Below are 288,358 nucleotides of genomic sequence, written 5' to 3' on the forward strand. Positions count from 1 at the left end.
GCTGCAGAGTTAAAGAAAGGATGAGTGACAGAAATCACTAGGGAATAAGCAAATTATATAAATTATACTCCCTTTGCCTGCTTGAGAAAAATTTCAGTAAGTTCTTTGGCAGTACTCTGTTTTTTGCTTTGTGCATAATTTGAGCAGTTTTAAACTTAACTAAATCCACAAATTTGAGTTCTTTAAGAAAAGAGGGTTAGTATGATCGAGATATCCTGCATGATTTATTATCCAGATTGCTCTCTTTTGCAATGTGCATAACTTTTGTAGGTTGCTTTTGTATGTGTTTCCCCATACTTCAACACAATAAGACAGATATGGTACAACTAAAGCACAATATAAAGTATGTAACATTTCTTGCTTTAGTGTGTATTTGGTTTTACTCACTATACCAATGCTCCTTGAGATCTTGGTGCACAAACATTTTATGTGTGGCTTCCAGCAGAGCTTGTTGTCTGTTAAAACACCCAGTTAAAAGGTAAACACTTGCACACTGTCCAACTTGCAAAAAAAAAAGGGGATTTATTTATTTGCAACGTTTCGGTACTAGACCTTCATCAGGCAAACCTTTTTGCCTGATGCCTGATGCTCAGGCATTTAGACTTGTGGGGACCCATCTGTACAAACTGCATCCTGTTACTAATATAACTCTTAAAGTTGTTGTGAAGTCTAATGGATGGCGATTAATGATCCCACATTTTGCTTGATTCATTGTTGCTGTCTATTAACAAAAAACAAAAACAAAAACAAAAACAAAAAACAACAACAAAAAAAAAAACAAACAAAAAGAAACAACGTATATTTTAGGTGCTCTGCCTTAAACTCTACATGGCAGCACTTGCATCCAATTGGACCTGAAGCACTTGATGGCAATTACTGATGTTGTTTCCTCTTGTCTAGATCGTTACTTGTGTTGTTCTTGCTCTCAAATGTACGTCGCTTTGGAGAAAAGCGTCTGCTAAATGACATTGTAACATTGTAACATTGTAAACCAGGCCAGAACCACCCCTCTTACTCCATATCTCTCCAGCTTGTCTATAAGGATGTCATGGTTTATTGTATTGAAAGCTTTTTTTAAGTCAATAAACACACCTAAGGTGTGATGTTTTTTCTCAATACTGGTGGTAATATCCTCAACAAGCTCCAATAATGCCATAGATGTAGATCTAGCTGTTCTAAAACCATATTGACTATCCATTAGGATTTTATTTTTTCAACAAAAAGATCCAGCTTGTTTATAAATAGTTTTTCAAGAATTTTTGAGAATTGTGACAACAAGGACACTGGTCTGTAGTTTGTAAAAGGATGCCTGTCTCCAGATTTAAGTAAGGGAATAACTTTTGCAACTTTCATTTTTTCAGGGAACACTCCCAGTTGGAACGAGGGATTAAAAATGTAAGATAGTGGCTCAATTACTCCCCACATAGTGAATTTCACTAAAGACATATCTAAATCATCCCCATCTGTAGAGGTTTTGTTTCTACAGCTCTTAATAATCTCAATAACATCATTTTTATGCACTGGTCCCAAACACATACCTTCCATATTTGTATCATCAGATACTACAACATCAGAAGTTGATACATTATTCCTTGCTTCCTCAGCCAATTTAGACCCCACCTCCACAAAAAACTGATTTAAGTTATCAACTATTTCATTTATGTTTGAAATTTTATTCCCTGCATGCTCAAAATGGTCTAGGTAATTACATTCAGAGTGTTTATTCCGGATTATACCATTCAGTATGTTCCAAATACCTTTAATATCGGTTTTGTTTTTATCTAATAATTTAGTATAATAGTCCCTCTTACTTATTCTAATAATAGTCATGAACTTATTTTTATATTTCTTATATTTTTGCTCTGTCTCTTTTGATCTATGTTTTATGAAGAGTCTCTCTTATCTAGTGTTTCCTCTGTCCTTATCCTTTTAAATTTAAAGCTGAAAGCAGCTTACGCTGAAAGTGCTTTAAAAAAAAAAAAAAAAAAACTACATCCTAATTATGTTTACCTGCTGTCAGTACAGCTTCTGAGCTGATAGAATACGTGTACAGAGACGTTTTGCGTTGTAACTGTAGATTAATATGTAAATATATCTAGTCTATAACAGTTATATGACAATATGAAAGTTTAAAGCTGTACTGTGAGAATTCGCCACATTAAAAAGGTAACATTTTAGCTGGTGTTAAAATCAAACCAGAGCAAGTCAGAAATCCTATGTGCAATGATCTCGTTTTAGAATAGTCTGCAGCCTGAAGTTTTACAAACACGTCCATCAACCACAGAGCGATGTTTTCACAGGTTACCTAAGAAATAGATTCATAACTAGTTACAGTACATAGAATCAACTGTTCTAAGGCTTCGTATTCACAAAACTAAAGCATTTATTTAGTTTCACATCCATCGCATATAGACCAGGCTGATATGAGCCTTCAGGCTTTGCTTTGTGTGTTTAATATCATGTCCAGATAAACGTCAGGAAACCTGATTTGTGGCCAGATACCAACATCCACAGACTAGGAAACAGTTTGGATCTCTGTTGAGTCAAAATATCCATGATTTAAGCAGATATTACTCAGTTTTTCTCCCGTTTTCGCCTTCTCCTCACAGCCAAGCAGCTGAGCAGCTGTGTCACGCTGACTTGACATCAGTACAACCCCCTATTGTTGTGTGTGTAGCTCCACCTTCTTGGTACGGATAGGTAAGATTGGTACTCCCTACAGAAGGGTGCCAGAAAGTGGCCCGGTACGGGTCGGTTTTTTGGCATAGGAAGCTTTTCTGTTTGTCTGCTTGTTTTTTTCTTGCATCACCTCATCATTAACTCATCATTCATTCACTACCCTCATCGCTCTCTTCCTCTCTTTTCTTGCTTCTCTGATCAGCTGACTGCAGGAGTATCAATCACCAGATTTTGTCACCAACCAATTCTACTGCTGTCAAACTTTAGATTTGCTCTACTCTGCTTTTTCAGTTCATCAATTAAGCATGTGCCACTCTGATCCTCCTCCACCCCATGTTACCTTGAATCCATCTCATCAGTGTCCAAATCCAGCTCCTCAGGACATCCTGCATCCATCCCTCACAGCCACCACCAGTATCTGGACTCCATCAGAGGAGCTCTGTATACACTTTTGTGATTATGAGGTCTAATCAGCACATCTCTCATTCTTGATTTAAATGATGTTATCATTAGAAACAGAAATGGCAGCAAAAAAGGAGTTATCTTTGATATCTTACCCCAAACAGAGAAGCAGACAGATAGAGACAGACGTCTGGAGGAGGTTGATCCGTATCGGTCTCTCTCTTTGTCTTGAAGTTCAATCAAGCATTGGGATCCACACTGATTAGAAGTCAGGCACCAGCCCGCATCGACCAGGAGCTGTGGGCCTCATGCTCAATACTCTTTGTCCGTCCAGCGGGCCATGAGTTAATGTGCAGAACAGGAGAACAGGACAGGGAAGTCAGGAGGAAGAGGAGACACCTTCATCCCATCGATCTGCAGCATCTCAGTGGAGCAGAGGAAGCAGGCGAGCAAACACTCCTGTGTGTGCTCTAAATTAGGATTCTTTATCCCAAAGCTTGGCGTCAGACAACACAATAAAGACAGACTCTGGATTTCTTGTTACTAGATCTAGTTTATTATCACCGTTATTGTTTTTTTCTTCAGTTTTGCACAACAAACCCTAAAACAATACAAACCACTAAAAATGGTCTATTTTGCCTTTTTACACACATACACACACATACAGTACACACTGTATGTGGATATGTATACAGATTTAGAATGGCAATACCTTGGTCTAAGGAGAGTGTAGAAACACAGCTTTGTTGGAACATACAGAAGTGATCCCTGATAATGCTCTGAGAACGCTTTATTATATCATCTCATACTGACCTGAATTCAACTGTGGGGGAAGGACAGGCAGACAGACAGAAAGACAGGACAGACAGACAGGCAGGCAGACAGGAAGACAGATCATGGGATGACTTTACAGATGAGAGCTCCCTTTTATCCATCCAAATGCTGGATCGAGTCATTCATCCAACGCAGGCAACAATACATGAGGCTGTGACATTAATGCATATGGTTTTTGGTTTCAGGTTGGCACCATGTTTGAACCCTGCAGGAGTTAAAAAAAAAAATAGAACTGCATAGATTTAATAGACTTGTTTTAAACAAACTGTTACAGTAAATGTAACTCTTCTGAGGTGAGAGGAAAGTGGCGGGCAGAATTTACCCTCTCTTGCACTTTGTAGTAGTTAAATCTGAAGTCAGTTTAACACAACCTTTCAGAATAAAAGCCTGGAAATTGCTCACTTTAAATACAAGGATGTATTTAGGAGGCTGTAAAATAAATGCAGTTTTTTTTACAATTTGTGTAGAAATTCATAACTCACCATCAAGACCACAGCGTTCTTTTACTCAAGATTGGCTATCATTTTTTCATGCTGAGAAAATGTCCTCCACACAACTTAACCCTGACGGACAAAATCTAAAGCACTGAACTGACATACAGATCTGTATGGAAGAGGATATTTTTTAACAAATCAAAAATACTGAATGTTCTGGGCTTTGAATCCAACTTTTTAAGAGGCTTTCTATCATTTTTACAGTTGAAAACTTCATGAGGAATAAAATCATTTTTTAAAGTATCAACAATAGTAAACAAAAATTTCATAACATTCGATATACAATAAAAGACTGCGAGTATTTCATAATTTATCTATTTTTAGTTGCAGATCTGTTATGCCATATGTATTTTTTATTTTTAAAAGTTTATAAGGACAACTTTTTTTAAAAGAAAAAAGCGTGCTAAATTTAACCTGACATTGATCTAACCCTTTCTGCAAACAAATTTAGACAAAAATCCAATAGAAGTTTCAACTTAAATAATCACAGTGGAGTCATTTTATGCTGAATTAAACATTTTACAGTAATTTATAGGAGATTTCAAAATATAGCACTATATATTGTATCGCGATATAGCCTAAAAATATTTCAATATTAATTTTCGGCCACAATGCCCAGCCCTACTTTCAGCTGAATACTCACAATAAATAATAGGAGCTAGCAAAGTGCGGAGTGTCACTAACTGGATGTTGCGTATTTTAACAGCCCAGTCACAAACACAACTTCAGAGCTTTCTCAGCCAGGATTTCACCCATATTCATTTTTGTTTTCTTGTATTTTTCTTTTCTTTTCTGCAAACATGCATGCACGGATAGTAAGCTCACCACACCAAATATCCTCCATATTTATTCTCCGTTTATTTACTTTTCTTTCAAATTCACATTTGATCACACCAGTTTCTGTGAGATCTTAGGTTTGTGGAATCATCATTGTTAGGTTGTTACTACAAATGGCCAATGTGTGGTCTTGTGGTCTGTCTGAATCATCTAGTATGTGGAGAGTTTTAATGTTAAAAAAATTAGTTGAAATTGTCCTTATGTCTATGGTTTCCTATGTTTCTGAAACTAGTCAAGATTTAAAAACAATCTTGCATGTGCCCAGACTTAGACAAACAATCTAACAAACAAAGTTTGAGCTTGCATCAGTTCTTTTGTTTCATGCTAAATAAAAACCAGCAACTTAGAGCAAGAGAGGGTCAAATATTCTTCCTCCTACATGGTTTAATACAACAGGTTTGTTGGCATAAATTTCCTTTAGAGATGAAACACTGTCTGCAGGGCTGAAGCTTAGCGTGAGAATAATAAACATAAATACTAATCTGCTACTTGGTGCTCTTTACAGGATGATTTAAACAATGATGTTTTTACTAAGAAGCTGTTACTGACATAATGTTTGAAGCTAACTACACAGGACAGGTGTGCGTGTGGGGGTCAATCACCTCTGGAGCGAACAGCTTCAGCATGCGCTGACAACATCGATACACAACAGACACTCTTCTCTAGCAGAGCTGGTGTGTGTGATGGCGAAAATGAAGACGAGTTTAAAGGTAGCAGGACTGACAGGACCTCACCCTGAGCCGCTCATGTGAGGATGGAAACACGATGGAGATAAGGTGATCATCATCAGGCATCAGAGTCAGATTGGTCAACGGGGGAAAAAAGGTCACTCGACCTATTTTCATCAATATACGCCATCAAAACAGATTGACAGTGTGAGACAGGACCATCAATAGCACCATATTGAGATCACAACATTATTCTGCCATTAGTCGGCTAAATATCACAGTGTTACCATCACAAGTCCAATAAGGAGTAACTAACACTTTATCGCTTCTCATGCAGATCTACGCTCTTCTGCCTACTGCCTTTAAACACATTGGATTCAATCTGCTTTATCCACAGAGAGATAAATATATAAAATAGAATACTGATCTCAAACATTAAAGTACAGGTACATTTACTCACCATTTGACTAAACTCAGCATTATTTGACATGTACAGTCATCGGGGTCTCAGAGCAGAACACCACAGAGAAATGCATCAAAAATGTCATCAATTCACAATCAATTAGATGTTCATTTGGTGCCACAGTGACCAATATCACATCGTGAGAGGAAACTTCAGGAAGAAGCTCGATGCATCAGACTTTGGACTATCTTGGAGAAGCCAGAGTCACAGTCACAGCATCATACTCAGAGACATTATACAGTGGTACAATGTCAGTCCGCCTATCTTGTCCTATCTGGTTACCTGTGTTCAGTTAGTGCATAAGAAGAGAGACGATGTCTACCGGCACCATGAGCAATGTAAGACAAATGCTGCACATACAGAACCCAGTCCAGGATGCCTTTTTTTGTGAGAACCTGAGAACAAGAAAAGGTTTAACGTTGTCAGTCTTCTTCATTTGCAGTAGCAACTGCAAAGACAAATTTTCATTCTGAATAAATAAGCCAAAACTTAATTGACTTATAAGCTGGTTTACAAAATATCAGATACAATAAGGGCGCCTTTTTTATGGTTAAACATGACTAAAGCTCACAAAACTACTTAAAAACACTTGTTTTCTTGGCCCAGGCCTTTAACCCTCAAGATGAGTATTTTCAAGTTGTGAAGAAAAGCAGCAAATTTTAAAAGTTAAGTAGCTCAAGCTACCAATTTTTGGCATTATTGCTTGTAAGATCAAATAGTTTGTTCAATTTTCTAATGAACAAATAAGACATTTTTTGGAATAAATATTTCAGCCTTAACTTTACATTCTGATTAAACTTAGATTCAAGAGTCTCACTGTGAATGTTATTTCCCTCACTGCAAACACTTAAACTACAGCAAGAGCATTTATCCAAACAGTCAAAAATATGCCATTTCACTTACTTAGCCATATAAACCAGACAAATCCAGAAAAAGAAAGGCTTTTTTCTGGATGTAAAGGCCTGAATTGCTTATAAGTAGCCTAAAAATATCTGCCAGTGCAGCAAGCAAAAAGTACTTTTTAAGGTCCCTGTAAAGTGCTAAAAAAAAAAAATCTGTATTTTTGGTTTGTTTTGTGACAGGCCACTGTATTATGAACCACCAAGGCAAAATTTTAGTAATGAAAAACATCTCTGAATGTATAGAATTAAGCTTCAAAATCAGGAAAATGAGGCAGTAAAATCTGCTCTAGGTGGTGGGCGTGTCAGTTAAATGTGCCAAAGCTACACCCACTCACAAGAAATATACGATCCTCTCCAAATTTAAAAAATGCTACAAACTGCATGGAGGAATCGTCTGCCTGCTATTCTGCAGAGACAGGCAGACAATTTAGAGCTAAAACTTCTCAGTTTCATTTGGTCATCCTGTGTTTAACTCTTCAGGTATTCCTTATTTCACATTTTCTGTGAAGTTATGTCTCCTGTTTATGAGATGTCTTTGTTGTTGTGTAAGGGTGGTACCCTTAGCGACCAATGACGCTGCAATTTACCCAAATTAAACCAAGCCAGGAAAGAGACAAACAACTTTCTAATAGTCTAAGTCTAAAACTCAGTCACATATAGATCTTTTCACATGTTTACAGCAACCTTATTCCAGCATATAATTTTATATTTCATTTTACAGATACTTCGAATGTCTTAAATAATAAAATGACACTGGCAGATATTTTTACTCACAATAAGCAATCCATCCATCTATCTATCCGTTATCTATGCAGCTTGTCTCGTTCAGGGTCGCACTAGGCTGTAATAGATCCTCACTATCACCCAGTGAGAGACGACATACACGCTGGACTGGTTGCCAGTCAATCACAGGACTGACACACAGAGACGTAATTAACATGTATGGACAATTTAGCTTCACCAATTAGCCTAGTGAGCGTGTCTTTGGACTGTGGGAGGAGGCTGGAGTACCTGGAGAACAGGCCTCACAAACCATTGTAACATCAGCAAAACACAAGGCCTGAATTGCTTGTGAGTTAAAAAAACATCTTTAAAAGCAGCAAGCAAAATCGACTTCTTTAATAGCTTGACAAGGTAGAGTTACACTGGGAAATATTTTGACTCACTCCAAGAAATGCAGGTCTTATTTTTTGCTCTTTATCCTGATATTAGACATTTATCATGTAAATACGGCTTTTATTACGTGTAATGTGATATTTTTACGAGAATTCTTTCTAAAATGTGATTTTTTGCAGCACAGAAATGATGTGGAGTAATTCCTTCATTTAAAATTTCTATTTTTTGATAGTGAAGTCTTTGTTTTTCAGCCCCTTTAGGAACAATAAGGTCAAAAAGCACTCTTTAGAGAGAATTTTTTTCATGGTTTTTCTAGCAGAGTAGATTTTTTTTTAGGCTAAACCGTTTTGTTGTTCTCTTAAACGTCTGACAAAGAAGGCATCCCTAACAGCAGATCTGTCTGAACAGGGCACAAAGCAGATTCTAAAGAAGGAAATCATATAGAGAAGGCCAAGTATGCCTGTTAATAAACATACAACAAGAGGATCAGAGAGTCCCTGAGCACACACTCTCCCTGTCCGAAGGTCAGGAATCTTGAACGAGGAAAAAAAGGAGGCTGGCCTACTGACAGGAGCTGAGTTTGGTGATATAGCACTTCCCAAGGCTGCAAATACACAATACAACGGCCCCTTTTTCTCTAACTGTGAGAGCAAAGGAATCACCTGAAATCTCCCTCTGCTGATGCAGCTAACGCACCAGTCAGTCAGCGAGAATAGCTTTGAGGGCTGTTAAAACACACAAGTTCTGATATTATACAGCAACATGACAACCTGACCTGTAATAGTATAATCACGTAAACATGATCGTCACTGCACCACATCCCCTGTGAATCAGGTTAAACAGCATGGCACCAAAACCTGACACATCCAAGGGTGACGTGGGCAATTTCCTGCAGGAGGCGATTAACCCTAAATTACAACAAGGGAGAAGGAAAGAAAAGAAGGAAGGAAAAAAGATAAACACACCACTTTGTTTCCCCAGTGAAGTTACTCAGAACAACAGGAGTAAAAACACTGATTACAGCTGCAGCAGCACTGGAGTGAAGATATCACATTGGTCGTTCATAAATATGCAAACAGGAGAGGTTAAGGTTGGGCATTTGTTCTGTGAGTTTGACAAGTACCATTATTGTCTTTCCAACCCTTGTAACATGATATTAACACCAGAGTTCACAATTTAATACAAGAAATGGACGCAGGGAGGAAAATAAAAATCAACAAAGACTTCAAAAGGCATACAATTACAGTACTTAACATGATCATAATGGAAAATGCTTAGAATTCAGATTTGCTGTGGGGAAATGTGCAACTCTAATGCAATGATATCGATTCTTAAAAGATAACAGATATGAGCCAAAACATATTATTATAATTGAAAAATATGGAAGCCCTAAAAGGACACATCCAAACGTGATGATACTCTCATTTCTCAAGATCTAGAGGAATGACTGAAATCAACCTATCACAGGAAAATTAACATTCAAGTTAACCACTCTTGTAATTTAAGATCTTGTGGTGTTAAAATGTGGAGAAAACCACATTTTTTCACACGGTCATAAAAAATAGATTATGGAAGTATTTACTCTTAGGGCTTCTGTTGAAAAGGTTTTTGAACTTTTCTTTCCATTGTACCTGAGTGTGAAGCTGCATTCATGTTATATCAGTAAAACAGGAACAAGAAAGCCTCCTTTTTATTCTGATCTAGGAATGTTTACATGTTAGCCATAATGCTAACACCAATGCTGTGTTTCCAGGTCCACTATTGGCCGTATTTGTTATGTGAAACTACATAATGAATGTAAAGCTTCGTCACAGCAACAATTGGAGTGTTGAAATCTCAGTGTTTAATATTTCAGAGTTGTTTTTATCTCCAAAGTAATTTTAACTCCATTCTGAGTGAAATGGCCTTCAGTGTTGGAGTCATTTTACAGTGTTAATCCATCAGTGTTAGTCCTACTCCTACATAGACAGTCAATCGAACAAGGCTCCATCCACTGCCATTTCAAATCTGGGGGGATATGTGGATGGATGTTTTCCCAACATGCCCTTGGGTGGTGTGGTTGGGATGTGTTTTTGATGTGTTTAGATATATTTATGTGTTTGGATGTTGCTATTCTACAGTTATCACTGCCTGGGTTCCTTTGCTCATGTTTCTTGTGGATGGATTGTTGTTGTTGATATTGGACACTTATGCACCATGAGTGGAGCGATCCATCAAGTTAGCAACTTCCAACCTGTAGCATTAGATGTTTTATACGTGTTCAGAGTTTTCTGTGTTTTTGGATGTTGCCTGTTGTACAGTGATGGATTGTTGTTTTGCACCATGAGTGAAGTTATCCACTGAGTTAGCAGCTATCTGTCTGTAGTAATAGATGAACAGAAATTAGGGATAGTTTGTAAGTCTTTATCAAACGGCAATCTGAGATCTTCCTTTGCTTTATATACGCAAAGAACACCATACATTGTAATGGGTGTCCAAACCAAGGTGGCAATCTTAAGTGTGAAAAATCAATTATAGTATGTTGATAATTAAATTTGTAAATAATCCACATTAACACCCTAAGTGAAAGGATATAGCACAATGTTGTGTAAAAAGAACACTTTAATGTGTTATTAAAAACAACACTGTGAGTGTTCAATATAACACTTTTGCACCATGTGTGAAGCTATCCACCAAGTTAGCAACTCATATTTGCCATAGAAGACCATACTTTGCCATGGGTGTTCAATCCAAAGAACACTTTAATGTTTAATACATAGAACACTGTGAGTATTGAATGTAACACTGCAAGGGAGTTAAAATATTCATTCTTTCCAAAGAGGACATTTAAATCAGAATCCATGAGAATTATATAAACTCTGAAAATGGTAGTTGAATTAACACTGAAAATGTTGCTGTGTAAGCTATTTCCTGAATTATCTGCAATATAAAAGGCCAGTTTGTACCACTGGGCTGTTTCAACGCCAGATTAGATAGACTTAACTAATGACATTCTAACTAAACTTTAATATGAGAGAGTATTTTGGATTGAACATCACAAAAAATAAGTATTTTTGGCATAATCTTACATCAACTCAGTAAGAAAGGAGATAAATGGTGAACTATGTAACAGGAAAGGCCTACTTTACTGTGGAGGTATTGTACTTCCTCTTCTTAAGTAGTAGACCTCACTACTGACACCTCTGTTCTGCTTCTGCTAAACAGTTGTGATTTTTTTTAAACCTGAAACATCACTGACCTGGAATTACAACAAGGAGGCTGTTTACCCATTTAGCTACTCATTAAAACAATCTGAATGATATGACATTAATGCAGTGTGGAAAAGAAAAGAATCAGGTTTAAAAGCCAGAATCGATAAGCCAACTGTGCTATCAGAGTTACACGTGTCACCCACTTGCCTTATTTCACTTCTTTACAGTAAAACTTTCCACAGAGGATACAAGTTCAAACACCATGACAAATAATAAAGTTAAATGCTTGTAATATGAAAAAAATCTGATGATAACCAAAGTTGCAGTCACATCCACTAAAAACTATCCATGAACCGTTTTAATAGTTAGTGCACGAGATAAAGGTCCTAAAAGTTCTCCCTCCATTTGTGTGTCCTGTGTCCAGCATGTGTCATAAATTGCAATATACATTTATATATATATTTATATATGTGTGTTTAATTCCTGTACTCCATATTTCATAATCTTTCTGTTTCCTTCATTAAGACCTGAGTAAAAGGCCAAGAATAGAGCTGAGGTAGGTCACCATAAATGCATCACAGCAAGTCGTGTACAGTACATGACGGCACAGAGCAGAGAGCCTGAGAGAGAAGCCCTGTGATCGTAGAGCTGCCCAACGACCGTCTTTCCCCCTCTACTAGCTCTCTGTGTGTGCCCGTCAGCACCCAGCGTTATCATAAGCACGGTGTTCCTGAAGCACCTTAACTAGTCAGTGTTGACAGGAGGGAGAAGGCTGAGCAGCAAGTGTGGTTTTGGGAAGAGAGTAACAAGAGTCAAGCATAATCAGTGACTGTCATGTCTCCTGGGCACCAGATGTCTAAAGGCTAAAACTTTAGAGAGGAGGCAGATAATGAGACAATTACAAAAATAAAGAGAGCACTGCATTAACGAAAACCCACAGTGAAGTCAGAAATACACTGCTGCTAATGCAATCCAAAGAACAGTTGAACATTTGGGGAAATACACTTAAATTTTTACTTGTGTAAAGTAAGAGAAACTCCATATTCCTGAAAAATATCCTTGAATCAGGCAGCAGCAGAGACTCAAGCAATTCAAAGTAGAAATTCAACCCACTATGAAACAGTGAGTTGTCCTTTTAATACTTTGGTTTTTGTACAGACTTAACCTGTTGGAGGATTCCTCATTTTCCCAGTCTTTTAGCTAAGCTTAAAAGCACGACTTTTGGCATAGCTTATTTTTGATCAAACAAACATGAGAGTGATGCTGATTGTGTAGCATAAAGACCTGAAATAGAAGGATGGAGCCAGTCTGGCTCTATTCTCAGCTTACACCTCTGACACCAACAGTGTTTTAATATGTGGTTAATCTGTATTCAAACAGGGATGCGTCTATGAAAATTTGTAGTTTCAGATGTAGTTACATCTTCTTTTATAAATGCTTAGCTACAGTATTGACCATGAACTTTATAAAGAGATGGAAAACGTGACAGCTCCTCAAAAGTGAAGTCAAAATATTCATGGCACCATTTACTAACTTTTGTCTACAAATTGCTGTACAAGAGAAAGAAAGAGTGTGATGTCAGTATTAGATATCTGTCAATTACTTTATGGGTGTAAGACAGCATTTTCCAGAGCAGTGGCTCATTTACAACATAAGCATTGAATTGGCTAATGCTAGCAAACACGAGTGTTATGATTTAAAATGTGACCGTATTTACTGGTTATGCCAAACCTTACAAGATATTGAAAACTTAAAGTGTACTTGCAAATGTCTCTGTGTATTCTGATACACATATTTTGTTTTTTAATGCCAAGAGGATTTTTCTCTGACAGCTATATAGACATCAAAGCTTATATGCTTCAATTTCACAGTCTTTATAAAAAGATTCTACCTCTTTTCTCGTATTCGTGTCAAGTAGGCTAATTGTATTTTATTTATTTCTCTTACTTTTATAGACGGGAATGGTCAGCTGCCTGATACGGGAACAACAGTTGCACTTTTACAGGCACCTTGCCTGTTTACCCAACCCTGATCCAGCTCACTGCATACTGGGTGCCAAGGACCCAGTGGGCTGGTCCAGACTCTGGGGGCAACTGTGGGAGTTGTGGAGGGCACAGCTGAAAGCCATTAGCTCTGCCTCTTCTCTGTTAACAGACGGGACATGTGATTGCATAGAAAATCAAAGTATTTTAGAACAAAATTTCTATAAATTTGTCCTCGTCTTCACAGTCTTTTCAATCTGATTTATGTAGATCTATACATTTTTTGAGGATGTTTGTATTAGTTAGTATTCAATGCTATTACAATGGTATAAAATGCCATTTTGAAAGCTCCGTCAACAGCAGCCTCTGGCTTCACTTTTGTACACCTGGGGCAGAAGGGGACATGTTGTCCATGTTAATGTATAGTCACTAACTTTAACACAGTGACACTATATCACCCAACTGTTAAAGCTATTAAGTGTATTTCCAAGAATGTTAGACTGTTCCTTTTAGTCATTACACCGTCAGAAGTGGAGTAATGACTCTGAGTTTCACTTTTGTAACGTTTGTGCTTAATTTCTTGTTTTACATACATCATATACATGAAAACAGTCATTCATTCAGCACAACAAATCTGCACACAAACACTTAAAATTCATTCATAGCACTCATTTGAGACACATATATGATGTCTGTATGTTATACTACTTTACTATTTGCCCAATTTAACATATTTATGACGCCCCATTTGCACTAAATAGTCCTGAAAATGTCTTTAGCAATGCAGTGTATTTCCAATAGTCTTCACTCAACTCAACTATGAAAGAAAAGATCATTTGAGTGACATATTATGCAGAAAGCTTATAATGGAACAGCATAACTCAAAGATATTTGCAATATACTGTAATTCATACAACAGTGTTATTAGTCTGTCATCTTGCATGAGGTAATGTTATTGTATCTACAAAAAACATTTTCTTTAACGGCAGGAAGCCAGGATATCACAGAGGGAGAAAATAAGGGTTTCTCATTATGCAATAAACAGACAAACAACAACAACAACAGCGACAACATTAACTTTGTTATCTTGAGGTAGAACAATAACTTCAGCATTTGGAAGTGCTTTATGTTGGATACTCATTTTTCTTTTTTTTCTTTTTGTTTTTTTTTTACTTGTTTTTTTTTGTTTTGCTCTGACAAGCAAGAGAACGAGGGACGATTTTTTGACATCTGAGGTAGTGCGGCACCTGATCTTGTAATTCTTCAGTTCCTCCGCATGTAAAGTAAAATTGTGAGAACTGGGGAAGGTTATGTCCCTAAAGCTTCCCGCAACACATTCATTCCGGCTGAGGTAGGTTTTTGTTGAGTCGTTAGGTTCACACAGCCAAGGCTAATGCCTGTATGAAGGCCGAGAAATCATTAAAAATTGTTGATATCACTGAAACAATGTCCTGAGACAGAATATATCCAATCCCTGGACGAAGGCTGAGGTCTTCTGTGAGCGAGAAGGTGGAATCATTGGTAGGTGAGAGCAGGCAGCAGGAGTCTTTGACATCCACAGAAATGTAGAGATAAGACCAATAACTTAAATCCACTTTGACATATAGGTAATAAAGATATATATGTATATATATTTATAAACTTAAAAATAAAATCATCATTGTATAACAAGGACATTCTGGGGCCTCTATTCTGTGTGCTGCCCAACACCAGAAAATTAAACCAAATTGTACAAATAAAGAACATAAAACTGGCCTGTGTGGCTCCAAATTGCTGTCCAATCAGAGGAGAGCTCTTTGAAACCCCTTGCCAAAAAGAAAAAAAAACACACTCTGATATACAGCCCTAGAGCCTCTAGATATTCTTAACTTACCAATAAAAAAATCTTTGCACAAAAGAAAAACTACTTTGAAAGGAAAACTTGTCAACCTGAGTGAGAGTAGAGTCTAAGTGGACACTGTGGACAGTGTCATGTGTGTTGGCCTTCATATGTGATCAGCCATGGTCCTGCCGACTCGCTCCTGCTGCAGGAGTCTCCTGAATCTGCGTCTCCCGCTCCACTGCAAACTCGTCCAGCGGTATCGTCGACAGCTGGGTGTCGTTCAGTGCGTAGGAGTCAGACTAAAAACAACCACAAGAGTCCATTTAATGTAATAATATTTTCATCGCTTCCTTTAGACTGAAATATAAAACAAAGCATAAATTACACTAGGAACCAAAAGCACCACTTTCTGCCTAAACGACCACGGACGACTTTGCAATGTGCTTTTTCTGCTGTGACTGTTTTTGTTCAAAGTTATTATTGTTTGCTTTGTTGCCTAATTATGTATTTGATAAAGAACTAATAACAGAAAACTTAATTTTTATATACAGTATGCTCTGGGGTTATATGGACGGAGCTGTACTAGCTCTTAACCAAATTATACATTTTTAGGTCATACTTTTGTCGTAGGGACAAAAATCAGATGCATGGACACCAAATATCAGAGTCAGACTTGGGGAGGGAGAGTGGGGAATGATGTGAATCAGCCACCAGTCAGATTCCGACCCAACCACTAGGTCATCGGCACCCCATTGCTGTATATTCTTGTGTACTTTAAACTTTAAAATAAAGCACAACAGAAAGGAACAATATGCATTCATATTATCATTTAAAGGAAATATACAAACAGCCTAAACAGTTTAATTTTATAACTTCCTAATGAGGCAGATGACCAATAATAGTCTTGGATTTGGTGTCACCCTTTCAGTTCCTTATCAGATTTTTAAGATGTTTGTGCCAGCCCTGGCTACTCTCTGGATTCTCCCCTGAAGAGAGCTGAAATTGCTACATCTTCAGAAAATTATTAAGTGACAAAAAATAACTCTGAAAGCCTCTTTTTGTAATGTCAAAGTGTAAAAACTCACCATGCATGTGTCTCGTGTGTTTGGTTGAGTGAAAAGCCTCTCCAACTCGTTGCTGTCGACCACTTTCTTCCCTGCTGAGCTGCCGTTGACCTCCATCTCTCTCCTGGCAGCCCCATTCAGCCCAACGGCTCCCTGGGAAGAGGAAGAGGACTCCAGCACGGTGCTGTGTCCCGCCTGAGGGGTTGCCTGAACCGTCTTACACATCATTAACCTGGAGATTTCATGAACACACATGCATGGGACACTTGTCAGATGCATTGCACATATCAAAGAAATGAATCCTCGAAAGCATCGCTGTGTTGTTTCAACTGTTTAACCGACCTGCCACGATAGCTGAAGGCGAGGAAGAGCACGCAGAAGATGATGCAAGTGACTCCAATGTGAATACCGATGATGATGCCAGTTGTGGAAGTTTTACTGTGTTCGTCTTTCGCACAGTCGCACGGGACATCCAACACTGAGGAGAGAAAGTCCACAAGGAGACAAAGCTCTGTCAGGATCACGTGTACCTGAGAGCTCCCATGACAAAGTATGTGAGAGACGTGAACTGTCAGTTTGACTTTGCCTCTGACACAAGATGACACATGCGGCTCCGTGAGACGCATGGAAATTTAATGCACTGCAGTGTTGTGGGACAGTGTGTAGCTTTGTGTTGTTGTGTGGGTGTGTCAGATAGTCACCAGATTTCTCCACAGCCTCCCGAAGAGAAACAAATCTCATGGTGGCATTGCCGTCTCCATGTTGGTTATATGCAATCAGTTTTATTTCATAGACCAGGGAAGGATCTGGATAAAAAGACAGAACAAGGTATTACGATAATGGAACAGTACAGATGCATATTTTGTCTTTCCTTAGTCCCAGGATAAATATCAGTGTTATAAAACACAACTTTATTTATTGATATTTAGAAGAGTTTCGTTTCTCTGATTTCAATTAAAAAAGCTTCCAGAGTGACTTTTATGTACATGCTTCTTTGAGGTAAAGGTGTTTTCAGCTCTAGTTTAATTTTGGCACTTTTCAAAAGATAAGGCCTGACATTCTTGTCAGAAAAGCCCTGATTACATCATCAAATATGGTGTCATGAACAAAAATGCTCCCAGTGCTCCCTTACATGCAATACCCTGCAATTTACAAAAACTTATCAGGATCCAATAAAATCAGATATCTCTGCCTACAAGCCAAGCATCCATATGTGTACATAACACACCAATAATATACAAATGTAAGGAATTCATTATTTATGCCATAGTTCTCAATGTTGTATATGGACTACAGACTGGGAAGAGGGTGGGATGGTGGGTAGTGGGTGAGGGATGGGGGGTGAACTCATGTATTTGTCTTCTAATTTTCTGTTGTGTGTAAAGCTCTTTGTGCTACATTTCTATGTATGAAAAGTGCAATACAAATCAAGGTTTATTGCTCATTATATGTATTTTTAGGGCGGTCAGCAATAAACTATAAGTTGCAATGAAATTGGTGGATTAATTGTTCATTTTGTTTTTGCATTATTGTTTTCTTTAGGCACTCTTCGGTGAAGAAACTGCAGTGTCTTCCTGCAGCCACAGTGATGTCAAATAGGGACACCACTGCTCCTTAATTTCTCATTTCACTTTTAAAGAAACTTACAGACAGTTCAGTGGATGGGTCAGAGGTCATCTGTATTTTTTTTTTATCAAACATATCACTTTAACAGCTTCCTTATTTAATTTTAAGCCCATAACAGGTTACTTTGTCTAAGTTTTGGTTTTGGTTAATGGTTAACAGGTTTTGTTTTTGTGTGTTTTTTTTTTCCAAAATAAAAGCACAACTGTTTCCAAACAGGAAGTCAATTAGCCTTAGTTTAAGACAGTATAAACATCCAAATTGAAAGAAAAACTGTTTTATCTGCAAAATAGGGTTTTTGAAAAAGTGACCAAAAATATGATTACTAACAGTTAAAAGAAATTCTGAGATTGCTATAAAATTTGTAATTATTTGATATCCCTAGTATTTTTTGATTGAAGATTTTAATTTTGAATTTGTTTTTTCATTCCAAAGTAAGGAAGCCCTGTGTGGACATCTGTACATTAAATTTTTTCAATTTCCCAGTGATTACAAGGCAATTGTGGTTGTTTTCTTGAGATCTTACTGTATTTACATAGTATCAAAACAAAAAGGCTGGCTTTACTATGATGACGAGTACATTTTTAAAATCTGGAAAAAAAAAAAAAGATATATTTATTATAGAGAAACGAGTGATGTTGTTGAAAGGTAAGTTGAGATTTCAATAATACAAACAAATGCACCTGTTATCACAGGGGGAAATCTGAAAGTATGGAGGCATGTCCTCGTATGGTTTTAGTGCCAACAACCATGAAAACTAAATTCATCATTGCAGTATTTTATTGTAGGTTTACTCAAATGTCAGGTGGTGCTACCGTCTGAATAAATGGATAGATTACTGACACTGTTAAAAACTGGATTTTAACTGTCAGATATTAAAATCAGAACAGTTTGACATGATTTTATGGTTGAAATCTTTGAAATACACTTTTTTTTTATTTAAAGCTAGTGAGATCATCAAAAAAACTTTTGTCCTGGAATTTGGAAGTTGTTAAATTTCAGGGTAGTGCAACTGTAATCATGGGTATTTCTTTTGAAATGATGTTATATATACATAGATTAAAGCCTGACTTATCATTTATTTAACTTCACCTGACGTGCATGGTCAAGTAAAATGGTTTATAGATCATTTTGAAGTAAAGATAAATACATCAAGTTTCCAGTCACAGGGGGGTTGGAGCACTTTTGCTGCCAGGTCGCTCGACCATATAAAATTACTAAAAGTTAATTTTACCATAAAACTCTTGCCTCTATTTTAAAATATATGTGCCCACGTTCCAACAAGAACAAAAGTACGTTATGTGTCTGAGTATTTGTCTGTTTACTTGAACACAGCTACAAAATGTCAGGTGTATCAACCAGTGTTTCATTTGGTGCAACTGCAAAAAGTGTCCATATATGAAATAGATAATATTTGAAGCTCTAGAATATATTAATTTTAGTTCTAATAAGGTAAATAAGGTTTCAAATTTGACATTTTTTATTAATTTCAATTTACTTCGGAGAGTGGGTACACTTTCCATGTCAGGTGGTAAAACCAATGCAGAACAGCAACATTTCATAATACCATAAAATTTTTCATGATATTTTAAAAATGTGTGTCCCCTTGTCCCCTGTGTCCAAGAATAGAAATAAAAACATCTGTTACTGTATTTGCCTGTTTAATCTAAAATTAGCTGCAAGTGTCAGGTGGTGCAACGGCAATGAATGAGGCTTTATATGTCATTGACCCTTAGGCTCTCTTATTAACTGTTTTACCTTCTTATTTTATAAAGTAAGTGCTTTTAAAAAAATAGAATAAAGGCGCATTAAAGGCAAATCTGTGTCCTATGACACATGTTGCTGTTGTAGTCCCATCAAGCTACTCCTCTCACCGAGCTGGGTGATGTTGTACTGGGTGACGTTGCGAGGGAAGTCGATGGGACCGATGAACACAGGAGTGTGAGCTCGTCTGTAAAACAGTCTGAAGCCTTGATGTTGTCCCATCTTGGAGGAAGGTTCCCACGCCGCTTGTACAACACTGCCATTCACTATCTTGGTGTAGAGGGAAGGAGGTGCTGGGACTGCAACACAACATAGACTACATTAACTAAAAGTGGAACTACAACACGGTACTTCTAACACCACGAGAAAGCTTAATTTGCTACTACAGAGTGATATCTGACCTTTCATTTATACAACATTTGTACAAACAGGGATGCAAAAAAGTTTACAGGAGAAAAATCTTTAAATCCATGACATTGAATCACAAAAAACATGAATTCTTCAGGCTAAGAACAAAATAAAAGGATTAAATGTAACTTAAACCTGTTCATGTTCCTTAAAAACATGCTAACTGAACAAGATTAGTCATGTCTTTGCAGTTTTTTAAGCTTAAAATCTTCTGTGTTTCCCCTCCAAGATAAAATGTCTCTCTGTTGTAAATATTTATGCATGTTAGTGGTGAAATGTATCCTGGTTGAGAGTGTGTGCATCTGCCTCCAGCTCACCCTCCCCATGAGTGCTCTCTGTTGCACTGTCCGATGGTTTGCTGGCCCCATGGGATGTGTAGGCCTTGACGTAGAAAGTGTAGCTGGTGGAGGGCTCCAGGTCCCTGATGATCTGCTGCAGCGTCACCTTGCTGACAGCCTCCTCATACTCCATCTCCACAGGGTCTGTAGGAGGAATGATGGAGCAACAGAAAGAGGAGGTGGTGGTGGAAATAAAAACATGGGGGGAGGCGGGGAGAGGAAAAATAAATGGGAGGAAAAAGAGGAGTGGAGTGAAAAGACAGCATTAAAAGGTTGGAAAATAATATCCAGAGAGGAAATAATAAATACAATCCGTTTCTGTCATGATTTTATGGTTATTGCCCATTTCCCTGTTTTATCAGAGCAGATCTGTTAGGTAATAGCTAATCTAGTTTGGCCTTGGGAGCCTGAATGCTGACGCTTGGCCAAATTGCAGGGGTGGAGAGCGGAGATGGAGGAGGTAGAAGTGGGAGTTATAAAGGATGTGTTAAAGCATTTTATTGCTCTTAATCCAGAGACAACCAACCATAACCACTATCTAGCTCCAGCCTCCAACCCATCGGTCCATGCCATCCTGTAACAGTAATTACAGCAGATCCTATTGGTTGGCCCCCGGGGCCCTTAATTATCCATCCAATAGATGTACTGAGGGGAGCTGGCAGCTGGCTCCATAAGACTCTAACCACACACAGAAACATACACACACACACACACACCCACACACATACACCTGCCAAAAGCCATAAAAATACATTGCATGTGCGTAAACAAGCCAGCACATGAGCTTATATGATCACACAGGGAATACCACATCCACAGATATGAATCCCAAGGCCACAAAATTGGAAGTTTAGGAGGATTTTTTTAATCATCCTTATTAAATCTTTATGTTGAAGTATAGAAACTTGTACTGTTGCACTAAACACACAAAAATGTTATATTCATTGACAAAAAACTGAAAATTTCCTGAAAATACAGTGACCTGTATGTGTAAATGCTAGCATTATCTGGACTTTTCTCCTGCCAGCCCCCTGGTACCATTTCAGTATGCAGTGCGGGTAAGTTGATGTGAAAATGCAGCAGGAAATAGTCAGGAAAATTTACTCCAGGTAAGCAGAAGATAACCTCCCAAAGCTAATGGATCCACCAGATTCCTTATCTGCCATTAGGCAAATTCTTCTTGTAAATCTCGACACTGAAAGATTATTCCCACTTAGGGAAAAATGGACTATTTTGCTTTATTCGAGTAGAAAGTGGAAAGGACGTTTTTACTTTTCTCTGACCAGGCTCGGAGGCAAGAATTTAATTTGCCGAGTGGCTTCACTGATAGTGAACAACTAAAACGGCGGCCTGTCAAGCTTGCATTATACACTCTACGGCGTGTCGCATGCAGACTACATCATATGCTTTGTTGCTGTTGTTCCTCAATGCTTCTATTTTCTAATATTAACACCTGACAATTGATTATCCAGCTAAAATTTCACAAACCATCTTATTACACCATCACAGTACCATGCTTGAACTCACTGAGCTCTTCAGAACGACCCATTGTATATCACAAATATTTGCCCAGAGGTTTTTTTTTTTTTTTTAACTCTTTGGTTGTTTATTCTCTCTATTTGTCGTCCACATCTCCCTGTTGCTCCTACAGAGTTGGAATGCTCTTCAAAGCTGCCAAAGATAGTTAAAAGTTACAAGAAAATAAATAAAATGATGCATGTAAAACTTTTTTTATACTCAGTTGATGAGTGGCATCTGTGTAACGCCTGTTCACCATAATTTGCTCTGACTTGCATATCGAGGACTTATTTCAGTGATCCAAAGACATAAAAACAATAAGACTATCATATTGCTGAATACAGATGAAATTTGGACTTTTATAACATGTTTGTATTACTTTTGCTTGTATATATGTAATTAAGCTACAGTGACATTATCTATATGCTCTCTAGAGCAGCCCCACCTGAGGTCCTGCGGATGTGAAGCACGTAGCCGATGATGTCCTGAGTGTTTTGCTCGGGCTCCTTCCACGACACCAGGATGGTTGTAGGTGAGAGGGCCTCGGCCTGCACATTAGTGGGCACACCGGGCAGACCGTCAGCCCACAGCACTGTCAGACGGGCACTGGCCTGTGTGGAGCCGGCGCTGTTCTCTGCGATACACTGGTAGATCGCCTCATCTTCCTGGCTGATACCGTATATCGTCAGTGTGCTGAAGAGAAGGAGAGAAAGAAGGAAGAGGAGGGACGGAGAAGGAGAAGTTTAGTTTGTAAAGCAGCATCATAATCTGATACAAAGGTGCATGTAAGATATTAAGTGTATCTATCATTCAATATTTCACTTAAAATATCAATATTTCAATATCCTACAGCATTGTTTATTTGTGCAGGTGAAAACGGAGCATAACTCACTGCTGTGATTTAAGGAGGATAAAGTAACACAGTTGGATATATTTGAGCTCTGTTTAAGGAAAATGTTGATGAAATAAGCAAGCTACACTCATGACCACTGGGGTGTAACCATTTTAATTTGTCCTATTAATAGCATCTAATTATCAGAATCATTTACTCACCAAAACTTGGCAACCATTTATATCGGGAAAATGTGTTTTTCATACTCATCCAATGGCGTTATATGCTCACTGTGTTGTAAATTAATTAAAACGTCAGAGAGGACTGTTTAAGAGCTATAAATAAAACTATGTGCAATAGTAGCTCTTCAGATTTATCTGAAATTCAGTTAAAAAAGGATCTGACATCGTTGTAAAAACCCAGCCAAGAGACAAGATTTTTAATGTTCAAACTGATAAAATGAATTGCTTTCTGGAAATATACGCATTTACTGAAGCTGATACCAGTAACAACAAGACTGTGACAGTTGTGGAATCCTAAGAGAACACCTGGAATATTCCACAGGTAAGTAAATGTAGTTTTGTGATTGGGTACAAAAGGAGGATCATTGAAGGCTGAGTTGTTCAATGATGCAAGAGAGTCTGGAGAAATCTCTGCTTATAAAGGACAAGGCAAAAACCAAGACTGGAACTCCTGTGACTTTTGACTTCACAGGCTGCACTGCATCATTCTGTAATGGATATTAAAACGTGGAACACTTCAGAAGACCATCATCAGTCAAAACAAGACACTACTGCATCTATAAGTTAAGACTCTATGCAAAGCAAAATACATACAGCAAAGATCTCCAGAAGCACCACAAATTTCTCTAGGACCAAGCTCAACTGAGATAGACTGACCTTAAGCAGTAAAGTGGGCTGCAATCCGAAGAATTCACAATTCAAATTCAATGTTTTTGGAAATTTTGGATAAACGCCGAGGTTACATGCTCATGTGTGAAGGATCTATTAACATTTTACAGTTAAAGAGTGCAGACCTGTCTCCAATCAAAATGTATGGTGCATTATGAAGTGCAAAATATGACTACTGAAATCTTGTTGAGCAACTTAAGAAGAATTCAACTTTCATTACTTCAATTATTGTTGTCTTCAGTCTCCAGATGCATACAAAGTGAAAAGGTAATAGAACACAGTGACATTAATGCTACTGCCCTAACTTTTTGGAACATATTGCAGGCATCAAATTCAGGATATGAGTGTATTTCCAAGTTTATCAGTTTGAACATTAAACATCCTGCCTTTGTGCTGTATTCAATCATTTATAAAATGTAATATTTGCACTGTGTTCACGGTATCCTTTTTTATTCACATTCTACATGATGTCCCAACTTTTTTGGAATTGAGTTTAGTAATGCAAGACACACTTTAGTGAATTATAACTAGTTTTTGAACGGTTTTGGTGACCAAGTAAAGGTTAAAGGTTTGCAAAGTTGTTTCAACCTGACCCTTCAGAAGTGAAGTGAAAAGATGGAAAGTCTCTTCAGTGTGTTTCCTTCTATGAAAAGATCAGCATAAAGTAAAGAGGGTGAATGGAGGATCCACTTTCATGCATAGAACACACTTCCTTTTTGAAGAGGGAAATCTATTTCCGAGTTTCAAAACCTATTTCTTTCTTTTTACATTAGCAAGTCTTTAACTGGTCTCTATAGTCCACGTATAGAAAATCATTTTTCTCAATAACTTCACTCTATACTCTCTCCTTCAGCCATCTCTCCTCTGTCACTCTCCTCTTTGTCATCTTTATACTGTATTTTCTTACCTCCAATCCTGGTCTGTCTTCTGTTATAGTAGAAATACAAGAAGGGCCTTGTGTGTGTATGAATTGTGTATGCATGTTGAGTAGGTGTTATTAGACAAGAATACTTAATCCACTCTTCTCCGTGTGTTTTTTCCAGAGGCAAAAGGAAAAATGAAACATTTAACATGCTATGGAAATGAGACCTTGTGGCACAAAATTCTTCATACTATTTTCACACCAAGGCCATTTCTGCTGTGTTTAAGGCATAATATGTGCAGCAGAGAAGTGGGAACAGACACAAGTAATGACTGCCTTGGGAATATAGAGGGCTTGGGTTGAAGCTTTGTCCATGTTCTCTTTTTGAAGATGGCGTAGCCTTTAGTCACGGCATTTTAACAGATCAGATGCATTTTTCAAGAAAAGGGTAGCAAAACCCTTTGGCGTCTCGTTCTGATGCTGTGCCTGTAGTTGATACGTTAGGATTAAATGCCACAGGAGTCCTGCGTATCCTGAAGGGTCCTGGTAATCTGTCAGTCTCATTTTGAACGAACCTGTCAAACAGATCATCATCTTTCTTTGACTGACAGCAGGGATCCTCAGTGTATTAAATCCAAATTCATTAAGAAATGTCAGGATGATCCCACGAGGAGAAACATGTAATTTATTGGAAGAACAACACATGAGCTCTGTGCCGTGTACGTGGTGTGTCACGGTCACCTTCTGGACCGGGGAAATGGGACATGAGGAAAGTGGCATTTCAGCTCTCGACAGACAGCGCTGACCTCGACGCGGTTTGTACCGATGGATTTGTTAGGACAGCAGAGAACTCCTCTGGGTCAGCGGGCAGGATGGGAAGTGAATCATTCCATTTCCTTTTCAAAATTGATGTGCCAGGATACAATTACTGTACGTTTTCTAATCTGGGTCAGAACGTGCTGCCAGGTGGAGGAGTTATTATTCTCCTCGGTCTGTCAGGTGGATTCAATCTGGATAATTATCAGGTCAAAGAGGCCCTCTGTATTTCACCCTCTCTGAGCCAATCTCACCTCTAACCCCAGAGGTGACGGCAGTCGGCAGCCCTCAGCTCCCCTACTCAACCATCACGTCTCTGACAGCCTTTCATATCAGCGATGGATGGAGTGTTTGCAGACAGGCAGCCGCACCAGACGCAGCCAAGAGGCCCCTGGGGACGCACTGCCCGATGCCACCGGGGGCCTGGATGGGCCCCCTGAGCATGTGAGAGAGGAAGGCAGGGAAATTTCACAAGGCGTTGCTTGTTTCCGCAGGTACAGTAGCGTTCAAAGCAAATGTATGCTCAGTCACACACGCAGGCACGATATCAGCGTATGTACAGCATACACTCTGAGCCATGTACATGCCGACAAGTCCTGCTGACATGCAGGTTTTGAAATTCCACACCTGGAGTCAAACTTCCTTTATAGCTTTCAGGATAAAAGTTTGAGTGGTCCAAACAGTTCAGACAATCAGGAGCAGGAGGAAATTAAACAAAAAAAAAATCTCTTTCAGAATTAGCAAGCATATGTCCACTAGTGGACACTGCATTAATATGTGTTTATAGCATTTAAACAATTCCAAAATTCTGAGAGCGTTTGCCTAAATCTTAGCTGAATTGTGAGGGATAGTTTTTGGATATTACTCAGAAAATGTTGAAATCCCCTACCTTTTGTTTTAAGTTAACCCCCTTTTTGAAATCTTCTGCCACATCATCTCTAAAATGTTGGACCACGCTGCCTTGCAATTTGTCTCTGGTCTGGGTTTTCCAATAGCTGCGTTTACATGGACCACTTGTAACTGGAATACACATGTGGACAAAAATGTTGGTATCTGTCCATTACAGAAAGAAAGACCCATAATGATCACTGAAATAACTTAAAACTGACAAAAAGTAATAAATAAAAATGTACTGGAAATTTAATGAAAATCAGACATTGCTTTTGAATTGTGCTTCAACAGAGTCATTTTTAAAAACAAACTATTAAAGCTGGCCTGGACAAAAATGACAGTACCCTCAATTTAATATTTTGTTGTACCACCTTTTGAGGCAATCACTGCAATAAAGTGATTTCTGTAACTCTTAATGCGACTTCTACACCTGTCCATTGGTATTTTGGCACGCTTCTCTTGAGCAAACTGCTCCAGCTGTCTTTGATTTGAAGGGTGCCTTCTCCAGACTGCATGTTTAAGCTCCTTCCACAGATGTTCATGAGGATTTAGACCAGGGCTCATAGAAGGCCACTTCAGAACAGTCCAGTGTTATGTTCTTAGCCATTCTTGTTTTTTTTAGATGTGTATTTTGGGTCATTATCCTGTTGGAGGACCCATGACCTGCAACTGAGACCAAGCTTTCTGACACTAGGCAGTACATCTGGCTCCAGAATGCCTTGATAGTCTAGAAATTTCAATGTGCCAGATGCAGCAAAGCAGCCCCAGAACATAAACAAGCCTCCTCCATTAGGTAAAGTTCTTCTGGGCTCTTTGGTTACCATTTATACTGTCTGTTCATTTTGTCATCAAAGTTGCTCTTGCTGCCACGTCTAGACAGGCTGGCTGTAGTGCTGTGGACCTTAAACTTCTGCATGATATGTGCAACTGTGGTCACAAGAACATCAAGCGGCTTGGAGATGGTCTTATCACCTTTACCTTTAAGATGCTTGTCTGTTATTTTCTTTCTAATCTCCAGGGACAAGGGTCTCCTTAGTTTTCTGTGGTCCATGTTCGCTTTTCACCCTTCAAACAGGCAGACTGACTGATTACAAGTTTGAAGACACCTGTGATGCTAGTAACAGGACACACCTCAGTTTAACGTGTCCCTATGGTCAAATTATTTTCAATCTTTTTAAGAGGTACCATCAATTTTGTCCAGGCAAGTTGCATTAGTTTGTTTTTTTTAAATGATTCAGTTGAAACACAACTGAAAACCAACGTCTGATTTTCATTTTCATTAGTTAATTTTCAGTAAATTTTGTACTTTTGTCAATTTCGAGTTATTTCAGTGACCATTGTGGGTGTTTGTCTTAAACAAGAGGATACCAACAGTTTTGTCCATGTGTGTATATATCAATGGTAATACTCCTGGTTAAATAAAGGTCAAATAAATATATGTCATTCTTCACTAATCAAACTGTTTCTGAATGATTTAGCAAAGAAGGAGCACTTTGTCTCTGTTTGAAGTGGGTGTTGACTCTGCTTGGTTGCAACAGCTGGAAACATAAACCAGATTCCTTCCTGTACCAGGATGTATCCTGGGAAAGACCCGGTGGATGATGGATGTTCAGAGGAGTTGGTTTTAGAAAGAATCACAACTGTAATAAATTTGTTCAAGAGAAACCTACATACATTCAGGGGAATGCTTTGTACTGTTATGCTCGCTTTGTTTATGAAAAATTTGAAGTCATTTGTAAATTATAACATCTGTTTTTAAACTTCATAATCTTATAAACTCTCTTATTTGAAGAAGACAAAGAACTGACTTCAATATTTGTTCATTTCAGATGGATAACAAATGACTCTGCTGAATACTTCTAAAGACTTTTTTCAATCAGTCAGTGTGGTCCGAAGTTTTTATTAGATCGATCTTCATTACGATGCAGCAGCAGCAGAGCAGGACCACCACAGATCTATACAATGACTGAGGGAAAAGGGAGGACAGAAAGTCTGAAAGAAAGAGAAGAGGTCTGGGAGGACCATGGCCTGAATTTGGACTGTTTGCTCGTCTTACATGGGCTCCAAAGCCAAGCTGTCCTGTCTTGACAGGTTGACACCATCATTTACTCATCAGTTCGAGGTCATTTCACAGATTGATGGATAAGGCCGAGGGCCAGGGGAGTGGCTGCCAAGGGAGCCCTTGGGCCTGTTGTTTGGCTGCCGAGCCAGTGTTTACTCTCCGTTGTCTCCGAGCAGCGCCCCCGTCAACAGCCTGCGAGGCCGTTCTGGATCGGGCAAGAGAGAAAAGAAAGAGGGGGAGAAAAAAACGGGGACAAAGAGAGAACAGGAGGAAGAGGTGGGGTAAAAGGGGGTAGGAGGAGGAGGAGCGATGAGCTGTCTGTGGCCTGAGAGGAGGGAAGGGCCCAGGGATATGACTGATTACAGGCAGGGTCACAGTTCAAGGCCAATGCCCAGGCCCCAGCTCGCTGTAATAGGGGTAGGAAAAGAGGGATGAGGGGTACAGAGAGGGGCCGCAAACAAGAAAGGCAGGTCTTGGGGAAGAAAGCGGAAAAAGACAGGGGGAAAGAAGAAAAAAAAATACTCTTTGAAAGGATTTTGCGACGAAATGTCCAGATTTGTGAGGTAGCCTGGTTCCTCAGATGTTGGCCATTAATTATAAAAAACAACATGCTGCTCTCAAATGCTTAAAACATGTTGTTTTCTTTACTACAACACTATAGTTTTATTATTTATTTTAATGAGGCAGTTATTAAAAAATGGTCAGAGGATATTGCTTTCATAGCTTAGTTTATCTCAAAGGAGGTTCATCTGGCCACTTCTATGAAACCTTTAACACAACAGAGGCCTGCTCCAACCTTTTTTAGCATGTGGTGTGAGATCACAGCTTGTACTTGTTGGATGATTACACGTGTCAGCTTTAAAGACTCAAGAGTGAGCCGAGTCCTTATGCATAATTAGCAGCAGCTCTCACAGAGGCTTCAAATAGCCATGAAAGCATGTTTCACATGAGCCTGGTCAGCAGAGGCCAATAATGAACGAGCCACCAATAATGTGTGTGCGTGTTTGCATCTGAGCGTGTGTGTCAAGATCAGTTGAGATGTGCCAAAGAGAGCAAACATCCAGCTTCACCCAGAGCACCAATGTCTGTTTACAGAAGCAGCCAATCGGCTCTTCTCTGACATCATCTCATCCTATACAGCGATCCGCGTAGCTTTGTCTCCTCTGTGTGTGTGTTTTGTGTGTAAAATCTGTGCGTGAGGGGGAATGGGCAACACGTTTGCACATTTTCATGTTTGATTATGCGTGTGCACAAAAAAACGAACGATGCCACGCACCACAGGACTGTTTGTGCTCATACGGCCTCACTTGCTTTTTGATTAATGTGTGTGCATGCGTGTGTGTGAATGAAATGTACAATCGATTCCCCTTCCTTCCCTTGTCCGATTGGCTTTTGAAGGTCAGCATCATGAGAGATGGCTGAAGGGAGAAACCTCTGTGTGTGCATGTGTGTATTTCCACACAACCATACACAGTACACACATTAATTAAAATCTCTTTGCTAGGTATTTTGTGCTCACTGTATATCCGAGCTTCCCCTATCAGATAGTCTATTGTATATGTAAGAACAGCGTCACTGTGCAGCCCCGAGCTGCTGAATATCATTTGCATACCATTACAGTTGTTTTGGTGCGGTTCAGGGGGTAAAATGTGGCTCATGCTTCGCTGTTTTCCAGTTTTTCCTTCCTTTCAGTTCTAGCAGATGGCTTTGTAGGCCTCAGGTTAAACTCACCTTGGTGTGACTCTCCTTTTCATTCATATACAACTAAGACAAATAAGTGTTAAGCTCCATGGGTGAGCATTTTTGCTCTAGTTTTAACAAATAGGTTTGCTGTTCTACTACAACCTCCCACATGTGCATTAATTATTTCTACATAAAGAGGACAATTGGATAAACAGTTTTAACAATACCTTGTTTGACTAATAAATAGTATAAGTATAGCTCTTCATCCTCTTAAAATAATTAGTTTCTACACATAATTATTTCTCCCTTCTCGTTATCTGGTACAGTGGTGAGGATGTGGGCTGGGTGCTCTTTAAGCAGGTCTGAGGAAAAAGGAACATTAAGTCAAGCAGCATGCTTTGGCATGGCCAGAAACCCCCATATGGATAGATACATTCATGACAATGCGTAGTAAATACAATAAAATTAGTTCAAAAGCAATTAATCCTTGGTAGCATGGGTCTGAATATGAGGGTGCAACAAGCTTTATGCCACAAAGGAGGAGGCTGGGGTGGAGGAGGATAAGCTGTGCTGCATCAGCACTGATGCAAGCAAAGATTAGTGAGATGTACGTCATATTTAAATACACTGCTGTGATGAGAAAAAGAGCTGTGACTGGCTATGGGAGCTGGGAGGTAATAATTAGGATCAGCTGGCAGTCAGAAGATCATGGCTGGGCGTATAACTACCGTGACCTGCATGAACTATCGCTAGGCTTTATTTTAATCTTCTGTCCAATCGTTGTATTTTGTCAATGTTTAATATAAAAATACCTTGAAAATATGTTTTACTGTTAGAATAACTTTTAACTAGTAGTTAAAAACTACACTGCATCCTGGGATTCGACGCAACTTAAATTTTTTTTCTTTTTTTAAAGATTTATTTTGGGGCTTTTCTGCCTTTATTAGAAAGCGAAGATAAGGGGACAGAGCTGGAAACAGGGAAAACAGAGGGGTGAATGACATGCAGTGAAAGAGCAACAGGCTGGACCTGAACTAAACCCCTTTTTTCATTTAAAAAAATTGCTTAAATAATAAAATTAGAACAACACAAGGGACACAGGTCAAAAATCCTCCCCTCTATTGTCCAGTCCATTGGTTCTGCCACTGGGTCCAGGCCCCCCTAGAGGGAATTCAAGGCTTTATCTGCTCTAAGGCTGTCAAAATCAGGTTTGTGTCCATTTCATATGTATTTATTATAGGCCAACTAATCAAAGTTATATACTTAGACTTTATACATACAGTCACAAACTGCAGGAAATTCTGACCAATTAGAAAGGATTTGCCTTTCAAATCACACATTTTGGTCATAGTAGAGACAGTGATAATGATCAGATTGTAATGTGTTCACAGCAGAAAGTCTTCACAGAGCTGCTCTGTTCTTTAAATGGCTGACTGCATTTCCTGGTCAACTAGCTGAGTTTATGGGCTAATTAGCTAATGGTAGATCTCAAGCTGAGGCTTGCCTCCTTAACCAATCATGGTGCAGGCTTTGTGATGCATGAGATCCATATTACAGCAGGTCTATAGCCTTCACTAATGGTGGCAAGTGGAAACGCTGTGATGCTCTGACTCCCCGCTCTCTCGCTCTATCTCCCTCTATCTCCCTCTCTCTCTACTCATTTGTTCTTCCTGCCGACTCATCATTTTCTCTTTTGACCACCCGCTCATTTTTCTTCTCATTTTTTTCCTACATCTACGTCTGGCCTCTCATGTATTTCTTCCCTCTCTGTTTTTCTCCTTTGTTATTCCCTCGCTCCATCTCCATGACTGATACAGACTTGTGGAGCCATGTGGGAGTGGACGGGTGTGTGTTAGTGAGTGTGTGAGCAATGGCGGTGTCTGCCCCCTTCACTCACAGCTACGGAGTGCAAGTATTGATTTTTTTGGTGCATATCTAATTTATTCACTTCATATTTCTCTCACTGAATAATAACAACATGCACGGATGGTTGGCTGCCAGGGTCAACAGGAAAAATTGAACTTGCTGTGTGCAGTTATGCTTAACTGAGTTTTACTCAGAAACACATTTGCTGGATGGATGGAGTGTAGTGGTTTGCAAGCACACATCCAGACAGATTAGCAACAGGCTGGAAGATACTTTCTAAGTAATGTCTTTAAACCAAGCAGCAAGCTCCAGGGTTGAAAAATGAAGCCAATTCAGAACTGTACAGTAGCTCCTCAACTGTGCATTTGAGAAAGCAAAGTACTCACCATAAGGTCTCATATTTAAAGCTAGCTCTGTATTTTTGAAGTGAGATTGCATGAAGTACTTCATGCAACCTCTTCTGAAGGTAAAGGAAAAGTATGTAGTGTGGTGAAGTAGTTAGAAAACAAAGTGGCATGCAAGAAGAAAAGTAAAGCACCGCAAGTTTTCTGAACATAGTATATGTTTACCCAACACTCTTAAGCTTAGTCTTCTTAAGTTTAGGTAAACTGCATACTACAAATGGCTCTGTCAGCAGTAATGTATTGCCTTGATTTCATGTTGGCTTTCCAGGCAGTCCCTCATTAAAGGTGCCACAGTGACTGGCATTTCCTCTGCCTAACATGTAGGATGGTTTACCCTTATATTGATTTTATAAATCAATCATGACTGAAACTTTTCAATAACCTTTTTTCTAATTGGCTTGGACTGTTCTGTTGTCTTCATGTGTAATGGTAGCCAGGAATACCGATTGTCCAGTGACTGGACCTTCCAGATGCAGGTATCTTTATACTATAATCACTTGAAACACATTCACTGCACTCATGTGATCCCCATTTCACTAATTGTGAGACTGCTAACACCAGTTGGCTTGACTTCTGTTGAAGTAGGACAGTCACTTTAAAGGGGGTGAATATTTATGCAGTCACTTATTTTTCAATACACATTTGTCATTCAACATTACTTTGTAGAAACTGATTTTCACTTTGGCATTAAAGAGTTTTTTTTTTTAAGTAGACCAAATTGTACTGACCATTATTGATTTATGAAATCTATAAAAGAGTAAACCATCCAAGGGGTTGAATACTTTCTATAGGAACTGTACTTGCTTTTGACAATTACTTTACAAAACTTCACTTAAAAAATACCGAACTATCCCTCTGAAATGTCATCTCTCATGGCAGAAATACACGTTTGTGTCAGTTCTTGGTCTCTATAGCTCATCTCTCTCTATCTGTAAAAACTGTACAGGGTGGGAGATGGTGGCGGTGGTTGGTGGCATTGAAGATCTGTTCTGAAACAGATCTTCAATGCCGCATACAGCACTGATATAGCCGGAGCAACAGGAGGCCTTTCCCGCCAAAGTGGAGTGCTGATAATGGTAACTAACAGCTCTTTGCGGGGTCCTCCTCCTCATGACATTCCTGGGGACTGGCATGGGAAAGCATCCAACATCCAGTCAATACACTGCTCACATACAAAGGCACAAATAAATTGAGGCTCATGTCTTGGCAGGCGTGAATTCAAGCAGCTGCTGTGTGAGCAGCAACAGAGAGGCAGAGAAATTGAGCATTTGATGAAGCCAATGATCAGATCGAGGCAACAGTGATCATTACTGACATCCATGACGGTGGGAGCCGGGATGATTTGTTGAGAAATGTGATCTCTCTAAGATAATGCTTCTAGAAATCGATTTTTATCCAGACTCTTTGAAGACTTTTTTTTCTCAAGAAGGTAAATGGTCCATCAAGGTTCCTGAAAAATGTAAAGGCTAAAAAGAAAAGTGTCTGCCTGCAGGGTAAACACAGCTATGAGAATTTCTCATAGCTGTCAACCTAAAGCTACTTTTATCAATGGTTTATAAATCATCTACACCATGTACGTAAATAATTTATTTCCCTTTAACAAAGTTATTAAATGAGACTTGTGATGTCTTACGTCTGTAGCAAATATCAATCCCATGTCATGTTTACCTGTAGAATATACATACTTCATGTAAAATAAGATTTATTCATTGTATTTATATAATTATGTAAGCAAACATTGTCTACACTTGTCTATCCTTAAAGATAGATGACTTTTCTTGTATTGACTCTGCCCATTTTGTGGTATTTTGTGTAGGATGAGATTTCTTTTATATGAACTGACAAAAATGGTGACGTTTTCTGTGCAGTTATGAACACTATATCGCTCTGTACTGCATACCATCCACCATCCAGGATGGGATGGGATGGGATGGGATGGGTTAGGATGGGATCGGATAGGATAGAATAGGATAGGATAGGATAGGATAAAATGGGATGAGATGGGATAAGATAGGATAAGTTAGATTAGGATAGGATAGGATAGGATGAAGGGGTAGGATCCAATGGGATCAGATCAGATGAAAGGGAAAAAGGCGATGGTATGGGATGATAGGATAGGACTGGATCTGAAAGTATAGGATCAGATAGGATTGGATAAGATGGGATAGGATGGGATGGAATAGGGTGGGATAGGATAGGATAAGTAGGACAGGATGATAGTTTAGGATAGGATAGAATATGATGGGATGGTATGGGTTGGGATGATAGGCTAGGAAAGGGCTTGATCTGAAAGGATAGGATACTATAGGATAAGATGGTATGGGTTGGGCTTGGGATTGGATAGGATAGAATAGGATAGGATAGGATAGGATCAATCAGATCTGAGCAGATGGGATTGGATGGGATCAGATAGGATTGGATAGGATAGGATGCTGTATAAAATAATTTAACTGTATATATTTTCTGACTATATACAATGCTTAACAAATTTATTAGACCACCTGTCATATTTGTCTCAGAGACCATCCAGCATCATGAAGTGTTTTAATGCGGACTCTTTCATTTTCAGTGAGCTCTCCACGTTTTACCATTTTGAGCAGGAATGAGGGATTTCAAACTGAATTCCCTCAAATTTGAGCCGGCTCGCTGGGCTTCTCTGAGAAGTCAGAAATTAATCAAGCATAACATTCAAGCACTAAGACTAATTTTTCTCTTCAGGAACACAAGTAAATAACTATAATTTGACATATTTATCAAGAAATATTAATGTGCTTTACTAATTTTTCTTTTTTTTTGTAAATCAGTAAATTTGAAAATTCATGGATAACAATAATAATGATATTTTAGCATTAAAAATATCATTGGATTAAAGAGCTTCTATATATTGGTGTATTAAACCGTTGCAGAAACATAAAAAATGATTATGGTAATTACCAATGTTGTTAATTTAGGGCAGCTGTGGCATAAACCTTACTTTGGTTAGGGTTAGGGTGGTCTAATAAATTTGTTAAGCACATCTCTTATTATGTTAAAAAAAAAAACTCTGAAGTTGTCAGAAACAAAGAAAATGATAAGCCTTACCAAATAAAAGGAGGACTTGGCATGTGTTGCAGCCCTACACTCTAAGAAATGAAATGTTGATTTTACTTAACTAAGTTATGTCAACTGGTTCCACATAACTGTGTTGTTTAAAATGGAAAAGCAAGACACGAGTAATGTGAACAAAGTAAAATTAAGTAAATCTAACTAAATTATCTTACTTTAAAGTTACATGATATTACTACAGTGCATAACCACAACAACATTATGTTGGATTTACTGACACTACATTAAGTTAACTTAATATGATTGAGTTCAACTAACTTAACACAGATGAATATTATTAATGTGGTAGGTTTGTGTTAATACAACACCTCAGTTGTACTGGTTAAATGACAAAATTAAATAAATACAATATAAGTTGCAGGGCTGCACAGTGCACTGATACAAATGTTTTGGTGATCCTACTAATTTTATTAATTTTAGCAGTTGCACAAAAGAAATTTTCTTAGATTCCACAAATGTTTTTTTTTTCATATTACCATTTCATCTAAGGTGGTCCAACTTGTGCAGTCATTTGCAGTAATGATTGTTAGTCATCCACTAAATCAGTAGGTAAAGTTTCACCAGTGTCAATGTGCTATCTTCCATTCATTGACACTAACAACAGTAACATTGCCCTGTGTAGGCGGGACCTCTTTAATTGAGACATGGTGCACTTTATTCAAATATTTTATTTAACCTTTATTTAACCAGGAGAAAACCTCTTTGAGATTAAAAATCTCTTTTTCAAGAGTGCCCCGGCCAAGACAGCAGCAGCAAACTGAGTGTATAAAGGTTTAGTGCCCAAAGGCATTTTGGGAAAACTGCAGATTTGTCAAAACTCAAATATTTTGAGTAATAACCAAGTGTTGGCTACATCTTGATACCTATAGCTATAACCTTATACAAACAAGCAATATGTGATTAAAAAATACTGTTACACCACTTGCACTGCTACATGGCGCACAAGTGGTGATGGTTGTTTTGCTCCGTAGATATTGCGCATGTCTGAGAATGCGTCATAGTAGAGTATCATTGCGTGCGTGTTGGATTTAAGTGAGATGGTTATGTTCGTTTTAATCAACTGTGTTTTGTAGCCTTGAAATCTCTTACTGTTAAGTTATTCCAATGAAACCTTGTTAAGTTTTTTCTAAAAACTTAAAAAGTTAGAGTAATTTTAACACAACAAAGTTACATAATATGAACAACATCACTATTTCATTTCTTAGAGTGTATATAACCGCAGTAATTTTTATGAGAATATTCAGATCAAAATGAGGTGAAAAGGAGGTCTATGATATTATCTACCTGTTATTGTTCCTGAGTTTGACATGTCCCCCAGGCTCCAGAATCTGCCCGTTCTTTAGCCAGGTGAGCTGAGGCTCAGGCTCACCCTGGGCCTGGCAGGTGAAGATGGCGGTGGTGCCGACGGGCCGAGCAATGGACTGTGGAGCCTGAACAAACTCTGCAGGAGCTGGAAAAGAGAGTAAGCAGAAAATAAGATAAGAAGGATTCAATAAACAGAGTAAGAAGGATATGAAGAAATAGTGAATATGAAAGAAGACAAATACGGCAGCCTGCAGGAAAATTAGATAGCTGCCATTTATTAATAAAGAGTGATGTACTGCATTATAAGTGCGTGGTGTAAACACTGCTGCAAATCTATGATTCAGGCTCAATTATTAGGATTACAAGAGACACCAGATCAATTCAGATACATCGAAACAAAAGAGAGGGAGAGAGGAGAGCAGAAAATGGTGAGAACCTAATGAGAACATGTGGGTGTAGAAAAAAACCCTATCTGAAATTTAATGCTCTTTAAGACAGCAACACATTTACAAGAAAATAAAGTGATGCAGTTTATAGCTTCATCATCTCCCCTCTCATACCATCCTACAGGCCTCAAGCTATGGTCAATTAGTGCTAATAACTTATTCATATGAAACGGTCCTCTTAGAGAAGGTACTTGTCTCCAAATTGCAGAGTAATTAAAGTTACATCCGGTGGAGTTTAATTCCGAGGTTGGTGTTTTTTATTTGAGCTGACAGACAGAGAAGTATGGTATCATCTCCACCGCACTCATTATTGTCCCAGTGGTTATCAGTGATTTGATAACCTGAATTATTTATGCCGTTATTAACTCCAAGAAGAATGTTATGGTAATTAAAATATCTCAGAGTCATCACTAGAGGGTAGGACGCTGGAACACTGAGCATATCATATCACCCCTTGTTAAAAAAAAAAAAAAGAAAAAGCTCTTATCTTTTTTCACTCCCAGTCATTTAGCTCTATGACTTATTCCCCAGTAGAAGTGGGAGACTGGATTTAAAATTACTGCTTTAACACCAGTAATAGTTGGCAAAATATAAAAGGGATTCTCTTCTTAAAATAGTCTAAAAGCAGAGAGAAATCTGGAAATGAATATATATCCAAGCTGCCACCTCCAGTACTGAAAATAAAGGCAAAGCAGAGGTGCAAAAAAACTGCAGTTTCTCCAGTGTCCACTAGAAGCTATCTGCAAATTCCCAAAAAATCCCTAAAAAGTCCCATGTAGTCACTACTTTTTAAAGATTTTACATAAAGATGTTGACTCTGTATACAGGTGTCATGATTCTTGCTCTGGTTTCAATCCCTAGTACATTTATAGTCTCAAGTGTATTGACCAATCACGAATCAGCAGGCTTTGGCATATACAGATCAAAAGCTCAGTGTGGAAAAACAGGTAGAACTTTATGTTTAATTTCATATCAGCTCCTATCAGGGGTATCCCGACAATCATTTATTTGTCTCTGAACAGATATCTGCATAAGCTAACAATCAATATAACTCGAACCATTAAACCTGAGCAACAGATATGCTTTTTAAAAAGACTGGTGGTGGTGGGGCATTCTGCCTTTATTATGATAGGACAGCTGAGGAGAGACAGGAAATATAGAGAAAGAGAGAGTGGGGGAAGACATGCACCAAACAGCGTCAAGACCGGGAAACCATCTCATGACCAGTGTGTTGAGGACTATAGCCTCTGCAAATGGGCGCCTCCTCTAGCCTACACTGAAAAAAGACAATCATGGAACCACTTTAAAAAATGGCTTCAACATTGTTACAAGCAACTTATTTAAGTTTATTCAACTTAAGTAAATAAGATGAAACTCAAGTAAACTTCATGCAACTTGTTAATTTGAGTTGAATAATGTGAATCTCATGTGAAGTCTATTGCTTGTAAAAAAACTGAACCGAGCTAAACAGGCGCCAAAGCCACAGATTTGGCTTGACTTGTTAAACTTGATTTGTGTTTTGATTCAATTCAATTCAATTCAATTTTAATTTTCTTTCTTGAAGAGATCTGTTACTGCCAAATCAGTGTAACTGGTTATAATAAAAGAATCTGAAAGGACATGTTTCTGAATGGCATCAAAACTTCTATTAGCTTTTGTAACAGAAGAAGTGGAGATCAAGCTGACTGTCCACTTGTTAGACAATCTAGGATGGTGTAGTAAAAATTAAGAGCACAGAGAATTTTAACATGTGTACCAATTGTGTTTACAGAGCTACTTCAGTTGTGTGATGGCACCAGAGTATTTTGGTAAAAATCAAAATCACAATTAATTGCACTTTTTACATTGTTTATGATTGATGAACGATTATTCCACCCTCAACCTCCGACTTTGTTTGTTCTGTAAATATTTCTGTGATTTCAAAACAAAAAACTGACAGGAACAGGCACGGATTAACATTTATGGTTATTTATCAGTGGAAATGAAAATGTTTTTTGTAAAAAGTCTAATTGTGGACCTTAATTAATCATTATTAGTGCAGTTAATCTTGACAGCCCTAGTATTTAAAGATAAGGTGTGTGATGAAATGTTTCAAAACAGCATCTGCATCCATCATAATGAAGAAATATGGGCATAGTTTTTCAAAAACAAAGAGCTTAACCAAACAGAACACATCATGTCTACACAGACTGTATCAAATAGCAGGATTGATTTATTGTACATTGTGTATCTCTCTGTTATATCCCACACTTATGCATTTTAGACATATTTTTCTTAAACTATCTTTTGCTGTTTTCTCCTTCTTTGTTTTTTATTTCCCTCTGTTTTTCCTCCTGTTTTTTCCTCCTCTCATCCCCACCCTGGACAAAATGCCGCCTGACACTTTTTCAATGTAAGCGTTTCCATTCTCCCTTTGGAAAAGCAAAGGGACCCTTAGGCACCTGAATGGAGGCTGCTGACAGCGTGTGATGGTCCCTTCATTTATCTCTCTCTCTTTCTCTCTCTCATTTGCCGTGCTCTGTGAGGGCCGTCTTAAAGGTGAAGGTCAGATGGAGCCGGGGAAGATATTGATTTGCACCTGTATGGGTGTGGGTTAGATTATCAGCCCCATCCATCCATCTTGCTCTTGTTTTTCCCCTTTGGCTTCTCACACTTCAACTCCTCCTCCGCTCTTTGTTCCTCTTGTCTCTCTTTTTGTTCCCCGCAGGAGCCAAAATGAAGCTAATTGATTTACTGTACCGGTGCATTTGTCTGATGGGTGATGGGTTCATAAGCGCTCTTGTCTGCATTCATCTGGAGTTAGAGTTCCTGACCGCGGAACTCCTCTTCTGAATTGATAGCCATTGATGCCCTCTCATATTCTCAGAGGTGCCGAGAGGCTTATTAACACTACACTAATAGACCGATCCTTCAGGGGTGTGCAGTATGGCTTTGTTTTTCTCTCCTTATAATGAAACTGGACTAAAATGCATGTACTGTATTTGGAGTAGGTGTGGAAAGGCACACCTTAAATCCAAATAGATCAATAAAAAATCTAAAGACTTTGACACATCATTAACATCCCGGGCTTTTCTTCTTCTTCCAACCTGCTGTGCAGAGAGCCTTGTCTTACACTTGACAGCCTGATAAAATGAAATATTGATCAGGATCAATACAGCTATAGGCTGAAGCAAAGTGTGGTTCATCTGATCAATATGTGAGTGAGGCAGATGTTGGATGTTTCCTGCTTGGTGACAGTTAATGCAGCAGGCCACCCATACATTCCTTCAACTCTTTCTGACTAACTCACCATCAAACAATTTCATGAGACCATAACTAGTAACCACATGGAAAAGACCGGTAATGAGATAAAACTTTGATAAGAATTTAACATTTAAAATCTCCTGATGTACTTATTTTAGATGTTGTACTTACATTTCCTCTTTATATTGTGTTTTATTATTTTCATGTTAATATTGTAATGAATGTGTTTAATTGTTTCTTCATCTTTGTGGCAGTGTTGATTCAATCGACTAAAAATATGACAAAAATTTTCATGAGCTAACTTTTTTCCTTGAGGAGAACAAGGCTGAAGAAGCTCTCTGTTAATAAAAGCTTTGTCGAAAAGTAAGGTTAGTTTCTGTCAAGGAGACTTAAACAAGACTAAAATGTTAGTGCCTTTACAAAGTATTTCCTTGTATATGTTTTTTTTACCCTTTTATGGATTTTATAAATCAGTCGAGGTCAGTATAATTTAGCTTTTGGTAAAAAAAATAAAAAATCCTTTTTAAAGGCAAAGTGAAAACAGATTTCTACAAATTTATGTCACTTTAATAAATAAGTAATATTAAATAAGTGACTGCATAAATATTCACCCCCTTCAAGTCAGTATTTCATAGCTGACAAAACCTTCAGCTGCAATCACAGCTCTGAGTCTGTATGGATAGGTCTCAGTCAGGCTTGCACATCTGGACACTGCAAGTTTACTCCATTCTTCTTTGCAAAACTGCTCAAGCTCTGTCAGGTTGCACAGGGGTCGGGCATGAACAGCCCTTTTCAAATCCAGCCACAATTTCTCCATTGGATTGAGGTCTGGGCTTTGAGTCGGCCACTCCAGAACATTCACCTTGTTATCTTTAAAACATTTCCACAAAGCTTTGCTGTATGCTTCAGGTCATTGTCTTCCTTAAAAATAAATCTTCTCCCAAGCTGTAGTTCTCTTTCAGACTGAGTAAGATTGTCCTTCAGGACTTTCCTAAGTTTTCTGCATTCATTTTACGCTATACCTTGCCACTCTCCCATAAAGTCTGACTTGTGAAGAACCTGCTGTATGCAGAGTCTCTCCCATCTCAGCTGCTGAAGCTTGTAACTCCTTCAGAGTAGTCACTGGTGTCTCGATGGCCTCTGTCACTCGTCTCCTTCTTGCACGGTCACTCATTTTGTTAGGACAGCCTGATCTGGGCAGATTTTGCTTGTGCTATGTTCCTTCCGTTTCTTGATGATGGATTTAACTGAACTCCAGGGAATGTTCAATGCCTTAGAATTATTTTTGGATCCATCCCCTGACTTATACTTTTCAATGACTTTCTCTCTGATTAGCTTGGAGTGTTCTTTTGTCTTCATGGTGTAGTGGTAGCCAGAAACACTGATTATCCAGTGACTGGACCTTCCAGTCACATCCCCTGCACTCAGGTGATCACCATTTCACCATTCACTCATTGAGTCATGTGAGTCTGCTAGCATCAACTGGCTGGACCTCTGTTGAATTAAGTCAGTTACTTTAAAGGGGGTCAACATTTATGCGGTCACTTATTTTGCCTTACGTATATTTTATAAAAATTTACATTACTTTTTAATGTAGTAATCTGTTTCGAGCAGTGACCCTTAAAGTCTTCACACAATGACATCACAAAAACTTAGCCTTGTTTGGAGGTAAGATTCAGAGTGAAGAGCTTGAGGGTACTTCATCTCTCTTTTGCTGTAACATCTCATGTGACGGTTGCTTAGTTATCTTGTAAGAAATGGCTTGATTCTCTAGTGACGAGTGCTGCTACGGGCTGTTATTTTGTATTGTATTGTATTGTATGTATTTGACTAACACTGACTGCTTTCACTTTTACTTCATTTAAATGATACATATATTTTGTACATTTGGCCTGTGAGATCAAATACTACATTTAAAGCTAACTTTAATGCAATAAAATTCATTTTATCTTTTTGGGGGGTGGAATGGGGGTTTCTTTCTGTCACCAGAAAAGGGAAAAGACTCATAACCCACACACAAAGAAAGCAGATGAAAATAATCTCTTATCAAAGAATTTGTTAAGCTGTGAAAGTGTTCAATTTTAAAGCTGAGGGTATGAAAGATGCACCTTTGAGATGACAATGCGCTGAATAAAACACATTAAATCAAAGCCTAGGCTTGCAAGCTTAAAGTAAATTACAAATGTGAAAAATTTACACATTCTCTCAGTTCTGAGGCTGTTAGAAACATTGTCTCTAAAGACTCAAAGAAAACGGGCAACTTTCTTTCTCAATTATAACAATTTTATTTTGTTGTTTTGATTTGATTCCCACAATAAAAGACTCCAATTATCATTGATGACTTTTATTATGAAAAGCAACATCAGGAAATGGAATGTTGTCAGCAACAATAATTTTTTAGAATTTGAGAGGATCGTATTTCTTGTGAGTGGGTGTGGCTTCATTCAAAACATTCAACTGACACGCCCACACCATTTTAGGGCAGATATTAATGCCTCATTTTTCATGATTTTGAAGCTTAATTTTATAAACATAGAGATTTTTTTTTTCATGACTGAAATTTGGCCTGGCGAGTCATAACACAGTGGCCTGTCATACAACAAACCTACAACTGAGTTTTTTTTCACTTCACAGGGACTTTAAAGTTTTAGCGTTTAGTAGACATTCTAAATGGCATTCAAAAGCAATATTATATAAAAGAGATAAACAAACCCCTTATTTCATCATAAATTTTCACCGTGTGCATTTGTTTAGGATGTTTTAGTTAGACTCAACCCCTTTATCTGCCCCTGGAGGTGCTAAATAGCTTGTTTGTGGCACTCAGATCATGGCTTGATGCCAAAAACATTCGTTATACCCGATAAAGGTAAACAGGATGATGTTACGTACTAAGCTAGTTAACTTCAAACATCTGACTGCTACTTGGCAAGTACTCTCGTCTGTGAAAGGTTTGGCATGCCTGGGTTGGCAGAGGTGCTAAAAAACATTTGTAGCTTGAATCAAAACCCTTGAGTCTGACAGATCTGCACCTCCCAGTAGTTCAGAATTAAGGATTTAAAAGTCCACCCACATGAAACCCACATGTGTTCAAGAGCAAAACACTCACTTGAAAACATCATATTGAAGCCTATAAAGGTATCAGAGAGGTCCACCCACAGAAATCACAAGCTTTAACTTATCACCTGTCCACAGATGTTTTGTGGGATTTAATTCCTTCAAACATTCACAAACATAAAACTCCCACATAACCTTTAGAAAATAAGGAATCCTTTTATCCAGACTCACCTTGGACCACAAGACGTCCCTGAGCTGTCCTGCGAACACGAGTGCCTGGTTTGTTGGCAGCACACACGTAAACCCCCGAGTGCTGTACACCAACATCTGAGATCATCAGGTTCCCTGTGCCGAGCACCTGGATTCCCTCCACACCGATCGGTCGGCCATCTTTACAGTAAAGAAAAAACAGAGCGGATGAGAAGGAGAAAGAGTTTACCCTATATAGAGAAACAAAAAGACTTTGTATAAAGATCAGACAACTGCTGACAAGAAGCCGTAATTAAACTTGGACCAGTTTACAGCCACATGTTGTCAGAGGTGCTATTTCTGTCTCTATCAGAGGTCAAGGCTGCAGCTTTCACAGTGAAGTGATGCTCAGAATTGTAATGTCTTGTGATGCAGCTGCCAGTATAAAAAAGTAAATTTGTCATGATATCAGATTTTTAAACTTCAGGACCATACTAGTTAAAATCAAACTATGTTAATAGCCACCATGGCAGCAAAATCATAAGTCCTAGGTATACTATACTGGTTTATCATTTGTGTTGAATGACCAAAAACTGCAGGCAGACTTCTGCATATTCTAATAATAGTGCCTATATACTGGAGACATGCCCTCTCTTTTTCACTTATGGCAGTTTTTATTTTAAAATGATGACTGAAAAGCCATGTTTCTTTAATGTCTGGGTACTTTTCAGTGAAAACAATGATTTAAAAACAGAGATTGTATCTTTTATAAAGCATATAGTATCAAAAAGTATTTCCAATTTGAAGGCTCCTGTTGAGTATTTGTAAAGACCAGTCTGGTCTTTAACTGCTGGCAAGGAAGACTCATTAAACCTGGTCCAGTTTATAGCCACAAGCTGACTGAAGTGGTTCTATATCTGTCCCTCCCAGAGGTCAGGGCTGCAGCTTTCACAGTGTGATTCGAAGAATTGTTATGTCTTGTGATGCAACTATCTGTACAACAAACACAAGGATGAGCGAGATGAAGGTCACTGAGTTTGTTGTGTGAGTGCTTCCTGTTCTGTAATGAGTTGTGTTTGCCAACAGCAGTGCCAAACCCTAAAGTCTATTTCTCCTTAGCAATAATCTTCACGTTTTTCAGTGTTTCACAATGAGTTAATGTTTTTATTATACAGGAAGCTCTGTAATGAATGTTCTGTTAATTAAAGTTTCACACCCGCCCAGGGACATTTTTCTCTGTGCCTCTTTCTGACAAAACCACCGAGTTCATTTTATTTCAAAGAGGAGATGTTGCGTCCCCGACTGAGGGAGCAAAAAGTCTAACTGTAACTCCTAATCTCTTATCTCCTCCATGGCTCCCTCCTCTCTGTACTTTCTCTGTACCAACACGATAAGCCTACATTTTCCTTTGCTCCCTATCTGCAGTCTCTACCCCAACAATGGCTTCAGTCTGTCCGTGATATTAGCTCAGGGGCCAAGGGGGCATTTAATCTCATCTCTGATTTCCACCTGCAGCTTGTAAGACCTGCACAGTCCAGATTTGAAGTGTTAAAAAGGGCGGCCAGGGAGGCAGGGAGATTGGCACCAACTGGACACATGCAGAGGCAGGAGATCCAACACAAACCATATGGTCATTAGTCAGCACAGAATCTTAAGGTGTGCTTTCACTCTTAATGCAAATAGTTATGGGACTCTGAATGAAAACCCTTATAAATATGTCAAAATAAAATGAACAAAAAAGATAATCAAACAAAACAATATAAAAACTAGAGATGCTTCTAGACCAGTGGTTCCCAGCTTTATTTTTTCCTTAGGGAACCCCTGCTCTAACAAAACTTACACACCAGGACTCTCTTGGAAAAAGTGAAACATCAATTTTAATTTCTATTGGCAAAAATATGCAAGCATATTCACAAATTTTCATGAAATTACCATAAAAATTTCCCAAACTATCTAAACAAATTCCAACAAAGTTATGTCTCTCTAAAAGTTTCATAAAATTCCTGAAAATTTCAAAGCAGTTTCTCCCAACATGCTAAGTACATCCCTCAAACTTCAATGGACATTCAGGACAGTTGTCTTCAAAAATTCAAATGAATGATCACTATGTCAAAAGCAAAAATGTAATGTCCTCATATGTTCATGCAGTCTTAGGAGGTTCCAGAAGAATTCAGAATCTATTATCTAATAAATCATCAGAATATTTTTCATGAAAGATGAAAACTAAACCATTAGCCAGTCCAGCATGTTTAACATGGGCGCTTCGGTGTTTGTAGTAAGTCTTGTGTATCATGTAATCTTGCAGTGATGGATTAAGAAGGTGACATATTTCTAATTATTGAGATGAAATAAATCAATCTGACTACCAAAGTGGTTCTTCTCTGCATTTGTCACTATTACAAGTTCTATTGCTATTTCTGCATTTTTCCATTATCACAGTAACTCTCTTATTGACAAGAATCAGACTGAGCCCTTCCTTTTCCAGACAAAAGCAGCCTTGTTCTTTTCTTGCCTTGTTTTACTTTACTTCTCTCTCTCCCTCCTTCCCCCTCCATCAGTTTCTCTCTGTCAGCCACTAATTAACTTAGTGTCAGAAAAGAAAGAGCACAAGCTAGCCGGCTGCACTGCTGTTTCGATGAATAGCAGCAAACAAACTCTGGCATTAAGGGGTGACTGATGTGAAACTATCAGATTCATTATGCAGCTTATCCCAGCCTCCCCGCTGTAATCTAATACATACAAATCCCATCGTGTTAGCATTTCATTCTAGCAACATTGTGTAAGGCAATACCCCCAATCTGATTATGTCCAACTGTTTGGGAGGGGCGAGCAATTTACATTTGGGACAGCAAATCAGATGGGATAATAGGTAAAGAAAACAGATAGCAGATTGAAAAATTGGTCACGACAGACTTTGAGTGATAGTCAAGAGAAAAAAGCACATGGAAGGAAAGGAGAAACTAATCGTATCTGTCTCTGCACCTCAAAGCAATTACTCAGAGGCTCTCCGCTGTTTCGAAGGAGGTTCAGCTTCAGGAGGAGATGAAACATGCATTCATCAACACACAGAAATGTTTAGCCTCAAGGCCTAATGTTGAATACCTTTGCTTCGTGTATACACAACAGATGCTCCACCGTATCACATGTACTCTGTGCATACATGTCTATTACACAATACAGGAAGATCCAAGGTAAAACATACAAACACTTGAAGACACTGAGTACATACAACCCCCACGAAACACTCTGATTTCCACATGCATGAGCACACACAGTGATTGTACTTCAGCTCAGTGTCACATATGCACATAAATTATGCATCTAAGCACCTTCTGGCCCTCCTTCTATGATATTATCTGATTTTTCTCACCTAATCTGCTCCATGAAACGATGGGCCGAGGGTACCCGGTGGCGACGCACTCCAAGATGGCTGTTTGGTGAACAGTGAGGGTGAGGTTTTCAGGACCGACCAGGATCATGGGTTCTTTGTAAACAGATGACTGGGAGCCTGGAAAAGGAAAAAAAGGGAAATAGGGGGGCATAAGATGGGAATGAGCATGATGGATAGCCTCCATTAATTGGATTTCTCCAGAGTGCATTAGCTCGATATGCTGTATCTCCTGGATCAGGAGGAGGAACAATAGGTTTGGGAAATCTTGGGAATATGCTCAGAAGATAAACGGGGAGAGAAAGCAGGGGATGTTAAAGAGCAGAACAAAAGGCGGGTACACAACACAAGTTAATCTGTAGAGGATTGTAGCCTCAATGTGACAGAAAAATAAAGATCTTTCCACACATGAACTCCTGACAATTTATACAAGATTCTGGAGAGTCTGCTCCTAAAATCTTCCTTGGGGTCTCAGAATGCTTGATGTAATGGTAAAAACTTGGTGTAAAAGACACACTTTTAATACCTGTTTCTTCATTTTAAAAAGTTGTCTATGCCCATTTTGAGGAAGTCTGTGTTAGCCTGCACCTCAGTGTCAGTGGGTGAGTTGAATTTTGTGTTACACTACAGAGAGGGTGCATCACTATCACAACCTGCTTTAGATCATCGGTTCTCAACCTTTTCAGCCTGTGGCCCCCAAAATAAAGGTGTCTAGCGACCCCTAAGGGGGTCCTAACCCCAAGGTTGAGAACCACTGCTTCTAATAGATACCACACATGCAAAATGACACATGCACAATGAGCATTATAAAGTTGTTCTCATATGCTATGCAGAAGTATGGACTTAATGAATGAGTGAATGTAGAAGATTGAATTAGAGTAGCAGTAAGCAGTATTGACATTGATATGGGTACTAATAGCATTCAAACAATACCTATTAATTTATGCTATTTGTAGTGCAGTGTATTTGCAGTAAAGATAAAAAAGACTGAAAGAAAAGTATGGACAAGAGGAAAACTATAAAGCAGCTTCATTACACGTCAGAAGATCAAAAATGGCTATGCACTGATTTCAGGTCATCAACCCTGCCTACTTGCTCATTGGCTCTTCTTCTCACGGTCTGATATATTTGTTAGCTTATGTTAGCACATGCAGATCACCTGAAAGATTTTTTAGAAAAGTTCAGGATTTTGTCCATGTGTGAAAAGGGCTTCACTCTGCTCATAGCAAATAGATGTCAGACTCATTGAATACCAACCTGAAACTGTAAGGAGTGCCTCGGTGCTGTGTTTCACTCCTGCACTGTTATGAGCCACACAGCAGAACTTTCCACTGTCCTCCTCACGCACACCTGTAATCTGCAGAACACCTGTAGGCAGGAGAGTGTACCTACAAGAGAAAGAAAGAGAGAGAGAGAGAGAGAGAGAGAAACATATGAAGATACAGTACAACCTAGTGAAAGTACTGTAAAGTGCTGCTGTCTGTCATAAATCTCAGCTTGTAATGTGGTTTGGTTGTACCTCTCGTCCTTGGTGTCCACTGGCTGCTTGTCTTTCTCCCAGCTGATGATGGGCTCTGGCAGACCGTGGATTTGGCACTGGAATCTGGCCACCCCAGACTCCTCAGCATGCACTGACTCTGGTTGGACATGGAAGTCTGCCATGGCTGTAAAGGGAGGGAGAGAGAGGGGGATATTAGGTTATAACATCCCAACACAGCAACAAACCTGGCTGCTCACATACATATGCATATTTATAGAAAAGGAAAAGCATGAAAATATTCTACTGACATGTTTATTTTATCCTTCATTATGTCTCCAAAGGGTTAAATAAAACAGCTTTACAGCCCTTCACTGGCCTGAATTCATTAACACATTAGAGTCAGCTACACAGGGATGAGTTACAAGACCTGAAAACTAACATGAGCATTGTCTTCCATCTATGATGTGTTTTACGGATATAAAAGTGGACAAATAAGTGGTGTTTACAGGCTGATGAGAAGGACATCAAACAAGACGACAAGCTCTGATGGACTGACAGTGAGAGTGGCTGTCGAGTATCTGTTCATATGGCCATGCAAATACTTTAGTACTGAAAGAACTGTTTTTTTTTTTGTTTGTTTTTTTTAATCTATCCATCTGCAGAAACATTGTTTGAAACAGTTTTTAGTGCAAAGGAAAAAAGATGCTTCCTTATAAGGTATTTTCAGCCTGTGACCCCCCAAAATAACAGCCTGAGACCCCCACTGTACCTAAGGATGGTTGAGGCATAGTTGACCACAGCCACGCACATTGAAGAAAAGTCATGTGCGATTACGCTTTCGGTTATTTTTTTTTATAATATTTTGATTTCAGCATATATCTCACCAAATGACCATGTTTTTATTTTAAATATAACCAATTTAATGCATATATCTTTACAAAATGGGTAAATTGTAAGATTTAAAACCATTTGAAATTGTTCTTTGTTTTTGTGGAAGGCAACACATGACCCTCTCTCAGTGTCTTGTGACCTCCCAGGGGGGTCTTGACCTCCACTTTGTGAATCACTGTTCTAGAGTAGCATTGATCAGAAAAGAACCAGAATAACTGATTCATATTTTTTCCCATTAAAATACTCTAATTGTGCAATTCATTTTTCTCAAACTTCTGAGAGCCTGTTCTACTAATGTCAACATAACATAACATATATAAATTAGTTACGTCTGTCATTTATCCTCAAAAGACAACACATGATGTCCATTTGTATCTGAGCCAAAGCCATCAGCTGCCGAAGGTGCCCTCCAAAAATACGTGCCAAATACACTGCAGTCACATGAATTTTCTGCCATATGTTATCATTTAGTATCTGGGTCATGCATGTTTTAAAAATGTATGTTAACTAAAGAGAAATGACAGACACACATCCATGGCCATATAGCCAAAACAAGCATCCGTCTCCCTACAGAGAGCCTCATTCGGCTGCACTTCACATCTCTGCAGAACAAAGGCAGCATCAAAGTTAGAGCCTCAGACAAACACAATTTAGAGAGAGGCCCTCCTCTTCCACAGCTCTCCCACCTTCCTCCACACAAGTGTACTCATTTAAATGTCAGCCATAATTAACTCGGACGCAGGAGGACTCATCTGAACACTGTTAGCATAACAAGAGGGACGGACCCCTTATTATTTCATAACCTCCTGCTCTTCTCCAACCTGTCGCCTGCATTAATGCATTACTTTCAAGACAAGGAAGAAGTACGCTGCTGTAGTCGCAGGATTCAGATGTGCCTGTTGTCTTTGTTTTTTTCTTGTTCTTGCTGATAGCGAATTTTATCTTATCTCTGACTTTTCTTCTGTTATAATGAATATTTTCTTATATGCCATCTTTCATTTTCAATGAGCCATAGATGACACTTTTTCCAATGACTGTTTTCTAATGACACTGTTAAGTTTACTGCTAATGCACAAGAGAGATATAGATAGAGAGATACTTAATATAAAGTGGCAGTGCTGTACACGGCTGTGGCTGAATCAGTGGTCTAACGCTGTGATTATTCCATCTTAGAGCTTAATGAGAAGTGTGGCATTCTCCAACACGATTTGACCTTAGATCTCTGAATGGATGTATGGAGTGCTGATGAAAATTTAAACACACTAATTTAGTATTCTGCCAGTAGTGACAGTTCCCTCTGTGTGTAGAGATAACATGCTCACTTTCCATCATTGTGTCTCCAGATTAAAAACCTTGACAGTCAGTCAGCCTGACAGGTTTCAGACTTTTACTTTCGCCTCATTTTTACTGTAAAGCTGCACTTCAACAGCTGTGCATTTTACCGGGGTTATTCAGCCAAAGTGCTTATCTCAAGGGCCCAACTGCAATTTTTCAAACCCAAGGCGAACAGCCTTCCAGCTATAAAATGTTTTAGATACTTACTGTTTAATACTTTCTATTTTTGCATACAGAAGGCAAAAATATATCCTTGTGTTTATAAAGATTAAAACACAAGGTAACACATTTACACAAGATGGCATTTTCATAAAACCATTAAACACGCTAAAAACTCAACATACACGTACTGAAAGTAGACACAAAAGAGCTACAGTACTTTAAAGGACAGTGCCAAATTTAAAATAATTAACATTGAAGGGTTTTATTTAAATATATATGGTGCTCTGTGCATTATGAGGTAGCATACTCAGTCTAAAGCTACTGAGGGGAACTATCCATTTGTGTTAGATTTCATCTCTTTGCTGATGTTGTCCTGTACATATGTAAATGATGTTGTCTGACAAACACCTGTCACAGTCAGACGTATCAATACTGTGAATCTTTGCCATGCACTTCCTGACAAAGGTAGTGTAATTGCCTCATCTGATACCTACCCCCCTTCAGCATTAGAGACATTAAAAGACAGAAATAATAAGTCTCTTTTAGTGGTCACCCCTTCTTTTGTAGCTCATAAAGAAGCACTAGTCCCATTATTTCTTAGTTTCAAAAACTCCTCACAGGAGCTTTAAAACATTCTGACTGATGTAGATGTTTTGTGCCAAGTGGGTTTAATTCTTACTGATATTTTTCTCCACATAGGAAACCCTACATGATATCACTTAACAGTTTTATAAAGCTTTTTTAAGATTAAATGTTTGTAAGCTGACACCCTTGTTTCCAGTCAGAGAACGACCACACATCTGTGTCATTTGAAGAAGAAAGAGGCGGGAGCTACTGGCAGGTTTAATTGTACCACATGCCAGTAAACAATAAGGGTGGGAATCACTAGTCGCCCCATGATATGATATTATCAGGATACTTTGGTCCTGATTCAATATTATTGCGATCTTAAACATTTTGTAATACAGTGAGCATTGCGATACCATATACTGCGATATATTGCAATCTATACCATTTTTTTCAACTGTTTAACTAATTTAGCTTTAGTCTTGCTGTCATGTTTGTCTTATTTCCACAGTATTTTATTTCTATGTAGTACTTCTTGCTATCCTCATATGTCATGTCCATCTCATTCTTGCCCTGCTTGCATTCCTGATGTCCTTCCCCTGGTGCTGCCCTGATTGTTACTAACTTTCTCCTGCTCTATGAGCGTCACCTCTGCTGACTTCACTGGACAAACAATTGTCCAAACAATTGATTTTATTTTTCCATAATCATAGACTTCAGTTCATATTAGCAATTACTTTAAAAAAATTGATACTTGATGGACGAGATGATACAATACATCATCAGACAAAATATCGTGATACTATGCTGTATCAATTTTGTCTCCCACCCCTAGTAAACAATTGAACCTAACATAGACATTAGTGTGGATTCAGCTATAGCAGCATTTCTTTATTAAAGAAAACCTTTCTGAAAAGATAAAAAACTGGTCCAAAGCCAGGTCTTCAAAGTGCCTACTTTCTGCCTCATACCAACTTCACTGCAGAGCAGTGAATGGCTTTAAAATCACAGGGCTCATTACATTTTCTTTGCCTATTGCTTCAATCTGAGACCGAGTGTTGACAAAAGTAATCAGCAACACATTCTGTCTTGGCCTGCTGTAATGTGAAGCCCGGGGCGCAAACTGGCAGAGTTCAGTTTGAATGAAAGCCCTGAAGACCCTGCACTGCTGAAAGGTTAGGTGCAGTGAGACAGCTAGAAATCCATCAGGACACAATACACAGAAAACAAGGAGCTCAGAGTGACTAATGAGATCAAAGACGCTTGCTGTCTTAGGAAACACTCACAAATTAAGACATGCACTCACATATACACTGCTGTGTACTGGGAACACTGGGGACGTGGAGAAAGAAACAAAATTGCACTTGAATGCGGAGAACAAAAGAGGACCAGTGCCTATAGGAGCTTTATGTGCATCTTTGCCAAGTAGTCATGGTGTCCGCTGATCTGGCTGTTGTGTGTCCGCTGTTATAACCCCTCTAACGGGCCCCACCCTTGGCCCTCCTCATGCATTAAACATGGGCCCTCTAAGAGGCCCGCACCCCTGTGACTATCGACAAAGTCATAGAATCAGACACAATCGGAAAAATCACAACAAGGGGAGCATGTGCAGATTAAGACAAGCTGAGAAATGTGTTAAGCAGTCGTGTCGGGTGTAAAAGAAAACAGATAATCTGCAGCAGGCCTTTAGCTTTTATTGTGCAGAGTCAAACTAAAGTGATATAGCTTAGCTACAGCTCATGTAAATAAATGCAAAGAGCTGCTTCAACAGAAACCCACAACTATATCGATTCCCCTTGTAGGAAAAACACCGACTACCACATGAGGCAATGAGGCGCTCAGAGGGGAGAGACAGGTTCTTCTACTGTTCCTCACTCTTCCTTTGCTAAGTGTTGACATACAATCACACATGATTAAAGACTGTCCACTACCAGCATGATGCTGCTAGCTTACACGGAGCAGGTCTAATTACTTTAACAAGGGGGGAGAATGGCCGGGGTGCATACTAAAAAGAAATCCATACACAAGTGCACACGTAGAAGATTGCTCCTCGCACGTGTGTTTGACGGTTCCTTGGTGCCTGCGACATAAGACGAATGAGTGAGGGAGTAATATGACTGAAGGTCAATGACAGGAAATGTGAAGCGTGGTGATTTAGGAGGGAGGCTGAGCCGTAAATCAGATCCTGTCAAAACTCTGGTTATCTAATAATAGCCAACAAGTGAGGGGAATCACCCTCCATACTGTATGAGAGACAAATAACAACCAAAGAGCACCAAAAGGAGGAAGGAGATCTACTGCAAAAGAAAAATTTTTTAATCTTAGATTCTATAAAAGGATGAATAATGAGCCCAAGTGTAAATGAACAGCTACTGATTATTGTTGTTTATGGTTAATGAAAGCTAAAAGGCCAGTGGAAATAGAGGAATGTCGGCATAAGTCATCTCCACTCTACTGGTCACCTGAAATTGAAGCTGGTAGATGTTTTTCCATTCAAGCTGCTCACATCCCTTTAATGAAAAACTCTAGATTAAATGGTGATTATTTGAATGACCCCTTGCCGGAGTATTTTTGTGCCTAATGGCTCTAAAGTAATGATCCATTTCTCTTTCACTCGGTTAAACACACACAGACACACACAAATGCTCATCAGAGAATAATTAACAAGCTAATTAAGGCCCAAACTGCTGTTTTCTGTGACACTCCTACTGCAGTGACCAAAGCAGCCAATCTGATGAGACGTCCATGTTTTTTACAGACTTGGAGGCTTCTTTTTTTCCTCCAGCGTGGGGATGATTCATTGATACGACAGAGGTAATGATGCCAACAGAGGGATAGGCATCCTCCAGCACCACTCATACCTGCAGCAATGGCGTAAGGCTTCAGTGAACCCCCCATGCTATAATATCATCGCCCTCCTTCCCATCTCCCCCTCCGCTGCACAATTTAAACCGTTTGCTCGCCTCTTCATCACACACCCCTTGCCCCACCCCCCACGAGTCCTCTCAAGCCTGTGACATCATTAAGCACATGTTGTTCAAGCGGCGGTGATGACTGCCGTAGCCGCCCCTCCCCCCAACCCCTCAGTAAACCAGTAAAATAGAGATGAGGCCCATAAATAATGGAGATGGTGTATGGTGCTATTCCAGCGTGGAGAGCCCACACTTCAACAGCCTTTAAATAGGCATCCCTGAAATAGCAGGCCCCCAGTGCTGGGACCCTAGAGATGGCATTTTAATGCAGATGTGATATTTTATTGGCTCCCTGCCCCAGTAAACCCCCCCATCCACAACCCACCTTAACCTGCACACCCACCCTGCACCAAATGCAGGGGCACGTCTATGATCAATCTGATGCTTGGTGGTGCATGATGCTTATCACTTGCAAAAGAAAGGCCTGCATGTGTGTGGGCTGCACCCCATCTTCCTCTGACACTCACTCGCTCTCTGTATTAATGCTTTGGCACATCAACACCTCCCTCAGTAAGTACCTGCACAAGATGATCAGCCTCCAGTCAGACTCAGCTGGCAGATGTACAGATGCAGGGATGTTGATGAGCGGTGTAATGGTCAGAAGCAAGACATACAGATCATTTATTTCAAAAGCTCTCCTGCAAATTCGACCGTAATATGATTTATGCAACAGACCTTACATGCATGGTTTGGTATTATTTGTTAAAGGAGAGCTATTTCCCTTTATAATTCTTCTTCTACTTCAGGAAGATAACTTGATCTGATATTTATGATAAGCAGGTGTAAAAAGACAAACAAAATTATTTATAAAAATGTAAAGACCCCCAATCAGCATTCATTCATAAAGAGATGCACAGAGTTTATAAAAATTAGGATTTAAAACATGAACAATGAAGTGTTAAAAGGTCCTGATAACATGATAGTAGAAGGTGACAATTGGAACATGTCAGTTGGGGTTGCCAGACCATGCAAGGCCTTATAGGGGATTAATACAATCTTAATTTTAATTCTGAACTATACTGAAGGCCAACAAAGGAAAGCAAGAATTAGGGGCAACAACCTGAATTTGACAGTAACCTAGCAGCTGCATTTTGAGCATAATAATAATAAACATAATAAACAGCACAGAAATGTGAATAATGCAGAGGTGAATATTGACCAGCCTTCACTTCATATCAGGGGTGGAAGAAATTATGCACATTCTGAGGCGCAGATAGCCTAGTGGTTTAGGGCATGCCCAGTATACACTGGTGACCTGTTTGTTTCTTAGCTACTAACACAGCTGCTCCGTTCTTGACTTCCAGCCTCTCCTGTACTTGTCTTCAGTGATTCTCCTCTTTGTGAGTTTCCCGTGCTTTCAGCCCCACATGACAGATGATCTTACTTGAGCAAATTTTTTGCATGACAAAACTGCTGTGAGTGGACATTAATTGCTTTTTCTGCTCATGTAGCAGGCTTGTTTGCATTAGGCTTTCCGCTGGTGTGACTGTCCTTAGTCTGTTGTGTTGATCGATACCATGCCGCTTGTGTGCACCAAGTTAAATGTAGTAAGATTGATGGCTGCTATTAAGGCTCCCTGCAGGAGGTGGAGGGGCAGCAAAGCTACAACAGTTATCACTTGGAAAAATGTTTATATTTTTACTTTGTATAACCAATGTTGCTAAATTATCAATTAATGCATGCAAGAAACAGAGGGGAATTAAAGTTCAGTATTACAAATGGTATCGAAATCTTGAATGCTTTGAATGCCTTGTATTCCAAAATGGTACAGTCTCTTACTTTGATGATTTATAGTGCTGTAAAAATAAAGTAACTTAAAAAAGAATCCATCAAAAATTGTGGGCAAAAACAACTTGCACAATGTTGATAATGGGGTTTGCTTGCAAATGTTAATAATTAAAGGTCACATATTGAGCAAAACACACCTTTTCAGGCTTTTCTAAAAAAGATACGTGCCCTTGACCTGTCCACAACCCCAAGAGTCAGGAGTTGGGAGTCTGGCTTTTTCGTTACTGGTGCTAAATCAGTTCTTTTAAAAGATGTGGGTGTCTTAACGGTGCCTTAATATTTTTAAGAAAAAAAAAGTGTTGAATATCAGGGAGAGAATAAAAGCCATCTTAGAATCGTAAATAATTCTGAAAAATACCTTTAAAGATGTTGGTAGATCATAGGATAGGAAAGAAAATGGAAATAACTTCTTCATGTAAGAGGCTCAAGCAAGGTTCTTATTCAGGCACTACATCAGAGATAAACAATAAAATAAATGTGTCTGTTGTTGGGATTAGGATAACCTGAACCCCTCTGTTAATCTGTAATAATTTAGGAGGATGATGTGATTTTATTTCCATGTCAATCAACCGCATCTGAGATGAACTAAGAAAGAATTCCAGTGCACATGACCTGTATTTCAGCAAAGACAGAGGTCCTCTGATGTTAGTAATCCAGTCCAAGTTGGCATTAAAGTTGTAAACATTGTCAATACTTCAGTACTTTTCATTTTGTTTCTTTTTTAAATTGAGAGTTTAAAGAAAAAACAACAGATTGTCATTTTTTTAATGCTATAGCTTGAAAGCACTGTTTAAATTTCACAAATATGATGATATTGTTTACCCTAACCCTTGCCAATGAATCTGGGCAATTTAGAAAAGAGCAGGAGCTTGCTTGCTATTTTTGGTGATTAAAAAACAAGAAATGATCCCACAAGGGGAGTATCATATTGAAGTTTAAAATCCTGGAATCGTGACCGTCATAATAAGAACCATTTTCCTGTCTGTAAATCTCACTAATGGAAAAAACACACTGAAATGGCATCAGTGCCCATAAACACTAAGCATTTATTTACTAGTACCGTCTATTATCAGAGTTATTGAGCAGAAGATGAAAGCTTTTTTGGCACAAAGAGGGTACGATGGGAAAGGCATGTTGCTCACTGTTGTTTTATCCCCCCTGCTTCTCCTCACCTCTCCCCCCCCCCCCAGGGACAAAGCCAGGGCCTCCCCTGGTGCCCTGCTCGGTGCCTGTGCCTCTGTCACACCCCTCACTCCTGCACCACCTACAGCCCTCTCAATCACTCCACACACCACACCCACACCCAACGGTCCCTCTGGCCCCTGCTCCGCCCATCCCTGCACCTCCCTGCCCTGCCCCTGCAGCCCCCAGATCTGCACACTAAGCCCCCTACACTCTCTTCAGCATGCGGACCCTAATTAAAGAGGGTCCCATTAAAGCACAACAGATGCTGAAAATTAAGGGATTATTTAAATGATTCCCAGTCACAGCTTTGGTTAGATTAGAGACAAGCGAGGGAGGAAAAAGAGAGTGAGAGAGAGAGAGAGAGAGCTAGGAAGGGGGAGGACAGTGGAGAGAGTAGGGTTAAAATAACAGACAAACCAACACCATAAAAAGTAGCATTTCATTCAAAGTGACCACTAGTTTCTCTTAGCTGGTGCCAAACCTGATGATATTGTTTCCTTTCCTTTTTTCTAATTATAAAAAAGTCTTTCCCCATGTGTTGTAGAGAGCCAAAAGCAACAAAGACAGGGTTTGATGCAGAGAACAAAAAGAGGGGCCTTTTGTATCACTTAAGGACTAACTGGGCGTTAAACTGCATACTCATTAAACAACTTCAAGACGTGTAAGAGAGACCTGATGGCCTGGAGAAGAAGAGAAGAGGAGACAGGTGTGAGAGGCGTGCTTCAACTCCATCTGCAGACAAGCTACCACCTCAGTAGAGCATGTCTGGTTTAACAACGCCTCTCGTGTTCAACCTAATAGTTTCTCTCTTAGTGTCATAGCTGCTCACTAGGGATGCACTAGTGCTTTGGCTCGATTATAAAAAAAACAGAGATAAAGAGGATCTGAGGACACAGACGGCTCAGTCAATGTGAATACTCTCCCACTAATGCAGCCAGGAATCCCCTACTTAAAAGAAGCTGAACTCCTCTCAACTTGCCCTCTCCACTGCCAAATTACCGACTCATCCACAACACTGCTGGAGGGACAGCTGCAGACAGCAGAAGTCCTATCAGCATCCAACACCTGCAGTCCACTAGCCTTAGACAGGCAGTGTTTTCATTTTCACAAAGAGGGTTTGTCAGTAAAAGAGAGTGATGACAAACATATTAAGTCCTCTTAGTTTCATTTTTAATCACCAACAAAAAAGATTAGAGCTCACAATTTCTAGTTTTCTAATTTCTTCAAGCAAATGTGCCATGCAAAAAAGCTACAAAAAACCTGCAAGTCTAATCTCTGACAAAGCACATTGTCAATAATTTGGAATTTTGGAGTGGCCAATCAGATTTCTCAGGTGGCCATGGCCATTTTTCGCCACCCCTGGATACTCCACTGCTAACTATGGGTGCTTTCACATCAGACACTATTGTTTTAAACAATGGCGTGGCATGATTGCTCCCCCTGCCTTCTCCCATCGATCCCCACTTGTGTACGTATTCAGTCTGATACAGCAGGTAGCCATATGCATATAGTTGGCTGGCAAACCTGCCAAGGAGAAGTAAAAAAAGAAGAAGCTATTAGGGCTGGGCAATTAATCGCAAATAGGATTAGACTGCAATATGGACTGCTGCAATTTCAAATCAAAGAAGGTGCAATATTTCTTTAACCTGAAATTTGTGCCAAAATACCAGTTTTATGCATTACATGTCATGCAATCATTCAAGTGCCATCTTTTAAGAATAGTGTACCAAAAATCCTACCTACCTCATTACCTCCGCCAAGGAGGTTATGTGATCGGCTGGGTTTATTAGTTAGTTTGTTCGTTGGTTTGTTAGCAACATAATTCAAAAAGTTATGGACAGATTTGGATGAAATCAGGAAATGTCAGAAATGGCATAAGGAAGAACTCATTAGATTTTGGGAGTGATCCGGATCACCGTCTGGATCCAGGAATTTTTTAAAGGATTCTTTACTATTGGGAAATAGGGCTGAGCTGCCTTGGTGGATGTCTGCGCTCTCTGAGTGCTTTTCTAGTTTTTGTAGGTTTTTCTTACTGAATATGAGAATGATTTCAAAATGATCACTCCCTTCAATACAAGAATTCATGTCCGATTTGCAATACGATTAAAAATGATCACAATTAGATATAAACTAGAAAAGCACTCGGAGAATGCAGACCTCTGCCATCATCCCTATCTCCTATAGTGAAGAATCCTTTATAAAAATTCCTGGATCCGTCCCCATGTGCCCTCCCATCACAGCATTTGCCGATTACTCCCTCCCCGGTGGTGTGGAAACATGGTGAGGCAAAATACTGGCTTCGCTATGGATGGACTGTCATTGCGGAAGCATTGCCTGCTGGTGCCAACAGATGCACTAACAGTCTCACCCATGGTCTCACTGGACGACTGGAAGTCATGGCAGAGGGTGAATATTCCTCTATCCCTCCCAGCATTGTGAGTATTCTAGCTACAATTCGCTGTCTTTCTCTCTGTTACGCTCCAACTCGTCTCCTCAACCGCTGGCGTGCGTTTTTCAAACTCTATAAACTCCAAAACTTGGAATAGAAACACACCCACAAATGCTGCTGGGATTGAAGTTACTCATGTCCGCCATCTCCTGGTGTAAAGTGGTAACAGCGCAGACCTCCACCATTAGCCCTATCTCCCAATAGTACAGAAAATTTCATCAAGATCCGTCCACAACTTTTTGAGTTATGTTGCAAACAAACAAACAAACAAACAAACAAACCCGATCACGTAACCTCCTTGGCGGAGGTAAAAATAAGATTAAGGGCATGCAGATGTCCTAGCGGTCAAAGGTGCTACCCATGTACGCGGGCGGCCTGGGTTCAAATCCGGCCTGTGGCCCTTTGCTGCATTAGATTATTTTCCCAAATTGTTCAGCCCTAGAAGCTACCAAAGATTGCCTGTGTCTTAAGCTGGCAAAGTAGTTCATTGTGCTACTGTCTTAAAATCACATTTAAGACATCAGCAAAATTCCTTTTTGTAGTGACTTATCTTAGTGCAGTTTAGAGGATTAAATGAGCTTGCGCCGTACGGGTACAGCAGTTTTTGAAGTGCATTTGCAACTCTACTCACTGACTCCACCTTCTGGTCATCTTGCGCTTCAGCCCCTCCACAGGTGGAGGTGAGTGCACAGAAAGGACCAGTAATGCACAAACGTGTTTCAACTGATCCATCTCACAGGTGAATCCAAGGAAGAAACTGGGACACGTGAATCACTTAATGTAGTTTAATCAGGTGCAGAGAGCTAACGTTTCAATGCACACTGTATCTTCATCAGAGTCAAACGAACGGTTTGACTCCAGTTTCTTCCTACGATTTACCTGTGAGATAGATCCGTTGAAACACCTTTGTAAACCACTTGTTGACTTGATTCTAACGATAACTGTTTATTGAGAAAAACAGTGAACATCTGGTGCATCAGGGAAAGTTTTTTTATGACATCATAACTCTCTGTCCTGTATCGGGGCACATGTACATTCACGTCTCATTCAAACGTTGTCCACTTGAATTGCACCCAAGACCACTTCGCCATGTGGGCTTGGGCCCAGTACCTGGATGTGGTTAGTTTGCATTCACACCGACCATAACAACCAGACTTTAGGCTCAAGTGTACTTGTATCCAGTGCCTCCCCCTGGTGGGAAAGCACCTTTAATAATTGTTCTGTATCAAGCAGCAACCAGCAGCGTTGAAAATGGAACCAATGGAACTTAACGTTAGCTCCAAAAACCAAGAAATCCAAATAAGATCCCACATTAAAATGCTTGTTTCTACTGCAGAATTAAACATGCCTAAAGTCTGGCTGAAAGAAGAACTATTGCAATATGTGTTTTCTTCAAATCTTTTGGCCCGAGTCACAACCATTGTTTGGCCTCATGATGCCTCTTAAGAAACCAATGGATGTCACTTAAGGTTTATTATACTCTAGGCTTAAAATGCATACTGATGCTGTAATGAAGCTTTCTGTCCATGCTCTAGGTTCAGTTTGTCTGTATTTCTGCACCTTCTCTCAAAACTTAGAAATATGATCAAATGTTGCTGGAAATCTCAGTGGCAGTGTTGGAAGTGTTGGAAGCCAACAGTCCAAACAAGACTAGTAAAAATAAAAAAGATGAATAATTTGAAAAATGGCGGTACTTAATCAAACTTTTTGAGGACATATTGTTTAATATTGTGGAAGTTGTTTGAAATTACAAACATACAATATTAGCTCACCTGGGCACAGAGGCAGAAAACTACAACAGAACAGCTGGGCGGCAGATGGACGGAGGAGCAACAAGGCGATGTGGAAGTCCATATTAGACAGAAGTCTCAAGACAGTTCTTTTTTTTAAGTAGCAGACGAGGATGAGTATGTGGATAGAGACATCTGTGCTGTTTAAACTGTTGTATTTTTGTAAAGGGAGAATGAATGAAGACTACCCCCATGTTTTAAACAGTAATTATTTAGGATTCTTTTTACAATAGCAAGCATCTTTGCCTTCATAGAGGGTCTTTCTTTTTCTGTTCTGTATTATTTTATTTTTATTTTATAAAGTGAGGGTCCAAATCCAGTGGTGGTCACCAGGAAGAGCTGGGCTTAGTCACTTTTTGAGCCAAAAAAAAAAAAAAACACATTAAGAATCACCCAAAGACATACTGAATGAAATTAATGAAGAGAGACAAACATCTGAGAGTATTTTTACTTTTTACTGTCTCTTTTGATTTATTTTAAAACAGAAATGATGAAATATTGCTTGATGTAAGAGTTCCTTGCATGGCTAAGTTTGGGAACCCCGCTGTGCAGTCGTAGTCAGCCCTTTAGGTAAAATTTGGACTAAAAATCCTTTCAGAAAAAGATCTAAAAGAAGGCCTAAGCTCACCTGTAAATGGGTCAGGATTTAAAATCTCTCAGGGCTGCTGATTTTCTACACTTTCTCTCCTCTTTAACATGCTAGGTAGCAGACAGTAAATCTTTTAAGTTAATGAAATTCTTTCCTCTTGAGCATTTTGGTGAGCCTTCCTTAAGGCTCTGTGCTCAAAAATCAAATGCCAGTGGAGGAACATTTTTACCTACTTTATCTGCATGTGCACTCTTCACACATTCACACATATACATTAACACTGACATCAACACAAAACAGGACGGGACAAAGCCATTTGTAATATTTTCATATTTATGTCACTTCAGGAATCGTGCTTTAATAAAAAGCACCACGCTCCGCGTTTATTGCGGATAGTAAAAGACCTTATGACGATGCTGTCACTCTTCTTTTTCACACCTGATTGTTGCTGAGAAGACGCTGTGGCTCCACAGTGCCATTCTCTTCTTGCCCAGAGGCTACGTATCTAATTAATATCGCCAATACCTCAGCATGCAAATGCCTGCTTTAGAATTTAAATGAGATGCCTCTCCCCATCATCCAGTCCGGTATATATGAGCTCATATCCACATGAATTATGGGCTGTCCTTTCTTCAGCCTGTTCACTGTACGCTCCATACACAAAAGCCAAACCCTACCACTGCTTTATGCCCTGTCCTCTCTTGTCCTCCCTTAGTGTTTGCGTTTGAAATATCTTAAAACGTTTAGAGACATCTGGGGTAAAAATAACGTTTATATTCAAATGGAAATGCCATCAGATTCTTCTTTGGCTCGTCTCCGCCTCTTGTTTTGTGAGGGCAGAAATAAGCGATGCCCGCAGACAGCAGCGGCTCTGAATAACAACCTGGACGGACATTTGGCATCACAATTCTCCTCAGAGCAACACTCATTACTTCCCCCTCATTAGAGGACAACTGTTGGGTAGTGAGGCCACTCCGAGGAGGCCGGGATCGATCTCGCTGTAAAAGTTTTTCCTGTGTGCTTCTGTTTCTTGATCATACATCTGAGGTGGAAAAAACTTGAGATTTCTGGGATAAATAAACCGTTTTCTGTCTGTTCTGTCCTTCCCCGAGAGAGAAGCATGCAGTTTTAACCCCGCATCTGACAGTGATTTGGAGGGGGGCTGGTCTGAATCAGGGGTAGATGGATGACCCCACATCTGGCACTCCCACGGGACATCTGAAAGACGCAGGGCGGGACCAGCCCATGCGCTCCACTGCGTCTCAGAAAGCAGGGCTCCCCAAATGGCTGAAACACGGCTTTGTAAATCTCACCCCTTCTTCGCTCCATCCCACACACGCACACACACACACACACACACACACACATACACCAAACACACACATCCATTAGAGGAGCCTCTGGTCGCTGTAGGAGGGGGTCTGCTGTGCCTCAGCTGCGCCTTTCCCATTGGGCATTATCTCCTTCTCAGCGTCCTCTTTGGTTTTGAACTGTCACATTACTGAATCCAAAAATGCACAACGTCAAAACTTCACTTACACAAATTCATTTCATGTTAAATGTTGGAAATCTCAAGAGGTCTGCATAATGTGCAGTCTGGGGAGGACCAACAAGAGACACAGAGTGAACTGAATTTATAAATCCTTTCAGCACAAGTTAAAGATGAACCATCTCTTACCAAGTAGAGTTTCCCTTAACTAACTCTAGTGTTTGTGTGATTCTGGATGATTGTTTCCACTATAGTCACAGGCTCTCAGTTCTTCCTTCTGACTTGCTTGTTCACATGTACTCCACAGTAGAAGTGTTTACATGACGTGGAAATGGCTGACAGAGCAAAAACAGCATCCAACCCTGTAATAGCAGTTTCAACTTTACCAGTGCTACATGTGATTGGACACATTCATAGTATAAACAAAGAACAGCGTCACCAATGCACAATGGCTGCTCGCCCTTGTTAAATCATGAGTTAACTGTGATTAACCACAGTTCTTGGAACACTGAGTTCAATTTCACAGGTCACACCCAGGCCTGATAACCTGCAGATTTGTTGAATCAAGAAATCACTTAAATAGAAGCTGTCAGACAATGTGAAGTAGGCTACAAGATCAGTCTGGAAAAGGTTACAAAGCCATTTCAAGGCTTTGGGACTTCAGTGAACCACAGTCAGAGCCATTATCCACAAATGGAGAAAACTGGGAACAGTGGTGAACCTTCCCAGGAGTGGTCGGCCAACCAAAATGACTCTGAGAGTGCAACAACGACTCATCCAGGCAGTCACAAGAGAACCCAGAATGACATCCAAAGAACTGCAGACCTCACTGGCCTCAGTTAAGGTCAGTGTTCATGACTCAACCATTAGAAAGACACTGGGCAAAAATGGCATCCATGGGAGAGTTCCAAGGCCAAAACCATTGCTGACAAAAAGAGCACAAAGGCTCATCTCACATTTTTCAAGAAACATCTTGATGATCCCCAAGACTTTTGGACAAATATTCTGTGGACTGTCAAATACTTTTTTACAGCACTGTAAGTAAAGAAAAAACGTGTTGTGTTCACGTGCATCTCAACCACATGCTAAACAGCTAAAAACTGAGACAGTATATCATAAATCATGTGGGATTACCTTCTGCAAAACCAGTCAGTGTATTCACATAGAGTTAGGAAAAGGCAGTTTATCATGTAAGTGTGACTAAAACTAGACTGCATATAACCAGGGGGTGTCCCTATCCTGATCGCATGTCTCAGATCAGAAGCGATACAAGCATTTTTTAATTTATCTGTGATCGGGAGTTTGATCCGATCAGCTCAGCTGATCATTTTGCCATCTGTTGTAAACGGAGCACAATTTTTGGCAGGCCATAAACACAAGAATAAGACAGCAGTAGTAGCAGCAGCAGCATTAGCAACCCCCCGGCTAAAATGTCGGTATGGAAATCCTTGAATCTTTAAATAGTCCAGTGGCCACTTGCAGCATCTGTGATACAAACGTTCATATGTTAAGCATAAGAAATCAAATTAGACTGCTGCTTACTTTACAAAAAGTTTATTTTGTAAACTCTCATCAATCAGATCAGGACTGGGAATTGGTATATGATCACAATTAAAAAAGGCCAAAAGTGCTGATTGACCATCCCTACATATAACCATATTAAGGCTTATTTATAATAAGTGTATACTATGTGTACTTATTTATACTAAATGTGTGAAACACATATGGACACTGATGGAGCTTTCTGTCCGTACTCCGTGTTCAATCAGTCTGCATTTCTTCATTTTTCTCATAGCTTTCAGGTACATACCAAATGTCACAACACCACAGAAAATCATGGAGGCAGTGCAAAACCAAATGAAGAAGAACAATTTGACATTGACTGAGTTCTGTATCACTTAAATTGCACAATCTATATTGTACTTAGAGGGTAAATAAATGAGTCTTTAGTCTGACTGAAATCATCCTTATTGGAATACTTGAAGTTGAACTAGACTTAGCAGAAAAAGTAAGGAAATTAGTGTTTGGTAGATTATGTCTTGGTAATACATATAGAAGCGGAAGAAGCGGCAGGTTGATTTGTTTAACTAGTCTACTGTAGTTTTGAGCGTCTACTTTTGGTTTCTGGTCTTTCTGTAAAGATAATGGTGTCTTGTAAGCCCTTTTGGGCTGGGCTTATTATTTATGCATGACACAATGATAAAATTTAATCAATCAAAATCAATCATATACTGTTGAAAAGCCTGTTGATTTCTCTTTTTAATGGTGCCACATGTGTAAGTAACATGCATGTGTGGGATGACAAGCAGAGCTGAGTATGTGGGTTGCGCCGATGAAAAAATTGCCAAATCCTCACAATAATGTGTGAATAACGAGCAATCTTTCAACTATTTCCTTTCTTTAACTTAGTTTCTACATTTGATTTGTCATGTCCATAAGTTTTAGGCATGAAGGGGATTCATCATGGAGCCTGATGTGCCACCTGGCCAGACACCACTGGTGGTTTTCAGTCCTTTGGGACAAACACAGCACGAGCATGCCTTCTTGGAAAGCCAACTTCCTGCTCAGAGAGTACCCAAGGCTGTGCTTATTACTATATCCACGCCTTACTCCACCTTAAAGATGTGGAATTTGTTATTTTTTTCAACAGATTATTTTCCCATGCCCCTAGTAATATGCATGGACATCCAGAACACGACTGGGTTTGTGTCAATCCTCCTTCCAGCCTGATGTTGCCCTTAGGCAGCCTACTGGCTACATCTATGCCTTACTTCTGCCTCAGTGTTTGGCCCAAACATGCCTAGAAGTTCTGCACAGTACTGTATGTTAGCGATTTTTCTTTTAAATTGAATGCAAGTGATGTTGCTGTAAGAGGCCAGTCCACCCCAACCCATAATAAGCGTGAAGACCTGCTGGGCCTGCTTTTGCATTTTTTTAGCTTACAGTTTACATATGCAAGCATGCACCTTTAAAGGAAGCATTCAAAAATCCTTTCTTGTCCCATTGTCCACCCATGAAAGACTTCTGTTTGTCTAAAGCACATTCTGCATCATCTGCCGGAAAACAAGCCCTGGCTGGTCTCAATCTCTGCTGATACATGTTAATACACTTCTGTTGGCTTTAGATGAACCACATTTGTCACAAATGCCTTCTTATAAACTTTAAAAGATCTCTCTACATCTTTGCTGCTCCACAGTTAGACTGCTTGGGTTGTACTTACACATAAGAAACCTGCCTTAATCCAAGCTACAGCCCACACTCATCTAAAAGCTGACAAAAATCTGCCCAGAAATATTTTATCCTATTCGAAAAGGGTGTACGACACTGTAAAAACTAAGATTTGTGATATTTGTCAAAAGAAAAACTGACTTTACTTCATGCATTATGCAAAAAAATGAATTAAACATAGAATATGATTTATCTCCCAGTCCCCTCAAAGCAAAGCATGAGCCACATACAGAGCTACTTTACATATGTAGAATGTATATACATCCTCGAATCTTTATATTTGAGCACGTTTGTGGTGTCAGTGAATGTAGATAGCTATCTCTCAGTGAATGACTGCTTATCCATATGACGCAGGCCTACCCTCATCTCAAACGGCTTTCCCTGCTGTCTTTTCTTTACCGCTGCTTCTCTTCTCTCCTGATTGGCTTTTACACCGCCTTTCAATTCTTAATAAGAGCAGACAGGCAATTATTGTGCTTTAAATGAAAATCTTTCCATTAATAGAACAAGAATTGGTTTTTACCTTGTTGTAAGTAGGAGTTATATCACCACTTCCTGACGTATTTACCATATAACAGATAAGAGTTTATCAGTGAAGGGAAATGTGTAAAAAAAACAGATGAATAATAAAAAACCCTGCTGTTCCACACACTCTCTGAGGGGGGTGATTGTGGTCATAAAGCTACACGGTGTACACAGGTTATCCATTAAGAAGTTGGAGTGTTTGTGTGCAGGCTCATTTATTTCTGAGAAATTATCCACGTTACTTGGTTACCAGCCCTGGGACACACTGTCACTTTTACATTTAACACACGTGGACTCACACTTATTCATGCATGATGGCTCATACGCTGCAAAAAGGTGGACAGACATGTATGTGCTTACTGACATGCACAAAGATGAGTTTTTTCCCCCCTTCTCTTGCGCGCACAGACACCCATGTACTATCAGTCACACACCCTCCCTGCTCCGTCAGCTCAACTGACAGCAGTAATGAGTTTCTTCTCTGCGTAAGCCAACTGGCACCCACTCAAGGGAATTTTTCAGGCTGAATTGCGGCCATTAATCACAATCCTGGGCAACACGGTGCCATCACGTGTGGCAAACAGAGATGCGTTCACAGGGGGGCGATGACACTAAAAACATAGCAGAGGAGGAGCTTGAAATTGTGACACAACAGAGGGAGTGGACTGGAAGCAAATGAGAAATGTTTGAAGGCTTCATGAAGAAAATATTTAGTTAGTAGTTAATCATCCTCTTCTTGTTGAGGGGAGGTCTGGCACTCTGCTCACACTGGGCTAAATGGGCGATCCAGACAGGAAGAATCAAAAGCGCAGATGCTCTATTCTGTAAATATGATCTAAATTACTGGGAGGGGAGACGCTGCAACATCAATCATGACCAATGAGATAGGAGGGGCATATTCTGCCTACCCCTGCAGGAACTCACAGACATATTCACATAGTTATGAACAAATAGAGTGAGCTGAAGACTCAAAATTAAATGCATATCAGAGCTAAGGGAGACAGTGGAGTATAACAAGATCAAACAGCTCTTTATAAGCTAATAACAAAAGCAGCAGCAATTTGTGACGTCATAATATTACCGCTCCATATCCTCTTGTTGAGACAGCTGAAAATTAAAAAAGTCACCCTCCTATTCTTTTCCCTCCCTCCTTCCCTCCATTCAGGCTGCCAGCTGACTGCGGTCACCGGGGATATTACTGCCCCTCAATGATCCGAGGAACCCCTGCCCCCTTGCTTGTGTCCAAAGCGGGCTAATCCTGATGAATTTATGCTAATATGCAATCAGTAACCCCGAGCTCTTATTGTGCACACATGTGCGACTCTGCTGCCACGCCTACTGCATGATGGGAGTCTGGTGGTCCACACCAGAAAATAACCACAGAGGAAGAGGAGTACAAGGAAAGGCAAGTGCAGGCCCTGTCATAACCACTTAGTGTTCAGGGACAGGGGGTGAGAAATGAAAGCCCTTTGTCTCCGCCTCTACCTATAGTGAGTGCAAACAAAAGGCTGTGCTGATATTTGTTATCATGGCATATCTCCTCCATCAGATAATCAAATACCATTTTCATGATTTGAATAAACAAAGAGCAGTCTGGGATTTACATAAATTGAAAACATTTTTTCTATGGAATAAAAATCCCAAGGCTAGAGCTTATGAACAATGGAATACATTTTGGGCTTTGTGCGGTGATTCCTCACTGTACATCAAATTCCTGTCAGTTAATTAGGATTATAAACAGTCTCACTGTGATTCCAAGCAGCTCAAAGAGTACATTTCTGGTTCTTTGGTTGCTTGTAAGATATGGTTAAAAAGTCTCACAGCTTTAGCTCACAAAAATGCTATACAGGCCTTCAAGTAATTTAAAAAATATGCTGAGCTCCACAACACAGTTAAAAATCCATTTAAAAAAGGGACAATTTTAATCGACTTGTCAAAAAATACAAAATAAAAAGCAACACTTTTTTACTACCACTAGTTAACTACTAGTAATTTGTAACTCCACATCTTAAAATTATACGTATTTATCATATTCACAAAGAAAAATGAGGAAAAGTCATATTTTGTATTCATTTTCAGAGAACTTTAGAGACTTCTATCTTTTGGCTTTAGAAATAAGAAATTTGTAAAAAATAATTTAAAAAAAAGGATATTGTATGACAAACCCGCTATCAAGATTCCTATTGCTCTAACAGATCTTGTTCTTATTTCATTCAGGACCACTTTGTCTAGAAAAACAGGATTTGCGATCTAAATACTTTTCTAAGCAGTTATTTATTTGCACCGACTGCTCTTATTTACATTTGGCTGTTCTGTGATCTTCCTGCCATTTTACGAGACTAAAAAGCATCAAGAAGGAACAGCACATGTTCCTGCCTTTCCTGTGCCTACAAGGAAAGTCTGAGACATAAAGAGAAGAAGCAATAACTAAGCATCCCTTTCTGCTGTTCGTCACATTTAACAGCTGTAAAATTTAGTGTAAATGTTGCACATTTTATTTATTTTTTTATGTAAGAAGTTGGCTGTGGCTGATACAGTACTGTACAAAACTTTTAGGCATGTTTGGGTCAAAAACTGAGGCAGAAGTAAGGCATGTTATGTTGAGTAAGCCTGCCTGAGGGCAACATCAGGTGGGAAAAAGGATTGACACAACCCCTGTCATGCTCTGGATGTCCTTTCATATTACCAGGGGCATATTGAAAAAAAGAACCAAGCCCACACCTTTAGGGTGGAGTGAGGGGTGGATGTGGAAAATAAGCATGGCCTGGGATACCAACCGGGCAGGTATTGAGGTGGCCACAAGCCCTAGTTGTGCTGTGGATGCCCCAAGGGCCACCACTGGCGATCTCTAGGCATGTAACCAGGGGTGAATACGCCAAAAGAAATGCCATCGAGCTTCACATTGGCTAATGAGTGACACGTGTAGCATGAAAATTATTTATTTATTACCAATGATAGCATGCAAAGAGAAGGTCAAATTGAAACAAGAAAATGTTTGAAAAAAACTGTATAAACATTAGCTATACTCTATATAAATTGGTATTTTTGACAATCAAGACTTTTTTCACCATTAAATGTTGCATCTTTAACTATTAGTCAATGTCAGATCATTCTCCCACACATTAGCGTTTCTGTCCTCTACTGTTAGATATGATGTAATATAATGTCCCTGAAAACACAAAGGGTAACAGCCTGTATTGGTGGCTCTCTCACTGGTGTGCTCTTGTCTTCACTATTCCCTGCTGTGGATGGGAGGAAGGCTCCTATAAGCTGTCAGACATAAGCACATATCACAGGCTCTTCCAACCTGCCATCAGCCAGCTAACCCTCTAAAACTGTCTTCCCACTCACAAATAATGCCTATGCTGGCAAATGGAAAGGGCTATTACACTACTAGCATCGTGTTTCATCTTTTCACGCCCAGGCAATGAAATGGTGCGCCTTACAACTCACTAACACATGACATGAAACCACTTCTGTGGAAAGAAAAAAAATATGGGGAAACATTCATAAATATGATTAAAGGCTGCAGTTGGAGAGATGATACAAATTCTTTATGTGGTTATAAAATAAACACATCTCATCCCCTGAGCAGCTACTGAAAGGAGGCTAGTTGAAGCCTCTCTTACTGTACGATGGATCCTAAAATTGCTAGTACATCACTTCAGGTGGGAACTGAATTAAATGTTTGTGGTTTAAGGGAGAAAAAAAGGGCCTCAGGAGCATTTGTGTGCTGTTTTTTTTACTAGCTGCTTGACTTGAAATGTACCGTCACTGACCATAAGCCATGAGCCAGACGACGCACATGCCCATGTCAGAGCATTTATTTGATGTTAAGCGTAGGTAATGTGCATGTTACACGGAGAAATTATAAGCGTGGGGTCAAAAGGAGCAGTTTTTCGGCATGTTCTAACGGTAGGGGCGTGCTTCTCAGAGATCAGCAAGCCCGCCGTCGTTGCTTTGCATCCTGCTGCCTGTCAAAAGCTGCCCTTGAAACAAAGCTGGCGAGGTCAGGAGGTCACGGCACAGCATCGGAATGGAATGTTCCTTCCTGGTTCAAGGTCCAGTCTCCAGAGCCGGAGGGGCCCGGAGATCATCTGAGACCACCGACGCATGCTTCATCTATTTCACTCCCCACCTCTCACCACTTTCATCTCCCCCTGCCTGCCTGGCGCACCGATGGCGGCTTATTTGGCTGTGGCCTACTTGCTCTGCCACTTTAATCACTGAAATTAATGCTGCCAAGTCACCTCGCGTCTCCATCCTGATTAAATTAACTCTATTATCAAGATAACTCTTGGCATATGTTTGCAAATAAAGTGATTAGAGGTATAACTGAATGCTTTATCATTTATTATCATATTAAATCTAAGCAGATGGTTTTTCAGGCTCCAATCAATCTTATTATCAGAAGATTAACTTACTGTTGGCTCTATGAAATGTCAGATAATATTGAAAAATATTGATCACTGCTTCCCAAAGCTAAAAAAAAAAACCTTATAATACCTAGCATTGAGTATACAATGTATAAAACATGAAAATAGTCTTACTGATTTCACCCATTACTTCTGAAGAGCCACTTTGAATCCAAATGACTACTGGAAATGCTGGCTCTGACAAAAGATAGATAGATAGATAATAATAATACTAATAATATCTTGAATTTATATAGCGGCTTTCAAGAAACCCAAGGACGCTTTACAGGAACACATATACATAGACAAACTATGTGAGGGGTAGGATGAGTGTAAGGGGTGGTTTAGTGAAGACTGTAGGCTGCAATAATAATGCAAATCTATCTAAAAATATCAGTTACTACAATAACTATACAAAAACAAAAGATACTATAACAAGTATTAAAGATATACACCCAGATCTAATTCTGACCCTTGAGGTTAGGTCTGTGCCCCTGTTATCCACTGAATCGCTCAGCCAACATACAGCCATCTCCATTAATCCACCTGTGAGTCATCTCCCACCCCCTACTCGTACTGACTCTAGGGGTATCCTCTCTATATTGGGTGTATTTTGTTGTCCATGGTTAATAAACACTGTCCAGTTCTACTTTAACACAGTGTTTCTCGTACTTGTCCAAAGCTGCAGAGAAAATGTTCAGACTTGAATGGCAAATTGTATTAATCGTTAGATTCCCAAAAGTAAAGCTTGCTAACAAAACTACAGACTTTGCAAACAGGTTGTCAGGAGGAAATTGGTGATCCCAGAAATCTTTCATCCTGTGCCAGCAGCTACCTCTTCTAATTGGTTCCTGTGGAATTCATTTTGTCTCTGGTGACCGACTCCAAATACTGGAGCCTGGCAGGCTTTTAACCCTGCACACTTCAAGAGCTCTGTCTCTGTGTGACAGCTACAGAGGGGAGAGTAAAGATTAGTTTATGCTGTCAGCATTGATTCAACTAAGTTCATGTTTTTACTCTTCATTCCTCATTTAAGAGTTTGGCTGCAAAGTTGCATACACACTGATATGATGGTGTGTAAATCTAAAAAGTATGAATGTAAAGACAGGAATTTAGAGATGTGTGCAGTCACAGTGTACAAAAAAAGATTTAAACATTTAATTTTGTAAAGAAACTGAACTACTGACTTGAAATGCAATAAAATTGAAATATATCATGATTATCATGTCCTAAAACATCACAGTTATCAGTATTACCATGGTATAATGTGCTGAAAATATCCAAACACTGCTGATATGTCATGAAATAAATTGATCAAGTTTTATATTGAAATAATAGCACAAGTCAACAGAGGCACTTTGTTAATAAGACTGTCAAAATACTTACATTTACATCATAATATAACCATCCTTCAGCTTGTTAGGTGAGCTGATTAATATTCAATCTGCCAATTTCAATGTCAACATTGGATTATTATTTTGAGTGCTTTCACTGATGGTTTGATTAGATGAGGAGCAGCTAAGGAAGAGCTAGCACCAGAATATGAATTTCAACGATCCTGAATTGATTCAAAATTTCCAAGGATTGACGTTTTTAAAACATACTATTTAACATCCTGAGTGTATTTGCAACCGCAGACCCGCCGCATGTATTTTCCTCCATGTGTTGTCTCAGACGCTGCAGAGGGACGTGTGGCTCGTTAGCTGTGCTGTTAGCATTAGCAGCACTAGCTGTTAGTGTCAGTAATGTTTACATGCCGTGTCTGATACACTTAGGTGCTGTCTACGTTGTCTATGGAGCCCTGAGTTATTAGCCAGTCCTGTTTTCCCAAAAGAGTTTTAGGACTCACTGTGGATTCTACAGTCCAAAGTATGAGGAGGCCTGATCAGACGTATCTACGCTAAAGTTAACTAACGTAGTCAACAGGACAGCAGGAACAGGATCTATCATCTGTTTCACATCAAAGACTGATGTTACAGTTTAATAAGTGACTGTGTTAACTGGTGACTACATGTCAAATGGGTTGTTAACAGATATTTTAAACTTAAAGAGCACCTCTGTGTAGTTTTCTCATTAAATTTATATCGCATTGACGTAAGAGAAGATTTTTTTAACAGTAGTGTAACAGCGACACTTTCACCTGAAAAGTCACCAGTTAACACGGTCACATGTTAAAACATAACACCTGCTCTCCCACAGTATTGTTTACAGTGAAAGATTGTTTTATTTATACAAGTTTCTGATGAGGTGTATCCTGCTTTAGCTTATACATTTTATTTATTTTGAAATATAAAGCAATTTAAGCCTAAATTACTGTTGTCTTTGTTTTGGTAAACACGACAAATTTGCTAAGAAGTATTATTTTGAGCACATTTTATTAAGCTTTTTAATGTCAAATAATAATTTACAGCCCTTTAAAGCATAGCAGACTGGAGCTGATGCTGAAATCATCACCTTTTTATAATAACAGAGGATGTTGTGAATTGGGATCATCCAAGAGAAGACTACGTGAAACCTTTCTGAAATAAGAGCAGTTAGGTGAAAAACTGCACTGGTTGCATAGAACTGACTTTTATTCAATGTAGAGCCTCATAGGAAAACAGAAAACACATGACAGAGACAAATAACTGTCCTTTCTGAGTGAGTGAAAATCTGCTTATTTGGCTCTTGTTCTTGCAGCCTGCTGACTCGTTATTTGTTAAGGGCAGGGCGAGAACCGTGATGCCGTGGCAGGTTTGGGCCACCTTATTTCACTGCCAAAGCCAAGGTCACTGCCACGGCCCCGGGCCATCAGACAAGGGGGATGGGCCCCCACTGGGGAATGAGCAGGAGACTGAGCGCTGAAGGAGGGTGGTGGGGTGGGGGGGCCTAATGGGAGGAGAATTTTAAAAAATGGGAGGGGTATTCTGCCCTAGTGCACACAAAAAGGTCACCGTTTCCCAGATAAACCCCCCTCTCCATCGTCCAGCCCCTTATGACCTCTGATCCCTCTATTTCTGAGTCAATGCTGAAACAGAGGGACGGGGAGGAGGAGGGAATGCACAAGGGGGAAACACACCCAACCCCAGAGTCAGTGCCGACAAAAGGGGGGCCTCAGCCACAGCTAGCTGAGTCGGTCAGGAGAACAAACGCTCAGGCCATTGGCACAAAGCGGAGCCACCAGAGGCTGCACATCTCCACTGCCTCTGCCTGTTCCCAGCCACTCCACTGGCCCACATTTCACCACTAACAATAGGTGCTGCTCTGCTCCGAGAGGTGCCCCAACACACACATAGATAGAGATGGGAGAGGTGGCTGAGGCCCAAAGGAGAGCTGTTGCCTGCCCATCACTGACCGGCCTTTGTCTCCATCTCTTCTGCTTATTGGCCACCACAGAGAGATTTCCTGATCCCTGCTTTAACAAAATGGAAAACCAAGGGCCCCTGTGTGTGTGTTCAGTATGTGCATGCATGTGTGTCAGAACAACTGAGGGGGAAATAACATTTTAGGATAACTCTATTATGTTTAATAACAACACTAACTTATACCCAAAACTGGCTCCGCCTCCTGTCCGTCATTGTCTTTATTACATCTTCACACATGCAGAGTAAAAATGTCTGCCAGAGGAGAAGACAGGAAGAGGGAGTTTTGGTGTTTTTATTGGTGGATGGTGCAGACCCTGTAAAGGATTTTAACTGCACAATCTGGCCATAAAGGCTCTGTTAAGTGTAGTGAAGCGCGGTGACGGGGCAGCAGCGAGAGCTAGCCTGGCCCCATGGTGAAAGCTGGACTCATAGGAATACTACCACACACAATCCTACATTTTCCTGTGCTAGCACACTTTAGATGACTTTCTATTGAAAAACTCCTGTTTATTGACCTCAGCGGCAGACCTTGAAGAGGGACTAAGCAATATAGCTTTAAAAAGTAAATCTAGTCTGATTTTAAAGATTCAAACAAGTCAAAGAAGGATTCTGTATGGTGATTGTAAAGCCAGACTCCTGCATTTTGAAGACCGGTCTGCCCTGTCCAACCTTTGGCCTGCCCTCTGGTCTCTTTCCTTTCACCTCTCACCTCTATTACTGAGGAATTCCTCCTGAGAGCCTTAAAAGGAGGCAGCAGGAATTTTAGGCCCCCTTTTCATTTGTTTGTTTGAGAATAGCTGGGGTGGTCCAGACACATCCGGAGACCAACGCAGACTTCATTACTTTGCCCCAACGGACACGTCTATTGACAGACGGACAGCCATGCTCCACAGACTTCAAAAGAGGGGCCAGTCTTGACATTGAACTTGAGTTTCAGCAACAAAACTCACCTATATGAAATAAACAGATAAAAGCTCAAAGATTTTTTTTTACTTTGAATTTCTCAGTCTCTTTTAGCCAAGTTAAACCTTCAGCTTTGGCTTCTTTTACAGAAACAAGTCCTGTTTCTCTTTTTATGTCAAAAAGAGACTGGTAAAGTCTACCTTTTTACCTGTTCTTGATTATGGTGATGTTTTGTAAATATTTCAATAACTTTCTTAAAAATAAGACTCTTATAAACCCAAGTTAAGACAACTTTCACCATGAAGTTAAAAGATTCTATCTGTCATCTTAATTATTAGTTCAAGTGTACACAGCTGTTTGCAGCACCTGCTGGAAAAGTTGGCACAGCAGCAGGCGGGAGCTTCCTGTGATGACAAGGTCAATTTGCTAATGTCTTTGGAAGTGTTCTGGGAAAAAGCTTGAATTCTGCAAGTTATTAAAAAATCACAATTCAAGAGAAGACTAATGCAAGTCAAACTTTTGGATAGGACCCACCATCAACTCCCTAAATCAAAATCACAACCAAAATTTTCCGAACACAAAAATTATTTTAATTAAAAATAACTAAATTTGGACTTTAGAAAGAACAAAACATGATTTAACAAAGAGGCTGCCCTTTAATTATACTCTTTATGACATTAAAAAAAGTAAATATTTTTTAATAGATTATCAAGATATTAAGACCACATCATAGGAAAACCAAACTTCTAAAAGTAATTATTTTCAAAATAACAGGATAAGTAAGTGAAGACCTCAGGAAAACCAACAGAATCTTAAAATATAATATATGCCAAAGGTTGCAGTACATTCTTGATATTTAAGCATCATTTTTTTCCCAGGCACCAGTTTGGGATGCACTAAACACAGCTCTGCGATCCGCTTTTGGGTCCTGACCCACCAGTTGAGAACCACTGATTTAAACTAGTAAAAATACCAGTGCATAACCATGATTACCACTGTTTTCTCATGTAGTCTCCTGGTGGCAGAAAATCACATTTTGGTTTTAACTTTTATTAGAAAAGGGATCCCTCAGGGTTCAATTCTGGTTCCCCTACTGTTTCGTTGTAAGAGAACATTATGCAGAACTACATTAATCTTGCAAAGCTGACTGGCTGGACAGATTTCATGTCTGTCGTCAGGTGGACTCACCTTGCAAAGCAAAGATAGCATTTTTTAGAAAAAGAGCAAAGTATGTGTATGTATATAAACTTCGCACTAAAAGTAAAGAAATGTATGTTTGGTGGATTATTTCTTTCTTGTAACAGTGCTCTTGGCAATAAATCTTATACTGATGGAAAGCCTGTTTATTTTCCTTTTAAAATGTATCACATTTGTAAGGATCAAGCATTTGTGAGATGATCAGCAGAGCTGAGAAATTGGGTTGCACTCTTGAAAAATTTGCCGCATCTGCCAGTGCCAAACAGAGCAGGGTTTATCAGAGACTACCTCCAGAATTTGGGAGTAGAGAGGATGGAACGGCCTGCCAGCAGTCCTGACCTTAACCCCATTGAACACTTGTGGGATCAGTGTGGGCGTGCTGTTCGTGCCAGAGTGACCAACACAGCCACGTAGGCTGAACTGCGACAAATGCAGTTTGAAGAATGGGATGCCATCCCACAGCAGTGTGTGACCAGGCTGGTGGCCAGCATGAGGAGGAGGAGGAGCCAGGCTGTTGTGGCTGTGTATGGTTCTTCCACACACTACTGAGGCTCCTGTTTGTTGAATGAATAAATTGTTAAATTGTCAATGTGTTTTGTTTCTTCAAACTTCAGTCATCCAATCCACCAAACACCCAAAAAGAGTCAATGGCAGACTCAGCTGTTTGGCATTGGCAGAGAAGATTTGGCAAATTTTTCAAGGGCGCAACCCACATACTCAGCTCTGCTGCTCATCCCACAAATGTATGTTCCTTAGAAGTGTGGCATCATTTAAAAGGGAAATAAACATGCTTTATACAAGATTTATTCACAAGAAGCACTGTTACGACAAAAACAATATCTAAGAAAAAAAAAAGTCCTTACTTTTTGTGCTAAGTCTATATAAAGATATGTATACAGCGTGTTCTTTACATGAATAATGCAGGTGTGTATTGTGTTCCTGTGTTTTCCTGTGTGAAAAAGCACTTTGGTACAAATCTCTTTCTTTTTTCAAAGCCCTATATAAACAAACATATAACATAACAGCATTTGCTATTATATCACTTGAGGAAAGACATAAATAGGATTAAAGCCATGTCAAACATGGAGACATTGCGCCCTGGAGGAATAAGCAAAATGCTTGTTTGTGTGGTTCAATATTTCCATCACCCAGCTGGTTCTCCACTCTTCAGTATTCCTTCCCCTGTTTAGAGGATTGATTTGAGGACTGATGTTATTTACACAGGCAGATATTTTTAGAGCACAAGGGTGCCCGTTGTGCTGCACAGAGCAGCTCATGGCTCATATTGTGAGGCAGCCCCTCTCTGAAAGGAGATTGTTATGGCTCTTAATGCATGTGTGTGCATGGCAGAAGTCCTATCATCATAGCTCAAGACAAAAGCACAGCTCGAGCCATTGTGCTCTTAAATTTGTTGAATAAGCTGCTCATTCCTGAAGTTTGGAGATAGCAATGATTGAATAAGATTAATTTAAAAAATGCATGCATGCCTGTGTTATTTCATGCAGGATCATTAGGACGGTCAAAGAATAAATAGTAACTAATATGCGAATGATTCAGAGTTTAAAATTCCTAGAAGCCAAACAGCATCTTCTTCATTATATTGATACACACAGTAAATAAGACAATAAGGGATACTATGGGCTGAATGGGATCCCTTGGGTGATTTTCCATGGCTTCAAGGTCAATGACATGTCATCTTCAGAAATAATGGTGATTCAAGCCGCCTCTTCTCTACAGGAAAGACAGACAAGCTTCAGCATTTGTCAATGCAAATATGCAGCGCTGCCTTCAGGGACATTGGGTATTGTGGATTATTCAGCTCCCTGACAAAAACAGAATAACGACCAGTGGAGGACAAGGATGATGTTCACGGGTAAGGATGGAGAAAGAGAGAGGAAGACAAGGACATCTGCAGTCATTTACTCTTGCTTTTGCTTGATAAAGCCAATTCTAGAGTAAATTACTACTGAATGACCGGTAATAAAATCTCCTTCTCACAGTTCAAAGTAGCATACAGAATCAGGACATGAGATCTGAGTACTTAATGCCTTTTCCATCAATCTTTCTGACACTGGCAGACAGATGGAGGGGCACAGCAGGAGGGAACACTCTTGTTTAACATCAGCCCACATACCTGCCCAAAGGAACGAACAGGGCGGTCATAGGCCATGTCTGTATGCAATACCACTGTGTGATCTTTCTAAGACAGGAATATCAACCAGAGGAGTGAAATGAAAACAGCAACACGATTCTATTTTTGTTCTGAGACTTGAAATGGTTAAGAGCTGTTGACATTTGCTCACAAAAAAGTGATGGATGATGTCACTAGTGCTTCCAAGTCAAACATGCAGCAGTTTTTTTTGCATGACCTGATCTTGATTTTGCAAAGATTAAAGGAAAACACTAAGAGGCTTCATGTTTAAATGTCAAAACAAGCCTCCATGACATTTACTTGGCTAATCTATATGTCAGAGAGATGACTTGCTTTGTGGCAAATGAGCAGAGAGGAGCGGGAGTGTGGTGGTGGTGGTGGTGGTGGTGGGGGGCAGATTGAGGGCGGGATTTGGCTGGTAGACAAAGAAAGCAACGAGGAGATGTAAGGATGGCGCTTCAGCATTCACCCAGGCAGGAGGCCATGAAAGGGGTGGGGACAGGAAGGTCGGAGGGGTGATGGAGAGCCAACGTGAACCCCTTCAAAACACATGCACATGTACACACACTGGCCATAAATCACTCTCACTAACCACTTTTTCAGTTCAAGTAGACGCTTGTGGCAAGTCATTCAAAGTGATTTTTTTAAATGTGGCATGGTGCAACTTCTCCACTTCTGCCACAGCTATATGCTCTTTGCATGAGACGCCGCCTGCTCCACATCACACCTTTTTACATTTACACCCTTGACGGGAGTTAAATTCACACAAATGAGCGGCATGGGTATAAAGTGAGACACTTTTACAGGCATCCTCTGTCTTCTCCTATTTCATCCTTTACAGCCCCCTGGGTTCCTCTTTTTCATTAAAGTCTCATTCAGAAGCCGCCCATTATAACGGCAGCACAATTCACCGTGACGATCTGAGAATTAAACAAGGTGGAAATTATCATCCTGCAGCTCTGGGCACTAAACTGTGAGTAAGCTATAAAATAAATAACTGGATAATGCACAATGATACTCACACTGATTGCAGTTTTCACTATTTGTGTTTTCCCTCTCCTCATGTTTGCACTGACTTTTCTCAGCACACTTCATATTGTGTTTGCAAATCTTTCTGAATGCTCCCTGAGGTCAATTGCTGTCTTCCTGTATGAATGGGACAGGGGGAAAAAAATAAATTATTTCCTAACAAAGCTTCAACTCTTTCCAATTAATTCCAGACAAACAGACAAAAGCAAGTCATTTCAATTGATCCTAAAAGCTATTTTGTAACAGGGGGGCCTTTGTGGTGCGTTGCCTGGTGACGCGGGTGTGCGGTGGGGGGAGGGGCAGAAGCCCCGGCCGGGTCCACTGTACCAGGCTTGTCATTCATCCGAATGATGAAAAGCTTCCTGAACGTAAGCTAATGAGGAGGTCCAAGAGAAACGGAGGAAAGACAGCGAGACCGGGAGTCATCAAAGAGATAACATTTAGGAAGGAAGGAAAAAAAAAAGAGCTTCCTGGACCAACCGCCGGTTTAAAGGGTCAACAGGGAGTCCGTCCAACACCAGCCCCCGACAGTGAGCTCACACAAATGGTTGTCAAGCAAATAAAAAGTGAAATATACGGAGGGAGCTAGAGTGGAGGGCAGGATGGAGGGCTTTATCCACTGGGAGGGCTATAAAGAGGTTTCAGTAATCACACCACCCATTGCATCACAGTGGTACAAGTCAGAGCTCTGTTGTAAGAGGGACTATAACACAGCAAATTACCTCCAAAATACAAAGACAGAACAACATTAACAAACACTCAGAGTAGGAGAAGAAACAAACACGAGTCAATGAGCTGTGCGAGGGGAGCATTCACTTCTTTTGGGGCCATTTCTCCTTATAAACAAATAAAAACACTAGTTCTTGCATCAGTTATAACCGGGATGTGAATGAAATGGAAAGGGATTGTCAAAACACTAACCCCCTATTTGTGATAGTAAGACCCTTAAGATCTTTGAAAGATTTAATGTGACTAATTGAGGCTTGGTAAGATGATATTGATACCAGATTTGATACCACAGCAACAAAAAATGACCTCCTGGACATCGAAAACTTCATTATTTCTTAATATTTGTTTTCCATCCCTCACCTTAGGAGGGGTCACTAAGTACGAACCACAGTCTGACACACTGTTAATGATAAAAGGAAAAGAAATAAGATCTGCCTAAAAATGTCTACACAAAATAAAATGTCCTTTGAACATGAACAATAATGAAGAGGAAGTGTATGCAAGGAAATGCAGTGATGTGAAGCTCACTGTCAACAGCACACAGGTCAGTCTATGTCTGTCCTCTATCTATCAGTCAATCTGTGCTTGTATAGCTCCAATTCATGGCCAAAGTTATCTCAAGGCACTTTGGAAAGAGGGCAAGCCTACACAGTACTGTCTGTTGTGGCCTATTATAATAAAGACCAGCGTCAATCACCAAGAGCACAGCACTAGCAGTGTTTAGCCCCGTTACAGTGGCAGCGAAAACCTACCCTTAAGGGGCAGGTCTACTGATCAGACCAGACTCATGTTGAAAGCTCTGCCAAGCTGTGCTTGGATTGTTAAGGGCTGGTCGCAGAGGTAGGGCAGGGAGGAAAGCAGGAAGAGAAGAGGGACAAGAGAAACAACAAAACAACAACTAATGATGGTTGCACTAGGAAAAAAAATAGCAGTAAAAGCAACAGACACATAAGTAAATGGATTCATTTTGATGAGATGCTTAGAGGGAGTCTGTAAGACAAATTCACAACTGATTTGCTTTCTTTAGAGTAGAACTACGGTGGCCGGTAAGGGCAAACAGTCTGCAGAAGCCAGACACACTCTAAATGAAACAAAACAGCTTCAATAAGAGAAGCACTTCAACTTCAGAGATGCAATTTAAAGTCCAAACAAACTTCAAAAGGGGAAACGCGATGCAATTGACAAAACACTCTGCAAGAATCAAAAACCAATTCGTGAACGACAAACGCGCTTCTAATACAGAAACAATTTCACATTCAAAAAGACCCTAATCCAAAACGCGCTTCAATACCGGAAACATCAAAAAGCACCTGACCTCCAGGGGGCGCTCTAACATGAAGCGCGAGAGGGAGAGACAGACAAATGGAAGAGAGAACGATGCGAGGATGGACTTATGATTGTGTTTTGATAGTTATTATGTGGTAATAATACTCGTCACCCTGATAACTGGTAACTTTTAGAGTGTGTCTGGCTTTTGCAGACCGTTTGCTCTTACCAGCCACCGTATAGAACAGCTGTGAGACAATCACAAAGTAAGATCCTAACTCTTTGGATCATTTACTTAAACGTAAATTGAGTTTGGCTTGTAGAGCATTTTCCTAGTCATGCTACACAAAGTGTTTTTAACACCACTGGTCACACAAACATAATCACACCCACTCACTCCACATTCACACACTGATGGTGAAGGCTGCAATGTAGAATAGTCATTAGTATTTACTAATCCCATTCATGTGCATCTGTACTATACAGTATCCATTCAAACAACACTGATTCAGCAGTGGGAACAATTCAGGTGTCTTGCAATGTGATTGCAGGACCAACCTTCCAGTTAGGAAACCACTGACCCAACCATCTAAACCACAGTTACCCCTCAAGCTTCCTGTCTTTCTTACTTGATTGCTACTGCACTTTCGCTTTCTGCTCACAGCAGCTTTGGTGTTAAAGAAGGACTATTTATCAATTTATTCTTTCATAACTTTGGTACTTTTCAGTAATATTGAGCATAAAATACAGATATTGCCATGAACAATGCAGGAAATAAAGCTGCTATGCCTCCTTCGGTATTGTGTGATTTTCTTTGTGTGACAGAGTAAACCATCATAACAAATGGTGAACTGAAAGGATAAATAATCTGACTTCCACAAAAGTTGGAACATTTACGACACGTAACACAACTCAAACTTTGTAAAATCTACGATGAAATGCCAACAACAGCTCTTTCCTTGACATATCTGCTACACTTTAGAAGGCATAAACCAGCAGTGATGGGTAACACGGGGACATCCACAGTGAAAAGTTGTTACTTTATGAGTCCCTTTGAAGCCTCTCTGGAGGATTATTACCTGCTTTGGCTTCTGGCTGTCTCGACAGAAGTGAGACTCCACTGAGAAGGGACAGAGCGTCTGTAGAGCAGAGCCGTTCCTCATTCAACACCTCTCCAAAAGACTGCTCAGTACAACCCCATCGGTCAGGGTTCAGAATGTGACAGTAATCCTTAATATCCCTCCTTGTCAACACAAGTCAAGAGGAAAAGATGAAAACATGTCTACAGGAGCACAAAGTCATACAGAACAGAGTATCTCCACCATGAGTTACTTTGATCTTGAGGTTTCTTCAGGTCAGATTCATTCAGAGATCTAATTTGTATTCACACTACATTCCTTATTTGATGTTGCAGAAACATGAGAGTTACACAGGATTGCACTACTCTTGCATAAGTCTACATTTTGCAATCTACAGTTGGAATTACATAAACGTGAATTTGCTGAATATTACATTGTAAGATTCATTTAAAATGCACAGCTCTACATTTGATGTTCACACCTTAAAATCAGGTGAGATTATCTGATCATTTGTAATCATTAGATCATAATCCTATCAATAATGGAGCAAATCTCCTGGGGATAAGTGTACATCAAGTGTACAACTCTGTACATAAAGCTACTGTAAGGATTTTTAATGCTCTACAGACAGGCTGAATCTAACACTGACCTGGCGTCAATGACCATTAGGACAAGTAATTTTAATGCCGCCTGTCACTGCTGCCATGGGATAGATGTTGAACAAGCATGCTGAATAAATCACCCTCTTTTTTACATTTTCTGAAGCAAAAATTCTCAGAGTGGTATGGTTGACTGAAAAAAGCAAGAGATTTTTTTTTTAAATCACAAAACACTACCTATGCATGTAAAAGACAAAATTGACGAGGAATAAGATGCACCGCTTGTCCACAGGGGGTGCCAAAATGGACAAAAACTGAAATTTCCTAACAGGGGCTTTAACAGGTCCCACTTTTTTTTTTTTCCCAATGTTTTGAATAAATTCATAACAGAATTTCAGCATAACAAACTCTAATTACATTGTAGAATCCTCTAAGACTCAATCCCAAATTTGTTCGAGTCTTTGCCCCATTTGAAGGAATTCAAGCACCTTGGGTGAGGGTAGAATGGACCACAAGACTGACAGGGGGATTTGTGCAGCATCAGCAGTATTGCCGATGCTGTTCCAGGCCACAGTGGTGAAGAGGGAAAAGGCAAAGCTCTCAATTTACTGGTGGATCTGTGATCCAACGCTAAATTTTGGTCATGAGCTTTGGCAAACAACTGAAAGAACGAGTTTGCAGCATCTTCACAAGGCAAGAAGCCAATTAAAGGGGTCTGAGCATCTGATCATAATGGTCTCCTCCTTGTGGAGGTCTTGTGGCACATCCAACTGGAAGGTGACCTTTAGGCAGACCCAGAACTTGCTGGAGGGATTATATATCCCATCTGGCCTGGGAACATCTTAAAGTCCCCTAAGACATGGGTCATCAACTACATTTATACACGGGACAAGTTTTTTCCTGGCTGACGCTTTTGAGGCCAGACTTTTAAATAAACTAAAATAAAGTAAAAACTTTGGTTGAAATAACATTTTATTGTATCAGAATTTGTATTTTCCTTACAAATGTAAGTAGTCTTTAGACATTAATAGTGAGATTAGTCTCTATTGTCTATACTGCAGCCAGCTACAAAAAAATAGATATATACATATTTATGGGGTAGCCATGTTGACTATCACTGGGTTTTGGGCTAATTTGCTGCATACTGATTGGTAAAAAACACATGCAGGAAGCAGGGTCTTTGTTTTGACTCTCAGGCTGTTTTATCCCACTCTCCAAGGGCCTTAACTGGAAAGCTGACACAGAAAACTTTCCAGATTTAATCAGACCTGGACTGCTAAGTTTGTGTTTATCATGCATCGTATAAAGGATGACAGGTGGGTTTCTGCCAAAAAGGGAACAACCATTACATTAAAACTAATAAAACTGTTTCAATGTTGATTGTTTTGGGTTGTTTTTATAGCCGCAGGGATTAAAAGACAATAGACACCCTAAAAAAACACCTTTTTCCTCTCTACATTTTCAAATTTTTACATTTTTTGGGGGCTGGATGGGGAGCTTTGAGGCTTTGAGTTTATTATCAATGCCCTGGGTTCCCATGTTGCCACATGTTTGTAAAAAGGGCTGATGTTAAACCGAATCATCTGTACATCTCAATCTGATTCCAAACTCTTACTTTAAGAAGATAATGATAAAAAGTGAGCAACAAGTGCATGACATGGAATACAAATATCAAAGCAGCAAATAGTATACTGTACTATCTATTGCTGCAGGACAAACTGTCGGGGAGATTTAATGGTTTACTCCACTCTATGGAGGGGATGAGCTCAGTTAATAAATTAACAGATATGAATTATCCTTCATCTCACCACCATGTCAAAGGGATTCAGCGAATAAAAAAACATAGGGACATAGTTTGACATTATTTCCCTGATGAAGAATAAAAAAAGGCTCTAACAGCAGGTACAGATGACCTTTAAAAAGAAAGAACCTATTGGGAGGCCTTAAAAGGTTGAATGTGTTCAACAGCGTCAGCCACTGAGCTAAAGTGACTTTTCCCTTTGGCCAGTGAGACGTCCATGCTATCCTCCCTATCCCACAGAGTGGAAAAGCTGTATTGGCCACAACAGCACAGCAGTGTGCTGTCTACACACAGCCTGGGAATCAACAGGCTTCTGCAAGCCTTTGTCCATCGCTGTGTTACAGAATATATGTAGTCGAGTATCCACAGTCTTAACTCAGCATAGCAAGGCGGAGGAGAGCATCACTACAAGTCAGCATGTCCACAGAGGAATGTGCGCGTCTTCTTTTTCTTTGATTTTAAATAAGCAGAAGAGAGGAGAACAGAGAGTCACATTGTCTCCCAGCAATGTGAAAAAAATGTTGTAAATTAACCATGGCAACAATGCTGAGGACTAAATGTTGAAGGAGACTTTAAATGAGAGATTTTGTGGTTAGGCCAGAGAAAATCTATCTTGATGCCTCTCCAGTGAGTGGGCTGCTGGGTTGCTTTGAGCTTATTGCACTCTCACAAAGCAGCTTGGACGCTCTCAGCGTGAGCGCTTGTTAATGCTTAACTCAAAGGCTTGCATTTCTAAGCAGCTCTGTAGATGAGCATCAGAAAGTTCATTACACACAGAGAGTGATATTAAAATATTCAAATGACTCCACTGTGAGGATATTAAGCACATTTACAGAGCAGTAATACCCCAACGGCTGGGACCACACGGAAATGTGATTATTGGAAGCGATATTTCAATTACACTGTTTGGATTTGTACAGAGCACAGGTAAGTAATGCTTGTTTCATAGCAACATTACTCAATCAGTTTCTCTTGTTACTACACTGGGATGTTACTCTGACAACACAATCAGGCCTAGACAAGCTTAGACGCTGGTATCTCCAAAGTCCAAACTATTCCTTTTAAATCTTTCCATGTAGCAAAACTAGACAAGTAGCATAAAACTAGGATTCCCCCATGGAGGCACAAACAGCCCTTAAAAATGTACCACTGTAACTGTAAAGAGAGGTCTGGCTGTGGACCGTCACCCTCAGATGCCTTCCTGTAGACCACCACTGTGGGACACCATCTCTGTCAGGATAGATCTAAGGTTTTAGAAGTAGGTACACAAACGGTGGCTAGCTTTAGCTATGTTAGCTTAGTTGGCGTGTTTTCCTGGAGGACAAGCTTTATTCCGTCAACCCAATGTTAAGTCAGCTCTATCTGAAGGTCAGTTTTAGTGTAAAAAGCCTAAGGTTTGTATTAAAAATGGTATGTTTAACTTAAAAGAAGAGCAGTCCAATTTTATTTTGAAAGTTTCAGCATGCATTTCTGCCCTAACAGTGATGGTGTCTGGCAGTAGTGGTCTTCATCCAGAATGTCTTAACAGAAAGAAGACTTACTTGCTGCCTGAATTCGGGCCTTGCGGCTCACCACCAGCCCGAAAGAATTCTGAGCCACACACTCATAGTCTCCCTCATCAGTCGAGCCGTCAGATCTGGTCTTCAGGAAGTGACCGATTAGGAGTGAGCCGTTGATGAAGGTTTTGTGATGCTGATCCTGAGTTAAAAGCAGGCTGTTCTGCCTCCACTGAATTGAGATAGGGGGGATGCCATCCACCTGACAGTGGAGCATGAGAGGCTGCTCCTGTACAGCGATGATGTCACTGGGCTCCAAGGTGAAGGAGAGCTCTGCTTCGCACCTGACACCTGCAGACACACACACATGATACATACATACAACTGATTATCAAGTAGTTGACTGAACAGCAGCTTTACATCTATACATGTCCATTGAATGCAACACAGATTTTGTTTCACATAATGCTGTTCTAAAGTTTGCTTTCCACTTCCATGTATACTGCATCTGCCCCTGCCAAATTAACAGCTCGGAGTGAGTTTTCCTCTGAGTGAATGTGTATAGTACAGTTTCCTCCTCAGATTGAGTCTGCAGTTTTTCAAACTCCAGAGGAAAGCTAACAAGTGGTCACTTAAAAAAAAGTCTTTGCATGTTCTTATAAGGGGAAACACTACAATAATGTTTGTTTGTCTGTGCAACTTTATTTCTGACAGTGATACAAAACATGACAAAGAATCCGTGGTGTTCTCAGCAGCTCTACAAGTCATGGCGAACTTGAATTTTGGAGGAAAAACAAGAAGTGCACAGGAGAAAATGTCATTGGCTAGCATTAGGGTACAAGTTGCTGACATCAGGTCAAGGTGTCAAATACAAAGAAGATGCAAGATAATTCTGACATGCCAGTCTTGTTGAATCGTGGTTATGGGGCGTTGAACACGTCCTTGATGATATCACACTACAAGAGCTTTGGTTTTCCTCTGTTCATATGTTATGTGTCTGATCTTGCCTCAAAGCACCTTTATTAGTGGGTGTTTGATGGCCTTTCTCTGCTACTGCTAGTCAGCTGATGATTAAACCCCCCAGTTTCCACTGCAGTTATGCTGACTGTCAAGCAAAGATGGCAGTTTTAAGTCTGTATCTTAATTGTCCTCCTAACTTTTTTTTTCAAAACAGTTTTTATTGTAGATTTTGTTGTCTTTTTTAGCTTTTACGCACTGTTGCTGTCTGTGTCACTGTGTTTTTATGCACATGCTGCTCCGAACCAATTGTCCCCTTAGGGATTAATAAAGGTGTTTGATTGGAAATGAAACAAACTGAAAACAATTACAAAAGTTAGTATGTTTACCTGAAACACTACAGTACTATGATCCTTCTAATCAGTTTATTATCATTATTTAGCTGTTACTGCTAAAAATACACACATATTCTTACCACTATTAACGGCTCAGTAGCTGTAGGTTTGTATTAGCTTTAGTTGTTTCTCTGTCTTTCTTTTTGAATCCTCCTCTTCCTAACTTTGCAGCCCAATACAATACCATTCAGACGTGCTCCTTTTGCAAATTTTGTTGAAACAACGCCTGTATACATCACTTGATATTAAAATTTGTAGTTCGATACAGAAACCGTGTACTGATCTGATACCTGTGTAAATGTTCTGGGCCAACTGTACTGAGGAAAACTTGCAAATTATTTTAGCATGACAGTGAACCCAAAAAATGACTCAACAAATAGAATGGTAATATAAAGCATCTCTGTGACACTTAAAGCTGTTTTTCTTGCTAATTATGTTGAGCTTAACTGCTAAATATTAAAATAACCATGACACAGAGGGCCACATCTCTCTATTATGCTCTTCATTATCTTTGCTGTGCCCTATTCAGGCCATATAATGAGCAGGTTGACCTTGCATGATGTGATTACAGAACCGTCTGCCATTGGTCAACAGACCTTCACAAAATAACTGCTGTTAGCATCAAGCTAGTGGCAAAAATGATTAAAATGGATATAAAAATTGATTTAAAGATATTGAATATTGGCTCTAATGGTGAATATTTAATCTTTTAAGTCCCTGAAAAGTCACCTGAGTTCCAGGCTCACTAGAAAACACATCTAAAAGGGACTTAAAGGCATGTATAGCGTCAGTGGGATGGCACAATGACTAGCTTGAAGAGGGAAACTAGAGGAAGAGGCTCTGATTTATGTATCAAAAGTTATTTAACTTTTTATAATCTGTGTAACTTGTTGTCATACACCACAACACTACTGTGGGAGGGTTTTAACAAACAAAGAACAATGAATGACATGAGGCCTCTTAACTTTGATGCTGCAGTGAGTCCTTGGTTTGGTTCTTCTTTGCTGCTCTAACAGTAGCTCATGCATGCAGTGTTTTCCAGCAGTGAAGAAGATTTTCTTTCCAGTTTACCAGTTTAACACTAACATTAAGCGTGGCTAAATGAAGCAAAATATAAAGTTAAAACAGTATCAGATCAGTACATAAATATGTGTATTCTCTGAATTCAAAACCTGCATTTCAAGCCGTATCGGATTTATTTCCAGTACTGGTTTTGGATTTGGTACAACTCTAGTTAAAGCTGAGGTTAAAACTGCTTTTTTAAGCAAGTGAATGAATAATGATGCCTCTTTATTGCCTTCTAAAGCAAACAATGCCATATCAAAATAGGTTCACTATTTCTTAAGTGTATGTTAATACTTGTAACTGCTGCAAATTGGGTTAAAATGAGATCAAACCTTGCATGCTGAGGAAAACGGCTTTTTTACAGTATCCACTGCAATATTCAGAGTGAGGGATAAGTTATTATTTAGGCAACACTACCTTTACATGTAGGCTGAAACACAGTCTACTTGTTTTTTCTGTTTGTGCTCCACATAAGAAGTGAGGGTAGAAACAACTTCTATAAAACAAAACTCATATTGTGCACCATTTCATGGCATGTACTGTTTTTTATTCCTGATGCTTTGCAACAAGTTATTGCCCTGTTTTTATTCATCAATTTATTCTTTACAGATTTTCCATCCATGGTTATGAAGAAATGCAACAACTGTGTCCTAAATAATTATTTTCCTATAAAGCCCCACATTTAATCACACATAAAGAGTGCTTCTTCATGTCATCAGCAGCACACCAGGCCTCACCACTGATGAATAAAAAGCCTTGACAGAGCTTCCTCCAGGCACAAGGAAATTCATGGGCTATAGATTGAATTGGCCAGAGCATGTGCACTCATGGTTTTTACACACACACCCACACACACACATGCATGGCCTTGTATGTGCTTCACCACCTGACAAGTGGCAGCAACTTTGTCCCCATGATGACTGCGTTTTCTTTTTCTTAGTATCATACTAAAAGCCCCAGATAAGTCATATTAGTTTGTGGTGATGCTTCCCACTTTATAAAGGTGTGAGAGGATGTGATGTTGTGTATTTGTGTGTTTCTGAGGGTAAAGAGGGGAGAATAGGAGAACAATAAATAAAGGATGTAAACAGCCTGACCTGACTTGGTGCTATAAAAGAGGAGCTTAGCGACCTCACTTGGTATCACGTTTCAGCTGCTGATGGACTAAGCACTACCAGTCTCTGCCCCAGGCCCTGGAATCTGGTGCAAGGGGGGCTACAGAGGAGGGCAATAGAGGGAGAAGGGGAGGGGGGCAAAGCACAAGGGTCAACACAGAGAGCCTCCTGCTTCATCCCTGGAATTCCAGCCGAGGAATACTTCCCCTGAGGTGCAGACAAGGAATTCTTTGACACACTCCTGCATGAAGATCACATATGGACTCTAATGCAAAGAAACATTTCCTGTTTCTCTCTCTTTTGCTCTGTATTTTGTCTTCATGTGCCCCCCCTCCCCTCCTTTTTTTTCACTCAACAAGCACGGTAAGTAAATGGCCATGGGACCAGAGAGACATCAGTGCTGCCACTTGTGAAAAACAAGGGGGTGGTAGTGGAGAAATATTAACCCTTCACTGGCAGGCGGTGATCCCGCTGCCTGGGCTGCTGCTGATCTCCAAAAGTGATGCTGCCCCACTGAGCTCTGTCTGCTCCTGTAGGACAATGATCACATTTTAGCAGCAAACACAGATGAAATAGCATGCAAGGAGCCTGCAGCCACACATCCACTCAGTCTTACTTAATGTTTTTATCACAATAGTGATAACCATCAAAGTAAAAAAAATGCTTTTGAAGAAATCTGAGGCTTTCGCAAATGACACCATAAATGACATTAGTAAAAGTTATTAACTCTGCAGAAACAGGATGATAACAAATGAGCGCTCAGTGTGTTCCACTGTCATTGATTTGGAGCTGATTAAGCAGCTTCATTGATGTTGTATACTTCCTCATGACTTCAATTAGACAGACTTTTCTCCCATTAGCTAGAACAATGTAAGCTTCCTGGGCTTTGGCTTTCCTAATGAATAAAGGATGTTGCTAGAGTGACTGGCTAATGCAATCCTGACCTCTGGCTGGGTACAAGGTTACAAACAGGTAGGAGGAAATCATTTTGAAGGAAGCAACGGGTGTGTGTGTGCCTGACTGAATGTCATTTATATAAAAGGCTTTTAGTCACATATTCAGTTCTTGTTGTGATTTCAGAAGAGAGGTGGGTGTGCTTAAGTGGGTTTTTCTGACATGTGCTGTTTTCTTTCAACTTCCAATTCTGCTCAACCTCTGCCCTCCTCCTTTTTTTTGTTTTTCTTTTGGTTTGTTGAAAGGGTAAATAAAGAATTTATTCTTGAAGATTCTCCTTGTTAAAAGTTTCTCTGCGCAACCTTGTGGAGAAAAAAAGCAGACTTATTTTGTGTTGATCCTGTTGTATAAATGTGTAAGAGGTGTTTCTAAGAAGAAAATTGCTAATGTGCAACTCACAATGAAGTTTGAGTGTTTGCTGTTGAAGTTTTTAAATAAGCAGCTTTGGCAGCAAGTTGTTTGTTGCCCATGACTGACTCCTACCAAAAACTTTGATACTTTTCAACACCACATGCTTTGAAACAATACAAACTCTGCTATTTCAATGTTCAAATCAATCATGTAAGAGATTTTTACAGGGCAGGATCTGATCTGATTTCATGGTCAAATGTTAAAGAAAATGTTGACATCTTAGGAGTGTTACACCAAAAGAATTACACAAAAAACCCATCGGTATCAGCATCTATATCAGCCAAACTCTTACATAAAACATCCGTATCAAATACCAGTATAAAATGCTGAGATATGTGCTGTCATTTCCGCACCTGCAGCCATCATCATCACATGTACATTAGCTGATATTGAAAATTTACACCAATTCAATTGTGTCTTGCATGAGGCTCCAACCCTGCTAACCCTAACCCAACACCAGCCTTCAATGCTCTTTGCAGGTCAACATCAACATGTCTGTGCTGAATGTTATCACCCAATGTTTCGGAAAAATGTGGGAATAACGTGGCTGACACAGTCGTTTTACAACTTCATTCTTATTATCTAGATCAATCAGTGCTAAACCGTGTTGTTCTTATGATGCCATCGTGTTAGTTAGTTACTTATACGCCAGGTTAAGCATTGTAACTGTATGACTGTAGCCATTAACTGGAGCTGCAGTGGCTATTGGTAGTGGGGGGCTATGTTACAGTTTAGATGGAGCATCTGATCAGGATTGTGGGCCTGAACACATAGAAAATATTATAAATTAGGGTAACCGATTAGCAATTCTAAAGATCCTACTTTAAATGTTTAGTTGGGTTGGTTTAGTTAGTTGGTCCAACTTTTCAACAGATTTTCTCCTACACTAGGTCCTAATTGTGCCAACAATGGTACACTTGTCAAGTTAGTAAATCTTGTGGCGCACAGGTTTTGATTACAAAGGATCCTAATTTAAGTGAGCAGTGGAGGTGGGTAGAGCAGCTTGCAGGCTTTGGGTCCGTATCTCGAGACAGCATGAAGTTAGCAGCTGTAGGCCAGCGGTTCCCAAACTTTTCAGCCCATGACCCCCAGATTAAAAGTGGGGACCCCCGCAGTCCCTGGAGGTGTTTCAAGCACACGTCACTAACATTTTATTACAAATATCGCTTATTAACCATTATTGATGTTAAATTAAACTCATTTCAATTATATATATTCACAATAACGGAATAATTTCACCCCTTTGAATCATCTTGAATATACCTTTCTTTTTCTAGAAAGCATCCCGCTGCCCCCCCCCCCACACACACACACACACACACCCCCACCCCCCCACGTCTCATGACCCCCTTATGGATACCGACCCCCAGTTTGGGAACCACTTGTGTAGACATATCTAGAGCCAGATCTGCAGTTTAATGATATTTTAACACCAATTAGGACATTAAAAGTAGAATACACTGCAAATGTTGCACTGATAAATCATCAAGCGGGGTGATGAGGCTCTAATGAAAATAAAACAATATTTAACAGCTAAAAGTATTCCTCATAGTTTTCTTCTCCCTATATAAGTACTTGTAAGTGGTCTAAAAAATGTTTTTGTGAAATAGAGATATCTATTCATTCTCACTGATGGTTTTGTTGTCTTCTGTAGGTCACACAGAGCCATCACTATTATTTCCAGCCTCTTTCATAACCAGTAAAATGTTCTCACAGGAGCTTTAAATAATATTAAACAGAACATAAGAGACAAAGGTAAAAAGAGGACAGAGAAACAGCTGATGGCAGTAGTTTTGCTCTTTGTGTATTTTAACTTAAGGTCATCTGTGAACGCTCAGCATCCAGAGTGCGCAGAGAGAGGAGAGTGCAGCTGCAGAAACTAGTGGCCGAAACACGCCTATCCCACAAAAACACATGTTCACAGACATTAATCTATACAGGCGTGGATTTTCACGGTTAGATAAGAAGACAGACACACACAGAGGGAGCCACACACTGACACACATCCTAATGCCATTTCCATGCAGAGGAAAAGAGAGACACTAGCATGTAGGATTACCGGCTGAGACCAGAGACAAGTGCTGGCTAAGTGTGGCTCATGCCCTGGCTTACCACCACTGACAGATAAGTGTGGCTGGCTGGCACAGAGGTTTACTGCTGCCACAGTAAAGTGAGGATCACACGCCGCAGCTACTGTGGTTAGCAGATGGATGGAGACAGTGAGTGAGCTTAGGACACAGCTCCAACTTCTTATGTGCAACTTAACTAAGTGACAGCTCTATGAAAGAATGGGGAGTTGATATGATTTAGTGTCTTCTAAAGACTGTATAAAACATATTGTGAATGAAATAACAGAGCTCTTTTGGTCTCCTCACTCATTCACATCCATATGTTGCAGCTATTTTCTCAGACACAGCTTAATTTAACAACCACGACTCGTCAGGAACTGTGGATTTTCTTCTGAAGCAACTTTTCTGCTTTGATATACACAGTGAAATAGGAATAGATATGCTCAAGCATTCCTTTAAAGGTGTCTTCAAAGCTAAGCCATACAAATGCATTTTTGCATGGATGAAACACCAGAAAGTCATCAGTGTAAATTAACTATGACCTGGTTTTATAAGTTGTTGTTTCATATATATGAAGTGTGCAGGAAAAGGCCATGTTTATTCTATTTAATGGGAACACTGTGCATGCAGCATTGATAATTCCCTCTTACTGGTTTGAGTGGGATAAATTATTAATCTATATCCTTCCCTTCTGCAGTTATACACATGAGAATGCTGTTTAAAGTCCAGGTATTCACCTGTTATAATAATAACAGCAACTCAGTGATGATGCACAACAGTAATATTAGCTATAGTAGGATGAACACACCAAATGGAAATCTGAGAATAGTCCATGTGTTTGTATGACAGCAGATGTGAGGGAGCTGTTGCACACTTGGCTTTTCACAAATACTGTCTCCTTTTGCAGGTGTTCTCCACTTTATTGAGCTGTGACACTTTCCTCTTTTGCAGGACACTCAGTCCATGTTCAAACAAACAGCTATCCTTTTAATTAATGTATCATGAGATCTCCTAGAGGATGTTTTAAACAGAAGAGTTGGAGCTCTTCAGCTCATAATAGATCGTATGTAGATACTCCGCTTTATTGCTTTTTCCATCCCTATCAGCTCAGCTCATAATGTCATAAAAAGCATCTCTATCTTAACAGAATCTAATCTCCAAGGCAGACTATCACTTGAAAGTGCTTCATTTCTTTAATGTGATAGCTAGATTGCAACTACATCCATCACCGAGCCGTGTTTCTGAAGTTTTTTTGTTCCCATTCCCCCGACTGAACATGTTATGAACCACTGTGTACGAGCCTTTATGATTTCAGTGGGGGCCTTTGTCGGCCCCTGTGTGGTATGCTTTGCAAATACTCAATACTCTCTCCTGCCTTTGAATTACCGGGGGCCTCACATAGAGAGAGAAACTGTCTATCATGGTGAACAAAGGGCCAAAAAGGGGGAAATTTGAAAAGGAGGAGAGGGACAGTCTTGACATTTAATCTGTACAAATATTCTCCCCAGCAGGCAATAACCACAGTCTTTTAATCTATCCCCAGAGCAATAAGCAGTGTCATTTCAGCAGCCAGATGATGTAATAAGTGACCATGCAACAACTCCATTTGTTGAGGACATCACTGCATATGAAATAAACCTTAATCTACTTGTGAAGGTGGCACACTTTGCAAAGTCTGATCACAGTTAAGAGAGCAAATGAAGTGCTTGGAGCCATAAAAGCAACACTATCTGGTTTCACAAAGTTACCAAGCCTTACAACATGTCCCGATTCTCCAAGTGCTGATTTGTAACATTGAGAACATGTGATTAACAATAACACAGAGGAGTGTGGCTCCAGCTCTGCAGCCCTGCTGCTACTGCTGATACACCTGATAACAAAAAGACGACTACCAAACCACATTTAATGATAACATGCAAGCCTAGGGAGAGCTTCTGCACAACTTACAGCCACACATGTGGCTTCCCTAAAGCATCAGATGGAAATAGAAGTGAGTGGAACTGCCTTAAGTCTTCCTTCCATGCACCAACGAAAATTAAGTCTGAAAAAAACTGCTTGCCTTCATTGCACGTGGCTACTGTGTATTATTATGGTGCTGCCTTCACATGCAGGAGCTCGTTAACCATCTACAGTTGAACAAAGTTGTGCATTTCAATGCCAGCACTCAGCTGAAAAACTCCCAACTCTCCTGTGTGCAAAAACTTTAACTTTTAACGCATGACTTCTATCGACATCGTGTAACTGAGTAACCTTCAGTAGCACGCACAGGCTCCAGCTCTGGTCCTCCTCACGTTGGCATTAACAGCCCAAACACTAACGGACACCAGAGAGGGGCCAAGTTCAGGGTTAGTGGTCAGCAGCGCTCTGCTCAGTGTTTGTAGCATGCAGCAGCAGGCTCCGGAGAGCAGCACACTACAGCAGGCAGCACACTGTTCACCACAAAGCTCTCATCGTCTGCACCACTCTCCTCCTGGTAGAAGATAATGCCACTTACCGATTAAAGCATTCAGGAGTATCCCCAGAAAGCACAGCACAAGGCGGCGGCGCCTTGTGGATGCCATTTACAACACTTAGAGTAATTATTCCAACACTTGCAGGAAAAAAAACCACGTGAGGAGAGAAGACGGGGGTTAAAAAAATGAAAACTCGCAGAGAGATATCCAGATCCACTTGGAGGTTTCTACATGTTCCGATCTACTGTGCTACAGTTTGGTGGCTCGCTGGGGTCGAACAAGCTTTCGCCATTTTCACCATCTATCAGGAATCTGTCAGCATCCTGCTCGCTCCCTCTCTCTCTTCACTCTCTCTCTCCCCTCCTGACTCTACCTTATCCCACAGTCCCCCTCTCTCTCTCTTTCTCTCTCTCTCTCTCTCTCTCACACACACACGCTGCTGAATCTGCTCACCGAACAAAAGAGTCGACTCCATGTCAATAACAGCTTTACTACACTACTTCTACAAATAAAGGCGACTCATAACAATGGTACGAACATTACGGTAGCCTTACCCGCAATTAAACCGTAAACTGATATCAATTAGCCTACAAAAATAATAGATAAATTGTGTAATAATTGGTTACTAATAATAATTAGAACAGTGAATTTGGAATAATTAACTAATTCTGCCCACAAAATTTGTGGTAACTTCTTTCATTAAGTAAGTAAGAGTACATTTTTCTGTCGTTGTTAGCTAATATAAAGAAAAAAGTAAGATAATGACAAAAACGGTCATTAATCCACGCTGAATAGCCTAATAACAGGTATGAGTGTATGCTTAAGGTTTAGTTTCAAACGTACAATGTGTTAAAGACGGTAAAATGAAAACACGACAAGGAAGTGTAATATAAAGCTGACAGTTCGCCACACGTGAATCTGATATGATAAATAAACAAGGAGAACCTCTAACACTCAATTATAACAAAGCAGCGGCTCAATAGCTGGACTCGGGCTCCCACTAGTGGACAAAATATGAAATATGGGTCTCTTCAACAAAACAAAACAACTCATCTGTTATAGTCCAATATTTATTGTATTTTAAGTGAAGAAAGCTAGACTTATGTCCTTATTTGTTTTGAGACTCTGACACCAGACGTACAAAAACAGGGAAACTGAAGCCTGGCTTAAAACAAACAATGAAAAACTGTTTCCACATCAGGCTTCATTATATATAGATACAAAATAACATCACAGATGATTGCCAGTAAAAATCTGTGTTTGATGATAAATCTGACGACTGATAAAGTTACTCTTCCAAAGTATCATTTAACAAAACTACTCCCATCTCTCTTTCCCTGAGAACAAGGTGACATCGTGTGTCTTTTTTGTCAAACAACACTCAAAACCTGAAATCTTGTGTTTGAACAAATGCAGGAGCAGTAGGCAACGCGTGCTCATTCTAAAGTGGAGCTCCAGATAATTTGTTCTCAATATTAAAACATAATTTAAAGGTTGTTAGGGTCTCCTTTAATCAGATGAAAAACATCACAAGAGCAACAACCAAAGACAACTAAAACGTAGGTATTAGTGCTCTGATCTGAGGCTAATGCTGGAGTCTAAACGAAAATGTTATGATTTATAAACAAAGAAACCCTCTGACACTTCTCCCAAACGTGCTCTTTAAACTGTACTCTGGCTCCCTCTAAAGGCCACGGCGTGTACTTCAGATGAAATTAATCTAATGAACCTCTGGATTATTTTCTCACTTTCATCAAAATGGGAAAAATTCAGGTGGAGTGTCTAGACAGCTTGCTGTCAGCCTAAACTGGAGATTCAGATACTTGAATTCTTGTGCACCATAGGATCTCGAAAGATGATCTTGTTTGGTCTACCTCTACATGTACATGTAAGTTGATTAAAATGGAGTGAAAAAAATAAGTAAAAGTTTTTTAAACGAAAGTGAAAAAATAATTTCTTCTAAGACACACTTCTTTGACACACATTGCTGGTCAAAAAGTGTTGCAACTTTGAAAATTACAGCAGACCATCGTTAGCCTCACAGCATGACTGCCTAAGTCATATTTTAAGATTTTCAGACAAAAAAAAGAACATATTTTGTCAAAAAGTTTTTTTTTTATATATATATACTGTAACAGTACGTTCTACCAGATGTGTGAACCAGTCTCTTTAAAAAGAACAAGGACTACATAACAAATGACTAAGGTGTATAGTGATTATGGACTGTAACAAGCACTCTGATTGGCTGAGGATATAAGCAATAAGGCACAATAAATCAGCAGTGTTAGGAGAGTAGAGTTAGACAGATATCATAAAATGGCCAAGAAATGACTTAGGCAATTATGCTATGAGGCTAACAATGTTATTTAATCTAATTTTGTATTAACTGCCCAGGATTAGTAGCAATAAATACATGAGAATACAGATCTCCAATCAGCTTTTTCAGGTAAAGTCACTCCTCTTTAATAAAGTACAACACAACAGCTGTTTTGGGATGTGATGTAGAATCATTCTCTCACTGTTCTACTGTGTATTCAACACAGATGGAAAAACTACAAGAGTATTGTACTCAAGTAAAAGTTTTTTAAGTTTTAAGTTTTAAGTAGTACCCCAAAACACTAGTCAATTACAGTAATTTGAGTAAATGTAATTAGTTACTTTCCACCTCTGTCTACGAGCCTGTTAAATAGAGTGAAAAAGATAGGTTCAAGTTTAGTAAAAGTAAATGACTAACATTCTTTCTGCTAAGCCCCCTAAAAAGTGACTTTTCTTTTTAATAAATGTTATTAGTCTGATGCCAATCATTTTCAGCTGTTTCAGTCTGGGTGCATGTCCGCTACGGCTCAGGCAGGTTGCAGCTTTTATACCAGGTGTGTGTGTTGCATACTGGCCTCACACTGCTGTCACACACCCTGTTTTTCTCCCAATAAAGCTCCCTACAAGTGACATGATTCTTTATAGCCTAATTGAGCCCAGAAACAATCAGAATGAACAATGATTTTGTACAAACAAGGTGAGTTTCTCCACAGAAATGCAAAATTGGGTTTTTACTTTGACCATGCCATTCACATGCCTGTGACATTTTCTACAGATGTGCACATACATATCTGCTTGAACTAGGTAATAGGGCTTGCCTACAGTAAAAGTAGGAAAGCCTTCTGTCTTCTAGATTCTATGTGCATGAAACCTGGCTTTTGATGTTTTTCAATCATGAGTTGGCCCAAGTCATTTAAAAAGTTTTATACTGAAAGCTCCTATTACTGCTGTAAACGTTAAAAGCAGGCAGTGGTGTAGTCAGATGTTTTGACTGCTGTGACCTAACTGTGGCAAAAATGCAAAAATGGCCTGAAGTACGTGGGCTCAGACACAAGAATGAATAACATTTGTTCACCCCGTCTGATGTCACTTATGTCCAAAATCAATACTTTTCAAATAATGTAATACCAAATGGTCATAGCATCTTTTTGAAACTTTTTATTGGTTCAGAATTTGTAAAAACCCACTAACAGAGGTGAAGGGTGATCAATAGCACTGGTTTATTAAAAAGAAATTAAAATAATATAAAATGGAAATACAAGCTTTTGGCCAGACACCAGCAATATACGATGCTTAACAAATTTATTAGACCACCTGTCATATTTGTCTCAAAGACCATCCAGCATCATAAAGTGCTTTAATGTGGACTCTCTCATTTTCAGTGAGCTCTCCATGTTTTACCATTTTGAACAGGAATGAGGAATTTCAAACTGAATTCACCCTAATTTGAGCCGGCTCACTGGGCTTCTCTGAGCATAACATTCAAGCACTAAAACTCATTTTTCTCTTCAGGAATGCAAGTAAATAACTATAGTTTGACATATTAATCAAGAAATAATAATGTGATTTACTATTTTTTCAGTTTTTTGTAAATCAGTAAATTTGAAAATTCATGGATAACAATAATAATTATATTTTAGCATTAAAAATATCATTTGGGTTAAAGAGCTTCTACATATTGGTGTATTAACCATTGCAGAAACATAAAAAAAGATTTTGGTAATTACCAATGCAGTTAATTTAGGGAAGCTGTGGCATAAACCGTACTTTGGTTAGGGTTAGGGTGGTCTAATAAATATGTTAAGCACTGTATATACTGTATATAAATAAATAAATATATATATATATATTACTCAATAGAGTGACAATATACAGTGTACTATAAGTCTTGATAGCTTCATTTTTAATGACTGCAAAGAGCATTTCCGAGTTCACTATTTCAAGTACAAAATCAAGCATATGTGCCACATATAGAAAGCAGACTGCACAACAGCCTGAAAAATGTAGTCTCACCCCATAGATATGGCCTTGGGACTGATAATACTCAAAGAGTTGACCTTTGACTTTTTTTTGCCACTCGTAGCTTTAACAGCTCTGTCAAAGCCTCTCTTTATACTGCTTTGGGTGTTCAAAGGCAGTTTGGCAGTTCAAAGCACAATGGCTTTGAATTTCTTCAATGATGTTTAGATTTTTCAAAAATACTGAGAAACACTTTCAGCAAAGAATCTCAATAATTATAGGCTATGACCATGAATGAATGAATCAGAATGTTGTAATTTCAAAAACCTTCACAATAAATGGAAATATTTCACACTACTTATTTTTATTATTTTGCAGCCTTTTACTACTTTTACAGCAGCTTGGTCCTGGAAGAAAAAATCCCTTATTTTATCTCTTTACAGACATATTCTAATAATTTTGTAAAATGTATTATTTTCAATAGCTGCCTCAATTATACGAAGATCACAAACAGCTATTATCATTTGTATCTTTGGCATGCTCTACAACAAAAGCTGCTCGTTTCTTGAAATAACCCTTAGCTTGCTTCTAAACTTCATCATCAGGGACCTTCTGCATCAGTCATGTATTACTCAGTAGTTTTGATATTGCTCTATGGGGGTGTGTCTTTGAGTAAAACCATTACATAGAAAAAGCACAAAAATAGATCAAAGAATGAAATAGATTTAGGCCTGATATGTATATTCCTCACAATTGTCATAATTAATTTTGCCTGACCATGGTTTAGAGCCTAAAGTATTACAACAGTGCTACAACAGTGAAATACCATTACACACTGATACTTTTATTTTCTAACAGTCTTAGGTCTTTAATAGCATCATTCACATGGGGCATGTTTTCTCCACAAAGACTCATTTCCTTGTATTTATCATCAGTAATATTTATGTTATACGTGAGCACCTCTTCTTACATTGAAGCTTGAGATTAATAAAGGGAATTTACATGCCTTTTACAGCAGTCCTTCTCTCTTTTATTATTCAGGGAATCTGGGATTTTGAGGCCAGGTGCTCCATTAACCTACAATGAGATCCTTACTATCAGCTAAAAACAAAAGCTATGGTTTACAAAAAGACAGCGTACACCAATTATTACACTCATCATCAGCATACATTTGATCTGCTGAGTTGGGCATTTTTGCCAGAGCGGCCAGTGATCCCATTAGCCTCTGGTAATTGCTAATAATGGCTAAGTGTTGTTGTTTTTTTTTAGCAGTTTGATGTGATTCTAGAAGTCTTCATTAAGACGTTATGCAAATGGTGATTTAAAGACATCTGTTGTAAGAAATCTTAAGTGTTTTGGTTTCAATGACAAGCAGTAAATTTTGAGATGGCCACTTCAGCATGCAACCTTAGTCAATACCCCACCATGCATTTAAAACTTAATGTTCATTGATCTCTGTGTGAGGTTCAGCTTGTGGTTTGGTCTGCTTTTCTCTCAAAGGCTCCTCTACCAACCACAAAGGCTTCTTATGGAAGAGAAACAAGTACAATGCACTACCGTTTGAGCTGTAATTCATTAGACATGGAGATACTTTTTTAAATCAACATTTTGCTGATCACACCAGTGAACTTTTTAAATGTATTCTATATACAGAAGTCTGGATGCCATAGTGCCAGGACAGACAGAAGTTTTAATCATTAGTTTAAAGGCTCAGAGGGAAAACTGTCTCCTAGTAGATACATTATGGGGTTCACAAAAGCAGCATTTTACCATTTGAAAAAAAAAACTGTCAGAGTTAAATTATATCATATTATTGGCATCAGTGGATATCAGTTTATAAAGGTAGTATCAGTATTGGCAAACATGAAAATTTCTACCATTATTTACGATCTGTCGGCTATAAATACCAGCCTGTATTGGCTGTAAATGTCAGCTGTATTTATGAGTAAGTTTGTGTGTTTTAGGCCAGACCATCAGACATTCATCAGCTGAAGTCTTTTTCTTTGTTCCTGAAAAAACTTGAAAATGCAAGACTGAAATTGGTTTCTTTATTCCCCTGTCATCATTAAATGATGTGTTATGGAGTTAAGTCTCAAATACATTTGTATACTAAAACTAATATCAATATCAAATTTCTTTCTCTGAACTAAACCTTAAAATGCACAATCTTATTTCTGCAGTAGCTGGCTAGACTGCTGCATGTGTCCGACAGAGACCAAAAGCTAAACTCTCATTTTAGCTCCTACTTTTGTACTGAATTTCAATATTATGTCATTAGTTTATAAAACAGTACATGGATTGCACCTGACAACCTGTCAGAGGTGATTCTAGCTTATGAACCAGATCCTCAGATCCTCCATTCTTGTCTCTCAGCTGTTCCACAGGAGAAAGAAAAAACATTTCTTGGTGCTGCCTTCAGCTGATGTGCTCCGATACGGTGGAACAGCGATCCAGAGGATCTGAGAGGAGCTGATATTAATGGGACTCTGAAACACGACCTAAAAACTCATTTATATGGTCTGAGTTTTAACTTCAGGATTTTATGGATATTATTCATTTAACTTGTTTATTAATGTTATTGTGGTCCCAGTCGACGTGTAGATTCACATTTTCTGTTGAAAATTGTGTTTTTTAGTATTAATATTTATTTCTTATCATTAAGACTGTATTACTTAAAAAAATGCATTTTATTAAAAACAATTTTATTAGCAACAAAAACTTTTAAAGATAGCTTATCATATTTTATAGAGTTTTTAATGTTTATGTGTATTACTTTTATTACTTTTCATCTTATAGTTAGTTCATATTGGTACACATCAGTCCTTTCTTAACTTTCTTTACTTGAATTGTCTTCGTTTTGTCTCTGCTTTTGGTATCCTTATGGGTCAAATTTGATCCACCCTGTCTGTTATATCTGTGTTACATTATTTTCTCCAACCCCATTTCATATTATTAACATAAGTTTGACACTTTTTAAAATGTATAGGTATATAACTCATTCACATAAGGTTGTTCCTTGTTTTAGTGTTTCAACATAATAGTTTTGATTTTTTTCAAACTCTAGTTATGTTTAAGGGAACATTTGATGATTAGAGACTTGTATATGTTAAATTTTAGTTAGATTGTTTTAAAAGCCATGCTTATACATACATACATACATATATATATATATATATATATATTTTTTTTTTTTTTGTCCTTCCAAGTCAAACCACGATATACAATTTATCAGCCATTTCTCTGTTGAGACTTTTAGCCAACTATATTGTGAGTCATCCTCACAAACTTTAAACTTCTTTTTATAAACTATAGTATACGGTATGCTGTCTATGTAGCCCTCAGTAAGTTGGTTCTGAACTGAAGAAGCCTTTTGGAAGAGAGGCAGAACGTCTTCAAGAACCTCAATCAAGTCCAGTTATCCTTTAACGATGGATTACAGACTTCTAGTCCTTCTCTAGTAAAAAGATCTTTGAACTGCAACTGAATTTGTCTGAAAGGTGCAAAATAATTTGATTGATTGCTAAGATACTTCAGTGCACCACCATCACCCACTAGTCTAATCACAGACATAAAGCAGAATTACTGATGGTGTACACCTAAATGAAGATGCAGATGTCTTGTTGAAGTTTTGGTAGATTTAATTAGTGCTAGATTTAATTAGATTGCATAATAATTTATAAAATAAAGGCCAGTGATTGTAAATATTAGTTATTCACTAATTAATTAAAAACATTACACCTGAACCATTTTCAAATAAACTTTTTAAACATCTTTATCAATGCCTATTTGGCAGTACTGCAATCGGCCACAAGGTGTCCTCATAGATTCAATGACGTGTGTTGGCACCTCATGTTAGTGTTCCTGTGTTAGTCCTTTTAGCCAGGTAGATGTGTCTTTCTGATATTTAACTGTTCTACACATTAAAGTTTCCATTTTAAACCTTTTTTATTATAATTTATGCCATTTTATCTTTCTTGTGCTCGTTTTCCTCAGCTCTCCCTCTTTCACTCCTTATTGCCGCACACGTTCAGCCTTTCGCCGACGAGAAAGACCCGTGCTCCTCCCCTTTATGAGTGCCTGCTGCTCTAGGGTAGCGCCAGGGAGCCCAGCAGGGTACAGCGTCTCAGAGAAGGACCCACTACAATGTAAATATGATCAGCATTTCGTGTAGGAATCTGACCCGGACTCATTGATTCCAGCGTGTCATCGGCTGCTTCTTCAATGGTGGACTCTTCATCAAGGGGCTCAGCGGCATCCTCACACAGCGCCTCTCCCACCGTCCTGAGAAGGTGAAGCCCGAGTCATAACACCGAGCCGCTATGAGGAGAATAACGGGAAAAGCGAAAGATGAAACTTTAATCGAGCTGCAGAGTGCCACGGATTCACAGACTGGAGGTAATTCGTTGAAGAAGCTCTCATTCAGCCTTGGGAGGTCTTAAGGTCGCTAGGAGGGTTTATTTCTTGTGACATATTATGTGTGCCATGCTTCTCAGGCTTATAGCAACTTTGGCAAATACGCCCACCACACCATGATCCCATAATCTAATTTAATAACGTCCAGTCCAACGTTTTAATCAAACCTAAGATTATCCACTTAAAAGGAGTAGAACCCCCATTTGAGAATCATATTAATGGGGAAAAGTCTCAAAGGTGTAGCTTTCAGTTGTAAATGAAGACCTCATAGTCATTTGAGTGCAGACTTTCTATGACATATAATATGCTTTTCTTTGCATGTATTAATTCAAAGTTTGTTTAAATAACTTGCTGCACCTTTTGTTAGTATTAGTATGGTGTTATTTTGGCAGCAGCTCCCAGGGCTGAGACTATCTTTTACTGACGTCATAATAAGCTATAATGTGGGCAGAGTTTAGGGAGGATTTTCTGTAATTAAGATCATCTCAGTCAGAGGTGAAGGCTGTGGTGACTACTGGAGCAGAAGGATGAATCCACACAGAGAAGTTCATTCAAGCTGATTTGCGCCTCCTCATAGTAGTGATCCCATGACAAGCCAGGGGCAAAACATTGAAAAACAGACACGCTGGTTGTTTGTGTGCTCAGCTCCCAGGAATGCCCCTAAAAACACTATCGGTGGAGCTTTAGTGAAGTCACACTGGCAGGTATTTCCCAGACTGAGCGGATTACGGTAAGATCTGTAGGCTCTGTGTTGATTAAAGTCACACTGATCATGTGGTCAAATCTGATTAATTACTATAAGCGACCATCCCGGCTGAAGAGGAGCATCCTCATCTCCATGTGTTTTCAATGAAAACTGAAAGGACAAAATGATCAGAAGTGAGTCCAGCTAGTCAAATGCATCTTTCCACCTCCTGGTATCTGTCGAGCTCTGTATCTGTCCACATCTAATGGGATTAGCTCCTCTGAGATAGCCAGGCCTCTCTGATAAACAAGCCATGTTCAGTGTGTGGTTTCAGGAAACATTTGTCCTTTTGGCGGTTAAATATATATGGATGCTTTACCATGTTGCTGATGTGCTGTCAGTTATAGGTGTGGTGAAACTGGATTGAGTTGCTGCACTTGTTGTTTCCATGTACAGCAGTCCCTCAAGGACAGCAGAAAATGACTAAAGATTAATAGTCTGCTCTTTCTTGCTGCTCCATATGTCACAACAGAGGCAGACTGATCCCTTTAAGTACTTCATTATGCCTCCCATAGCTCCAATATAAGAAGCAAACCTACTAATATGGCAGCATTAGATAACATAGCTGCCTAACCAAGTGAAAAAGCAGAAGATTGCTGATTTTATATGACCTAGTATGCTACATTTGAGTGAATCGCTTTATAATGGCCAAAACATGCGAATAAGTGGATGTGTTTCAATATTTGTGTTGTTGTCACTTTACAGTTAAATGGAGAGGAAATCGAGTGGAGACAAATGGAAATGACCACTTTTTGTGGTGGAAGACTAATTGTTTTTCTGTACTGTGAGGTTCATTTAACAGCTGTTGTAAGTGAAGCATATTTTAGTCAGGAACACTCTTGTCACACATTTAACCATTTTATTGCAAAATGGATACAGTTTTACTTGGCGGAGAAGGCTCTGCGCAAAAGATGCTCTCTTGGTTAGTCAAGCAGCATGCTTTGACTTTCTATGGAGAGCATAGCTAGACACCCCCCCACCCCCCCATGGATAGATAGATTTATGACAATGTGTACTGAATACAATAAAATTAAATAAAAAACAAATAAATCCATTGTAGCATGAATGTTAGATTTATGCCATTAAGGAGGAGGCTGGGGTGGAGGAGGTTAACCTTTGCCAGCAGAAGCAGCATAGTGCATCAGCATTGATATAAGCAGGGATAAGTGAGAAGAATGTCATATTTAAATACACTGCAGTGTTGAGAGAAAGAGCTGTGATTGGCTATGGGAGCCAAGAGCCGTGTCAAAAAACACTGGCTCTTTAGGGTCACTAAGCATGCTGATTTGATGTCCCCAGTGCTGTATATACACTCACCAGCCACTTTATTAGGTACACCTTGCTGGAACCAGGTTGGACAGCCCCCCTTTTTGCATTCAGAACTGCCTGGAAACATTGCAGGAAACATTCCACAGAGATTTTGGTCCATATTGAAGTGATAGCATCACACAGTTGCTGCAGATTTGTCAGCTGCACATCCCAAAGGTGATCTATTGGATTGAGATCTGGTGACTGTGGAGACCACTGGAGTACAGTGAACTCATTGTCATGTTCAAGAAACCAGTTTAAGATGATTTGAGCTTTGAGACATGGTGCATTATCCTGCTGGAAGTAGCCATTAGAAGATGGGTACACTGTGGTAATAAAAGGATGGACATGGTCCGGCAAAATTCACAGGTGGGCTGTGGCATTTGAACAATGCTCAATAGGTGCTAAGGGGCCCAAAGTATGCCAAGAAAATATCTCCCACATCATTACACCACCAACCTGAACCTTTGATACAAGGCTCCATGCTTTCAGGTTGTTTATGCCAAATTCTGACCCTACCATCTGAGTGTTGCTGCTGAAAGAGACTCATCAAACCAGGTAATATTTGTCAAATTTTGGTGAGCCTGTGTGAACTGTAGCCTCAGTTTCCTGTTCTTAGCTGACAGGAGTGGCACCTGGTTTAGTCATCTGCTACTGTAGCCCATCTGCTACAAGGAAAATTATCTAGTCTGAGGAGAGAAGAACTTACAAATCTGATGTTTCTTTAAATGTTATATGGACTGTACCCTCAGAACCAGCATGAATACTTCATCACTTCTGTGGGTTGAACCACAGACAATCCCTTACTTTTTTGGTCTAGTTGTACCTGCAGTGTGTCCACGACGAAGTTAAATTCTCTGCAACTGAGGAGTTGCTTCCAGGCTCTTTGGAAAGTAACTACAGCTCTGTATCCCCTTCACTGTCGAGCAAATGTAAAGACTGTTGGGGATAATCTTCTGTTGTCAATATTTCAGGTTAAATGGCTCTTTCTTGGTTGTCTTATACTCTCCCACCAGTCAAAGGTATCCTTCCCAAAATGCAAGGCATGGTGCCTGTGTAGGCTCTGCTCCATCCAGGCCATGGTTATCTAACTTTGTCAATGAGGCAACTGGAGCTGGGGTAGGTTCTTGAAGACATTTCACCTCTCCTCTAAAAGGCTTCTTCACTTCAGTACTTACATGCCATTTCTAATCCCATACACGACAACAACTACAACAACTCTTGTTTAGCTTTTTTTCGTATAGTCACAAATAGAATACAGTTAGACATCTAAAGGAAAAATCTTTGTACTGAATGCCAAAACTGTTTTTAAAAAACTTAAACCCTAAAAATTATGATCTTGTAATTAGCACTTGACTTTGAGAGTTCTTTTTTAAATTTTTAATATTATACCATGATTAATCTACCTTATCATACAAAGGAAATGGTCTCAGTCACAACTATAGCACTGCCTCAATCAAAGCTCATTATAGTTTAAAAATAAAGATAATCTATACCAACATCATGTTTATTTAAAGTGTATTGAGAGAATTTAATGGAAACTCAGTCTTTTCCTTTTCTCTTTAGTTGCTCTTTATTGTGTTAATCAGTAAGTCGTTAATAAAACATGTCTTTCATTTAGGGTGAGCTTTGAGTTAATGCATGGTCCTTGTTCTGCAGAGGGTTTGTTCATGCTCTTATCAGCACAGACCTTCAGCCACATGTGACTGAGGAAACAGAGAAAGAGGAGGAAAGGGTCTGTCCTCACCATGTTATAGATGTGTTTGGAGTGTCTGACCTCATTCACAGCTGCCCAAACATTAGTTTATAGACAGCCATGACTGATGACTTACTATTGGATGAGCACTGAATGCACTCTGACTCAATATACACTCAAAAAGGATGTTTGCCTAATTAAAATTCCCAGACAGAGGTACTGGTCCCAAGGGGACAGTTATAAAGGGGATGTCTGTGAACTACAAAAAAATTCCTGTTAAAATTATAATTATGAAAGCATATATCAACTGAAAACGACATTTCATATACATACTAAAATCCCAGCAATAGGGGTACAAGAAACTAGTACGCTAAATAAGTCGGTTTGGTAGCTGAGATTAATAAACAGTTCAAAGTGATTCCCTGACAGTGCACATTAGAAACTAATGTAATTGATAAATGGAAGAAGATAAGAGTAAATGATAAAATGTTTAGGCAGTTATATAGAAGTAACAGATAAAAACTGAGAAGAAGCTAGCTTTAGCTATCTGTGAAATAGTTAAATCAAGGGTTCAACAGTTGAAATGATTTGTGAAAAGTACTGAATGAACAGTTGAAACATTTGCACAAACTCACTGATAAACAGTCAAACAAGCTTTTTGGCATCTTTTGAGGACAGGCATGCAGTTATTTTTCAATAGACCCCTTTATAGTGCTCCTAATAGTGACCGGCCATATTTTAAGGAATTTTCTTCCATTTAAGGTGATCTCACTATGATATACACTCCAACCGATGAAGTCATCCCCCAGTTAGAGGTGAACCAGAGCCAAAGAGTTGCTATGGAAACAGGCCATGTAATTGTATTACCCCTTTGATGGAGGGTTGATACTAAATAAGATATGGACAGCAAGAGAGATTTCATCTTAAACTACAGGACAGCTACAGTAGAGTTGTTTGAGCCTGTTTTGTTGTGTTACTAAAGAAAGTCTTAGACTTCTTTCTTTCAGATATTCTGGTCTAAGTTTAGAAAGTGGGTTTCATGGGCCTCCCCCCCTTTTCTTGGTGTATTTGCCCGGCATTTGGATGCATGGACATGGAACACACGAGGGAAACAAACACTCTCAGAGGCCATTAATCATGTTTTATTAATGAGAGCTGTTTATAGAACATCTTGTAGGAGCTTTATCTGACAGATGGTGTAGTATTCCTTATCTAAATGTTCCTGAGTTGAGGTTACGGTAACCTCTCATGAAATAACCAGTACTCCTCTAAAACCTCTTTCCTTAAACATGACTTTCTGAGGAAGAGTAAACTATCAAAGATGTCAAACATGGTGTTTAAGTGTGTGAAGTGTTGTCTAGAGATAGCACATTACCAATAACTACCCAACTCATGACCTCTTATGGAAAAAGTTTATGCTGTACAGTGTTTGAGCGTTCCGGACCTTAAAAAATATTTCTCCTCAGGGAGTGCAATATCCTGAAGATAAGGAGGGAAAGTTGTATTCCCCAAACAATAATAGCCTAATATACACATGAAGCATACACACGTATAGAGTACTCACTACTCATAAAACACTATATACCATTAGTTAGCTCAATAGAAAGTTGGACATTTTTTAAGTATTATTGTAATGACAGTATTAACACAAAGTAAAAGCTGCTTTTGTTTTGAGAAGGTCGAGTGTGTAACTAAATGAAATGATAAACTACAGTAAAGAGATGCAATGGACTAAAAAGGTTGTTTTATAGAAACCATAGTATGTTAGATTCATTACATCTTGACATTTTTTCCCATATTTTATAGCCTTGTGTTCCAGTTTACAATTTTGAGCTATCAGTTTCTAGGAATGTAACAATACAACCAATTCATGGCAGGATATGTATCGCCATACTGGGTTTGTGACACAATTTTATCACACTTTTCTGTTTTTATATAAAGAAATAAGATTGGATTTACTTTGAAGTAAGACTTACTCTCAACTTCAGGATCTTAACTTGCTTCCCCAAATTGTATGCCTATCTTTTTCAGCATCTATGTTCAAACATAAGGAGCTAAAAGCTGATAGCGCCCCCTAGTGGTCACTGTACTGCAATACCAGTCACTGCTGGCCACTTTATTCAACACAGTCTGGCTGCAGACTGTCATCTGGGTCAGCCACTCTCACAGACTGATCATCTGTGATGTTGTATATCAGAAATATAGACTAGAACTGTCCCTAAAGTTCAATTCACCCTCAATCTGATTTAACACCCGATTCAAGGTAAGAGTTAAGTTACCAGAAGTTAAAAGTTAAAAACCTGACCTGAAAAACCCAATTACAGAATATTTGATAAAGCCTAATAAAAAGTCTGCATACAGGAAAGCTTTTCCTCCATAAAATAATTTTAACGCAGTAAGGGAAGCTCTGTAAGCTGTATAAGCCATGTGGCTAAAGCTAGGCTAATAAAAGCAGCTATGTCAGCTACATATCTGCTTCTGCATATCTACACAGCAAAGTTAGCTTTAGCTACATTTGCTAAAGCTCATGATGTTAAAGCACACTTGGCTATAGATAATGTAGCTACTTAGCAAATGCAGCAATGTAAGCTATGTAGATAAGTTATCAACATAGCTGTGTTAGCTTTAGCTACATTTGCTAAAGCTCATGTTGTTAAAGCACACTTGGCTATAGATAATGTAGCTACTTAGCAAATGCAGCTATACAAGTTATCTAGCTAAATTATCTACATGGCTGTGTTAGCTTTAGCTACATTTGCTAAAGCTCATTTTGGTAAAGCACACTTAGCTATAGATAACGTAGCTACTTAGCAAACACAGCTGAAGCTAAGCTCACAAAGCAGCTATATAAGTTATGTAGCTAAATTATCTACATGGCTGTGTTAGCTTTAGCTAAGTTTGCAAAAGCTCACATTGCTAAAGCTAACTTAATCTACACTGGCTTGTACAGTGACATTAATTACATAGCTAGTGTAGCTAGTGTAGCCATGTAAGCTTGAGCTAAAGCTAAAGAAAGGGGATTAAAGTGACTTTTAAAATGAGATCAGAGGAGAAGGACCAGACTGGAAAAGATGCAGTAGAGCATCTTTGAATGCCTGGAAGACCAGTTTTTAACATTAAGATCAAACTAATTGCTAGACCATCAGCACCCCACTTAAACAACTTTTTTATTTTCATTTAAAATTGCCAAGATTTATTTAAGATGCTTGGTTAATGTAAATTTGAACTTCCTTTTGTTGATAGCAACCATGTGATGAGTTGAGACAGTTCTTAAAGTGATTTTTTTTTCAACTGATATTGCAAGGATAAAGTAAGAACTTTGACTCCTGATTCACTTTTGTTTGATTAAACCTGACACCACAGTTTGTAGTTTTAACCCCTTATTCAATATTTCTGCTTGCCTGGAGTGGTTTATGAGTTTTTCCTTTTGTACAGTGTAAGCTGACTTGACAGGAAGTGTGGAGAGATAGAGATGACATCTTGTCATAGAAGACAGCATGACTGTAGCTCAGGATGTTGTGGTTTCACTCTGTCATGTTTGTACCAACTTACTTGGCTATCAGCTTACTCCTCCCTCATGTTCTACAGTAAAAGTGAATATTTTAGTCTTGTATGCTGTAGTTGAACAGTCTAACAGGCTTCCCAATTTAGCTTCCCATAATCAAGACAGCCACTCAGCTTGTCTGTGACTTTATAGTGGTTCACTTCCAGTTTGACCCCTTACATGTAGACCAGAACATGGAATATATAACGGCCAAAGCTCTTCAACCTTATCCCATCAATATTTCAGACACATCTACACTCAAGAAAACAACTTGTAAAGCAGTGTATGACAGGTTTGCTCCACTTCCCCTGAGAAAAGCTGTGTGATTGTGATCCCGTACTGTGGTTTGTCAGTCCGTATTTGTTGTAGGGCAGTGCAGTGATCTGAAGAGATTTAAATCATGTACAAAGTAGGTGTTTTTGTTTGAGAGGAGAGAGCAGCAGCAGGCTGGTCTAGTTGAGTGCCAACCTCGTGAAAGAGCTACACAAGACCTGTTAGACAGTAGACTCCCACACAGCTCGCCTGAGTCAGAGTGAAAAACAATTTGGTGTGTTAATGGATCAAGTGTACACGACCTGTTGTGTAATGTTGAGGTGATCTGCTTGTGTAGATGCTGTTGTTGGTGAAAGCTCTGCTCTGATCATCATGAGTGATAAAAGGTTCTGTTTTACTTTCAAGCTGTTAGCTCTGCCTTTTTTAGTCTGAGTGGGCCCAAGGCACTACTTTATGAGCACTGAGCAAGACTGTTTGATTGGTTTTCTTAGTGTCTCGGCAGCTCTCTATAAAGGCCAGATCAGACTGCACTATTTCAGCCAACTAGAATGACAAATGCCCTTGATATGTGACATCAAAATTAATCTAGAGATGCCCAACAGCCCTGATTTGATCAGACTGGTGTGCCAGAATTTTTCTAAATAAATTGTTCTTTATAAATAACAGTGTTTATATAGACTAACTGGGCTAATTTATTGACATGTTACCACATTGGCATCTTGAATTCTATTTAGGGATGTACAAAATGAGCAGCATATCATTATTGGCTGACATTAGCTAAAAAAAGTTCATTCTTGGTATTAGCAGTAAGGATATTTGGATATGTGGCCTCTTTTCACTTTGGTTGAGTAGTAATACATGAGTTTATCCACTGACAGCCTACATACTGCTTTATTTTCATTTTCTACTTATAATCGGTCATAAAGTGCTGTTCCTACTACATGCTAACTGCCAAGCTAACATTCAACAAAGTGCCAGGGGAACGCTCTGACAGGAACGCAGCAGTCATTAACTGAAGGCTCTCATGGCAGGAGTCTTCATCATAGTTTAAAAGTGCATTCCCGGCGCACCAGTAGTCGAGTAGTTAAGGCGCATGCCGTATACGCAGGCGACCCGGGTTCGAATCCGGCCCGTGGCACTATTTCCTGCATGTCTCTCCCCGCTCTCTCCCCTGTTTCCAACTCTATCCACTGTCCTATCAAATAAAGGCAAAAAGGCCAAAAATAAATCTTAAAAAAAAAAAAAAAAAAGTGCATTCCCAAGCCCGTGTTTATAAAAGAATGATAGGTAATAAGTTTAACCAACTCGTAAATCTTGCACCAGCTAAATTGATACACAAATTAAACCGTTTAACCACCCCTGATCAGTAGCTAAGAACATTTCTGCTGATATTTAGAACCAGTTTACAGTACTGTGCAGAACTTTTAGGCATGTTTGAAGCTAAACTTTAAGGCTGAAGTAAGGCGTCAATCTGGTGAGGAAGCTGTCTGAGAGCACCATCATGCAAGGAGGAGTTACACAACCCCATAAGTGCTCTGGATGTCTTTGCATTATACCAGGGGCATGGAAAAATAATAGGGCTGCACAATATTATAATTGATATCGGTATCTGCAGTAGGGCTGGGAAATTAATCGCAAATAAGATTAAATCGCAATATGGACCGCTGCAGTTTTCAAACCAAAGAAGGTGCAATATTTCTTTAACCTGAAATTTGTGCCAAAATACCAGTTTAAAACATTTTTTGCAATAGAGATGGTATGCATTACAATCATTCAAGTACCATCTTTTAAGAACTTTCTTCATTTTTGTAGTTTTTTTTTTTTTTTTTTTAACTTCTTAACGGCATAGAAATGACCACTCCCTTGAATATAAGAATTCATGTGTAATTTGCAATATGAGTCAAAATGATCAGAATTAGATATAAAACATAAGATTAAAATTGTTTAGCCCTTGTTTAATCTAATATTGTTTTGGTTATAATATAGAATGATTTATTGCTTGTGTTTGTTAAAAAATACATACAATGAGGAACTTTAGAAATAATTGCATTTCAAATTGCAATCGCAATATTGGGGGAAAAAATTGCAGTTAGATTATTTTCCCAAATCGCTCAGCCCTAATCTGCAGACATTAGTTTAAATGGGCAAATATCTATATCAGCAGATATCAGCATTTTTGTGCATGTTTATAGCCAAAAATTTTAACTGCAAATATCAGCATATTTTGACTACACATTTTGGCCATATATACCAGTGGAGTTTTAGGCTAGACCAACAGATTTATGTCAGTTGAGGTCTTTTTCTTCATTTATCCTTTTTTTTTAACTTTTAAGTGTGTTTTAAGGACTAAAGTTTGTTTCATTGTTCATCAGGTTTTACTCATGTGACTGAAGCACTGAGTGAAAGCTAGCGCTGCTGTACTGCTAACTTTAGCAACATTCTGCAGATCAACTCTACACTGTCTGATGGTTTTTTTCCAATCACATCAAATTGTGATATTCAATTAATTGGATGTAAAATTATTTGCTGGGAACATCACCACTGGGGACCAGTCCACAATGGGTTCTCCTTTACTCTTCTTTTCAGAGACTTGAGGCATCCCACATAGTGCTTATGTTCCAGCCATGATTGGCAGCAGATCTGGACAGCAGATAATGCCATGACAGCAGCTTACAGTTATTGTTGGGATCACATGTGTAGTGTTAACCGTCTGTCAGCCAATACAGGACAAGATTTTTGTTGAGTAGTCTAACATGGTGCCATCATAAAACCATGCTGTCTGATATGGCCATATGCAGTTATATTCACCTCTTCTGACCGTCTAACACTCTAACACTAACCCATGTTTATGTGTCTGTCCTTTAAAGATGGTCCTGCAGTCCTGACCGCATTCAGGATAAACCTGCATTCAGGTACGGGCAGATCTGAGGCTTTATGTGACGCCTGTCTGTCCGTCCTCTCATCATCATCTCCTGCTTGTCCTCTTCTTTTTTCTTCTGCTGGCTTTCTTATCATGTCAGACTCTCCTCAGTAATGGACTGTAATTCTCTTTCTCATCCATTTATCTTCCACTGCTGTGCGCATTCTGCTAATCAGAGCCAGATGTCCGTGTGTCTGTCTGCTCGCTCAGCTTCCATCTCCTCTGCAGGGTCTGGCTGCGGGTGATTATGTCTGCTGTGTCATGTGTTCACTGCTGGAGTGTCAAATCTGCACTGGTATATGTGGAGAGGCATGTGCATGTGGTAACATGTCAGTCTGGGTGGGTGGATTTGACAGCACACAGTATACCATAAGAAGATAAGCATATAAGCAGTAGAGTTATGTAATGTTAGTATTATGCTGACCCAATATACACTGTTTCTTACAGTTATTTCCATATATTATTGTTTTTTAGTATTATATGTAAGTTTTTTTAATTTTCTGGAATTGCAAAACATGAAACAAACAAACCAGTGTTCTTCCTTTATAAATAAACACTAAATCAGCTCTGACAGCTGAAAAGTGCTGCCAGTGTTGTATCAAATTAAAGGCCCAAAGCACAAGATTAGGTTGGATTTAACATTGTAGAAATGAACACTTAATACAAAACATAAATAATCCATTACAAAATTTAGTCTGGTGAAAAAAAAAGTATTATCAAAAGAAATTACATGTTTAAGATGAGTCAAGATATGATATGCCTGCTCCCGCAATGCATGCTATCTACCCTCGCCTGAACCCACAACAGGTGTGTCAAATCCTGCCAGCATACCACACAGATAATGACAATCAATTTCAAATATTCAGAATAACAGAAAGTAGGTTTAATTAAAGGAATCACCCTGATTAAGTTTCCTTTCTTAATGAAGGAAACACTAAGAAAGCAACCACATCCTCGTCATGCGTAATGGTGCTGCACATGGATACAAAACTCAGCTTGGAGTCTCAGACTGATTTAACTCCAGGTGACGGCCTAATACAGACTAATAGCAATGTCAAAGCAATATTTATTGACCTTATTAACATATCATCTATTTTAAAGTCATAGAGAGGTGGAATTGTTTCCTGGTCTATGAAAAATTCATGCATCAAAAAAATGTGGCACACGTCCATGGGCTCTCACAGACAGTAGGCTAATCTTTACTCTATACAGTGTATGCCACGCAGTTACCATTCTGATCATTAGATGCTTAATGTAATAAGGCCAGTTTGCATTGAAAGGGGTGTTTTTTCCCCAAAATAACTGCATATGAGCTCTTTATCTGCATATGCAGTGATAGGCCAGCAACACAATAAGGGGAGCATGAAAGCTGTGCCTTTTGGCTGATTTATAAAGTTTTTTGTGCACACACTTTGTTGTTGAGCTTTAACAAAGCATCACATAGCCCACCTGCCATGTGATGCGGAGACAGACCCATATTTCAAACAGCAACGGTGACTACAGCTGACTGTTTAATATGAGAACGGAGAAGTGCTTTAAAGAGGGCTTACTTTGATCTAGGATGTGGAGCAGGTGTATCACCTCATCTAAATAAGTTTTCTTTGTGGGCGTGTTTCTACAAAGTCCAGTTATTTTCCAGTGTTCTGACAATTTCTGCTCCTTTGACAAAAATTGCTACTGCAGCACTTATCGATAGCAGAATCTATCCCCATCCCGAACCATTTACCCAGTGCACTCGAAGGCAAAGTTGCACATCTTGGTTGGTAGCACAAACTGACAAAACACAGGTTCTGTCACTTACTCTTATGAGCTTGTAGCAAATGGGAGGCATTCAACTCGGGTATGACATCATTCCCAGCTCTGACGCAAATAGACACAACAGAAGTCCCTGAATGATGACTGGGTGCAACATTTGGAATTTTATAGAAAATCTCTACATATTTATGATTTTTACATGGTACCAGTTTCAAATTATTACACCCAAGAAATCTTCTCAGAGGTATCAAGGACAATGGAGCAGCGGTGTGGTGTGCAAACTGTGACAGACAGACACATAGACAATGATAGTAAGGCATTACTGCTTTTTTTTACACAAGATAATTTATTTTATATATTGCATAAATTCTGACATTTACAATATATTAATTGCAAAAAATCGTATCCATTGTCTTTATAATGTGGAAAAAATACAATAGTTATCCTTTTTTAATGTTTTTTTTTTAAATAGAAGAATGTTGGTCAAATGCAAAGATCCTTTCTTAATTACAGTACTTGTGTAAACAGCTATAATCTGGTGCTGATGTTTTGTAATTTCAGATTATCAGTGGTACTAAATGAAATGTTCATGCTAATGTCTTTAAAGTTGTGTATTGTGTTTACTGAGAGCATTGTGCTTGTGTGTATATTTGAGGGGTAGGTGGGTGGCTCAGTAATCCTTTCATATCTCATATTCAGACAAAAATTGGACCCTAGATGATGCTTTAGACAGAGAGATGCAGGTTTACTTTCATAACATTTGTTTTGATGATTCATTTTGGATACACCTCAGTGGGCAGCTCTCCTGCTCTGATGTGTGAAATAAAACTTTGGAGATCAAGAGGTCCACAAATGATGTTTGTCCTGAGGCAATGGTTCTGAAGGGAGTGGAAACCTCATCAGCTTGTTGTGAATAGGCTTTGGTCTTATTAGGTTGGAGAATGGTGGATTTGTTTTCATCCAGAGGGAATGCAGAGCCTCCTCTGCTGTTTTTGTTCTCTCTGCAGGATCAGCACATTGACGCAGGCGGCCTGCTGGTCTGATATACTGTCAGCCTGCACTGTTCAAAGCCCACACTGAGATTTCATTACTTTAATCAGCCAAAGTGAGGCTTTTAAAGTTCAGGCTAGTTGAAGGGAAGCAGGGACTGGGGACTTGTTGTCATTCATTTTTTTCTCCACTTGTCTGAAGTTGGCTTGAAGAGGATGGGAATCTCACTGAGCATCCTTCAACAGGTTTCTCACTTTAGGAGAAGATTACAGCTGAAGAGGGGTAAGAACGTTCTTAAAGCCTTTTACAGAAATTCTTTGGGAAGGTTTTCTTGGCTCTAATTTCTGCTGTTGGGTTGATTTAAAAGGGGAAACTGCAGGTCAGCGTTTCCTGCTCTGGGAAGAGAAGATTATTATTTTTCTGGAGAAGCCAGCTCTGAATATGGATGGACAAAATACCGATAGGAAAGTATAGAACTTTGTGCAGTTTAACTTAGATCACTTTAAAGATAACAAAAGTGGTCTTGCAGCCCAGAGCCCTGATCCTATCCTTAAAACTAAGCTCTATCACTCTTACTTATTAAGCTGTGTCAAAGAAAGTATTACTGATCCTGTTATAATCTTTGTTTTCTTATGGCCAGTTGCCACACAGTGGCTTCTTTTGAGTTGTTTTGGTTAGGTATGTTCTTAGGTGAATAATTTTACTCCAAATTAAACACAATTCAGAACTGTAGTAGTAAACCAGTCTCAAATCATGAAAGTATCCTCTGTAAACCAACTTCACACTGTAACATTAAAACCCATTTTCAAATCATAATGGTGCAAAATTGGTTTAGAGACTATAGCTAACAGTAGCAGTGCAAGCACTGAGATGGGCTGCTGTGTTACAGTTTTGACCAGGATTGCAGGAGCAATCATACCATGCCGAAGCCCACCTCCAAGTGTACCGGGCCTGAGAGTGGTATGGAGCATTTTCACTGGTCAGACTAACTAGACTTTGGGGCTAAGGTCTGTTTGGAAAAAAACAACCTTTTGAAAGGAACCCAGCTATAGACAGCAGCTGTCAGACACCCCCTCTATTATGATGAGAACCACCACAATGAAGACGGGAGTCATGCAATTTGCCAGTACAATGTATTTCATGTTTTTGAAGAGGTTAGCTTGAGCTATGTAGTGAAGGCTAATGTAGCTAACATAGCTATGTAATTAACATAACTATGAAAGCCAAGATAGCAAAGGTAGCTTTAGCCACATAAGCTACGTAGGTAGCTACACAGTTATGCTAGCCTCAGCAATGTTAGTTTTACAGCGGTCTGCAGCCAGGCTGTTTATTATTTATTATGCTGCATACCTGATAACCTGCATGGGTGTAAATGGAGCTAAGCGCAGCGTAGCTGGTGGGATAGAGGAGAACAGTACTCTCCATTGCGTGCTTTCTTCTTGTCAAGTGAGAATTCACATTTTTCTTTCTTATATCTGTTATGCATGTAGAGTGCATATTGAATTACAATTATTAAACTAATTTTGGAGCAAGTTTGAGAGAGGAGGTCTGCAGGCAGACTGTCTTGTAGATATTTAACTGGAGGTTGTGTTGTTTTGGCTGAGAGGGAATATTAATGTACAAAAGCTTGAGTTACATATTTACAGGCTGATTTTGAAAGGCAAAAGTGTTTATTTACCAGTGAGGTATAAATGCGATGAGTATGGAATGAAAAAAAAAATTGTTAAGTCGAAGTTTCAGCTTTTCAGAGATGGAACTGAAACAGGTTTTAAGCACTTCGTATTACTTAAAAAATTCTATCGTCCATATGTCACTAGTAAAAATGTTGCCAAAGTCTTATTTTTCTAAGGTGATCATCTCAGTTTTTAGGGGGAAACAGTCTCACTGGCTTCCTGTTCTCACTGCTCTATTCTAGCTCATGCATGTGTTTTGCATGTGTTTCTGGATATAATTAGGGCATTTTGGAAACTAGACCAGTTGATTGTGTCCTTGGCAGAGTCTCACTAGGGCCTCATGCCAGGTGAAGTTCTGCTCCTGTTTTCAGTTGTAGGATGCTCATTTTTGAGTTGTAATCCCTGGAGAAAGCTGTAAACACATCCAAATCCCATATTTAGTCATAAAATCAGAAGCATCAAGGAAAAGTTACTTTTAAATTGATCTGGGTTATTACACCAGTTGCCATGCCAGGCATCATTTGGAGCACAGATTCCTGAATGGTTGATGGTTTCAAGTGGTGCTTTAGTTCAGAGCCAGTTTGAGGTTAACTGTTATATTTTCTCAGTAAGTTGGCATTCTGCTGCAGGGCAAGTGCACAGCAGAATATCAGTTACTGTAAATAGACAGCTGCTGAAGTGTAATTAGGTTGCATTGCTCGAAAGTGTGTTAGAAAACAGTGCATTAGTGTGCTTTTAGATTTGTTTAGTTGTGCCTCATTTGCTGCATGAAAAGCTACAATGTCCAAGATAATTTTACATCAGTGAATTCATGTCGACTTAAATATACTGTAGTTATTTTTAGTAAACAAACATTCATGCTCATGAGTGCTCGGTTAAACAAAGCCGGTCTATGTGTGTACATGACCCATTTCTCCATTTATTTTTCTCTCAGTGAAAGGAGGTACAACAGACTGCTGGCCCCATGCTTCTGTTTGCTTAAACTCGGCTCTGATAACTGCCTGTGCACAGACGGGAAAAGACAGGACAAAGAAAAGCGCGAAAAGCTGCACAGAGGATAAAGATGGATACAGCTGCACAGTAAATTCTCTCCCATGAACCTCAAAAGCCCTCTGTCATTGTGATTCCTTAGGGATTCCTCAGATCTGACTGATATAGCGTGTTTTCATTCCTTTCTGATTGTCCCAGCCTTTCACTGAGCTCCCTCATGGAGAAACCACAGCCTCTCTCTGATTGGCTCGTCCAGCTGTCCTTCAGATTGTTGGCTCTAATCAGCGCTGGCTGCCTGTGTGGAAGCTGAAGGAGGCTGGAGATCTTTGTGTCCTTTGTGTGTGCTGACTTATGTGGCGATGAGACTTCTGGTACAGAAGCGACCTCAGCCCCCCCCCCTTGGGCCCCCTCCTCCTTTTACTGACGTGTCCTCATGCATGTTTCGACCACCCCCACAGGAAGTGCCGCTTTCCCACCACTCTGGATTAACAGGGCAGCATGCATAGCAATGCTATGGAGCACATTCCCTGCACGGTCTCCCATTAGAGGGAGGTGCTGCTGGAATGCAGTGTCATTGTATTAAAGATGGAGAGGAGTGCATGTGTGTGTGGATGAGCGTGAGTCTACGGCCGCCTTTGTGCGTCTCTTTGCTAATATAAACGATTCACAATATGGCAACAGTCTGTACCTGAAGATGATGCTAAAAGCCTGCAGGATTTTTATGGGGCTCTTGTTAAATAGAGTCTGTCTGAAATAACCAAGAAGCCGTAACAATTATTGGCCAGCTGATTACTCTTAAAGGGACAGTTTGGTTCCGAGCAGGCGGTATTATTATCCTGAATACCAAACGTCCTGCATGGATTTAAACAGAGCGAAACACAGCTTAGCTGAACTTTCTGCAGAGGAGAACATGTATTTTTTGTCCATTTATTCATTTGTCTGTCAATTACATAAGGCCAGGTAGGTTTGGATGCCCCTTTCCCTCCATTTTTTTACTCTGGTCATCTTTGTCTAATTCAAAAAAAAAAAAGTTGGATATTAAAGTGTGACAAACATGCAAAAAAAAAGAAAGAAAAAAGAATGACGGGGGCAAATACGTTTTCATAGCACTATAAATTAAGTTTGATTGATGCCCATACCATGCTTATGAATGCATTAATTCAAAAACCCTTTAAGGATCTTCTGGCTGCAGACAGCAGCTCTCAGACATCCCTTTTGCCGACCACTACTATCAAATGCATCACCAGTATCAAGATGGATGTGGCATCATTTTCCAATTTACCACATTTCCTGTTTTATGTGAACAGTGGTGCCATTAGATTTAGCCAAGCAGAGAAAGCTAAGATAGCTACACCAGCATTGTACATAACTATGTAAGCGAACATAGCAACTCTAGCTTTAGCAACATAAGCCTAAGCAAAATAAGCTAAAGCAAAGCTAGCAACATAAGCTATGTTGGCAACTTAGGTACATAGCTTACAGCCCTTAAAAGAATTATCTTTAGCAACATAAGCGAACGTAGCTCAGTTAGCTCTAGCTGTAGTTACATTACCTGCATTGTGGTTCCAAGGAGGATACTATTTTTTCTGTAAGTAGACTGTTCAGTAGACTATATGTACAGTTTTGTTGTTAGGTTTTACAGTCAGGTTTTAACCTTTTGGTGTCCTAACCGTACCCTAACCCCTACCCTAATCAGAGGTTTAACCTGATTTTATTTTACAAATTTATGCGTGTTAAACTTGGCAAAAAAGTCCACTCTGCTTATAAGGTGAACTGATTGGACTTTGGATGCGATAGGTCCAAGGTCAAAGGTCACTGGGCCTCATCTTCATCCCTTGCTTGTAAACAGGATATCTCAAAAATACTTTAAGGGTTTTTTCACCCTTTGCACACATGCTCTCTCTTACTTATTTGTGAACAGAATCAATTTTGGAGGTCATGTGACTTAGGCCGAGGTTCATGGACCTGATGCTGATCCCTTTCTTGTGAATGGGATATCTCAAGAATGCTTTGAGAGGGTTCTAAGTGTCTACTTGGACAGTATGAACTGGCTATATTTTGGAGTTAAAATATCAAGGTCATTTAGGCCCATGTCGATCCCTTGCTTATGAGACCCCTACAAATCACACTTTCACAGAAACCATCTCAGTCCTGCATCTTAACCCACCATCGCACTTTCACAGTTCTGCAGTTGTATAGTTTGTAGAGGAAAATAACCACGTGGCAGCAGGTGTAGCTTCTTAAATTAAAGTTTTTTTTACCCTGTAACTTTGTTAAAACAAAAAAAAAAATCATTCTGATTCCTGACTTTACCCAATTTTTTCCTGTCAGATCCCCATAATATTTTCTGTATGAAGAGTAAACAGTAAAATTATTCAGGAAAATTACCAAGAGTGAGCAGACAGGGATGATGATATTTTTCCTGCTACCAGCCTGTAATCAGTGTGCTCTCTGCATGAACATAATGAAACTGCTTCTTTATGTTTTCTCTTTTCCATTATTTTCCCCATTTACTGATAGGATGAACATGCCAGAATACATGTAGCATTGCTATCGGGTAAAAGGGTTGTCATAATAGATTCAGACTAATCTGCAGTTTATGTATCTCTGTTTGAACATCACATAGAAATGGAACCCAACATGCATAGTCTCGTGCTGTGAGGGTCATGTGTGAACAATTCACTCAAAGATTTCAGGGGTCTGTCTGACATTTTCTTGAGTGTAGTCAAATATATATTTATAAGAAACTACTGATCCAACAGCCATCCACTGAATGAGTCAATACTGGGACTGAACACATGACCCTTTAACACTCTTTTAGGTCACAGGCCAAAACATAAAGAAAGTATTGATGTGCTGATGAATAGTTTAAAGACTCTTTTCATAAAACACCAACTCTTTTTTTCTTTTTCAGATGAAAACAGCGGAAATGGCGTTCCATTATCTGAAAGAGCGAGCCTTCCCGGACATTCAGAAGTAAGTTCTGATCTTTCTTCTGCAGAGTGGAGGAGAGGCTCCATCATACGATTTTGTCTGTACCATAGTCTGTATGAGATAGATACTGTTAGTGGTGTGTACAGCACACAACCATGTTCTCTTTAGCACAACGACTGAGGAAGGGATACAGACAGCCTGGGTTTGTCAAAGGTTAAAGATCAGCATTACCAACACCTGTACAGCTCACTAATCAACACCTTATAACTCAATAGCTCAATGCTACAGACACTTCCTGTTTCTCTGTTGGTTATCTAGCAACCTATGTCACTGAAAGGAGCCTGACCTGTTTCCTGTTTGTGTGTTTAGTTGTGTTTCCACCATGTGCATCAGTTTGGTTCTCTACAAATGTTTGGATTGGTACAGTAAGTCCGGATCTAGCTTGTGTTTCCACTGCAAAAATCCATCCAGCCTTGCTCATAGCAATGAGGATTCAAACTCTTTTTAGAGATAGGGATCACGTGGCTTTTTTATGCCTACTAAACAACGACAAAAATGGAAAAAGTCAACAGAAGCTGTTGGCTTCTTCAGCCAGGGGACGTCCAGCATGCATTAGGGCAGTTTGTAGCAGAGTGCAAAGCAGTTTGGATGAGGGTCAGCACACAAAAGTTGAAGGCCATGGTTCTCTGCTGGAAAACGCTGGATTGCTCCCTTCAGGTGGGGAGGGTGTCCTTGCCACAAGTGAAGGAGTTCAGTATCCTGGAGTGTTGTTCACAAGTGAGGGTAGAATAGGCTTTGAGATTGGTGCAGAGGTACTGCAGACATCGTACTAGACAGCTGTGGTGAAGAGAGAGTTGGGCTAGAAGGCAGAGTTCTAAATTTACTGGGCCAAAAGATGATGTCTGAAAGTATGAGATCGTAGATTCAAGCGGTCAAAATAACATTTCTCAGGAGGGTGTCTGGGCTCAGCCTTAGAGATGGGGTGAGGAGCTCGGGCATCCAGAGGAAGCTCGAAGTAGAGCTGCTGCTCCTTTGTCTTGAAAGGAGCCAGTTGAGGTGGTCCGGGCGTCTGATTAGGATGCCACCTGGTTGCTTACCGGTCGGGGTCTTCCTGTGGCATTCAACTGGGAGGAGACTCCAGTTAGAGCTAGGACTCGGAGGAGGAATTATATATCTCATCTGGCCTGGGAACACCTCAGAAACCTCCAGGAAGAGCTGGGAAATGCCACTGTGGAGAGGGCTGACTTGTTTAGCCTGCTGCCACTGGGACCCACTCCAAGATAAGGGGAAGAAAATGGATGGATGGAATAAAGTATACTGGTTCTCAAACAAGAGGTGGCTCCTATTATTCACATAAAAGAGCCGGCTCTTAATAAACTATACTACAAGAAGTTTTGTTTTCTAGATAACACAGTATCCTTCAAAAGCACGTTTATGACTAAATCAGACAGAAAAGCAGTGAAAAGGATGTTGCTAGCCCGTTAGGTCAATACAAAACATGGAATTTGGCGCCTGCTTTCACAAGGGAAGTGTCTATTCTTTGAACCAATCAACAGACTGCAGTGAGTCTAGCTCCACCCTTTAAGACTGGATAGGTATGCTAAGTACCCAAACAGAAGGGTGCCAAAAAGTAGGACCGTATGGATCAGATATCTCGGTACCCTTACAGACTTTTGATTGTTGAAACAAATAATTGTGTACCCTAGCAGACTGAGGTGAAATGTACTGCTTGGTGGAAACACAGCTCATAAATAGGAGCTGGTTGAAGCTTAGTATAGTTGTGTATGTGTGTTAAAGTCGTATTGGAAATGATAAAGTAATGAAGTTTCCTGAAACAGTTAATTGAAGTGTTATTTATTGAATGTCCTTTTCTAAATTTGTTTTTCTGTGGCCATATGTTTGTTTATACTTGTGGTTTTACTTGGCTGACCTTTTGTTGACTCACTACCACTCTTGTTACTGAATCATAAGAGCTCTGAGTCTCGAACAGCTCCTCTCATTCCTCAGACAGGAACACAAATAAACTAGAGCCTGTTATCTGACTGTGATAAAGTGATACCAACCAGATGCTTCATCTGTCTTAACTCATAAACTAATTGTATTAGGTGTCCGCGATGGATGACTGTGGGATCACTTTCTTTTCAGTGCTGAGTATCAAATGGTCTTTAATATTCTCATTATGCCTGAAGATGATTACACTGCAGTATAATGAGCAGCGCCTACATCTCTGTTCTAAGGAAGTCTGCTGGTGGATGGAAACGTCTGATAAACAGGCTGGGTGTGGTTCAGTCGCAGTGTATCCAGTGGGTCCTCCATGCTGTGGTTAACCGTTTATGTTTAAGCTTCTAAACTGTGCATTGTTTACAAGAGACACATTCAGTGTGCTTTACATCATTAATTTATGAAAGAAAAGTGTTCTTAAGCTACTATTGTGTCCCGAAAGTGTTGATGGGGAAATCCATCTTTTTTAATATATCAAGCTCATCTGTCTCAGCTCAGTGGAGCTGGTTGTTTGTATCTGATGACTCTTCATTTGGCAACAGTTTTGATTTTTAAATGTGGATTACATAATGACAAAGGATGGAGGAAAGGAAACTTGCACTCAAATGGGAGCTACAGTAGTTACAGTGACTCACATAAAAGAGTCTTTTCTTAGCACAGTCTCATTCATGAACGCATCATTACTCAGTCGCTTACCCCAAAAGCTTTATTTGGTTGATAGTGAATCAAAGTTTCTATTAAAAGCATGTTTGTGACAAAATATGTCATTTTTATATGTGAAAGGGACTCAGCTGTCCACTTTGCTTAGTACAAGTCCCCTCTAGACTCTTGTCTCCTTTCATCTGACTAGACAAATCTAGAAGGTCTGTAGGAAGTAAATTGTGATACTGATTGCCTCCATGTCAAATAAATCTGTTAAACTGTAAGAAAAAAAAAACTTTTTTGTGGAGTTTAGGGATTGTATTCAATGTATGTGAAAATTTTTGAATGATAATTGCAGCTTGAGATCCATTTAGAGCTGTAAAGTATTAACTTTCCTACGTTCCCATTCATTCCTGATAGCTGTGCCTCAATTCCTTATCCCCAATGGAAATTTGGGATCACATTATTGCAAACAACCTATAGCCCGCAGATGTTAATACAACACATTACACATTCATTTGTCCATTACACATTCATATAACACTTATCAAGCATCGGTGTATTAACAAAAACATCTATTATAAACATTGGTATCAGCCTCAGCCCTGATTCAGAATCAGTGCATCTCTATTCACACTAGCTTTACTTGATGTTGAGCTCACAGAACGTAAATTAACATAGATCCTCTCTGATCCTGTTAGTGTGTCTGGAGATTTTTATAACTAATTATGATAAGCTTTTTTGCCTAGTGCATAAATTTTCACAGCATCTTCTTTGATTATTTCTGATGTTTTAGGAATGCTTTAGTGATATATACCAATACACATATGTTTAATAAAGAAGCTTAACCCAACTTCTTTAGACCCTGCGTCTCACTTAGCACCGAGGGTGTGTCAATTTAACAAGCAAAAATTTGTTAGACAACCAAAATCACTTTGTGCCATGCACAAAAGAGTCCCCAAACCAAATACTGCTCATATTTGTTACTTTATATGACGTGCTTTTCATCACTTAGCAAAATGAGTTTTCTTTCTGATAGTAAAGACTAAGATTAGAGATTTCATGATGTTTCACAGCCTGGTGTTGTACAACGCTCACATGAATGCACAGGGCTTTGACAAGACACATGTTTACATGAACAAATAAAAGGTCCAGTTGAAAAGAATAAGTTGGTTGGAAGTAGAGGTCATAGCTTAAAGTCAGGAGTTGATTTAGTAAATGTAGACCTTGTCACCAACATTGACTATTTTTGTGTAATGACAGGCTGTGATTGGACTGCGTCCAGACTTTCTTGCTTTATGTGGTTCTTCTACACAGCTTCCCTATAAACTTTCTCTGGAAATACTTTTCTTATGTACTGTAGAGGGAAACAGTCAGCTATGACGATCTGACTTGTATTATTCTGAGACTCAGTGTGTTATACTATAAATCCAATCCTATTTATCTGTCACTGTTTGAGTCTGAACTCTTTCTGTCTTCAAGTTTCATTTCTGATATCCCAGGATTACAAGTGTGTTTACTTTCACTTCCCACTCTGTGAGAAACCTAAACTTGTCGTATTTTATGATTCAGACAGACAAGTTGCAGCCAAACAGAGACACAGTGTTCTTCAGAGACGGAGTCCGGAGAATAGACTTCGTCTTGTCTTATGTGGATGACAAAGATGGAGAAAAGAAACAGGTAAGAGTAACAGAAAAGTTACAAGCTGCTGTCAGTTGATTGCTCAGCATTTGACAGTGCTGCCAGTGACTCACTGTGAGGTTGGTGACATGATTATGAAATTTCTATCCACAACAGGAATGCACAGGGCTACAAAGAGGAAGTGAGACAGAAACTCAATTTTCCACAGATGTGTGTAATAAGTGACCTGAAAGAAATTCTTATTGTCTATCAGAGTATGAACTCGGCAAGATCAAACGTCATAAGTCACATGACAGAAAACACACCTATGTCAAGATTAAATTATGCTGTTGTCAGTCCTAAAACAGTAGGATGGAGGTTACTGAAGGAGGCAGAGAGTTTAGTAGAACTGTGATGCTTCTTCTGTTTGGACTTTTTATTGCCATCATTAGACAGTAACTAAAAAAACTATACCTCACTCCTTGCAGCTTTGCAGTTAAAAATATTAAGATTAATTTGAACGTTTAAGCAGCAACAGTTTGATCTCATGTATATATAAATAAATAATCAGACTGTTGTCCTTGGAAGAGGACGTAAGCATCTGATTTGATCATCTAAATTGAATTTATCAATTACAGTTTTCACAGCTTCCTAAAAGCCTCCAGTAAAGAAAGGCATATCCTTGATCTTTGAGGTGTGCAGAGCTGAACAGATAGAAAAACAAGGAAAAGGACTGCTTCAGTTATAAAATGTAAGCATATTAGAGTAAAATTATCATCTACACTGCCTGGCAAAAAAAAAAGTCGCCACCAAAAAAAGGTCACACACTCTAATATTTCATTGGACCGCCTTTAGCTTTGATTAAAGCATGCATTCGCTGTGGCATTGTTTCGATAAGCTTCTGCAATGTCTCAAGATTTATTTTCATTCAGTGTTGCATTAATTTTAATATTGATGATGGGAGATTCTGACCACTGTGCAAAGCCTTCTCCAGCACATCCCAAAGATTCTCAATTGGGTTAAGGTCTGGACTCTGTGGTGGCCAATCCATGTGTGAAAATGATGTCTCATGCTCCCTGAACCACTCTTTCACAATTTGAGCCCGATGAATCCTGGCATTGTCATCTTGGAATATGCCCGTGCCATTAGGGAAGACAAAATCCATCGTTTAAGAAATGAGAAGTTACTCATTGCATCAGCTGGGGTTAAATAACTTGTTGCCAGATAAAAGATAATCGCCCATGCAGTAATTATCCAATAGGAGGCTCGTACCTATTTGCTTAGTTAAATCCAGGTGGCTACTTTTTTTTTGGCCTGGCAGTGTATTTATTCGGTCAGCCACTTTACTTTGTAGAAATTCGTTTTCACTTTGATATTAAAGACTTATTTTTTATAATCTTTTTGTCAATAAAGCCATATTATATTGACTGTGATTGATTTATAAAATCAATGAAAGGGTAAAATATCTAAGGGGTTAAATACTTTTTTATAGGCACTGTAAGTACAACCCTTTTAATTTAGGCTAATGTTAACTGTTTTTGTTCTTATACTTTTTTAGATATTTTGGGTGATGTTGTTGGCTTTTCTAATACGCCTTGAATTGTGTTACACAGCTATTGACAGACGCTCCACATGTGTTCAGCGACAGGACCATTAACCTTTCCTCATGTATTTTTGGAAGTTTAACTCTGTTTATTTTTGTGAGAGCCACGCCCACTAAAGCACAAACTACATACCCCCCTTTACCACCAGCTCTTATGCGTAAAAGTTTAGATGCAGTACGACAAAGATATTGATGAAAAAGGTTGTAATGTTAAGGGCCTGGTGTTTGAAGAGGAGCCTTGGACGCTGTGTTTCTTTCATTTCTTTTACTGATAACTAAACGACTTTGTATCAGAGTGTGCCTGGCTCTCATGCTTGTGGTATGCTTATTCATCCACAGGAAAGGAGGAGGGAGTTTGAGGCCAACCTGGAGAAAGCTGGACTGGAGCTGGAGACAGAGGACAAATCAGTAAGAAATTCACACATAGAGTAACTGCACCATCTAGTGGATAGTTTGCAGAGGCACACCATGCAAAACAGAAACAAGTCTTAAAGGGATGGCTCAGTTCAAAACATCCCAGACTTAAATAAATCCATGAATATAACAGAGTTTTCTTTGCATTTTGCTTCACTTGTACCAGGACTCCAAAGACCAGCGGACATATTTCCTGAAAATTCACGCTCCGTGGGATGTTCTGGCCACATACGCTGATGTGTTAAAGATCAAAGTTCCCTTCAAAGAGAGTGACATCCCTCATGGTCAGGATGTTCCTCTGGACTGGCTCTCACACCCTTTCCGCCTACCGGAGCACATCATGCGCCCGGCCGTGGACTACTTCACGTACCCCTTTGACAAGAACAAGACAGACTTCTTCCTCATCAATGACAAGGATACCTTCTTTCCACCCTCAACAAGAAACAGAATCGTACGTATATCTTTTAAAAAAATTGAACACGAGTTATAAGCAGCTAACTTTATTGTGGATATTCCTGATCCAATCAGACTTTATTGAGACATTCACCTGTTGAGGGTTGACCGTTGTGGTTAGCAGCTGATTCTGTAACAATAAAGTAAAAATGTATCCAGCAAAAGAGCTACCCATAATCCATTTTGACTTTTTCTTTTGTTATATACGGTACCTTCCTTTTTAGGTTTTCTACATCCTGGCTCGTTGTTCGTACTACAAAGAAGGCCGGAAAGATAAAGACAAGACGGGAATCAAGCGACTACTCAGCAACGGGACGTATACAGCAGCCTTTCCACTACATGATGTAAGACACAGTCAGAAACACAATGCAGAGGGCCTCTGAAACAGATGCTCTCTACTTCTGAGACTTTTTACTTCTTTACCATGGAAGAAAACTTCCTTTTTCTTCTATCTGTTCATGTTTGCAGGAGAAGATGTGGAATGTAAGAGTTATTAATTATTGAAACAAGGGTCTCTGCGTTTTTCATCTGAGAGCAGCCAGACATTATTTTAATTTTTATCTCATGGTCTCTGAATATTGTCTTGGCCACTGCAGTCTTTACTACCTACACAATCTTGCCAGAAAATGGCTTTTGGTACTTTGGTATGATGTGATAACACTTTACTTTTATTATTCAAATGTATTAAACCAGGAAAACCGCACTGATATTACAAATCATATTTACAAGAGTGTCCTGGCCAAGACAGGCAGAAGTAATTAATAAAGTTACAGACATAAAACAGCGCAGCTTAATCTTTGGTCATAGAGCAGAAAGTCATCAACATCTACAACCTGAATCGTCTTCCTCCAGTGCCTTGTAGGAGAGGATGTGTACCTGAATCCCCTGTTGGGGACAAACAGCAAAAGAAAATCTTCTAACAACCCTTCTAACATGAATAAAATCATATTTGACAGAAGCAGATTTAGGGTATCCTTATAAATAAGAATAAGCCAATGACAATATACTGAGCTTAATGCATCTGTCGCTGTGTTGACTTTCTGGGCTCAAATTGGTGGGAAAAAAAACATTTTAGGTGTTGCTTTTAGTATCAATCTACTGTGCTGCCTGCAGGGAAGTCCCATGCAAAGCTGCAGTGGATTTGAATGCAGTGGCACTTACATGGCTTTTTTGTAAACACAAACATTGGCACTAATTGAAATTGCTTGTCCACTCCCAGTTATAATAGTATGTTCTCTACTTTAACTTGCTGTGATCAATCCCATTCTCTTTCATAAATCTAGCTAAAAAGAGTTTTAGTAGCATCAAACACCTTGCTTTAGCTCATCTAGTGCAGTGGATCCCAAAGTGGGGTTCAGGACCCCCTGGGGGGGACAGTGAAGGGGGGTTGTGGGATGCTTTCCAAAAGGAAAAAAAATATATATATATGATTTTAAAAAATACATTTTGTGTGTTTTTGTTAAAAAGTTGTCAAAATGAGTCAAATTTAAATAAAATGTAGTTATCAAAATGACATTTGTGCTTAAATATACATAAAAGTTATAAAAACTACCTAAAAAGCAAGTTGCTTTGTGCAACATTATGCGCTTTATTCCCCTCAAGAGAAGGTGGGGGTCCCCAATCTCTGATGCCGTTATTTTGGGGGTCACGGGCTGAAAAGTTTGGGAAGCCCTGATCTAGAGTACAGTGTTACTGACTGGACATGCCAGTAGAGGTTGCTGCTTGCGCTGCACAATTAATGTAATCACAGTTGCAATCACCATGTGAGGCTGTGCATACATCATCACATAAAAGGCTACAATTAGTTTTGTATTAAATAGTAATTAAAAGGTTTTAAAAAAATGCCTGCAGAAAGGCCTTTAAGTTTACAATACAATACATCATTTTACATTAAGTTATGCTGAAAGCAGTACTGTTAAAAATTCAGGTTTTGTATTTTTTATGCTACTTAAATATGTAGTTTTGGATTGAGAAATATCCGTACACGCAAGTTCAGACCCATCAATAATCCCTTCATGCTCCTTGATAGCCGAGCATGATACCATTTATTATATCATAATCTTAATTGCAAACCACAATTTCATCCAGTGTAATCGCAACCCACATGACAACCAAATCCTGCGCACTAACTGCTGCTACATTGCTGTGATGATTAGGTCCACATGTTGACAAAAATGAAAATAGCATCCCCTTTTCCCTGAAAGCTGAAAGGTCTGTTCTGTATATTTAATGATGCCAAGAACATTGAGAGATTGGGACTTCTGGGTATTTAACTGAAGTGTGTTGAGGCTCTCAAGGTGCATTTACTGTGGTTAGCTTTTGGTAAACAGTCTGTAAAGCTGTTTGCTAATCGCTTAAAACTCGTATAAGAGCTTGATTTGTAAACAGGTGACTCCTTAGAGCATTGTAATTATGTTGATATCTGAACACATGCATATCATCAAATACAAAAATAAGTACTACAGCTATGGCTACTCTTCCTGCTGTGACTTATAATTCAGTAAAGTGCTTATTTTGAGCTCAACTAGGCTGCATAACTCGGAATGCATTAGGCTAAATTAACAGCTGAAGACAAAAAATAAATTTTTAACTCTTGGGCACCTAAGTTATTCCAGCATAAGAACTTACTGGACATTGATCTGTCCCTAACAAATAATGTTTTTGTGGCACAATCTTAATGTTATAAAATGACAGTGATAAAGGAATAGTACATCTTTGGAAACCTGATTTTCCTTTTTCTTGATGATCTGTTTTTCCTTCATTTTCAAAGATATTTTACCAAACAGCAGATTTTGTTCTTTTCTTTTCATTCCAGTGTCGATACTGGAAACGAGCCAGAAATGCCGAGTGTGAGAGCGAGCGTTACAACTTGTACAAGCACTGGGCCCGGTTTCTCTGCTTCTACAAAGAGCAGCCTCTTAACCTCATCAGGTATACAACAACACTAGGATACTCGTACAGTCTGTTTCAACACGTTTTATTTTTTGATTTGTGATATGCTGTGTGATTCTGTGTTTGCAGGAAGTACTACGGGGAGAAAATCGGGATCTACTTTGCTTGGCTTGGTTTCTACACTGAGATGTTGTTCTTTGCTGCTGTCATGGGCCTTATATGCTTCACTTATGGCGTGCTCAGTTATGATGACAACATATCAAGGTTAGTACCAGCAGAGGGCATCAGTCTGATTAACTCACCAAATTCTACTATAACCCTGTGGCCATTAATCAGCTGTAATAATGACAACCACCCTGCTGGGAAGCTTCCACTTTAGTTTTTGAATACATTTACATGAACCCAGACTGAATGAGTGTTTAATTTACCCTGAAACCTTCAGGGTTAATATGCAGTGGTTTGTTTTGTTACCTTTGCACTAAAGAATTGTTATATCTGCTATCATAATCTAACCTGGAAAGAGATTATCTTGGTTTTAGGTTTTCAAACAAGGATTAGTTTTTTGACTCTAACCCTCAAGAGCGCCTGTCTGTGCAGCCATGAGCAGTGCATATTTTTCTGCATCACTTGTCACTCTCTTTGCTTTCTTTGGGCAGTTGGACATAGTGATCTAGCTTAACTATAGACAAAAGCATTGAAAGTACACAGAAGTATATTGGGGGGAGAGGTATACGCCACAACATAACAATATGAAGAGATACTCGTGTTAACAAACAGTACAGACTTTTATTTTATTTCTATTGATGTATTTTGCTTCTTTCAGCCAAGAAATATGTAACCCTAAGATTGGAGGAAGTATTGTGATGTGCCCCCTGTGTGACAAAAAGTGCCCGTTCTGGAAGCTCAACTCTACGTGTCTCTCCTCCTGGGTAAAACATTAAACCTTATATATACTTAGTTTAAACCGTTTTTGATGTATTTGAACATATCTGTTTACAATTGTTTTTCTCCAGCAATCCCATCTGTTTGATAATGAGGGAACGGTGTTCTTTGCCATCTTTATGGGAATATGGGGTAAGTGTCAATCTCTTACTCATGCTGTGCTCAATCTGTCTTTAAGACCCCACTCAGGCTTCAAACTCTATTTCCTACTGCCACATCCTGGAACATCCTTCCAGGATGATTTTGTTGCTGAACAGCAAACTGTTGGCCAAAAATGAATGAAACTGACCTCATGTTCAGCAGTGAGCCAAGAAGAGTCATGGAAACACATCATAAATGCATCATAGTCCTAAAAATTTGCACACAGGCACTCTCTGTTCTCAGTCAGTGCAAAACAGCAACAAGTTAAAGGTCATTTAAAAAAATCTGTCCAAAAAACAAATGACTCTCACAGTGCAAGACTAAGTTCTCTTTGAACAACTTTTAGGAGGTAATCCCTTCCTAATTTCACAAATTTTGTTTCCATTTATCATTTCTGTCCAATAGTTACTCTGTTTTTGGAGTTCTGGAAACGACGTCAGGCCCGGCTGGAGTACGAGTGGGACTTGGTGGATTTTGAAGAGGAACAACAACAGCTTCAAATCCGGCCTGAGTTTGAGATCCGCTGCACTAACAAGAGACTCAACAAGATCACACAGGTGCTGCAAATGTGTCAATCATACACAAAAATAAACACGACAAATTGTATGTCTTTAATACTACGGACTTTTCCTTTAGGAAATGGAGCCTTATCTTCCTATCACCAGCAAGTGTGCTCGCTTCTGCTTCTCAGCCACCACTGTCTTATTCTGGGTAACTCCTCCTTATCTGATCTGACTGTGTGTGCATATGTTAATGCTTTGTTATGTACCGTCACCTTAGTACAGTCTGTATCTCTCCACAGATTTGCCTGATAGTGGCCTGTATCATCGGAGTCATAGCCTACAGGCTGGCTGTGTATGCTGCCTTTGCCAGCATCATTAAAGATCCCATGAGGAAGATCCAGCTGGTTGGCAGATTCATCACTCCACAGCTGGCGACCTCTGTCACTGCCTCCTGCATCAACTTTGTCATCATCATGATCCTCAACTTCTTCTATGAGAGGGTGGCTATTTGGATCACTGATATGGGTGAGGGGGGTTTGATCTAATGTTAACTAAATCAGTGAAGGCATAATAAAGGGACAGGAGTAGAAAGTGTGTTTGGCAATGTTACAGTGATCTGAGTAACACTGAGACACTGTCAACCTATCTAGTTGCACTTTCCTGCCATCTTTTGTTGTTTTGTAACCAACTTTTTCATCCTGCAGAAATCCCAAAGACCCACCTGGAATATGAGAACAAGTTGACAATGAAGATGTTCCTCTTCCAGTTTGTAAACTACTACTCCTCATGTTTCTATGTGGCCTTCTTCAAAGGAAAGTTTGTGGGCTATCCCGGTGACTACTCTTACATGTTTGGCAAAAAAAAGAGCAAACTGAGGAATGAGGAGGTGAGTTGTTCTTGCACTTCTAGACAACACTGGAAATACTGCTTCAGATACAATACTGATTAAGTTTTCATACTGTGCTGACATATATCTCTAGAAGAAAATCCCCCATAAAAGCAAGCAGGTTAATAACTTCCTTCAAACATTTCTCTACAAGCGAGGACAACTTTGTGATTTTGGTGCTGTCATTGGGAAGCGCTTTGAATACTAGTGTTTTTATGGCTCTCTGCTGTCAATAGTCAGGGCTGTGCATAATTTTTCAGGTTGCATGTCTGCACATCTAGGTCATTCTTGAGAACAAGATGAAGGAAATTCCTCAGACTTTTCACAGTGACATGACTGAAGCACGAACTGACTACATTTTGCTGTCAGAAGTCATGGTTATTAGGCTTCAAGTTCATCTGCACATGCAGCTACACCACTAAAGAAATATGATTTTCTACCAATCACATTACCGCAAAACTCCAGCCTTTCTTCTTGACCCACCACTGCACTTTCACTTTATAGCGCTAAGGCAAGCATCAGGTGGCTGTTCTAGTTTACTTTTGTTTTTGTAATCTAAAATCTTGTTGTTCCAGTGTGACCCTGGAGGCTGTCTGATTGAGCTGACTACACAGCTGGTGATTGTCATGGCGGGAAAACAACTATGGGGGAACATTCAGGAAGCCCTGCTGCCGTGAGTCCATCAGTGCTTTGCATCTGGTTCTTTCTGCATTATCTCAAGAAACACAAGAATTGTTAAAGGAAAAAGGAAGGACATCTGCATGTTGCTGAGAATATACAGTGCTTAACAAATTTTTTAGACCACCTGTCATATTTGTCTCAAAGACCATCCAGCATCATGAAGTGCTTTAATGCGGACTCTTTCATTTTCAGTGAGCTCTCCACGTTTTACCATTTTGAACAGGAATGAGGAATTTCAAACTGAATTCACCCAAATTTGAGCCGGCTCACTGGGCTTCTCTGAGAAGTCAGAAATTAACCAAGCATAACATTCAACCACTGAGACTATTTTTTTCTGTTCAGGAATGCAAGTAAATAACTATAATTTGACATATTAATCAAGAAATATTAATGTGCTTTACTATTTTTTCAGTTTTTTTGTAAATCAGTAAATTTGAAAATTCATGGATAACAATAATAATTATATTTTAGCATTAAAAATATCATTTGGGTTAAAGAGCTTCTACATATTGTGAGAAACATAAAAAATGATTTTGGTAATTACCAATGCTGTTAATTTAGGGCAGCTGTGGTATAAACCTTACTTTGGTTAGGGTTATGGTGGTCTAATAAATTTGTTAAGCACTGTATGTATAAGCTGAATCGTAGTGTGTTATAAAATAACAGTATATCAGGCATGTTAAGAACTAATGGTGTAAATCATAAAGCCAAATGTCTGTTATATGAGAACTGAATGTGGTGTAACTTAGAGATTCATCCTGGAAGATTCAGAGCAAACTAGCTTATGCTTAGTTGTTTTGTATTTTTGGCTGACTAAGAAAATCTGACAATTTATTCATCACCATTTTTTTATGAGTAAATCGACTATAATTCACCTGAGCTTTTGTGGGGAATGCATTTTTAGTTTGTTCCACTTATTTAAGATAAATGCAGCCGTTTAAGTATAAAACATAAGCCTCGTCTTTGAACACAGTAGTTCTCACCAAAATGATGTAGGTATATGAGAAAAAATTATCAATCTTACTAAACAATAAAAAAACAAAATTACTTCTTTACTGTTAGAAAGTCTTTTTACTATGGGAAATTGGTTTTCCAATAAAAGTTCTTGACGTCTTGGGAAATTTCTTTTAAAAATATTTGAGATTTCCTAAACCCCCCTAAAATCCCATGAAATTCCCTCAAATTTCAAAACATTACCAAAAATTCCTGTGATAGTGCTAAAAAAAAAGCTTTTTAAAAAACAGAATTTCATTTAATATTCCCTAAACGTTTCACTGAAACTATTTTCAAAAGCCAATAAAAATTTGTCCCAAAAAAAGACTGAATATTCCTGAAGATTTTCAAGAAGGTTTCCAAAATTTAAAAGCAAATTCCAGCCAAACTTGTATGGAAATTCCAGACGAATATCTAAACAGCAGAATTTATTTCTATGCTGTTGGAAAGGCAACATTTAATGTCCTCATATCTGCATGCAGGGTCTTAGGAGGGTAACATATAGTAACATTATTGAGAAAAAATCTAAACTGCAACACAAGACGAATAACAGAATACTTTAGACAAGCACAGTTTTAACTCTGTTGCTGCCTTAATAGTTGGCTCTTTCTACACATGTTCTCTTTGTTTTATGCAGTGTCAGATCTGAGTAATTTCACATCTATTTTTAATTTATTGGCTTCCTCACAGGTTGATGCGGAACTGGTGGAGCAGCAGAAGAGGACGACACAATCCTGAGAACCACAACAGCCGCTGGGAGCAAGACCACGTCCTCCTGAACTTTAGTCAGCTGGGATTGTTTTATGAGTACCTGGAGATGGGTGAGATACTTGACTGCTTGTTTCTACAGTAGAGTCAATATCCAAGAGTCAGGAAGAGAGAGAAAGTTGGCGCTTAGATAAATGTGTATAACTCTTTCAGTCCATTTGCTTTGTATGTTGTCATTTCAGTGGTACAGTTTGGATTCATCACTCTGTTTGTGGCCTCCTTCCCCCTGGCTCCCCTTCTCGCTCTGTTCAACAACATCTTGGAGATCAGAGTTGATGCCTGGAAATTCACCACCCAGTTCAGACGACCTGTAGCATCCAAGGCCAGAAACATTGGAGCGTGGCAGGAAATCCTAAATGCAGTTGCCATTTTGTCTGTTGTGACCAATGTGAGTTGTGTTAGGCTAAGGACACACCATAAGATTTTATGCCAGATTTTACCCACGATTCCTAGTTGGGCAAAGCCTGTACCAGTCTGCACAAGTTGGGGACAGTCAGCATGTCTAGTTGGCACAAAAATCTGTTAGTGTGTGAGGGGCGAATATACGAATCTGCAAGTGTGTGAGCGGAACAGACCCAAACTGATTTCAATCTCAGTCAGTCAAACATGTTTGAATTTTTTGAGCCAAATCTGGACACAGCTGGATAGTGTGAACTGATTATCGACCTAACTGCACACATGTGCCAATGAAAAAGAGAGGGTGGGACACAGGAAATAGCTTTAAAAGACAAAGGGAAGTAGTGGGAATATCAAAACCATCGCCCTTGCAAGAGTTTGCGTGAGAGTTTGAAGTGTTTGTTGGGTTGGAAAATCATGTAGTCTGCGATCTCTCATCAGGCGCAGTTGTTAAGTGTGTGACCCCTGGTCTTTCAGTCGTCATACAAAAATCTGCTGAGGTCAGCCTGTTAGTGTGTAATCCTAGTCTTTTCAAAACCTGTAAATACTGTGAAAGTTGTGTAGTGTCCCCAGCTTTAGTGTGTACTTGTTTTAAGCAGGTTCAATATGCGCTCGTTTCTGTATTTTATATGATTAATGTGCCACATGTTTCTATTACTGTGGTCAGCTGTTAGTAGATATTGCCAGAGGAAAATGCTTCACTGACAGGATGTTATGTTTACTTCTGTTGCAGGCTTTTATTATGGCATTCACCTCTGACATGATCCCCCGTATGGTCTACCTGTACGCTTACAGTGAAGGTGTCAGCATGAGAGGCTACGTTAACAATAGCCTGTCAATATACAACATCTCACAGATACCTGAGGACAACATGCCTGAAGAGACGGACTTATGGTTTGTTAACTCCACCAGCACCTGCAGGTATCAGAGCTCAGAAAGCTTTTATACATCATGCTCTAACTAATGAGCACTAGAGATGCACCAACTGTAATTTGACATCAACTAACATTGGCCCTTTTGACTTAGATCGGCCAATTGCCATATAAAATGGCATACACTGATGGCAGAAGCTGATGATAATTGTGTTGCATCAAATTAATGCTGGAAAGCTTGTGCCTACACCTAACTAATGAGAAGATGTTTCATTGGCTAGAAAACATCTCCAGTTGGAGAAACTCTGATTTGTTTTCATGGTCTTACATGTAAAAATGAATGTTTGAAGTGCAAAACGGTGACACACAGTTCATAAAACATTTCCTCCTAACATTTAATAGTGGGAACTACAAATGAGTACTACGTCATTCTGAAGCTCATTTTAAAAACAGACAAGGGCAGTTATGAAAAAGTTACAGAAATATACAAATATCAGTATCATACAGAAGCACATTTTATTCATCAAAAAAAATGAGATTATGACAAAATAATTATCTGAAAATTACAAGATTGTAGTCTCTTAATCATGAGATATAAGTGTATCTCAGAACTTTGGGATCTGTATTTTGTAATTATGAGATCATTGTCTTGTAATTTTAAGATCCTTGTCTCATAATGATAAGAAAAGATTTCATTATTTTTAGATCCCCATCTTGTATCTTAGTCACACAGTAGCAGAAGACTCCCCTTGGGGGAAAGTAATGATTTCTTCATAGAGAAATGCTACCATAAAGGTCATGTTTTGAGCTGTTACGACTATGCCAAGCGTTCAAAGTGCAAACAATAAAAACAGTTTTTATTCTGTTGCTACTTTTGTGCCCAAAAGTAGGGAAATATTCAGGTAAAAAACACTTTTGGAGAATCAGCAGAAGACAGGGATTAAAAAACCTCTGAAGCCTGGATGAGTGGTATCACACAGCAAGCGTCCCATTTAGGTTCAGTAGTTTTGTCATGGTTTAGCTCATGTAACTCTAATCTTCCTCAGCTGATGTCTGCCCAGCCTCTCTCTCTACCAGTTTGGCTTTTTAAATGTTGATAAAATAAGGACAAAGGATAGAGGATGGTTGATGGTATATCCCTGTTTCAATCAAAGGCATGTTTGTGGCAAAATTAGGATTTTTTTGACATGCTAAAGGGACTTAGCTAGCTTCTTAGCTTCCCACCATACATTCAGGTGTCATCAGAATAACTTTACTGCAAAGAACCTATAGTAATAATCACAATCAGTGCATCTCTACTTGTATTTTTGACAAATGTTAAAGCTGTGCTAATTGACCTGGAAAACCACTCATACACAGTGTTTGGGAAAGAGCAGAGCCTTTGAAAAAAAAATTTGGAGAGTGACTGGATGAACGTTCTGTCCGTCACATCTTTACGGGTCAATCAGAGCAACATAACACGTGATGTAGCTGCTACTGAGTTGCGCCGACTAAACTCCATAGGGAACTGCATAATGCCAACCATGGCGACTGTAGACATGTCAGTACACAACTTGTCGTTTTTGAAAAGAAAACACCTCAGAGCTGTTTTTTGTTCTTCCTTGAAAGTTGATCAAGTTCTGATAAAACTGGCGCTTTAGCAGCATCCATGCTAATGTCTTACGCCATAATTGCATTGGTCTCTTGCTGCTGACTGTATACGTCACAACTCCGCCACGCCAGAAAGTACTGCCCCTCGTTGCTGATTGGTCCTGTCACTTTCTAACTGGGCCCAAACGGTTCAGACGGGAGCTTTGGAAGATGGATTCGCCAGTGAGAAACACAGAAATGGGCGTATCCATCTGCGATGCAAGGTTAGCTAATTGGTATAAAACATGGACAACTGGCAGGACAACTGTGTATGGAAGTAATTTAGCATCACAAACCCATAGAAGTTCATCATCAGACTGCATTTCTTCTATGAAGCATTTTATTTTCACTACAGATTTACCAAGATGTCTTTTAATGATGGTTTTGTCTTTAGGTGTCCTTAAATGTATTTTTGTATTTATACATTTTAGTGTTGTGTGTGAGAAAAAGCAAATTTCCCTTAGGGAACAATAAAGTTGAAGTTGAGGCAGACGTATAATCTTAGTGACTAGAATTTGAGCATACATCTAAGGAGCAACATATTTCCCCCAAAAGATGACTGAATCCAGAGAAAACAACATCACAAGGAGAGAAAAAGTTGGACTGAATATTTGACCAATGTGTTACCTATGTGTATTAGTACAAGCAGATGTGAATAATTAATCTAATGTAAATTGCTTCCTTAATGATTCCCACCTCTATGTGTTTTTTTAACAGATATCGTGACTATCGTTACCCTCCGGGCCATGAGAAGGAGTACGCTCACACCATGCAGTTCTGGCACATTCTGGCAGCTAAAATGGCCTTCATCATTATAATGGAGGTAAGACAGCAAAGCTTTCCCTGCTTCTTATTTGAAGAATAAATGCTCTGAATATGTAAGAAACTGGTTGTACCTCGACTATAATCACTAAATCTTTCCCCTTAGCATGTGGTCTTTGTGGTGAAGTTCTTCGTGGCCTGGATGATCCCTGACATCCCGTCTGATGTGAAGGCTCGGATTAAACGAGAACGTTACCTGATTCAAGAGTACCTGCATAACTACGAGGTAGAGAGGCTCAAACTCCAGCTGAGTGCCAGTTTCATCACAGAGCCGCAGTCAGAGATGTCCTCCATGACAGACAAACATGAAGTGCTGTCTGAGTGCCTGTAGCCCTGATTCCCACCTGAACATTCATAAACAAGGGCTCCTGTCTGCGGGTTTTGTTGCTGAACGCACTTCTACATTAGGATCTGTTTTCGAGGCATCAGGAAAATGTATCTGTTCTTGAGTGAGGGACAAACTTCTGTGCAATCGAAAAAAAGAGTAGAAAAGATTGTGACTGCAGCTTGAACCATTTCCTGTTATGCCTCCTTCGGTCATGGCTGAAAAAAAGTGCTGAAAGTTAAAGTCTGTGATGTTTAACATGTGAACCTAAGTGTTATTAACATTAAAAGATTTAATTATGATATCATAGTTAATTTTCTGCATGTGATTCTCCTAGTGAGACAAGAAGGATAAAAATGTTGTGTGTCTGTCGTCAAAATGTTTGTGGTTAAAAAATTAATGGTCATTCATCGTGTTTCTTCTTTTTGTCCTCTAACTCAGAATGTAGAAAACAAACTAACAGGTTTCAAACATATCTAATATGAAACACATTGTAACTTTAGGCAATGCTTATTCCTCAGACATGTTTCTACATATCTATAGCTGGGCTATTAGAGTGTATGTTTTATTGTTTTTTTTTTGTACTACATTTAGGGAAACACTTTTAAAATACTGTGCATTTGGGAACGAAGTACCTCCATCATACTGCAGTGGTACTGTAACAATCAGACCTTTGGTGTCATGAGTTTAAGGTACTGCAACACCATCTTTGTGAGAGCAGCTGCATCATCCAAATCATGCTGCGGGACCAATTGTAAGACTGACCAAAAGAGGAAAAAATCCATACAAAAAAACATCTTCTGCTTTAATATAATCAGTTTGTATGTGTCAGTTTAAGCTCTTTTCAGTATAATTTGGTGGTACACTGCCTTTATTCCGTTCACAAATGTGATACTATTGTTGTCGCCATGTTTTGTCAGTGTAAACAATCATAATCATTCCAGAGATGATGAACAGAAGATGGGATGCTACTTGTTCTGTTTGGATAACTTGAGGGAGAATCATAGAGACTCTAGCTGGTTACTTTTTTACGGAAGCCCAAAGAGGTCACACATGCAAACATTCTGTTTTCTCATGATACCAACTTATGTTGTTATCTTAGGATATCAGAGCTTCTTATCAATATTGAGTCATCTATTTTCTTGAGATCTCAAGAAATTGATCTGTTTTCATGGCAAAAACAGCATACTTTTTTCAAGATAAAAAAATAAATAAGTCAAGGTCTAGAGAAAATGGAAATTTAGACATAACAGGAAAACAATTAAATAAAATGCATGTCCTCTCAGGGCTTTCAGAATGTTTAGCTGTAGATATTTTTAATGAGTCATAATGATTAACTTATTGATCCATTTCTGCTCGAAAGTTTAAACGTTAAAAGTTATTATATGATCCTGTGATCCTCGTGGATCTTTTCTAGATGATATACCATGTTCTATTTCCTGCCGCCTGCATTTCCTATACTAATAAATAAAGTTGTGCTAGAGTTTCTACTTTTTCAAAGCAGGTTCAGTGTTTCTTTTTTAACTTTTTAAGCATGATGTGCATTAAAATCAGTCTTAGTTTTAGTTGAAACATATCTGCTTTTTACACTGCTATTCATGCAGATGTCATTCCAGTTATGTAACACATTATATTGGACTAAACCTGGCTGACTTCAATCTCAGGATTAAACATCTTCTAACGTTTGTTAAGCATCAACTCTGAATAAAAAATGAAAATGTGAGAGCGGGTTTTTTGGGGGGTGGGGTCCTGCATGGTGCAAGAAGCATTTCCCAACAAATATATTGCCTTAATCGTCAGTTTTTACTTGTTTTTGTATGTTTTTGTAAAAGAAAAAATAAGTTTCCTATTTGAATTCTGTATCTCGTTTCTAACATCTGTTGCTGCTGCTGATCATTGCAAAGTAGTGGTTTTGTTTGTGCATGAGTTGCAGTCATGTAAATATTTTGTCATTAAATTTTAAGTTAACTGTAGCCTGATGTACAGAAATGCACTAAAGCTGTTGATATTCTCAATAAATGACGAAGTGTCTCATTTTAGTGTGACTTTGATTTTTCACTTAAACAGTATGTATGAACCCTTAAAAAACAAACAGAAATTTAAATTCAAATACATTTGGCTTACAAGGTCCGTGCCTCTTCCCAAAAACCTTATGACCCTTTGAACATAACAATAATACTGAAATACTTTGCTTTGAAAAGTATTACATCTCATATGCAGTTGTTTGATGTATTCAAAGTAACCCTTTCACTCAATGGAATATATCTGAATCTATGAAAATATGTTCTTCTTTTAAAATGTGTAACCAATGGAAATGAAAAGAAGTCTCTTTTTGGTGAATGATACTTTAAAATTTAATCAGTCAGCACAATGAAGGGTTACAGCATAAAATTCTCTGATATTTATTTGTCAGGAAGACAATCATAGATCTAATATATTATGTAGGGCTAAATACTTTAAACATATTTCTTCTTTTTGTGTGAGGAATCCTTTTATTTTTTAATGTTTTAAGTACATTCAGTTCTTAATTATTCCCCTGAAATAAAGTCATTCTTCTACCACTAGATGTCACAAGAATCTGTTTTTACATACATCCCCTTGCAAAGTTTAAAAAGAAGAGAGAAGCATTCTTTCTTACAGATTTCAGTGGAAAGTCTTCTGGTGTAAAATGTGCTCTTATATCAGGCTATAATCTAATCTAATCTATAATCAACAACCACTTCCAGTTGCATTAGGGCACTTTGAAATGACCGACATTCCACCTTTTCAATGTATGTGTATTATTTTGGTCAGGGTTGGGCAACTGGCAGCCACATGCAGCCCTGCACCTCACTCAGTGTGACCCCCAAGTCAATTACAAACACCAATAAACTATAACATGGAGAAAACATGACTAAATCTGTCATGAAAATAGAATCTTTTCTCCTACAATCTTCAATAATTGGTATATCTTAATTCTTTAAACAGAAATACAATTGGCTGTAATAATTCCTATTAAACTTTTTATATGTATGCCTAAATTTTCTTGGCACACTTTGGACCCCTTGGTACCTATTGAGTCTACCTGAGTATTGTTTGCTGACCATGTTGAAACTATGCCACAAAAAATCAAGACAGTTCTGAAGGCAAAAGGGGGTCTGACCCTGCACTTGCAAAGTGTACCTAATAAAGTGGTTGGTGAGTGTCTATTCTGGTTGGCCCCCCACAGGCAGACTTCTCTAACAAAATCAGTAACGTCACTCATGGTGCAAAAGTGTTTAATGTCCTGAGGTATTCTAGGAAGACTCTGCAGATTAAGGGATTTATTTGGAGAGGCTTAAAACTAAACATGTGTTCTATCAACTCAGAAAAAAGAGCTACCATTGCAGTATTGGGTTGTCGGGTTAACACAATTAATTTTTTTAGCCACCAACAGTTATTCAGTCTGACAGTGAAAGACTGTATGGTTCACTTTGATTCAGAATGTGTTCTTCAGCCTAGCCTAGCTATGTTGAAACTAGTCTACACAGGTGGGACATCTCTAACTCATGGTGCAAAAGTGACTAATGCCCACAGGAATTCTGGGAAAACTCTGCAGACTAAAAGATGATTGTCAAATAATTTGAATACAATTACAAAAACAACAGTCAACTCATAAATCTTGCAGTGCATGATTGCTGAGTTTAAGCAAATGTAACAAAAATGCTTCTACTTCTGTAAATCCCACCATAACTCTAACATAATTAAACTCCAGCGAGTACACATGTCTACAACTGAATAAAGATATGGCCTACTGACAGCCTACATGCAATGAAGCTAGATTTGATTCAGGCACACGGAGAGAAAAAGTAAATTCAGCAAAGACTAGCTTGTTCTTATCAAATAAAAGCATGACACCACCAGATGGCGCTCCATACCAACAAATGACAAGAAACACACACCTAAATTCACACAGCGTTTTGCTTCCTTCCCACCCTTTCTTTTATCTTGTCAGACATTTTATTATTGCAATTCCTAACATTGTATTGGGTTTATCAAATGTATTAAAATGCTTTAATTTATCCAGATATAGTCCTCAGATGTTCGTTTTCAAAAATCTGATTCTTCTCTTTCAATTAGGCTAATTTGGTTAACCAATCTAACCAAACATAACAAATATTTGCTTTTGCCTGTGTGTGAAATTGTGCTTATAGGCATAAATTATTGATGCATTCCTACATTTAGGAAAGAAGACTTTCTTTCTTTCTTTCTTTAAGAGAGCAGCTTGTTGGAGGGGAATCCACTCCTGCTCGTTTGGTTTCCATAGCACCGCCCTCAGGAGAGCTTCTGCTTACATATATCTAGATGACTGTCGTTGTTTTTTGTTTTTTTGTTTTTTAATTCAGCATAAAAACGCCAAATAAACACGTATAGCCTGGACGGTGTTGCTGAGAAATCACAAATACTTTGGGGTCCAAATAAAGTGCTTAAGAGAATTGTTTCCATATATCCCCCCTAATGTTTAACGAAAATACTAATACAAAAAGGCACATTTGCATCTCTTTTTCTTATGATATTTTCACTGTGGTCATCGTTTACTCTGAGCCGCTGTCCAGATGTTGCACGCGGAGCTGCTGTCGCTGACCTCGGTGCTGAAGCACGACGTCAGATGAACCTGCGCTCTCCACAGGAGACACGATCCAGCCTCACTCCCTCTTTGATTCACTGAAGCCACTTCAAACACCCACAGCTGCCCTTTTAACTTTCTTTTCTCACATCTTTATTCATCCTCTCTCTCTTTCTCTTTGTTACGGACACACGGGTCCATTACGACGCTGGCTATTAGTCCCTTTTTCCGTCTTGTTTTCGTCGTGATGGCACAGCGCGCGGCTCCTGTGCGCGAGGCAGGAGAGGAGTCGGTGGCGGACGAAGGCGCACAGCTCGTTTGATTCCTTACGCGAAGGCTTTTCCCACTTTAGCATTTTTATTGTGAGAATTAGACTTGTGCGTTTGGGATCGTCACCTTTCTTGGACTCAGGTCTGGTCAAACTTGGTTTCTTTCTTTTTTTTTTTTTTTTTCTTTTCTTTTTTTTAACCTTGTAGCCACTGACTGTCGGCCATCCTGCGCCGTAACATGACGAATAAGCAGTAAAATAACAGAGAAAAAGGCCCACACATAGAAACTGGATATGGAGTCTGTGAAGATGAGTGCCACGGCGGGGGTGAAGGAATTCGCGGGGAAGGCCCTGGGTCATATGCACAGGTAAGGACGCGCATTTTCTATTACCTGCCATGGTGGCGCGTGCGTTTGTTTATGTGTGCTTTATTTTAACCAGAAAGTTAGAAGGGACTGCAGGTCACTAAAAAAAATGTTTTACAGGTTACAGGGATCTAGTCACGCCTCTAGAAGTGAGAAGAAAATTATGCAATCACGTTTGTGTGTGCGCGCGTGCGTGTCTATCCTGATGCTTGCAGAACGTGAATCTCATTAGCAGACAGGTTGTGTAGGACGTGCAGGCCACGCGCGATATTTTTGGGATTCATTCATGATTTATCACACGATTCATAGTATCTTTAGAAAGCAGTGACGCACGAATATGTAAAAAAAACTCCTCCTTTGTCTTATTGGTTTAAAATCAGCCATTTGTCGCCCTAAAAGGCAGGGTTTAAATGGATGTTACCTTGTTCAACATTACTGTCTGCATTTGCACTGCGAATTAAAAAAACTGCAGCAATATTTATGGTGTTTCTTTGTAAAATCATCCTCCACGTCTTGCAAGCATGACTCGAAAATAATGTGTGCATTTTAAATTTCAAGCTGAAACAGAAATCCAACTAAAACTGGAGCCTGACTGGCACACATCAGAGTGAGGTTTTTAGGATTTGTGTGAATATTATGAGGGGAGCCTTTCAAAGGCAGGCCTTTGCTTTTACTCCACATGTTAAAGGCTACTTATTCGATTATTCTATTTTAAATGCTGCCTCATATTCGTTCGCAGAAATTGGATAGATTTATTTTTTGACCACATTTTACAGCCCATTTTGGATAAACGTTGTGGAGAGGTTATGAGTCTTTCCTAGGAGGGTAAAAAAAGGAAAAGGTTTTGAGGAATGCCCACAGACTCGTGGTGTGTGCGTGTGTGATGATGATGATGATGATGATGATGCTGGAGCTGCTGCTCGGTCCCGTGAATGCTAATGAGAGAAAGTGAGCGGGCTGCTGCAATGCGGTACAGTGAGGGACGTGTTTGTCTTTACTGAGCTCTACTGGCACTTTCTTTGTTTATAGCTTAACCCCTGTCATTTTTTCTTTTTTTTTTTTTTGGCAAACTCTGGCTAAAATATTTGGCTTTTATTTTGATTGACCTTCTGACTTGAGGTTTATGCCTCCAAGCTAGAAAATAAAGCACACAGGCCTCAGCATACTGATGGTAATTGGCTTCTTCCATTTCCTTCACTAGAACACGTGAAAGAAGCACAAAAGCATTCTATAACGAAGCGTCATTAAAAATAAGTCCCATCATCTATGATCTCAGTTAAGTGCATCATGATATTTTCTGAGGGTACATGTGAGACCCTGACCTCCTACTGGCTGCTACAGGGTGATGGAGCGGAGGCAGAAGACCGGGGATGTGATCGAGCTGACGGAGGACGGGAGGCCCCGGGAGGCCGTGGAGAAGAAACCCCCTCTGTGTGACTGTAACTGCTTCGGTCTGCCTCGCCGCTACATCATCGCCATCCTGAGCGGCCTGGGCTTCTGCATCTCCTTCGGGATCCGGTGTAACCTAGGCGTGGCCATAGTGAGCATGGTCAACAACAGCACCATCCACCAGAACGGCAAGATCATCATCAAAGAGGTGTGGCGACGACTGATCGTGACGTAGAGACAACGTAGACTAAATGTCCCCAGATTCAAGACACCTGGGTTTATTTTTTTTTAGCCAAAAATAAGGGAGGGGAAACCATAAATAATTTAGGATATCAAATAGCTATTTAATATGAAAGGCGCATTCAACTACAAAAGAGCAAGCCTGTCCCTAATAGTTAAAAGACCCTTTACATCATGAAAGTAGCAATAAATTCAACAAATGCCATTACAGTATTTAAATCACCTGTAATAATAGCCTACTTAATCCTTTATGATCATGGATATGATAATGTTTAAAATGTCATATGCTATTTTATTTGCTTTTATTTCAATATTTAAAAAAACAGACATCAATGGCATCGTTATATCTTAAATGCAAAGTTAAAATCAGGCATTTTACCGATGCTGAAAAGAGACATTCAAGTCCTTGTTTACATACAGGGCAGTTAAACAAGTAGTTAAAGACACGTGCCTAAAATGAGTCCCAATTCCTGATATAATAGTGAGCTAGTTGTCAAATATTAGAAAGTCTATATGGCGTATTTGCTTCAAGGCTAAGTGGTTTTATTTTTGCTACATTTTTACGTTTATACGCCAAAACTTGCCTATAAAATCGTACTTGAATCGAATCGAAAACATACAGTTATTTGATACAGCGTAACTTTCTAGTCCTCCCTTTGATCGCGTGAGACACACAAATTGATTTGATGGTGACATCGACGTCGTCTGATCAAAATAAATGAAGGGCCTTCAAAGAACAGGCCTGGCTTTGTAGATCAATCGATTTTTTTAATCTGAGTCTTAAAACAATACTTCATTAACAATAACATTTGACGCTAGTTTAAGGGCGATTTGTCCCTGTCAGTCACCAATCACAAAGCTCAAAATAAAACCGGTCATTATGGCAAGAGGACAGTGAATCTTAGATACAACAATACCACTGTCCAAGCAAGTATAGGCTACAAATTTGATTCTGTTTATTCAACAATTCTTTACCAAAAAGAACCCCTAACGTTCTTGTAGTGTGCCACTGGATTATGCCTCAGTTCACCTTTACAAGTGCGCGCTAGTCCCATTTTACCCGTCCTTGATATGACGTCAGCAGGTGCCAAAACTACGGATTCTTTCAGAATAAAAGTATTAACAAATACTCTCATACTCTGGATACTGACACTACCAAATTTAATCATTAAGATTACCCCCCAAACAAAACAAATAAATAAATGACTAAATGTTAAATTATGAAACTACACGAAACAATGTGAATCCTCTAACAAACAGGCTAATCAAAATCCTCTTCGTTTATTTATGTAGCCTGCTGGTTTTGTGTTTGATCCACCAGAAAGCCAAGTTCAACTGGGATCCAGAGACTGTGGGGCTGATTCACGGCTCTTTTTTCTGGGGCTACATCGTGACACAGATCCCAGGAGGATACATCTCCTCCAGGCTGGCTGCGAACAGGTAGGCGGCTCTCCCCGTGGGTCTCCAAAAATAAACTACAACACAGAGGCTTCATTTGGCAGATGAAGCTTTGTGATTTTTAAAAAATGTTATTTGGCCTATTTAACAGAATGACTGAACAGTTGGCAAAGACTGCAGCTTCCTCTCACCCTCTTTCTCTATTGTTTTCTAGCTATTATTAAAAAATACGCAGGAAACGAAAGTGAGCACATGGGGACTGAAATAAATTCAGTCAAGACAAAAAAAAAAAAAAAAGCTGAGGTCAGATATAAAAATGGAGCCGTTTATTCCTTGTTAAATGTATGAATAGTAAATCGACAGATTTAGGCAGAGGATCCCTACATGAGGACAGGAGACAGAGATCTGCTGCAGAGCTGCAGGGAAGCAGCGGGTTGGCAGGCCTGCAGCCCGGGTTCAGGGCTCTCTGCCACCTGTTAATGAGCTCCCTCGGGGGATCCGGTCTAATCTGGAGCTCTCGCAGGGCGTGGAGACCAGACCCTGTCGTGTCGCCAGAGGGTTTAATTCACATGAGCAATGCCAGTGCGTCACGTATTATAATTAGGCATACGTAATATTACAGACGCTAGGGCAACACCATGAATAAGCATACAGTCTATGTTTTACCTGTTTCATGTTGATGTAGGATGGCTATAGAATGGTCATTTTGGCGACATTATAGGTAAAACAAGCCGAAAGAAAATTAAAAATCCTGGCACTAAGGCCAGAATCTTGAGTTTCTTGAGAGAATTTAAAAATTGAAATGGCATATATCACCTGATGTTACTAAATAATAGACGATCTTTGTTTTAAATACAGCTAGACCTGCCAATTATCGTTACATCACTAGCTAACAAAAGTCTCCTTTAAAATGTGTTCTTCTTTGTGGTTTCTCTTGTTGTCCGCTCCCCGTCTGGTTGATTGACACGCGGATGTAATCGAATCAATTGGTCTCGTGCCCAACAGTAGTCTCAACCGGATTAGGGCTTGCCCCCCGCGTGCAGATGAGAGGGGCGGGAGAACGTGACAGAAATGAGAAACAGCTCGGTGTTTATGAAGGGCCTGGTCCTTCCCTGTAACTGACTCAAACCTGCATCAGCTGCCCCCTCATGGTAAAAATCATCCAAAACACTAATTTTCTCCCTTCCTTCCGTTAAATTAAGACGAAATCTTACACTCGTCTGCTTATAGTTTATGTTATTCACAGTGTTTGTTTTGAAATAGCCAACGGCAGACAACCTAACATACAATTACGACATAAATCTTTCAAAAACTGGCAAACCAAGTCAGTAATCATGACGTTATTATATATTAATGTAATATTTCACACGAAATGTATTTCGTGAACAGCCCCAAGCCAGAACAGTTGCTAAGCGACTAATAGGCCTACGCCTCGACCTTGCTTTTCCGGGTTTAAATATTTATTTCAATGACGTATGAAAGGCGCATGGTGCTAATCGTAACGGTGGAATAATCTACGTAGCTGCTTGCTCTTGCCAGGTACAATGATGATAAACAAAACGTATACTTTCTTAAAATATATAAAGACCCCAAAACATGTAGGCCTACTGTATAAAATAGGCCCTAAGATCGTTCATATTCAAAAGAACCCAGAGGACAATTATGAATCATTTTCTCGGAAAATTAAGATTGTATTTCATGTAATACAATGTGTTAAGCCAACCCTGTTATAAAGCAAAATTAAAGCTGACTGATGACGCACATTTGGTGCTGCTGAAATATTTATGAGAGCACCCAAATATAAAATGCTATATTTAAACGTATTTAATCTTTTTCAGGGTATTTGGAGCAGCCATTGTTCTGACCTCCACCCTCAACATGTTCATTCCCTCAGCTGCTCGAGTCCATTATGGGTGTGTCATATTTGTGAGGATATTACAAGGACTGGTTGAGGTGAGAGGATGTTATCATCTAATGGCGTATTGCTGCATTTTAAAGCCTATTTTTCTGTTAGTAAAACCTGCAGTAGTCTGTAATGGATTAAAGGTCTCTACCAAGTAAAACTAGCATCAAACATGCCCTCATTGAATATAAAGACTACATATGTCAATAAGATTACATTGCTATGCCGACCAATTACTGGTGTTTTGAAATAATACAATACACAAAGAGATGAATTCCTAATATTTTTACCCAGCCAGAGAGGAAAGACTGTAAAATGCTCTGGATATACAAACAAGAGGAAATGTGAGATGCTGTATATTGATCCAGTCCACTACAGCTGATTGTTTGTGGGATAGTCCTGCTCAATTTTTGCTGTCGCACTCTGTATCCTGGAAACACAACAGCAGAGTGTTGGTTCACAGATAGATGAGAAGAAGGGCAAAAGCACATCAGTCCTCTGGCTTTGTAGTGAAAGATGACACTCAGATTTCAGCCTGCAGTATAAATAAAACAGAGAGCTGGTGCTACAGGCCTAAAGAACAATGAAACTATTAGATGTCAGCTTTAGGTTGCATATATGGGCATTATTTGTATCAAAAATTTCTTTTGGAAAAGGAAGTTGAGTTTTTTCATCTGACTCCAATGTTTTCAGTGAAAAACTATCAAATGCTTAGTCATGATAGAGCGAATTTATACCAGTTGTAGAAGTGTTGTAGAAGGCTTTACTGAAGGCTGTTAAGAATAAACAAAATCTGATGTAATTACCTGATATTTTCTGCGTTTGAGGCTGATGAAACAGCTCTGTAAAGAAGGTCCATGCAGAGTGTGTTTTTGTGTCAACAAATTTTATTGAAATTAGCTGCTGATGAACATTTAATAGCTGCAGGGCTGCTTTGCTCCATGAACAGCTCATCAGGTCCTCCATGCTCATGGCACTGTACAATTTGTTCATGTTAATTAAAGGGGTGAAAATGTTAATTTATTTCAGTTATTGGATCTGATACTGGTTTGTTCAAGTTCATTTCTAAAATTGTATTCTATCACAGACTGTACATCCTAAAATCCTTAAACAACTATGAAATATGGCTTGTTGTTTTAAGGTTATAAAGCTGTCTTAAATGTGGAAGATGGAGTGTTTAGTTTGTACTTATATACCTAATAATTCTTGACTGTTGTTGTGTTTGATTCATCCAAAATCGACACACTCTACACACATTTGGCCTATTACTGTTAATTGCACATTTATTCAAACCAATCTCGTTGCTGTTGGATGCAAAAAAATACTTGACATGTAGTACTGACCACTCCCTAATTTTGTTTATCTTTTAAAAACAATTTAGATAACGAATACGTTTCTTGAGATTATACACCAAAGAACATGGAGCTCTCGTCTTCAGTTATATGTTTTTTATGTTCTTTCATCATGAAGTCATGTAGTATTTTGTGATATGGTGTGTTTAGGGAGTGACGTACCCGGCCTGTCATGGCATCTGGAGTAAGTGGGCTCCTCCTCTGGAGAGGAGTCGTCTGGCCACCATCTCATTCTGTGGTAAATACTTAATTTCTGTTTGACATTTAAAAATTGGCATCAGAATTGATGTGTTGCCTGATATGCAACATAATTGGATGTGTATCACTGTACTGATTAAAACGTCTTGTCTGTCAGGCTCATATGCTGGTGCTGTGATAGCGATGCCTCTGGCTGGGATCCTGGTCCAGTACTCAGGCTGGTCCTCTGTGTTCTATGTTTACGGTAAGATTGATTGATGAGAGATGCATGTGTGTGTATTGTTCCCAAGACAAATCAGGAAGCAGGCATGGTAAAATGGCAAGTAATATTTGCGTAGAGAGAAATATTTGGGGGAACATGTTAAGCAAGTAACACAACACAAGATAAGAGGGTAGATCTTGGGTATGATTCACCCTTTTGACCAAAGTTAGCAAAGGCCCCGTTACTGAATGGTTCTAAAGATTATCTGTTAGCATTGTTACGAGTGATATAGTCAGGGTTGCTTTGATTTAATACTCTAAATATTGAATGTTTCCAGTATTTACAATCTGAAATTCTGCTGTGTTGTAGTAATATCGAGGACAGATGAACACACACTCAGTGGATGGTTATGTGGAAAGAAACAATAGCCAATCACAAAGCAAGCTGACTTTAGGAGGAAGCACAACAAACACAGCCACCGTAATGATGCACAATATGTCAATTCCGCCATCAGCGGATTCTTTATCAAAAACAATAACAGAAGATAATGTCAAAGGTAGCAGGGGGGTCATAGGTGTGAGTCCTTGCTTCTAGAATCCCCCAAACCCTGAAGAAAACCATCTCAGAATAGACTGTAGACAAGAATAACTGCAAAGCAGACTAGCTCCATTGGTGGCTACAGGCTCTAAATGATCAACTGTAACTTATCAAGAACTTCTACTTATCAAGAAAAACTACATAAACAAACCAACCATGTTGTATCTGTCATGGCGGGCGACATGACACAACACATCACATCCAGTTAAAAACACAAAGTTAAGGATTTCTTTGGATTAAAAAAACGTAAAACATACTACAATTGAACTGATGAGGAAGGGAGTTGAACTTTCAAAAATGGATGTACGAGGTCTCTAACAGCTGGCCACATAGAGCTTTTTTGATCTTCAGTCATGTCTGAATGTGCAAGATTTGGAGTCTTGATAGTTAAGACTTTGGCTGTTGGTGAATAAATCTGATAGTTTGTGGTGTGCTCTGTTAGTCATCTCATTGCACACCACACACTTTAAGAACAAAACTGTTAAATCTGTCATTATTTGTCATCATGTGTTGAGTCTCACATTTTTAAAATTGGCTAAGATTTTGAAAATCTTTTAGTGTGTCCAGCTTTTGGCTTAAGTGTTTTTAAGCTTGACTGAAACCTGAAGAGTTTGACACTCAGAGAGTCCAGTGAATGTCAAATGGATTTATCCATGCAGTACTGTGTATTGATTTCCTCCCCTCGATGTTTGGGTGTGTCAATAAATAACCCCCCATAACTCTCCCTCACTCTGGACTGAATACAGTTAGATTTCCTGTCTGGGTTTTATTCTCCCAGGCTACTGGAAACATCAAGCTGCCAAGGACTCTTGTTTGTGTGTGTGCCTACTTGTGCATTCAAAATAAACACCTATATTTAATCTATTATTATCCTAAAATGTGACATGTTACCTGTGTGTGATGTGCAGGGTGCTTCGGCATTTTCTGGTACATGTTCTGGATTTTTGTGTCCTATGAGAGCCCAGCTGAACATCCGACCATCACTGATGAGGAGCGCTGCTATATTGAGGAGAGCATTGGAGAGAGTGCCAAGCTAATGGGTCCTTCTGAGGTGAGGAGAGATCCACAAGACAGCACCTAAGAGTGACGATGAAATAAAAGAATGAATACTAGCACCAACATGACATCAAGCTAAAGTTTCACCTCCTATTTGTATTTAGTGTTTTGCAAGCCAGAAATGATCAGTCAAGTAATGAACATTGTAATGTTTTCTTTCTCTGTGATGATCAATTCCAGAAATTTAAGACCCCTTGGAGGAAGTTCTTCACCTCTATGCCTGTCTATGCAATCATTGTGGCAAACTTCTGCAGGAGCTGGACGTTTTACCTGCTGCTGATCAGCCAACCTGCATATTTTGAGGAAGTATTTGGCTTTGAAATCAGCAAGGTGAGCTTAATATTCAAGGCTACCTACACAGGACTAAAAAAGATATATTATGTAGGGATAGACCAATCATTGGCCTGACCACTGATACTGGTATTTGGCATGATGGCCCTTTAAGGTTTCTGACTGAACATTTAAGTACTGTTAACTGCAGGTACACTACTTTCCTACAATTTAGGGCAGCATTTTTGAACGGATGCAAAAAAACAAAAGAAAAAAAAAAAAAACAAAAGTAAAAAACTGTAATGGTGACACTAAATAAGAATACACACACTCTAAACTCACAATCAAAATTGAGCTAACATATAATACTGCAGCTGATTTTGTTTGATGTTTTCTGTGGCTGTAGGTAGGCATTCTGTCAGCTCTTCCCCATTTGGTGATGACCATCATTGTACCCATCGGTGGCCAGCTGGCTGACTACCTGCGCAGCAAGAACATCCTGTCGACTACCAATGTCAGGAAAATCATGAACTGTGGAGGTGAGAAGACTGGGCGCAGGGTGAAATCTCATTTTCCACACCTCTCTCTGCACAAGTACAGGGTGTGACTTTCAAGGTGTTAGATCCATACTGCTCTATTTTTCAGATGTTTTTCACTGAAGGATGGCTTAAACAGATGGTTGTGTTTATGTTTTTGAGAAAAAAATCCATTAGTCCAGTACTTACACACAAGCTGATTGTGAATGTGCATTGATTTCATATCCATCTCTTCTGTAATTGAGTGCAGACTGTGCATCAGGCTTAATTCAATTGGCACCACGATGATCAACAGCCTGTGGGCTTTGTTTGATTCTGTGTGTATGTGTGTCTGTGTTTGGGACCTGCTGTCTGTCTCTGTTAGGATTTGGCATGGAGGCCACATTGCTGCTGGTAGTCGGATACTCTCACAGTAAAGGGGTAGCCATCTCCTTCCTGGTGCTGGCAGTGGGCTTCAGTGGATTTGCTATATCAGGTTAGTACACTTTAATAAACTCTAATTAAGAGTCAATTTCAAATATGATTTAGGATATCATACTGTGTAGTTAAGTTTGCATGATCACTCTAGGAGACTTTTCTAGCTGATATGTTGTAGTCTGGCTTTAGTGTTACATGGCAGTCTTTAAAATGGGCCAAATTTTTTAGAAGAAATTCAAAGTATAGTTTAATCTTATTTGATTTGTTTAGTGTGGATAGTAGCATGTGAGTATCAATTCTTCTCATGCCTGCATAACTAACATAATGACTAAAACCACAAGGGGGTTAGTGTAGCTTTGAAAATATTCTATTTGTATAAATAATCAAAAAGCAGTTGGGGTTTACAAAGGGACATTTATCAGCCTGCATTTTCTTGAGAGTGCAGTGCCTTTCCAATTTTTGGGAATTTGATAAGAAATTGTATGAGAACTATACTTTGGAATTTTGGGGTATTTGCTTATAAATTTTATGGAATTTAAACAGGATTTTTGAGGGAAAAAATTTCCAAGAAATTTAGAACTTAACTCTTTTTTTCTGAAATTCCAAAACAAGAATAACAGAGATCCCCCCCAGCAGACACCATTTCTTACTGACTGAGGACCCCCAACAACTGACCACCTGGCCAACACCCAGCCAAAGCATATGCTTCAAAACCTGTCCAGTGTGGTATTTTCTTGTAGAAACAGGGTCTTTGGGAGATTTGTGGACATCCTTTTTGGTCAAAACTACTTCCTGTTCAAAGGCAATGCTAAGCTTTTAAAGTTGTCAGGTCCTACTGATCCCAAATAAATGGAAGAAACAAACAGTATATTCCAAACAAAACCTCAGGACTCAGGAGGTTAAAGCCTACCAGGTTAACCATTTCCCTATTCTCCCGGCACTGATGCAAAGCTAACCTAACCTACTCCTGTCTGTAGTTTCTACAAGACAAAAGTGATCCTCTTATTTAACCCTTGTTAAAGAAGAAACCAAGTATATTCTTCAGGTTGTAAAACACTGCTACAAGTGTAATTATTATTTGCAGCCTTAACTTCCATTGTTAACTCTGATATTAGGAGTTTTTTTTTTATTTTCAATCATTTACTACAAACAATAGACAGACAGAACCCCAGAGAAAATGTAAGTGTAATTCTTTTCATAGCATTTTTTCATAACTCAATCAAAGAGATGTAGAAACTGTGACCATTAAACTTCATTTATACTGTAGTTCAGTAGTCAGGGTGTTAAATGGTATAAGGTTTATGTGATGTTAAAGATGTATGTAGCGTTGTATTGTTTCTTACAATAAAAAGAGCACTCATTTTATTCAAAATATTCTACCTAGCGTAAGATTTCCTAAAGCTATTAGATCACAGAGATTACTCATTGCGTCTTTCTACTGGCAGTCAAAATAGAGAGTTTTTTTTGGCTGTATTCTTCTGTTTATGTGTGGTGACAATAGCTGCAGAGGTCTGTGACTGTGTGCAAAATCAGATTCTTGCCTGTTGTTCTTGAGCTTTCTCCTGGAGTGTTTAATAATTCAGTGCTAGCTGTCCCGGGGGATCTGTGAGGCAGGCAGCTTGTGAGGACATTTACTCATTCAGCCAGTCAGAGTGGGGGAGGAGGAGGATGTGTGGCGAGTTGCTGCCTATTTCTGCAACAAGATGGTCACCGTTTGTGCTGCTTTTATCCACAACTGTGTCCTGCTTCAGTTTCCTAATATATACTGCCACAGGGTTTCCCTCTACTCAACATTTAAATCTGGTTCCCTGCACTTTTTATTCAGAAACGTTAGACCAGTCAACAACAGTTTAATTTCTTGCCTTATTTGCTTCACCAGGCTTTAATGTCAACCACCTGGACATCGCACCACGCTACGCCAGCATCCTGATGGGTATCTCTAATGGTGTGGGAACACTGTCTGGGATGGTGTGCCCACTGATCGTTGGTACAATGACAAAGAACAAGGTAAGGGCCAGCCCCCCAGGTATCAATAAAGAAGCGCCTGATAAAGATTCATCTCTTTACAACAAAAAACAACAATCATTATGGATAAGTACATCAGCAACACAGCATAGTCTTCCTGGTAAACAGATATCTAAGAAATTATGTGAACAATAAGTAAGCTGATAATAAACGTTCGAGCCAAAAACCCTAATACATGCATAACTGGAGGCTGGAGTACAAAAAAATGTATGATAGAAAACAGTCTTAATTCTAATTGTTTAAGTCAATTAGTGTCCTGTGTCGTATATAAGAAAAGTAGATGTCTATGCTTTTAATGACAGCCTATGAAGATGCTGAGACAGAAATAAAGTTAAGACTCTTTTCACTGAGTGAATATATAATAAGTATCGTATATAGTATAAGAATCATCCAAGGTAAGTTAACAGTGCCTCTGATACAGTTAAAGCCCTGCCTCCTTTGAAATCTTATAAGCAACACTGTTTCAATAAACACAGTATATTAATAATACCGTAAAAATTATGTTTAAGTGTGTGATGTTCATAGTGTTGCAAAAACCAAATGTCCTTTTGGTATATGTCAAAGCGCTTTTGATTTATTATGATATATATTGCTGAAAAAATCCTGCTCAATCATCCCTTGAGGTCTAGATTCTGATGTGGATTAATCTTAATTATAATTATGATAAATTATGTTAAATGGGCTAGTCAATACTTGAAGCATCAGGATGTTCATTATAATAAAGGATATTTGTTTTGTTTGAGTATCATAGTGGGTGTACCACAAAGAAAGATTAGGCTGCACACTAAAAGTATTTTCAAATCCTAAGTGATTTACAAAACATGTGAAACCACAGAAATAAGGAAAAATTCAACTGATTTTTCATTTCATAATCTGCTGAGCACACACACTAGACAAGTCAGCCAGACTGCTATACCACTGAGACCGCACACCTCCCAACCTCCCAAAGACCTTGCATGATCACATGACTTAAAAAACAAACAAACATGGATGTCAACAGGTACCTTCCTCTTGCTGTCCCTCCACAAAAAGTGTTCCTGTTAGAGTTGCAGCAAAAATCATAAAGCAAGGAAAAGAATCAACATAAACTCCTGGCTGAAAGGAGGGTTCAGTGGTGAACTAATTCAGCAAATTAATTTGACCTTGATTCTGCAAAATACTCATCATTAACACATATTTCTGATGCTGTGAAAAGCTATCAGGCTTAATTAAAGTTCCTGATAATACTGCTGAAATCAAGTTTATCATTGCTGCAGTGTGTAAGTGTCCCATGTTGTTGTTGCATTAGAAATAAGAGAGAAGCATCAATGATTTATCGAATGTTAAAACCAACTTGTTATTAGCCATAAATAGTTAATAAAGTAATTTCTGCAGTATCTCCCTCCTTCTGTGCTGCAGCCGGGGAGTTTTATCAATACATTATGTAACAATTAAATAACTGATGGTTGTTCATTATTTTAGGCCAGAGAAGCATCACATGATAAACCCAAAACCCACTTTTTATGTGAGCACACATACAGCCTGAAGCAGACAGCCTTAACTTCTATAAAGCTTCATGAAACTCTATAACTCTAGTGACTACAATTTAAGCTTGGTCAAGCCACCCTACTCAAAGAAAGTCAGGGTTTGTTGAACTTGTTTCGTGGTACAATATGAGTTAGAGGGATTTATTTGTTGTTGGTTTCAGTTGTTTTTATGGGACTTGTTGATTAAAGGAACATGTTTTTTTTTTTAATTTTTTACTTCATACAATTGAAGACAGCTGTTTTTATCCATTTCAGACCCGGGAGGAGTGGCAGTATGTGTTCCTCATTGCCTCACTGGTGCATTATGGTGGAGTGGTCTTCTATGGCCTTTTTGCATCAGGAGAAAAACAGCCATGGGCCGACCCAGAACTCACCAGTGAAGAAAAGTGTGGCTTTATTGACGAGGACGAGCTGGCGGAAGAGACGGGTGACATTACCCAAAGTTACGGTGCCTTTGCAGCGCCAGCCAAGTCATATGGAGCCACCACACAGGTGAATGGAGGGTGGGCTTCAGGCTGGGAGAAGACGGAGGAATACGTACAGGAAGAAGCACAAGGAGGCGGCTACGGATACAGGCAGGACGAGGGATACTCCTAGACCAAACACACATTCACCGACACATGAGTAGACATTTTCCTGTGTGTGCATCTGCTTAGTCATAAAAAAATCAAATAACTAAAGAGAAACAAGAAAAACTACAATCCATTGTTGTAATGTTTGCACAATTCTAAAAATAAATCTTAAATAGTATCCACTAAATGTAAAAATTACAAAGATGTATAAAAGTCTTAAAGATATCTGATTAATAGAGGTGTAACACATATCAAATTGGCAGTCTGTAAATGTATTATTATCCATATTGATGATAGATATATTTATTGGGAGTGAAATTGTGTGTAAATGTTAACATTTTCATACCATTAACTGAGGCTTCCTGGCCTCATAGAAGCCTTTAGGGTTCAACAGAACAGACCCCTTATTTTAGACAGAAACTTTCAACAGTGCAACATCCTACCAGCCAGCCATCACAGTGTACACACATGCATCACTGCACAGCATTGTAAACTCAAAGTAGACACTCTGTGGATATAGATTGTACTGTACCTCTCCTGAATGCACTCTGAGTAGTGTGTCCTTTTAATGCACAATATGATGAATTTTGTTTTTGTATCACCTGCTTCAGTGTGTGTAAAAAAATGTCAGTGATCTGCTGTAGAGATTTGCTGAGTGAAATAATGAATTGTGAAAACTGTTTAATTACAAAGAAGGTAAAAATGTCTGTCAAATGTTTGTCACGTGCGATACATTTTGCAACTCCACAGTTTGATTTTAGCATTTCAACCTGTCACAACACAGCAGTGGAGTACAGGTGTCAGACATTTTCATTATCACACTCCAACTTTAAGCCACAAGAAGTCTGGCTGTACAAATCCATAGCTGAAAGACTGTCTTATTCAACAATGATCAGTGTAAGAGAGACATAATTATATAACCAGATAGAAAATATGTGTCAGTTCTAGATTAAACAGAGTTGCTCAGATTTTCATGGTTGTGAACAACTTTATGAAAGGGTTTGTGCAATGCAAATACTTTAGGAAAGTACAGACTAACCAAAATCAGTGTAAGAGTCTAACTAGAAAAGATTTTAGTGCACTTGATATTTAATAAGAGGTGTGAAATACATTTATATGATCATGGAATGAGCTAGAAGTCCCTGAAAACATAGTTTTTCTCTCTGTTTTAAAACTGCTTCATCTAAGGCCTGTTTCATTAGGCAGGTTTATGTTAAAATGAGTCTGTTAACCCTGAAATGGCCTTAACTTTGAGTTTTCCTTTTCAGAAAGTCAGATAACTCAAGCCCAATCCAGAATGACATGCAACTTAAGCTCAGAGTCAGATAATATGGCAACAGTGTTTGTGAACCTAACCTGGTCGGGAGCTTGTTTTCTTTAGTGAACCCCAAGTCTCTTTCTCTATCTCTCCTCCCTCTTATTCATTCCTTCAGTCCATGACACATTCGTGGTAGTGGAGACTGTATGATTGTACTTTATATATCAGCACAAGGATTTCTGGTTCCTGAGAGGTTAAATGCAAAAAGTGTCTTCTTTTACCTGTTAAGTACGCCATTAATGTTGTCTTTTATTATCATGACTCTGCTTGTTAAACTCTGAGTGAACCAACTCAAAATTGATTGAACTAATTCAAATGAGCAGCTCTGGGACCAGAAACTTAGAGTTTCTCATCTAAGTGTAAACAAACTCAGAGTTCAGGGTTAGAGTTTGTTGAACCTCCTTTTAGAAACAGGCCTCACTGGAGATGCTCCTGGGTGAGTAATTTCACTGATTTAAGAGAAATTTACATTCAGACAAGGTGACAAGTTGCAAAAGCCAAAACTGAACACACGATTTTTAACACAGCTGAACTCTGTATCACAGTGTCTGCAGCTAAAGGATGTTAAGATTGTTTGCAGAGTAGTGCTAGCACTGCTGGCCTTCAGTCCTCTTTGCAGGTTAGCAACCACATGCCTGGGCTGATTATACTTTAGTCAAGCAATTGTATGGCTTGGGATGAGTACCAAAATCCAGTACTGACACGGCATCTGTACTAACATATCCAATACCTACCAGACCAAGTTACAACATAGATATTGATACTTAATTTAAATACTCCACCACCCAAATGTGACTCCCTGCCACCCCACATGAAAGGCAAGAAATACGTTATGGAATTTGTGTTATTTATGTGTTAAGTTACACCAATTATCTTTTCTTATCCTATGGTTGACTTCCATCTTCTAAAGATATTTCTGTGACTCATTTAAGGTACCCAGACAGCTTTTATTCTCCCTCTGACTTTCAACACACTTTTTTTTTTCTCTCAAAAGAATCGATTCAGGCACTGTTCAGGCACCAGCGCTGTATAAAAAGCATTGATTTAGCACAGGTATCAGAAAAAACAAACAATACCTAACCCTACATATGGCAGTTTAACCTGACACAGCCTCCATAAAGAAATGTCCAAATTTCAAGATCAAAATACTGCCCAACTGCTCAGTGCAACAAGATCCCACTGTGCTTGTTTCAATCCAGGCAGTATGTCAAAAATCATTAACTGGATATAAAGCCTCAACAGGCGGCTGTGTTACAGCGTAGACACAACTTTGACCAGCTTTGCTGACTTTAATTAATGACAATACTCATAATTACTTAAGAAAACCAATGATTCTGAGCCAACTGACGGGCATTCAGTTGTTTAACTGTTCAGACTGATAATCAAAAACATCCCTAGTTGTTGTTAGATCTGATCAAAACAGATTCAGATCCAAATATTTCAAATCAGAAGCAAATCAAAGAAATACTGTATGTTTTCAGGGCCTTTAAAACTAAAAAGAGAGTTAAAATGTCAAACTGCTTTTACAGAAATAGAAGAGAATATAAAGAAGTATTTGAATGTTTACATAATTCTATACTTTGCATTTCCAAAAACAGGAGATTTCTATTTATTGTTATAGAGATGATACAGCAGTAGAAGCAATCACAAATGTGTGCAATTTAGAAAAACTTCCATTCCTCCATTTCCTTTGAAGAATGGGAGTTAGATGAGACATTTTGTGGATTAATGTAAAATCAAACAACCTGCCTTTATTTCTGAAGCCTTGCTGAGTGTTCATGCTCTTAATGTGAAAGAACACAAAAAAGGCTGCAGCATTTGTTTTGTCCTCTTTCTGCACTCACACTGAAAATGTCTGAAGGGGGCCAAGTTTGTTTCATATGTTACATGTCTGAACTTCACAATGTAGATGTGTGTGGATGTGTATTTATGCATGGAACAAAGTGAAATTTGATGTACGTACATCAGGTTTTTTTTAATGTATTCTTCTCTTTTAAACATTTTTGTCTTTGTCTCAGAAACTGTTACTGTTGCTTCAATTTCTTTGCACAATCAACCAAAGGTGAATAGCAGCGTTGGGTTTTAGATGGAAGTCAAATATGTTGAAAGCAGTACAGACCATCAGCAGTGAGGGTTCAGCATGAGGACCCCTCTAATGTGCAGATGGCACCAAACATTACTCAGTGTACAAAGCAATAAGTCCATAGTAACAGTTCTGGTCATGAACAGTCATCATGTAACTGTTTTTTATGCATTTGTTTAAAAGTCGTGTTTTTTGTGATAACAAATGTAGAAAATAAACACTTGTAAAAAATATAGAAAAACTATGTATAAAGTATAGTAATAGAGTCCAACACAAATTTCTTCAAAGAGTTTGTGACAGGGCTGCTCACCAGATGAGAATGATAAAGAGCTCCGTCTGAGAGGCGAACGCTCTTCTTCTTTGTGTTTTTGTTTGTTGGACTGTTTGCTGTTGTTTCCTCCCCTCCCTCTCTCTATATGTATCTCTCCCTCTCTCTTTTTCCTCTTGTTTTTTTTGTTTGATCAGTGTCCTTCATTCTGTGGCTGGACCCCCTCTTGCTGTGCTTAACCACATGTACCTCACCCCACGCCCCCGTGCAACCCACTGTCACAATATTTGATGAAACCTGAACAGGCGATTCTGCATTTTCAGAAATGACAAATGTGCAACCTGAAGTAGTTCAAAGTTTCCTGTTTTTGTGCCTCTAAAGTTACAGTGTGGTTTAATGGCTTCTGTTGCTGTGTAAATCGAGAGGTTTGTTGATGTCAAGAGGAAATAATCTATATCTTTTTTGATAAAAAAAAAGAAAGTAAACAAGTCTGAATGTGTCCTGAGTTTTTATGTCAGATGAGCAGAAAACAAATTAGATTTTGAAATGTATTAACTAAGATCTCTAACATTCATATAACAATAACTGCACTCTGCCTTGAATGCAATATTCACACTTTTTTCACTGTAATAGTTAAATGTATTCTTAAATGTACAAAAACTGAATTCTTACTCATTGCCAGTTATGTCTAGGGATGCATGATGCTGGACTTTCGCTGATATCCAATATGACAATATTTGCAAACAAATGTTGACCGCTATCAATACAGACATTCAAATGCTGTTCAAACTAAGCTAAATCTTCAGTTCTGAAAACACACAATTTCAAGTTTGAGGATGAACAAATTAACCATTTTCAGTCCTTGAAACACACTTTAAAGTCCCTGTAAAGTGATAGAAAAATCTTTATATTAAGTATGTTGTGTGACAGGCCACTGTGTTATGAACCACCAGGTCAAATTTCAGTCATGGAAAACATCCCTATAGAAAACAAGGCAGTAATATCTGCTCTAGAATGGTGAGGCCATGTTGGTAGAATTAGCTGAAGCCACGCCCACTCATGAGAGATATGATCCTCTTCAAAAAAAAAAAAAGAAATGCTTCTGGTCAGAGTACAGCTGCTTGGCTCTGTGCCAGAGCAGAGAGACAAAAATTTACTGTTTTCTGGCACAAATCTCTCTGTTGTGACACTTTTAATGACCCATAGGCCACCGTGGCTGACAGATGTGGGACATTTACCTCACAATGAACAAAAACACCTCACGTAGCTGGCTGTTAACTTTTAATGAAGGCAGAGACTGTACTAACAGCAGACTGTACTGAGATGAACTGCTCAGTGGTTTTTATATCGTTGCAGCATTAGGGGGCGGGGTAATTCTCCATCAAGACTGGTGATGTCATGGTCTCATATTCTCCTCGCTCGGATAAAACCAAGCCAGAAAAGACGTGAACAACTTTATGTCTGAATTAAAAAATGTTGTCAAATATAGATCACAGTGTTTTCACATGTTTAGAGCAACCTTATGCTAACATATATAAATGTTAAGACCAAGCAACACTCTCTGGTCCTGAAAAATGAAGCCAATACAGAAGTGCAAAAAAACTGCAATACAGCAAGTGTCCACTTGAGGCTGGCTGCAGGAACACCAGAAGTCCCGTCAGAACACCTGCTAAAAAGCCGTTTTTTACACTAGAAATAAACTGGTTTACAGCCTGGTTCAAAAAACCAAACGTGTCTCATTAGCTAATGTCTTCATGTGCTCTCACTGCACGGGGGTGAATTTTTTTGTACCACAATCGTTTAGATTATATTGAGGAAAAACCTCACTGCACACTGTTTGGCACATCTCATTTGATTGACAGATAGCTCGACAGGCAGAAGCTACGTTTCTGTCAACCAGAATGCTAGCTAGCTAGCTGACAGGAAGTCGAGCTTAGTGGGCGGGTCATTAGGTTGATCCAAAGTCCAGTTGAGACATTGATTTTGATGTGGAAGCCACCGCGGATCAGCTTCAAGAGCTGTTTGAATCCGGCTATTGTAAGCAGACGGCTGACGTCACGCAGGGTTTGTCCAATTCTTTCTACAGTCTATGGTTAAGACAGTTTGGATTTCACTTTACAGGGACTTTGAAGTGTAACGAATGATGATAAACCAGGAAAAACGACTTCAGCTGGCGTAGGTGTGTTGCAGCCTAAAACTCTACTAACTTATCTGTATTAACGGCAAAATTTACAGTGGATAAAGACAGATTTTACAGGCAATATATCAGTTGTAAATATCGGCAGACTGTGCATCCCTAGTTATCTATCTGGTTACCTGATTCCTGTAGAAGGTCCAATATTCACATTTCTTTAACTGTGCCCCCACCCAAAAAAAAAAAATCTCTGCCACCTCCAAAGGCCCTCCTTTGGCTCTACAGTTGCTTAAAGCAACATTATGAATAAATTTGGTGTTGCTTTAGGGCCTATCAAAGGTCTCTGAGTGCACCTCACTGTTGTAAAACACACATGGTGCCCTCAAAAATCCTTACTGAAATCAGTAAATAATAAAGTAAGTGACTTTTTTGCTGCTCCACAAGGCCAAAGAGAGTGGCCTCTAACTGGCTGCCCTCTTCCCCCTGTCAGTATGATCAATAAGGTGAGTCCCCAGTGTTCGGCTGGACCTATTGACTGTTCTAACTCCTTAATGGAGATGAGAGGGAGGAGGAGCACTTATTGAGCCATTTGGAGGTGTTACTTCGATTAAGGAGCTGACCCTTCCTCCTCCAATAAAGCTTTGGCACACAGTTCCTTTAGAAAATAATCAAAGGATATAATGTAGAGAAATATGGAAAAACGACACATGAAAGTTTTTCAGGACAAATAGTTCATGAGATAGAAGTGAGATAAAGAGCTACTTAAACAAACATCATCATTAAAATAAATGTAACATCTTCAAACTCCACCATTAATAAAATCATAGTAGTATTATACCAAAGAAACATTCACAATCATTAACTTATCACTGGCAAGATCGGTCATCACCTGGCTCCTTCTATGAATAGCAGCTGAGTTTTATGTGTTCATAACTGTAATTCAATAAGGCTTCAATGATTTTTTTTTATCAGTATTATGTGTCAAACTTTATCCCCCTGACTGAATGTATTTTGTTTTCTATTACAATGTTCAGTTATAGCAAAAAAAAAAAGAAATGGTGAGCAATGCTCTCTTAGCATTTTGTTGACTGGAATGGTATCACAGAGTTCTTGGACATTATTGAAGGTATTTACATTTACGTCAATGTGATGAGTCATTATCCCTGAGCTGGCTTGGCCTGGAAATGGACCAATCATGAAATTTGTTTAATATCATACATATATAATTGGGTTTTATATGTCAGTTCCACAGAGACTTGAAGCATTATTGCAAATAAACAAAAAGTAAAGAACAATTGGTGATTATGATTCTGTTCAATGCACAGGAAGGTAGTTTATGTAACAGAAAACGTGTGTTTGTTACTAAATTGTGTTATGCAAATACCTGCAGGGGGCTCTAATTTGTGTCCAGAGGCACAGATCAGATTAAAGGCTAAAGAGTTTTACATTTATTTGCTTTCAGTAAACAGTCTGGCAGTTTCATGCTAGTACCCAAGATTTTTGCAGCCAAAAGTTCTGCAAAAAATGGAAGAAAAGAAGACATTTTAAAGTTTTTTCTCTTCTGCTAACTTTCTTAACATAAACCAAATATGTCTGCTTTAGGGAACTGCAGTGCATGAAGGGAACTTAGTCTATCTAAACTGCCTCATCAGATTGTTAAAGTGAGGTTAAGAGCAACTCCTTTCTTTTTTTAACAAGACTTCAGAGCTGAAAATGGGAAAAACAAGGGCTAAAAAAAGACTTTTCTGAGTTCCACGTAACAAACTGTGAAAATGATCTATTCAAAGTATAAATATCCATGTGACCCAAAGTTCTTAGTTATGGAAGCTTTGATATGATCATGCAAACATGACCATCTACCTGTTCTGTTCTACCCTAAAATGTTATTTTCTTTTAATAAAACAAAACATAAGTCAATGACAAGCAGGAAATACTTTACTACTTTCTCTAAATTCTGTGCAGCATGTCTTCTCATTTCTTTCAAATTAAGTTTGACCTCCAAGTCCATCTTTAGGGTAGTTTTAAGTAGATCCCTGCACTGTGTAGAGGAGAATAAGCGAGGTAAAATTCAGACCACATTCTGTCTCTGAACATCACTGACGTCAAACGTCTCTGCAGGGGCTCTGAAAAGCCCAAGGTGACACACAGATCAGTGTTTGATGGATGGAAAACTTCTGGATCAGGTGATATTAAAAATACGTGGTCTCCATTCTAACCCCTGGATGTCTGTGTGTGTTATTGTGACCGCTGTCCCAGCTCAGTTCATTGCTTTCTTTAATTTGACAGGCTCAATAAACGTGTCAGCAGACAGCCCTAAATGCTATTTTCTCACAGTCAACCAGCCAGAACCAGTCACACAGTCCCTGGGCAAGTGAGGGAGGTGACCCGAAACCCTTTGTGCCCATCAGTCTCCACGTTAACACCCAACCTGTCACTGCCTCTCCACAAAAACAATCAAGGTAAAATCCGCCTGGGTGCCTACGTCTTGATGCAAATGTCTGTGCAGAAGCGCGTCATCCAGACGTTCTTCAAATGTTCTCCTAAGTTGAATTCTTTCATTTGCATCACACATTTAAATATAGCATGTGGGTGTGTGTGTCTGACAGCATGGATGCTAAATAGAGAGAATGCGTGTGCATATGTTCAGCAGCTTAAATGACTGTTCAGATGTGGGTGGGGGGCAGGTGCTGCTACAGCCTCATGGGAACCAAGGGGAGGGGGGTGGATGCCAAAATCACTCCTTAATGACTCAAGGGCTGTGCTCATGTTATGCTCGGGCCCCTGAGATCCTGTGTCGCCCATAAATAAGCTCCTGATTTGCACATCGTGTCTAAAGCCACTCTGAGTCACAGGATGGTGAGAAAGCACGTGTCTTTGGATGAGTTATTGACTTAAGATCGAGAAGGACAAACAGATTGCTTTAGGTATCACTGATGTGAATTATCAGGCAAAATGTATTCACAACAAAACCCCCTTTGTAAATCTCCTGAGCTATTACACATTTTCTGCATCTCTCATTAGCATATTTAGGAGTCCCATCATTAAAAATAACTGCACCCCGGGAACTATCACTGTTTGGGTAAGCGAAAATAGCCCCGAAACTTTGTGCAGACTCTTCCTGCAGTCACACACAACCACACGTGAGCTGTCCATGGTGCTAAATGACGAATCTCTGCGTAACACCAGCATGGGCTGCGTGTTACGCAGCTCTGCATAGATTTGCAGAATGCAGAGAAAGTCACAGTATGGTTTTATATCATTCAAGACCTTAGATGATCCCCTTCTATATGTTTCACTTCTGGGCAACAACCCACACGCACACACAAAACGCTCCGGATCATCACCGATTGGCTCGCAAAACAGCAGCAGGATCCTCCTCCTGCACGAGTCAGGAAGCATGATTGGTTGCACATGCCAGCCTTTAGCACCATCTCTACAGCTGGTATATATTTAGCTGTTCCTTACCCCCCTCCCTCCCCCCATACTCCCCTCTTTCCCCCTTTCCTCCTCCCCTCATATACAGCATCCTACCACCTTGTCAGGAAGTGCGTCACAGCTTCGTCAAGGGGGAGCCTGTGGGGCGAGGCGCTCCAATATTACCAAGTCAGAAAGTCTCCTTCATCACATCTCCAAGATCACACAAACACACAATGGCACACACACACACTTATAGCAATGTGATGCAAGTTCAGCTGAGTGTTATCTACAGGGACGTATGAGAACAATTTACATCAGACACCAAAATAATTTCTTATTTCTTTGTATTCTTTACTTTTCTCACCTTTAGAGTTTCAAAGTGATGCAATGCTGGCAAAAAGGTAGAAATAAAAGATATAAAAATGCTTCCTTCAAGAGGATGCAGGGAGACAATACTTAATAATGCTTTTGCTTTAATAGAAGAATACTATGATTAGTCAACCTTTATAACAGGGACAGAAAAAAATACCAATTAGGCAATATATTGATAATACAGTTATTGAATAGCTTTAGCATAATGTTGATTTTTTATTTAACAAAATAAGGAGCACTAAAATGATGTCCCTCTCAGTTTGACAGGGTTTTTGTGGCACGTATGAGCGTGACATGAACCAAAGAGAAGTTCACAGAAAGATCAAATAAGTAGAAGATATAGGGACACTGTAACGTGGGATCATTATCATAGACCCAGCAATTCCCATCTGTCATCTGGTCTTGATTTTGCTCAATGGTTAAGTAAGTATTTAGTCTTATTTGTTATTTATTTTTCAGTTTGACATCCTTGTGTCTCTGTGTTCTTTGTGTGTTTTATAATTTCTCCCAGTTTACCATCTAGTCATTTTGTTCCCATGTTCTTGTGTTTCTCTATTTTTTTCAAGTGTTTCCTGTTTTATTTTGTAGCTTTTGTCCGTTCTGCTTGATTTTCCAGTTTTCTTCCTGCGTTTATGTATTTTTCCACCACTTCATTGCCCTCACCAGTTTCACCTGTCTTGTTTGTCATACCCATGTCTAGTCACTCCTTCTATTTAGTTTGTATACTTGATCCTTTTAAAACCACCTGCTTCAAAATAATAAAATCTATTCTACAAAAACCAATGCCATTAAAAAAGTACTGAAACTTTTTTTTAAAAAAGCATCTTTCTCATTTGGCAAGTGCATTGGAGATTTATCCGATTTATCCATCTATCATGTCAGCAAAAAACCTGCAATTCCTAAAACCAAAAACATCTCTTGTTTTTGTGCTGTGGTATCAAAACATGTTTCAATATTGTTCAGTTAGTCCTAGAATCACATCTAATTTTAAAATTCTGGTATAAAGACAAACCTGATGCCAACTTGATGCTGGATACAAGATTGAAAATCAGGAACCCGAAGAGAAAAGAGAAGAATGCATGTCTTGCCCAATTAATTCAGCTGCAGCAGCTGGATTAATGAGTGTGTGTTTGTGCATGGACATGCATGCATCAGTGTGTGCCAATAGTTGCTTATTCAGGCTCCTGTTAATGTCCTGTCACCAGATGGGATCAAGTGCTGTGTGTGTGTGTGTGTGTGTGTGTGTGTGTGTGTGTGTGTGGTTAGCAAGGGGGGTATTTCCCAAACCCCAAGCACTGGGCCTTCTTTTGTCCTCTAGTCTGTCACTGATGACTTCGCAGTGGGGTGACACACACACTCCAAATCTCATTAAAAAGTGAGAGATGGGGGGTTGGGGGAGGGCTTTGGTGTCTAATGAGACTGTAAAAAACATAATGGCAGGTACAATATGTTGTGGGCTCGAATTTGTATTCAATATACGACTATCTCCATATTGTGTGCAACAACTTAGCATTTATATCACAAAAAACACGAGAATGAATTTGTTTTTTTTGTGCAGCTGAACCAAAGGCTCACAGACAAAGTCTCTTCCTTTGTTGCTTTATTGATTTCACGCTGCACCCATACCTGTCTATCTGATTTCATTAGACACAGTGACACTTCTGATAAAGAGGACTCTGATAGAGGGATAACATGTGGAGGACACTATCAGGATCTGCCCTTTGTTGTGTGTTTAAAGACACGACTCAGCAGACACTCCTCGCTGCCATGATAACTATGATGAATCAATTTTCTACAACCTCTATTTGTGTTGTCTGATAACAACCCTGACAAAGCATGTGTTTAACGATCCTAATCTTTAAAGTGGACCCTTTATCATCTCATGTTAAACCATTTGCTGTAATTGCTGAAAAGAATGGCACAATATCAAACTGCTTTCTACACCCTGCAATTTACCCATTAGGGTTAGAAATTGCTTTGCAATTGCAGGCAATTACCCTCCCATCCAACTACAGAAGCAACCACTAACAACAGCTCTTCCACTGAAAAAGACAATCCGAGCAGTCACCCACTTTCACTCTTTGTTGTGGACTTCCTGCAGCTGTTTCTAATGACAACTTAACGGCACTTATTTGCATTTAGCTAATGGATTTTGCTTTGTGTCACTGCAGTGATGGAATATTGATATGCGGCGCCTTTAAGGGCTGAGCCTGTGAGAGGCGACACCTTGGGAGGAGTGTATGGGAGAGAAAAAGGACAGACGATAAACAAATAGGAGAAAACACACAGGAGACGCTGCCTCTGACATTTGCTTTAGGAAAGATGAAGGGGGGAAATGAGTAGGTTGATATTTCACATAGAGAGCAAAGACTACAGCTCCCAGAGGTTTTATATCATAAATGGGGAAATCACACCAAGACTTTTTAGATCTCATGGCTGATTTTGCTTTTATTATCTAATGAATGGAAAAGATGGACCTCTAAAGCTTAGGGTGGAGATAACCATAATAAAAACAAAGCCACGTAGAAGTGAAACTGCATTATTAGCACTGACTAAAACTGTGTTACTAACTCTTTATTAGGGATGCCCTGATACCACTTTTTTTAAACTGTGATATGATACAAAAGTAGAACTAAAACAATACTAATACCTGTTTTAACACTACCAAAGCAAAATAAAAGTCCTTGGCAACCATTATTAGTTTTTTTCTTTTGTTTAATCTTAAAAAAAAAAAAAAAACTCTCACATCCAATCTAAATTATAGATATACAGTAGAACACTTTGTTGACAAAACATTACCAGAGTGTTCTTGCAGTTTGCAACATGCTTTCTTTCTCCAAAATAAAAGATAGTTTCATACCCACGATAGCAATAAACTTCTTTTATTGACTGTTGTTGCTCTGTTTATTTTCTCACATTCCACATCTCCCTCTTTTGCCTTCTTATCTTTTTCTTCTCTTTCTGCATCTCCCTCTTCTCTCTTTCTGTATCTCCCTCTTTGGCCTTAACTTCTTCTTCTCTTTCTGCACATCCCTCTTCTCTCTTTCTGCACATCCCTCTTTTCTCTTTTTGCACATCCCTTTTCTCTCTTTCTGCATCTCCCTCTTGTCTTTGTCCTCCATTCCCCCTTAATTGTCCATATGTAGCATTTTTTAAATCATGTTGTGAGGTATTGTAACATCCCTTCTTAAAAATATAACTGAAGATCTGCAATTTTTATGACAGCTTCTGTCCTTACAGATAGTACGGATCACTAAAACAACAGAGGTGTTAGAGTTGTTGACTTTGGTGGTGTCAAGAAGAAAGAGTAGTAATTCTGACAACCTAACTCCCCGTTTGCCTAATGGTAACACAAATTAAGAAATATTACACTGTGCCTGTGAAAAAAAGCTCTTAGAAATAGAAAAAAAGTTTACACAGTTTTTTTTCCCTTTTTTGCATTAATTATTTATGACAATGTAGATTATTGTTTAGGATAGGGGCCAACAAGTCTGATTTACCCTTGAAATCTGACCCCCTTGTGATCTCGACATTGACAAACTATCAATCATAAGACAAGATAACACATGTGACAGTCTGAAGTGAAGGCTGTATAAAAGGCTCTGATACAAAGCATAAGATAATGTCATGATCTTTCTTTCATCCTATCAGCTTCTTTTGTTATCTGCTCTTTTTCTCCTCACTCACTCTCTCTCTGGTGCTCACTCGCCCCTATCTCTGTCACTGCTGCATGGTGACTCAGGCACTGCAGAGACTCTATATCTGAATGATATATACAGGATGAGTCACACACACCGATCACACACTGTCCATCCTTGGCAAAGTTTTTTCTATGTGAACAAGTAGGTAAACGCTGCAAGAACTCATATTGATGGACCATATGCTGCGAAACACTGTACATGCTTTTATCAAGTCATATTCAGATAGTTAGCTGCCGTGATGGACGTCTCTAACAGCTTTTTTTCAGACTCTCCTCTGAACCTACACTCCTGACCAAACAAACAAGCTCATGTTAATGGTGTTCCCATAACAGCCTTGCCCTGACCACTGCCTCACAACATACACTCAGTGAATCTGTCAATCATTTGCTCCACAGAGGCTGAGCTTTGCTTCATTCCCTTGCTCTTTCAGTCCATCTGTCAGTCTTTATCCCTTCTGCTGAAACTGACACTTGGCTGCTAGACTCTGTATCTGAGGTTTTAAACCACATCAAGATGTCCTAACACACACACAGACATTAACACAAACACAGCATCGGTCAAGATGGTCAAGGTCAACAACTCTACAAGTGGTGGTGGAAAGTCACCACATACAGTTACACAACATACTTTCACACAACTTGGGTACAATTATATAAGGTATTTGTTAAAAAATACCCTGCATGAAAAAGAAGAGCAAAAGGTCTCAGGCCTGTGTCCACAGCTGCCATAATTTGCACTGGCAGGGCTCTAACAAACTAAAGTAGTCCAGCGTTTCAGTTTAAGTTTAAGTTGAGTCAGGGACAATGAAAGAAATAACATTAGACGCGGGAAGACAAAATGTGCTTTGCATCAGATTTAGCTTACTTCCTTTTCACCATTTGTAGTCCACACCAACAGTAAAACAGAACCCAGGTGCAAAAATGCCCTCAGTGTGAGCTCTGTTTATCGCTCTCACTGACCAATCAGATTCAAGAAGAGGCAGGACTTCTCTCAGCTTTGTCAACAAAAACAGTGGGGAACGACTTGTCTTTTCATGGGTACAGTTTACAGGTCTAGAACTTATGTAAATGGCAGGACAGGATTCTTCTACATTTTTTCAAGTTTTCTTGGAGATGTTTCGTTAGATAAAGAGAATTATTCTGCACGTGGAGCTGTTAAGTAATGATTTTGCTGAAACTGCCACTGCAAAACAGATGTCAACTTTGTAACCAAGCAACAAAATGAGTAGAGCTCTGAAATTTAGGTTCTGGGTGCTGTCAGAGTAAAAAACAAGCTATGACAGAGTAAGTCTCCGTATGATAAAAGCTCTAACAGCCTCTTTTGACATGCTTTTGGACTTCTGCTTAATATGTTTGAAATAATGTTATAAAAGGCAAAGCCAATTTGGGCTGAAGAACAGACTAAAAATTAACCCTGCTGACTCCAGGTTTTGCTCAAAGTAAATATTAGGGATGCACCATGATGGATTCGTTATCCATTACGCTACTATAACAAAATTGATTTTAGCCGATACTGATACTGTAAATGCAGTGTAAATGTATGTAAATGAAGTTTAGACCTAAACTTCAGTTCTTGAAACATGTTCTATGGATGAACAAAGAAAGACTTCAGCTGACCAAGGGCGTCACCCACTTGAGAAAATTTTGAAAGAAGTAGATGCAATTTCCCTCATTCAGGTGCATTTTATCATGTTTTTAGAGTGAAAATTATCTCCCTCTTTCATTGTTTTTCCTTGGAGCCGACATGGTCTGTGATTACTGACAATTACTGAGGCACTGGGCGTTAGCAGATTTTGAAAATACTAAACTTCCCAATAAGCCATGTGACATTTTCCTTAACAACCTGTCACCTTTCAGCACTCACCTCAGCAACAGAGCTGTCTCCACTGCCTCTGCCTCTGACTCACTCTCAATCTCAACCACCTATATCCGGAGACATGGAGATGCATTGAGCATTCTTTCATATTGATAATTGAAATAAGCTTAATGTAGATTGATCATATGAAGATTTCTGTGATGAAGTCATGTTATCAGCATATCAAATACACAGGTAGTATAGCAGCCTAATAATTATGAAGACTACATTAGAAATGGGCCACCTCCTTAAAATATGACTGAGCAGTTTGACAGTTCAGAAATTGTCAAATGAGTGTTCAGACCTGGAGTGTTTTTTTAATGGACGCTGTCAGAGAGAGGAATAACATCATGAGAGAGAAAAAAGTGAGTAAAAAAGACCCGAAATATGTTTAGAACTACAAATGAACTTCCTTCTGTCAATTCTTGTTTTTATAACGTCACAGTTCCGACCCTCATCCTTTATCTGGGCTTAGGACCGTCAAAAGAGAGATACTCTGGCGGTTACTTCAAATTGTATTTTTTGCTGTTTTTTTAATTCTATTTTAAATAAGTTTAGTTTTCTTAACTTTGGTTTAGTTTTGAAACTTACAGTCCATTTAAGAGCCTACAACAAATCACAGTGAGACATGAACATTTTTAACCATTTGATTCCTAATATGTTTTTCCTTTTTTTCTTTGGTTGTAAATGAGCCAAAAAGAGACAACAGAAAACTGTCAAAGCGCCATCATAGCGCAGTTAACATGCAGTCTGGACATAGAGGGGTGAACATCTGCTGCTCTGACTGCAGCTCACAGGGACTGCTGCAGACGGGGCTGCCAGTGTGAGTGCTTTGAGACAGGGAGGGGCTGAGAGGAGCAGCAACACTACGTGCTTTTACGTCAGAGTTTTGTAAAGTCTCCAATAACACCAGAAAAAGTCACTAGATTTGTCGCTAGTCGCGTTTTTAAAAAAAAGAGTCACTAGAGGGGTCTGAAAACTCGCTAAATATAGCGACAAAGTCGCTAGGTTGGAACCACTGCTCCCGCGCAAGGTGCCTGATGAGACTGACGCGCCAGCCTGCTCAGGGTGCTAGCCTGCTAACATTCTTATCAGAAAAGCTGGCTGTGTTTGGCCATAGAAGAATGCGATTCAGCTGTTTGGTCACTCAAGGGAAAATTTGGGCAACTCTAACTTACTTTCCTTTTCTTCGAAAAAGAAAAAAAAAACCCTCCTTAAATCCAACTCTCATCTGTAAAACAGTCAAAGAAAGTATTACAGGAAAAGCTGGACATTTTGACATTTGCTGTCGCTGTCATTGATCCGACTCTCAGTCTCAATATGCCTGCGTGAAGCAGCTGTGTGTGACGGAAACCAGGAAATCGTGGAGTGGATTTCTACTGATATAGGCATTCCCCCTAATGAAAAAATGGAACAGATTAGTTTGCTGGAGTAGACCAGTCATGATGGCAAATGTGGGGGGGTCCGAACGACATTTATTTCAAGGTGAGGGGGACATGACCCCCCAATTGTATTGTGGCGACGCCCATGCAGCTGATGTAGGTCTGCTGGTCCTACCTTGAACTCCACACACTAAAAAAATGAGTTGTTTAAAATCCAAAAGCTTTTTCAGCTCTATTATTGATATTACTCATTTTTAGTTTTAAGTTAACAGTACTCAGCTATGTAAGTATTTTTTGTCATGGTACTCAAACTATTTGACCATGAACTCTTAATCTCTGCATAGTTTTTTCCTAAATGCCTTTAAGCATTAACCCCTTTGCATTATAAGTGAAGTTAACAACTCAGCTAAATAGGTCCTGCCTATGGGGGCAATGTTCATGTTGATGTATACAGTCATGGACGAAAGTATTGGCACCCCTGGAATTTTTCTAGAAAATAGACCATTTCTCCCAGAAATTGTTGCAATTACAAATGTTTTTGGTATATATGTGTTTATTTCTTTTATGTGCATTGGAACAACACAAAAAATCAGAAGAAAAAATAAAAAATTGACATAATTTTACACAAAACTCAAAAAATGGGCCAGACAAAATTGTTGGCACCCTTTTAAAAACTGTGGGTAAATCATTTTATGGCAAGCATTTGATGCTCACCTGTGGCAGTAACGGGTGCTGGCTGTTCAGGTGCTGTATGTTCAGAGTGAAGTTCATTTTAACCATCTATTGTCCTGGTGAGGTGCATGCCTGTGGCGCATGAATAGGATGTACTTTCACATTGTCAAGTACTAGAAACCCATAATATATGGATACAGAGCAACATCAATGCTGAGCACAACATGGCAATGTCAGCTAAGTAATGGAAGACAAAGTACTTATGATTTACTTTCAGTACTTTCAAAGTAAGTCTTCTATCAGTTGACAGCTATAGATATTATGTTCCACATATGAAAACCTAATAGATGATTTTGTTGGTTGAACAGCAGACAAGGTAATGACATTTGTTTGTCATTTGATGCTTAAATATCTGACCTAAATAGACGTACATTTCTCTGTGACTTAGTAAATAAATCTGAATTAATGCATCATTTAATTCTCACAGTGATAAACAATCATTTAGAGCTACACAAATCAGTACATCCAAATACAAATCATGTCTTCTGTGTTTTTCTTAGTGAAAATTTCAGGTGTGGTAGTGACACTCTGCAGCCGTCTGCATGTGTGTGTGAGTGTGCAGTTTTGTACGTGCTCTATTGATTAAAGTGTGTCTGCATGAATTATTTGTGTATGTCCTTGCCTATTTTTCCCTTTTTCTGTGTCTTTTGTCCATGTTTCTAAATGTGAGATGAGTTGCTATGGAGACAGGGATACTTGTGTAAAAACGAAGTGGCAAAAGAGAGAAATGTGGTTGTCAGGAAGAGACACTCCAGGACTGTGTGGCTGGGGCTGAAAGAACAAGCCTGCAGAGTCTGTGTGCATATGTGACTCAAGGTTCAGCTTTTCTCTACGACAAATGTCAAAATTATTATTTCTTATCATATATTATTATGCTGATTAAACAAAGATACAAACACAGACCTTTATCACATAAGCTCCTGTTATTTGGCTTTGCTAATAATACAAAATTAAAACATAAACCTATGATGAGGCTGAAACATGTTAATAAACCTTTCTTTCTTTTCAGACAGGGAGTGAGTGTGTGATCCTTCACATGTTGACAGGGGTTAAGCGACTGGCCAGTGATAATACAGCTGTTTCAGGCACTCCATCACTTGATAATTACATTACGCTGCTACTCCATTGCTTCCACTCGCTCCCGGTAATCTTGTTAAAATCTCAGCGCTTGGAGGCGCAATGGCAGAGAGAAGAATGACAGGCAGGCTGCTGCCTGTGGAGCAGAGCGCTCCCCATGACTGACTGATGGTGTCTGGAAGAAAGCTTTTTATCAAGTAAACAGAAGCTATGTATTCATACAGGTGCTGAAATTCACCTCCAAATGCAGGAACAGTCAGTGAACATGTTTCTATTTCCTGATTGCAGTTTTAGAATGATTATAAAACATATAGAATATTTTCTGCCCCCTTTTCAGTTAAAAGCAGATGAAAGCACTACACAATGGCTGCACCCCTCTCCATTAAAAGTAAAGATGGCTCCTCTTTTCCTTTTCAGTCCAGCATCAAGGGCTTGTAATTAAGTTGCTATGCTGCCCTCTGGTGGTCACAATTCAGCAAATCAATTCTGTGTATATGTGGGAAATTTCCTTCTAGATTAACAGAAAAAAAAAACATAATAATTGACATAATACTAGATGAAACATTTCTGACTTTAGGTGTATTTATATAACTGTGAGGTAATGTACAGTAGTTCCCTGGCTCTGATTCCTCACTGACTCCAAATTCAGGCGCTCAGTGTGGCAGGTACTTTAATTAAAGTAAAGGTCTGCCCTGCAGCTACACTGACCCCCTTGTTTGCCATCCAAAGTCCAAGGAACCAGCACTCATTTGTCATGTGCAGGACTGGCTGACATACCATTTATTAGTCATTTATATGAATGCCTCCAAGCTAGACACTCACAGACAAGCTGTGACATTCAGGCAGGTTTAATGATGTTTAGGGGTAATTAAGATGATACCGAAGCGTGGTTTCAGTACGTTTTGTTGAATTAAAAAACAATCTGCTTCTTCACAATCAAACCATGATGGAAGCTTAAACTTTAGAGAATTATAAAGGAATGATTTAAGTCATCTTAGATTGATTTAGACAGCATGACATTAGTTTTTGTCAATAAAAAAGCCTCTAAAATGCCTCCAACTGTTTTTCTTGTTCAGATATAAGTATCTTTTAAATACTGTTGTTTTAAGTACTGGGAGGATCAAAAGAGTCACACCTAAAAAAGAGAAAGTGGAACATAAGGAAAAAAAGTCCATATATACTGTATTCTGCTTTTTATTTCTAAAAAAAGTCACTATTTTCCCATAATGCACCTCATAGCATCTTTCTGTTACATTCCCCATTCTTGCTAAATAAAACTCAGATTTAGCCACTGGAGACATTGTACAGCCACAGTGTAAAATCAATCATTTCTCTTAAATCATGATACAAAACAGTATCATTAAGCTAAAATGTATGACATTAACATGTGGGCAAAAAACAGCAGCACTCACAAAAAATGGCCTCCTTACATTAGACAGGGTTCCTTCCACCTCAGAATGAGCTCCGCTTTAATCTGACAGAATGATAAAACACTTGTGAGTCTCTAATAAGTGTGTCCCCATCTGATAGGCCTCGGGTCCTCTTGACCCAGGGGACCAATTTGAGTGGTACACAGCACATGGTGCCCTATGCTGAATTATCGACACCCCCACCCCCCAGCGCTACCACCTCCAACATCGCACAAGGATAAAAGGATGTGGATTAGGGTTCAGTTGTCTTGGCAACCTGAGATGCCATCTGTCATGTGTGCACTGATCCTCATCATGTAGCTGAGACATTGTTTTAATTCAATAATTTTCTCACCGCCAGACACACCTCCTGCTAGATACAAGGCTGCATGTCAGCATACATCTAACAAGAGGGATAGCAGTATCAGGTGGGGCTGTTGCTGCAAAAATGTGAAAATTCTGGACAATACACATAAACATTGCTTTGTTGAGTGAGAAAGAAAAAAATGTCAACTCTTTCTTTTCAGTTCAAGTCTAGTGTATTAAATTTACCATTTTTAAGCAAAATGATTTTATTAACTCTAACAATCTTTATAAAATGTATCAATCTGGTTTTAGGAAAAATCACAGCACTGAGACAGCACAAGTCCAAATTGTTGATGACCTCAGGTCAAACTTGGAAAACAAATTACCATCTGTCTTAGCTTAACTGGATCTGAATGCAGCATTTAATACAATAGACCACGTGATTCTTTTACACAGAATTTTTTTTTTTTTTTTTTTTATTGGCCTCCACGGCACTGGTTCAAATCTTATTTGACAGACAAATGCATGTGAATATAGGGGATCACTCATCTAATTAAAAGTTCAAAGTTCAGTTTTAGGTCCTATACTCTTTCGTCTTTACATGGTAGCCCTAGGACATTACATCAGGAGGCACACATCAATTTCCACAACTATGCTGATATCACTCAACTTTACACCGCTGTGTCTCTTGATGACACTGCACCACTAGATAGATGCCCCTTTCAACCATATTTTAGACATTAATTCATAGATGGCAGATAACTTCTTACACCTTAACCAGGGCAAAACCCAGGTTTTAATCATTGGTACAGGAGCCAAAAGAGAAAAAATGGTCAGCAAGAGGGAAGAGGGGTGGAGTGAGGTCCGGAAATGTATACATTTATTTATTTCGCTTGTTTATAAGGCACTTTGTGCTACACTGTTTTGTATGAAACGTGATACACAAATTAAGATTGATTAATTGGTTGACTGACTAGTTGGTTTAGCTCTGACTAAATGCTAAAAAAATAACTTCAGTGCAAATTAACTTGCACTGTATTAAATATTCGCCTTTTCGATTTAAACGACATTTTTGATGGCAAATTCTTGCAAAAACTGCACAAGTTTTCTAAATCTCGGTCTGAACGACAAAACGTACGTACAACTTCATGGAGCAAGTCAAACTTAAAACGACGACGTAAATACACAAATACACAGACGTAGGCAATGCTAAGGCAAATTTGAGGTAAACGTTTTTTGAACGTTAAGCTACCACAGCACACCACCCCTGCTAGCTGGCTAGCTAGCAACTTGCTGACAGAGCTTAGTTAACATAAACAACAACACAATGTCAGAAATATTAGTGTTAAGGTTAAGTTTGACTTACTGTTTCAGTGAGGCTCAAATATTCCTTTTATTCTTCTCTTCTTCCTCTCTCTTAACCTCCATGTTTGACATTATACCGTTATTCCTTCAAGCTAACATCCTAGGAGCTATCGTTAATGCCGCTTGCAAAGTTTTCCATTTCCTCAAGTTCTTCATATTAATCAATTATTGGCTTAAACACATAATAAAGCACGAATTATCAGCATGTCGATATATTAACTCGACTGTCGTGGTAGACTAGAGGCTGCTGTGAGTGCCTGTGACAAGCTTTTTCGCACAAACTTTCAACAATAGAAACGCAACCAATGATATTCCCCCAGTGAAAACGTGCAAATGGGAAAATGAACATCAGCCGTTAACTTACTATTTATTTATTTATTTATTTAAATTGAATGTTTTATTTTTTACTATTTATGTCAAACAATCACAAATAACAAAGAAAACATTGAGAGCTGTTATGCAATTAGAAAAATCACTAACAAAACATACAGTAGGGCATTATTAATACACAGAAATATAAGACAATACAAAGTCATAAAATATGTGAAAGATAATGTGAAATATATAAATGAATAGTCTACATAGGATATACTGTAAATATCTCAATTTAATCAGTTATATATTACTCTTTAATACTGAAATGTCGAGAAATATAATGAAAGTGTCAGATTTCATCAAACATCAGGGTTTTCATCAAAGACATTTCTGTAATTTTCTAAAAAGTTATGCTTTTTCTATTCTCTAATAGTGACAGGGAGTTGTAGAGGGACTTAAATTCTACCAGAAAGTGAGGAAAAAGTGGCTTAATGCCTTGTTTGTGAATAAAAAAATTCCCAACAACACAAAGTAATTAATACTGTAACAAAGGCATTTTTTTGCTCTTGTTCTCATAATAACATATTATATCTTTCAGGGAAAAGCTATGTGAAATGTTAGCATAAGTAGAAAAATGAGAACTCATATCCAACCAAAATTGTTTAACATTGCAGTGAAAAAACAGATGGTTAAGTATTTCATCAGCTTGTCCACAAAAAGCACATTTATTGTCCACATTCACTTATGTACAGATTAATGAATTGACAGGATATATTTTATGAAGAATTTTGAAATTGATTTCTTTGACTTTGTTAGAAATACAGTATTTATGAGGTAAAAGATTTTTTTTTCCAGTCAATGTCTGCTTTGTGGCTATTCCAATAAAATTTTCCTCTCTGAAAAAATTGACGTATATGTTTGTCATTACATTTTTTGTCATGTATGCCAGTACCATCAAGAAGTAGCGAGGATGTAGCCTCTGGAATATTTCCTACATGGAATGATAAGTGACTTCTCATCACCACTGAAATATATTCTCTTAAAGGTATGGGAAAGTCATGTCGAATCATAACATTTTCATATGAAAGGATTGGCATCGGCATAGAAGATTTGGCACATTTTTCATGGGTGCAACCCACATACTCAGCTCTGCTGCTCATCCCACAAATTTATGTTCCTTACAAACGTGCCATCATTTAAAAGGGAAATAAACAGGCTTTCCAACAGTATAAGATTTATTGCCAGGAAACATTGTTACAACAAAGAAATAATCTACCAAACACACCTATTTTCCCATAATGGGAAAAAATGGTGTGTTTGGTATAGGACTACTGGTGTAGTAGCAGCCCAGCCTTTTCCTGGGCTAGATGCCCCCTCCCTCCTGTTGTAGTACATAGTAATTTTGAAAAAAAAAACAAAAAAACAAAAAAAACAACTACCTGGCTATATGTGTTGCATGTGTTTCTCTAACAATGCAACTCACATTCCAGATGCTGAGGGACCATTTATTAACTCTGTGGGAGCTTCTAGTCATTATTTTAAAGGTTTAACTGGTCTTTAAAATGTCTTCAGAAAGAACCCCCATAGGCAACCATGTGTAAGAGTGAGTTTACCTCAGGGATCCAGAAGCTTCTTAACAACAACAATTCACTTGTATTTTTATTTTTTTAATATTCAAATATAGTTTTCAAACTTTGTTCATTAGAAATAGGTCAGATGAATGCAAACTAGTGCAAATAAGAGGGAGGGCAACATATGTACTGATGCTGGAAGAGTGGACAGTCCAATTGATGTACTGAAACATGAGGGATTCTTCCTCTGGTCCCATGGGAGAGAAGGCGTCAAGTTAACGTGTGGCTCCATTTGCATAAAATACACATACATAAAGACAACAACAAACATGTATCCTCAATACGCAAACTTAATGCTGGTTGATAAAAAGGCACTTTAATGTTATCTGTCCAATAATAATGTGGCTGTTGGACATGCACTCGAGCTGCTGCAGAGACAATATTATGTAAACATTTGCGAAGAATTAATTGCGTAGATGTTTATGTAACCACTTGAGAGAGCTTAGCCTATTAGAGTCTATGTCTTCAATTTCTCAGCTGAAAGAAAACAACAACCAACAACTGTTTATTCAACAGGCATTAGATTATCTGCTCTGGATATGCAGCAGACTATGCACTGATGGTACAATTGATTAAGGACATGGAAAGAATTCCACTGAGGCTTATGGTGCAACAATTAGAAAATTTTCTCAATGGCACAGTAACTCATGGTAGTCACATTTTTGTTTGCACAGCCTCAAGCACAAAGGCACTACACTACAATATCTACTCTACAATATAATACTCTGGGCATATATTCCATACTCATATATTTTTCAATTTATTATTGTTACTCTTCTTTGGTGGATCAAATCTTTATTTACCTACTAGTTGTGCTGACTTTGAATTGTTTATCACAACATCATGGGTCTAGCGGCCAACACAGTTGCATGGGGTGCATCAAAGTTGGGTTCCTATTAAGGGGGGGAGTCTGTTTTGAAAAGAATCTCAAAGAACAGTTTGTAGAATTCGTAATATTTGTGACATCACACAATCAGATTGATTGATTGAAACAGACTGAGATGCTCGCTTCTTGTGGTAACTGTGGCATCAACTGGAAATTAAAAATGCTTATTTGTTTCTGGTCCCTTGTAGAAAAACGGAAAATGCAAAATCAACAGCTGCTTTTACAGACCGTTCAGCTGAGATGTTGTGTCTCAGAACGGAAATACATGCTACAACTATTAAAATAAATTGGATCAAACTTCTGTGTAAGTTAGGGTAAGGGTAAGGTTAAAGTAAGGGTTAGGACACCAAAAGTTAAAAGTGAAAACCTGACGTGCAAAACCTAATTACCAAATGTTTAATAAAGCAGAGAAAACCATCTGCTCACAGAAAACAAAGCTCATCCTCCATGCAGACATTCCAACGCAGCAAGCATAGCTTATGTAGCTCCGTTAGCTGCGCTTGTTGCATTGCTAACATAGCTAAAATTAAGCTCACAAAGCAGCTACATAAGCTATATGTCTATGTCTGCATAGCTAAATTAGCTATAGCTATGTTTGCCAACACTTACATTGCTGAAGCTAACTTAGCTATAGATTATGTGACTAACAAAGCCAGAGCTAAGCTCACAAAGCAGCTATGTACGCTATGTAGGTATGTCTCTACATAGCTACTTTAGCTACGTTTGCTAAAGCTCACGTTGCTAAAATTAACTTAGCTACATTAGCTTAAACAGTAAGGTTAATTACGCGGCTATGTTATCTTTTGCTAAAGCTAACAAAGCTAAACCATGCCATCATTTGTAGAACTACTTCTAAAACAGGACAATACATAATTTGATACCAAAATTGACCTTTGACCTTTTTCTCTGTTTTATTTATGAAATGTTTCTTAGTCTGTATGTGTGCAGCAGGGTTATTTCATAAATGTAACTGCCAGACTTAATTTATGAGTAAAGTTGAATTTAAAACAAAAACCTAAGACTGGAAATAGGCCTATGTCTTACAGGAAAATTATGGCACTTTCTTTCTGATACAACAGTGTCTCAGATGAATGGTCTGTGAGATCAGTCATCAGAAATGAGCAGTCTACAGCCAGACCCCTCTCAAATCTAAGATAGCGGAATCCATGGAGGGGACCCTCCTTATGTATAAGTAAAAGGCTCATTATAAGTTACTAAAAATTAAACAGCTGTATATATTAAGGTTATTAAACACAAATTTAGATAGGCCTACTTATAAATATTATGTTTATTGTTTACCAAGTTTGCTCCTCTTACCGCCACACTGTTCCTTTAAGGTGTTAGTTAAATAATTCAATCAGTGCACTGGGTTTTCCCCAAAAATAAATCAACAAATAAGCTAAAAGAAACAGAAAAAAAAGAAAAGAAAAAAAAAAAAAAACAGTGGTACAGCTCACACCAATTAAAATGTTGAACAAGCACAAGCACACATGTCTTGAGATGAGATTTTATTTACAGCAATCTGTTACAAACATTCGGCCCTAACAATAAATTCCTCCTTTTAAACAAAAAAAAAACAACAACAAAACAAACAAAAAAAAAACCAGGACCAAAATTGCCTGGAGGTTTTCATGACATTGTGCAACAAAGTTACATCCCATTGGACAAGAATAAAACAAAATATTGAGCAAAATATTTGAATTAATAAAGTTAAAAGTATAACATTATTTGGAAGAATGATAGCGCTTGAAGGACGAAATATAACTCACCGTCTCATTGGACCATGTTGCCATGGAAATCAAGCGTGCACTTCCTGTTAGCTGTCCACATCCGTAATTTACAGCAAGAAGGTAGTAAAGTCTATGTAGCTTACTGGGGCCAAATAGAAGTTTTCGCCTATTTTAAGCTTCCTCATATTTAAGAAAAATACACAACGTCATCTTTTTTTTTCCCAAAAGGTGACGTTCAAAGACCCTGATAAATAACCAAACCGCTGTGATGTTTATCAGAGTAGCTAGCTATCCGTCTGGTGTTCACCTTTGTAATTCGACACCCTAGAGTGGCAGGCGTGTACAGGAGAAGAGTTTGTTTTAAAAGTGAGGATAGCCTTTCCTTGTTACAGTGCTGTGTGCTCACATGTGGAGAAGCTGACGGCGATGAACATCTGGCTGTGAGTGATGTGAGCGATTTGTGAGAGGAAAACATAGGACCGAGAAAACTGAAGAAACTTGCATTCAGTAAAAGGAGCAACTGTGAAGAACACCCTAATAGAACTCACTGTGAGTATATATATATGCATGGCAAGTTACTCTGTGTTTCCTTTTCGTTTATGTTCATTAATTTGTGGATAAGTTAGGCATGTAGGCTAGAGTTGTATCTGTTGACTTTGTTACGTTAACTGGAAATGTGTGGAATATTTTATTTTTATCATGATGCAAATATATAAAAGTTTATCAGTATCCTGTGTTTCTAATGTTTGTGAATATGACAGGGTAACATAATCCAGCTACTTAAGAGCTCAGGATTATTCTTTTTTAATAAAATAAAAACTGATTATGAAGCCAATAAATAGAAGGCCTTTAACAGAGCTACTGTAAACACTCAAAGCCAACAAAAAAGGTTCTATCAGTTTTGAATCCAGTGAATATATTCCAGTTTAAGCAGCTTTAGAAACAACTGAGAAACATCTGATTTCTGGCCCTTCTCCTCTCCCCTTGTGCCATGAGAATTTGTGTTTTACTGTTTAATATCAATGCCAAATTGAATCCTCCAATATGTCAAGAGTGAGTCAGATCTCCTCTCAGTGAAGACACTGCTCTACAGAGAATGATTGATTGTGCGATTAACCTCACACTAAAACATTCAACAGAAGAACTCTTTTTAAAAAATCTTGGTGCCAAATTTTGATTTTATTGTGTTTGGCTAGAGCTGGAGAACAATAAGTCTACAGAGCTTGGGGTAGCAAGCGACAGACCTTTCCATCCTGTGTTGATGTGAGGTTTATTTAGTCTGGAGGCAGCAGAAGGAAAGCCATGGGGTGAGCACCTCTATAGTTGAAACATATATCTCTTTTATGTAATTTTGTTCATTCTGTACATCTTATTCATTCTCTAGTTTTACATTACATGTTTTGAGCTACAGCTGACACCCGAGACAGCAGGTCATTGACTCAAAGCAAGTGCAAGTGCCGCCGGACGTCTTGATGTTTTATGTAAACTTTGAAAGAAGCCGCCGCCTGGAGTTGATGCTGTACAGAAACTGAGCACAAAAGCTGATGCACAAGCCTGATGGTTGTATAGAAACTGCAAAGTCAGGTTTTAGATTGCCCCAGTGACATGATCCGGACTTGAAGAGATGGTTCTTTTCAATCCGTTTTTCCAGAGTAAACGTGAGAGCTACGCCTGTCATGTAAGGAGGCAGGATTCTGTTAACTAGTTGTGAAGTTATTTGTTTACCAGGCATGGGCTTTGGCTTTATTCTCCGGAGGCAGCAGTGTTGGAGCTTTGCTGAAGGCCACATGCAACCTAAGATCATCAATCACCTCCTCTGTCATCTTACACACATACAGTTACATGTTCAAGTATTTAAGCCAATGCCTCAGCTTAGATCTCTCACACATTTTTTAGGTATGCTGGTGTGTAATTTTACCTGTTTCCCGCTAACAGCAGGTTACACTGAGAGGACGTAGCTCTCATTGAGAGAGCACAATTAAAGGCTGTGACATACCACTGAAGCAGATCTAAATCTGGGAGGTATTAAAGCTTGTGCGGAGTAAATGAGGCGGAATAGAAATAGTGATACATGCACAGACGTGTGTGAGTGTGCATGTGTGTTTACAGCCAAGACTCTCAGCTCTGCAGAAGTATAAAGGCGTCTTGTGTCTGAGAGCAAGGCCAGTAGGCGACCTTTGCCTCCCCTTCCCAGCAGAGCCATCCTGTAGCTGAGGTGTGAATATTGCACCTGGATGTTTTGTTAGAGACAGGGGGCTCTCATGCCCCACTGGTCAACCCGTAAACCAGCCTCAAACTTGGCAGATATCCCCCTCCACATATACCTTGTCTGCAGGATGTGTTTACAATAGAGTCTTTTCACTACATCCAGTCAGAATCCTGTCTGTTCTCACATTTATCTCACAAAGCCAGAGCCAGAATTCACTGACATACATACTGAGCATACATCTTTGCCCTACTTCTTCTGTCATTATGTGTGAGGGACGGTTTGTCGTCCACTTTTTGCTGATGAGGGTCAACATTATGACCCCACCAGGTGAGCTTGTAATGATGAGCTGCAACACAAAGCAGGTATTTTAGTGTAAAAGAAACAGGTGGAACACAGCTATAAGTGAAGCCAGCAATGATGCTGCTTGTCTGGATCCCAAACATCTGCCCTGCAGGTGTGCTTTACTTTAACTGTTCAGTAGATAGAGTCTTTATTAGAGATGGTGACTAACTGAATCTGCAAACAGTCTGTCTCTTTGGGAGCGAGCCTTTCTTGTTCAGCACTTTGGTCTGGACTTAAACATCTCAACACATTTTCATGCTTTCATGTGCAACTGAGTTTAAACATGAACTGCCCCTATTCCATGAATCATAATGGCCTTGTTTGAACTCCCTGGGTTCCTTTCTGAAGCTCCAAAGAGTGTACTGTTACAGAGAAGGTCCCTTTTTGAGTTAAATGTCTTAACGTTTATCGATTGCATTCCTTTAGATTTTGATTCAGACTTTCTCACTTCCTGCAGGTTCAGTCTGAATTGTTAGCTTTAAATCTATTGCTATGATGAGGTCATCATTTAAATTTGAATATACTGATTCTTAGTTACCTGCAAAAGTGACAATAGTTTTGTTCCCTTTAGCAGTTAGGTTCTTTAAAGTATAGATGACCACATTTTAAGGTTCAATATATAGAATTTTTGTACTGCAATGTATCATAATTTTCAAAAAATGATTACTCCTTTGTTCAGATTTTTAGGTAAGCACTTTTATTTTCTTTTTGTTTTTTACATTCATTTTTATAGTTGTAGGACAGGGGTATTCAATTACATACCAAATTTTAAAATCAAGAAATGCAGCCAGGCCAGGCATGTTCCACGCCCTGTAAGCAGCTGGTAATGTCAACTTTCAAACCAAAAGAGATCAATTTGATGAAAAATATGCACTTTTTATTCATAGTCTCATTTTTAAATTTGGCAACATAACAAAAACACATCAAAAATGCATAAAACACAACAACAGAGCTATATTTGAACATAACCTGGGGTACCAGAAATGTTTTTTTTTTTTAACTTGAATAAAATAAAATAAAATAAATAGAATGAAAAAATTATAATAAATTCTGTAAATAATAGTTTTGGTCACATCTTACCCAGGCATATATTAAAGTGCATAAAAACTAAATTTGCACAGTTGAAGCTACAGTTGAAAAGGACATGTTTTATACTTGGTATTTTGGGGCTACCTCTTTCAGCATCGCTAGCCACACTTCAAAACAATGCAGTGCATTGTAGGAAGGCTGTTGCTAGGCTACGCAGAGTTTTGCATTCATGTCTGAAATACTGTGGGAATTTATGAAAACTTGCTAAACAGGTTGCCCTCTGCATCTCTGGCATGACCACAGGCTGGGCCGCTTGGGGGTTGATTCTAGGCCGCATGTGGCAGCTAATTGTATAGGCCTCTTGTAGGATGTATCTAGTCATGGCTACCATGACACTCACTGTGGCAGACACTGCATGTTTATCATTGTTTTGAAAACGCTGAATGCTACAAGAATGCTACATAACACAGAGACCTTCAGCAGAGGTTGAAAAAGCACCAGACTATTCTACTCAAGTAAAAGTACTTTTACTCTGGTGGAAATTTACTTTGGGTAAGGTGAAGTTAAAGTACTGGTCTATAAATTCACTCAAAGGTAAAAAGTTTTTAAATCAAAGTTTACTTTAAGTACTGAGTAGCTAATGTGGAGTTTTACAGTCAAATATGATCCTTCCTTATTTGGAATAACAACAGAACAGATCTCCAAACAGGCTGTTAAGGTAAAGTCACACCTCTATAGTAAACTAACATACACATCAAAATCGACAGTATTAATTAAACTCATATAGACTTAAATGTTGCGCTTTAAATGTGTCTATATTGGTCCACACTACATATAGTTAAATTACACTTTTAAATTGTTAAATATTTTACAGTATGACAGATCTACAGTGACTTTTAAAAATCTGTGGCAAGTTGGGTCTCCTCTGCCAAGAACAAAGCAGAGAGTCGCAGTCAGAAACTCGAACTCAGTGGGTAACTTCACTCATGGTGCAAAAGTGTCTCACATAAAAAAGACAACAATCCACCAGAAACATGACCAAGGAACCCCAACAGTGATCACTGTACAACAGGCAACATCCAAATACAAACTATAGCCATGCATCAACCCAAGATTTGGGATGGCGACGTGCAGAGCTTTGATCAGTTAACTCTCTACAGAGTTGGATTATCACTGGTGGTTATGTCAGATAACTCCAACACTGAAGACCATTTACCTCAGAATGGAGTTAAATTTCCCCTAAAAAATCAACTCTGAAATATCAACACTAAGGTATCAACACTCCAGGTTTTGCAGTGTACAACAGCTGTTTTGGGATGTGATGTGGGATCATTCTCTTTCTATGTGCTACTCTGTAGTCAACAGAGGTGGAAAAAGTACAAGAGTATTGTACTCAAGTAAAAGTAAAGTTACCTTGGTGAAAATGTACTTAAATAGAAGTAAACACACTGGCTTCAAAATACACTCAAAAAAGTACAAGTACAAGAAAAACTACTCAATTACAGTAATTTGAGTAAATGTCATTAGTTACTTTCCACCTCTGACTGTCAGTGATAAAATCAGCCTGATTACATTGATACCTATTTTAGGATTTTGACAGCTTGCAATGATGCAGCTCAATGTGGTGCAAAGTTTTTCCCGTCACTCTGTTTTTTTTTTACCCTGTTTTTATGTCTTCCTTTGTTGCTGAAATAGGCAAGGAACAAGGAAACAGGAGATATATTTTATTTAGCTTACTTAATGGAGCAGGATATCTTGCCTTACAAAGTGGAAATAGTTGCATTGATATTATTCACATCCCTGATTGAAAGTTTCTGATTGTGCTTTTCCACAATGTGGCTCAACTCTACTCTGTGTTTTGGGATCCTGTTGGTACCTGGTACTTTCTATCAGACTTCAAAATCTACAAACTCAAACATATGTGGTAACAGTCACCCTACATGGGAAACTGCAGATTTATCTTAATTTGAATGAGGATGGTCATGTTATGACAGAACTGGCACTACAAGGGCCTCCAGCCACATGCCATTCAGCGGTGCATTGCATCTGCAGACTAATTATGTGCATGTACACATTCCTTAAGCATGACTTTGTGACAGGAACAAAATACTCCAAGATAAAACTGAATCTATGTCAACCTCTCAGATATGTATCATAAACCTCTTTCCTGTGTTTTTAAGCCTTAATAAGCCTTAAATTCATGTCTCTGTCTCCTAAACTGGACTTTCAAGATCATTTCTCATGTCTCAAGTAAAACAGAATAATCCAACTATCCACACACTTTGCATTGTTTGACCCAGCTTTGTTTTCAGACTCTCTCCTGTAGTTTTGTTACCATATAATAAAACTTAACAGTAAGTCATCTGGCACAAACCAGGCTACTTTATATTACCCAGCAGGCCCAGTGACCTGTCTGCATGTGTTGTTGTCTTAATTCCAGCTGATTAGCGGCAGAGTCGCTGGCAGTCAGAGCATGTCTCTGCATGGGGCTGAGCTTTATGATGGAGGCTGCTCTGGGAACAGCACAAATGAGCCATGTTGTAGCTGCACCGGGAGACTGGCCTGGGGCTGTAGCTCTACATGTTATTAAAGCTGCAGTCAGTCACTTTAATCCCTTTGATCAATGATTGTGTGTACTGTTAGATTTAGAGTATAATGATGCTAGTGTGTAAAATTAGTCTCCACATGTATTGTTTTTGCAAGAGTGCATGACAGCTCTGGGTATTCAATCCCCATACTTGTTACTTCAAACGCCTTTAAGCTCTTAAGATGAATTGCTCTCTCAAAGATTAACTTTACATTTTGAAGTCAGTCTCGAAATAACACTTATATACCAATATCCTTTTATTCAGTTTCAGAACAAGATGACCTTGTTTTGTTTGTTGTCTCTCCTGATTTAAGAACCTGATTTAAGGCTTGTTGGAACCGATTATTTTTTCCATTGATCCTCAAATGTGTCGCACCAATGTGATCATTTCACTGATCCTTATGGAGTCAGTGAATCCCAAATCTGGGATTGTAAATTTTAGATGTTTACCATTTTTGATTCCAGGTTCGGAGGCATCCAACTGAATACTCACAAAACCCTACAGCCAGCTAAAGCTGTTGATCGACCTCCATATTTGTTTGTCCTTTGAAGACACGTTTAATCACTCATATTTTTGTGAGATCTCATATCTCTGGAATCTTCACTGTGAAATGGTTACCACACACCAAAGGTTCTCAACTGGTGGGTATGGGCCCAAAAGTGGGTCAAGGAGCCTGTTTTGCCAAGAAACAAAAATTGCGCCAAAAAGTCCACGAAACTCTTTTAAAACATACGCGTTATCAGAGGTGGGAGTAAGTCACTCATGTGCGGTCTCAAGTCATAACCTTCAAGTCTCAAGCAAGTCCCAAGTCACTGTAGTGAGAATCCGCCATTAGCCCTATCTCCCAATAGTACAGAATCCTTTTAAAAACCTGGATCCAAAAGGTGATCCGGATCACTCCCAACATCTAATCAGTTCTTCCTTATGCCTTCCTTAAAATTAAAAAAGTCAAGTCCTTTCGAGTCACCTGTCTCAAGTCTAAGTCAAGTCTCAAGTCATGAAGACCAAGTCACAAGCAAGTTGAGTCTTTTATCAGTGTTCATCAAGCAAGTCTCAAGTCCTTAAATTTGCGACTCGAGTCTGACTCAAGTCCAGTCGAGTGACTGGAGTCCCCCACCTCTGCTCCTTATATCCTGTCTCTCTGATTTGTTGTATACTTTATACTATATGACACCAACTTGTACTGTTTTCCATCAATTAAATCGGATTCATTGTTAAATATCTGAAATTTTGGTCAGTTTCTCATTGACGAATTGATGGTGGGTCCTGAGGCTTGACAGGTTGAGAACCAGTGCTATACACAACAGGTGTGTGATTTTTCAGTCTAGTAGAGCCACCCAGTGTGCACATTTGGGGGACTGTAATGTTCACATTTGGTTGAAACTGTCCATATGTCCATAATCTACCACGTTTTTTGAAATTGGTTAAAATTTGTAAATGTCATATTGCAGGAGTGGAAAGTAACTAATTACATTTATTACTGATTGTTTTGTTGTTAGACACAATTGCAACATGAGTGAAGTTATCCACTGAGTCAGAGTTTTCTCTGACTTTAGGTGTTCCTTTATTTGAGTTTGTTGAGAACCACTGGTGTAGTGTGTAGCCATCCTCACTCATGTAAAGGATAAAACAGCATGAGGTGATATGTACTATTTTGCCCACACAAGGTGCCAAAATCAACACAAATCCAAAGTTACTCACAAGAGCTTTAAATAACTGACTTTTACAAGTTATTTGTTCATCACCAGCTGCCAAAACCCGTAATATATAGTGACGTTAACATTTATCACATCATCACATGATTCCGTGGAGCCATCTAGCAAATCAAAAACTGTCTGAGTTAAAACCCCCAAAAGGCACTAAATATATCCCTTCTATCTATTATTTTGTACCTTAGGGTTTGTCAAAGCTCAGTCAGACCTGAAGCATGGAGAGTGACCTGGGAGAGATGAACACCAACCTCGATGGTCCCCTAAGCCCAAGGATCCTGACTGGGTTGGGAATGGCTTGTCTTCTTAGCCCAAAGTACCGACACTCTGGGCCTGGCCTCACAAGTCCTCAGGAGTACAACCAGTGGCTGCCAAACCGTCATGACGCCAGCCTGCTGCCCATGAAGGAAGACCTGGCTTTCTGGCTCAACACACTCATGGGTGAGAAAATTTACTTTACTCTAAATGCATTAAACTACACTGTCTACTTTACAGCTACTGTAAGAAGATGCTGTGACACTTCTGTGTAACAGATTTAGGGAGGGTTAGGGTTTATAACATTAAATCACTCTTTAGGTTTTTATTTTTCCAATTATCTACAGATGAATAAACCGTGACAGCTAAGAAGCCCCTTAGAAGCAAGGGCTTTTATTTTGAAAAAACAATGATAAAGCTGCTGTCACATTAAAAACAGAGGCACATTAACCTACTTATTATCCCAAATCCTTGAAATACCTCTCTGTGAGGGGATCCATGGCGGGTACTCAAGGGAAAGGGTTGTTTCTTCCTGCTTTACTGCTTTGTGAGAGAAAACTTAAAAGGTCTGTTCATGCTGCAACATGTTGAAAGATGTCTGGAAGTGAAGTGACAAATATTTCTATAGTAATGCAGCCGTGCTGTTTCACCAGTACACAATGACTAGACAGCAGTAGGAATATTATTCTCAGTTTTTCATATGATATCTGAAAATTTGATTAAAAGCGTCTAGGAATGTGGTCAAATTAGTCAAAATACTGCTGTTTTACTGTTGCATAACATGATTTTTCAGAGCTCATGCAGTAAAATCAGCAGTTCCTTGAACATTTATCCTTTGTCTTGAAAGAATTCTACTGAACCCCACACAGGAGAGTCTCCCTTACTTAGTGACAAATAAGTTGTATTTGCATTTTGTGTTTTTAAGGTTGACATCTTAATTATCCCTTAGAAAAATGTAGGTCTTTGACTTGGGAGATTTTTAATGAGATATAGAATATGACCGTGAATGTGAAAGAAAGAAGATTTCTGTACATGTTTTAATGTTTGTTTGTTTCTTCAGGTGTGGACCTCACAGCTGATAGTCTGATGGAGAGGCTGGATAACGGCATTCTCCTCTGTCAGCTGGCACAGCTGCTGCAGGAGAAAATGATCCATACCAGCAATGGCAAGGTGTCCACAAAGTCATACACATACTGTAGCAAACATGGACACAACACAGAAGACAAAATGCATGCAAGGTGTCTTTATTACGCTATAAAAAAATGAATAATTAATGATTACAATACATAACGTAGGTTTTTGCACATACATGTTAAGAGCAATCAAACATCACTTCCTGTTCTCTAGAGTGATCACCCCCACCTTTGGTTTAAAAAAAGGCCCAGAGTAGATATTGGTAGTAGATTTGCAAGCACAGAGAGCAATACAATTAAATGTGAATGCATTTTTTTCAGGTTTCAAACAATTTAAAGACCACAATTTATGATTTTCTGTCATTAAAGGATGCAGGAGTCTAAAAGAAGATCACTGTAGGTTTTGGCCAAACCAGAGAGGAGTGAATTCATAAAATGAGGGAACAGTGTTGTTTTCCTGATTTCCAGGGGTGAAAAGAAACTAATTACATTCACTCAAATTCTGTGATTGAGTATTTTTTAAGTACTTTTAGGTACATTTAATCAGTATGTTTACCTCTACTTGAGTATGTCTTCACCAGTGTAACTGTACTTTTACTTGAGTCGAGTTGTCAAGTTATCCACTGAGTTAGACTTCCCGACTGTGACTTTAGGTGCTCCTATAAGACACATAATGCATATTTTTCATCAGTTTGCATTACCTTGTTATGAGGTTGACACTCTGCTTTGATCTTGTCAGAGGAGACCCATCTTGCCACAGATTTTCAAGAGTTACTGAAGCTCTGTCATACTGGAAAATATTTCACTCTTTGTGCAAAAGTGTAGTTTAACTATATGCAGTATGGACACTTTTAAAGTGTTTCATTTAACCCTATTTGAGTTTAATTAACTGTCAATTTTGCTGTGTATTTTAGTTTATTATAGAGGTGTGACTTTACCGGAGCAACATGGTTAGAGATCTTTTCTCTTTTTATTGTAAATAAGGAAGGATCATATTTTACTGTAAATCTCTTCTTTAGCAGCTCATTACCATGTACTTAAACTAAATGAAATTCTTTTTACTTTTACCTGAGAACATTCCCACCTCAGTAACTCTACTTTTACTTGAGCCATTAGTAGTGTACTTCTACCACCTCTGCAAATAACCTTATGCCAGTTATCGCTCTATGACAGCAGGGGCTGTTGTTTACCTGTCTGTTGTCGTATTCTTCACATACTAACAAACATGATAACAATGTTAAGATCAAACTCAGGAAAAACAGTTATAATGCACACATATAAGGCATGCACTGTTAGTTTATGACATCTCTGGTCACAAGATGGGCTTGTTTGTTCAGTTTGCTGAAGAAAAGGTAGGGATTCTTGAATACATCTACAAATATTTTTATTCTGTTATGCTATGATGCTGATTCTTGCTTAGATAAGCCACAACTTATATGTTTACCTCACTGGCTGTTGGATTTGGCCTCGTTGTATCCGTGTAGGTTATGTATTTTAAGCTTTTAAATCCCTGAAGCCCCCGTCTTTCCCATTTCCTGCCATACATTTAATTGGAATGTTTTCACCCAAAAAGGGGCTTAGCCAGCTAACTTTGGTTGAAGTGTCTGGGTGGATTTCTCATCAATATTTTCATGACAAATTCAAGTCAAGCTGAGGGGATGAAACTTAAAGCCCACAAAGGCTTAAACCAAAGAAATGAGATCTGGTTTGAGGTTGGAAATGTAAGTGCCGTGGTGCATTCAGACATTGTTCTTATTTGTCCATGTCAGATTTACCTAGGTGATTTTTTTTTTCATACACATTTTGTACTAGAGAAGAGCAAGAGAGATTCACCTCTTTTTACATGTTTGATATGTTGATGGTTGTTATGCATATTGTGATTTTGCTCTGAAAGAGCTACGTCATATGAGCCTATATTTACCAATTTCAGTGTTTTTCCAAAACTGTATTTCCTCTTCTTCTTTGGGTTTTGTGGTAACACCCATAATTGTTGTGTGTCTTTGTGTTGAAATAACCTAGCCCTTCACGAGGAGAGTGATCCACTGGCGAGCAGATGCAACCTCAGGATCATTTTTTGCCCGAGACAACACAGCCAACTTTATCTACTGGTGCAGAAAGATCGGCGTTGATGAGGCTTATCTCTTTGAGTCTGAGGATTTGGGTGAGTTAAGACCGGAGGTTGTGCCTTACATTATGGACTTTAAGGAGTTTGACTTGTTTTTTCTTTGCCAGTAATGGCCTCATGAGAATCATACAATGCATGTCTTATACTGTGATTTTAATTCGATTACTTTTTTGAGACCTTGTCCTCAAGTGGTCGATATAAAGAAAAGACAAGTCATGGCAACTGTTTCCAGGCAGCAATAGGTTTTGTGCTTGAACATCATGTTCCTAACATCTCCTCTTAAATCTTTTCATACTTCCTCAGTCTCTTCAGTACCATTGTGATGTTACTAATCCGTACACCCTCTGGCTTTGACTGAAGAAGAGGAAGAACTTATCATAAAGGGTCTTTTTTGTAAAAAGAAAAAATAAAACACTAGATTATTTCACACTTGCAGAAAAGTAATAAATACATGGCCCACGCTGCCTTTGTTACACAAGCCCAAACAACAAAAAATAATTCAAAGATATTGGTTTAAAGCAAAAATATATAGAAAAATGAGATGAGTCATGTTTTTGTATGACTGAGTCAGTGTGAAGATTATTTCTGTGCTTTCAGACTGACTGTGTAATTTCTAACTCTCATCAGTCTGCATGTGATCAGTATGTATATCCTTAAATGTAGGCTATCCCCTGTCTTACTTGGCTTTGTCTATGCAAAGTGATGGATGCGTGAGAGTGATTATGTGCAGGTAAATCCCCTCCTAATACTAAGCTACCCTCACAGGCAGACTAACCCATCTCACTTTAACTAATTAAGTGATGGAGAGAGTGAACTTCACTTTGACATGCTGCAGATTTCTGTCTTGCTGGCATAAAGACTGTTCTACTTCTTTATTTTGTCTCTTCTTCTTTTCCTGCTGCAGCCATGATGTGATGGTGGATGTGAAATACAGGTGAATGAAGATAAATAGTTTTATTAGTGGTGAAATTATTATTATTCATAGTACATTTGCAGCTGTATTCACTTTTTATGCATGCTTATCCTAAACAGCTTCTTAAAAAAGAATGGACTAGATTGTTTCTGGTACAAAATAAGTACACTAACTTCACTTTTTACTGGATTGAAAGAGAAGAGGAGGTTAGAGGGTGACTTTGTTTTAAAGTTTTCTTGCCCTCATACCCTTACCTGCACATCCAGAGAACCACAGGAATTTCTGCTCACCTGAGAGATAGAGATAGAGGTGCACAATAGAGTCAACCTTAAATGTGCCCTCTCAGTTCAGACTGCTGCCCCTCTATTCCCCTGATAACTTTATCTTGGAAAAACATCTTTTTTCCTTTCAGATTAGTAACTTGTTTTTTATTTCCACTCTTCCACCCCCTTTTTGTGATGTATGTACTTTCTGAAGTCCTCCACAAGCAGCCTCGGGAGGTGTGTTTGTGTCTGTTGGAGCTGGGACGGATTGCAGCCAGGTAACTAAAGAAAATCTAACTTTTTGCTAATTATTACAGCAATTTACCTATAACTGTAGCTGCTAACTTTGAACAATTTATCATTTATGTTCAGCTTAACATTTGAACAATTTATGCATTTGCTACAATAAGCTATTTTATAAAGCAAACTACCCTAAACTTTAAGCTAATTTTATTGTTTTCACTATATCGGCCTATGTATCTACAGCACTTTACTTCTATCATGCTATTTAAAAATGTAAACTTGAAGCCCCCTATATGGCTATTTTTCATTACTTACAACTACTTTAGCCACCTGCTTTAACCACTTTTCTGTCTTGTTTCTTTAAGCTAACTGTTTTACAGTTTAACTTTCTCTATTGTCTATCATTTTTAGAGGTATTTTAACCATTTACTTGAGCTAACTGTTTTAACGTTTTTTAAACTAACCCTTCATCCATGACTTTTTGCCCTTCTATTTTAAATGTTTGCTAGCTTGTTTTAGCTATCTACACGGATGCTGAGTCACTCCTTTTAGCTATTTCCCCAGTATACTCAGTACTTTGTGCTGTTTCTACCATCCACTCATTCCCTCAAGGTTTTCTGAATGTTAGCTCATTCCTTCAAGCTAACTAGCTTACCTAAACTGTAAAACAAATTTTTGAGCTAACTCCTTTTGCCTTTTAGCTAACTGTTGTTTCTTTCCAGATACCTATTTAAGCTCTTAAGTCTTTCCTTTAAGTCAACTATAAAATTACCATTTTATTTGAAGCTTAGCCTGCTAGTTTAATTGTTTAGTCTCCCCTTTTGATGTGATTCTATCAACCATTTTACATTACTTTAAGCTAACCTTTTTTAATGCATTACTCTCTTTTTATCCAGCTATTGTTATTGTTGTTTTTTCACTATTTCCAGCTAGTTATTTCAACCAATTATTTGTTCCTTTCAACTTTTTATGCATTATGTTTCATAGCCTAATTAATCTATACATCAATTTACATTTACACATTCTATTTTGGCTTTTATACTTTAAACCAGTGGTTCTCAACCGTTTTTTCTTAGGACCCCCCTCTTCATACATAAGAGAAGCTACTGTAAGCCACCATCTCAGGACTTTTTACATTTAAAGTTGTTAATTTACGTAGACCAAATCTTGTGTGGTAGAAAATAAGACCTGATGAAGCAGTTATACTTGCACGAGTTGTGCAGTTGATAGCCTCATCAAATTATACTTCTTATTGGGACTGATCAATAAGAAGTATACTTATTATCAATTATTTTAGCCCAGAATCATCATATTTTCATTAGCATCTTTCTTGTGAATTTTTGACTTTACAATATTATAAATGCATGACTTTAAAAACATAAAATTTTTGAGTGTATAATGTCAAAATGTACAACTGTTTAAACTCTGATATTCCCGGTATTTTCTTGCTAATTTACAAGTCTTTAAACTCAGAAATTATGTGTTTGGTTTTTTGTAAATACACAATTTCATAGGCATCTGAAAATTTTGTTTTTTTTTTTTTTGGAAAATTTCAACTTTTTTTCTATAAAAAATGAATAGATTCTCTTTATTTTTTTTATCTGACCCTAACATTCCAACATTATGATTTAAAAACGTGCACATCTGATTTCGACTGCTTTAAGCTAATTGTTCAAACCATTCTACCATTACTTTTCTTCCCTGATTAACTGTTTATTACAATTTAGCTAGCTATTTTAGCCTTTTGTCATCACTTTTAGCTTTTTTCTTATCAATAGCTACTACTGTATTTTATCTTTTTTTTTTTGTTGGTATTAGTTCAAGATCACAATTTCAGATTTCCTAATAATTAGTGGTATATTCTCTGAAAATGTCTTTTTCAGATATGGAATTGAACCTCCAGGATTGGTGAAGTTGGAGAGAGAGATAGAGAGGGAGGAGGCTGGTTGTCTGTCTCCATCATCCCCTCTGCCCTTTTCCTTTTTACCTCCCACATCATTTTATTCACCATCACAGTCATCCCTGCCTGAAGCCCCCTCTCCACCTCCACTTTCTCCTCCTCTGCCTCCACCTGCGCCCCTCACTTCAAGCACAACCTGTGTGTCTGAAACCCTCGCTGCCTCTGTCGTCTCTGATCTTCCATCAGCCACAACAAACCCGGCACCTCCATGCTTACCCCCTCTTCTGTCCTCTAACCCGTGTACATCCACAGCCTCAACACAAACACCTTTGTTCTCCTCATCATGCTCCAACAAAACATCTGCTCAAACTTCATTGTCATCAGTGCCACCAGGCCAAACTCAAAACCATCACACTCCAACAGGTGTACCTCCCATCACTCCCCCTCCTGCAGCCTTGACTCCACGCTTCTCCAGCAAATCCATGAGCAGGAAGAGCACAGGCACCTCCAACATTCTGGATGATATTGTATGTATTTCACTTCCAGTAACATGAATGTTATTCAATCTAACATTAACTGAAAGTATATACTTGAAGTGTATTTTCCCTCTGTTTGTCCAGGTGAGAAACATTATTGAGAATTCTCCCTGCAGCTGTCCAACCAAGTTTCCTGTTCAGAAACAACCTAAAGGCTGCTATCGTGTTGGGGATAAAGTTCTGTATATACGGGTGAGTGATTTGGGCTAACCCTGTCTCTTATGCATAGAGCAGGCCTGCCCACAGAATTGACTGGGCCCTCCTCAGTTTTTAGCTATCCTTTTAAATCACTGTTATGCCTATTTTGCCACGTTTTTTTTCACATTAAACATTAATTGCCATTTTGAGCCAATTTTTCCTACTTTAAACCCTTTTAACTACTTTGGCCATCCATATCTGCCACTCTAAACCCTCATTTCTCTGCCACTTTGAACCCACTTTTCACCATTTTTCTGCCCATTTTTGGTACTTTTTCCTTTCTCAACCAATATTTGCTGTTTTGTCTCCTTTTTGCCACTCTAACCAATTTTTCCACTGTAAACATTTTTCTCAGCTATTTTTCTACCCATTTTTGCCACTTTTTAACTGCTTTTCTACCATTTTTTACTGCCCAGTAATGCCACTTTTAGCCAGGTTTTTTTTTGCCATGTAAAGCCAATTTTTGCCACTTTCACCACTTTTCACTATTTATTTCTGTCAATTTTTGCCACTTTTAGCCCATTTTAATTTTTTTTTGCCTCTATTAAAATTGTTTATTCTCTTTTCTCTTAGAGTTGTTTCAGTTCCTCTTATTTTATTCTCTTTATCCTAATGTTTGTACATATCATGGCTTAGCTAGGAAGTCTAATATTACTTTCCAAATGATTTAGGCCCCGTCCACACGGAGATGAATTCAGGAGTGTAAAAGTTTCTTTCATATGGATGTTTCATCCACATGGACGTCGTTTTTTTGGAGGCTGTAAACACTACTTTTTGAAACAGGGTCCTAGAGTGAACAAATCTGTATATGCCTACTATTTCGTCTCTGTGTGGACAGCCAACTGCATCTTTCATGAAACAATTACTTCATACATAGCATAGCCCACTTAAGCCGCATGCGTGGGTCCAGCCAAAACAACAATGGCGGATTGCAGGGTTGTGTTCATGTTTTATACCCATGCTCCATAATCTTCTTCTCTCTTTTGGTGCATTTCCGTGGCAGCATTACAGTGCCACTTACAGGCCTGGTATATATACTACAACATTTTCAATGGTTCCATGCTTACGCTGACATTACCTGAAACAATCCTGTGTTTACGGAAAACTTTTTCAAAACGAAACAGAATTATAACGTTTTCGTCTCCGTGTGGACAAGGTCTTGGTTCAGTTTACCCATCCACATTGTTAACATTACAAATTAAAAGGTAATTCTGTCTTAAGAAAATGGGTTTACATTTTTAAAAAGGCTATATTATACTAGTATAATTAGTATAATTATCATAAAAATACCATAATTGAATGATAGTCATTTTGTTGCTTTGATAAGAGTTGTTATTATACAGGTTGAATATAAAATATGATTATCACAGCTTAACTTTATAATTGATCAGAATATTTTTATTTTATCACTGCTTTTATGTTTTTAGTTTAGATGGTTTAGGATATTAAACAGAACACATTAAAGTTAGAAAGACATGATTTACACATCTAACCATTTCTGATTGCTCACCTAATGAAGATGTGTCATAGATGCTACGTCACATAACATGTGAGGTGTCAAGGCAGTTGGGTTTTCAATCAACAGCTGAACCAGCAACACGTACAGAGTGTCACAGGGACAGGTTTACAATCATTTGGGATGGAGACACTGGAGCCTTTCAGCCTCCCAGAGTCATGCACCACCCGTGTGCGTCTGTACAAAGGCTGGAGAATGGCCTTCTGGGAGGCAGGGTTGCTTGGCAACCAGTGGTCAGGATAAGCCCAGGCTGACAATGATTTTATTCAGTACATAGACCTTCAGCAAAGAGTTCAAACCTGGGGGAGAAACATGGCTCTTTCAGCAGATTTTGTAAAGATATGACGGTGGTGTGCGGTTCAGGGCAGCCCACTCGGGAGTCCTAGTGCACTTATGTGGGAAGGGTTTGAATATAAAGGCTTTCCATCCATCCAAACAAATATAAATAATAACAGCTTCAGTGTAGGTTTAAAGCACACTGTATCAAATGTATTGTTGAATTAATATATTATCCACTGATCCATTTGTACATTCAGACTGTAAAATTAAAAACTATCAACGCTATCTCATTAGCAATGTGAAGCTAAAACGGTCCAACTGATCACAATATATCTGTTCTACTTCTAACAGAGGCACAGTGAGGTTTATCATATCATTAGTGGCTAATTGGTTGCTAGTCGGAATCCATTTATTGTTTTGTAATTGTATTGACTCTACACTCTCTTAGGGGTAATCAATCAGCTGTCTGTTTGAGTTTGCTCAGTGCAGACTTGCAGCTATATTTTGACGTGCTGACAGACGACATATTTTCACTTCCCATTTAGAAAATAATGCCCCTCTTCAGTCACAAAACAGCTGTTTCTCTGCAGCTGACCTGTTAATGATGTAGCTGAGCACAAGTTGAATGGAATTCAAAGCAAGCAATAAAAATGAAATAACCAAGGCATTTGGTTAGTCAATAGATGGAATAGATTAAGTGCCTTAATTGTCAGTGGTCAATGTACAATGGAATTTAATGTGCATCTCCTAAAACTTAAATAATAGAAGACATACATGTCTACATGTATTCAAGAAACCATTATAAAAGCAATAAAAATTTGTATCAGTGCAGCTTAATGTTGCTGTTTTAAATCCTAATGCTCATTGTGAACATAAAATTGCAGATTTAACGCAGAAATGCCATTATTTCACATTGTAAGCCTGCTGTTCACCATTTAATGATACAATGCCACTTAACATAGTTACACTTTTGAAAATATTGAAATATTTTAACTACAGTGTTGCACATTTAATCATAATACAGCAATGAACATTACTGTAAACCTGACATTACAGCACATTAAAAAACGACTGTTGAACATATATTAAGTAACCAAATATTGTTGCATATTATATTTTTATTGTACGTTGTATATTCAAATTATGGTAATAAACATTGTTGCACATTTGACACTGCAGCACATTAAAAACCGACTGTTGAACAGATATTAAGCAACCAAATATTGTTGCATATCATATTTTATACTTTACACTGTATAATTATATTATGGCTCTGAAAATTGTTGCACATTTGACAAGACAGCACATTCAAAACAGCCTGATGCACATATTATGTTATCAAATAACAAAAAAATGTTGCACATTAGACAAAAATGCAAATTACAGTTATATAAGTTATTTAATGGTATTTATTGCACTAAATGTTGCACATTTGCTGTGCAGCACATTAAAACATATTATTGCACATAATGTGTAACCAAATATTGTTGCACATAAGACATTGCAGCACATTCAATTCAGCCTGTTGCACATATGATTTTATTGATTGACCAAATATCGCTGCACATTAGACATAAATGCATATTATAGTTATCTAAGTTATTTAATGGTATTTGTTGCACTGAACATTTTTGCACATTTGCTGTGCAGCACATTGAAAACAGACTGTTGCACATATTTCTTTAATTATTAACCAAAAATTGTTGTTGTAGTTATTAAAGTTATTTAATGGTATTCACTGCACTGAGAGTTGTTTCACATTTGCCATTGAAGCCCATTAAAACATACTGTTGCACATGTTATGTTATTATGTGACCAAATATTGTTGCACATTGGACATAAATGCACAATATAGACATCATTCAGCATTTAATGATAAAATGTCACTGAACATTGTTTTGCTTTGGACATTCCTGCAAACAGTAACTACTTTTTTAGACATGTAATGTTATGGCATTTAACATCTTTACTCATCAGGCATTATTGGTAGTTATAAATATATTGTTGCACATTTAATTTGCTAATGACACTGAACATTGCGAATTAGACATTAATGCATATTGTAACTGTACTGTTTCTTGAACTATGTTAAAGCACTGAACATTAGCCAGTGCACCTTAAAAGTAGATTGCATATTTAAGGCTAAGACACTGAATAAGTTTTCATATTAGTCTTTGTTGCACATTATAAAATATTGCACATTTTTTTCATTGACTACTGATGTTGATGAGGCATTGTTGCAGGTAATAAATTATAATTGCATGATTTAAAGTTATTATGTAAAAAGATATTGTTATGCAGTGTGCATTTTTTATACCCAGTTGCAAATTTTATTTTATTATTTTATTAACTGTTGCACATGAGACATTGTTCTCAATTATCATTAGAAGTAGGTAAATAGTTACAAGTCCTGTCAGAAGGAGCATTTTTCTCAAGACGTTGAAGTTTAGAAAAAGGAGAAGAAGGCCCATATGTTTATTTGTTTTAAATTGATTTTGAAGTATGTTTTGGACTCTGTTGAGTATATAACCTTTTGTTCTCACCCTCTCTGGGTAGACTTCACAGGAACAACTCCTCACCATAACTCTATGTCTGTCTGTCAGTTTCAAAACATAATTACTAGTTTGTAGACCTGCACTACTGCCTTTCTTTTCCCCCCCTCTCTCTGACAAGCAAACACACCAGTTGTGTGAACAGAGTGCTGCATCCCATTGACCCTGACTCCATCCATTACCTCCGAGCTCACAGCTGCCCACACGTGTGCAGGGAAACGCACCGTAATCCTCAATTACCATATACCATGATAACCCTTCTGCAGCTCCTAGGAGAGCACGTCATTCAGTGTGTACAGACCTTTTTAAAGAGCAGATACTATTGATTACTGAGACAGAGTCATTAGTGAGGGGGTTTAATCAGACAGCTTGTTAATGAGCAGCTGAGCATGACCGCCCCTCCTCACATGTAAACTTTCCTCTCCTCCTCCCCACCCTCCCCTCTCTATTCCCTCTGGAGGCTATTCAATCACGCTGGCCCTGGAGTGCTCTGCCATTCTTTGGTTTTAAAAAAGAGGACGGCTTTTTCTTTCTTCTCTGCACCCAATTAGGCTCTCCTCCATCTTTGTAGCAGGGACACCGTCTGACTGTGTCAATGGAAGGAAAAGACATTTACGCACCTCACAATATCATGTTGCATTAATTCTGTATTTGATGTTTTCTGAATGAGAGATAAACCTGGAACGGAGAATGAATATGACATATTTTGAAGGCTAGCTGTAAATGAGCAACCTAAAAAAATGAAAATGAGAATGTGAAAATGATGAAATTGTTTTTTTTTTCTTGCCTCCAGTCTTCCATATTGGCAGACACTCCAGCAGGCTTTTTGCTTTCTCAAATGTCCTTGAGCAAAACATTGACTGCATAGAAGCTCTGGGCTCTTTGTTGCATTAGTGACCCTGAACTTACAATGGAGGAAAAAAGGGAGAATGATGATGATAGCAGGATGATGATAATTAGTTTATACTGTTTACCATGTTAACTAGCTCAGCAAGAGAAAAGAATGTAAATGTTTGCTAATGAGCACAAGGCATACATACAGTATAAAGCTTTAAGGAAAGGTCTCCAGATTTGCAGGTATACCTATACTTTTCATTTGGAGCAGGGGATGATCTCTATTTATGATTACGTTGACATTTCAAATGTCAACCTCCTGGTGCTGCTAAAGGAAAACTTTTGCACCAATCAACCCTTTAGTTTAGAGAAGCATCACTGGGAATGAAATTATTTATATATTTTAGTATACTGTATGCAAACCTAGGAGCAAGGAAACTAACAGAGCAAACTTTATCTTTTAATATAAAGTGAGAAAAAAGTGCTGCATTGATTGAGCCACATGCCCTTGCAGCTAACATTGGCAAAACAGTTCCTCTTATCCTCTGGAATACATCAGACTGATTTTATTTAGAATTTCTTACATAAAAACAATACAAAACAAGGAACATAGAGATACAATTTTTCATTCTTTTAGAGTCTCCAGAATGATCACTTTAACCTTTTAAGGGATATTTCTGTATTTGAAGTTAGGTTGTATGAGCTCCTTGGCAATAACAGTGGCAGTAGCCTCCAGTGATTTCAGTGAGCTTTGCCCCTTCAAATAGGATGAGCTTGGGAAGTTAGGCTATACAGGGTAGCAGATGGGTACAGTTTCTTTGTGTAATTTTGTGAGTTTTAGGTAAAAATGTGCCAAAAAAACAAAGCTGGCTCAATTGTACCCTAAATTGTAAATTTTTGAAGCATTTTATTTTTTACCCAAAAAGTCTTTGTGTTTGGCCCTGTTTTGTGATGTGATTTGGCTGCCGGCTATGTGCTCTTCTGCCACTGCATATCTGAACAGCTGTTTGGGTCTGCAGGCTTCATTGAGGAAACAACAAGTAAGTAATCTAAAAATAGATAATTCAGCTTAGTTTTCCACTCAACGGCTGACACAATGTTTATATAAGGAAAACAGATCATACAAACTGTAGCATGTCTTATAATAAGCTATTAGAAGAATAAAGTGACAGCCATAAACATACTCAGATGACAAATTTCCATTCAGCTCTTCTGGTCAAGGTTGGTTTCTCCAACTTATCTTCAGAAGTTGAAGAAGGTCAGTAAAACACCCTCATTCAGTAAGGCAGGAACTCTGGATGGGAAGTGATGCAGGCTGCAGGTGTCTGTGAGCCACTAGCCACAATAACATATGTCCTGAAGAAGTGTTGTGAAGTTCCACTCATGACAGCAGCTGCTCTTATAGACATGGGCTTACAGGTAACACGCCTATCCCAGCTGTTAAGTCAGGATCTCTCATGCTAACTGGTCTCCGATAAAGTGACATACAAAGTATCCTCTTGTATCTATATTAAACAGCACGTCATCATTACTTGAGTCAAAATCGCTCATTTTATTGTTGTTTTAGATTAATTACTTCTTGTTTCCTCTGACAAAGCCTGCAGACCCAAACAGCTGTTTAGATCTGCTGAGGTGGAAGAGCATGTTGCCAGTAGCTGAAGCTTGTATTACAAAATAGTGCCAAACACAGAATTTCTGGGAGGAAAACAAAACACTTAAAAAAATTTAAATATAGTGAAAAATTAAGCCAGCATTGTTTTTTTCAACCATTTTAAGCTTAAATTTGCTAAATTATGCTGAGAAACAATACCCATCTGCTACACTGTATAGCCTAGCTTCCCAAGCACGTCCTGTTTGAAGATAAACCGCTCACTGAAATCACCAGAGGCTAATGCTGCTACTATTGCCAAGGACCTTCTACAACTCAACTTCAAAAATACCAAAATATCACTTTCATGGTGATAAGATCCCCTGTTGTGTACACTGCAGCCAGCCACATGGGGGTGATTGAGATATTTTAGCTACATATCTATGGGGTTGTCAGGCTGCCATCACTGGGATTTAGTAGTTAAAAACATGCAGGAAACAAATCTTTCATTTCAAATGCCAGGTAGAGAATATTCTTCAATCAAACTTTTGGAAGCAATAGCTTTAATCAAGAATGTACAGATAAGCATGTGTTTATCATGCCAGCTTAAAAAAAGACACACCTGTGTGCCTCTTTTTGACTAGTAAGTTGGTAAGATCAAAAGCAAAACGACAGCATACGTAATATTAGGTAGGACTGCATGTGAGAAAATTAAAACATTTGTTACAAGACAACTATTAGTTTATCATTATTCTTAGATGTAGACAAGATAAGGCATGTGCAGCATTTCAGTCATAAAAGGGGGAACTTGTTTCTTCTATTCAAAGCCTAACAAATGCAAAAAGCAGAGTTTTTTAAAATCATACTTATGGTTGAATAATAATGATAATGACAAAATAAAAATAATAATTGCTCAGAATGACTGACAGGTGGATTTCTGAAAATCTCATCAAACATTCAGTTATTCTTGATAAAACTAGTTCATTCATGATTGTTTTGTGGATTTCTCCAATAGCTGTAAATATTTAAAGAAGAATACCACAACATATTTTTTTCTTTCTGACATGTATGGATTAAACAATCTTCTGAGTTCTGGATAGGAATCTGCAGGGGACCTGATGAGGCCCTCAAGCTGCCAGCTGATAATCACTGGTCTTTAGCATAAATTAGCGGTAGCCCACTCATAGACAACATATAGAAGGTCTGAGAAAATCCCTCTGAGGTAAAAATGGTTTCAGTAAGACAGACCTGACAGCAGAATGAGACAACGAAACAATCACACATGTTTCTGCAAAAACTGTAAAGCTGCTTAGCTTCTCTGTGCTGTAAGGACAGGAACTAACTGTACTCCCAAACAGCATCAAAAGCCAGGGATGTAGCCAAAGCCTGCCTCCTACTGGTCAGTGTTTGAATGACACATCCTCTCTAACTGAGTACACTCATGCATCTTTCAGCAGGAAGGCAGAGATGGAATCAATGGAGCTGCCAGCGAGGACACAGGGGAATCCAGGCGCTGGTTTATGGGCTGCAGACATAGCACACTTTGTACAGAGAGACCTGAGGAGGGGAGGGGGTCGTGGAGGCAGAAATAAAGCAGTGATCTACAGTGAGGGCTGGTGTTAAAGATTACAGAACAGGAAGATGCTTACTTTGCTAAATAATGGGCTCAAGACATTGGTCTGCAACACACTGGAAGCCCTCGTTTTAGAAAAGATCTGATTACACTAGCAAAAGGATCAGAGCTTTCTGGGGAGTGTCCATCATAATCCTAAGCTATGTAACTATATTTTACTTTTTTAACTAAATAATCCTTCTTATCAAATAACAAAAATACACATTATGTTTATGCAGTAAAACCTAGCCTTTCTTAAGTGTAATCCCTTTTCTGATAAAAGAATAAGCCTTTTTTTGTTATGTTGACAATGTTTGCCTATCGGACAAAACCTTTTGGCTGACATTCATCGCAAAGCCATAATCTGCTTGAGTCAGGATGTCAGGAAGGAAAAAAGAGAAACTAAGGCAACTTTACAGGGAATATTTCAGCTCTGCAGTGCCTTGTTACCATACTTTTAAGCTCTAAAAGGAGGTACAGTACCTATAAAATGAACTGACCCCGTTGGATGTTTAACCCTTTTATGAATCAGTCATGGTCAGTAGAATTTGGATTTATTTTAGTCAGTGGTCATCAGTATTCCTTGCTACCATTACACCATGAAGACAAAAGAATACTCCAAGCAACTCAGAGAAAAGGTGAAGGAAAAGTAGGGGATGGATACAAAAAACATTCACAAGCACTGAACATCCCCCAGAGTTCAGTTAAATTCATTATTAAGAAATTGGAAGGAATGTGGCACATGTATGAATCTGCCTAGATCTGATTGTCCTCACAAACTGAGACTAGTGGGACAGGCCAACTAGACACCTACGACTACGCTGAAGGAGTTACAAGCTTCAGCAGCTGAGACGGGAGAGAATCTGCATCCAAAAAAAGTTTCAACAGTCAAAACTTTATTGGTGAGCGGCAAAGAGAAAGATGCTGTTCAAGAAAAAACTCGACCAGAGTTCACCAAAACACACGTGGGAGACTCCATGATCAAGTGGGAGAAAGTTCTTTGGTCTGATGAGATCAAAATGGTGCTTTTTGGCCATCAGACAAGATGATATGTTTTGTGGACACCAACCACATCACCACAATCACACCAGTGCTTCACAGTGGGGATTCTATTGCTAGAACAGATTACAAAAGTAAATAAACAAATAAATAGCATAGGCAACTAATAAAAACAAAAATACAGTTGGGAAAAGGGATTGAAAGATGAAAATGTAAATATATTAATTGTTCTTAAATCACACTATGTGCACTAAGAAATTTTTGCTGAAATTACTCAATATTACTGGCTGTTTTTTCAAGAAAATATATATTCTTGATAAGAAATAAATTCTTTAGAAATGAAAACAGAATCACATCACATTCCCTCAGCGTCTGACGGCAAAGTGTTTTATTCAGGATGTCAGACTTGACCCCTGCCATCCTCGACATTTTAATCTGCAGGATGACAGCTGAGGCGAACCGCGTCTGGGCTTTCCTCTAGCACTGTGTGCGTGCATTGATTTCCTCATCCCACACACGTGACACCCACCTCCCTACATTAAAAAAGAGTGCCTCTGCTTGTATTATCACGTCCTTAATGGCTCTGTAATGAAGGCTTTATTGGTGATAGGGCAAGAGGGGGCGGGGCAGGTGCCGACAGGACAATGAATGGCTTCGCAAGGCCTCCTGGGAATTGGGATGTCTGCTGGGAGTTGAGGGTCTGAGCGTTGAACTCATCTCAATTTCTTCTTTTTTCATCTCGGCTTTATATTGTGTTTTTTGTTGCTATGGCAGCAGTGGGATGGCTGTGAGTGAAGGATGTTTATTCAGACAGATCTGACCTAAACACACAGAATTAACCGTGACAACTCATTTGATTGAAAATAAACTGTTTATTAGGTGTTTTGTTTTGCAGATTTGTGTGGGTGTTCTTTTGTGCGTCACTGCATGTGTATGTGTTAATACACACATGTGAATTACTCCTGCTTGTGTGTGTGCTCAGCTAGTGCTATGAGGTGTTGTTTAATTTGGTTTAATGAGATTTTGACAAAGCTATCCATGAGATCATTTGCCTTTCATAGGCAGAGCTACACATGCACCAGAAGCTTGTGAAAATTAGATTGGCATCTGTGTTTGTGCATGCAGAGGGTAAGGAAGGTTGCTTTTCACAGAATTGAGAAATCATAAACATCCCTGAAATGTACCAACCAGAACATACATGTACTCTGAATTTCTCTCCCTCACTGTGCTGTATGTGCAGATGCTGAACGAGCGTCATGTGATGGTGCGTATAGGCGGAGGCTGGGAGACATTCATCAGTTACCTGCACAAACATGACCCCTGCAGAGGAGGAGGAGCAGCTGGAGGCAGATCTGAGGTCAGGGTCTGCAGGGACAAAGTAAAATCGCCCAGTTCGAGCATGTCACCTGACAGCTACATGGTGATGGGTGCTCATTACCGCAGCAAGAAGTAGAGTCTGACAGTGAAGCGGTTTAGCTTCTAGCAAAAGAATTTTTAATTCAATCAGCATGAAATTTTTACTTTTTACTCAAATTTAAACGCACAGTTTGTTAAGTCCAACGCCAGACATGAGATGACCCTTCTTACCATTTATTTTTAGGTGGGAACTCTGTTCACTAAACTTCAATTAACAGCAGTCCATGAGGTGTATTAACAAAACAGTAAACCATAGTTTTAATTTCAAGGATGGATTTCTCTTAACGAGGGAGAAAAGCTGTTAATAGTGACCTTCCCAGTTTGTGCTTTGAGCTACTGCAAAGCTCTCTGGAGTCACTCAGAGCGCAAACGAGGAAGGCCACTTTAACAGCTTTTCTCCCTTATTAGGTGAAATTAGGGGTTTACTGTTAAGCACAAACACTTCATGGAGTTTATTTTTTTTATTAAATACAGTAAAGAAAGATCAAAATAAGAAGTAAGCAGCAGAGGTGGAGCTGAGCAGTGTTTCTCTCCACAACTACAGGAAATGTCTAGCAGGGCTACACTCTAACCAGGTCAGGGGCTGGAGGATGGGATTGTGTTAAAGGGGAGCTTTGTTGACAATAATCGTGATCTGTCACAAGTAAGCAGCACAAAACATGAGCAATTGAACAGGAACTTCAGTAGCACTTTATTTTAGTGGGCCCTAATTACCTAGTGATTTTATAGTATTAAGTGGTAATTATCTTGTAATTTCTCAAAAATAAGGTGGGAGTCACCCAGTAATAAGTTGTTTAGTAATACCAAGGGTATTTACCAAGTAATAATGTTTTAATAATAAAGTAAGTCCTCCTAATATTGTGGTAATTCTCTTGTAATTGGGTGGTATTTTAACCTAAACGTAACCCCCCTAATATTGTGACAATTGATAATCATGTGGTATTTTTTTCAAGTAATTTCTTAAAGATTTACTTGTGGGCCTTTTGTGCCTTTATTAGATAGAGGAGGACAATAAATAGACTAGGAAACAAGGACGAGAGTGGGGAGAGACATGCGGAAAGGGGCCACAGGACGGATTCGAACCCGGGCCGCCTGCGCACATGGGGCCCCAAACCACCCGCCCATCTGCACGAGCCATTCCAAAGTAATTAAAGTGAGTCCTTCCAGAATCATTTTCAAGTAGTATCTAGGGTTAGGGAGTCAGGGTAAGAGTAGGGTCAAGGTAAGGCTAAAATATCACCTAATTACCGGGGAACTGCCACATTATTACAAGGAATTATTTGATAATTAATAAATCATTACCAGGAAAATACTTCCTTAATGTTAGCATATTTCCTGAGTTATTACTTGTAAAATGCAACTTATTACAATGTAATTAACACCTTATTCTTGAAAAATTACTAGATTGTTTGTCTAGTCTGGAAGTTTTTGTTGAAGGACCCAAAAGCAGACACAGGTGAGGTGAACAGTTTTAAAATGATTCATTGTTGAGACTGGGGAATGGCAGAGTTGTAGGCTGGTTTGGGTAGAGCTGGAGAGACAGGTGAATTCTGGTGCTGTTGGCTTTCCGTAGATGTTTTACTTGAGGAGTTGTCTTAATGGTAGAATTTGCAGGATCTGAATACAGAAAAATCTTTTAGAATCACTGGAAGAAATACAAAAGCAGGAAAAACTCCTAAGGAACTTAAATTGAGCAGAGCAGCCAACCAACAATATCACAGTGGACGTAATAATCTAGACCAGGCAGATGAGTGGATGGAATGCAGGTGTGTGATCCAGGTGATCCAGCCAGACAAAAACAAAGACAGACAGGGAGATGGGACACAAGTAACCTTGCAAAGCAGATGGATACACCCATTTCCTTGTTTTCACTGGCGAATCCATCATGAAAAGCTCCCATCTGAACCGTTTGGGCCCGGTGAGAAAGTTGCAGGACCAATCAGCGACGAGGGGCAGTACTTTCAGGCACGGCAGAGTCGTGATGTAAACAAGCAGCAGCAAGAGGCCAGTGCAAAAGTCGACAAAAGTCGAGTACTTACATGTCTGTAGTCGCCATGTTTCGCATTATTCCTCGTAGCTGCGCACGCGCACCTCGATAGCTGCTACGTCACGTGTTTTGTTGCTCTTATTGGCCCGTAGAGATGTGACAGACAAAACGTTCATCCAGTCACACTGAGTTTTTTTCAAAGCCTCTGCCTTTTCTCAAAGTTTCCTATTGAAGCTTTCCCAGATGGATGTGTGAAACACACACACATCCATCTGGCGTGTCAGGTTAGGACACAAGGGAAACAGAGAAAAACAGGAGGCAGCCAGGGCCGTGACATAGTTACTACTTTCTATCATAAAATTATGAGATTATTAGGGCCCTCTAAAATAAAGTGTAACCAGAACTTTGTCGTGATGTAGCAGCAATAAACACGTTGTCTTGTCATGGTGGCCATCTCGTTACAACTTTAAAAATTAGTGATTTCTCTGGCTTTGAAGACTGTTTAAAGTATCTGAAGTACTTAAAATATTAAACTTAAAGATATAACACAGGAGTAGAATTGTTTTAGATCTATGCAGACATTTCAAAAAGTCTAAAAAGTGTACCTTTTTGGAAAATCTAACTCATGCATAAAGAATAGGTGCCATGAGTGAATTGATATAACATTCAGTCAATATGCAAAATGACAAAACTTTAATCTATTACGATTGAATCATCAAAAACTTTATACGGATGTACATGATGTATATTAGAAATCCTAAAATCTTTGGTGTTTGTTTTGTTTGTTTCATATACAAGAACAACAAATAAAACACTTAGGACAGTGTGGAACTATTAAAGGGCTATTTCATATTTCTACAGACTAAAGATGTAAATTCATGATTCTGTCATTATTTGCTCAGAGGCACAAACATCATCTAACTTCTTCAGGGAAGATTTGTAGATTAAACTTTCAGTAACAGTCAAACATAAGTAGGAAGTTATACATTTGGGCTTTTGTAGTTTAGTTAGAAAAAGGTTTTTTTTGTATCATGTTACTGTTAGAATTTGTATTTTTATGTTATTTTTTACTCTTGGGTGCTAGATTTTGAACAACATTTTTAAAGCAGCTTAAAGATGTTTGCGTAATGATGTAATTATTTTTCTATAATCTACGGGGTAAAAGCTACTCTTGTTTCTGCTTGTAAAAGAGTCCCATAAATAGTGTGAATGCTGATGTAAAGATAGAAAACAGGGGGAATGTCATCGTTAAATTTTTGTTTTTATAACTACATTATGTAATGATTTTGTCCTTTATTAAAAATGGATGGGAAACCTGTTGTGTTTTTATCATTTACTTTTTCTCAGTACAAGCCTGTAACCGGGATTTGATCACCAGGCATGGATACAAAACATGCAGTCCCCCCTCTAGGTGGCACCATGTCCTCATTGACGAAAGGCCTCTCCTCCATGCTTGAGGGGGATTTCACCACTAATTATGTGATCGTGTCTCACCTTTGCTCACTTATCTTTTAGTTTGACTGTTAAACTCCACAAACTGCATAAAAAGATGTCCACAGCAGAACAAAAACACAACGCTGCGTCCCGCTGCTCTTGGAATATGTGAGTTTGTGTATGGAGAGAAAACTAACTCTATCCACTGTCCTGTCTACAATAAAGGCACAACAGCATAAAAAGAGAAAATTAACAACACATTAGTAATTACATATTTTTATTTCAGTAAAATAAATTAATTAAAAATGGACACAAGTTTTTTTTATATATTGAAAGAAACTAACTGTAATGAGATCATGCAGACAGTAATGTCTTTATAGTCCCCACATAACATCTGCAGTGGATTGAACCAGTAGAAATGACTTGTAGAAAATAATAACAGCTGTGCTACTGAAACATGTGCCACTGTAACAGTGACATTTTCACCTCTCATTGCACAGAGTACATTTCTAAATTCCTCATGAAACATGGGACGTTTCCACTTTGGAGGGATTTTACAACAATTTCAAATACACTGTGCTGACCTTAGTTGATTTGTAAAGTACATTGTTCTTAAGGGTTTGTAAATCCTGCTACTGTGTGCTACTGTGCTTCTCTATTTTAACTCAATTTCATCAAATCTTGGTTTCAAAGTTGTGTGTTGCCGAGCTTCGATACATGGGGTTGTAAATATGTGCTTTCAAATTTTTGCTTGTAATACTTCCTGTGGTGGCACAACAGTACTGAAAAAGTCTGATTTTTCCACCTATGATACACAAAAAACTTGTAACATTTGTGTGCAATTGTGCTTCAGTCCTAACATCACTTTATACTTGCACCATGTACTTATACATTACAGTTTAGAGCAGCAGTAATACTTGGATTACTGTGCATCAGTTTGGGTGTAAACTTAAAACTTCATTAAACCAAAACACCAAACAGCATTCTGTGAGTTTCTGGACATCAGCGAGTACACTGACGTATCGTCTGTGCACTAACCATAGATATAAATATGATTATATTTATGGTATGTCCTTGATTCTGACATTTATATTTTCACAAAAAGAGCCTAGACCGACTGACCCTAAAACACACAACATAGTATCAACCCAAACTGTTTGTAAAAGACACAACAGGGTGCTTAGTTCATGCTCTGCTCATTTTTTGCTCCCTTTTGTGCCCCAACAAACAAAATGTAAAACTTCAACTGCTCAGACTTCAGGTTCACAGACTTTTATGAGACCCAGCAAAGTGCAAAGATTCAACAAGACACTGAAGATACAGTTTTCAATCATGCCTCGGTTCATTTCCTCATCTTCTGTAAAGTGTTAAACCTCCTGAGGAGGCTCATGGTGATGGTGAGAGGACTGAACGTCACACACAGTGTTGTCAATACACATTATAACACCTTTTTTTATTTCTAAGAAAGTTATTTGACGTAGCTGATAGAATATCTCATGACTCATCTCCAGCATCGACATTTATAAAAACTTTTCACACATGGCTGTTATATTCTTGGATTATGGACATGTAGCGAGCTGGAAAACTTCCAAATAAATACATATCTGATGACTGGGAGGAAACAACAGAAAAAGAGCTGATATGAGTCATTTCCATCCGTTAATGTCACCACACAAAATATTTCTTCTTTTCCATCAATCAAACTCCAGTCGTACAAACGACACTTGATTTCAAATCTCTCACACATGGCCCATTCACACAAAACCTGCTCTTGTTTACTGATTTAGACTTCTAACACACAGAACTCCATTAAAATTGTACTTCTAATTTTCAATCACAAAAGCTCTTCCAAAAATTATGCAGTATACCATTCATTTTTTGTTGTTTTTGAACATTATAAATGCAAATATTGTCGCACATTACTGTCCAACATTGAAATCAAACCATTTTAGTACTGATCCTAGATCCCACATAAAAAAGCTTCCCATTGTCACTATCAGTGTTACAACAGGACAATCAAAGTCAAGATAAAAAAAGGAAATATCTATGTTGACCCTAAGGTATCATCCTGTGCCACATTGGGCATGTATTTCCCATAAAAGAGCAAAAACTAAACAAAAAGACATTTCTTTGTAAGCCCATCTCAAAATCTGGATGTTTCCTTTTTCCAGGATCAAAAATGATCAGTGCTAACAGAGGCATCCTTATATGAATTGATCAATCAGAGCTAAGATTTATGTTTAGCAAGCTAGCAACAGCAAAACTTTTGCTAAGTCTTCAGGGAATTTGACTGAGTTTCAAAGTATGAATGTTCCTTTTAGCTAGACACACATGGAATGTGATTTAGTCTCAAGTTTAGACACCAAACAAACCGCATTTTAAAATACATCGTTAACAATTGCATCTCCCAATTAAAAATGAACCTTTTTGAGGCATCAGGTTATTTTTAAACATTTGTTTAAATGAGAGATAACTGGAATGATTCTTGGGTTCCTATATCATACTACATACAGTATCTATAAAAGTATTCACCCCTTGGATGCTTTACCCTTTAATTGATTTTATAATTCAATCAATGTCAATGTTGACATTTTTGGCTAATTTTTTTTGGTTTTACAAAAAACTCTATATCAAAGTGAAAACAGATTTCTGCAAGGTAATGTCAACTGAGTATAAATATGTAAGTGACTGCATAAATGTTCATCCCCTTCAAGTCAGTATTTAGTAGATACACCTTTGGCTGTAATCACAGCACTGAGTCTGTGTGGATAGGTCTCAATCACGCTTGCACATCTGGACACTACAATTTTGCAGGCATGAACAGCCCTTTTCAAGGATTGAGGTCTTGGCTTTGATTTGGCCACTCCAGAAAATTCACCTTGATGTCTTTAATCATTTCTGTTTCTTTTGCTGGGTCATTGTCTTGCTGGAAAATTAATGTCCCAAGCTGTAGTTCTCTTGCAGACTGTAAGAGAATAAGATTGTCCTCTGGGATTTTCTTGCATTTTGCTGCATTCATTTTACCCTCTACCTTTACAAGCCTTTCAAGGCTGACTGCTGGGAAGCATCCCCCCAGCATGATGCTGCCACCATTGTGCTTCACAGTAGGGATGGTGTGTTTGTGGTGATGTGCAGTGGTTGGTGTCTGCTAAACACAGAATCTTGTCTGATGGCCAAAAAGCACCATTTTGGTTTCATCAGACCAAAGAACTTTCTTCCAGTTTACCACTGAAATCTCACGTGATTTCATGAGTTTTCTGCAACAGTGGCTCTGTCTTTGCTACTCTCCCATAAAGCTTTGACTGGGGAAGAACCTGGGCATGGATGCAGAGTCTCTCCTTTCTCAGCTGCTGAAGCTTGTAACTCCTTCAGAGTAGTCACAGGTGTCTTGCTGGCCTCTCTCGCTAGTCTCCTTCTTGCATGGTCACTCAGTTTGTAAGGGACAGCCTGATCTAGGCAGATTTACATATATGCCATATTCCTTCCATCTTTTGATGATGTATTACTAATCTCTGGCCTTGGAAATTTTGTTGTATCCTTCCCCTGACTTATACTTTTCAATAACCTTCTTTCTGAGTTGCTTGGAGTGTTCTTTTGTCTTCATGGTGTAATGGTAACCAGGACTATTAATTAACTTTGACATAACTTTGTTGAAATCTGTTTTCCCTTTGACATTGTAGAGGTTTTTAGTATTTTTTTCTGTAAAAAAAGGTAAAATTATATTGACAATGATTGATTTCTAAAATCAGTAAAAGGGTAAAACATCCAAGGGGTGAATATTTTTTTAGGCACTGTATTACTCACTTTCCACGTTGTTTGGCACTCAGTAAGTACATAGAGACTGAGTAAGAGATGAGACAACACAAGTTAAACAGATCAATTTAACCGGTTATCTGGGGGGGCTTTGTTATGATACGATAAATAAACATGTATTTTCTTTTTCCCTAGTTTTAAGCAGTATTCAAAAGTTATTATGTGCTGTTTTTTATCTTTGTATACAATGAGCAGAAAGAGCAGCTCCTCCATGTACACTGTGGGGCAATGATATAAATCACATTAATTATCTATGATGATATTGCTGTTTTATGTTTCAGTGACTCTTTAAGTCAGATTTAAGACCCTTTTTGGTCTTATAGTGACGTTACTGAGTTTCTTTGCTGTTGATGGGGATTTTGCCCACAGCTTGTGCTTTTAATTCATAGTTGAATCACTGAAGTTGCTTTTTTCCTTCAAAACTGCTTCATTTGCTTTTTTTTTCTGAATGTTTCACCAAAATAAGCCGACTCACGTTAAGGGTAAAAATGGTGCTAAGAAATCCTCCTCCACAGTTTGATTTCTTGCTATTTTGCTGTTGTCAGATTATGTTTTAGCCGTCAGCAAACACCCCCCTCTGCTCTGTCAGATTGGTACCTCCATGCTTCTGAACCCAGTAATGGATTCATGCTGCTAGCACCATCCTGTAACTGTATCCTCTCCACAAAATCAGCCACCATCACCTCCAAACAAATACAATTTAAAAATCTACCTCACATAAACAATGATCAGGATCTACAGAGATGCTTCAGTACATACAGAATCCTTTTGCTCTCTGATGCTAATTGACTTTTGTGTATTTTATCGTATACTGACCACAGTGCTTGATGCACTTTGTGCTCTGCAGAAGGCTGCAGACGTTCCCCACGGGGCTCTATTTCATATCAGTTAGTGTGCTACACTAAAGATAAGCAATGGGCTGTCAACGCCTTTTTTTTCATTACAAACAAGAACACAGCACACATCACTTGACTGAAAGAAGAATGCTGACATGATGCTCTGGCCTGGTGTTTTTCTTGTTTCTTTTGGAGGATTTCTCCCATGATTCATTCAGAGTAACTGACGTGTGTTGAAAAGCATGGGCTGGTGTCTGTGTGTTTGTGTTTAAGAGAGCACCATTTTAAAGACAAATTCTCCGGAGAGAAAACAGTCACCTCAAGATCGCCATAAAGTCAGCATGTCAAACATCTGAACCCAAAAGAAAAAAGTCTTATTTGTGCTATGAGAGCCGTGCCTCAGCCAAACGTTACTGCAGGTGTCACTCTTTGTGTTCCTGGACGTCCCAGATCAGGTGTGTGAAGTTTGTCGTCGCTCTGCTCCTCCTCAGGCACACTGAACACTGAAGGGGGGATGGCGATGTTGAGGGTGGCGTGAGTGGTGACCAGACATAAAACTGTTTCAGAGTCAAACATCAAGGTTGGGAGGGTGTGCTTTGTGCGTTCTGTGGGTCAGTCGCTTCACCACGCCGCTGTCACACGGTTCCATTCTCCTGCCTCGGCTTGTGGGTCGTCGTGCGAGCCGGTGTGCTCAGAGAGGGGGCCAAGGTGCAGAGGAAGCCGGCTAGCAACGTGAGGCCAAGGCCCCCCCAGGCACAGAACATGGACCAGCCATAGCCATGGCTAATGTCCTCAGGGAGGCCGTACATGTAGCGGGGATAGCGGGATAACTCGAAGTTGATTCCTGCCACACATGTGCACAAGGAGATGATGCAGCATGTTCCTGTGTGAGCACAAGAAACAAGCAGAGACTTAAAATGATTTATTCATTACATCTATATATACTATGGGTCTAACTGCAAGACAGGAATCATGTTACTACAGGACACTAGCCAGCTTTCTCATGCTCTGAGGTGAGGTTAAAGGTACGTTATTCCATATAACCCTGTCATATTGTATCAAATCGTATCTTGTCTTATCGAACCACGTTGTGAGTGTTAGCCTGTAATAGAGGGTATTCATGTCACATAGGGCTGAACGATTTGCAAAAAATTATCTTGTTGCGATTTTTTTCCCTGATGTTGTGATTGCGATTTAATATGCAATTCTTATTGGGTTCCTCAACTTATGAATTTTTCAACAAATTCAAGCAATAAATCATTCTATATCATAACGTACACTCCGTCAGGAACACTCATACATTTAGCCATTTTATTGCAAAATGGATATACATTTTAACTTGGTGGAGAAGGCTCTGCTCTAAAGATGCCTGGGTTAGTCAAGCAGCATGCTTTGACTTTCCAGGGAGTGCATGGCTAGAAACCCCCAAATGAATAGATACATAAATGACAATGTGTATTGAAAACAAAGAAATTATTTCAGAAGCAATTAATCCATAGTAGCATGAATATGAATATGAGGATGCAACAAGCTTTAAGCTACAAAGGAGGCGACTGGGGTGGGGGAGTTAAAGCTGGCTATAAGCTGACTGCAGCTGGGGGTATGAACTAATGCTAAGCTTCATCATTATTAGACAGAATGAATGACAGTAGAAATTTTTGCTCATTTTGCAAATTTGATCCCAATTGCTTTATTGAAGGGATTAACATTTTTATGTCACTCATTTTGACTAAAACAAAACATACGTAAAACACAAAAAGGAGGATTCTTGTAAACAATTTTAAGAAAAAGGCACTTGAATTATTGCAGTGTGCTTAAAATCACTGCTGCAAAAAAATGAATGTATTAAACTGTTATTTTTACAAATTTAAAGTTAAAGAAATACTGCAACTTCTGCAATTTGTAAATTGCAGCAAGCCATATTGAGATTTAATCTAATTTGTGATTAATTACGCAGCCCTAATGTCAGTTCACAGCGGCACAGAGTCTTTGCTGTTCCAGCCGCTGAGTGGCAGAAAGCACAAACTGATGACAGGAATCAGTGGGGAGTAAACAGTAAGCAGCATTATTTGGGCTGAAATTGCCATCTTTTTAATTACATCTTTTTTCAAAGATTTACTTTTGGGCTTTTGAGGAGGACAGTGGATGGAGTCAAAAACAGGGACGAGAGAGTGGGGAGAGACGTGGGAAAGGGCCACAGGCCGGATTCAAACCGGGGCCGCCTGTGTACATGGGGCAAGCATTAAACCACTAGGCCATCTGGGCCCCCTGATTACTACATCTTGATGATGTTCACCGTGGTCAGTATAGATAGATCCTCAGCTGAAGAAATATCTTTATAGAAATGTTTGGAGCCGTAACAGTAATACAGACACAAGACAAAGCTGTGCTACAACAAGCCCTCATTTAGTGATGAATATAATCTGAACCTCACTTTATTCTCCTTCCTCTTACCTTAAAGGAAAATTAAGGCTTTCATTTTTAGCAGCTGAACCACACAGTAAAATAATATCTAAGGTGACAGGCGCTTAATGATAACAGATTATGATTCATAGCTCTACAAATGATCCCATGATGTCTGATTAACACAGCTGGTGTTACTAGGCAAAGACAAAAAAAACTGTCAAGTCCATCAATGTTTGCGGGGAACACTGATCTCATTTTCATATACACCCTGAATTTTTACAAATGGATTTAACAACCACAGAGTGATCTTTCTAAAGATACGCTAAAGTAAAAAGAAGTAAATTAAATACAGAGAAGAAGCTGATATAAAGCTTTGTATCTATCTTCATGCTAATTCAGTTCACATCCATCATCCATCATAAGGTGGGTTGATGTGAGCCTTCAGGCTCCGCTTAGTATACTTAAAATCAGGTCCACATAAAAGTCAGGAAATCCTATTTATGACCACACATCATTATCCATGGTCCACTATATCTTTAAGAAATAGTATGGATCTCTGTCAAATCCAAATATCCCTAATTTAAGCGGGTACTAGTCTGGTTTTCTCCCAATTTCACTCGTCCCCACTGAGTAGCCAGCCATGCTTCAGACCATTTTGCCTCTCAGCCTGACTGAGCAGTCGTGCCGTGCATATCCTCTATTCCCACCACTAGTTGTTCCCAAATAAACATAGTTAATCAGATATTTTGACAAATAAATGTAACAATTTTAGATTGTTTTTTAAAGTATCAATTATCACAGAATAGCTTTACTGTGATACACCCATGTTTGTGGGTTAGCATCATATCATGTAAAGTATGGTATCATGTCTTTCTTGAGTTTCCTTAGCTGTTACCATATAAACACAGATATATTGGGATGCACTGATTTAACTGCTCAAAATTGTCTTTCACTATATTGATTATCACAAAATCACTGTTTTGCATCCTATCTTTCTTAAATTACCCTGTGAGTCTTATCTCCTGGTTGTTACCAAACAAATGCAAAATGCTATAAAATTGGCTGATGCCTGCATGTTTGTGTATGCATGTGTTGTGCTCTCACAGTACCTCCCATGAGAAAGAGTAGCCCAGCTACATATTGCATGAGGTCATGCTGCTGGCAGCATCCCAGCACTCCAATGATCCAGCCAAAGAGAATGATGGACACGGCCATGCCCACGAAGCCGGCCGTCATTCTCCTTAGATCTGCAGGCAGAGATGAAATATTTACCACATTAAATCTAATTCACACTCACTGAACAACAGAGAAGGTTGTTTCAATCAGCAAAAAGCTTGATTTACTGAATAGGTGCTAAAAAATAACAACGTTACTGATAAAAGTCATTCTGTAATTATTTTACATAAGGGTGAAGCTAAAATCTGCCTCTGTATTATTTATCCACAACACTAAGTTTAACCAACCAGTTCAATTTGAATAGTTTGTATTAATTTTATTGTTGAGCAGGAAACATTTGACTTGTGAAAACATCAAAACTGTGGTCATATTTGAACTGGTAATATTTAGGTAAAGAAAAAAATAAAGGAATAAAACAAACAAAAACAAATTTTCTAGGATGATATCGTCAATCTTTGGTCTTTTGAGACTACATTTTATGTTTTTTCAGATAGATGACTATTAACTTATTTAGTCAGTCTGCTGAAGTCTGATTCTGTTACTTTGTTCTTCCTTAGCTTTTTGCCATTAAACATCCTTAAAAATATTTTTCAAATATTTGGTAAATAAACAGCTACTTTTGCAATCGATCAGTCTTAAACGATGAAATTATAAACAGAAAAATTGAGAAATCAAGATCGTGAATAAGAAGTATGCATTATCAAAAAAATAGCTAAAGTAACATTTTGATGCAGCGTCCCTTAAAAAAATCAAAGCGGATGCACAGCATCTTTTTATTTCCAATTACAAAAGAAGTAAAGAAACTGAAAATCACTTCTGATGCTATCTGAGGTCAAACCACCCCTTCCCTTCCTTCTGTCGTCTTAATCCCTCTTAGCAAGGATATCGAGGAAGAAATACAAGCCAATCCAGCAGAGATTTAAGAGACGACGCTGCATCATCCGGCCCTAATGTGCTCCAGATAAACCCATCTAAAGCCAGCAGCTCCCTAATAGTGATGACCTGATGATAACCTCTTCTCATCGTCTAGACGGAGGACAGAGTGAGAGGCTTGTGAGGTCAGTGATGAACTCAGGCACCAAAGGCAGCTGTGCCTTAAATATGTTTTGTACAAGTAATTCAAACACTGTAGATAAAGAACTGAAACAAGATGATCATTGAAATTGAAATATTTGATTATCCAGATACAGGTTGATTTCTAAAAAAAATAAAATATCATCAAAAAGTTGATTTATTTCAATAATTCCATTTATATTCTTCAAACACAGACTGGTATATTTCAAGTGTTTGTTTCTTATAATTTTGATGAGTGTGGCTTACAGTGAATGAAAACCTGAAATTCAGAACCTCAGAAAATTTGAATATTACTTAAAACTGATTAAAAAAAAGATTTTTAACACAGAAATATTGGGACTACTGACAAGTATGAACATGTACATCACTCAATACTTGGTCAGGGCTCCTTTTGTATGAATTACTGTAGAAATACTGTGTGTCATGGAGGGGATCAGTCTGTGGCACTGCTGAGGTGTTATGAAGCCTAGGTTGTTCTGATAGTGGCCTTCAGCTCTTCTGCGTTGTTGGGTGTGGTATCTTACATCTTCCTCTTCACAATCCTCCTTAGATTCTCTGTCTGGTTTAGGTCAGGGGAGTTTGCTGGCCAATCAAGCACAGGGTTACCATGATCCTTAAATCAGGTATTAGTACTTTTGGCAGTGCGGGCAGGTGCCAAGTCCTGCTGGAAAATGAAATCAGCATCTCCATAAAGCTGGTCAGCAGAGGAAAGCACGAAGTGCTCTAAAATTTCCTGGTAGACTGCTGCGCTGACCTTGGACCTGATAAAACACAGTGGACCAAGACCAGCAGATGACACAGCTCACCAAACCATCACTGACTGTGGAAACTTTACACTGGACCTCAAGAAACTTGGATTCTGTGTATCTCCTCTCTTCCTCCAGACTCTGCCCAGGTAAGACTCCTCTGGCATTGTCTCTGGTTCAAGAGTGGCCTGACACAAGGAATGCGACAGATGTAGCCCATGTCCTGGATCTGTCTAAGCTTGGTGGCTCTTGAAGCACTGACTCCTGCTGCAGTCAACTCCTTGTGAAGCTCCCTTGAACGAGCTTCGTTTCACAATCCTCTCCATCTCTGTTGTTTGTGCACCTTTTCTTTAAACCATGTTTTCCTTCCATTCAACTTTCCATTAATGTGCGTGGATACAGCACTTTGTGAACAGCCAGCTTCTTTAGCAATGACCTTTTGTGTCTTACCCTCCTTGTGCAGGGTGTCAGTGATCGTCTTCTGGACATCTGTCAAGTCTGCAGTCTTCCCCATGATTGTGTAGCCTACTGACCCACACTGAGAGACCATTTAAAGGCTCAGGCATTTTGAGTTAATTAGCTGATTAGAGTAAGACACCATGAGTCTTTTTCAAATTATTATACATTTCTGAGATTCTTTTGAAATATATCAGTCTGTGTGAAATGAACCTATACACTGTATGAGTTTACATTTTTGAATTGAATTACTAAAATAAATCAACTTTCTGATGATATTCTAATTGCACCTGTAAATCTGACCGCATTAGGATTTTTGACTTATACTTTTTAAGTAACCTACAGTAAAGCTATTTTTCTGAATGATGTGACCAGGAGAAAACACACAATGTAAATTTAAAAAAGGACCCAAAAGGTTGCCCTGAGGAATGCCTAATTTCACTTTCACTTTACACACAGTAACATGGACCCAACCCCTTAGTATTTTGTAGCTCATCTCCAGGGAAAGTATTTAAAGTGGTTACTGAATAAGAAGAAGATTAACATTTATAACGAGGTATTTCATGTGTTTCTCAATCGTTTCTGTTTATTTTGTTTTATTTCGTAGCCTTTATTGGTTTGATTATTGAATAAAATCCAAGCAAAAATAGAAAAATAAAGGTGAAGATACAAAATGAAAAGATCATCAGTGAAAACCAACAAGTTTACCAACTCTTATTAGACAAAAAAACACTTTTAAACTTACGGAGTGCATGCCACTCGTCCTGTCGTATGGTCTTTGTGACATTGACGGGTAAATTTCTCGGTAGGATGGACGAAGTGTAGTGGTACTTGACTGGGGTACATCTTTGAATGATTCCTGGCAGAAGAGAAAATGAGACACATTTATGAGAGGTATAATAAAAGAAAATCATGTAAAAATCATTATGAACTCTTGTCTCACTGGTGGATCATGAACTAATAAATGTAGAAGGAAAGTTTAATATTCACTGCACACCATCAGAGTTTTAATTCGCTGAGATGGCCTTATTAACCTCACACTTTGAACCACTCCTACACTGTTATTAAAGAGGGATTAGATACTGATATAGAATATGGATTTTTCTAGCAAAGGCTACGTAAACAGCATTAATCTCTCCCATTAAAATTAAATCTCTTCATACTGACTTTGTACACAGACCAGTAGAAGAACTACAATGAACAGAAATCACATCATGGAGCTGAGCTGTTTCTACAGTACTCAGTATTTGTAACAAAAGGCTCCAACTATGGCCGACATTTGTGTTTGATATCTGAGTTTAGCTGTTTGATAATAGGATTATAAAACTTTTGTCAAAGCTTTTGTCAAAATGTGTTAAACTCTGATTTTTCAGCCCCATTCCCTTTGAGCGCCGGGTTTGTGATCTCTAAAGCTTTGATCTGAATGGGCTTTGAGGAGGCGTCCATTACAATTAAAGGAGAAAGATGTTTATATATCGGAATAGCATTTCAAGCCAAACATTTTGTTCTCAAGACAGACTGCTTCAAAATGCATCAGCAGCTTGAAAAGAAGTTATAGTTTCAAAAACAGAGCTGCTATGAATGCAAAACAAGCAGACAGTAGTACAGCTTCTCATGAATTTGGCTTTTGTATCACTACAAAAGCCAACAAAATCATGGCTATTGAGCAATGTAATACATGGTTTATATTCGGAAGATCCATGCATGTTATGACCTCTGCCTGCATTATGATCTCTGTGCTTTTGCCTGTCAGATTGATCATGAAAAACTAAAGGGACAATTATTGTGATATTTGAAGAAAGACATCAGCAAGAAAGAACATCACATATTTTGGACAATAATTTGCCCACAAACTGGCCATTACTTTGCCATGCGACAACAATGGTGGATAAACAATAGTCCAACTAGAAAAGCACTCGGAGAGCGCAGACCTCCACCATTAGCCCTATCTCCCAATAGTAAAGAAAAAAAATTCCTGGATCCAGACGGTGATCCGGATCACTCCCAAAATCTAATCAGTTCTTCCTGATGCCATTTCTGACATTTCCTGAAAATTTCATCAAAATCTGTCCATAACTTTTTGAGTTATGTGGCTAACAAACTAACAAACTAACTAACTCACTAACAAACGCTGCCGATCACATAACCTCCTTGGCGGAGGTAATGACTACTGATTCCTTACAAATGACAGCTTTTATCATATAAATGGTTTTTTTGGTACAGTTTTGTACAACCATCTTTTATATGGTTAGTATGGCAGCATGGGGGTGTAGCTGTTTATTCTTTTCCTGCACAAAAACAAGGTTCCTTTCTGGCTATATTCTCAAGAAATAAACTAGAAGTGCATGCATTTCCAACCACGTGATTGATCTGTGATTGACTAACAACCAAACAGGGTGTACCCAGCCTCTGCCAAACCAGCTTCTATCCCATGAGCCTCTCTAAGAGAGAGGGACATAGGATGGATGGGTGTTTATAGTGAAATATTTCCTGTTTTGAGGAAAAGGCAAACTTAAAGAATTCAAAGGAGATATATTTAGACATAGGATGAGCTTTAAGATTTACAGCCCAAACTATTTGCTTGGCAGAAGTCTGGATTTATGGGTGTGATTCTGTTTCTTATTCAACATAGTTTATGTATTACATTTAATACCAAACACACAGAGCTCTAATCAACCAATCATAAAGTGAAAACCTGTGAGGTTATCTTTTATGAAGTTTTTTTGGGTGGGGGGGATTTCATTCCTTTCTTTAAAGAGTACAGTGAACAGAGTTGGAAACAGGGATGCGAGAGTGGGAGAGACACATGTGGGAGAGAGCCACAGACCTGAATGTGCATGGGGCGAGCCTTAACCCAGAGGCCACCCTGTGGTCATTTAAGCGTTAATATGACCAATAATACCAATTAATAAGAGTTTCAGTTCAGACCTGCATGTTGTTAAGTAAAAATGCATACAACAATTGTTGCAAAACATTTTGGTAATTGGACTTGAGCTTGTTTCTAGTCATCTGATGACTCAAAGTTCTTTTACACTACAAGTCACACCAATCCATTCACACAGTGATGGCAGAAGCAGCAATGAATCCATGGAGCCATCAGTTTAAGCTAATCCCATTCAAATGCATCTATTCACATTAGCCAACCACCAATAAAGCAGTGAGAGCAAATTGGGGTCAAGTATCTTGCCTAGGGAGGCATAGTCATGTGACTGTAGGAGCTGGAGATTGAACCCACAACCCCCTGACTGCAAGATGCCCAACTCTACCTACTGAGCCTCAGTCCTGCCCAAGTTCAAGTTATATAAATGAAAATTTTAGTCACACATTATACACATTTTATGGTATCGTTCATTTTGTGGTCATGGTGTCCACCGTTGTGAACATGTGACCGTTTCAAACGACAGTTCATCACGGCTAAAAGTGCACTTTTTTAGTGGAGAATAGCAAAGGGAAGCAGGAACTACAGTTACCATCGGCTCTTTCATACCCATCATCTTTTGCGCTCCAGCACTCACTGGCTTGATCTAACAGCTCGAAAATAGCGGATGCTACAAGAGGCAAGGGAGAACTGAGTGACACAGTTTGGAGATTCTGGAAGCTTTAATGACTTAACTCTGACTTTTTGAAGCATTTTGGTTTCCCGGTATCAAGCTGAAATGAGAAATGGTGATGGACAAACAAAAAACAACATGCAACAATTACTCAACAGATCATGAGGTTGACAATGAATTTATCACCAAAGACCTACAGCTGTTTTCAGTGGTGGACAACAAAGGTTTCTGAAGGTTAGTAAACACACTGGAGCCAAAGGACAAGTATAGATTTTAAGCCGAATACACACCTGCTACATTTATTTAAATTATAAAACACGTGTTGTAAAAGTTAAAGTATTTAACTATTTATTTCATTTTTTGTTTTGGGGTTTCTTTTGATACTGCAATGAATACTGTACCGTGGACTTGCTACACAGGCATTAGCATACCATTAGATCCCTAACACAAATGTCGTTAACAAAGCAGTACCCAAAGAAAATTTACTCTATAGCTCTGGACGATGTGATCTCAACTATTTCACATAATATTAAACATACAGTATGTAAAAATTCAGCTGCCAGGGGATCTCTCTCATATTATATAAAATGTATCCATGAAATGATAAACGGTGGTTTGCCATTTGTTAAATACACCTTATGCAGTTTTTTATTGAACTGACTCCTCAATTTAAAACAAGAAAAAAATCAGTGGAGGTGGGCGAATCTGAGCAGAGCATCTCCATTTGGCTCAGAAATTGAGGTGTCAGGAGATGGAGTTATACACAGGGGTTTCTTGGGCAAAAAATGAGCAATTAATTGCAGAGAATCCACCTAGTGGGCCATCACATGTAAGCAGCGACCATCATGACAAGTCCTATTATAACAAGGGGTAGACCAGTTATCGGGCTGGATGATTATTGATGCAGATATTTGGCATTCTACTGATCATTGTATCAGCATTTTATTTTCCCTGATAATTGGTCAACATCAGTTAATTCAAAGGTGTGCTACTTTAGCCACGTTTTTACCAGGTGCTCCAGTTTGATTGAGCACGGTTTGGTGTGGTTCAGTACACTAAACACCAAAATAGTTTGTGTTTCCACAGACACCTGTACTCACTTGGTGGGTGGGGCTGTAAAGGTATGCATGTGAAGTCTCATGCAGCGCAAGTCTGCTGGTCTAGCTGCAGAGTTGTAGAAAGGATAAGTGACAGAAATCAGTAGGGAATACGCATTAAACAGCTTTATTTCAGCTGCAAGTGCTTTTTAGAAAAATAACTACATCTTAATTATGTTAACTGTGGTCAATACAGTTCCTCAGTTGATGGATTATGTGTACAGAACGTTTGGAGTTGTAACAGTTTTAATATGTGAATATATCTAGTCTATAACTGTTTATACGCCATAATATAAAAGTTTAGAGCTATACCATTAGAATTCTCCACATTAAAGTTAAACTAAAGGTTAAAGTGGTGTTAAAATCAAACTAGATTAAGTCAAAAATCCTGGGTGTGCTGATTTCGTTTTAAAATAGGCTGCAGCCTGAAATTTTACGAGAGCATTCAACAACCACAGAGCGATGTTTTCAGAAGTTACCTGTAGTAAGAAGCAGATGAATAACTAGTTACCATACAGAGAATAAACTGATCTACAGCTTCATATTCACAAATCTTCAGCATTAATCTAGTTTCAGATCCATCTCGGATAGACCAGGCTGATGTGAGCCTTCAGGCTCTGATATCAGGTCTAGATAAACATCAGAAAACTAGATTTGTTGCCAGATGTCAATATCCACAGACTAGGAAACAGTGTGGATCTCTGTCGAGTCCAAATATCCTCGATTTAAGCATACTGACGTTTTTTTTCTACCGTTTTCGCCCGCACCTCACAGACACTTCTGTGTTTTGCAGCTGGGAGCCGAACAGTTGCATTGCGCTGACGTGATGTTACTATAAACCCTATTGTTGTGTGTGTAGCTCCACCTTTTCGGGATGGAAAGGTAATATTGGTACCCCTACAGAAGGGTGCCAAAAAGTGGGATGGTACAGGTCAGTTTTTTGGGAACCTATCCAACTTTTGCTCTATGGAAACGCAAAAAAAAAAAAAAAAAAAGGAACTGAACCGGACCGCTCAGTGGAAACGACCTATTTGGCTCCCCTGCAAGGTGTTTCCTCCCCTTCAGCTTCATTTTCACTCTCCAATCTCACCTAATGTCCTGACCACAACACTATCTGAATGGCCTGATGTCACACAAGTGCCAGCCAATCAACACTGAGGCCTGGGTGGCACTGACAAAGAGTGAACGTTATCACTTCCTGTTTCCTGCTGCTACTGTGCTGTTTCTCACGTTGACAAAGACAGGTCTACATTGTTTATTTTCCAAGTCTTTTTCGCATGCAGTTTTATCTTTGCCACATTAAGCATTGTAAACATTTGTTCGTCATACTGCAATGCATATTGATTCCAAATATTGGTTATCGATCACAATCACTACTAATAATCAATATTGATATCGGCCCTGAAACACCAATATCTGTCAACCATTGGCTACAACTACTAGTATAAACATCATGAATTTCCCTGGCTTTGAAAACTGTTGAAAATATTTGAGGGCATGTAAGTATCCAACTAAAACTATATTAGGCGTAGGAGTAGTCATTTTCTTAATGTAGGCATTTCAGTGTTAAATTGTACACATGATGCCTTTGACTAAGAATCAGCTAAAAAAATGTATTCTTACATCAAGATTTACATTCTGCACCACGAATGCAAAAACAAACTTTCCAATGAAGGAACCATTCAAAATAAAATCTTACTAGCCGGCAGCTGATCTCTCTAATGTGGAGAAACTTTAACAGCTGCATCATTCAGGGTTTTTGTATAACTTTTAATACGACTAAATTAGGTTGTTGTTATTGTCCAGAAAGTCCAAAAACACCATCTCATGCTAGATGCATACAACACTCAACATGAAGACATGAAAGAGGAGAGAACAGCCAAAATCCCCAGCTCTACATTTAGCTCCTATCTTTGCACTTTGTGTTCATCTTCTACAATATTTATCAGCCCACATAAAGATAGCGCTTTAGCAGCCAAGTGGTCATTTCATCAGTGCTAACAGTATCAATACATGGCATCAGATTGCAAAGATGAAGGCAAAACATTCCCTTTAAACAAAATTGTCAAGAGGACGAACAGAACTTTCAATGGACTGTGTTTTTCCCACTGCTCACTTTCACAGTTGCAAAACTTGACAGTAAATAGATGCCTTTATACTTAAAACTGACCCAATTTCTAGTCTGTCCTTTCAGACTGATCTGAGCTCAGTTTGCTGGGGAAAACCCAGGAGTGAATGAGCTCTACTGTCTTTGAAAAGCAGTCAAAAACAATAGATACAAATCTACATTACTGAGGACATCATTTCATGAGCATTCTTATGATTTAAACCCATTGCACCAGCTGTTAAAAATTTGATTTTTAATCTTGTTACATGTTAATCTGTGACAATCCTAAACAATAGTTAGAAGACAGGCTTTCTGAAGGGGTTGCAAAGGTATTGCATGATATGTTTACACCTAGACGTCATCGTGTACAAGTGAAAGGATCACTCAGCCACACAAAAACAATGCACACTGTCAGTGCAAGACTATACACAAAGACTTCTCTCTGTGCTGTTATTTCATCAAATCATGCCACATTAGCTGCAGGTTTCAGAGGTGAAAGTGTCAAAAGTTTTATCCATTATTCCACATTTTTTTATGGACACCACATGATTTTGTTGACCATTTCCAGTGATGATGATTTAAGAAAAAGCTGTCGACAACCTTCGTTTAAGGTGCAGTGACAGATAAAGGCGCACCTTCCCCTATTGTAAAAAAAAAAAAAAAAAAACAAGCAGTGACACCAATGTTTTGTGCACAGGGTGTTTCCCCTCTTTGTGTATGTGCTCTTTTTTAGGACTTGAGGGTGGACCAGGTGATGCATAAATGAGTGAGGCCTGAAATATGGCTTCTCCTTGTTCTTGAAAGAGCTAGCCTTTCTATGGGGTTTGGTCCAAAGGAATAACCCAATGTTAAGAGATATTCACCCTTCTGCTTCTTCACAAATGTGAAATAACTGCTGTAAGACAGTAACAGAGGAAAACTGCTGTTAAAGATTGTTATGAGTGCAAAAGCAAAGCAGCCATTGTCTCAATGAAGCACCCAGACAGGAGGCTCAGTCAGCAGCATGGACAGCACAATAGAGCAATAACGAGAAAGAAGACATCTTGATCTTTAGGTGGAAAATCCAAAGAATCTAAAAGGCAGATCACTGAGACTGAGGGCCTGTGTGTTTTTGACAGGCTAGGTGTGGGCTCATCGTTGAGCATCACGGCCTGCTGCACACAACAAGGCGGCAGACTCCCCTGCTCGTGTTTACCTTTATAAATAAGGTCCTCGGTCTCCAGGTCGAAGCCCTCGCGGTGACACTTCCTCCACAGCCCGGAGATGGTGGAGTTAAACTGTCGATTGCAGTGAGACTCCATGGCGGACGCTGCGGCCAGGAAGTGCCGCTTCCCCCGGATGAGAGCCACAGCATCTGGGCCGTTACCTTTCCTCTCCAGGCTCTTTGGAGGCATCTGGAGGGGCAGGTTGTGGTTGGAAATGTAGATGTAGCCCGGGTCGTTCCGCTTGTTGGCATAGTTTTTACACCTCTCCCGGTGCCTCCTCGCGTCGGTCTCGTACCAATAATCGGTGCAAATCGCCATAGCGAGCAGTCCCAGCGCACAGAACGCCAAGAAGAGCCCTGTGCCTGTTAATATTTTCATAGCGGCCATCTTCCCCCGCTCGATGGAGAGCCCAAACAGTCGCAAGAAGGTTCCTCCGTGGCCGTGGTGTTGGTGTTTAGTGGTACCGCGTGAAATGAATCACGACGGCACTCAAAGCCGCGCGCAGTCCTGCACGAGGAGCATGATGGTGCAAGGGCCAGGGGTGTCCGGACTGGATACTGCAGTCTATTGTTGTGGTGCCCGGTGGATGCTATGTTGTTCCCACCATCTGTTATGGTACAGGAGGAGAGGGGATGGATGGCGACCAACGCTGTGAGGAGGAGGGGAGGAGGCAGGAATGTAGTTGCGCGCTCTCTCCTCCAGGTTCCTGCAGGATGGAGAGGAAGGGGATGAGCTGCTACCTGTGAATTTTTTAATGCTGTCATGTTAAAAAGTGGGGTCTGTCAAAAATATAAACCGCAGTGAACGGAAAGAAAAAAACATTGATCTTGTAAAATCAGTCCTTATTTTATGATTTTAGTCAGTAATTTGACATTTTAACTGCAGTAAAATGTCTTATGATACTACTGGGTAATTTAAAGTAGAATTTATTACATTAAAGCTCCTGTAAGTAGTTTTTGTCTGGCTTTAAAACAGAATGAAAACAATTCTTCTGATGTCTTTTCATAACTTACAAAGGCAAACAAAGTATTTGTATCAGGACAGAGTATTACTGAACAGTAACTTTAAATGTTTGTAAGGACAGCAGTAGGGTAGGTGTCAAAGTGAGCTAAAGCTCATTAGAGTGCCTATGTTTTTCAAAGATTCTGAGAGAGGGGTATGCCTGATCCTTAAAAACAGAAGAATGGGTTTTTTTGTAACAAAACAGTATCACATGTACAGAACAGGATTAACAGAGACTACATACTGCTTTGTCCACAAGGGGCGCCAAACTGGCATGAACTGAAAGTTCATCACAGGAGCTTTAAAGGGAACCCTGCATATTAAGTAGAAGGGTCTGCAGACTGTACATCTCTGATGGCCACTCTCACAGACCGTCCTCCTGAGATGCTGTCTATCAGAACGGAAATATACACTAAACCTTTCAAAATAAAATTGGATTCAACTTCTGGTTAGGGTTAGGGTAAGGGTAAGGGTAAGGGACGGATACCAAAAGTTAAAAAAACAGACCTGAAAGCCTGATGACAAAATGTTTAATTAGGCAAGTAAACAGGCTGCTTACAGGAAAGAAGTAACCTGACACACCAGATGGATGTGTTTCACACGTCCATCTGGGAAAGCTTCAATAGGAAACGTTTGAGAAAAGGCAGAGGATTTGAAAAAAACTCGGAGTGTGATTGAATGAACGTTCTGTCTATCACATCTCTACGGGCCAATCAGAGCAACAAAACATTTGATATTAAGACATATTGTCACTTCAAGTTCAAAATCAGCACCTTTGCATGAACCACCCAGCTAGATTTCTACAAATTGTTAATAAAAAATAGGAATATGTTATGCCACTGTTGTGCAATACACTCTGGGTAACGATGTCCCAGAGTGTTTTCCGATTGTACTCGCCTAAATCTACATTACATTAACTTATCAATGCTGTCCTCTCCAGTTAAACTGTTCTTTGGGTAAAACTGAAGAGGCCCAAACACAACACTCAACACCAAAAGATGTGGGGAGAAAAATGCAACCATTTGACATCATTACCCAGGGTGCATTGCACAACAGTGGCAGCCTACATGTGAATTACTTTTTAATTTTTTTTCATTATGAAAAATATCTAGTGTGTTTCTTTGTATGCATAAAAGGCTCAGATGTTGAACTAATAGAAGTCTTTATATACAGGGTTCTCTTTTAATGCTGCTATTACTTTGTTAAAATGATGAATAAATAATATTTTATAAATATAACTTGGCATTTACCAATCTATAAATAAGGGCTGTCAGCATTAATCTTGATTAATAAGAGTGTATTATTTTTTTGATCAGGATTAACTGAATGCTTTTATGTCCCCAACAGCACACTGGTTGAGTCACTGCAGCGTCCCATTAATGTAAACAAGTACAGCACTGCTCCTTAATGTCTCATTTCAGTTTAAACTCACAGACAGGACAGTGCACACATTAAAAATCATCTGAACCTTGTGTTAAACATTCACACAGATATGAAACATTTACCTTTATGCTGTTCCCAGACTGCTTTTCCTTTTCAGTCCCTGAAGAATTCCTTATTCCACAGTTAAGTCCATGTCATAACCATCAATCTTCCTGAAGTTCCTTTTTTTCCTGTTAAATAAAAGCAGGTCTCTATCCAAACAGGAAGTCAATTACCCTAAATCTAAGACAGTTCAAAAATCCAAAATGAAACAATTTTAAATGCAAAATTTATTTCAAAATGTGACAAAAAAGAGGGGAGATGATTTGATATTAACTACATAAAATCTTGGATTAATCTCAGTTGAAAATGCCTCTCATTTGACAGCCTTAATTTAAACACAAGATGATGACCAAATAAACTCAAGAATAAACACTACAGCGAACGTGTTTGTGAGATTTTGAGTGGACAGTGGGTCTATAGACAATGCACTTACCTAGTTCATTTTACTTTTATGCTCTGTATAAATTCAAAAGGAGCTGGCAAAAAACAATGTAAGACAGTAGGCGTAATTTCCCGAGGCTTCAGCCTACACCTCTTAATAGGTGCTTGCCCCTTGTTTATCTTTTGGTTTGGATGCTAAAATAGCACAACTTAATGTTAATTGATTGTCATTCTGCTTGTGCAATTGACTTTTATATGATTAAAATGACTGAGATAAACTTAAATAAAGTTGAATGTATCAAAAAAATTGCCATTCTTCTACCTTTACTTGTGAAGAGGGGTCCTATGAGAACAATTCACTCCATTTTTCATGCTTACCTTGTGTATGCAAGCCAAGTCCTGCAACAACATTCAAAAACACAAATCTAAGTATTAATTAAAACATTAAAATACATAAAACAGTGTTGGATAACTGACAACTTTGCATCTTAACATTCAAAAACCTATGAGAAGACTTGATGAGTCTCCTTATATTCTTGGTTTATCATTATTATTGGCTTTTAATGAAAATGGCAAGTAAATAAAGCAGTAAAATGTTTTGATTATTCATTGTTGAATTTCTTTTATTTTGTACTGTGGTCAAATTGCCACTTCCCACTGAGAATCACAATAGGATAGATGTAATTTTGCTGAAGCAAAAAGGCATAATTTCTCAGAACACATTCACCTTAAATTCCCTCTTTTCGAATGGATTCACACCTAAATGGGACTCAGCCACGGTGAATGGTAGACCATCTGTTACCAAGAATATTGGAACCGTTTCCTGATGGCAGGGCCACTTTACCGCATAAAACACAGATACAACCTGATTGTTTTGGTCGGATTGTAACTCAGGTCTTGTTGGAGACTCTCACTGTCACACGTACATAATTTCTACAATGATGATGTCAGTGCTAGAAAAATAAAACATTCAAGAATTTTAACAATTATGGACACTCATCAATAACCAAATTTACTTTACATTTTTTATCCATGTTTGGACTCATCTGTAGTTGTGGGACATCAGCGGAGTATCAATGAAAGATTTATCACTAACAAAGAGTACATACATAGCGCTTGTTTGTTGTCCTTCTGTGCTGTGACTGAGGAAGGCTCCCACAGACAATAGGCCACTCACCGCCTGATGACTAAGGAAGGCAACCTGCCGTGGAGTCGTTATGGCAACAGAAGCTTGCCAAACAGACTGTGTTGAAAAGTGAGAGCACACAATCAATACCTCAACCCCCCAACCCACCCAACACCACCATATGACATTTCACAAAGGGTCTTCACTGTAAAAAGATACTCAAGGTGACAGGCTAAAGAGCAGGGAGGTCAGAACCTAAAAATCTATTGATGTTAGAATATCTTAATCAAACCGAGATTATAAAAAAGTGAGTGTCAGAGCTCTCCTGAAGCCATCTCATCATGAACATTAAAATAAAACTCAGGTCGCAATGATTTCTCAATCAATACGCCAGTGATGAAAGACAACTGCTTTCATAAAGTGTTGCATATTTCCATCACTTTACAAGCACTTTTGTGGATTCCTGCTCCTTCGATGTAAAGATTTCTAGAGCAAATGCAATTTATTACATCAAATAAAAAGTCTTTGAATTGTTTCTCTCAGGCTGAAAAAAGGAAGTTATTCAAAGACATGAGCAGCACCAAATGTTTTTGATGTCTCACAAACTGAAAGACAAATCTAGAAAAATACTGGACTTGAAAAATAAGACTTCCCCAAATAAACAGCAGTCTTTTTAATAAACATGTCTAAAATGTATATTTTATTTCTTTGGGAGTGGAAACATTAAAAAAATATATGTATGAACAAAACAGTGATGCGAGGAATTTTACATTTTTTCTGTTTTTCTATTCTTACATAATTCTTGGCAATATGTTTAACTAAATATCAACAGTACCAATTTCTTTTAATTTATTAACAACTTTACACAATTATTATTCAGGCTGACTGGTGTGTGTGAGCTCCAACTTGCTCTCAAAAAGGTGCAGACTGTACTGTGAATAACACACAATCAAAACAAAAAGTTCTTGGGTTTAGACCTGACACTTACTTGTGTAACAGACCATCCTGACTTCTTGGCACTTATTTTTCTTAACAGCACAAAAAGATGGGAGTGTTGGTGGAGCACGTCTGATAAAGCTGTGATTGCTTGTTTTAACTTTAAATAAATACGCAGCAGCTAAGACAGAGACAGGAGGCACACAATAGTAAAATTACATACAATGATAAAACAGGAGTTTTTATGTTGAGGTCCAATAATACCTTTGTGTCTAGCAGGTACATCAGGTGTACCTGTGTAAATTTATGTGCAAAACAACAGGATTGTCTACTCAACAAATTAAGACAAATTGGTAACAGAAATCCATAAAAACCCTCTAAATTCCCTTGATTCTTGTGTCTGGCACATCGGTAAGTGTCCACACAAATATCCTGTCAGCAGATCACTCATCTGTCCATAAAGTGCCGTTCTTTTGTCAAATCATTTGTTCAATATTGTATGGTGATGATGTCTGAAGAAAGAGAAAGCTTTCTGAATGAGAGGTACCAGATATACAGGGCTGGTGAAGAACAGGATTTCACTCCAATGCTGGATCGAAGTATTTGGCAAGGCGAGAGAGTTGTGGGTGATGTTTGTTCACTCAACAATGGCAGAGAGCAGAGCCATGACAGCTACGCCGCAGAAGATGAGCATGATCTGCAGTAAGGAGTGCCTGGAGAGAAGGGTAACAAAACCAAACAGATGTTAGGATGCTGAAATCTTTTTCCAACCTTCTGCCCATTTCACACACTAAATATGAATTTCATCACAAATTTAAATGTTTTATTCAACAGAAGACAGCTGTTTACATTGTCACCACACTTCAACACAATACAGAACAGGCTAAAGCAATGCTGCTTAGTTTTTGGCTACTATGAACTAGGGTTGTGCACAATAAGCCAATAAAGCAATTAAATCTAACACTTACTAGTTGGTACCAGAATAACTAGTAAACCACACCTTTTCCTTTAAATACATTTTTACCAATTTAGGCCCAAAATGCTAGACAAACCTGCCTGTGATGCAACTGCTCAACTGGTTCTAAACCAGCACTGTAGTAAGATGCCAATTTAACAATGTTTGCCCAGAGAAGTTGATCTGTTAAATACTGTGCTAAATCATGACTGTTTACTTAGTGTTTTTATACTTAGGACCAGGACAAGGCTAAGTTGCTTAGGACTGGCTGTTAGGTGTATACCATGATACTTCACTCTGAAAGTCATAATTACTGTTGTTAGCTTTTAGAATGCAATTAGTTACCCAATAAAATCCCTTCTATCTTGATCAAACTTTCAACAACATGTCATTTCATCCTAAATTTTGACATCTAAGAGAAACAACTAGATAATCACAGTCTCATGAAAGATTTAAATGCCATTGGGTTCTGTTGTTTAAAGATATTCATCACCAGGTTATTAACACAATTTAAGCATTCTTTAAGAGTAATTTATTGATTTACCCATAGATGAAACAAGACATAGAAGAAGAAACATATAAATAATAAACAATAAAGGTTGGGACAGGGCCAGTTGCTGGAGCTTTGGGAGAGGAATGTTGTCCCATTCTTGTCTGAAATTGGATCGTAGCTTCTCAACCGTCCTGGGTCTTCTTTGCTGAATGTTTTGTTTTACCATTCGCCAATCTTTTCTAATGGGGAAAGGTTTGGGCTGCAGGCAGGCCAGTTCAGTACCTGGACTCTTCTACTGTGAAGTCATGCTGTTGTGATGGATGTGGTATGTGGTTTAGCATTTCTTGCTTAAATATTCAAGGCCTTCCCTGAAAAGATGTTGCTCTAAAACTTCCAGATACTTTCAGCTTTGATAGTGCCTTTCCAGATATGTAAGCAGCCCACACCATAGGCACCAATGCAACCCCATACCATCAAAGATGCAGGCTTCTGTACTGTGTGCTGATAACAAGCTGAGTGGTTCTTCTCCTCTTTAGTCTGCAGGAAATGGTGTCCATGGTCTCCAAGAAGAATTTCAAATTTTGATTCATCTGACCACAGAGCTTTGGCCCCGAGAAGGCAGCAGCGTTTCTGGGTCATGTTCACATAACTTGTTCATTACATGATACAGCTTAAACTTTCATTTTTTGAAAAGCATGGGGAATTGTGCTGATAAATGGTGATTTGTGCAGCATCATGCAGTGATTTCCAGAACAGAATCAAGTCTGTTCCACAACAATCCCTCCACCTGAGGGCCTAAAGATCACAAGCATTCAATATTGACCTACAGCCTTGTCCTTTTTGCAGAGAAATGTCATCAGATTCTCAGAATCTTTTGACAATACTCAATTTTTAGATGCAGTTTTTTGCAGACCAGTGAGCCTCTGCCCAGCTTTACCTCTGAGTAACTCTGCCTCTCTAAAATGCTCCTTTTATACTCAGTAGCATAACTGATCTCTTGCCAATTAATATAAGTAGTTGCAAAATGCCACTCGAGCTGTTTTTCATTGGTGCCACCTAGTCTCCAGTCTTTTGTTGCCTCATCCCTCACTTTTTGAGATGTGTTTATGCCATCAGATTCAAAATGAGCTGATAATTTTCATGGAATTGAAAAAATGTCTCAGTTTGAACATATGATGTGTGTATGTCGTATTGTGAATAAAATATTTGTTTATCAGATTTGCACATCTTTGCATTATGGATTTATTAACATTTTATGCTGTGCCCCAGGACAACACTTTAAGCATGTACATCCCCCACCACCCACAAAACAATCAGACCATACCTAAAATTGGACTCCTCAAGCAAGTCAGGCACCACGTTCACCAAGGCGATGTAGAGGAAACCTCCAGAGGTGAAAGGTAATATCCAGGCAGTGGTGTTTTCTAGAGATGGTTTAAGAGACTGGTTACAACTATTTCTTGCAATCATACAAAGATTCTCCAGTTAGAAAGTGTTTTTTTACTATATGTACCATGAGAACTGGTCCCATCTTACCTGTGCCTTGTGGTGACTGAGCACACAAAGCAAAGCCAGCTCCCAGGACCCCAACCAGTGCCGTTGACAGCTGCATGCGAGCGGCACTCCATCGGTCAAACCCAGCCCTCAGCAAGATGGCAAAGTCCCCCACCTGCAGAGAGTTATACTTCTCACAGCTTCTGTGACAGTGGGATTCTTCCCATAGCTCTGTTTTTTGTAAACAAACATTCAGAACTTGAATTGAACAGTTTAACCAAGAATTCTGTTATCTCACCTCGTGGGGGATTTCATGGAGCAGGATGGCAAATGTTGTGAGGAACCCAACCTGTGAGAGAAGTCTCATTAGCACTGCTTTGTCTTTCTCAGTGAACAAATGTGTGATGTATTACCAAATGAAAATGTGCATCAAAGCACTGAATCTTAAAGGGTTATTGCTACATTTTTAAACATGGGCCCTATTTTTTAACATATTCTTGGATCTCAATACATGTTCTGACAATTAGTTACCTCCTGATTCTGACCTAGACCTCTCATGCTCCCATTTCTTCTGGGCTCCAGTTGGTTGAATCTTCTTAACCTTGCTTTTAAAAAATACTGATGCTAATTTAGAACCGTTGTCGTTTGCCATCATCACATGTTAATTAAGGATGCACTAGTAGTGGGCAGTATAGAATATCATTACCTTCACCAGTAAAATTTCTGCCATTGCGTGGATTTTTGCATCACCATAATCATTGGTTTAAACCCTCGTGTTGTAATGTGGTACAGGCCAGGCATAAACAACGCAGCCGCTAGCGTTAAAGTGATTTGTGACAGACAGCAGCTCAAACATAGTGTCAAACGTCAGCTGTTTGTGTCTGTGTGATTTATATGAAGCACAGATGAAAGATATGTTCTCTTCTACCGAAGTTTGATGTCTGTAATAACAGCAATATCAAGTGAATATTTACTTTGCACAGCATCTCCAGCAGCCTGTCTGGTGATTAAATACGAGCTGAACTCAAGATGGTTTTTCTTTAGCCCAGCACTGCAGCAACTCGTATCACAGCTACTAAAACAACTGTTTAAAGGTGTGTTAAAACTGATCTATGAGACCAGCCAGAGGTCGCGTTAACTGAATATTCTCCGTCATTGACAGATTTTTTGAAGGACAATTTTGAAGGCTGTCTGTCATTTTGATGGACTGGAAAAATGAGGATGATCCTGCATGTCAGCACACACACAGAGACAGATGCATAGACCTTTTCCATTTTGCACACATGGACTATCAAGAAGGTTATTTTATCAATTGAAAAATCTTGTAGCCAGTGGGCTTTCTCACTGGCCTTGACACCATAGATTAGTAAAAGCGCTGTGTTTCTCCGCTCTCTCAGTGCGCTGTCTGCACAGAGACAGTGCACTGAGAGGCTACTGCAGGTGTCTCAGTACGTCTCCGCTCTCTCAGTGCGCTGTCTGCACAGAGACAGCGCACTGAGAGGCTACTGCAGGTGTCTCAGTACGTCACAGAGGAATACAGGTCGGCATGCAGAGTGTTAAGACCTTTGCACAATAAATCCTTTTTATGTTGTTCTAATCATGTCTGCACACTGACGCCGAAATTGTCGTTTTTTTGTCATTCAGTTCTTTCGGAACAGGTTCGGTTTTGTGTGAAATTTCGTATCAGTTCAAGTCATTTAAAGGGGCAATTGATGACTCACTCTCTCACACCGAAACCTCACTTTAAACACCAAAGTTTGCCTATTATGTGGATATCAACCATAAAAATAACAGAGATGGGTGAATGATGGTTCAGATCAGCGCCTGTTGCTTTATTCTCTCCTGCTCACTAACCCCCGCCCAACCACTCCCTATCTCCCCCCCTCTCACACACTGAAACCTCACTTTATCCACCGTAGTTTGCCTGTGTATCATGTGGATATCAGTCATGAAAATATAACAGATAAAGGCATACATTTGTAGCCAACTCACAGGTCATAACAGAGACAGAATTAAAAAGTTGTTCTCCATCTCTCCAACTTGTCTCAGCGCCATGACACATGAGCATGTGCTGTATGAAACTCTCTGTCAGGATGGATGGGATTTTAGCAGGATTTTAAAGAAGTGACAGAGCCACAGGCTCCCAGTACAAAACTATATGCCACATTCAACAAATTTTCACAGTCGAGGCAAATACAAACGCACCTGACTCAATGTGCAAGAGCCGAGTGCGTGATGTTTTTCCGGATTGCGACTCCTGTGGAGCAGAAAAAAATGTGCAGGGCTCCACAGTGCAGCCTTTTAGCAACTTGTTATCAGCCATGGTCGCCAAACTACAACATCTTGACATAAAAATATCCTTAAAACTGTACGTGTTATCTTAAATGGTGCAGTTTATGTTGCTTGCTTGAAGACAGGGATTGTGCTCCATTGTCACTGCGTAAAAATGACGAGGAGTAAACGCTGTGCTACTGTGTTCATCTTTCTCTCAATGCCATTAAAAATTCATAACCTCAAAGATTGTTCTTTAAATATAAGTTGGGAAAGAGTGCTTCATTATTTAAACATTTATTAACAAATTCATAATGAATTATATCATATTAGAGATATTAAAGAGAAAATTATAATGATGGATTGTAAAAACGGTATGACGGAATTTTTACGACCCTTTCCATCAAAATGACGGACAACAAAAAAGTCCAGTGCAACCTCTGAGACCAGCTTAGCTAAAAGCCACATACTGGCCTCCAATTACTGCAAGGTAGTCTTTTATTTAGTTATCCTATAGGAAAACATGTTTATTATGACCATAATAAAGAACATTAAGCAGCTGAAAACACTGCATAAATGAATCAATTTAGGAGTGTCGTCTTTCTCCACAAATCCGCCAGTCTGAAGCTTAAACTTGTTAGAGTTTGATAATTATATCAGCAAGTAAAATTACAGTCATCACCCCCACCCCCCCACTCCACAACAATCCTGATTTAGATTGAAAAATTTTACTTGATTAAAATACTGTCTTGTAAACTGAAAAAGTGAAATTCCATGAAGTCACAGCTAAATCACAATGAATTAGAAGTGCATACAGGTGCTAGCAATTTCAAATCCTGTAACAACAAATTTCATTTACACTAGTGCATTGTACTGAGGATATTACAGTACCAGTAACCCTTTTTCCAAGGAGCCAGGGGGGTTAAAGGGCTAAAAGAGCAATCAAAATGTAACTACAGATATTGTGAGTAAGTTGGGAAACAGAAAAACAGTTTAAAAACGGATTTGGTGACAGCATCTGGAGACAAAGCTACGTAGCTCAACTAACCTAATGACTTCAGGGTAAATTTTTACTAATGAACATTATTCAGAAAAGTAAAGTGATGTTCAGAACAAAAAATAATCACAAAAAAATTATTTTGAGTATTACTGGCCACTTAGAGCTATAAGGTTGACTATGACCTATTCAAAGGTAAAAGACCGTGTTGATGCAGATTATTTTATCACTCCATTTTGCTGAGATCACATTGGTCTAAATGTGCCACAGAGTCAACAGAAAGCATCAGTGAGATGTCTTGTACATGTATGTTTGAGACATCTAGTAAACTTCCTCTCTGGCACATCGATCCATAGTTCATGCTGCTTGCCTTATGTCTCTCCAGCTGGACTCCCTCCGTCCCAAAGCCACAAATATACAGTAACCCACTGAAGCGACACAAATGCGTGTTACTGCAGTTTAAAGTGCACCTTTTATGACACGCCTGACAGAGAATATGATAAAAGGAAGTTTCAAATAGAAAAAGGTAATCATGTCATGTAAGGACAGTCTTCTGAGCGAGCTACATCTAAGGACACTGAAACTACAGGTCCACAGCTCTGCCAATTTACAGTGAAAGCTGCCAAACACTACTAAAAAGAGAGCTTAACACTTTACTCTATCATTCAGAATAACCCTGCATTTCTTTAGAGTACGCTGAAACTCATCTGCTTGATAATCAAAATTTGCGGACTATGAATCAATCTTAAACCTACAGTATGTCAGCAGATGTACCCTGATATGAACAGTGAATGGACACCTGTCTACCAGTTCTCATCCAGTTTTACTTTTCTTTCTCATGCCTTTGGTGACTCTGATTGGTGCACTGACCAGTCAATCAGAGAGCTTTGTCTCATAGCAACCATTATTGGTCTATTTAGACAAACTTTTGCCAGGACCAAGTCTCTTCAGTTAGTTGTGGTGAAACTACGACCTTAACTAGTTACAACAACACGGTTTGAAGGTGTGCTTAGGGTGTCTTAAAAAAACAACTCAACGATATTCACATCAGAATTTGGGATCACTTTTCATCCCGTTACTTATTACCAAACTTACTTGTACTGTAAGCATTATACTGCTAGTTATGTTAGCATTTTTTTTACGGTACAACGTTAGCTAACTAGTAGGGGTGTAAAGGTACGTGTGTTCGTACCATACCGATTCGGTACGGGCCTCTCGGTACGGTACAGACGTGTACCGAATGAATACATGTGGAATGAAGCTCATACACAGACAGAAAACCAGAGCGCAACTCACACTGTCCAGGCAACCACACAACCACAGCAAACAACAGCAACAGCCTGAATATTCCCAGATAAAGGTGTCCTGTTTAGGAACACTTTATCGCCCAGTAAAATACAACAGTGTACAAAGACAACAACAATAGCGCTGATATTATTCAGCAGGTGTGTCGCTGACAGCACGTCATCCAGCGGACCAATCAAAGCATTTGAAAATGCTCCACTCAAACAAGAATGTCACTGTAAGTAGGAGGAACAAGAAAAAGTATCACAAGCCACTTATGAATTTCCTATTCTTTAAGATAGTTTTTATTATAACACTGGTGCTCTGGCTCTGTGAATCAAATTAACTTTACCTTCAACTCAGCCTCGGAGGAAGGGGGAGAGCAGATTCCTTCATGTCTGCAGCTGCGTCATAGGTAAAGTTTTCCTCAGATTTCACACAGCTCTAACATCTTTATCTGCCTGGACGGGCTGTGAAAAGTTCTCCCAAACTTTGTAGTAGGTCCCATTAGTTAAAAAAGTAATCCAGTGCTGAAGTCCGTGTTGAAATCGGCAGGAAAGACGCTAATTTGCATGTTTAACAAGCTAACGCATGGTTGTATGATGATGGATTCAAGTTGGCTGGGAAATTTTAGTGTTTAAAGAATAGGTACAAATATGTCATATCAAAATAAAAAACCTAGTAATTAAAAAAATCTATTTTCTAATATTTTTAATCTTTGAAGAATTTTTGGAAGGAGGTCGCAGCATTATTAATAATTTAAATGTAATTTATTCAGCCTATTTATTTTAATACAATTTAATTAAAAAAAAATATATATATAGAAAATTTTTTATTCGCTTCAATTACCGTACCAAAAACGTCCCGAACCATGACTTCAAGACCGAGGTACATACCGAATCAAATTTTTTCTGTACCGTTACACCCCTACTAACTAGCATTAACATCAAACTACAACTAAACATTAATGCTGGTCTAGTAAGGCAGATTGTAATACACATCTCAAGGTTGATGTACCTTGGGATGACAGCTAACATTAGCCGGCATCACTAGCATCAGCCATCCATAATGTTTCAGAAGATCTTAACAAGCTCTAACAGATTTCCAGATAACCTGATTCATGCTACAGTTTCTTTTCCTTTATTACTTCAATGTGGCCAAGTTTATAAAAGAAGGAAATACATTCAATTTAAATAACATTATTCAAATCTAAGGGTATTTTCAATTGATTTAAACTGGAAGGAGCCCAGTGACTAGTAGTTTTCTCTAACCTAGTAACAGTAAACAAAGAGAGCAGGGCTAATTACAGGGTCTAATCCTGGTGTGGGTGTGGCTTGACAAGGGGTTAACTAACTGCATTTCCATCAGTTTGGTTGGGTGCAGTGTGGTACAGTAAACCCCAATATTGCTTGTATTTGCACAGACACCAGTACTGTCACTTGGTTGGCAGGGGTGTAATCAGATGGGGATAGCTGGATTGTGATATTCATGATATTTACTTGTGACCTCACAGTGCAATGTAGTGCAATTTGCTAAGAAATAAAATGAAGAAGAGCGCAACAGGGCAAACAAAATGCGACAATGGAGGAGAGCAAGCATTCTGGGGTTTATTCTTCTTTGGATGCAGTGCTTTATCAGAAGTGGAAGGCATACTGTTTGAGAAGGCTGCAGGCAGCAAGAAAAAAATACAGCCAATCAATATATAAAAGTTTGGGAAATTTAACTTCAGAGCTTGGATAAGAAGTGCAACTTCATGTCAGCGAGACAAAAACGATGATATGGGAGGGAAGCTAACCTTTTTATGTTGTGTGTTACATCGTTTTTTCTCATGAACTTGTAATCATGTGCTATATAATGTGTTTTTTAATAAAAACAAACCATACTGCCTATGCAATATACTGTGTGGTCGCAGATGGCATCCATCAGGGTGAACCACTTCTAATTCTTTTTGTGGACACCATTCTGGCTGTTGCTCCTTGATTTTTCATTTATTGCTCCAGAGCTTTGAAGTATTTGGTCCAGCACTGCTGAGAGGTCCGTACAAACTTCTCTGCAGCCACCCTCTGTGACACAAGCTAGAACACTTCTTTGTTCCTAACTGTGCTGTAAATTCACCTTCACCTCCTCTTCACTAAAAATCACATGAAAGGTCTGCATCTCCGAGGTCATCCATGAGGTAGCACTGCTCACTGATATAATTTGCTTGATACAAAGACAGTCATGAAATTGCCCCTGAAATCTACAGGGTGTTTAAACATGGCAGGTTCTGTGTTTGTGTTATTACCACTGTTGCATGGGAAGTGATGATTCTTTTGACCAATCAATGAAACTGCAGTGTGTCTTTTGTGTTTGTAGCTTGACCTTTCAGGGGTTGAATGAGTAAGCTTGGCACCCTTACAGAAAGGTGCCAGTAAAGTAGGACGGAATGAATCTGTGATTTTAGGACTCTTTCCAACTTTTGATAATGGAAAATAATAAATAATAATTCATGTGTACTGAACTGAACCAGACTCATCAGGGGAAACAACCCACTAGTTTGTTAGGTGTCAGAAGATGAGTTGTCAAAAATCAATCACTACAATTAGGATAAGTTACAAACCCACAAGCACATAAAATCACTTTAAGATTCCTCAATCATTTAAAACAAGTTAATTCTTAACTGATGGTCTACTGGTTATCATGAGGTTATGAGACCAAAATAAAAAAAGCTCCATCCTTCCAAAGTGTTCCAGCAGTCCTGCATGTTGAGCTCCTGAGGCCTCATTGTCAGCTTATGTGCTGTATTTATTAGCAATGATTTTCAGTCAATGATTGTGTGCTAATATGGTATACAACCCCAGAGGAGCAATTTCACCTGCAATTATCCTTAATGAAAGCAAGAAGTGTGTATAATTATGCATTATGAGGACAAAATGTGATTTTAATCATTTTCTCACACAAGTGATATTCTAAGCAGGCAATAGTGGATATAAACAATTTAATATAAAGCTCTGTTTCACTGCTGTACTGTCTCTTTTTTAAACAATTTTCTCATCTATTTTTTTATTCTTTAATGTGATTAAATAAACATTCTGCCTTTGCAGAATTTGCTACTTGAGCTTGTAACTGAAGGTAAACATGAATGTCAACATTAATTGTATTTTACCTAAATAATGTGAAAAGATTGAGTTCAGTCTTCTAAACTTGAAAAGGAGAACTAGTAATTTCATAACCTACAAAGTACACAAATATAACTCTGGATGCTGTCAGGAGTGCGGGCACATACGTTCCCTAATCAAAAATTGATTTTTGTGTAGGCCACATCTAAAGTGATGAGACTATGACAGCTTCTTACCTTTTTGCTAACCAGGAAACTCCCTGCTACAGCCAGTCCATGAGTAAAGTTGTCAATACAGTTGGCCAGCAGGTTTAGGTATCCGCTTGTCTGTGAGACATGGAACATAATAGAACTGTTACTCACATTAGCCAGGATGAGTCAAAAATCAAAGTAAAGTTAGCAACAGGAACATCAGTCATAACACTGTCTTTTAAGCATCTGCTCTGATTAAATTTGATCTGTTGTATTTTGATTTTCACAATTTATAGTTTTTTTATAGTCACACCTCACAGATCTTGAGACAACAATTGATTTTACTCCCACTTTATAGTTTGACCCTATTAACCCGATACTGTAAATCATTGATACTCAACCAGCGGCTCTCAAGCTGCATGTGGCTCTTTAGTGACCAGTGCGGCTCTTCTAAGGCTTACTTGGAAAATTTTTTTAATTAAAATCCTTTATGAAGGTAATCACTGTCATCAATAAAGATTCACGGTAGGTCACATCAATAAATCTGTTACCCACACAAAGAAGACAGGCTTTAACTTCCAAATTTAAACGTTTATTATTTTAAATCTGTATATTTTTACCATCGAATGCGCTTGACAAAGGAGCGTGTGTAAGAGAAGAGAGCAGAGGAAGTCCGCCGGTGGTGCGTCTCTTCAGTAAGTTCATTCATTGAGGTGTGCTGTTTTGTGTTCAAATTTAAGCTTCCTATTTCCTCGTTTTAACCTTTTCTCCAGCCACTTCCTGCCAATGCTCTCTCACACCCAGATCTCATGACAATTGTGCCAAAGCACGTCATCAATGAGCATAACACGCACGGATCACACATGGAGATAACGTAATATCTAGTGAAAGTTGCCCAAACGTGGGTGTTTTATTTGATCTTTAATGCACTAATGATCATAAATATTGTCAAAAGAGCAGAAATATAAAACCAAAGCCACAGAATGAGGCAGGGTGAAACGATGTGTCTGGAGAGCTGCAGGTGTGAGGCAGGGCTAGTTTTAGTCATTTGGAGGCCCAGGGCAAAGACCAATATGAGGCCCCTCCCCCTTTAGCTAAAGAATGAATAATAAGTGGAAAAAAAATTAGAAAACATCTCTTATGTTAATAAATCCACAGAACTCCAGTAAATGTTACAGTTTGAGATATAAATATCCAAATAGCCAACCATAAATCATAATTTTCTTTGAAAAGCATCTCAGAGCTCAAACTCAGCGCATTCTTATATCTTAAAAAATCTTTAGGCCAGGTGAAACTTTCTTGATACTGGTGTTGGGCCAAAGACTGGTATCTCCAAAGTGACCACTTTTCAGGGAATGAAAAACATGTATCGTTTGACATATTTTATTGCTTTAAAATTAGTTAAAACCCACTGGCAGATATAAAGGGTGACCAATAGCACTGATTTCTAAAAACAAATTAAAATCATGAAAAATTGAGATACAAGGTTTCAGCCTGATGTCAGTGATAAATAAAATCTAAAAATAAAATAAAAATCAGCAACATATTGTTTCATCTGACATTATACAGACATTTGTATCCCATTTAACCTCATAATTATCCACCAATTTACAGTTGAATATTTTTTCAATTACAGATTAACTAATCTATTATCTACCTTACATTCCTGGTTTGTATCGTGGCTCTTGCTAAAGTATTTTTAGACAATGTGGCTCTTTAGTAGAATAAGGTTGAGTACCACTGCTGTAAATGATCTGTTCCTCACAGGAAGACAGGTTTGTGACTTTAGTATATGAAGACAAAGACTTGAAGAAATGACGTTGCTGGGGATGTGCCAGAAATTCCTGTTGTGTTCTGGGATGGTCTGCAGAGTTTTAAAACCCAAAGCAGGATAAGTGTTTAAGAAAATAGATGGGTTGGTTTCTCTTCACAAAACTCTCAGAAGTTGGACTGGTCATAGCGATTTGGTCGTCTGATTTTCAGTTGATGACACTGATCTTAACCCCAAAAATACAGACAATGACTTCCCCTAGACTTGTTCTTTTGTTGTACTTGTTCAATGGAATAGCAGAATAAGCGCTTAAAGTTAATAAAAACTAGATGTCATTTATCCTTTTAAAACATGTCTTGATTTCTCTTTTGACCTCTTCTTTTATTGAGATTTCTGAAAAGTTTCTATGTCAATACATGAAACATTTTAACTAATCCTATCATGGTAATATGGCTCAATCAATATGTGTTTTCCTTGATTTACTTTTTGAAGCAATAAATGTATATAATGATATTGTAGTTAGTTTTTGTATTCTTCAACACCCTTCCTATGTTGTTGGGTCGTTTTTGCTGTCTCTTAAGTCTAACTAAGGGCAGATATGGCCCTTTCTCAGCTAACTCTTCTACAAGTAAGCCTTTTAATGCATGCCTTCCTGAAAATTCCCTGACACTATCCAGGTGGGTTCATGGAAAATTAGGGATGCATGATATTGAATTTTTGACGATCTCTGATATGCCGGTATTTACAGATTCATTTTAGCCCATGACGACATCGATACCGATATTTGAATATGTTTTACAAAACTAAAAATTCAGTCCTTTGAACACAATTTACAGTTTGAGGATGGAGAAAGAAGCAAACTTTTGTTTCTTAAAACACACTTTAAAGTTTAAAGACTGAGGATGAATAGAGAAAAAGAATTCAACTTACATAAGTCTTTTGGTCCAGCCTAAAACTCCTCTAATCTGTTAGTATATATGGCCAAATTTTACTGTTGATATATGCTGTTATTCACGGCCAAAATGTTGGGTGTAAATATTGTCAGAAATTTTGACATTTGTTGATACAGATATTTGCCTTTTCTAGCTAATATCTGCTGATATTGTTCAGCCCTATAAAATATCAATGTGAATTTGGAGGCAGGCAGATGTCTGAACTTGACCTTTTTTTTTTTTTTCATAGTGATGATGCCGTTCACATTGAGCTGATTTCTACTACTTTTAACTCCTTACCCTCTTCCTCACTTGGTTTTACAGTATACTTTTTGCACCATTGTTTGTCTTATACATGTTGTAATACTACTAACACTGGATTAGTCACTGTAGCTGTTTCTCAAAGCCAAGGAGGGATTCTGGAACAGTTGTTTTAAGAGGATACTATGCCATTGATTTCCGTCAGAGGACCGTTCCAATGTTGAGGATCCTCAAAATTCATTAAAGGACTGAGTCCTTCCAACAGAGAATTTTCAAGAATGCACATATGCATCGTCTGCTTGCATGAATTAAACACAATCCAATGCACACGGCTTTCTTTCTTATAAAAATATATAAATAAATAAAAAATAGCGCAATATCAGGAGGAAGGCAGGTCCTTGGCCACTCAACGCACTTTTAAATGTCCTGTTTCTGACATCAGTGTAGAGCTGGATAGGGAAAAATAGTGCCATAGAATATGACTATATTATACAATTAATATCTTTATATGACCATATCATTATATCTAACATGATCATATGATAATATAATAGCATATTAGATGGCTGGGCAAAAGTTTTACAAGCGGCACTCCCATTTTGATCTCTGCCACCCCTGGGCACGACCACTACAATGATGTAATCACAAACACTCACTAGCCTGTTCCAAATGTGCGTTTAACAGTTGCCAGGGAGGACTCTTGCCTCGCCTCTGTTGGACCTGACTCTGAAAGATTCTTTCTACAGAGGAAGGATCCTAGACTTTGAGAAACAGTTTGAAACTGTAACATCCTCCTTTGCATGCATCTCCCCCCCCAACCTGAACCAAAGTGAGTACTTCAAGCTGTATAAGTGTGTCCTAAACAAATACCCTCCTGCTGTGAGGCATTTTCTGAAAAATTTGGGCCCCGTCCACACAGAGACAAAAACGATACACTGCTGTTTCGTTTTGAAAAAGTTTTCTGTAAGATGGGATCATTTCAGGAAATATCTGTGTAAGCACAGAACCACGAAAAACGACTGAAAACGCATATGCCAAGCCTGTATGTGGCGCTGTATATCTGCCACGGAAATGCACCAAAAGAGAGAAGAAGATCACAGTGAACTGACACAAACTTTCTCCTGGTTGCTCTTCTGGTTGTTCTCCGTATTGGATTTAAGAATATATGGTGTATGTGTTTCGCGGTGGTGGTAAAGGAGCATCAGGTTTTGCTGTAAAAGCCATAACAAGCTCAGTAGCTATTGCAGCACAAACACAACCCTGTAATCAACCATTTTTGTTTCGGCTGGATCAACGCAGGCGTCTTAAGAGAGCTACGCTAGGTGTGACATATTCGTTTCAAGAAAGATGCAGCTGGCTGTCCACATGGAGACGAAACGGTAGTCTTTTACGGATTTGTGCGCTCTGGGACCAGTTTTCAAAAAGTATCATTTCCAGTCACCCAAAACGCAGTTTCCGTGTGGATGAAACGGCGATACAACAAAAAAAACTTTTTCGTATACTCCTGAATTCGTCTCTGTGTAGACAGGGCCCCACAACTTAACTGTCCTGAAATTATCTAGAAAATGTCAGGAGTTCATTTGTAAAAAGGGTTTGTGATAGCACATATGGCATGCATGTTCACAGTGTGAAGTTTAGGGTTTAGTTGCATTTCATCACTAATAAAACGTGTATGTATGACGCACATATGCAACATGCTGCTCAGATTGAGCAAAAAGGCTCTAGTGGGAAATTACTGTGGAATTCACAAGCAAGGGAAGAACATGTGACCCAGCGAGCTATACCTTTGACCTCTTAAATCAATTGAGAACCAGTGAATGTATGGGTCAGAGTGGACAAATCTCTCAAACCTGTTATAGATATCATGTCCACAAGCAAAGGATGAACATTAGGTCCAATGATCTAACCTCTGACCCATGTAATCAGGTCATACTTTAGTCAGATTAGATACTTGTGCAAACCCCTCTATCACATCAGAAGTGTTGCCTGGACAGAGGGATGGGCAATCTGAAAATGCAATGCCTCCTGCACTGGCTATTGCTGGCATGAAGGCATTAAAAGATAACAGTTTTACATAAGATGATGTCGAGCCAAAACCTCATAACCTCCAAAATCACTACCTTTCAGGGAATGAAGGAAAAGCTGTATTTTCCTCAATAATTTAAAACTCAGTGGTCATAGTCAGCATTTGTTTGACAGTTTATATTGCTTTAAATTGGCTAAAACCCACTGACAGACGTAAAGGGTGACCAATAGCATCGATTTCTGTAAAAAAAAAAAAAAAAAAAATTAAATCATGAAAATAGAGATAAAGGTTTTGGCCTGCGCCAGCAATATGTGAAACTTCCATGTGTTATAGGTGTTCAGCATGCACCGCACACAACAGTGCTAGTGAGTGGCTGGATATGCTGGCAAAAAGGCCTGATGTTTCATTCCAAAACCTGTTGGTAGCACAACAAAATGCACATAGTAGCACTACCAATAAGCCATTCAGTTTACCTTTTTGGTTTCTTTGTTCCATGTAAGTTGCTCATCATGACAAGCTACATAAACCAGGATTGAAGAACCATAAATGCATCTCTTTCATAAGCGTGCCCACATCAATAGCATACCCCCAGTGGTATACATTTCTCTTTATCACACTTAGTGTTAACTGGAAGATGTTTTGGTTGTCACCTTGATTTTCTCTGATTTTTGCTGCCGGCTTTCCTGTTGCTTGGAGGATTTCCATGACTCTGCGTGGTGCCCATTTCCAAGTGTTACCACTGGCTTTCCACTGAGGGCTGCATTAGCTTGCGTCTGTGGAGAAAATGGGAAGAAAAAAAGCAAGCCACCGATTAACCCGTTGTCCTAATGTGTACTTTACATTGCTGTTTGTTCCAGAAGTATTTTCTCGTCTTCTTTTTATCTTCTACACCTCCATGATTGATGTGCCATTAACCTGGAAGAGCTTGTTTCCTGAAAAGGTAAACCACCTGACCTCACCCACCTGTCTCACTAAAAGCAAGAAGTTAATTGGAGGCTGAACACCACAGTGCAATACACAGGCATTTTATTGTTTCTCCAGCTGAGTGTAAAGAGTTCACCTTACCAGCAAAACAGCTGTTATATGAAGCCCTGATTTTTTTTTTCTAACTCCCTACATAAGCTGTATTAAGAACAAAAGAACTTCAGCTTTTTTTCCAGACATAACATACAGTATGACTCGATAATTCCAACTCTGTTTAATACAGTCCTACTGTGATTAAAAAAAGAAGAGACTGATTAATCTGAAGGTGTAGCCTTTTTTTCCAAGAACAGCCAACTTCCCTGTTCCTTCCTTTAAAAACCACTGTGGTTGTCATTTAGACAGAGAGTTGAAATAAATGAGAGGGAAATAGCCTGATTTCTCAGAGTGGCCATATTAATTTGGCTCCATGACCATGATTGAAAATGAAGAAGTAGTAACATTTGATGACAATTCCTGGTTATTAATAGCTACTGATGTTTAACTGATTGATGCCAAGTAGTTTTCAAAGAACAATTTGTGGTTTTAATTTAATGAGGAATCAAAATAATAAAATATTTCCACACAAGAAACAGATATCAAAGACAATGACTATCTCAAACAGAACATGCTGGACAGTTGAGCAATATTTTAAGAAAATAAAACTAACAACATCCCCCTATGTCTCTCAAACAAACTGTCCTGCTCTGTCCCCATCTATTGTTGTCTCCGTCTATAAGCTGAGTGCTCTCCTGTGGACGCTGAAAGGGCTAAAGCAGCTGCTTCACCCCGGCTCTATAAATAGAAACGAGTGAAGGAGCTGAGCCGTGGACTCCAATCTTCTCCCTCGCTGACAAAACAAAGACAAGAGGAAGGATGAGACAACCTCTACAAACAAACTGTAACCGGCAAAAAGATGCTAAGTGTAAATGTTGTTTTTGTACAATTAATTATTCCTAAACAATAAACATTATCTTTGATGCTGATTGGGATACATGTCTTATTAGAGAATTAGAAATACACCAGTTAAATAAATAATATGAGCAGCTCAAGTAGAAAGTAGACTCAATACCTCATATGTCCAGTTTGCTTGTGGAAAAAACACCTATCTTATAATTTATCATTTCATTCCAAGAAGATTTTATGGAACATTTTGATACATATCAAAAATACAATTTTTTAAAATTGTCCTGCAGATAATTCTAAAACGAAAAAATAAATATGGCCCTCATTAGAACATGAAGTCTGTGCTGAACTAAATTCTACTACTAGTTAGTTAATTTCAGCAAAAGGTGGTGCTACCATGCTATTCTGTAAACAAACACTTTGACAAGAAGAATTTAATGACGTGTTTTTTTGTGACTAAATCAAGAAAACACTTTAAATAGTTAACATACTGGCAATCAAACAATAACAATATCACGAATTGTAATACCCTGATGGATTATGGCAGCAAATAGCAGTGGTATGGTATGTTCAAAATAGGGGTAGACCAATCATCAGCCAGGCTGATTACTGATGAAGATATTCAGCATTTAGCCCATTATCATTATCTGCATTTCATTTTACTGATTATTGATAAAATGAGTTGATTCAAAGGTATGCTACTTTGGCTCCACAGCAGGGTGTGTCTTCCCCTGGCCTTGTTTCACACTCTAAAATCTCACGTAATATCCTGCCCACAACACTATATGACTGGCTTGAAATCACACACCCACCAGCCAATCAACACTGAGGCCTGGGTGGCACTGACAAAGAGTGTACAGCATCACTTCCTGTTTCCTGCTGCTACTGTGTGGTTTCTCATGTTGACAGAGCTAGCACTAAATTTTTTATTTTCCATAGTTTTTTTCAGCATGCAGTTTTATTTTAGTCACATTAAGTGCATATTATTTGTTCTAACAATGCATATCAGTTCCAGAAATCAGTTATTGGTCTCATATGCCACTAATAATCTGTATCGATATCGGCTCTGTAAAACCAATATCGGCCGACCTCAAGTCCAAAATAGCACATTTCACATTGGCAACCAGATTACAAACCATAAAAAGATTTAACAAATATGACAACAAAATGGTAGAGTTGGCAACAGTTTAGACCTTTTTTGATCAAAAATTCCCTTAGAAAAAAAAAACAGTTGATAAGGTCATGGAGACAGCTTAAACACATGCACATGTGTAACAGCATGAGCTGGAGGTGAATAAATATTGTATTGTTGCCACTTTTGTGCTTCCTTTTTTTAGTCAGGTTGCTTCCCTATTGGCTACCAGAACTTTGCTAATGATCATCAGAGGCAGAAAACCCAGTGAAAATCTTGCTGTGTGATGGGCTGATTGTACAGTAGGTCATCTGATGCTACATTTCCAAAAACACTGATAGAATAGACAGAAATATGCAGACAAAGCGTAAACAGAAGGGTCTGTATCAGACATTCCTATGGAAACAAAAAGCACTTCCGAAGGCTTGTACTGACATGTGCGCTTGCAGTTTGACTCAAATAACAGCAATGAGAATAAAAGGAATAAACATACTACTCCAGTTTTAACACTTACAGGAGTGTTAAAATTCAGGTCAGACTCTGACGTGGGATCCTCTTGGTTGTCTTGGTCAGGGAACATCTTCTCCAGGAAAAGGAAAGCCAGCAGACCAACGATTACCCAGAGGCCTTGTTTTGTGTAGTGGTTTTGTTTACCAACTGGAATGGAAACACAGACACTTTTCAGAAGATGGGGAAAGCAAACACTGTGAACAACAACTGAGCTACAACATAAGTGAGAGTTATCCAGCAAACAACACTGTCTGGAACAAATAAAACCACAAGTCCCATCAAATAAACATGGATTCAATAAAATATTCACATTTTGAAAGCAAAGTTTTGCATTATTAAAATATTTCAATCTGATATCATACCTGAAAACTACAGTTCCAAGTAAGGTGGTCAAAATTTGTGATACTTTTTTGATACCATGTGCTTTAAATACTACAGTGACCCTCATTTTTACATTATACTGTACCAAAAGTATCTAAGTTTTGAAGAAAAAGCAAATATACATTTGTATTCCAACAAAGATGCTATTAGTTCAGAGAGAGAGGCAGCACTCAGCGATGGCTGACCAAGTGAGACTGAGCATCAGTGTCCTGTTGCTAAAACAGAGCAGTAATAAGAGAGAGATGTTATTTCCTGATTTTTTTCACAGTGATTACATTCTAAAGAAGTATGAAACACCATCACCTCTGCACAGACATGAACAAAAATTCAGGTTGTTGTTAGATTCATGCTGAAGGCATGCCTTCTCCTGGCTGTGTGCCTCCCTCCGCTCTGCCTTCCATCACAGCCTCTATCCTAACTGTTTAGTTCACCAGTCAGTGAATACACTTAATCAAATCTTTGTAGTGTCCCTCAAAGACCCACGCAGTAATGTTAGTTTGTTACATACAGATAGAGAGTAGAGGAGAGAGACAGTGATGACTCCTGGTCTCTGAAAGTTTCCTTAAATCCTGACCTGTGGGCAAATGACTGCCTCACAGCCAAGCACAAAAACTGACTTCCTGGACTGGACGTCCAGGAAATTATTTTTGTTGCTGTGTTATTGCTTTAATTTGATTTTTCAACTGGTATTATATCCGTAAAGTCTGCTATTGTGAAAACTTAGGTTCCAGGCTGAGATTTAGTAAAGTTGCAATCACTGTCTATAAGAGCACTAATGCCCTCACCATTAATAAAGGCAATGTCATGCTTTTGATAGTTTCATACAATCCAGCGGAATTAAATAAAAATCATTTAACCAATAACTGTAAAAGGTTGGATGTATAAACTCAGGCTCACCAATTATCAATCAATTAACACCATCAGTGTAAAAAGACAAAATAAAACAAATTAAAGCAGCACTATGGAACTTGCACTTTTTTTGTAGTTTTGTGGCGCCGGTGGACAAAAGAGGTAGCGCTTTACCAGAAGGAACACTCACTTACCCATGAGCACCAGCGTGTACTGCCGTAAAGATCCTGATCTCCCGGTCGCGTGCATTTGTTTTGGAAGTGAATGAAAGAAGACGGGACTTACTTTCATAACTACTCTTCTGTCTTTCGCGGCTGTTTGCAGGATGGATAGTGAAGAGGTAATGTATTTATTTTTGGCTAAATGATGATGTTGAAAATCACTAAGTTCAACTTTGTTTTATTACCACGAGGTCGCCCCCGGCCCCCGTCCTGTTTCAACGAGATAGTGAATAAACTGATGACGAGATGGCCCTTAGTGATACGAAAAGACACATTACAAACTCAGGAGTACTGTATATAGATGGTAAGCAATCAACATATACTTACAAGTCCAACAATAACAGGGCCAAATCAGCATCGGTTGGACATCCCTCCTCGTCTTTCAGCTCACACCAGCGAGTGAACGCCGGGCCAATGTTAATTCTTGTACGGGCATTTATCTTGTTATCTCTCCCGCTTTCTTTTTATTTTGTCTCCTCTGATAAAACTTTTCTTTTCTTTGGGTTTTTCGCTGCTTCCGCCATGATAACAACTCTACATTTAGCTTTCGCCTTGACTTTCATCTTTTCAACGAATCGGGAAGGAGGGGGAAGTGACGTATGCCGTAAAGCAGTCAAAGCAGTAGAAATCTGTAGTTTTTTAGTGTGGAAGGGTTCCTACCATCCACCTCAAAGTTACATTGTGCCAGTGAAGGCAATACAGACCCCCCCAGACCATGACAGAGGTGTCATTCAACCTGTTGTAAGGTGATGTACCATCACAATGACTCTAGAAATATTATATTAAGGTTGAAAAACCACATAGTGCTGCTTTAAGTTGGGTCATTTTTGTAAATTATTGTAAAATAAAAGGAATATAATAAAGAAATTAGGATTTAATAAATTCAACCACAGCAAATGGAAGCAGGCATGCAGACATCATTTGTTGGATTATTAGTCCAGAAAGGACAAAAACAAGGCTGCCACAGTTGTACAACACTGTATAAAAATATACAGGAACTACCCATGGTTATTATAGTATTGTAAATTTACCTAGTTTTAATTTTCATTTAGTTTTCCACTATTTGTTTCAAATTTCAAATTAGATCTTACTGCTAGATAGTTGATTTAGTTTAGTTTGTTTTGCAAAAAATGTCTTAGTTTAAGTGTTAATTTTATTTTATTTTATTTTTTTCAGTAATAAAGGGGTCAGTGGTGAGACCCAAAAGGGTCAGAAAAAAATAAACATCCTACAATTGTTAAAATACATTTTAAAAGGTAACTCCTTACTTTCGACTTTATTTAGTCAAATTTGGTATTTGAATCCATGTCAAAGCCAAAAGTTACCACTGTGTGAAGTCTTTACCGGTCAAATCAGGCCATTTTACACTCCCCAGGCTTGGGACTATGTGTTCATGTCAGACAAAAAAAAAAAAAGAAAGAAAATTTGCCCCTGAATTTATTTATATCAGTTAGTTTTGTAAGCATATAATTAAACTTGAGTTAGTTTGGGGGGTTTTCAAGCATTTTTTTAAGTTTCAGTTAACTTAAATATTTTTACATTTTTGTTTTAGTTATTTAGGTAATTTTAGTCAACTATAACAATCTTGGTACTACTACCCCAATGTAACACCATTTGGTAAGCCTGTTTTTGGTATGAATCAATGTTCAGCTTTACTATAGAGCAGGCTTGACTGACACCTGAGAAAAAAGAGAAAGATATTTGCTTGCTCAAACACTTCCAATTATTAATTGGTCACATATTTTTTTTTCAATGGAGTTGTCAGAACTCCTAACATGTCTTCTTACTTAGATCAGCTGTCTATTTTAGTTTATAGTGGAAGCTACTGCATACCGTTTTGTTACTGTCTGGTATTTTTGTTGTAAGTTAATGGTAGCGTCTGGGTTAACTATCAGTTAAACAATCCTTAAACATCATCCTAACAGAATTATTCTCTTAGCAAACTGAAGTCTATTGTTCTCATCCATGCTTATGAGGAAGAACTGTCCAAAGAAAATAACTAAATGACATTAACAGGCAGTGACTGAGTATTGTTGGACTGTGGAGGACCCACCTGTTGAGCTGGACACTGCCCACGCCTCAGGAAGGAGATGAAGGAACACATCGCCAAGGAGACCACCAATTGCAAAGCTTAAGAGCTGTTTTAACTTCTGGCACCCAGCTGAGAAAACAGCACAGAAGAAAAAGTAAGCAATTATTTCGTGATTAAGTTGTCCTGCTCACTTGCTGTCCACATCAGGGTTTTACTCATACCTTCTGTTAGATATCATGCTTTATGTCAAGATTACAGATCAAACTTGTTTCTTGGTTTAGGCTGCCAACATCTGACAAGGATTGGGATAAAAAGTGAGCCTCTGGCTTAGTTTGAGATATTGCCAGTGATGTTATTAGTATTCACTGCACTTGGTTAAATGATGATAATGCACTGTAAATCAATCTAATGTCATCTTCTTACATTTAACTTAAGATCACAGTCTCAAAATGCAATTTAGAGCAAAAAACACGACACAAATATTCCCTAAAGAGACTCTGGCATAGGCTACTTATAAGCAATGCCAACAGTTGCTTATGTGTTCCCCTGATGTTTTCATGCTTAAGGAGTTCCCTCAGTAATGACTAACCTTTGGTTAGGACTACACTTTCAAAGCCACAACCTAAAATAAATCTGGAATGCCACGTTCCTGTGGGTGTGGTCACTCAAGGCCTGAGGCTGACCTACAACAACTTAAGCCTACATATTGAAGCATTTCTGTTCAGGTTCATTCATAAAAAAACATATGAACAAAAAGTGGCCAAAAACAAAGTCTTCCAGCCTAAGCAGAAAACCAAAAATGTATTATATGACACTGTTATCAATATAGACTGCCCAAAGAAGATGTACCTGAACTGGGATCAATCATGGAACATTGCAGACTGCTACAGTGTGTGTTGTAGGGAAATGTCTATTGATTACTTCAGTCCCTGTAGGTACCAATTAACACCACGGGAAGGGTTTTTGGTGAAATTTCATGTTAATGGTCCCTAATAATGAAATTTACACAGTACCAAGGAGGACAAAATCTAAAAAAAAATAATAATATTGACAGTGTTTCCAAATATTTTTGTGAACCCTTGATGTCTTCTCCATCATAAAAAAATGCTCATATATAAGTCCCCCCTACATGTTTTACTTTGATAAACAGGTAGTTTTTCAGGTAGTTTGAATGTCTACTTTGATATGGGGTCTTCTACACAATTCTCAATTCAAGCCAAGATGGTGTAGCAGCAAGTTATTTTACTGACCAGCAAAGACATCTACAGGAAGTGTAGAGGGAGGGCATTGACTGCATAGTCATCAATTAGATAATATACAGTAGTCTCTGGCAGTTAATCAAGTTTCAATATCCATAATGATTCCCACAATAATAAAACAAGATAAGATTAAATGATTACTTTGCCAGATGTTGTGTTGCGCTCATTTGTCCATCAGTTTTGTTATGTGTGGTAAAGGGAGTGCAAACCCCCTTCCTTCCTTCACAGCATAGTGTGTGCTCTGTCCCTCTTGCCAAAACAGCTCTCACTTTAATTTAAGTGCGGAACAGAGGAAGCCATGGTATGCACTCCAGATAATTTAAAAAGAGAGAGAAAGCTAAAGACTATAACAGAAAGGCAGCTGTGGGTAAACAAAGTAATGTAAAATGACCTTATTCATATGGAACCACTCTGATCTTGAGGAGTCAGACCTGGAGCAATGCAAATAATTTGCAGAATTTGTTAGATGGTTGTGGCTGATCCTCAAGGCAACACAGCAATTGATATTAATGCAAAGATGCAGCTACTGATAAAATAAAGTGTAGTAGTGAATAATAATTGTGATCAATATTAATCAAATTATGTTTATTGTGATTTTTGCCACATTTGAGCAGCCATAATTTACTTTACTGCTGTAAGGAGGGTGACAATGCTGGATGGCAGAGTAGACAGATGGTCTGTCTTTGATTCCTGCCACAAAAAGTATGAACCTAGAAAAGCACTCGGAGAGCGCAGACCTCCGCTATTAGTCCTATCTCCCAATAGTGAAGAATCCTTTAAAAAATTCCTGGATCCATCCCCATGTGCCCTCCACCATGGCATTCGCCGATTACGCCCTACCTGTGGACTGTCATGGTGGAAGCAACCATGGTCTCACCGGATGACTGAAAGTCATGGCGGAGGGTGAATACTCCTCTATTCCTCCCAGCATTGTGAGTATTCTCACTACATTTCGCTGTCTTTCTCTCTGTTATGCTCCTACTTGTCTCCTTGATCGTGCGTGTGTCATTCAAACTCTATAAACTCCAAAACTTTGAATAGAAACACACCCAAAAACTGCTGCTGGGATCAAAGTTACTCATGTCTGCCATCTCCTGGTGTAAAGTGGTAACAATGCAGACCTCCGCCATTAGCCCTGTCTCCCAATAGTAAAGAATCCTTTAAAAAAAAAAATCCTGGATCCAGACGGTGATCCGGATCAGTCACAAAATCTAATCAGTTCTTCCTGATGCCATTTCTGACATTTCCTGAAAATTTCATCAAAAATCGCCCACAACTTTTTGAGTTATGTTGCTAACAAACAAACTAACCAACAAACAAACCCACCCAATCACATAACCTCCTTGGCAGAGGTAACAAGAACATACAAGTTTTGGTTGGTTGAGATAAACATATAAGTTTGGAGATATTTGAAATCTGAAGTCTTTTGATTCTAACATGTCAACTTTCTCTTAGTTTATAGCCATGAAGCATTAAGATGGTGTCAAGTGTGTGGCTGTTTACAGGTAGCTTATGTGTTAAGAATACTCCAAACATCTAACATTTAGGAAGGAAGCTCACATAATGGGAAAAATATTGGATTTTTGCCAATATTCAATATGTGATATTTTCAAATTCATTGTCGCCAATACTGATACCGATACGTGTCTCCAGTGCAAAGAGAAGCTGAGTGAAGTGGAGCTGAGAAAGGGGCTGGGAAATAAATAGACTGGTGTTTCAATTAAAATGTTTAGGGTTTATGATGGCCTCCTTGAGTGTGTAGCACCCTAGGCAAGCACCTATCCTAATACTACACTAGCATAATTTATCAGTATATTAGGTCAACATATGATATATACAGAGGTGGAAGAAGTTCAAGACTGTCATACTCAAGTAAAAGTACAGTTACTTCAGTTAAAACTTAATTAAGTAGAAGTAAAAGGACTGGTGTATAAATCTACTCAAGTAAAAGAAAAAGTAAAAGTAAATTAGCAAAATTAAAAGTAAAAAGGTAAAAATTTATGGAATATGTTGCCATTTCTTACCTTCTGTTTTGAGGGCCGCTCCAGCTTCAATAGGAATTACAAGAAGGGGAAAAACCCCACTGAGACCAACAGCAACAGAACCCACCAAGGACAAGAGCCACACATGAGCCTGTTCACTGGATAAGAAGTCTGCTACTGCCTGGAGGCCCGGCAGGTCATCTGTCAGGCTGGGGCCTAGTCCTGTAGCTCTGGCTGTTGCATGACCCATTGCTGTTTGTGTCATCTTTTGGCTGCTTAATGCGCCCCTGGAGGTCAGCATCAGCAGGGCAATGGGGATAAACAGAGCAGCTAAAGCCCAGCTGGGCTTCCCACAGCTTCCACCTTTCATCCGTCCCACGGTCCAAAAAGCTCTGGTAACCAGTAATGCTGTGAGAGAGGCAAACTTTCAGACATTCATATCTTCTTCACAGGTTCTCTATTTAAAATGATGATTTTATTATTCAAAATTTAGGTCTGTTATTGACAGTGCAATGTCCATGAGTATAATAAAATCCTGTCATATTTTTTCTAAAGTAGACCAACAGGTGGTGTTGCTTGTTTGGTCTGGCTGGAAGTCCTAAACCCAAACACATTCAGTTTCCTCTCCCTTTCCCCCCCTGGTTTATTTAGCTTTTTATTAATAAATTAAAACGTTCATGATGTTATTTGTTTGGCAATTGGATGATACAACTGAAAGGGACAAACGGCTGAACAAACCATTAAATGGTGGCAAAAATTAAACTGAGATATTTTTTTGAAAGTTTTGGCAGAAATATTGCTACGTAGGGGCTTCTGGCTATCATAATGTACATTGCATTCCCCACATACCTTGCAGGACATTGTTAAACCTTTCACTTCAACGTTGTTAAAAATAAATAACCGGACGTTTCTTACTAAAATAGAAGCATAATGTTGGCCCTGTTACCAAAGAAGCTACAAACAAGCTGAAATAAACGTATAGTTGTGTCAAGGAAAGGAGTCTCCATAAATACCAAACTGCGGTGTTTGCCATGTTTAGGCAGCTGTCTGTGTGAGTCTGGGTATATTTATATTAGAAGTGCGGCATGAACTGCAGTGAAAAGTTGCAGTAGTTTTACCTCACTGCGGCTTCAGAAGTGGAGTTAGCTGCAAACTCTGAACAGTTGCACTGCGATGGAGATAACGTTTAGTACTAAAAAACAGGCTAAAATGGAGACTATGAAGCTGACAAGAACAGACTGGCGTGGCTCACTGATACGCCTGTGTATAAAAGTTAGCAGGCTAACATTAGCTGGCACCTAAATACTTAGCTCACAGCGTGCTAACGAGCTTAGCTCCGACATACGCAATCACTGAAATCTACGCTAACGGTCCTAACTGCCACAAAAAGTGTCAGCAGAGTTCGTAAACATTGGCTAAAGCTACGGCTCCACAGAAACAATGACAAAACGATAAAAGCAGAACAAGCACGACATGATAGGGCCATTTAATGTCCACATACCTTGTGGTTTCGGCAGTCCTTGCACCAGTGTGTCCCTGCCATCCAGGCCGACTTGATGGAGGCAGGCTTTCGCCGCTGAGATTCACCAGACTCCCAGCTGCTGCTGCGGGCCGGCCAGGGATCCGCTAGCTGCAGCACGGGGGTAAATGTGGGTCACCAGCACGGCGATCCCAAACAGCCACGTATCAGGAACCCGGAGGGCGGGGGATACACGAGAGAGGAGAGCATCCCCGCCCCACTGATTCATAGGAAGATACTTTTTTATGCCCCAAAGACTCAAAAACTTTGTTTACATCAAGAAAAGCCGCGGACTAAAGCTAAGCAGTTTTTATATAGTTGTACATCAGGTGGGGTAGGCTTTCTAGATTACCAAATGAGCTAATTTTATAGGCTAAATCATAAATTTATTGATTATCATGTCCTAAATTACACCAATATTTATACCACGTTGAACTCTTTAAACGGTTGAAGAGACTGTTGTTAGATCTAGACAAAACTGTACCCTCATTCTGCCCTTTCATTCGATCTCCTGAAACTTACACAGTTAATATATTTCTGTACTTTCATTCTTCATTTCTTTCCTTATGTTTCAAGCTCAGGTAGCTAAAGTAAACATTGATGCTAGATTTAAATCGTAGATTCAGCAATAAACAGCCTACCTCAAACTGGAACTTCACCCAGTTCACTACTCTAGATCCTTCTACCAAGGCCGCCCATAAGGTGGGATAAAGGTGAGAGCTTTCTGGGGCCCAGCCAAATGAGGGGCCCATGAGGAGGTCAGCAAAATCATAGTACACTGTAATGTTAATCTGGGATAGCCATATTTCATTTAACTGAAATAGTAACACTTCAAAGCAACAAAAATGAATCATATTTATTTATGCAGAAGTACATGACAGCTTTTTACAAAATATAAGCCCCTTGTCTTAAAACAGAATTACCTTTTTTTGTTAATGTTAACAATGTGGATGGGTAAATTGACTAAACCACTTGGAAAGTAATGTCACACTTCATTGCACAGCCAAGACATGCATAAATATAAAGTTACCAGAAGATAAAGTAGAAAGAACTAAGACAACTTTTTGATAAAAAATATTAAATATTGCATAAATGGGTCAAAAGTAGTCTAAATGGGTTAGAAATGGCAACGTTTGGCCTATACAGTAGCGAAATGGGGTAAATGTGGAAAAAATGGGTTAACAGATGCACAAATAAGATAAATGGCTAAAATGGGTTACTACGTTGTGAAAAAATGTGTGGAGAAATGTGAAAAGGGTTTTAAGTTGCAAAAAGGATAAACAATGGATAAAAAGTGACAAAAGTGATGCAAAAATGGCCAGCTAAAGTAGTGAAATGGCCAAAAAGTGGCAAAAATGGGTTGAAAGTGGAAAGAAGTAGCATAAATGCAAGCAAATACAGGCACTGAAGTCAGTGCTAGTCAGTGTGCGAAGCTAATAAGCAAGGAATGTGTTTCATTTTTGCTAAAATCAGGTCGGGCTGGACCACTGAAAATTCCAGCAACAAGGAGCCTACCATTGTGGAAACTTCAACACCAAACATGGAGCACACTCAGGAAGATCTGGAAGAGGACCATCTGAGCAACCGGCAATACTGTAGGTAACCCCAAACTCAAAGTTAGCTTTTATGTGCCGTTGGCCTAATGCTAATGCTAGCTAGAGCTAGCAGGCAGCTAGCTAGCTGTAGGCTACAGTTGCCACAAAGTTAGACTCAAGGTGAATATGCCAAAGTTATTCAACTTTATCTAGGTTTACAGTTTTATTTACTCACTAATGAAGTTTTTGTACACAGATGCTGTAAATAACCACTGTTGTAACCCTTACTGCAACCCTTAAACAGATAATGATTTTTGTTGCTTTGACCCTCTACTTTCAAGCTAGTCATAAACAATGCAGTTGTTCCCCTTACTAGGCTACTTCTAACCTACAGACTTGGTTAAAAACTATTAAAAAACTTTGATTTTCTGACTGCCATGGGGATCCTTGCTGACAAATTGGTCAAGTTAATCTTAAGAAATGTTTTCTAAAAAATCTCATTTAAACGTTGAGCATAGATCATAGTGAGTTTTTGCCATGAAACATGCAGTGCATCTGGAAAGTAGTTACAACGCTTCACTTTTTCCACATTTTGTTATGTTACAGGCTCATTCCAAAATGGAATAAACTCATTTTTTTCCTCAACATTCTACACACAAAACCCCATGATGACAACGTGAAAAAAAGATTTTTTGAAATTTTGGCAAATTTATCAAAAATAAAAAACTAAAACGTCACATGTACATAAGTATTCTCAGCCTTTGCTCAATACTGTGTTGATGCACCCTCAGCAGCGATTACAGCCTCAAGTCTTTTTGAGTATGATGTCACAAGCTTGGCACACCTATCTTTGTGCAGTTTCGCCCATTCCTCTTTGCAGCACCTCTCAGGCTCCATCAGGTTGGATGGGGAGCGTCGGTGCACAGCTATTTTCAGATCTCTCCAGAGATATTCGATCAGATTCAAGCCTGGGCTCTGGCTGGGCCACTCAAGGACATTCACAGAGTTGTCCTGAAGCCACTCCTTTGATATCTCGGCTGTGTGCTTAGGGTTGTTGTCCTGCTGAAAGATGAACCGTCGCCCCAGTCTGAGGTCAAAAGCCCTCTGGAGCAGGTTTTCATCCAGGATGTCTCTTTACATTGCTGCATTCACCTTTCCTTCAATCCTGACAAGTCTCCCAGTTCCTGCCGCTGAAAAAAATCCCCACAGCATGATGCTGCCACCACCATGCTTCACTGCAGGGATGGTATTGGCCAGGTGATGAGCGGTGCCTGGTTTCCTCCAAACATGACGCCTGGCTTTCACGCCAAAGAGTTCAATCTTTGTCTCATCAGACCAGAGAATCTTCTTTCTCATGGTCTGAGAGTCCTTCAGGTGCCTTTTGGCAAACTTCAGGCGGGCTGCCATGTGCCTTTTACTAAAGGGTGGCTTCCGTCTGGCCACTCTACCATACAGGTCTGATTGGTGGATTGCAACATAACAAAATGTGGAAAAAGTGAAGCGTTGTGAATACTTTCCGGATGCACTGTAGCTAAACAAAGGCTGTTTCTGTGACTAGCTTTTATACTCACCTTGTTTTACTCTGATCTGGTGGCATGCAGCCACAACAAATTACTATATCCACCTTATTCCTGGCCTCCACGATACTCTGTGTGAATTCAGGGTCAGAGATTAAAAAAAAAAAAAATTCTGAATGTCATCTGTCTCCTGCCTTATACTACAGAATGAGCAGATAATATGAAGAAATTGTTTCCAAACTAACAACTATATTCTGTCACTTTCTGCATTGTAAAAAGGACCTTCATGTTTTGGTGAAGGAAATGGCACATTACCATAAACCTGAGGAAGAGCCTAGTCAGAGTCCTAACCTCTCTTTCAGTTTATGGATGCTCTTTAATTCTAATTGTTTCACAAACTAGTCCCTCTTTTGTGTGTGGCTTTATTATGTGTCTTGCATGTTTTTATTAATATCCATGATTTACATCACCTCTTCAGGTTGGTAAATCTGAAATTCCATATTAATTTTAGAAGATTTAATCCCTGGTGCAGAATCAGTGGTTTGATTTTTTTTTTCTAAATGTGAACTATAACACATCAGTTGTCTAGTTCAGATTTTTTTTTAATGAGAGGGGGTCCTCTAAAATATTGATATTTAGTTGCCAACAGTTTAAAACAACATTTATCTGAGTGTTTGATTTAAAGAAATTGAGCTGTATTTACTAAAATGAGGATGTAGTCCGTTTAAAACAACCACCACTGGTGATTAGTCACTATGCCGTTAGCCACTGGGAGAAACAGATTTTTTTCCCTGTCTGCTGTATCACTGGAAGTTTCCCCCATAATCACATGTACAGTACACCCCCAAGAATAAGGTGGATGGGAATATTGAAGGTTTCTGTGCCTCTTGCTGTGTGTACTTGACTTATTTCAATTTTTGAGCTTGGACCATGTTTTTTGTATTTCAGACTTCAGCCCTGCTACATTTTGGAGAGAAATATGGTGCCTATAAAAAATATTCTGGGGTTCAGGAGACTCATCATTAGAACATATTTTTGGAATATCTGCCAATTAATTTTTTTTTGGTCAAAGCTTCGTAAAAGATTAAAGGGCATTTTTGGATTTTTGCACTTTATTTCTTGGAAAAGTTTATTTGTATCCAGGACATTTTAATGTTTATTTATTTAACATTCTCATACCAGCTGGTAAGACCATAACTAGACATTGGCTGCATCCTGACTCCCCCACAATTGAGGAGTGGGAGGATATTATTCATGCAATCCATGACCGGAAAAATTACTTTCTCACTTCCCTTACAAATGGACAGATTTACTCAGCTATGGTCAAGCTGGATAACATACAAGTGTCAGCCCCAGTGACTTCTCTTGTTATCAATAAACTAATAAGAAAGACACTTTTACAGATGCTACCTGATGTTAACCCCATAAAAATCTGTGTATGAGTACTTATAGACTGTACATATACAGCACACTCTATACTGTATTTTCTCTGTACACCTTCTGCTTTTTAATATCACTCAATGGAAAAAGAAATCTTGTTTAGCTGTGTCTCTGCAAAGTGAAAAGATTCAAAGAAGTAAGAAAGAAAAATGTGTATACTGTGAAAAAAACCTATTACGATACATGAAAACACATTTTAATGGGGATCATTTTTTTGCTCAGTAAAACCATGGCTGTTGATTTGTATATTTTTTACCTTTCCTTAAATAAAGAATTTTTAAAAAGTACTCATCCCCTTGAATGATTTACCTTTTTATTGATTTTATAAATCAATCATGGTCAATATAATTTGGCTTTTTGACAAAAAAGTGACCCAAAAATCTCTTTAATGTCAAAGGGAAACAGATTTCTCAAAATTATGTTGATAAAACAAAAATTATGTATGAAAGTATTTAGTAGATGCAGCTCTAGCTGCAATCACAGCACTGAGTCTTTGTGGATAGTTCTCAATCAGGCTTGCATGTCTGGACTCTGCAGTTTCACTCCATTCTACTTTGCAAAACTGCTCAAGCTCTCTCAGGTTGCACGGAGATCAGGCGTAAACAGCCCTTTTCAACTCAGCCACAAATTCTCCATTGGATTGTAGTCTGGGCTCTGACTCGACCAATGCAGAACACTCACCTTGTTGTCTTTAAACCATTTCTGTGTAGCTTTCACTGCCTCACGTCATTGTTTTTATGGAAATAAATCTTCTCCCAAGCAGTAGTTCTCCTACAGACTTAATAATATTGTCCTTCAGGATTTTATTTCATTCTGGCACATTCATTTTACCCTCTATCTTTACAAGCCTGCAGGGACGGCTACAGAGAAACATTCCCCCAGCATGATGCTGCCATCATCAGGGTTCATAGTGAGGATGGTGTGTTTGTGGTGATGTGCAGTGTTTGGTGCCTGCCAAACATAATGTGTTTGTCTGCAGGCTAAAAAGCACCATTTTGGTCTCATTAGACCAACAAATTTTCTTCCACTTGACCATGGAGTCTACCACATGCCTTTTGGCAAACTCTAGTCAGCTGCAGCCATAGTGCTGTGAAATTTCTTTAAAAAACAAAACAGTTTGAAATACCAAATAGTAGATTTTTAAAAAAAAAAGGAAATTAAATATCAGTTAGTTACTGAATTTCCCAGGGTTCTTGTGATTAAAATTGCAACCATTCCACAGCCCTATTTTAAAGCTACGACTACTGACCACCTCCATACATAAACACTCCGAGGCCTCTCCTTTGCATTTTCCAAGGCTTTTTTGAAGCCAGCTTTAATGAACTCATCATTTTTTGTTTGGCCATCATCATCAGGTACTGCTTCCTCTCTCCTCAGGAGGTGGTCAAGCTAATGGACGTGTACAGGTGTCACCATCGGTCTCAGACAAGGTAAGAGAATGGCAGCTCCTCACACGGCATGTGTAGCATAAAGAACACCAATTCTCAATATCTAAAACAATGAATTTAGACATTTAATCAAGGCAATTTACTCTGCCAGTTGGTGGCAGTAAAAACTGGCCTGCAACCCATGGGGCCCCTTAGTTTAGGAAAGGCAGTATTAGATACATGTTGTTTGTATTTCTACCGAAGACAAATGAAAATATTTAAATACACCCTCAAAGCTGTACGAGATGAAATAAGTCAATGCTTCTTAGTAGGATCATATCCAAAAAATTAAAATATCAAAAAAGACCAAATAATGAAAGTAGATAGATAAACTGTGTTTTGCCTTTCTCTTTTTTTTTTATCACTGCTGTAAAACCAATCGTTTGACCTCCAGTGTCAGTTAGGGCTTTTGCCTGTAACCCATTGTTTTTCACTGACAGCACAAAAATAAACTCATTGGTATCATAACTTTAAAAGAATAATGAGCAGTGTTTTGTGGAAGACTTTTACCTCTACACTGGATGATCTAAGGACACTGGGTATATGAGGAAACTGTGAAGAGAGAGAAAGGGAACTGACATGCGGGAAAGGGACTACAGCAGTCGTTCCCAACCTGGGATCCAGCACCCCTGGGGGGTGGGGACCACTGAAACGCCATTCTGGTAAATTATGAAAAAAATAATAAAATTAACAATTTCAATTGAGCTGTCTTCTAATCTAAAATCTTAAAAAATATTAATTAATTATACTTATTATAATTATTCTTAATCAACTTCAGTCTGATTGATATTACAGTGAAAAAATACATTTTATGACAATTTATAAAAACGGAGTTAACTGTTTGCGAATGAACTCTTCAAGTATTTCCTTCTCGATCAGTCCCAATAAGAAGTCTAATTTGATGAGACTCAACTGCAGTGAAGAGTTGGTTCACATAAAATTTGTGACCTACAAAGTAAAAAATGTCAGGTTTTCCCTTTAAAATGACAACTTTTTAAAGTTGGAAATTGTATTTTTTTTTCTTAAAAAATGAACAGATCCTCTTTACTTTTGTATTTTTTTAGAGTGGCCCTAATACCTCATTGTAAAAAGGCATATTTTATGAAAGCAATTGAAATTGATGTTAAATTTTTCTAAGTGGGTCCTGGGGTTTCTAAGCTTTTCTTAGATTCAAATAGTAGGGCCTAAGAAAAAAGGTTGGGAACCACTGGGCTGCAGGATGGATTTGAACCTGGACCAACCATTTGAGGTCTACAGTCTCTGTACATGGGCTGTGACACATAACCACAGGGCTATCAGAGCCCCAGGGAAGGCATTTTATCAGAGTATTTAACAGGAATCATTATCCACATTGAAGCATTTCAGTGACCACATTTTCCACCAGTGGTGGGCAGCACCTCCCCTCCAGCCACAAGGTTCAACTTTTATAAGAAGTTCTCTGAGTTATCTGCCTGACCAGCAGGTGGTGCATGTTGCAGGACTTTAGTGCTTACAGCAGGTCATAATTCACCCAAGCAACATGCAAGAGAAACACTTATTTTTTCCCCAAGTAACCGAATCCTCTGATTAACTATAATCTGCTTTTCAGACAGGTTTTGGATTGGTGGCTAGCTGAAAATTAAAAAAAGCATACCAACAATCTCCAAGGGTGGAATAGAGATAACTTTTCCACCTGTTTTTTTTACTTTCATCTTGAACAAAAACTTTTCTAACATCCAAAGAGCCTTGAAGGGAGTTCTTTGTAAAATAGTTGTTGTAGAGTGTATTTTCTTGTGGCCTAGACTCCTCACTGAATTTAGCTGTAAGTTGCCTAAATGCACTAAAATATTTTGATAGAAAAACACACCTGTCATTAACATATTTTAAGTTTTTAATTTATAAGAATTTTAGCCATCTTTAATTTCTTAGATTTTTAAAAATAGACCAGCTAACTGTGGCCGTGGCAGGCAGACTTTAACAGTGTAAGATGTTAAGATAACAAAAAAACATGATTAATATCCGCACTGAGTCATCCCTGTCTGACTTGAGCAATACATAAAGAAAGAGGAACTTGGTTGTTTGGTGGGATATGGGTCCATCGCCTTATATGGCTGTAAATTTGCGTGCTTTTATGAGTGTAGTTTGGAAATAAACATGTTCTTAAAAAAATTAAATATAATTAAATAGTTTTAGAGACACACAGCTTAAAATGGCAGTGTTATATTTAAGTGTCAGGTTAAAAAAGTAGCTTTCTGTTGGTTTTCTGTTGGTTTGTGCGTGTGTGTGTGCGTGCTTGTCCATGTGCCTTGTGATTCACCCTTGTCTAAGAATACCCACAGCCGAGTCTGATCGCTGAATCTTGTGGAGTCCAGAGAAAAATGAGGAATCAGGAATAAGAAGTGAGAGGGCTGGGTGTCCCCTCACACGCTTGTAAAGCGGCCGTTCCAAGTCATTGTGAAACACATGAAGGCCACTGAAACCTTGGCTGACTATCAGCAGGAAATAAAAGGACTGTCCACCCACAGAACTGAAAAATGTGAGGGAATCCAACTTTAAAACCAGGTACTCTGTCTTCAGGCTAATACAGATCTGCAGATGATGGCTGGGCTGACTGTCAGGCTCTCTAATGACGTTCAACATAATGAAGTGGGAAACTCAGCTCATCAGACTCTGCAAAATAGCAGTGCATGGCTAGTTTTGTGGTTTGCAGTGTCATAGGCCCTGTAAGAGTGTCAATATATATATACTCATAACATAAATCTACTTCTCTTTTTTTATATTTAATAGAATTTGCTTCATCAAATATCACACATTTGCACAAAAACAGAAAACATTTCAGTTGTAACTTTTTAAGGTTGCGTCTCTGCACTTACTGCAGGGAGGAGATAGTTTTCCTTTGGTATATGCTGGTGTTTGCATGGTTATAGCAGCTGCTCTGTTATTAAATGAGCCCCTCTCTTTCAAGAGCACACACAAATGGATGAACTCATTTGAATACTTTTTATCTATTGTCTTCTGTTGCTTCAACACCCCCGGTCCGAACAGCTCTGATCATGAAAGTGTGATAGACACACCCAAATACATTCATGGGTTCACAGAATTATTTCAAATGCAGAAATAGATGCCCAGCAGTCACTTTTTTAGGTGTACCTTTTCAACTGTTTATTAACACAGATATTTAATCAGCCAATCACATGGCAACACCTAGTGCATTTTTGCATGCAGGCATGGCTGAGAAAATCTGCTCAAGTTCAAACTGAGCATCAGAATGGGAAAGACAGGTGACTCTGAACGTGCCATGGTTGGTGATACCAGATGTGAGTATTTCACAAACTGCTGATCTGCTTGGATTTTCTTGACAAACCAGATACAGGGAATGGTCAAACAAGGAGAAAATATCCAGTGAGCATGGGGAGAAAAATATCTTTTAAAAGGAAGAACTCAAAGGGGAATGACAAGACTGGTTTAAGCTGATAGAAAGGTGACAATGACTCAAATAACCACTTGTTACAACTGAGATATGCTGAAGAGCATCTCTGAACACACAACATGTTGAAACAGGGGCAACAATGCACATGCTCACCAAAGTTGGGCAACATGCAACCCTGCCCCGGAGAAGTAGAAGAAGAAAATAGTTATGAAGAAAATGGATGGACGTATGAGTCAGAATTTGGTGTAAACAACATGAAAGCCTACCAGACCATCAACAAACATGTCAGTCACTTTAATAACCTTCTTTCACATTCCAATGCTTAATTTGAACTTCAGCATATCATCTTGACCATGTCTGCATGCCTAAATGCATTGGTTTCTACAATGTGATTGGCTGATTAGGTAATTGCAGAAATGCGCAGTTATACCTAATAAAGTGATCTCTGGGTGCGTTCTTTTAATCAGAGAACTTCCTTTAGAAAATTAAGATGCTAAATCATTGCAAGCTTCCTGTGTTTTATATAATAACCAGAAACTTGCAGAGTAAGCTTTTTTAAAACAGTCTGGCTGAAGACTATTCATCTTAGATGCTGTATATCTCAGATGGAAATATATGTGAAAACTTTCAAAATAAAATCAGATTAGACTTCCGTTTAGGGTAAGGGTAAGGGTTAAGGTAACAAAACGTTTGGTAAAGTCAGGTTAGCAGTCTGCTTACAGGTAAAAAGCTTGGCCTCCATGAAAACATCTTTACACAGTTTGTAGCTCCATTAGCTGCATAAGCTATGTAGATAACAAAGCTGTGTGACTAATGTAGCTAAAGCATAGCTTACAAAGTAGCAGTGTAAGCTATGTTATCTACGTAGCTAAGTAACCTTTAGCTGTATTTGCTAAAACCTACATTGGTAAAGCTAACTCAGCAAAAGATAACAGCGCAATGTAGCTAATGCAGCGAAGCTTAGCTCACAAAGCAGCTATGCAGGCTGCATAGATACGCCAGCTTTAGCTACATTTGCTAAAGCTCATGTTGTAAAAGCTAACTTAGCTACATTGGCTTATGTACCATTAATTACTTAGCTAGTGTAGCTATGTTAGCTTTAGCCAAAGCTAACAAAGCTAAAGTGAGCCACAGTTTGTGTAACTACATGTAAAACAGGTAAATACATAATTTAATCCCGGATTAGACCGCTGACCTTTTTCTCTGTTTCATTTCAGAAATGTTTCTTGGTCTGTAATGATTTCAGTGTGGTTATTTCATGAATGTAATGGTCAGACTTTGTTTATCAAAAAAGTTGAATTAAAAAAATAATAATCTGAAACTGAAAATGTATTGTACCAGCAAAGTACAGCACCTCCTTTCAAGATAAATGGCATCTCAGATGAACAGTCAGTGAGAGTGGCTGTCAGAAATGTATGATCTGCAGCCAGACCCTTCTCTTTTTTTTGCCTTAAAAGTTTACTTAAAGCTTCTATGAGGAACTTCACACCAATTTGGCACTCCCTGCAAAGAAGAGAAAGCTGTAACTCATACCTCTGCTGATTTTGTCCTGTACATGTCTGAGTGGTGTTTTCAGGAAAAAAAAATCAGCATCGTGACAGACTATTGGTTTTTGCAGCATCCTGTTATCACGTTTTCTCACACTTATCCAGTGGAGGTGGCTGCAAGCATTAGGGCAGTGGTTCCAAACTTCTTTTCCTTTTTAGCCAAGTCAGTCTTAAATTATTATTTTTTTTAACCAAAACAAATAGCCCTGAACATAAATGTTCTTACCCACAAACATGTGTATGAAGCAGTCTTAAGTGTTTTACCATGATGGTAGTGGGGACAGAGCCTCCACCAACCCTGAAATCTCTGCTGTTCCACTAAGGGGGTCCCGGACCTCAGGTTGGGAACCAAGGCGTGAGGCGTGCTGCAGAAATTATCTATGATGATTCTATTTGTGTTTCTAGCTTGTGCAGAGACACAATATTGATTGTGTTTCATGCAGCTAACAACTCCCTACAGGAGCTTTAAGTTCAAGTTGCCAATTGCAGTAACTACATTATCATACAGTTGCTTTAAGTGTTTCTGTCACCATGGGAAACTTAGATGCTTTCTTTGATCTCAGACTGAGTCAAAGGAAAACATGCAGACTCCTCACATATTCTTAATGGACATACAACAAAGAGTAACTTATATTATATTTTAATGGATAGCTTTTTTAAAAATGAGAGTAAGTTCAAATCTAATGGAGGCTCCTGGATGTGTTTGGCTCTAGATGTAAACAAATGAATTGCACTCATGAGCGCACAGCCTTACAGTTGTTTGTTAGGATGAGTCTGTCACCTTCTTGTTTTAATGGGGAAGAAGAACAAGAAGAAGAAGAACAAGAAGGAGAAGGAGAAGCCTTATAGTACCAACCTAAATTGGTAGAATTAAGGAAGTTTTTAGTTCCCCTGCTAATTCACAGATATATAGAAAGCCTGCATTTTCAACCACCTTTAGCAATTTGCTTGCAGTAGATCAACAATTCTCCCTTTGGACACCTTTACAGTCTGTCTCCGTCTCTGGATGTTGTGTAGAGGATGACGGTAAGACTAAAGCAGATTTGTTCTCTGGGTGAGACTGTGGGCGTATCCTTTCTTTCCAAAGAGCAGGCTGTAGCTGGACTTTTGTTGTGCTTTTGAATCGCTAATGTAGTGAGTTAAATCTAAAGTGTTAACCTTAGTTAAAAGATAGAAGAGATAAAATCTGTTAAAACTATTGTTACCTGCAGCTTTTTCTTATGTTTCATAACTTCCAGAACTCTCTTTAAAGCTTATTTACTATTTTGTCATTTTCAACAAATTGATATAAGATCTCTATAATTGTTTTGTTTTTTGCTTAAACATACAAAAGTGACCCATGTTGTAATTTTAATTATGGTATTTGTATTTATATATTTAAGTAAGTTTCTAACCAAACCCTCTGGATTAAACTTTTAATGTATAATTTTCAATCTTGCATTTAAAAAATTGCTTTATTCTTTAAATGAATAATTCTATAACAAGCCTCCTTCTATGAATTTTATGCTCTTGTTGGTGATTCCTTTCTTTCTTTTGGACTTTAGACCAAAAGAAAGAAAGGAAAAATATGTAGATAAAAACTTAGAAAAAACTTAACGTTTTTATTTGTGTATAACTGAAAGAGAGAGTTTGCCTGCTTGGGAAACTGTTTTATCTCTTAAACAAAGCCTCCTCTCTTTCTGCTGAATTACTCAACTAGCTCAGACGAAATGGTAAGCGAAGAAGCCTGGATTACGAAATTTTGAGCACTACCACAGGAGTTACAGAGTGTGGACATCAACCTGCAGTCATTCTGGTCAAACTGATGTTCTGCTGAAGAAGAGTGCAACACTTCCTGTTGCGACGCACCCTGTATCCTGTTTTCCACAGTCAGTGGTCATGCGTGTCATTCCCCCCTGTGAGGCTGTGTGGGCACGATCTCGTGACCCTGTGCTAAGACTGAATCTAGGGAGACTCCAGATGTCTGAGAAAAACTCTGAATGTCAGCAAAAATAAGGATAACAAGAATAAATATCCAAGACTGCTGAGAAATGACTCTGGCATTAAAAAAAAGTTGCTGTGACAGATTCCAGTTGAAGATAAAGAATAAAAATGATTTGGTATATATTTTTGCACCCTCTGCACTGCCATTTGATTAGACTGCTTCCTTAAAAGTATTACAGACTCTTAAAATAATGCAAACAAATATAGTTATGAGAAACACTGACACCTTCATGCAGCAAAACACTCAAGGGGCAAAAATGTGACTGTATATTAAGAGGTGCCAATGTAACTGTTTGCGTTTAACTATCACAGATATGTATCTTGTGACTACATTCAGACGGAAAACTGTGAAGTGCTCAGCTACACCCTGTGGTGGGACAAACCAGCCTTTGGTCAGAGCTGCAGGTCACAAGTTTGACACTTGAGCACAAAAACAAAGCAGGAAACTTCATTTCACGCTCAGTGTCTCATTGAAAGTGTTGTTTTTTACAGTGAGATTAGCCCGTTTAGTTTCAGCCAGGAAACACTGGTAGGATATGTTGTTCAGTGTGAAGCTGTAATAGTTATATAGAATAGTGTTCCTTGTATTGGTTTGTTTTATTAGCACTAGAAAGAGGGGATACAATTAGCCTGGCTGAGATCAAAATTAGCCTGCTAGTTCTTTGAATGGTATTGCTTGTCAAATGCACTGTTATTTTTTTGCAAGCACAACAGTCTTGCATAAAACCCTTTTGAAACAGCATGTTTTTTTCTCCTAATTTTGCAGAGTTAACCTTTGCAACACTCTGTGCTTTTCTCTGAGCTTTAGAGTTGTCAGATTAAGTCAAACAAAGGTAGCTTTTTTCTTTTGTTTCCAGACTCTTCGCTGAGCTAAAGCCAGATGTACACTGTGCAATTTCAGCCGATTCAGGACACAAATTTTAAATCGCACAACTCACTTTGAAGTTGGACCGACTTTCTGACTGAGTGTGCATCAATTGGCGTGCAGTGTACTGGGGGACCTGAAGGCCGACCACAGCCTGGCCAGGTGCCGGACTGGTTGGATGGGTTTCTAGCATGTTTGATATTTTGGTTGCACAGCTGCTCATCCTTGCTAGAACCACAGGTAGTTGCTGCAACTTTGGGCCTTTTTTCCTTTTGAAGCTGTCAGACAGCAACTCATGACAACAGCAGGAATGCCTTTTTGATGTGCCTACCCCAACAATAATAAAGGAAATAAGCTGGAAATAGGCCTCCCTACTAAACTCCAGCTGAAATGGAATATTTTTTATTATTCAGCTGCTAGTTGTGTTTGCTGGCAATGCTGTTTATATGTATGAGTGGAAGAGAGATGGCGAGATTGGTTTAGTTGCTGTTTGTAGCTATTTCACATGTTTTCTAGACAGTAGAACTGACTTCAACCTCTGAGTGTGACACTTCTGTAAGGAAACTCTGTTGACATTTGTCAAAGTCCGTCCTGGCCTTGTTTATACAGCGTGAACACTCAAGTTCTACAAAGTTTTCTGTAAGGTTGTTCAAGACCTGAATTGTACACCATCTGTTTAGTGGCGAGACTTGAAAATTGCTGTTCACAGATGCTCTCCATCAAATCTGACTGAGCTTGAGCTATTTTGCAAAGAGGAATGGGCAAAAATGTCAGTCTCTAGGTGTGCAAAGTTGGTAGAGACATACCCTAAAAGACTTGCAGCTATGATTGCCGCAAAAGATGGCTTTACAAAGTATTGACTCTAGGGGGCTAAATACTTTTGCACACCACACTTTTCAGATTTGTATTGGTAAAAAATGTTGAAAGCTATGTATGATTTTCTTTGACTTCACAATAGTGCGTCATTTTATGCTGATCTATCACATGAAATTCCAATAAAATATATTTACGTTTGTGGTTGTAACGGGAAGAAATGTGGAAATGTTCAAGGGGTATGAATACTTCTGCAAGCCACTGTATCTATCATTTATCTATCTAACATTTATTTATAATATTATGAAGGTTTCTGCCCATTCTAGACACTGTGTGAAATCCAGATCTTCAGTCTGTCATTCTCTCTTTTTTAACCAACAGCCTCTGCAACATAAACAAAGAGAGAGAGAGCGAGCACTTGCAAAAATGACCAAATAATGGGTACTTGACTTGTAGTTTTTGTTGCCATGGCATCAAAACAGTAATAAATAGTGTTTATTTTGACTTTAACTATATAAAAGTTTAAAAATCTTTTATACTGACAACCTAGCGATTAGAGAGATATCAAAATACTCAAAGTTTGTCATACATTTAGCAAGTATGGTATGTATTACTATAGAGAGAAGGTTAAACATCTCATTGCGAGGTGCTCAGAAAATAACCTGGTTCTGGAGATCATTGTGGACTTCAGAAGATCAAAAAAGACCACACACACCTCCACATTAAGTTAAATGATGAAAAGGTGAATTTCCTCTGAGCCCACAAAGGAGCCCACATGGTCTCTCAACACCTCCCACCTGGTCAGGAAGACTCTTCTCTCTAAGGACACTGAAGAAGCTGGACTATCCCCCCAGCTACTGGTAAACTTCTACAAGAGTGCCATAGAAAGCATCCTCGGTTAGTGTGTCACTGTATGATATGCCAGCTGCACAGCAGAGAACAGAAAGGACTGGGCCCGAGTTGTGAAAACAGCACTGAGGACTGTGGGAGCTGTGTTTCTGGACCTGGATACTGTGTAAACTGGCTACCTACATGGGAGCGCCACAAATGTTAGCAAGGACGCAGCACACCCAGGATAACCACTGTTTATCCCCCTATAATCTCAGAAGAGGTATGGTGTCATCAAAACCTGCATGAAAAAACTGAAGAACAGTTTCTTCCTGAGCTGTAGCCTCCATCTCTCCCCCTGAAAACAGATTTATACGCCTTCAACCAGCTATTAGGGACTTTGTAGCACTACTGCATTTTAACCTACTGCAACAGCAGGTTGTGCAAATGTGCTTTTATAATGTCTATTTTTTATCTGATTTTATAGTAGATTTGTTGTGTTTTTATCTCTCTGATTGTCTCCTGCTGTTGGGCTTTTGCCCACAAACCAAATTTAATTATATGGCATATAATGACAATAAATGATCTTTATTATCTATCATAAGCTATTGGTTCCCGATGTGGGGTCCAGTCCCACTTGAAGCTGTCAAAACTTGATCTGCATTAAGTACTTTAAATCATGATGTAACTGTTATTGTAAAGTTTATACGTCTTTGTCAGAGTAAGTGTCTGGCGACCATCCCTGTTAGTTAGATGTTATTCTTTGATAGTGAAGTTTCTTTTTATCATTTGGGTTTTTAGGGGGCTCGGCTTTTCTTAGATTCATGTGGTGGGAAAATTGGCTGGGAACCACTATTCATGATGGCACTCAAAGCCATTTTATTAGGTATATACACCAATCGTATTTAATGCAATTGGACAGATCTGCAACAACTTCTAAACTTAGCACAAAGAGTAAGGCAATTAGTGTTTGGTAGATTGTTTCTTTTTTGTAATGAGCCAAATCCTCTCTGCCAAAGCCAAGCTGCTTATTCTGCTGTTACTATTAACTCTCATTTTGAGCTTCTGGTACCCTTAGGTGCTGACAATCAGATACCTGACTGTCCTCCAAAATGACTAGAGTGGGATTTATCAGACACTACCTCCAGAATTTAGGGCATGCCAGCAATTCTGACCTCAACCCTTGTGGGATCAGTCTAGGCATGTTGTTCGTGCTAGAGTGGCCAACACAACCGCATTGCCTGACTTGTGACAAATGCTGACTGAAGAATGAGTTGTCATCTCACAGCATGTGTCCAGGCTGGTGACCAGCATGTGGAGGAGGTTCCAGGCTGTTGTGGCTGTGTATGGTTCTTCATCACTCTACTGAGGCTCCTGTTTGCTTAAATTCTGAAATTTCCAATATGTCTTGTTTCTTCAGACTCCAGTCATCCAATCCACCAAACAACACCAAACAACGAGTCAATAGCAGAGTAAGCTGTTTGGCATCGGCACTGAAGATTTAGGACATTTTTAATTTGTGCAGCCTACATAGTCAGCTCTGCTGCCCATCCCACAAATGCATGTTCCTTACAAATGTGGCACCATATAAAAGGACTTTCCAACAGTATAAGATGTATTGCAAGAAGCATTGTTCCAACAAAGAAATAATCTACCAAGCACTAATTTCCCTACGTTTTGTGCTAAGTTTACATCTATGATGATTGTTATATCTGACAGATGTTAATACATTTGTGCGTGCATCTGAGGTCGTAATTTGTCCTGTTGTTGTGCTGAGCTGCAGAACATTGAAATGTCTTCCTTTTCTGTGTCAGGCTACACTGAGATCACTAAGAGTAATAACAAAACCGTAGTCACTGAAAAATCACATGCTCCACAGACGGAAAAAACCTCATGATTCATGATCTGTTGTAATGATGTTTGTAGCTCTTTGTGATGCCCTCTGCCCACAACACGCAAAACAGCTAAAGCTAAAAGCTAAAGCAAAATAAACTCACACTACCATTAAAATCATTTTCCTTTTATATTAAGGTAAATTAATGCATATCGTTCTCTAGCACCACTGCTTTTAGTTGGGGTTGATTTTTGTGCAATAGAGCCATAAAAGCCATCCACCATTTACTTTGTAGGTCACACAGAGACAGATATAGAGTAATTTAATTATAAGTTGTTTAACAACTAAATCTATCTAAATTCCTCAAGAAACAAAACATTTCCTAACAAGGCAACCATCGGTATTCTGGATCATCCTGACCATATGACACGTAAATGGCTTCATTTAAAAGCAGCCCTCAAGGAACTGAATCTGAAAGACAAAGTTCCAGTTCCTCTTTTAATAATAGTATGTCACTGCATGAACATATACAGCATGTACTTCAGCTCTCAGGTCACAGCAAAAACAAACAAGGCAGAGAGAATAGTACAGTTTATATTTAAGAGCAGATATGATGGCAACTTAAAGTCTTCTAAAAGTGTCAGAGAGAAAAAGTCAACATTTAAAACTGTAGGATTGTTTCTGTTTGGTGAGTGTCAGTAACTGGCTAAGAGATCAAGTTGATTAAAGCTCTTAAAGTCGCTCAGAGAGCACAAATCAAGTCAAAGGCCTACACCTAGGGTAAGATGCATCCCGATTTGATTGGGACCATTATATTCTCAAACTCCAAGTCTCAAGCCCCGACACATTTCACTGATTTGTTCCTATTTTGAACAACCACTGCCCCTGTACTAACCAACTGTAATACCAAAACAATGCCCCATGTATGCATACAATACTAATTTGTCTATATATTTATCCATCAATCTTGTTGCAAAGGCTGTTTCTGTTTTAACCAGGAGAAAAACATCACTTGTGAAAGCAACTCAAAGTTAATTACTAATTTGTCTGTCCAACCAATCAATTTTCTCTGCTTTAAAGAGTCTAACTTTGATCAGGGATCATGGAACAGATGTATCATTTCATCCAAATATGTTTCCCTGTGGGCGTGTTTCAACAAAGTCCATTTGTTTTCCAACTCTGTCACTTCCTCTTACAAGCTTGCAGCAATAGGAATGCATTCAGCTTGGATGCAACTTCATTCCCAGCTCCAACATCTGACTTCCAAGGTACATAGAACACAGAAGAAGTCCCTGAATGATGACTCGGAACAACATTTTGGCATTTTATAGAAAATCTGTAGATATTTATGAATTTTTCATGGTTCCAGTTTTAGACCAGTACACCCAAGAAGTCTTCTGAGAGGAATCAAGGACAATTGGAGCAACAGTGTTGCGTGCAAATCAACACAGACAGACACAGACATGCTGCCAATTATAATAATAAAATGTGCATGAAATAATGAGATATATGTGTAAAAGTACTTCGATGACAAGAAGTATATAGATAAGAAAATTTTAAGACAAGTCCAAGTAATTCCCTGGGAAGGATCCATGGACCCCCTAATGAGTACATGCCTCTTAAAAGTCATCCTATGTCCTCGAATCATACAAATTATGGCAAGGTAGATCAATATTGAAATACCAAATCAATAACATAAGGGATATTTAGATTTCATATGCTGTGGCATAGGAGCTAATATTACCTTTTTATTGTGCATATTTCAACAAGTCATACCTTGCCTTGGGCACTGTTAATCTAATAGCAGTGTGGAGATGAGGAGAAATGCTTCTAAATGTTTTTCTTCTCTACCTATAATATAAGTAAAATGCAGAAGGGCCTTATATTGCTCTTGCCTTGCCCTCCTTATGACTAAAACTGGCCCTGGCACAAAGTAGCAGAGTTGTGATTGACTTTAATAGAGCACACTGATGAAAGATCACACTGTGCCGTGAGCTTATACTAAGTCCGTGTTCGTAGGTTTAAGAATATGGTCACCCTATCTTATTATCTACTATAATATTTAAATCTCGAAGTGAAACCATTCCATACAGCCTGTCTGAATTCATGAACCAGAATCACTGTCCTATTCATTGCTGAGTCCGATTTGGATTAGCCTCAAAATATGAGTTCTTCCAGTGCCAGAGCCACACCCTTTACCATGTCTAAAGAAAATCAGGTCAGTAGTTTTCCACAAGCATGCTGACACACAAAAAACACTGAAACCATTAGCACATCTTTGTTGGAGGCAATAACTCATGTGCAGATGCAATACCAATCTCTTAGAATTAATTTTATTTGAAATATTGCTTTGAAGTCATTTTATTCTACTCAGCTGAGTCAGTCTTTAAAGCCGTGGCTAAAGCTGTTTATAAAGTACTGCAAACAACTATGTGACTGGACTTTAGAATTTATGAGGTCAACACCTCCGTCCTCTTCTGTTTTAACAACTGAACCCAGACAACAGAGATAGGTTTAAAGACAGAAAATCAGATTGGCTCACATGAAAATGAGGCTTTGC

The 288,358-nt window shown here is 38.8% G+C and overlaps 5 protein-coding genes across 7 annotated transcripts; 2 read left to right on the forward strand and 3 right to left on the reverse strand.

Moving 5' to 3' along the window:
• Positions 1 to 14,338: 14,338 nt before the first annotated feature.
• Positions 14,339 to 156,629, reverse strand: igdcc3 (immunoglobulin superfamily, DCC subclass, member 3). The gene is made up of 14 exons (XM_041791902.1): positions 156,529 to 156,629; positions 87,668 to 87,973; positions 48,682 to 48,826; positions 48,420 to 48,550; positions 47,145 to 47,282; positions 43,817 to 43,975; positions 36,822 to 36,987; positions 22,551 to 22,798; positions 20,567 to 20,731; positions 19,952 to 20,140; positions 17,156 to 17,260; positions 16,797 to 16,932; positions 16,476 to 16,686; positions 14,339 to 15,689 (listed from the first exon to the last, which is right to left on the reverse strand). The coding sequence occupies exons 1-14, from the start codon at positions 156,608 to 156,610 to the stop codon at positions 15,564 to 15,566; spliced, it is 2,307 nt and encodes a 768-aa protein (XP_041647836.1). The 5' UTR covers positions 156,611 to 156,629; the 3' UTR covers positions 14,339 to 15,563.
• ano5b (anoctamin 5b) lies at positions 105,378 to 145,174 on the forward strand. Of its 3 annotated transcripts, XM_041791619.1 has the most exons (22): positions 105,378 to 105,711; positions 116,163 to 116,207; positions 119,162 to 119,242; positions 124,538 to 124,599; positions 128,773 to 128,880; positions 130,763 to 130,831; positions 131,004 to 131,288; positions 131,515 to 131,634; positions 134,106 to 134,221; positions 134,312 to 134,446; positions 135,006 to 135,111; positions 135,196 to 135,256; positions 135,671 to 135,822; positions 135,902 to 135,976; positions 136,068 to 136,293; positions 136,473 to 136,654; positions 137,230 to 137,327; positions 139,019 to 139,149; positions 139,279 to 139,484; positions 140,226 to 140,413; positions 142,711 to 142,816; positions 142,922 to 145,174. In XM_041791619.1, the coding sequence occupies exons 1-22, from the start codon at positions 105,636 to 105,638 to the stop codon at positions 143,144 to 143,146; spliced, it is 2,853 nt and encodes a 950-aa protein (XP_041647553.1). In that variant the 5' UTR covers positions 105,378 to 105,635; the 3' UTR covers positions 143,147 to 145,174. The 3 variants fall into 3 exon arrangements, with proteins under 3 accessions (XP_041647553.1, XP_041647638.1, XP_041647717.1); XM_041791704.1 differs by lacking the exon at positions 119,162 to 119,242; XM_041791783.1 differs by lacking the exons at positions 116,163 to 116,207; positions 119,162 to 119,242 and having other exon boundaries at positions 105,379 to 105,711.
• Positions 156,630 to 196,114: 39,485 nt separating the features above from the next.
• gas2b (growth arrest-specific 2b) lies at positions 196,115 to 214,295 on the forward strand. The gene is made up of 7 exons (XM_041793984.1): positions 196,115 to 196,337; positions 197,212 to 197,321; positions 199,304 to 199,445; positions 200,800 to 200,863; positions 202,712 to 203,255; positions 203,349 to 203,456; positions 214,083 to 214,295. The coding sequence occupies exons 1-7, from the start codon at positions 196,115 to 196,117 to the stop codon at positions 214,293 to 214,295; spliced, it is 1,404 nt and encodes a 467-aa protein (XP_041649918.1).
• A 6,316-nt stretch (positions 214,296 to 220,611) lies between these two features.
• Positions 220,612 to 239,406, reverse strand: tmem276b (transmembrane protein 276b). Its single transcript, XM_041786881.1, has 6 exons — positions 239,393 to 239,406; positions 238,654 to 238,761; positions 236,137 to 236,852; positions 228,932 to 229,045; positions 225,844 to 225,981; positions 220,612 to 223,211 (listed from the first exon to the last, which is right to left on the reverse strand). Exons 3-6 carry the CDS (start codon positions 236,531 to 236,533, stop codon positions 222,964 to 222,966), a joined length of 897 nt encoding a protein of 298 aa, XP_041642815.1. The 5' UTR covers positions 236,534 to 236,852; positions 238,654 to 238,761; positions 239,393 to 239,406; the 3' UTR covers positions 220,612 to 222,963.
• Positions 239,407 to 240,827: 1,421 nt separating this feature from the next.
• Positions 240,828 to 268,762, reverse strand: slc39a13 (solute carrier family 39 member 13). Its single transcript, XM_041786867.1, has 10 exons — positions 268,583 to 268,762; positions 267,124 to 267,489; positions 263,862 to 263,969; positions 260,362 to 260,504; positions 257,500 to 257,622; positions 251,905 to 251,994; positions 244,317 to 244,367; positions 244,061 to 244,193; positions 243,849 to 243,948; positions 240,828 to 241,789 (listed from the first exon to the last, which is right to left on the reverse strand). The coding sequence occupies exons 2-10, from the start codon at positions 267,449 to 267,451 to the stop codon at positions 241,714 to 241,716; spliced, it is 1,152 nt and encodes a 383-aa protein (XP_041642801.1). The 5' UTR covers positions 267,452 to 267,489; positions 268,583 to 268,762; the 3' UTR covers positions 240,828 to 241,713.
• Between the last annotated feature and the right edge of the window lie 19,596 nt (positions 268,763 to 288,358).

The sequence above is a fragment of the Cheilinus undulatus genome, linkage group 1 (assembly GCF_018320785.1).
Source record: "Cheilinus undulatus linkage group 1, ASM1832078v1, whole genome shotgun sequence".
Lineage (NCBI taxonomy): Eukaryota > Metazoa > Chordata > Actinopteri > Labriformes > Labridae > Cheilinus > Cheilinus undulatus.

What these genes read in the sequence shown, in the direction of transcription:
- ano5b (XM_041791619.1), top strand. Translation starts at nt 105,636, where the DNA reads ATGAGGAGAATAACGGGAAAAGCGAAAGATGAAACTTTAATCGAGCTG. An exon ending in AAGATTACAGCTGAAGAGGG is followed by an intron (nt 119,243 to 124,537) that starts GTAAGAACGTTC and finishes TTTCTTTTTCAG; the next exon opens with ATGAAAACAGCGGAAATGGC. An exon ending in AACTCCACCAGCACCTGCAG is followed by an intron (nt 140,414 to 142,710) that starts GTATCAGAGCTC and finishes TTTTTTTAACAG; the next exon opens with ATATCGTGACTATCGTTACC.
- igdcc3 (XM_041791902.1), bottom strand. Translation starts at nt 156,610, where the DNA reads ATGTTCAGCTGGGCTCTCATAGGACACAAAAATCCAGAACATGTACCA. An exon ending in GGGACGTCTTGTGGTCCAAG is followed by an intron (nt 36,988 to 43,816) that starts GTGAGTCTGGAT and finishes TCTCTTTTCCAG; the next exon opens with CTCCTGCAGAGTTTGTTCAG. An exon ending in GGAGGCTGTGGAGAAATCTG is followed by an intron (nt 16,933 to 17,155) that starts GTGACTATCTGA and finishes TTCTCTCCTCAG; the next exon opens with TGTTGGATGTCCCGTGCGAC.
- gas2b (XM_041793984.1), top strand. Translation starts at nt 196,115, where the DNA reads ATGGAGAGTGACCTGGGAGAGATGAACACCAACCTCGATGGTCCCCTA. An exon ending in CTTTGAGTCTGAGGATTTGG is followed by an intron (nt 199,446 to 200,799) that starts GTGAGTTAAGAC and finishes TACTTTCTGAAG; the next exon opens with TCCTCCACAAGCAGCCTCGG. An exon ending in CTGGGACGGATTGCAGCCAG is followed by an intron (nt 200,864 to 202,711) that starts GTAACTAAAGAA and finishes TGTCTTTTTCAG; the next exon opens with ATATGGAATTGAACCTCCAG.
- tmem276b (XM_041786881.1), bottom strand. Translation starts at nt 236,533, where the DNA reads ATGGCCGCTATGAAAATATTAACAGGCACAGGGCTCTTCTTGGCGTTC. An exon ending in CGAGGACCTTATTTATAAAG is followed by an intron (nt 229,046 to 236,136) that starts GTAAACACGAGC and finishes CTCTTCTGCCAG; the next exon opens with GAATCATTCAAAGATGTACC. An exon ending in GCTACTCTTTCTCATGGGAG is followed by an intron (nt 223,212 to 225,843) that starts GTACTGTGAGAG and finishes GTGCTCACACAG; the next exon opens with GAACATGCTGCATCATCTCC.
- slc39a13 (XM_041786867.1), bottom strand. Translation starts at nt 267,451, where the DNA reads ATGAAAGGTGGAAGCTGTGGGAAGCCCAGCTGGGCTTTAGCTGCTCTG. An exon ending in AGCGGCCCTCAAAACAGAAG is followed by an intron (nt 263,970 to 267,123) that starts GTAAGAAATGGC and finishes CTGTTTTCTCAG; the next exon opens with CTGGGTGCCAGAAGTTAAAA. An exon ending in ACCTGAATTTTAACACTCCT is followed by an intron (nt 257,623 to 260,361) that starts GTAAGTGTTAAA and finishes TTTTCTCCACAG; the next exon opens with ACGCAAGCTAATGCAGCCCT.